At 40.9% G+C, this 207396-nt stretch overlaps 2 protein-coding genes across 3 annotated transcripts; one reads left to right on the forward strand and one right to left on the reverse strand.

Annotated features, from left to right (window-relative positions):
- Positions 1 to 396: 396 nt before the first annotated feature.
- LOC126277185 (suppressor of fused homolog) lies at positions 397 to 129173 on the reverse strand. 2 transcript variants are annotated; one of them, XM_049977337.1, is made up of 9 exons: positions 128781 to 129173; positions 43436 to 43528; positions 36803 to 36981; positions 34573 to 34801; positions 20843 to 21021; positions 11067 to 11253; positions 10015 to 10170; positions 9360 to 9567; positions 397 to 2126 (listed from the first exon to the last, which is right to left on the reverse strand). In XM_049977337.1, exons 1-9 carry the CDS (start codon positions 128927 to 128929, stop codon positions 2049 to 2051), a joined length of 1458 nt encoding a protein of 485 aa, XP_049833294.1. In that variant the 5' UTR covers positions 128930 to 129173; the 3' UTR covers positions 397 to 2048. The 2 variants fall into 2 exon arrangements, with proteins under 2 accessions (XP_049833294.1, XP_049833295.1); XM_049977338.1 differs by lacking the exon at positions 128781 to 129173 and adding an exon at positions 63417 to 63563.
- Positions 129174 to 129194: 21 nt separating this feature from the next.
- Positions 129195 to 193393, forward strand: LOC126277212 (actin-related protein 1). Its single transcript, XM_049977339.1, has 9 exons — positions 129195 to 129284; positions 134612 to 134676; positions 137740 to 137941; positions 138028 to 138152; positions 161941 to 162084; positions 180544 to 180709; positions 180853 to 181026; positions 181163 to 181225; positions 189757 to 193393. Exons 1-9 carry the CDS (start codon positions 129237 to 129239, stop codon positions 189898 to 189900), a joined length of 1131 nt encoding a protein of 376 aa, XP_049833296.1. The 5' UTR covers positions 129195 to 129236; the 3' UTR covers positions 189901 to 193393.
- The last annotated feature ends 14003 nt before the right edge of the window (positions 193394 to 207396 follow it).

Consider the following 207396-nt stretch of genomic DNA (forward strand, 5'->3'; position numbering starts at 1 on the left):
TCGGAACACCATGTGTCTGCAAAGGCAGGCAGTGCAGTGATGATAAAATACGGGGAGCACGTCTCTGTAGTAGCTGAAGGGTTAATGCGGCCGTGGTGCCTTTAGTTCATAAACTGCGCGCTCCCCCCTAAACGTAAGTTTGCGAATTATACTATACTATGGCGCTGCTTCTCTTGGTGCATGTGTCGTCTGCAACTGGCAACGCAGCAATCTCCCGCTTCTGGGCGGGCATACACGAGCCGCCAAGATAAAAGAATTGAACTATAATACCATATATATGCCTAAGTTTATGTTTTTAGGTTATGTGACAAGTAGTAGTACATCCTTACCTATAACTCTCATTGTTTGACCTATGAATTAAGTGGATAAGAAAAACACAAAACAAAAACAAGAAAATTAGTTAACAATAATATTCTTTATTTTGTCATTACAGCACAAAATAAGGATAAAAATAAAACAAAATTGTTGCTACAATGATTTGTAAATTAAAAGATGTGTGAGCTCACTTGTATTTAATACTGATACACAGGTTTCATACCGCAAAGCAGAAACGTATACTACAAAAGAAACATAGCATGTCAACAATCTGAGGTATTTACAATCAATTTAATACTGCAGTAACTCAATATACAAAATATGATTCAATAACTAAGCACTAAGAGAGCGAAATAAATAAAAACATGACGGAAGAAAGAAGACTGCTGATAATGAAGAATGGAAAGTACTGTAGTTCACAATCATAATTTAAACATTTACAATAATAATTTAAGGAGAAAATCTATAAATAAATATATGAACAGGAGTAAACACTTAACAACTGATAACAGAATTGTACACAGCAAATGAGATACTATATTAAATACAGCTGCAAGGGGACTCATTAATATTATACTGTAAATAGAAAACAAGTGCGCCCACCTTGGTCAAATAACATATTCTGGAGAAAGGGAGGAAGAGGGAGAGCCATGGATGCAGATACAGCTGCTGTGGCACATTCACAAGAATGAATGAGCATAGGTCTCTCTCTCTCTCTCTCTCTCTCTCTCTCTCTCTCTCTCCACACACACACACACAAAGTTGGTTTGTCAAGCCCTCCATAATGAGAAACAGTAACTGTAAAGTTAACAAATAATAGTTCAGTCTTGGTCATTATAAAAAGAGTGCACACCATGTTGTTCATTACAAACTTTACATTATTTTATCAGAATAAGAGGATATACTGTGAGTATATTGTCCATATTTGTATTGAAAATAGCATCCTAAGGTTTAACCAATGATAACCAAAATGAAACTACATTCCATAAGAAAAAGAACAGTATTAACAGCTGTGCCATAAGGAGTAAAGTTGCACTATACTCCAATTAATCTTACTATTTTCTTAAGCAAAAAAAGGTCACCAGTAATAGTTGTTTCTTTTTAAGAGATTTCTTTGTGAAGCAAATGAATCCAAATGGTCTTTTTGTAACTTTAAAAAAACTTTTTAACAAGAAGTAATTAAAAATTATGTGCTGATCTCTATCTTGATTCAATGAACAAACATCAATGATCAAATCAAGGTAACCACCCAATATAATGAAGCATTTCCTTTTAACATTTGTCAGTATGCACAAAATGGCAATTATTTTCTTACTACTAGTGATTGTATTAAAAATTTACTACAAATTCACAACTTTGTAACTTCATACATCAAATTTGTATTTATGGTCCCCTAAAACTTGAGTCAGACAGATGCATTTGGCCTAGCAGGCATTTTAAATTTTGTAACTTCCTCGTTCTTATAAATTACCCAGTCATTAAAATTCACTTTTTAAATATTGACAGTACCTCATGGTCTTTGTTTATGTAAATTATTAAGAGGACATGACAACTGAGTTCTCTTAATGGGACGGAAGCTGCCTGGATGAGCTGAAAGTTCAAGACACTACCTTTTCTTTCACACACTAAGCCATTAATCATATTAACAACAGCATAATTAGGCAGCCAAAATACATATATACATACACACAGAAAAGTAAAAAAAATTCTGAGACTTTCACAGATCTTATTCTTCATATGTGTGGCTTGTCCTCGACTATTGTGATGGCAAGGTTATGGTGAGGCCACAGAAATGTTTTCGGTAGTTCCAACTGAAACAAAAAAAGAATAATCCTTGTTACACTTCTAAGTTACAGCATTAATACAGCACAGACAGTTATGGCAACAAGTAAATAATTTAGGAGTAAAGGAGACCAGTCACAGACAAGTGGAAGCTCTTAATTATTCACACACACACACACACACACACACACACACACACACACACACACACACACACAAGACCTGTCTCTGTAAGCACTTGGCTGCCATGAGAGCAACGCATGAAGCCTTCAATGACTGCCTTAGCCGAATACTGTAGCATGATATTTCACAAAACCCAAAGGAGTTTTGGTCGTATTAAGTGTCCAGATACTCGTGGATGACACAGGAATAGAAAAACACAAGCAGAAATGCTTAACTCTATTTGCAAATGTTACTTTACGAAGGAAATGGCAGACATGCTACCAACGATCCTTCGCACCCTCCTCAAGTGGTATTCCTTCACCCACCAAACCTACACAACTTCCTGGCACATGACTCCGCAGCTCTCATTTCCAGCCCCTTCCCACAGCTGCCACATTCCTAAGGAAGACACAGGTCCAATACCTGCCCAAAAGATCCTTCCCATCCCTCCTCAAGTGATATTCCATCACCCACCCAATCTACCCAACTTCCTGCTACATCACTCTGCCACACTCATTCCAGCTGCTTGCCACAGTTGTCGTATCCCTGTAGAAGACCCAGGTCCAGGACATGCCCAATTCATGCACCCAGCACTTCCTACTCCAGTCTTGTCACAAGATTAGCCTATTTCATCAGAAGCATGGGCATCTGTAAAAACAACTCTGATGTAACCATCACACAGCAATTTATGTTGGCATGACAACCAACCAACTGTCCATCCAGAATGAATGGGAATTTCCAAAATGAGGCCAAGAACAAAGTTTGACCACCAGGTGGCACAATACACTGCCAAGCACAAAATTCTCGAGATCAACGGCTACTTCAAACTCGTGCTGTCTGGATCGTTCCCACCAGCACTATCTTCCTTGAACTATGTAGACGGGAGTTATCCTCACAAGACATCCTTTGTTCACATAATAGTCCTGGCCTCTGTTTATGCTAACCACTGTCCCCATATGCTCTACCCAACAGTTTCCTCTTCCTCTGTCCTGTCACCTCCTCCCAATCCACACCTCCAGGTCATCTTCATCATGCACTGCGCTTCACCAGCTCCAGTATCATCACAGGCTGAAACCAACCACACACCTCCCGCCAGCATTCCTAGCCAGCAACCCTACTGCCTCCCTCCAAGCTACAACTTACCCATCCCCAAACTTCCTTTCTGCTTCTTGTCTCTTTCCCTCCTCAACCCACTCCACCTGATGCTACCCACACTCCACCCTAATACACCTCTCGAACTGCATTATCAGTATTGTGTTTCTAGCTGTGGCACAATGTAATTGCACGTGTGTGTGTGTGGGGGGGGGGGGGGGGGGGAGGGGGGGCAGCATGCCGTTTTGTATGTGTATTTGTACCTTAGCTCATCAAACAAGTTTTTCCATACAATAGCAATATTTTCTCTATCTTTTGTTTATGCCTTTCGACTACTGAAGGCTTCTGCTATTCGGTGAGTGGTCTCCTTTCATCCTAAATAATTTACATTACAGTACATCTACATAGTACTTTCACTGAAACCAGCAAGTCAATTACTAATTATTTGCTAACACTCAATGCAGCAGCAGCAGCAGCAAGACGAAGAAGAAGAAGAAGAAGAAGAAGAATCAAATGCTTTGCCAAAAATCTTCACAGAATTGTTTAAACTGCACACTGCCACAAAGAAGACCTACAGAAAGTAGCAATTATGTGTTTATCAGTCCAAACATTCTTAATGAAATAAAATACCAAAGGATACAAACAGCCTAAAAAAGTGCATGAAAGAAAAAACTGTTTTCTTAAATTCTTGTAACTGATAACAAGAGACAAGACTGACCCTACAACTTATCTTAGAAAATAGGTTCAGGAAAGGCAAACCTATATTTATAGCATTTGTAGACTTCCAGAAAGCTTTTGACAATGTTGAATGAAATACTCCCTTTGAAATTCTGAGGGTAACAGGGGTAAAATACAGGGAACAAAAGGCCACTTACTAGTATTTGTACAGAAACCATTTGTGTTTCTTCAATTATGAAGAAGGCTTGGGCCAAAAGCCCAATGTGTAATGGTCTTTTCATCATGCTTATTGCAACTTACCGTGCCATCTTTCCGATGATTAGCACTCTGTCTTTTTCATATATTGAAAATAACTCTCATATACAAGGTTTGGAACATTATTAGTGGCAATTAGTTATTTACAGCTCGTGTAAAATTAATATGTGTTTCAAAGTTTTACTGACCTTCCAAACTAGTCACCTGCATTGTGTATAACCCGTTGCAAGTGATGTGGAAGTCATAGGATACTCTTAGCGGTGCCAGTTGTGTCTACAGTTCGAGCAGAGCGGTCTATTGCCTGACTAATTTGCAGCAGTTCTGAAGCGAATGCTGTGAAGTGTTTCTTTCAGTTTAGAAATCGAATTGAACTTAACAAGGGGAGTGCAGTAGGTGGTATACCACTTAGCAGCCTAATCAGTCAAACAAATCAGTAACAGCTTGCACTGTACGTGCTTGAGCATTGTCCTGCAAAATGATGGTCAGGTCTTGCAGAAAGTGTCATCTCTTTTATTTCTATGCGGTTCATTTTTGGAACACAACATACGACCAGCTTAGAGACCGAAGTGATGACACTTTCTGCAGGACCTGACCATCATTTTGCAGGACAATGCTCAAGCACATACAGTGAAAGCTGTTACTGATTTGTTTGACTGATTGGGCTGCTAAGTGCTATACCACCCCATTGTAAGTTCAACTCGATTTCTTAACTCACGGAAACACTTCACTGCATTCGCTTCAGAACTGCTACAAATTCGTCGGGCAATAGGCCGCGCCGCTCGAACTAAACACAACTGGCACTGCTAAGAGTATTCTATGACTTCCACATCGTCAGCAACGGGTTATACACAATGCTACTACTTTGAAGGTCAGTAAAACTTTGAAACACATATCACTTTTGTCATTGAAATTCACTTTTTAAATATTGACAGTACCTCATGGTCTTTGTTTATGTAAATTATTAAGAGGACATGACGTGACATGACAACTGAGTTCTCTTAATGGGACGGAAGCTGCCTGGATGAGACACCACCTTTTCTTTCACACACTAAGCCATTAATCATATTAACAACAGCATAATTAGGCAGCCAAAATACAAACTGGTGATCCCTTGATGTCTCAGAATGTGACCTCATCCATGTTTCATTCCCATAAATGACTAAATTCCATACAGATCTGTTCAGAAAAGACTTCCTAACACTTTAAATGTATTTTAAGTGTTAACAAATTTCTCCAATGTTAGGGGATAGGCTGCAACCCTGTCTCACTCCCTTCTCAACCACTGCTTCCCTTTCATGCCGCTCAATTCATGTAACTGGCAGAGAGCAATGCACAATGAGGGTGAGGGGGCATAAATTAGGAGGAGGTTATAGGACAGAGGGGGCAGAAATTGTGATGGCCTTTGTGAGATCTCCAGCATACTAGGGAGAGGAGATTTTGTCACTGCAGATACGCCATCCCCTATCCTCTTTCCTTCACAATCTCAACACCTTCTCTCCTGCCCACTTCAACTGGTCCTCCTCGACTCAGCTTGCACCTTCCAGGATCTTGTCCTGCTTCTCTCTGATGACTCCAAACACACCTCTGTCCACAATAAAGCCACCAACCATGAACACTACCTGAATTTCAATAGCTCCCATCCCTTCCACTCTAAAAAAAGCCTTTCCATACAGCCTGGTCATCTAGGGTCAACGTGAACTTTTCCACTCTGTTTGTTACTTGTTAGCTCTGAAGATCATTTTCAGCCTTCTTTATGAGCCTTTTGATTTGATTTTTTATTGATCCAGTTTCATCATACAGCACAAATTGAACAACTGATATTGGACTATTCCATGCCTCACCTGTAAGGTGAGCAGTTGCTTTTACTCCTACCATTATCTGTATTCCAACCAGTAATTTTCAATACTGCTTCAAAAACTGTAGTTTGTATTTAAATGTCTGATTTACAATGTCACACAGACGTACCATTTAATTAAAATTCATGTGATATTTGCTGAGGAAAATATAAAATCTTAAGTTGCTTTAATTTTCATTTCCCTTCAAGCATAATCTTGTAAAGCATACGCTAAAATCCTATGGCTTGTCAAAACTTCCCTGTGTCCATTTTACAAGTCTAACCAGTTAACGGTTCCTCCATGTTGAAAATAATGGAAAGGTTCTTTTATTGTCAATCTGTTCTTGCTCATGATCTGTCTCCTCTGGCTCCATTTTTAATAGTCTGCAGAATTTGTAATTATCAAATTGGGTGGAAAAAGACAACTCCATTTTCAATAGACTGCAGATTTTGTAATTATCAAATTGGATGGGAAAAGACAAATAATGTCCAGGAATACCTTAAACTGGAGGCACATTCTGTTCACTGGCAGGACTGCTTTTCAACAGAACAGTCAAAAAGTTCCCAATCTTAACTGTCAGTTTCAAATAACTAAGACTTTGTTTATCTCCACTAATATAGTGCTACACCCTCCAAAATTAGTGGGTATAATCATTTTAAAAAGGCAAATTTCAGCACAAATGGACATGAATTTTGTAAGAAATAGATGCAAATTTTGCCAAAAATAGATGCTGCATTTTCCAGTCCTTAGTTACCACTTGGTTTCTTCATACTGAGAATGAAAATCTTATACTGATAGCCCAATATCACAGGTATTGATCACTTCTATTATATCTTTTAAATCCATGTCATCAAAACTTTTTTCATACCAATTGCAGTACGTGATCTCACGACAGACTGTGAATCAGATGTCACTGATGTGAAAATTATAGGATTTCCGAAAGGCACAAACAATTATAGTGTTGTCTCTGTTTCTCTAAATATCATCAAACATCCGCTTCAATGCCAGGTGAAGGTACCAATGAGTGAATTCAGCAATTATGACTTGGTTGGATCACTAAATTAGGACAGTGGTGAGGTGTGGAAGAAACTTAAATATTATTGTCACTAAATGCCATAAATGTGTGGTTGGTGCACTAACTACGAGGTCAAGAGCTTTCCTTGAAGTCATTTTTGTTCTCATTGTGTCACCTCTGGGTGTGGGTGTGGGGGAGGGGGGGGGGGGGGGAGTGGTGTATTTATCATACACCACTTTGAATCTTTACTGTACAGGTGTAGTTGATTTGTTTCTTGAATGCATGAGACTTTCAAAAAGTGTACATATGAAAAGGTCTTTTGGACCTGAAATCGCAACTGTATTATGACAGAAAAGAATAGAGTATTTATCTTTAATTGCTTACAATCCAGGGGCTTGCTGTTTACACAAAATTAATGTTTGAGAAGTTCCACATTCCCCTTAAAGATCTGACTCTTCTATTTCACTTATTTGGTCTGGAGTGTAGCAATGATACTCAATGGCTTACTTTAATGTATCAATAATATGTTTAGCACCTTTTGCTTCCCCTCTGAATTTCTTGTAAAAGTTTTCTATGATGGTAGATGCTCCACCACTCACCCACCCCCCCACCCCCAATATACAGCCCAGGACTGTTCGCCTCACCTGCTCTTCAGCAGGTGTTTTCTGTCATTCATTGTCAGGTAAGTCATATTAAATTTACCGACAAATGAGTAAGTGTGTGTGTGTGTGTGTGTGTGTGTGTGTGTGTGTGTGTGTGTGTGTGTGTGTGTGTGTTTTGTACTACAAAAACAGGAATGCCATAACTCCAAATAAGTGAGATCTACACCCCTTCACACATTTGTAGGTTAGGCTTTGGCTTTCCCATTTTTGTTTGGTGTTTTAGACCTCAGTACTTCTTTCGTTTTAATATACAAGGCACAAACTATATGAATAGTGTATGAACTGTTACTCTCAAGGGTCGCTGAAGTCTAAGATAAACTCAGATAGCATAACAGAATAGTTGGAATTGGCAGATATGTGATTTAGCTTGTGTATTACTCCATTATGAAGCAAATACAGCAGTCAGAGAAGAAGATGTAGAATAGCTATGTACTTGATGAAGGAACGATTTTAAGAAATGGTTTAAAGGATGCTGGTTAGAAAATTTATAAAGAAAAGAAACTAAAGAACATTAATAGAACAAAAAATGCTGGAGAGTATGTCAATAAATAACACATTACAGAGGAAAGGCCAACTACTGTGAGAAACACCCGTACACAACAGAAGAAGTGTGGCATGAAGAAATATTTCAATTCAGACCTGAAGACTTGGGTTTATCAACCTATTTTTTCACTTCTGCTGGAAGCCTACTGAAAATGAAACCTGCCTTATAGTACACACTTTTTGTATAATGCTGAAAGAAGTGTTACCCAAATATCCAAACCAGTTTCACTGAATGAATGTTGCACTTCAGCACAGATCTGTATGACAGTCCTCCTCTGGGCTTCTTGGCGAATGCACGGAGTTGCCCCAACACCATACAACATAATAGGGTGAATGTAAACAAAGTAAAATAAACAAGCCATCACTTTCAAGTGTCAGGGATAATGGAGATTATTCTGACAGTGAAGAATGCAACATTCAGCTTTTGCACCCACTGATGTTTGAAGTCTGGTAGTTCTATACTAGAAAGGCAAAAAGCTATGGTTTAATAGCTGTGGCAATTCATGGAATGGGAAATCACAGGAACTGAAACATGAGTATATAATCATGTAACAAACGTTAGGATGAGGCTGGAAAAATTGTTCAAAGAAACTGGTACTGTGAAATGTAATTCTTATTGTGAATGAGATATTAACATTTATGTTAAATTTTCACACTTTTAAACAGATGTTAGAAATGGACTAATACTGAACCAATATGATTATTACACACTATACATCTTACACAATTCACAAATTTAAGAAAACACTGAGAACAATACACTGATTGGTTGAGGATATGAACAGCACAAAATAAAAATAAAAACACTCATTCTTCCTCATATCTCCCATTAACAAGAACCTTCATACTTAAAAGATTCACTTGAACATTTACACATCTGATATTTTATACATCTCTATAAATTGATTTCTGGTGAATGTTTCAAATACAATATGCGAACTTTATTCAGTGTAGCAAAGACATCTTTAACTTTTAGTTTATCAGACTGAAACTTTCATATGAAAATATTACTTGACTCACCATTCCACGATTACTAAATATTTCGAAGCTCTCCGACATCTCATCAGCCAGTTCATCTGGAATGAGAACCTGTAACCACGGACCATGAGCTACATAAGGGTTATCATCATCGACCAACGTTCCAGTTACTGTCGGAGCTACGAAAGTTATAGCTGTATCCCCCATCATTGATTTGAATGTGAAATGTCTACCATGTTTTACACGCCCCCTGTAAGGAAAAAATTCAAAATGTTTGGATCAATTCGTCATTCGTTAGTGCAAAAATTTTTATTCTAGAAATTAAAACAAAATGTGTATGTTACACTTAATTTAAACTTTTCACTGGTTTTTGTTTTACATTTTTCATTAGATGACACATTTCATTACAAATACAGCCCTCACAATCTTAGAATGAAATCCATGGATTTGTACTTCTGTACTCAATGTTAAGTAAATTATGCTACAGAATGTAACCACTGTTCTGATGATATCCAGTGAAATGAATTATAAAAGCAGCTTCCTGCACATGTGCAGATATGTACATTAAAATGCAGCTGACAAAGAAAATGTGCTTAGTATTGCTAGTTGCTGTTTTGAACAAAGATCTTATCACGCAACTTGGCTATTCAGTATTAAATGACAAAATCTGCATACCTACATAAACTAAGTAACTAACCTGATAGCTAATGGCAATAATTCCCCAGCTTCTAGGTTGAATGTAAGATGTAAGCCCTCCAGTTTTCTGGTGCGTAGAAGTTCTGTTGACTCAAGAATATCTGCATCACCATTTGATGTAGTGCCTGTGAGTTCCTTCTTGCAAACATTGTCATTACTGAAACAAATATAAAGTAGACAATATAAAATCTATTATTTCAAAATAAATATGATAACAATAAGAAAATGAAAAAATATACTAAGCAACAACTGTCCTGGTTGTAGTATTTTCAAATATCACTGATGGTAGTCTGATGCTTGAGGATGCTCTTATTGTTACAATTAAATAACCATCACCAAAGAAAAATTAATCTACTACAAACTGGGTCCTCTAGTTTTGATGAAGAAAGAAAACAGTCGACACCTATGGGTCATTTCCTGGCTATCACTGGCTAACAAGGATGAGACAAAGGACAGGAGAGAGCACGTGGAACTGACATTGGTCTCTCCAAATAGCCACTAACACACTTTTCCATGATTATTTAGAGTAACCACATATACTGATCTCCTAAGCCACACCCAGAAGGTCCAAGGGACGTAGAATGGCTACCGTGTAATCCTCTGCCATATGGAGTCATGTGGATGCAGTATGGAGGGGCACTTGGTCAACACAGCTCTCCTGGTCATTTCCAGACAATGAAACTACTACTTCTCACTGAATTAGCTATTAAATTGATATCATGAGGCTGAGTGCACCCCGTGACTGTCCTACCAACACAGAACGATCCTTGGCATTACTGGCAATCAAACCCAGGACCTCCGCATGACAGCTATCTACACTGAACACTCAGCTATGAAAGCTCTCACAGGTATCTTTACCTAAATACTGTCATTGAACAACAAATAATATTATTATTTTGTATGAAATTTTACACAACTTACAGTTAAAACCTTCCCCAACAGTTGCTACCATTTCAGTTGGGATACAAAAAATGGGTATGAAATCTTCTTGAAGAGTAGCATCCCTATATTAAATAAGACCATAAATGAAACACACAGAGATAGTAAACTTACTCGTCCAAGTCTAATGATTTTCCAATTTTTGTGCTCAGTAACCCCTTTCTCAATGCTGCTTTGATGAGCTGAGAATCTTTTTCAGAAATCGAGGGACGGTCAACACAGCCTTGTCCTCTTGAACATTCATTTCGATTAACACCATCCTCTGGTAGAAGCTCTTCAGTTTCCTCATTACGATTTCCAACTACAAGAAGTAACAACTATTACAACAAGTTCATGTCAGTTCACTACAAATTTTTGAATTCATTAGTCAAGTGTAGCATGCAAGTGAAACAGCTAGTACTTGAAGAAAGCTCTCATTTGGTTAAACACCAAACATACTTGCTAAATGTAAACATTTAAAAAAATCTATAAAACAAACAACAAATTGCCAAAAATATCTACAAGCTGTTATCTATCAATGGAAACTCCAGGTTGAAATATAAATAATGTCTGCTTGTGTCTGTATATGTGTGGATGGATATGTTTGTGTGTGCGAGTGTGTACCTATCCTTTTTTCCCCCCTAAGGTAAGTCTTTCCGCTCCCAGGATTGGAATGACTCCTTACCCTCTCCCTTAAAACCCACATCCTTTCATCTTTCCCTCTCCTTCCCTCTTTCCTGATGAAGCAACCTTGGGTTGCGAAAGCTTGAAATTTTGTGTGTGTGTTTGTGTGTTTTTTTATTGTGCCTATCTACCAGCGCTTTCCTGCTTGGTAAGTCATGGAATCTTTGTTTTTAATATAATATAAAGAAAAGATAGCTTGCTACTTTAGTAAAGATGACAAAAAAAGTTAAGTTGCAGACAGGAATAAGAAAACATGCCTCATGCACACATGATTGCCATCTTCGATAGCTCTGACTTGAATGTCACTAAATCTTGAGGAGGTGGAAAAAGGGCATATGGGGGGGGGGGGGGGGGGGGGGGGAAGAGCGCTTTCTAGATGAGCATACAGAGACCAAGAGACTAGACTACCGACAGGCGCAGTACGCAGTATTGGGAGGCTGTGAGGCAGAGGGGGTGGGGAGGGCGGCAGGAATGGGCAGTGAAAACTGAGAGGAGTGGGGAAGGGCAAAGACGGGTGAGACAGTTGGCACACAGAGGCACACAGAGAGAGTGGGAGACAAGAATAGGGAGGAGATGATAAGACAGGTGGGGTGGGAAGTGATGGTTGGAGGGTGCGGAGATAGTATATTACTGGTGATTGAGGCCTCTCTCCCCACCTCCCTGCCCCACAGCTTCCCGACACTGTACTACTGGCAATCTAGTGCCTGCACAGTCCATCTGAAAGTGCTGTTCTCTGCCCCCACTCGTACTTTGTTATCCCTTCCCCTCTCCCACCCACTCCGGATTGTTGCTTTTCTTTTCTAGTGACAGCTGCATTCTGGTTCGAGCTGCCTGAGATGGCAGCCACCTGAGTGTGAGGTGCGCTACCTTGTGAGAATATATACATATGTGTGTGTGTGTGTGTGTGTGTGTGTGTGTGTGTGTTTCCTTTTCTGACAAAAGCTTTGACCAAAAGCCAATGTACGTCTTTTTGCTGTGCCTGTCTGCAAATTAACTTATCGTCTTTCCAGTACGTAGCAATCTATCTTATCCTTATATTGTTTATAAGCTGTATCTAAGTGATCCTCAGATTCAAGTCAAAGGAAATCTTAAAAATCCCATGACATTTTGGCAACATGTCAGTTGCCATTAAAACGTAGCCTGACATGATACACAGAGGGGCAGCAGGAATGGGGAGGTGGAGTTGTTATATATTTTTACATTCTCACACTACCATGTAATCCATGTTAAGCCTCATTTATCCATCTTGTTACAAAAGTCATAGACTGAGCTGTGGGCTGCAGTGGTCGCTTCATTGCCTAAGTTTGGGCTTTGGGCAAGCCATACAAATATGAGGAAGAAGAAATAAATAGTTACTTGAAAAAGCAATTTTTTGTTGTCCTAGTTCATAGGATGTCCTTTGGCACTGCAGTATTCCACTGTAGCATGTAGATTATGGTTTTCTACTCCCATAAATAAACAAGTTTTTTGATAAATTTTATCTCATTTTCAATTTATTTCTCGACTGTCATGTAATATATATACAAAACTCTCAAGATCCTATTTAGGATTAAATTCACAGAAATTTATTATTCAGAGTCCCACTTCAAATATTCTGCTTGGACTTCTGTAATTATTTCTTATTATGCCACTGTGAACTAAAAGTTACAGTTAATTAAAAGTTAGCACAGTTCACTGCGTGCAAAACCCTATGAGCTAATATTTGAGAAGGGTGGCCTACGCCATTTGAATGTCAAGAATACCAACTTTTCTGTAAAGTACTTTAAATTACCTAAAACCAATTATTTCCTGCAATAATTAAAATCAAAGTTTAAGTAGCCTGTATTACTTTCCATTCCGGAGTTCGTCACTACCACTGTTGAGACCACAAATTTTGACTGCTTGCTTTTGTTACCTTAATTTTTCTGTGTAATCGACATAAGCATTGATTGGTTACAAATCAATACTTTCAAGTAATTCACTCTAATACGTAATATGGGTTTGGGGTTGTTTGGGGGAAGAGACCAAACAGCTAGGTCACCAGTGTCATCGGATTATGGAAGGACAGGGAAGGATGTCAGCCATGCCCTTTCGAAGAAACCATCCCGGCATTTGCCTTGAGCAATTTAGGGAAATATCCGAAAACCTAAATCAGGAGGGCCGGGCGCGACATTGAATCATCATCCTCCCAAATGCTAGTCCAGTGTGCTAACCACTGCACCACCTTGCCCGGTATTGTAATATGAGGATCACACGTGTAAACAAAGGAATTCACAGTCTGGAAGGAAAAGGGTGTCCATGCATTTTTAAAAATTTGTAAGCAGTACCATTTTCTGTCTTCCAAAATTTTACTGGTTCTTGTAATTCACCAAAAACAGCGAATTCCAACCTAGCCAAATTTTAAAGCTTTATGAAGCTTTCAAAATAAGACTGTTCTTACACCTGTCAGCAAGTAGTCTGAGATCACCCACAACTGGCAGGCCACAGTTTGAGAGCTAACGAGTAATATCAATGTTAGACACATTCTTATTGTTGATTTGCGCCACAATTATGCACATTCTATAAGTGACAATATGCGTTCCAAACACCACAAAACTCAAAAACTTTAATAAATAATTACTTTTTAGAGATGGCTTTAATCTAAATTAATGGGCCTTGCTAATTGAAATGTGATGCGATCAACAAGTACTGTGAATTATCATTGGCAACTGACTGAGGTCTTGTTACATTCCAGTGATTTGTGTGATGGACACACTTAAATGAACACCGGAGTGAGTTATCTTTAACCAGCACAGTGGTGAGTGACAAATGTGGAATTTTCGTATAAATAGGATCATTGCTTTTGCGCCACAGAAGAAAATGCCACTTCTTCACTGGACTGTGACTGCAAAATATTGTGGGCTTGCATAACAGTGCTAATACTTTGTTCATAGTGTAAAAATTTGTCACTGTACTTATCAATTGATCTTCACAAGGAATAAAGGTGTATGTGATTATGAAATCTAAATTCTTGTGTCAGGTAGTTTTTTAAATGAACAATGTTCCAAACTTTTGTAGACTTTCAGCTTTGATGTGATCTACATTGATGCTACCGGGGAAAGACTATAAAATCCAAGTCTGTTTCATCAAAAGCAGACTTCTTAGGTTGAAACATCAATACATGGTGGCGATATTCCTTGCACTGTTGCTCAACTGTGCGAAGAAAGAAAAGTGTCTGAGCACTGGTGGATACATTTAGTTTTAATAGTCTGCTGATTTCACCCCATAATCTGCTGGGATATAGCAAATAAATGATTGTTTTACATTTCTCTCCTTTCATGAAACCATTCCTTCAGCTGATCAAGGTTCTTCGAAAAGCACACTTGATTCGTAACTTAATGTGTTTCTTCCAAGAGAAAACTGCCTGCAAACTGCATAACTTTTCATCTATGCTTTGAGCATGAGTTTCTGAGAAGGTGTTCTCAGTATTCCCCCACACTACAAAATGCAAATAGATTTACTGTGTCTATTTGCATTATATGTTACACCTGAGACATCCATCTGTTATTCTCCAGATGAGGCCAAGCAGGAATAGCAACAAAAAGCATTTCTCCACCTCCATAGTTAAATTAATGCTATGATGGAAACAATTAAGATGGCAAAAGTCCTGTCATCAATTCCACCCATATGGCTACGATAAATGTGTTATCAGTCTTGTGAAAGAGTCTGTGATGGGAGAAAAAAACAAGGGACAAATAGACAGACAAAAAGCTGATGATCCAATGAGAACTTCTGCCCTTTGCGCAGCTGGACCACAACATGGATGGGGTGGAAGTGGGGGAATGACTAGGTACAAGGAAGAAAAAAAAAAGTCATACAACTTAAATTCAAATGGACACCCAGGAAATGATTAGGTGCATATCGTGTGATAGAAATGATAATTCATTTATACAATAACATAAAAAAACAGTTGAATATTCAATTTATGATTTGCTCTTTCAGTGCATCTGTGATGGAATTAATTTCAATGCACCCATCATAAGCAAAAATGATCATTTCCACTTTATCAATATAAGGTCAGGCACCAGTAACATATAAGAAAAATAAGAATGACTTCTCTACCAAATTCTGTGGCCCACAAAGATTAATTTACCCTTCACTGGAAAGACAGAGTATCCATTTGATGGCTTTGTGTAACATGACACTCTAATTTCCAAGTATGTTAGAAACTAGCCATTATTTTTATCTCCAATACATAGAACTCACATTTCACTTCCTAAGTTGCTGTTCATAATTTCATTTTCAAGAAGGTAAGCACCCAATGGCAGTAAAAGTGGAAGTTTTAGCTTGCTCAACCTATTACATATGTTGCAACTCCTTCCTCTGTTTCTGTCTGAGGCAGCAATGAATGTGAAATGGGAGGCCTTCCGCATGATGATTTTGAAAGTAGGAATGAATGCAAATCAGTATCTGGAACATTTGCAGCAGGCTTTTATAGATTCTTCACTTCCAAAGTAACAGCTTGCTTCTGGTTTAATGAGTTTGAATATGAGAAAAATTCTCTTGGATACAAACCGAGTACATTCTTGGTTCTGGATCCGAATGTCAGTAGTTTACAAGGGAGTTATGAAAAAGGACAGGATAACATTTACGTGGGCAGAGTTGTGCAGTAAGCATTTCTGCCGCTAAACGTGTGTAGCAAAACTCACTCCCAGTTCAGTGCCACCCGTGTCATCAACCTGGCTTGTTCTGCTCATCTGCAGTGAACGTTTTTGCTAGCACTGTTTTGTTTTTTATGATGGAAATTTAAGTGAACAATGTGCAGCTGTAAATTTTGTTTCCTAACCAGTTAAAATGCTGCTGAAACTGTTTTAATTTTGAAAACAGCTTACCAAGATGACACCAAGGGAAAAACTAAAGTATAAGACTAATTTTCTTGATTTAAAAATGGTGACATGTCGATTGATGACAAACCTTGTTCTGGGCATCCATCAACTGCCCGAATCGACAAAAGTATTGAAAAAATTTGAGGGCTTGTGGCCACAGACTGACGGCAGATGATTGGTCAACTGTCAGAGATTATTGGGTTATCTTGGAGCTCGGTTCAGTGAATTTTAACAGAAGATGAAACGTCAGGCTGCAACATATCGTGCTTTTAAACAGCAGCTTGAAACTGATCCAGATTTTCTGACAAAGGTCATTACAGGTGATGAGTGATGGTGCTATGATTACAGCCCAGAAACAAAGCAGCAGTCATGCCAATGGAAGACATCATCATCATCAACCTGTCCAAAAAAATGTCGTCAAACTTCAAAATGGTGCTGATTTGCTTTTTGATGCCAAGGCATACTTCATTCAGATAGTGTTCCCCCAGGTCAGAGCGTCAATCAAACTTTTGATTAGGGAGTTGTTAAGAAGACTGCACAACAGTGTTCATCAAAAGAGACCCTATTTGTAGAGGACAGGAACACCGATTTGACAACATTGAAAAAGTCAATAAAACGGGGGAGCAGCTGTCAGCCATTTTAGAAATGGCTACAAAAAATGTTTCAAACAGTGAAAGCACTGGTGGGATAAATTCATTAGTTGTACTGGAGGATATTTTGAAGGGGGTAAGCTTGTTTTGTAAACAATATGAAAATGTATAGCTTTTAAAAGGTAATCCCGGTCTTTTATGGGTACTCCATCATAAGGGATCTTGAATCAAAACCTCCAGTTTAAAATAAGGACATTCTGGATACTAAACTTTCCAAACCCTATGCAAATGACTGCATGCTGAATTCTACCCACAAATGTGTACCAATTCAAACATGGAAAAGTCACAATCATGTATTTGTTTATCTGGAAATGTGAGAACAGCATGAAGTGTGGGAAACATAAGGAGGTGTAATTTCATTCTGAAAAATAATCTCCCTGTGAGTATTTGCAACATGTTTAAATAATTGTGTTTCACAGTGGCAATGATCCAGACATCTGCCTTTCATTGGACAGTGGGCTACCAAATGAATTATCTGAGCATGTCTCGTGAGCTGAGTAAAAACTTGCCATCTAAGTTTTCTCCATACATTTTAAGCTCTACTGAGGATGGTCTGTGTGTTGTGATCCTAACATCCCCTAGAAGAAAGAAAAGTAGTACCCTAATGCAGTGTACATTCACTAAAAAGTGAAATGTACACTCACTAAAAATAAAATCTAGTCATCTCCTTAATATCTCAGGAGTTGTGGATAGATTGATATCTTTGCGACCCCTTCAGCAATTTGGAAGAGCCTCAGGGGAAGTAGGAAGGTATGTATAGTAATTAATGGCAGGCTGAAGCTCTGGGTTTAACATTAAGGCATGTTTGTTTAACATGACTGATGATGCACTACTTGCAAAAGACAGGTATCCATGTTCGAGTCTCTGTTCAGCATAGAGTTTTAATTTGTCAAGAGTGTTTAAGTCTTCACTAATTTTCTGAATCGCAGATAGGCACAGGCACAACAAAAAGACTCCACAATTAAAGCTTTGGGCCATTAAAGCTTTCGGCAATTAAGGCCTTCATCAACAACACACACACACACACACACACACACACACACACACACACACACACACACCTGCAGCCTCAGGCAACTAAAACCACACTGTGAGCAGTAGTGCTAGTGCATGATAGGAGTGGCGACTGCGTGGAGGTAAAGAGGAGACTGAGGCAGGGAGGGGTAGGGGGAGGGGGTGGGATACTATGGTGGGGGTGGCAGACAGTGAAGTGCTGCACATTAGACAGAGGGCAGAGGAGAGGCAGATAGGCGGGTGGTGGGGAGGTTGGGGGGGAGGCAGTAGCAGAAAAGGAGAGACGTATCCAGTCTTTTTATTTCTCTCCTTTCCCACTACTTCCCCTCCCCCTCCCCAACTCTCCCCTGCCAACCACCTAACTGCAGCACTTCACTGTCCGCCACCCCCACCACACTATCCCTCCCCCTCCCCACCCCAGCCTCCTCCTTACTCCCCTCCCAGTCTCCACTCCCATCATGCACTGGTGCTGCTGCTTGCAGTGTGATTTCAGTTGCCCGAGACTGCAGTTTTGTGTGTGTGTGTTGTTGACGAAGGCCTTAATGGTCAAAAGCTGTAATTGTGAGTCTTTTTGTTGTGCCTATCTGCAACTCAGCATCTCCACTATATGGTGAGTAGCGACTTTCCTTCAAATGATATTGTTACATTCCATCCTGGATTTTCCATTGTTTGATTCACTAATTTTCTGCATTTGTGAACAGTTACTTAAATTTAAGGAATCATTCTGAGTAAACAACGTAACTATTTTAATTTCTTTTTTGATAATTAATAGCAGTAAACTTTAAGAATACTCAGAATTCTCCCAAAAAGCATCTACATTTAATGTAATCTGAACTTTAATTTCAACTGTCACTTCCTAACATTTAGTTCTCCTCATTTTATTGCTGTTGCAAATACACTGTCCTAGGTTTTCATAGGTTTGCAACAGATATTAGAGAATTAGGGATTTGATTTTTATATTTTCTGCTATCAGTCACATTTATTTATTTGATGCATATAGACTGAAGCGGCAAGTGAAAACTTGTACCAAGGAGAGAACTAAGTCTGGGTCTTCTGGTCACAAGACTGATGCGTTAGCCAATAAGCCGCTTGGCACAGCGGTTCACACAACTGCTAGGATTATCCTGGCATGCCTCCCTCCTTAATCAAATTCTTACTGCCACTCCACTCGTCTAAATTCTCCCTTACATATGAACAGAATTGCCAAGGCTCTCCATGTTCTGGAATAGCACCTCAGCATCAAATGTAAAAGGAGGTCCAGCCTGAAACCCAGGTGCAGGTACTTATACAAACAAAATGACCCAATTTCAGAGACTTTACTGGTTTCATACAGGTATGATTTTATGTATATAGACTGAAGCAGCAGGTGAAAATCTCTACCAAGGCCAGGAATTGAACCTGGGTCTCCTGCTTACTGAGCACGTGTGTTAGCCACTAAGCCACTATGCCCTTAAAGGGAGGAGGCATACCAGATTAATATGTGCAGTTGTGTGAACTGCTGTGCCAGTGCAGCTTAGTGGCCAATGCACCTGCCTAGCAAGCAGGCCACCCAGGTTCGATTCCCCAACCTTGGTATCAATTTTCACTTCCCATTTCAGTCTATATGCCTAAAATCATATCTGTATGAGGCCAATAAAGTATTTGAAATTGTGTAACTTCACTTGTTTATTTCATGTTTAATTGACATGTTGCAGTGTGTTTGAGGTATATTTTGCTCATCATCAGGTATTTACACGTATTAATGAAAGATAAAATTTTCTTAATCTGAAATAATACAGAGCTGCTCTGTTCATTATTTGCTTCAGGGTTAAGTAAATGGGGTAAATATGATGATGTAGCTTTACAAAACATATACACCTGATGGTGTGCCAAACATACTGGAAAAGCACTGTCATATGTTACATAAACACAAATAAATGTGACTTGTAGCAGAGAACACAAATAATTATTCTGTAGTCATGATTCCTAAATTCTGCCAGCATGGCCACAATTAATCAGGATTTGGATGTTTGAAACTACTGGGAACTGAAAGACAGTTTGTCTTTAACCAATAACTAAACCAATTATGAACTCAGGCTAACAATGATGGAAAAGATAAGATTGATGCTTACTATAAAGGTAACATACTGAGTTGTGAACATACACAATTGAAAGACACGTACATATAAGCTTTCGACCACAGCCTTAATTGGGAAAAAAGGAACACACCATTCATCCAAACACATGCCTGCCAACTCCGGCAGCTCAGGCCTAGCCCGAGCTGCTGGAGTAGGTGGTCACATATGTTTGAGGTGTGTTTGCTTGCGTGAATAATGGATGTTTGTGTTTTTCTTTTTCTGATGAGGGCTGCAGCTGAAAGCTTATATGTAAGTGTCTTTTAATTATGCCTGTCTGCCACTTGTTATCTTTACAGTAAGTAGCAATCTATCTTTTCCTACATTGCTAATATTTTCACGTGATGTATCCATATTAATATTCAATACAATACTGGAATTTCAAAGATGGAGTAGTTGAAATCTTTGACAAAACTGTCTGATTATTTATATGCAGTTGTTCTAAAAATAAGGCTACTTTATTACCGATTTATTGAAATGCATGGTGTGATTCACAGACAATCTGAGCAGACAGGAATCATTATAAATATAGACAGTGACTGTAATAAATATGATCTTTATTGTCCAGTATTAATAGTTCAAAATTTGCTCACTATGTGGCTTACCAATGTGATGGATCAGGCTCTGCATGTTTACATCTGTCCAGGAACACCGAGCACTTACGCCACTTAGATTGGAGCCATCTTTCTCAACACCTTGATCTACTTCCTCCTGGGCTGCCAAGTCTATTTCCTGCATGCTTTCCCCCCGACGCATGTCAGTCACTAGCCATTGGCTACCAGCCCTTCATAAACAAAACAACGCAAAATACTTAATCTAGCAGCATAACAACACATTAATAGCCTGTCTAGATGAAAAGGAACAGTTTAAGTGATATCTCACAACCTAAGTACGCCCTAAAAGAAATTTAAGTATTCAGTATTAGGTACTTCAATGTTTACGATACAGGCAAATGTAGGTTTGCATATATTATTTGGACAAGGCAAACATCTGCATTAAAGGCAAAATTAGAAACCGCTATTGATTATGCATGTACCACTGGATGAGAAAATGATTTAAAATTCCATTTACTACCAGGCCTGTCATTGATTACGATTCAGCTCTCCAGTGAAAAAAGTATGAAGCTTTAAAAAGAAAATTTGTTGTTTCCTGACGGAAAGGGAACTACACCTATAAATGAAGATGTCAAAAAGTAACAAGAACAGTAAATATAAGAGCAAAAATTAAGCATTAAATGTTAATGTACAAGTTATCATAGCACATGAACTTATGGACTGAAACTTCAAACGTTTAATCTGCAGAACTCAGTCAGGACTAAGTAATAAAAGTGTGTGACCAGGCTGGAATTAAATGTCTGTTAATAACAATGTTTTCCATTTCTCTGATGTGGCTTGAAATAATTAAACATTCATCAAAATAACAGTAAGGTAGAGGACCACTAACAAGGTACTGTGATGTCCAAAATGAAAATGCCTAATATTTCAGATGGGCAAACCATCATAAAGAAAATACTGAAACTATTTAGGTCACAAATAGGTACAGAAGGATTCTGATGGAACAGAAACTGGACTCTACTACAACAAAGAATGGGAAGTATGTTTGGTAGCAAACATAAATGAATTGAAAACTTCTACCAAGTACAACATAAGGGTAACATCTCAGCAGCAGCCAATAAGATGATGGTAATGACAGGAAAACTGCTGAAATTTATTTTAATAATAATATAAAGGGGAAGTGGGAGGAGGGGAAGTAATTTCATTATCCCGACTTTACTTTATTGTTCACACACTGGAAATCATGGAAAACTTCCAAATGATGATGATGATGATGTTCGGTTGGGAGGGTGCGGGGCACTCAACTGCGCGATCATCGGCGCTGGTACGAGGTCCCAATTTTTCACAGTCCAATTTTTTTTTACACATTCCAATCAAGCCATAGTCACAAATGATGATGATGGAATGATGAGGACAACACAAACACCCAATCCCCGGGCAGAGAAAATCCCCAACCTGGCTGGGAATTGAACCCAGGACCCCATGATCAAGAGGTAGCAACGCTAGTCACTAGACCACGAGCTGCAGACAAATTTCAAATGGGAACTGTAATATCTGAGTCAGAAGTTTATTTTACACATGGTCCACCAAAATGCGCATGCACAGTACGTGGGTTGGGGGGGGGGGGGGGGGGGGGGGGAGTGTGCCGCTAAATTGCTTTTGGGAAAGAATGATGGTTAATTGAAAGAAAATTCAGATTAATTTAACCATTGTCTTTCGTCATTCAACTTGAAATATTTGAGAACAACCATCATTTCACATATGAATCTTTCACTCTGCAACAGAGTGCACATTGTTTTGAGACTTGTGGCCAGATTAAAACTGAATGCTAGATCAGGACTTGAATCCAGAACCTCACTTTTATGGGTAATGTTCTTAGCACCTCAGTTATCCGTATGCAACTGCTGACCTGCCCAAAATTTCGCTTTTTCCATGACCTCTCTATTACACAGAAGTTCTTCTGCATACCTCACTAGAAGTTTCAAAACAGCGCACATTTCACTCCAGAGTGAAAGATTCATTCTGGAAACAATTCACAACACTGTGGCTAAGCCAGTACTCCACAATATTCTTTCTTACAGGAGTGCAAGTCCAGTGAGGTACGCAGGGAAGCTTCTGTAAAGTTTGGAAAGTAGGAAGGACATATGGACACGAATGAAGCTGAGAGACGTTAGTCATGCCTGGGTAGCTCAGTCAACAAGTGCATTGTCCATGAAATGCAAGGTTATACGTTCCACATCAGTCCACCATGCAGTTTTAATGTGGTTGGCAGTTTCAGTAAGCATCATATTCTATAGCCACAAATGTCATTGGACATTTTCTGAGAAAAGACAGAGTGAACAACAACCATGAACAGAAAAAGATCTGGACCCCCACCGTGCCCACCAGATATTTGAGTGTGTTTAAGTACTGCACTATCGTAGTGAGAGAAACTACTTTAATTGCACAGTACACGAATGGCTATAACGCACCACCATAACCGAGTCACTACTTCAAGCTAATGCAGCGGTGTCTGATCAGGAGGTAGCCAGTTTAAAATATGTTAGCAGAAAAAAATTTATCAGCATCTGTATTTGGCCAATAAGGAGAGGAGACGTGGCAGGCTATAATGTGTAGACTGTGCTCAATATCGAGAGTTATATACCAGCCATTTGACAGTATTTCACACATTGAGGGTATGTGACAACATTTATGGCAACCAGTGCCTCATTTCATGCAGAGACCTCATTAGTTCAATATGAAATGATCAAATTACATACTGGCAAACTGGTTTTCCCATTGCATTTTGTATTGTTCAATATTTAATCACAAAAATGTCATGAACGTTTAACTAAAAGAGGAAGCACACACAACAGTTGTTTATATGATATGGCTGTAACATGAAACCACAGTGAATGCTTTAAGGAAGGCACCAAGAAACCAGAAAGTTGTGGAGAAAGCCATACAAGATTCTCACCTTGCCACTGAAACCCATTTTTTGCTAAGAAATTGTATTGGTGTTTGAACATTACTATACAATAATGAAGGAAAATTTAGATAATGTCTCATCAGAGAAAGAACACAGGGAATAGTGACAAGGACTGAGTAGAAACCAAGACTTTTTTTCAGAATCATCCTATTATTTAATGTGAGTAATTTTACGAAACTGCTGAAAACCTTTTCCATCAAATACAGGCGCAGTATGTTAACAGCTGTATCGTCTCAATGCTGCATGCTAAAAAATATTCAGTACATGATGTGAGGTGAAACACACATGAATGTTCGCAAAGCAGCATCTCCTACGCAGGTTACCATTTCTGTCAGGAATTGAGAGGCAAGTGTACACTATGGGCTCTTGTATCTCAAACGTTTAAAATCACATTAACTATTCATGATAAATGCAAAGAAGGGAAATTTAAAACAACTTACAATAAAAAGAAACTGAGCTTTTGCCACTGTGCTTGGAGTTTCCAAAAGTGATAAAAGAATCAAGACTTTTGAATTTGCCATAATTTTCCACGAGGCAAAGGCAAAGGCTTGATTATGCTTAGAAAACTATGCGCTCATTAATATATAGGCAAGACAAAAAATTCTTGATCTGGGACAGAAATTACAGTGATATCAATGAAATTTTTGTACTTATTTTGTTGTAAATGTTGTACAAAAGTGTTGGTCACATTTCAATGTGATCTGGAGAAGATAAAGAGAAAATGAGAAACCTTATAAATGATAACCATGTTGTTATATTTATGTATGAATATTGTTGAATGAATACACACTGAAGCACCAAAGAAACTGGTACAGGCATTCGTATTCAAATACAGAGATACGTAAATAGGCAGAATATGATGCTGTGGTTGGCAACGCCTATGTAAGACATCAAATGTCTAGCGCAGTTGTTAGATCAGTTACTGCTGCTACAACAGCAGGTTATCAAGATTTAAGTGAGTTTTAATGTGGTGTTATAAAGGACGCATGAGCGACGGGACATAGCATCTCCGGGGTAGCGATGAAGTGTAGATTTTCCCATACGACTATTTCACAAGTGTACCGCGAATGTCAGCAATCTGGTAAAACATCAAATCTCCAACACAACTGCAGCTGAAAGAAGATCCTGCAAGAATGGGACCAACAACGACTGAAGATAATCATTCAATGTGACAGAGGTACAACTCTTTCGTAAATTGCTGCAGATTTCAATGCTGGGCCATCAACAAGTTGGTTGGATTAAAAGAGGGGGAAAGTGACCAAACTTCAGATGTCATCAGTCCCTCGTTCTGAATTTAAAAAATGCCACGAGTGTGAGAATGAAACAAACGAGACTGACAACTCAAAATGGAATGAAAGGAAAAATTACAGGAACAATGAAGGGCAACAAACACGTAAGTGGACAAAAGGGGAAAAGAAAACCACAGAAGTGCAAGAAAGGGGATAAATAAATTAAAACAACAAAGCAGATTACCATGGCTGGCTGACCATGAGAATAAAAAGGAGAAGCCAGGCAGTCTGCAACACAGAGGGACAGAGGAAATGAGCTAAAACTTAGATCAAATGATAAAGCCCACCATCAAAAATAAAATGTAAAACTAAATCAGCCGATGAGGTGTTGTCAGATAAAAGTAGCGGCAACGAGTCCAGTACCCCAGGATTTCGTTGCTGGGCAGTCAAAGTGGGACAGTGCTCCAGAATATGGGCCACTTTCAACCGGGCGCCGCACCGACACTTCGACGGGTCTTCAGGGCGCAGGAGGTAACCACGGGTCACCCAAGCGTGGCCAATGAGGAGCTGGCAGGGCCAACTGATTCCCTGCAAGAGACCCGCATGAAAGACTTCCACACATTCCTAGTCTCCTTAATGACACACAGTTTGTTGTGCATACTGTTATGCCTGCAAGTCAGGTTCAGATATGCCCATCTCCAGAAGCGGTTTCCGTGTAGCCTGTTTGGCCAGCCTGTTGGCAAGTTCGTTGCCTGGGATTCCGATGTGACCTAGGGTCCAGACAAACACCACTGAACGACTGGACCGTTCCAGGGCATAGATGGACTCCTGGATAGTCGCTACCAAAGGATGACGAGGGTATCACTGGTTGATAGCTTGTAGGCTGCTCAAGGAGTCAGTACACAGAAGAAACAAATTCCCCAGGGCATGAACGGATGTGCTCAAGAGCACGAGATATGGCTGCTAGCTCTGCAGCCATTGGGCAAGGAGTGCTGTTCTACATGTCCTCCATGAATAAAGGCAAAGCCAACATGATCATCGGCCATTGAGCCATCAGTGTAAACCACTTCATGGCCCCAGTACATGTCAAGAATCGAGAGGAAGTGACAGCAGAGAGTCGCAGCATTAACTGAGTCCTTAGGGCCATGTGAAAGGTCCAGGCGAAGCCGCGGCCTAGGCATATACCGTTGAGGTGTACGTGAAAGGACCTCAAGTATAGGTGGTAAAGGGAAGGACTCCAGTTCAGATAGAAGGGATCACATGCAAACCGCAATCATTAGCCCTGACCTGGGCCACTGATGCGAGAGACGGGCTGCCACAGGTGGAAAAAGGAGATGGTAATTCGCATGCGCAGGAGAACTACGAACATTTGCAATGGAACTGGCAAGCAGTTGTGCACGCCTAACCTTCAATGGAGGGACTCTGGCCTCCACCAGGACACTGGTCACCGGACTCGTTCTAAAAGAACCTGTCATTAGGCGAACGCTACAGTGGTGCACTGGGTCGAGTAAACGCAACACCAAGGGTGCCGCTGAACCATAAACCACACTCCCATAGTCAAGGCAGGATTGAACAAGGACTCTCTAGAGCTGCAGCAGTGTAGAGTGGTCTGCACTCAGTTGCTGTTGCTCAGGCAGTGGAGGGCACTGAGATGCTGCCAGGATTTCCACTTAAGCTCATGAAGGTCAGGTAGCCAAGTCAATCTGTCATCAAAAACCAGTCCTAAGAATCAATATGCCTCCACTACAGTGAGTGGACCGTCAGTTAAATAAAGTTCTGGTAACGGATGAATGGTATGCTGCCGACAGAAGTGCATGACACACAATTTCGCGGCTGAAAAATGGAAGACGTGGGCTAGAGCCCATGACTCTGCCTTGTGAATGGCTACCTGTAGGCGCTGCTTAGCAACAGCAGTACTGGAGGAGCAGTAAGAAATGCATAAGTCATCTGCCTACAGAGAAGGCAAGACAAATGGCCCTACAGGTGCCACTAGATCGTCAATGTGCACTACAAATAGAGAGACACTCACTACAGAGCCCTGCAGGACTCCATTCTGCCGGATAAGGATTGAACTATGGGAGGCACCAACTTCGACATGGAAAGTACAAAGCAACAGCAAATTTTGGATACAAATCAGACAGCAGGCCTCGGAGAACCCACTCGTATAATGTAGCATGGATATGTCACCAGGTCGCGTCATACACTATTCTTAAATCGAAATACAGGGCAACCAGGTGTTGGCATCTGGAAAAGGCTGTGCGGATGGCAGACTCGAGGGACACAAGATTATCAGTGGTACAGCGACCCTGGCGGAAGCCGCCCCGACATGGAGCCAGTAGGCCACATGATTCCAGGACCAAGTCCAACTGTCAGCACACCATACGTTCCAGCAGCTTACAAAGAATGTTGGTGAGACTGATGGGCCAATAGCTATCCACATCAAGCAAGTTTTTACTGGGTTTGAGCACTGGAATGATGGTGCTCTCCCGACACTGCAATGGTAAGATGGCTTCGCACCAGATCCAGTTGAAGATGACGAATAAATGTCGCTTGTATTCAGATGAGAGACGTTTAATCATCTGACTGTAGATCCGATCTGGTCCGGTGTAGTGTCGGGGCAATGTGCCAGGGCACTGAGGAGCTTCCACTAAGTAAATGGGGTGTTACAGGATTCACTGTGGCATGTAGTGAATGAAATCGCTTTCCCTTCCAGCTGCCATTTGAGAGTGCGAAAGGCTGGGAGGTAGTTCTCCGATGCACAGGCACGAGCATAGTGCTCAGCAAAGTGCTCAGCAATAGCATTTTCGTCGGTAGATAACACACCATTTACGTTAACACCGGGAACACCTGTTGGAGGCTGGTACCCGAAAACACGTTTGATCTTTGCCCAGACTTGGGAAGGTGATGTATGGCACTCAATGGTCGAGACATATCTCTCCCAACAATCCTGCTTCCGTTGTTTGACAAGATGGTGAATACGGGTTATGAGGTGCTCCAGAGAAGGGTGCCGCTTATGCCACTGTAGAGTTCATCAACACTCCTAAATTGCTTCAGCGACTTCCGGCGACCATCAAGGGACTGCCTTTGAGCACAGGCACCCTAAAGAGTGAGGGATCGCGTTTTCTGCTGTAGAAACGATAGGTGTAGACACCTGCTCAACCATCACATTGATGTTACCGTGTGGGGGAGATTCAACGGTGACAGCAGCGGTGAAAGTTTTCCAGTCCGCCTTGTTTAAAGCCCATCTGGGCAGGCGTCTGTGGGCCTGAAATCGGGGCAGCGACAGAAAGATGGGGAAGTAATCACGACCAGACAGGTCATCATGTGCTCTCAAATGGATAGATGGGAGAAGGCCAGGACTGCAAACCGAGAGATCAAAGGACGAATATGTGTCATGTGCCACACTGAAATGTGTGAGGGCACCTGTATTTAAGAGGCAGAGTTCGAGTTGTGGCAATAAATTTTCGACATCTCTGCCGCGGCCAGTAGGCATGATACTGCCCCACACGGGGTTATGAGCGTTAAAATCTCCCAAAAGTAAGAAAGGTCTAGGGAGTTGATCAATCTGTGCAGCCAATGCATTCAGGGCTACTGCACCATCTGGAGGAAGATATACGTTGCAGAGAGTTATTTCCTTTGTCGTCCTTATCCTGACAGCCACAGCTTCAAGAGGGGTTTGAAGGGGCATACAAGTTCACTGCATACCGAGTTCAGGACATAGATGCAAACTCCACCTGACAATCGATTATAGTCACTATGGTTCCCATATAGCTGCGAAGGACAGGGTTCCGCATTGCCAGGAACCAGGTTTCCTGGAGGGCAATGAAGACAGCAGGTGTAGAGCTTAACAGTTGCCATAGCTCGCCAGGCAGTGGAAAAAACTGCCGCAATTCTGCTGGAGGATGACATGATCGTGAGGCTGGGAAGGCATGGAATATCAATGAGGCAGTTTATGCCTCAGGGTCACCTGCTGCCACCGATTTATTTCCTGAGCAGTCTGTATCCATGCTGTCAGAGTGTCCAGTGAGGTCTAGGTCCTCAGTGGATGCCAGAATCTCCACCTCATCATCAGAAGTAAGGCTCATAAAAAGTGGTGGTGTGGGTGCCACCACAAGTCCTTTGGTCTTGGAGGTCTTCTTTTTGGATTTCTCTCGCTGCTCCTTGGGTTTCTCTGGCTAGTAGGGCTTCACTGATTCAGTCTCCGGGACTGAGGATGATCGTGAAGCCCTACGGCGAGGTACTTTTGGGTACTTCAGCCACCGGCGGGAGTCATCTTTCCCACTAGTAGAAGCCTGGGAAAGGGGTGACCCAAGAGAACCCTTCCTAGTGAGAGGCTGGGGGGGGGGGGGGGGCAGTGCTTCCGAGGAAGGTGGTGTGGGAGCAACAGTGATGGAAGTGGCCCCCACCATCAAGGGGACAAGGGGACAGGTGTAGTCTTCCAGCTCAGAGAGCCTACTCGAATTCGCGGAACAGACGGGCCACAACTGTTCTCATAGCAGCGGCATAAGAGGTGGTCACAGGCACAGGATGTAGACGCTTAAATTTTCTCTTAGCCTCAGTGTAGGTCACTCGGTCCAGGGTCTTGTATTCCATGATTTTCCTTTTGCGTTGTAAATTCCTGCAGTCTGGTGAGCAAGGGAAATGATGCTCTCCACAGTTGGCACAGATGGGAGGTGGGGCACATGGAGTATTGGGATGTGATGGACGTCCACAATCTCGACATGTGATGCTGGGAGTACAGCGGGAAGACATATGGTCGAAATTCCAGCACTTAAAGCACTGCACAGGGGGAGGGATATATGGCTTTACATCACAGCAGAAGACCAATACCCTGACACTCTCGGGCAATGTGTCACCCTCAAAGGACAAGATGAAGGCACCGGTGGCAACCTGATTATCCCTCAGACCCCAATGGAAGCGCTGGACAAAATGAATGCCTATTGCTCTAAGTTGTCACGCAGCTTGTTGTCAGACTGCAAAAGAATGTCCCTGTGGAATAAGTACCATGGACCATATTTAAGCTCTTATGAGGCATGATGGCAACAGAAACATCCCCCAGCTTGTCACAAGCAAGTAATGTCCGTGACTAGGCAGAGGATGCTGTTTTTATCGAGACTGACCCTGACCGCATTTTGGACAAGCCCTCCACCTCCCCAAACTTGTCCTCTAAATGTTCTACAAAAAACTGTGGCTTCATCGGTACAAAGGAGTCCCCATCAGTTCTCGTACATACGAGGTACCGGGGTGAGTAAGTTTCACTGCCATTGTTAGTCTGGCATTCCTCCCATGGTGTGGCCAAGGAGAGGAATGATTTACGGTCATACTTCCTTGCATTGTGCTGAGACTTAAAACACTTGGAGACTGCTGGTGTTTGATCACCAGGAAGTAATGATGTGGTACACTTTATTGCGCGTCATCTGCCCTGATGCCACCCACTCCCACCACAGGGTCTCCCCACGGGCGCCACCCAGCCGCAGCAAAGGCCATCTGGCTGGATGGCCATTGGCCAGGAGTCCTGATGCCCCAGGGTGGCAGGTATCGACTCCTTCGCATACATGGGGAGTTAACGGTGCAGGCATCAGCAGAGCGATCCCTGTGTTGTCAGGGGGCTACAACCAACAGGGTACATGGCGGCCCCACCACAATGGACTGGCTACCGTCCTGGATATCAGGTGCAACCAAGTCCATGGTTATCGTCAGCACAGAAAGCAACACTGCATGGTAGAAAACACATCCAGGAAGGTGTCCTCACCCAAGAGATGGAGAATGAGTGGGACTGCAACGCGACGACGACAAAGCAGGCTACAGATCTTAAGGCACGATGGACATGATGCACCATGTGAGGTGCCCTTCCCCAATTGACTTGCTCTTCGCAAAATTTTTGAAGAATGGAGGTCAAACCTAACAGGGGACTATCACATAAACGCTGAAATATTTGAAGCTCCTTTCAGTCGCCTCTTACGATAGGCAGGAATACCTCAGGTCTATACTTAGCCCTGGACCCGCAGGGGAGCATCAACAAGTGTCAGCGATCAAGCCATTCAACAAAACATCAATATGGGCTTTTGGAGCCGAAGGTCCGCTCATGTACCCTTAACGACTGCACGACGCGAAGCTTTACCCCTCGCCTGGGCCTGTCAACACTGACATTGGACTGTTGACGACTGCAAACATGTTGCCTGGTCAGATGAGTCTTGCTTTGAAATCATATTTAGTGGATGGACGTGTATGGGTAGCATCCAATCATGTCCACTGGGCATTACGACAGACTTCAGCCACTCCACCAGGACAATGCAGCACCCCACACGTCCAGAAGTGCTACAGAGTGGCTCCAGGAACATTCTTCTAAGTTTAAACACTTTCGCTGGCCATCAAACTCCCCAGACATAAACGTTATTGAGCGTATCTCAGTTGACTTGCAATGTGCTGTTCAGATCAGATCTCCACCCCTTGTACACTTACAGATTTATGACAGTCCTGCAGGATTCATGGTGTCAGTTCCCTCCAGCAGTACTTCAGACTTAGTACTTAGTCGAGTCCATGCCACATTGTGTTGTGGCACTTCTGTGTGCTCGCAGGGGCCCTACAAGGTGTTAGGTAGGTAAATTTGTTTGTGCCACATCATTATGATTAATCATACAAATGATCCATGGAACATGCACTAGTTAGCTTATGGTTGACATACACTTTTTGTCTGTTTTTGCTTCCTAATAAACAGTTTCAGAGGAACGTTTCTGTCTTGAGCAAGGCAGAACTTCATCTCCGTAATTATATAAATAGTGTTATACAGATTTTCAAAGTGTCACAACAGTTCTGTCAAAATTGTAAGAAAAACTAGAATGCAACACTCTCAAAGTTTTTAGTCTTGGGGTGATTTATTGCTCACAGGTAGTCATTCAAAGTTAATTAAAATTTATGAGGAGTGTGCTCTTCCAATTTCAGCATTTAAGAAAGGTTTGGCTGATTTCAACAGTATTATCTTGAAGCTAATCCATGAAAATTGGCAAGTAGAGAAGTATGGAATAGCTGAGACCATGGTAATATCAAGATAGCGTATGGTATATATTACATGGTAAAATAATTGTGAGAAAGCTTTGTGGTAGTATTTGTTGAATTCTGACCAAAAGAAAATACAAAAAGATATTCATCAGAATGTTTAAACTATTTCAAAAACAACCATAACTAATTTTGTGTTCCCATTAGTTAGTGTGACTGTTACACAGTTTCTCCACACTACACCAGGGAAAAAAAAACGAAATCACACCACTGAGTAGAAGCCACTAGCTCTGCACAGGGTGTATATGTGGGGGAAAAAAAAATCCCAGATTTTCCCCAGTTAAAAATACACTTCTCCCAGGTGAAAATACACTTTTCCCGTGTTAGGCGACAGTATACTCTTCCTCGGCATGGTAAAACTCATCAATCCTTTGAATGTTTATGGTTTTATACACCGGAGCAGAATTTCCCGGCGCTTTAGAAAACAAAACTCGGGGGGAGGGGGGGCACATTTTCAAATACCTCTGATGTGCAGCAACATGTAAGCTGCATATTTTCTTATTATGAAGGTATAAATTTGAATTGCACCAAATACTGCATGTCACTTTCCGAAACATTGAAATCGAGATTGCGATGCGCTTTTCTAAGACGGTCAAAGCTCATGTCATGTGATGTCGCCAGCTGGTGGTAGTATAGGACACGTGATGTAGTAAGCCAATAGGAAAATCACCCTTAAGTAGCACGAACATATAAATAAGAAAAGTTAATGGTTTAAATTAATATACATAGCATTCACATATAATATTGGTCTCAAAGATTAATAAGCTGGAAGAGAAGCTAAGCTTCCTCATATAATGTCTATCTTTTTGCGTCTGTTACACTTTAAGATACATCAGAAAAATGTACCGGTAAAATTTTTAATAACGACGTAAATGTCTGATCTTCTGGGCTCGAAATTCTTCTAAATGGTCGTCCTCAAAGAGTTGATTTTTAAATGAGAGTCAAACGCTTTGTGATTTAGTTCATCGTACATTCTCGTACATAGTTTATCTTGCGTAAAATGAAATCTGCTTTGAATGTAATGCTTTTCAAACCACCATTCGCAATATTTTCCCGGGACCTGTTAGAAATAGGTTCATTTCAGCAGTTGTAAGAGAGCGCTAGACAACAGGCGTCGCCGCGCTTGCGCAGCTACGATGACGCAGGAAGCCCATATGTTCGTACGTGTAAAACATTAAAAGATCTTACATATGTCATAAAAGGAACAAGATATCTGACGATACTTCAAGCAGAAAAGATTAATTTTAAGCCAAATCTCTTTAACAAACCGGCAAAAATAACTTCATTGTTCTGTAAGGCAATTAATGCTTGACTGTCGGAAAGGTGGAAATAAAATTTGAAACTAATAACATATTTTAGCCTTCCGTTATTATGAAAAAGTATTTTAATTCATTTGATAGCTCCTGGCCACAAAAAGCCGTTTCATTATCATTTAACATGAGAGTAATAAAAGAAGAAGAAACAACAAAATCACTGAACGTAAACACAGGTCACGTAGAGACTACCCACCTCCCCACTACAACTCAGACTGCTCTGTGCATCAGCCTCAGATGTACTATATTTCCGAACCGGGGCAATATTAATTAGTGGCGCCCAGCCGCACTACTGTAACCAGAAGTGGGACAAGGTACTACTCATTGCGACTCAACTGTGCATGCTCAAGAGCCCGCCCACAACAGGTCAAATGAATCTAATTTAAACAGTTGTCACATGACGTTCATGGGACGCAATTTGTTGTTATAAAGCATTGCATAGTCTTCCTAAAGCCTTTGACACACTTTGATGTTGGCAGGCGCTTGTATGAGCACTGTTTTGTTGTTGTATACGGTGCATTTCCTTTGCAATTTAAGTCTTATTTTCGTTTGTTTTTTTTCTCTCTCGTTCATGTTTTGTTGCTGCACTATTATTCTGCAGAAGCGGGATACAGTAATATCCTTAGTTAGAGTATTGGTTCTTAACAGTCAAAATCACAAAAATTTAACTGAAAACTAAAACATTGAAAAATTCCCGGAATTCTAAAAAAGTCCTGGGTTCTTCCTGGTTTTCTCCCGATGAAAAAATTCCCGGGTTTTTCCCGGATCTCCCGGGTCGTATACACCCTGCCTTCATCAAATGAGATGCAGATAAAAGGGTACAGTATATTTCATTTTCTGTAAAGCCTAAGGCCAGTGCTTTTTGTGAGTCTTGTGATGACTATCTTGAGAAAAGTAACCAGAATAACCATAAAATACTAAAAACTCTTCTGGAACAACCAGACAACATAGACAAAAAAAGGCCAGATTTATCTATTTTTCAATATCTTCCACTTAGACCTGAAAAATATTGGACAACTGGCAGACTTAGAACTTTGTCCTCACGAGAAATTTTAAGTGTCTACCAAATTTATAGTAAACACAAAGTGTCAAAAAATTACCATTTAGTTAATTAGCAATGCAAGTACTTTGATGGACACATCAGGTTAATGATGAAATGCACAAAAGAAAACTCTTACATAGGTTGGCAAACAAATTTGGTATAGATTTTATTACCCTGGTAACCTCTTCAGTATATCAAGAACTCCAGGCCCATTCCACTGTTGTGCTGCCTGCAATTCTTCAGCTGTTACACCAACAATTTGCACGAAGTTAACGGATCCATAGGGAGTGCGTATGGAACCCAACTGAGGATCCTGTGTCATCAGCATATGCTGTATACGTGATTCACTGCCATCAAGTGCACAATGCCAGGAAACATGGTCACCAGCACAAAGAACATTATCTACAGGTAAAAAGAGAATATTTTTTTAAATTTTATTTTAAAATAAAATTAAAAGTTTGAAATGCAGATCATTATTTAATGAGTTCATTAAGTAAAATCAAATCACAAATGAACAACAAAATGTTCATAGAACATAAGAGGATATTGTAATTTTATTCAAAGTAAAAGGTAAGAATATGTTACAAGTGACACACAAAATAAAACAGCTCAATTAAAACAAGATAGATGAAATTCCCTATTTATAAGGTTTGCTGGCAACGTAAAACTAAAATTATCACTAAAAGAGGAAAAAATTGTTAGTGTGATACAATCGGCATGCCACTGTTAACCTATAAAAACTTCAACTCTTCATTTGTTTTCAAATTATTTCCCTCTTATTTCTTACATATTAAGGATCAAATACCAAGCACAAAATTAATACTAATAAAATATATGATTAGCTTGACTTCAGTTAATGTGCAAGAGAGGGAGGATGGAAGAAAATACCATGTGATTCAAAAAGAAAGAACAGATTGCTATTGTTTATTGCAGACAAGACTACAAAAGGTAGAAAACTTGTGCATGTCACTGGATAGAGGAAGGCTCGAAGTTTTAACACAGCTGCACTATTGCTTGTTTGTAGCAACACAGCAACTATATCACAAGAAAAACATTTTTCTTGTTAGACAACAAGATCTTGTTCATTTCTTTTGGCCTCCCAGTCCACAAGACCTCACATCTTTTTTTCTGTGGATTACATAAAAGACAGAGTGTGTCGCACGTATGGCAGCTGCTCTTCAAGAGCTGAGAAACTGAACTGCTGAAGCTGTTGATTCAATAAAAAGGGACATACTGATTCATGTCTGAAATGAAATGGACTACTGTTTCCATCTTTCTTGAGTACAACATGGTGCTCACAATGAGTGTATGGTACAGTGTCTGTGTGAACATAAAACACCGAACCTTCCTCCGTCCAGCGACATTTACAATATGTTTGTACCTTTCACAGTTTCTCTGTAATAAATAACTGAAATCTATTCTTTCTTTTATAATCGCCCAGTGTATAGTCTGCAAAAATTATTATACTCTCTTTGGAGAAATTCCACAATCATTTGGTACAAAACTGATTCTCTTGTCTGTGTAGATTGCTTTAAAAATATTTAATGGCCAATTTTGGTTCACCTAAACAATCCTCAGATCTGATCCTATTGGTTGCAATAGTAAAGTTATCAGCAAAATATTCATGCTACGTCAAAGGATAAAACAGTATTATACTGCGCTGTAGCATGTAAACTTATCAAAGCTGACCACAATTCAAAATATTCTCCTAGTTTCAAATACAATTGCATAATTTGAAAATTAAATACCCACATATTTCATTCCAGTTTCCCTATTACCAGTGGGTTCATATGTAGGATTATTTTTGTTCCAGGTATTACCAGTCATATAAATGTCTTCTTACGAAACAGTGGTTTTTAGTGATTTTTATTTACACAAAACTTATTTCCAAAAAAATGCTCATTCTTAATCATTTCCTGTTCTGTGACATATGTATATCAATGGTAAAAGTTTCTGCAATGATGGCATGTACCAAGGTCTCTCATCATAGTGCTTACTTATTTTCCCAATTACACTACTGATACTTATTTGCCTACACTGCAATATTAAAAAAAAAAGCACACGCACATATTCATCCTGCCTTCCAATTGGCATTACTAACATTCAACAAGTAATGAAATATAGTATTGAGCAATCATATGAAAACTACAAAGAATGTCAAGTTCACCTGTATCAGACAAGGACATTATGTGCCTTCCTTAACCTAGGGTACTTGGTGATTTTAACTCTGTGACATAGAAAAAGTTTTGAAAATGCTGTCAACTCTCATTTCACTTTTCAGCAAAGAAAATGATAAGCTAAGAATTCACAAGTATTGATTCTTGTGAGGAACTATTCTGTCCCATACAACAACAACAACAAAAAAAAAAAAAAACTAAGATTGTAGAAACAACTACTACATACCTGACTGGAACACGTATTTTGCAAGTGACTGCATTACTGTTGCTGGCCAAGTTGGTGGTGCTGTTTCACCTGGTTCACGCTTCAATCGGAAAGTCAACTCAAAACCAAAACCACTAGGTGATTCAGGACCAGTAATATCGTGCACTCTGCCATCACCATGAAGATCTGACAGGCCAAAGCTGTTGGTAGATAGAAATTCAAGTTTTTTGCCTTTAAACATATGACATTCAAAGAAGCACAAGACTAAAATAACATAGTTATAAACCAACAAGCGACACCTTTAGAATATGAATATGAAGAAGAAAACAAAAGCACCTAATGACATTAATGAAACAAAAAAAGTGTGAGAAACATAGCAGCATTCAGTCAGAGAGAGAGAGAGAGAGAGAGAGAGAGAGAGAGAGAGAGAGAGAGAGAGAGAGAGAGAGAGTGGGGGTCCTGTATTTCCCAGTTAAAAATACACCTCCCCAGGTGAAAATACACTATACCACTGGGGAATGTCCATGTTAGATGACTTTATACTTTCCCTAGGTGTTGTAAAGCTTATCAATTCTTTGAATGGTGCAGGGTTTTATACACCAGCACTTTAAGAAGTAAAATACTGCAAGCAACAACCGTTTTGAAATCATCTTTCATGAGTGGCAACATTTACACTGCATATTTTTGTATTATGAAAGTATAAACAGGAATTCCACAGCAACAGGAATTCTGTCAAATGCTACAGAAATCCTGTGACACACTTTTGTCAGCCAATTATGGCTTGTGTCAGCTGATCTTGCCAGCCAATGACGGCAGATATTCAGAGCATAGGACATGTGATGTAGTCAGCCAATAACAACATCACTGTTAAATAACGCGAACACACAAATAGGAAAATTCAATGGTTTAAATTAATACACATACAGCATAGCCACAAGAGAACCTAGGCTTCAACATATAATACCGGTCAGCAAAAGCTTTTGCTGTATTAATCTGAGGGTTTAGCTAGGCAGGGTCCTAAAAACACAGCTTAAATTGCAGCAACTGAATATTTCTCACAAGCAAAAATATAAATTTCAATGCTATGCACTGAATATTTTGTGGACTACCCGGCTGTTCTGTCAAGCATTTCGACTTTTCCACAGAGCAGCCAATTATGTGTGAGACTGCTCAAGAACTCATCTCACACTTTTTTAAGGATAATTATACTTTTTGCCATCATTGTTGCATAAGTTGTAATCTATGAAATTACTAAAATAAACATAAGAAATTAGCCTTAAAAATTGGTCTTTCTTGCCATGTTTTACACTTTAAGATATACCAAAACAGAAATGGCCTATAAAATTTTAAATAATGGCATAAATGGCTGGTCTTCTGCACCCAAAATTTTTCTACATGGTACTCATTGTTGAGTTCCGAATGAGCGTCTAATGCTCTGTGATTTAAAAACTTAATCACACATTCTCTCACGTAACATAATTCATCTTGAGTAAAAGGAAATTTGCTTTGCAAGCAATGCTTCACAAACCACCATTCGCAATATTTTCCTGTGACCTGTTAGAAATTTAAACAGATGTGACATCATCCCCATTGAAATGAGGACCATGAGAAAGACGCGTCAAAAACAGTTTTCCATTGTCTTTGAACAGTTTGCCGTTGGCTGACACTTGAGTATGTACTGTGTTTCGTTGTAGTAAATGGTACATTTTCTTTGCAATTTAAATTTTATTTTGGTGATATTCTCTCATTTATTGCTGAAGTATTATTCTGCAGTAGTACATTAAAGTAAAATGTTTTGTTGGAGTATCAGTTCTTAACAGTAGAACTTACAAAAATTTAAATGCAAACTAAACCAATGAAAAATTCCCTGCATTCTAAAAAGTTCCCAGTTTTTTCCCCCCAGATTTCTCCTGGATGAAAAAATTCCAATGGTTTTCCTAGATTTCCCGGTTGTCATAGGGAATACACATCACATTCAGTATTTTGTTACTAATTACAAGAAAACAAGACACTGGTCAGTAATTATTATCAGAAGGCAAAATTTTAATTGCTGACTACAGTCACTCATAAAATTATTAAGAAACTATCCTAACTTAGGAACTATTAGTTCATTTTTCAGGGGAAAGTAAGTTAGATTGTAGACGAATGGAAAGGAGGAGTAGACATCTCCTTCCCCACAGACCCCAAAACTGAGGATTCCCGACTCTGACAACAATGGGAGACAAGACATAAAATGTAATCTGTCAACGGATACAATATCAGTTACATATTTATATTTCACTAGTGTAATGCAATCCATAAAATGCAGCAGCTCTCTGATACTTTTCTCAGTTTCTCTCTTATTCCACAATATACTCTGAACAGGATCAGAAGGATCAATGGTACCAACTGACTGCCACGTCAACCTCAGCTGACAGGCATCACCAGATGCGAATATGGAGAAGTATGCGGTCAGTACATAGCCCTCCTGGTCATTTCAGCTCTCCCGGCCATTGCCAGTTTTTGTGACTGGAGTCGCTAAGTCTCAATCACGCAGCTCTTCAATTGGCCTCACAAGGGTTGAGTGCACCTGCTTGCCAACAGCCCTTGGCAGTCCCCACTCCATGTGCTATCCAAATCTGACACGGCTTAACTTTGGTGATCTGACAGGAACTGATGTTGCTTGTGTGGCAAAGCTGTTGGCCCTTACTTCACAATAACTTTCAAATAGTGGAAACAGAAGTTTGACAAAGAACATTTATGAAAAAATTCATTTTAATTTAAAAAATCTATAGCACCTGTTCAACATGACAGTTACAAAATAAAGTCTGATGAAGACAGTGCATTACAGCTTATGTCCCCCTTTTGAATATGGCACAAGTAAGGAGCTTCAGGAGGGCCTCAACCATATATTCTCATGTAAGGTAAATGAAGTGGTATGAGATGTGGGCTTGTGAAGTATTCAACTGGTTCATACACCTAACTACGTGAAAAAAAAGTCAAATTCTTCATTGCTGCTCTAAAAGAATGTACAATGTGCCACAAACAATTAACATCTTCATACACTCGCAAACCATTTTAAATTGCATGGCAGATGGTACATAGCTTGGTACTCCATGTTGCAGTTTCTTCCCATTCCAATCACATAAGGACAGAAAGAAAAAGGACTTCACTTAATACTGGTTTCCAAAAATATTGGTTTCCAAAACATTTTAAGTAGGCTATCATGGGATGTTCAATCTTTTGGATTCTGATAACATTTACTGTAGTAACCAAAACTAACCGTGGGAACGCCTTGGGTTGCGAGGTCGGAGCCGCCAGGCGGGGAAGCCACCAGTGGTGGAGCACGCACCACCGGGTAAACACAAGGATGAGTCAGACGACAGACCAACAACAACCGACAACAACCGATAATGACCGACTGTGAGCGACACAACAAGGAAGAGATTTTAAAAAATGGAGGCTTGAAGAAACCACAACACCAAACACCAACAGTAAATCCACTTGGAACCAGAGCCGGGCAAATGTCAACAACGAGCAACAACCAGGAAGCAGTACCACCGAGATAGAGACACAATCCAGAGCGAGTACCAGACTGACTGGACTAGGGCAGAGCGGGTCCCTTTGTTCTGGCGCGTGTTCGACTTACGCGGCAGGAGGTACTAGATTTACATTTACAAAGAGGTACCTTTAGGGAATTTCTATGTAATGAGTTTCCTATGTAATGAGTTTCCTATGTAACATGTTTTCTGTACTTATGGTACCTTGGTTTCATTTTCACTTTGAGTACAGTACTTCTTAAATAGTGATTACAATATGTTTTACTCACATACACTGCACAATTCAATCATCCCAAACTTCCTACGGAGATCCACTCCCATTTAACTTGTTTTGAGGGAAAAATCTAACTCTGTAATCTCATTATAGCTTTTCACGCTTCCTACATGTTGACTACTGCCTCATATGTCTCAAGGGAAGTTCTGTGTCATTAGTTTCCTATGTAACTTGATTTCTGTACTTACGGTAGCTTGGTTTCATTATCACTTTGAGTAAGGTACTCACTAAATAGTGACCGACAAACTGGTCTGTTTTTTGTCACCACGCCAAAGAGGTGACTTTCGTGAATATATTAAAACTTGAAAGAGCGTTCTTTTATCTTTTATGTCAATTGAATGAAAGAGCCAGAGAATCTTGGATACAGGAGATGTGGATGAATCTGACTGTTGGTTACACCACAAACTAAGGAACCCAAACTAATATAATTATATAGTGGTCATGAAGTTTGAAGGGGGATCACTCACTGGTATTATAACATGTAATTCTACTGCTGGAACGCCCAAATAGTAGTTATAGCATACATTTCTGAGAATTGCACAGCTTGATGGTCCAGCCTGTACCTGTATTAAAAACTCAAATCTATAATCCACTTCACATGTTCTAATCTACTTTTCTCTTCACATGATAACGGTATTGTTTTTTCATGAATATGTCCTACACCAACTAAGACTAGATGGAATATTAGCCAGTCACCAAACATCATCTGTGATGTCTATAAACCTAAAACACTGCATACTTTGAGGAAACACTAGTATGGCCAATATTTGTGTATGGGATTTGCACTAACAAGAGAAAGTGAGCATATACAGGGTGTTACAAAAAGGTATGGCCAAACTTTCAGGAAACATTCCTCACACACAAATAAAGGAAAGATCTTATGTGGACAAGTGTCCAGAAACGCTTAATTTCCATATTAGAGCTCATTTATTTTCGTCAGTATGTTCTGTACTTCCTCGATTTGCCCCCAGTTGGCTCAATTGAAAGAAGGTAATGTTGACTTCGGTGCTTGTGTTGACATGCGACTCATTGCTCTACAGTACTAGCATCAAGCACATCAGTATGTAGCATCAAGAGGTTAGTGTTCATCCCGAACGTGGTTTTGCAGTCAGTGCAATGTTTACAAATGCAGAGTTGGCAGATGCCCATTTGATGTATGGATTAGCACGGGGCAATAGCCGTGGCGCAGTACATTTGTATCGAGACAGATTTCCAGAACGGAGGTGTCCCAACAGGAAGATGTTCTAAGCAATTGATCGGCGTCTTAGGGAGCACGTAACATTACAGCCTATGACTTGTGACTGGGGAAGACCTAGAATGACGAGGACATCTGCAATGGACGAGGCAATTCTTCGTGCAGTTGACGATAACCCTAATGTCAGCGTCAGAGAAGTTGCTGCTGTACAAGGTAACATTGACCACGTCACTGTATGGAGAGTGTTACGGGAGAACCAGTTGTTTCCGTACCATGTACAGTGTGTGCAGGCACTATCACCAGCTGATTGGCCTCCACGGGTACAATTCTGCAAATGGTTCATCCAACAATGTGGCAATCCTCATTTCACTGCAAATGTTCTCTTTACAGATGAGGCTTCATTCCAACGTGATCAAATTGTAATTTTTCACAATCAATATGTGTGGGCTGGCGAGAATCCGCACGCAATTATGCAATCACGTCATCAACACAGATTTTCTGTGAACGTTTGGGCAGGCATTGTTGGTGATGCCTTGATTGGGCCCCATGTTCTTCCACCTACGCTCAATGGAGCACGTTATCATGATTTCATACGGGATAATCTACCTGTACTGCTAGAACATGTGCCTTTACAAGTACAACAAAACATGTGGTTCACGCACGATGGAGCTCCTACACATTTCAGTCGAAGTGTTCGTACGCTAATCAAAACCACAGATTCAGTGACCGATAGATCGGTAGTGGCGGACCAATTCCATGGCCTCCACGCTCTCCTGACCGCAACCCTCTTAACTTTCATTTATGGGGGCATTTGAAAGCTCTTGTCTACACAACCTCGGTACCAAATGTAGAGACTCTTCGTGCTCGTACTGTGGACGGCAGTGATACAATACGTCATTCTCCAGGGCTGCATCAGCGCATCAGGGATTCCATGCAACGGAGGGTGGATGCATGTATCCTCGCTAACGGAGGACATTTTGAACATTTCCTGTAACAAAGTGTTTGAAGCCACGCTGGTACGTTCTGTTGCTGTGTGTTTCCATTCTATGATTAATGTGATTTGAAGAGAAGTAATAAAATGAACTCTAACATGGAAAGTTAGCGTTTCCGGACACATATCCACGTAACATATTTTCTTTCTTTGTGTGTGAGGAATGTTTCCTGAAAGTTTGGCCATACCTTTTTGTAACAACCTGTATATAGGAGGGCTGCGCAAATGGTTCACACGTTTGTTAGACTAGTTAGACAGTGTTAACAGAACCCTTGAAAAATCTCAAATGACACACACTCTAAGAAAAAGACTAGAATGTGCTTAAAAACTTTCAAAGCAGAATTTATGAATATTCTCCAACCTTGTAGGTATCTATACGGCACACATAATATCACGTAAATAACAGCTCATACAGAGGTGAACAAGCAGTCACCATTCCCAACCTACAACAGCGAATATAATGGTACGAACGCTTAATATGCGCTACAATAAAAAGTAGACAGAATTATTTCACAAAAGAATGTGTAATAATTGAGCATATGTTACATTTATGTCAACCTCAGTATCAACAGCCACTAACATCCAAATGAAAGTCTGTTGTTTTCAAGTCGACAAAATTACCTGACTGTGGGAACCAGTTATTCACGACACTTACCTGATATAATGCCAATGTGGAGGGATATTCTTTTCTGGGACACCAGGATTAGAATACATGCTTATATAATCCAGAGGATCAGGTCCACCAAGCCTGAAAATCAAAAAATAATTTTTCATGAATAATTAGAAAATGTTTACAACAAAATATTGTACTCTCCTGGTATCACATTTCCTATCACATTGCAAACTAGAGTTATGGGAAGAACACTAGGGTTGGCAAAGGTGAAAAAGCATGAGACCACTAGAGGATGTGCAGTGGACAAGACCATTGTTTTCATGACAATGTAATGTGGAACAGAAACATTACATTTTTGCACTAATGTTTACAATTCACGACTAGCTGGTGATAGCAGCTGTCAATTTCTACCAAAGTTATACAAAAAGGAAAAGCAGAGTGAAGTGTTGAAAAGCGAAATGGGCACTGAACTTTGAAAATTACAAATATCTGATTGGGAGGGGGAAAAAGGCATAAAAACCAAGCACAGTGAAAATCTGTTATGTATGTCATAGGTGCCCCAAAAATTGTGTGATGCATGGACAATGGATGCAACTGAGAATAAAAGCATAGAACATAACAGTAAAAACAAGGCAAATTTGCAATATGTTATATATATTCTTGGTGTCTTCATTTATATGCTAAAAAAATTAATCCCATCTTGACAGAATACACATTTCATAAACTTTTTAGTGCTACAAGGAGAGAAGCCGCATCTCTGAAAGAACATTTGGGGCCAAACACCTGCACAACAGAGCACAGAAACAGAATCCTTGAGGTTAAAAATAGAGAACAACATCAGATCAAACATTTAAGATTATTGGAATAAAAGAAAAAGAATACATGTTCTGGCAAGCAAGGGAAATAAAAGGTGGAGTGTAAAAATGAGCAAGTTTCCAATCATTCTGAAAAACAAAATATCTGTTTTAAGTTCAGGATCTTAAGAATTTGTTTACCTTTCTGTTTAAAATGCATAAAGAAGTTAAATCAGATCTGTAATGTTACACGCATATACAACCTGTAAACAATTTGTTTTGATCACTGATTGAAGACAGTAACAACAAACAATTAATGTCATCAAACACCATTGCTAGCTGAATGTTCTCTGTCTCGTTACCTGTTTTATTTGATACTTCAGTTCTTCATTAGTGTTGTTCAACAAGAATAGTAAAATAATTATTAATGATGTCTGTTACTGCCCCCCCCCCCCTCCCCTGTCCTTCCCAACTAGGTACCACATGGCAATTTCACTTCCTTCTCATTTGCTTTTATTGTCTTGGGCTCTCCTTCATACGAAAACTACTAGAGTGGACCAATCCTCATGGAGTTTGGCCAAAACATAATAAAATAACATGGGAACGCAACATAGAAATACAGGCCATACAGACTCAGCTTTAGTTATATATTTATCAAAATATCCAATCAACAAATAATAAAAAGTTAGAAGTTGAAGTCTACTAGTCAGGCAGCAGTATCAAGGTAGATTTAATTTGTTCCACAGAGCAGTGGCTCAAAAATAAAAACATGTCATTCTTCAACTTTCCAAATTATACAACTGGTAACAGTTTCTGCCAATGTAACAGCAAAAGGGAGGGAGGGGAAGTGGCTGTCTAATACTAGCTAAGGAGGACACAGTATTTGGCACATGCAACAAACCTGACCACCTACATACTGAGAAACATTTTGAGCACAGGGCTATAGCAATTAACCAGCCTAATGTGATGATAATCTGTATTTACCCTTCTCCTGATGACAACATATGACAGTTTCTGAACAGGTTTGAAAGAGTCACATATCATATTGTTTGGTGATTTTAACGTAAATTTAGGTAACATTTCACATATCGTGAACAATGTCATTGTCCTGGTAGTAACTGTCAATAACCAAAACATAGTAAAAGTTCCAACAAGAATTACAATGTAACTCAAGTAGTTTTACAGAAGCAATATTCCTGGACCCAAATTCTGTCCTATTTATTAATATCCTGAGCTGGTCCAATGGACTCAGACCATCAGGGTATCTTGTTATGGCTTGTTTTAGGACAAACAAAAGACAGGTCCTCACCTATTTTCATCTACAGAAGGCAGATCAAAAACTCTATCAATATCATCATGTTTAAAAATTTACTTCAATCTCATTCCTGGGATATCGTTTACAAGGAAAATAATGAAGATAAGAAAACTTCACTATTCCTTGACATACTGGCTCATCATTTCAATGTGGATTTGCAGTAAACCAAATCAAAGTACAAAATTCAACCAGGAAAACAGATAATATTTGGTTCACAAAGGGTGTAAGAATATAAAGTAAGACCAAGAGGTCACTCTATGAGCAAAGTATAAAACAGATGATCCAAATTTCCACAGTTGTTTCAAACTGTACAAGAATATCCTTCATACAATCAAACAACTAGCAAATGAAGCCTACATAGATGACTGTACTATCAAATGTGAAGCCGTATGAAATATTGAGAGAAAAACTTTACAAACTGATGTAAAATAGAAAAGCTCAGAATCTCTTCAATGCAATGGCCAATAATTATCAGATACCAAACGTATTTTTGATACAATAAATAAACACTTTTTTGGAATAGCTATGAGTCTTTCAGTTGGTCCCTCTCCAACAACATAATCTCCCCCCCCCCCCCTCCCCTCAAGTGTAAAAGATCTAACAAATCACTTTTTTTAATACTTTGAATGAGCTTCCCCTACTTATTAAGAATATGAAAATTCCTCCTTGTTTGGCCTTGTGGTTTAGCTAGCTATGTAATACAATGGTTCACTGACGAAATAAGAAGACCACTTTGGAACATAATTAACTGCTTCTTAGGTAGTAGCATTTTTCCTCAACCACTGACAACTGTCCCACTAAACAAAGATGGGGACTAGCATGCGGTTAAAAAGTACCAACCTATATCCCTCCTTCCAACTGTGTCCAAAATAATAATAAATTGTACATACTTGAGTAACATCCTTTCTTGAAAAAACGCCCTACTAACAGCACAACAGTTTGGCTATAGTAAAAATAAATCCACCAATGAGGCTCCCATTTTATTTGCTGCACTTAATCAAAAACACTAGGCTTCTGGCCTTTTCAGTGATCTGACAAAGGTCTTTGATCTAGCCAACCACCCACTGCTTCTAAGTAAATTGGACACTTACAGTATACGAGTTGTTTGTAGTGAATGTTTTCAGTCATAACTATCAAACAGTGGGCAACATTTCTCCACAACTGATGAGATCCAACATAATTGACAGCTGTGAGAGGGCTCCTACACTGGCTCTATGAAAACAACTTCTTACTTAACATGGAAAAAGCAGATGATATTTTGTTCATAAACAGTCCCTACAACATGTATAGAATCATTAGCCATAGACAAGAAAGTTATCAAACAGGTCAGTGAGACTAAATTTTTGGGGCTCTGAATAGACAACAAACTAACAAAGGAATATCCACAGAGAGAAACAAATGTGTCAACTGAGTAGCCTCTGCTATGACTTTTGAGTTCTCCAACAAAGGTGTGACTTGACTCCATTAAAACTGTGTACTTTCCATTAGTCAACTCAGTCATCTCATTTGGCATTCCTTTCTGGGGTCAACATACAAGCAAATATTTGTTGTACAGAGGCAAATTGTTGAGATCATGATTCGAGTACCACCACATACACCTAGCAAGCCAATCTTTAAAAACTGGGAGTAATACATAATCTAATCATATACATCTTAGAGAGTTTCATTTATAAATAGGGATCTCCATCTGTATAAAAAAATAGTGACATACTTGATTATCACACCTGCAGTGATGGTAACACTCATCTGACATATCGGAGACTGAGTAAACGCCATGACAGTATGAGGGTCATAAGCAGCATACCTTGCTCAATCAAAAAAATCAAGGAGAATGCTACCAATATAATGTTCCAGTACTATTTTTATTCTGTTGCTGAATTTATGGAGACTAATATATGTCACCTGTAACTAATTTTGTCCATCAGGTATTAACCATGAACGTGAAGGAGATTAAGTAATAATAATGCTCATGTTGACTTTGTATTTTAAAGTAGATTGCTGCTTAGGAACTACTGTAATGTAAATGTGTGTATATTCTGTCTTATAAGTGCATGTACATTTAAGAATCTATGTAACAAAAAGGTTTATGCTCTTTTAGCTATGTACTACTATAACTTGTATCCCAGATCATTAACATGATTTTGTAGATAAGTAAATGAACTTTCCACCAATGTTCTTCTATACTTTTATCCTACCTTCCTTTTCTTTCTTCATACCTGCTCTCTTAGTGCTTCTGTCATGGAATTTTGTCTAAATTTAACACGTGCATTCTGAAAATATCTTTGTGTTGCTTCTTCTGCTTTCATGATATACATTTTTAATTCTTTTTAAATTTCTTGGGTCCAGTTTGTTGCCAATTTATTTTTCAAAATATATTTAAAGAATTTTCTTTTTTGTCAGTCTATCGTCATTCACCTGTAAATGTCCAAAAAAATATAAATCACTTCTTTTTCTTAGTATTTTCCTCATTATTTTTTTCTATGTTTTTATATAGTTCATCATAGCTTTTCTATCTCCAGACTTTCTCATTATTCTTGGCTCTAAAGCTTCTAGTTTGTCTAATTTACAATCCAATACTAGGCATTTATTAGTGCAGAGGCATTCTGGTCACTAGTGTGATATTATGCATTATTTTTGTATTGCCTGAAAATTTTTGTGGTTCCATATAGCTCTTTCCATTCTGGGTATTTTCATGACCCCTCTCTACTATGCTGGAAAAGTTATCTCCATAAGGACACCGTTACAGTGTGGCTAATAACTGTATAGTACTTTTTTAGAGCTGGCCATGATGTCTCCTTTGTTGATGCTGCTGAGTCTGTGTTGTCCATGTGGCTTCTCGTTGTCTAGGCAATAATTCCTTTGCTGCTCTACGTCCAAGAAAAGGTGCGGGTTTTTTAATAATCACCGCAATAATGAAATCATGATGAATTATTCCATGGTTTCTTTGTAACAAAAACACACATTTATTGCCAAGACTCGAAAAACAACTACACTCAACTGCGGCCAAAAATCAAGTGGCTGAAAACCCGTTGTAGACCAAAGATCACAGTCATAAGCTAATAAGAACATACAATTTTGATATCGATTATTGATCGCAACACCTAATCTAGTATTATATTAAGCAAATGCTTTTTAACACAATACTAGTGTATAACATAACAAAATGAGGTCTATTTGGCAGTTCCGTTACAGTATAATGTCACTACACTTAATTTGTTTTTCAATACAATCTCTCCATTTCATACACTTGTTCCATCAACTGAAATGGCTTTACAATTCACTCTGGGAATTTCACAACTGTAAAAGTTTCACACTGTGGCAATGGTGATGTGCATAAGGATTTTTGTATTTTGGGCCACAACAGTGATTGGTGTAAAACAAAGAAAATTGAAAACATATGCTGCGTATTTTGGGCCACAACAGTGATTGGTGTAAAACAAAGAAAATTGAAAACATATGCTGCATGGAATAACAATTTCACAGTTCATACAGTTGGCTATCAAGACTGTTTATGACAAAAATTCTTTCGATTACAAATACTTCCCAACAAACACTGCTTTGAAATTCCTAATGGAGTCCCTTCTGGACAAATAAGAATAATAATGGCTCCTTGTCTACCCAGGATGCATACAGATTTTCTCTGTTGATTGTCTTGCACAAGCATACTGATGTTGATACATATTATTTGTTGGCATACTTACACTTGCTTTTAAATTTCAGATTAGTCTGATGGCTCTCCACATACTGTGCTTGCTATAGTTCTGACCATTCAAGTCACACATCTGCTGATCTAAACATCTGTGATATCTTGGATATTTCAATCACTTGTTGCTGGAACACTGTTCCACACCTTCTCCAAGTTCTCAATCATTTGGGTAATTCTTTCTCAGCACTGTGATTTTCACAAAAGTTTTTTGTGTAGTACCGATTTCCATCAACACAAAATATATTGTGATCATTGACTGCATTCTCTGCTAGGTTCTGCAAACACGTTCTTCATGAAAGATATGTGTATTTCTCCTAAACTAGTATGTCCATCAATATATGCCTCATTATATAAAATGTTATAAATGTGCAGACTGTGTCAAATCTGAATTAAAACTTGAAGAAAACAACTATCTTCTTTGTCAGGAGATGACAAAGAAGATGGTTTTAACTGAGATCTGCCCATAGTCTGTAGATTAAGAGAACTTTATACAAGGATGTCGTCAGCAGAAACTTGATGTAACATCTGTATCATATCTTTAAGAGAATAGTTTCGAGTAATCTACACTGACTTGCAGTCACCTGCAGCACAATGTTTATTACCAGTACATGCTCAAATTTAACAAATCACTAACAAGATTTGTGGCTGTAACATAACAGATTTCAGTTGGCTTTTTGATGAATTTTAAACTGAAAGTTAAATGAAGCTTCTGAACTGCAAACAGATTGTTTCTATTTTTCAAAATGGCTGGAAATATGGTAAGTTCTATTCCTTGTTTTCCTGTCCACAATATGTATAATTGTTCCTTTATGCTGTTAATCTTCAAAGTTTGATTTAATTTCGTTCTCTGTTATTTGTGTTCTGGCAAAGATGATAAGAATTACAAATTTCAGACTTTTAAAAGTTCAACTAACAAATGCATGTAAACATGCATGAATAATGTCAGAAGTAATTAAAGTATAATTTCTCACATTACAATTAAATACGTTCCTATAGAGTTCATCCCACAGCAGTTTGTGTTGGCACTATTATAAGTCCAATACATCTCAGGAAGATAGTAGTAATAAACTCTAAAGGTCCACTGTAAATCACAGGTGACTCGCTTTCTAAATTTTGTTTGTTAAAAGCTGATAAATAGTACCACATTGCAACTGATGACAAAAAAGACAATACACCACTAACACATTTCCAAAACAAATATATTATTCACCCAGTATACATAGAACACACTTCACACAGCAATATATTACAATGAATTTATTCCAGATCACATACAGTTCCTTTGAAAGGCACATAGAAGTTTTATCAGACAAACTTCTATGCTGATTCATTCAGTGGTTGTATAATCACTTTGCACTCACAATTTCAATGTCAACATAACACTGCACTAAATTCAAACGTCATCCACTTAAGAGATTTACAAGGCTTGCATTCCTGCTGTAGCCTTCCAGATCCATGTAATAATTGTAGATCACAATGAACATGTAAATCCAGAACTCCAGGATAAGTGCTGAACTTGTGATTTGGCTGAACAGGTTGCCTGCCTTGGAATATCGAACGTAATAGGTAAGGTCCCACAGTGTCATGCCGATGTTCAAAACACATACCACCAGCCAAAATATGAATAGCCTGGGGCGGCAGCTATAAATGCCAACCAATAGACCTATATTTGCAAATATGTCCACAAGTGTCCAGCCTATGAACATCCATGATGCCGTGGAATTGTAGTCCGTGTCATAGGTCTTGTGGATCCAGGGATTCACAACCTCCATCAGGAGAGCCACAAAAGAGACTGCGGAAAGTCCCCAGGCAATTGCAATGGCTCCATTCCTCAGTGACAGAAGTCCAAAGCAGCAAGTATTCAGCCTGCACATTATTTGCAGAGAGCTGACAGAGAACTGAAAAAATTTTTACCTTCAACGGTATGTTACATTTGTTTGCATTTGATTTTGAAGCACATAATTTTCAAACAAACATCTAAACCATTGCTTTTAGATATCTGTTGCTAAGCAACAATGTGTGTCACTAAAAGAGTTGTAACAATCAGTAGCTCCAATATAAATTTTGTAATGCCTTTGTCAGAATATTTACAATGTCTTACTATAAAATACTACTTTTACATAATCATGTGTCTTGACTTTCTTTGGCTCTCATTAGCTTATGACATACTTATTGGGAAACATGTTATGCTGGTGTTGATAGTTTCTGAAATGACTAAAGTGCCCAAAAATCATCTTTAATAAAGGCTGCCCAAGAGGCATAACATCCTGTCAACAACCAGTGTTCAGTAAAAGGCAAAAGTTTTCAGCCTTGCAGTAAACTGCAAAAGAGGATTAAAATGTGATGTCTCATAATTTCAACAAAAGATTAAATTCCTAAAGAGCAAAAGATGAATGAACATCCCAAGAAATATGAATATGAAATTGACTATAAAACCCTTAAAAAAATGCAATCCTGTAAGTACTGTAATCTAAAACATATAACTAAGATGTGGTGGTGGTGGTTAGTGTTTAACGTCTCGTCGACAGCGAGGTCATTAGAGACGGAGCGCAAGCTCGGGTTAGGGAAGGATTGGGAAGGAAATCGGCCATGCCCTTTCAAAGGAACCATCCCAGCATTTGCCTGAAACAATTTAGGGAAATCACGAAAAACCTAAATCAGGATGGCTGGAGACGGGATTGAACCGTCGTCCTCCCGAATGCGAGTCCAGTGTGCTAACCACTGCGCCACCTCACTCGGTAACTAAGATGTAACTACAATCACTTGCAAATATTGTTCAGTGGTAACTGACACAGACAAAATCAAAAGGTGACAATTATTAGCTTTTGTGTACCCTTCTGCCAAATCAAAATTATAAGCAAGTATTAGAAGTAACGTGGTTCTGAGAGCGTCTACCACTGAGCAGCTGCAAGTCATTTTTCCCCTTTAATCCTCCATATGGAGCTGTATTTGCAATAAGTGCTTGAATGTGTTCACAAACAGATATTCATTTAATCAATATTTCTTTATACAGGGTGGTTATAATTTAACTATCACTACTTGGGAGGGCCCTCATGAAAAATGAGTGATCATACGACAATGAAACTACGTGGAAACATTTGTAAGGACATATGAACGAGAATAACGAATAAACCACTGAAAGAAACACTTTTTAATTGCCAGAAGATGGTAACATTTGTTACTTGGACACCAAGTTTACATTCCAGGTTAACACTGATCAAAATGACAACCATATATATATCCATGGCAGCTGAAACCACGGCAGAGCTTTATTCACAAACATCTTGGGTGAGATGTTGACTACCTACCTTGCTACACACATCTTCAATGTCTTCAGTGACATTCTGTCATTCCCTCTACTTTGTCACTACTTTCCCTGTTCCACTGACAATGAGTCAATCAATCTTAACTCAGCTGTGCTAACACCACTGCTCATCGGCTGGTGCTCTCATATGGTATTTAACAAACTCTTAATCTCAATTTTTCTAAAACGAATGAAAAGTGCTCTGTACTAGAGCTGAATGAGAAGTGCACCGTACTAGAGCATCATTCCAGGGTGTATACACAGACAAGAAACAACGATTCCCAGGTTTCCCAGCTAAAGCACACTTCTTCCTGGGTGAAAATACACTTTCTCTCCAGGTGAATGTACACTTTTATTCAGTGTTAAGCGACAATATACATGGAGTTGGAAAGCTTACCAATCCTTTAAATGGTAAAGGTTTTATGCACCAGCATAGAATTTCCCACCTTCTAGGAAACAAAACCCAGTAAGAAACAATGTGTTTTGGAAAGGTATTTAATGCGCAGGAACATTTACACTGCATATTTCGGTATTATGAAAGTATAAATAAAATTCTACCAAATACAGCATGGTAGCTTCCCAGTTACTGAAATTGAGATTCAGAAGTGCTTTTGTTAGCCTATGTCACATGATCTATTAAAGAACTAAAATAAATATGAAAAACTAACCTTGTAGCTTGGTGTTTCTTAGCGTGTGTTACTCTTTAATAAAAACTAACATCATAGTTTGGTGTCTTCAGCGTCTGTTATGCTTTAAGATATAATAAGCACAAATGAGCCCGTAAAATTTTAAATTATGGCATGAATGGATGCTTTTCTAGACCTGAAATTTTTCTAAGCGGCTGGTCCTCAAAGCGTTAAGTTTTGAATGAGAGTCAAATGCACATTGCACACTCTCACACATAACGTAATTTATCTTGCATAAAAGAAAATTTACTTCGGGAGTAATGCTTCTGAAACCACTATTCGCAATATTATCCCACGACCTGTTAGAAATGATAACAGTTGCGACAATACGTTACCAGAAAGCAGTTTGTTGTTACTAAGTTCAAATGGCTCTGAGCACTATGGGACTTAACTTGTGAGGTCATCAGTCCCCCAGAACATAGAACTAATTAAACCTAACTAACCTAAGGACGTCACACACATCCACGCCCGAGGCTGGATTCGAACCTGCGAAAGTAGCGGCTGTGCGGTTCCAGACTGTAGTGCCTACAACCGCTCGGCACAGTCTTCGTCTTAAACCTTTTAACGTATTGTGCTGTAGGTAGACGGTTATGTGTTTGCACTGTGTTTTGTTGTTGTAAATTCCGCACTTCCTTCACAATCAAAGCTTTATTTTGGTGCTATTATCTCGTTTATGTTTTATTGCTGCAGTGTTATTCTTCCGTGGCGGACTAAAATATTTTTTTTTGTTAGAGTATCAGATTTTACCGGTCAAAAATACGGAAATTTAACTGAATACTAAAACAATGAATAATTTCCCGAAAACTAAAAAACCCTCAGTTTTTTCCCGAAGGAAGACAGACCCGCATTTTTCCTCGATTTTCCGGTTGTCCCGTGGCATATGCAAGCTGCATTCGTTAAATTTAAGCATGTAAAAAGCATGTACAACCGGCGAAAGATTAAAAAAAAAAATCTGAACCGTTTGGTGTACGCTTCCCTTGTCGTAACTCGGGCACAACGGGTTGCCGGTGTACAAATGGAGGAACAACCTACCCGACCGATGGCCATGACTCAGTGAACCCGCAGTGGAAATTAGAAGCTAGGAGAAATACAATAATGACGGAGCAACGGGCGACTTAAAAATGACATGTGGCCTACACGGCGACCACCCGCGAGGCTTCAGGATGCAGGCCAGGCCACACCGCAGCACACATGTTCCGCCTCCCCCGAGGCGAGCGAGCGACTCTTATCCTAAGGGACATCCTAAGTGCCCTGTGGTTTTACAGGCTAAACCCAATTGTTATTCCTGTTTATCCTAATTGTATTTGTGTCTCTGATGGCCTAACGTGTTGTGTGTGTCCTATGTGTCACATGAGTGTTGTGTGCGTGTGTAGTGTGTCTGAATTTGCTCCAACAGTGGTCGTGAGTGTTTCCACTGGCGATTACTGCCGAAGCATGTCGGGCCATCGTGTGGTCCCCCTCCTGTGCTCCTGGGTACCCAGGTTTGCTATTAACCTGTTGTCTGACTGGGACGACAGTTCATAGAACTGCCGCGCCAGCAGTTTGAAGCGATCCCTAATCATGGGGATGCCTCCCCCGAGGCACCCAACTTGAAATGCCGAATCCGCCGCAAGCAAAAAGGGGAAGGGGGTGGGCAGGCGGTCCGTGTGCGTCAGCGGCTACTGTTGCCGATACGCCTCCTGCTATGTCTCACCGAGGCCCAGCCATAAAAACTCGTTTCGCTTTGCTCTGGGGCGTGTTGGTTCGTGACTCACGCGGTCGCCAAGCAGCTCAGATGCGCCGTTCGAAAGGGAGTTATGGGAACCTTTCGATAAATATCTTAGTTCGCTCACCCTCAAAAGTGAAATTGTCGCTCAGACGAGTCATTGATTTTGAGAATATGTTGGGAGAATCGAAAATCTGTCCCCGACTGTGACTCGAGCCGGGATTTTCTGTTTTTCGCGAGCGGCCTTAAGCATTTCAAGTTAAACTTTTATTTTTACCTATGTTTGCATCTATGATTCACGATTTGGGAACGGTCCTGTTTGGGGTATGTGAGGCCAGAGCCACACAGGAGACGAAATCAGTGAAACACGAGCCCTCTATCCACTGACTCCATTCTTCCAGTGCTGCCATTCGAACTTCCTTGCTCCCCCTTCCCCAGGCTATCCTCATTCCACAAGATATATGTAAGAGAAAGTAGTAAACTGTGGAACGCAGCCTACCGCAATTTTGTGGGTAAATACCTATTTTGTGGGTAAATACCTATTTACATGAAACTTCCTGGCAGATTAAAACTGTGTGCCCGACCGAGACTCGAACTCTGCCAGGAAGTTTCATATCAGCGCACACTCCGCTGCAGAGTGAAAAATCTCATTCAGGAAACCTATTTACATGTTTACAGTGCGCAAAAAAAGAGTCTACAGCGTTGTGCAGACTGGCTACCTCGCTATCCCCACCTTGCTGCTGCAAGTTGCATGGAATCCATAGTGCACATGCGATGTTAGAAGGATGTTACCGATAAAAGACGAAGCATTCAGTTTCGCGCGTGTTCACCAGAGTCGATGACGTCTGCAGTGATGCAGTACACGGCTCCCTCGAAGCGCTTACAAAGTGATATCTAGTAAAGAGAAGGCAGAATTTGGCAACTTGGTGCAAAGAACACACAAGTGTTACAGTAGACAACATGAACATCAAGTAGTGTCTCCTTGAAATCAGAAATAAGAATTAGTACAACAGAAACAAACGTTCCACAGAAGTAAACGAAATAAGCTGTACGTTAGAAGAGATATACAACAGTGGACGCTATAAAAAGAATATAACAACTCTATGTTCCGTGTATTGCCGAAAAGAAATGTAATTGAGCCAGTACTCAAATACTTTTTAACAGACTTAGATTCAACAGTGACATTGAATCTAGTTGCCGATAACTCGGAGGAAGTAATTGCTCTTCTTATCACAGCGTCCTGCTTCGTTAATTTCAGTTGCGCATGGAATCGATGATTATCCTCGCTTATCCTCAATTAATTTCGAAACCGGTATTCATTTACTACTTGCCCTCGGTGCGTGCAGTACTAATGCGCACTTTGTGGCGCATCTATAATACACGCGACTTATCCCATTCGCTTTAGTGCGCGCTTTAAGAAAGCTGTAAATGAGCACTACAGCGCTTCACGATGCACAGTCTTTCTTTTAACGTCTCCCACTTCAGTTTGTTAAAACTTTCTGTGACTCTCACGCTGACTAAAGAAGTCCGTTACGAACTGTTTAGCTCTTCTTTGAAACTTTCTCCCGCTAATGCCACCGGTATGGACCCCAGACCGACGAACAGCACTCAAAAACTGGTGGAACTACGGCTTTGTAGGCGTAATCTACCAAGCCTGAATGATTATTTCACATAACTCTTTCAACAATCTTAGTCTGACGTCTGCCTTCTCCACAACTACCTTTATTTGTTCTTACAGCTTACAATTACTCCGAACGAAAAACCCAAGATAGGAGAGGACGACAGAAAGTAAGTTACGCATTACTATTTCACGTGAAGTAACTTCTGGAGCCCTGCACTGAGCTTTCAGAGTGACACAGATACATGACACTGTTTGCCAACGTTGTAGCCAAGTCTATTTAAGCAACGGTTGGAACTTTCTACCAATCGTTCACTTCGTGGACGACAAAAATCGGCTCCTTGCTAGCGGAGCCAGAAACACTGTGTGAAAGTATGTCAGATAAAATTCACATTACGCTAGATCTAGACTTCCCCATCAGCATTACCCATGTCAGTGCGGCTTTGTCAAATATCATTGACACCATTTCACTAATTTTCAAAAATGGAATTCGCCAGACAGCCGTTCAATTGATAAGTTATTTTATTTTATTTTATTTTCGCTACCAGTTTCAGCAATTCATTATGCCATCTTCAAGCCCCATGTGCACCTCTAAAAAATAATCGATATTGGCATACTGGGGCCATCTGTTTCTGGATGACGCTTCCGTCGAAGGCCTGACTGCAACTCCAGTGAAGTCTCCGAAGGAAATACTTGGTAATTCACGACATCCGGAAACATGGTATAAGTATACCAATATCGATTATTTTTGAGAGGTGCATATGGGGCCTCAAGATCGCATAATGAACTGTCAAAACTGGTTGCGAAAATAAAATTAACTTCTCAATTACACGGCTGTTTGGCGAATTTCATTGTTAAATATTTGACCAACCGCTGTTCCATGCCCACAATGGATCGACAGAGACCATTTCACTGAGGCTGGACGCGACATGTTACTTGGTCCACATATCGCAAGAACATCGCGGTGAATCGGTAGTTCAGACCTTTGTCCTCAAGAAGCTAACTGACTGCCCCGCGTACTTCAACTTTCGAGTATGTTTTCAGTTGCTGCGCCCATTCGCTGGCGTACTACATGCAACTGTCATCCGTTCCGCAGCAGGAAACCCGAAACACGTACTCTCTTTTAATAATGCACCACTCTTGCTGCGAATTGCCCTTACCGTAGGACATATGAAACTCACTTTTTGCAGTCCCTCAGAACTTTCAGACTGTGAATGATCACCTATCGTATAATCGAACGATACTAGTTCTTTCCGTCTATTTATGTGCAACACGTTACCTTTATTTATCTTGTGGAATGAAATCGCTAACAGCCGTGTGTACAATCCTTTATTTGGATTTTGCACACTACTGAATCCTTTGTGGACAGCCTCATGCGGCTGCAGAATGTGTATTTGAAGGTTTCCGCGGCCACTGTCACTGTCAATAAAATTCCTCTCGAATGTAACCGATTTGGCTATACGTAAAATTCTCCAAATTTAGGCTCACTATTGCGAATGGCCTTCCTCGGGGTGTGAGCTGAGCACAGTCCACTCGACACCCTGAGAAAGGCCATATGCATGCACCACCGGGCGAAACGTTGGAGACTTTAACATACTGACAATGCGCTGGTCACATACCCTGAACAGTTTTGTTTACCTTGCTGAGTTCTGTTTGCTAAGAAGTCTTCAATACAATAGCATATTCATTAGAATATTCTATGTGTATTTATTTTGTTTACTAGGCATTAGTGCGCAACAGTCTCGAAGGCTTTCCGCAAGTTAAGTCGTTCATGTCAGAATAATTTTTTGTGATGGCGTTGTACTCCTATGATCTGTGAAGAAATATAGAACATTCTTAGTAAATGCACACATACTGTGTGAACATCAACTTTTTCCCACCAACAGAAAAACTATCTAGAGGGCACTCTTTGAAGCTGGATTCAACGTTCGACTAAAACAGATATCTTCTGCGACCACATATGCATGCTATTAAATAACAGGTTGTTAAATCCGCCCTGAATCCGACGGCTGGTTAGAACACTTGCGATCAACTTGGCACGGTCCTATTTGATTGCCTTCCTCCGGCCGCATAATCGACTTGCCCAGATAGTTACAAGCGACCTCGCATATTAACGTGGGCATTGCATTTTTCAAACGTAAAAAACATTGCCAAAGGAGAAAGAAGCCATAATTACGAAAAAAACAACCGAGTGCGCACTGAAACCTGGATCCTATTAGATTTCTACAACAACTCTTGCAGTAAGCACCTGAATATGACGAGCAGCTGTCTCGTTGAAATACTGCGGCTTCCAAAGCAGTATTTGAGGACACGCCCGTGAGTCAATGAAGAAGTTATTACGTCGGGAAAGTCTCAAACACTTATCCAGTTAACCACGGAGTCAGATTGAAAGTATCAATCTCGAGTTGATTACAATGTTTAGCTGCACCGACAAAGTTAACACACAATGAAGTCCGTTCTCTAAAAATGTACGGAGGAAAACATCTAAACGTAAAATTCCATGATTTTTAGTGGTGCAAGCTTTAAGCTCCATGAAGTAACAAGGACAAGTCATAAAACAATTTCTGGAGCAACGCAGAGTAATCCCCAAATATGAACATATTGCCGTCATGCTAGATCACTTCTTTCCCAGCACAATAGCGACATAGATAACAAAATGACAACATATTATGGAAGCAGTTCGCAGCGCCTACCATACTTCCCTACGTCAAAAATGCAAACATTAAGTTAACTGTTGTGCTGTTGCCGTGTTACATTATACTATTTGCTTTATTACCGACAAGTTTACGCAGATATACTTATTGAAGAATCCGTTTCAGAGGACAACGTTGACACTTCAAGAAAAGAAGCACGGTCCCACAGGATCTGAAATTGTGTGACAGTAGGTGATATTTATACACACATTCAATTAACATCGTCAGGATAGAAATTAGAAGATTTACTTAACACTTCGCAGAAATGCCACTTAGAAGAATGTCGGGCCTAGAAAGCCTGTCAGTTATGCCGTTATTTAAAGCGTTACTGGCACATACGTAATTGATATATCTTCAAGAGTAAGATTGAAAAAGTCTAAGCTTCAAGATTCAATTTTCATGTTTACTTCAGTTCTTTGATATAGATTACAGATTTTAAAATAATAATGATAGAAAGTACAATTACCATACCAAGAAAAAATTTCTTCCAAAATGTTATGCTCACTCACCAAACGTCTACATATTTGTAGCAGAATTACAGCAAAGTGCGAAACCTAACGAACACATGCCCAAAATACGTCAACGCGATCACATGCTAGCTCAGCCATTCGCGACATCAGCTGTTAACGTTCGCTACTGTTTATTTCGAAATAATTTTACGAAGTAACAACAGAAGGCAGCATCTGTCAAGGGACATGTAACGAGATGTCTGTGCACTGTTCCCAAACTAAATGAGCGCAGTTTTCGAGCGATAGGTGGCTCGTACGTCGAGAAAATCGCGGCCCGAGCTATACTCGGATGCGGTCTTTAAAACACAGCGTTGTAGCCCGAGTTATGTTCGGGCTTGGCCACTAAAGTGTTGAATCACGACAGGTTCAAACATTACAGAACATTTCGGCACGAACGTTCCAATATATTCTCTGAAGTTATCAAAATACAGTATGTACAAAGAAACTTCGAAACAGATATACTGATAGAGGCTACTGCACACAATGTGAGAAACAAAGTATAGGAGAATGGGTAGGTGTTGAACGAATAGTTTGGCTATCAAAAGGTCCACGCGTCAAGTCTTCACTGATTACCGGAGAAGGATGTAATCGAAGAATCTCTCACAAAACCAAAAGAAATTCTGTTGTAAGTTATTATACAGACATTCGTGAATGACACAGCAACTTTAAGGATAGCAAAGCATAACATAAATGCTATACTCCGCTTTTAATTGTTCCTTTGAAAATGATAATCCCAAGCTACTACCTAAGTTTACTTCTAGCACCACTGCAAACTTGAATGATACAGTTACTAATTGTTACTACAGTATTGTCGAAACACCTAAAATCACTAGAGCTGAACAGAGCTGCAGCGCCCGATGGAATTCATATCAGATTCTATTTATTCACAGTTTGCGGGTGAGACAGCACTTCCTTTTAAAAATAATGTACTGTACACCCTTGTACAAAACACAGTGCCTGAAATCTGAAGAAAGCATAGTTCACACCCACCTACATGAAGGATAGTAGAAATTATCCACAAAACTACCGTCCAATATCGTTGACATCCATCTGTTGTAGAATCTTACGGCATATTCTGAGCTGAAACACAATGAGGTATTTCGAACGGAATTATTTATGTCATCTATGCTAACCAGTACGAACTGGCTAAGTGCATCGGCCAAGGGAAGCCCAACCCGTCACACGACATCCTAAACGCCACGGTTTAAAGCAAAGGGGGACTGATGACCTCAGAAGTTAAGTCCCATAGTGCTCAGAGCCATTTTAATGCAATGAAGTAGACGCAGAATTTCTTTCCAAAAGCATTTGATTGAGTACCAAGCCAAAAAGTTGTAACCAAATCATATTTGTGACTGCATTAAAGATTTCAAGGTAGGCAAGTGGCAGTACATTATCTTGTACGGAAAATCACCACAAGTGTAGAAGTAACTACAAGCGAGCCCTAGGGAATTGAGCTTGAACCCTTGCTGTTCAATCTGTACATTAATTGCCTGGCAGAGAATACTGATAATAATCTTACACTTCTTGCACAAGAGGTAATTGTCTATAATTCCGGGAACAAGTTTAAGAGATATTCTGTCTACATCTACACCTACATCTACATGTATAGTCTACAAATCACATTTAAGTGGCTGACAGAGGGAGTCATCGAACCACCTTCACAATTAAACTATTACTCCACTCTCGTATAGCGCACGGAAAGAACGAACATCTACATTTTTCCGTACGAGCTCTGATTTCCCTTATTTTATTGTGGTGATCGTTTCTCCCTATGTAGGTCGGTGTCAACAAAATATTTTCGCATTCGCAGGAGAAATTGGGGATTGGAATTTCGTGAGAAGATTACGTCGCAAAGAAAAACGCCTTTCTTTTATTGATGTCCAGCTCAAATGTATCACTTCATTTCAGTGACACACTCTCCCATATTTCGCGATAATACAAAACGTGCTGCTGTTCTTTGAACTTTTTCGATCTCAGATCTTAACCCTAGGACGCCTAAGGGGGGGGGGGGGGGCGGGAGTTCGTCGAACCCACCATTTTTATGTCCCCTGCGTTTGCCCAAGTAGCTTTTATATTACATATTCCCTTTGAGTTATTTTTTGTTGGCTATTTTATGACTCGTTAGTGTCAATATATTTTACATAAAATCCTGCTTTGAAAGAAAAAAATAAACAAACTTATTATGGGTCCAACAACCGCCCCCCCCCCCCCTTAGGCTTCTATGCTATAGAAAATTTTCCTTAGTAGGATTTCGTATTACTCATCTCTACAACAATGCAAGTTTGTTTCTTGTTGGTTGGTATTGTTGATATTCATAACAATCGGTTTACTTTCAAACGAAGTGATTGTTGATGTCAGTCAGCTGTTATTTATTTCGTAAACTTGCAGTGAGTGCAGTTCCCAACACGTAGGCCTCCAGTAACTTTGGTGTCCTACACAGCAAAAAGGAAACCAAGTAAAAACTTACTGGTGTTGTCAACAATGCGCCAAGATAAAGACACTGTTGGAGGAGAGATAAATGCATATTATAATCCCACTAAAGGTGGACTTGACACCATTGATCAAATGGCGCGTACGTACACCTGCAAGAGGGGAACAAAGAGATGGCCTCTATATGTATTTTGCTCTCTCATCGACATTTGTGCTATCAATGCAAGCACCAAATTCATCCAGCAACATAAAAGATGGAATGAAAAGAAACATAACAAACGGAAACTTTATCTTCTGCAAGCTGGGATGGAACTAGTGAAATTGCAGGTAGACGAAAGAAGTGCCAATGCAAGAGGGTTATCTAACCAAATTGTTCAATCAATGGAGACTATTCTACAAAAGAAAATCAAAGAAGTGACAACAGAAGCATGTCAGCCTCCAGCAGGGAAAGGTCGGTGCCATATTTGTGTAAGAAAAGCTAAAACGAAGAAACAGAAGTACAACAATCTAAGTAAACCAAAACAGTATTGTGGACAGTGTCATAAACATGTGTGTAACACTCATTCAGAAAAAATTGTGAAGTGTGTCTCTTGCCTTGAAGTTGAGGAATCAGAGTAGTATATTGTATATGAACACATCTGTAATTTTTATTGTAATATCTCAATTTTTTATTCACTCAATCCAATATTTATAACAATTAACATTTATAAACCGATGCCTTAGTTAAAACACATAAACCATTTTGAAAGATGTAATTTTTCGTCTTATTTAACACCTGTGGGCTCGCCGAATACCCCCCCCCCCCCTTGGGCATCCAAGTTAGAAAAAAAGGCTAGGGCGTCCTAGGGTTAATAAGATATCAAAGTGGTGCAAAGATTGGCAGCTTCCTTTGAATGTTCATAAACTAAAATAAATGTTCAGAAATTAAAAATTGTGAACTTCAAAAAGTATAAGAACTTTAATTTTCTATTGCTACATGAATCAGTCACAAATGGTATCAGTCATACAAATACCTGGGTGTAAGAGTTTATAGGAATATGAAATGGAACGACGCTCAGTCGGGGGTAAAGCAGGTGGTTCACTTGTGGGATACTAGGGAAAAGGATATCAGTCCACAAAGAAGACTACTTGAAAAACAATCGAGCGACCCACCCTAGAATACTGCCTGAGTGTGTCGCTCGAATGGCTTATCTGAACAAGACAAAGCGCGATGGAGATGCAGAAAACTCTGAAACGGCAGACGCATGAAGACAGACTACTTACATAGTTCGAAGAAGCAGTATTTGCCAACGGCTTTTCCCGTCAGATCACCGAAAAAAACACTGTCGGACTTGGCTAGCACTTGGATGGATGACTGTCCGGGTCTGCCGAGCCGTAACCTACAGCCGAGCGCTGTTGGCAAGCGGGATGCACTCAGCCCTTGAAGGCCAATTGAGGAGCTACTTGACAAAAGTAGCGGCTCCGGTCACGAAGCTGAAACGGACGGGACAGTGGTATGCTGACGACAGGTCCATCCATATCTGCACACAGTGACGCGTGTCGTCTGAGGAAGACGCGGCAGTCGGTCGGCATCGTTGTGCCTTTTGAGGCCTGTGCGAACGAAGTTTGAGTTTCGAGAACTAATACTGAATGAGGACTCTAGTAATATACTACAATACTGCTGCGTATGGCTCCCGTAGCGGCCGTGAAGACTGAATAAGATTAATTACAGCGCGCATAACGCATTAAAGTAGTCATTTCCTACCACGCTCCACACGCGAATGGAACGGGAGGAAACCTTTGTGTGTGGTACAGCGGGAAATACTCCCAACCACGCCCTGCACAGTTGTTTGCAGAATATAACACACTATGATCGGGCGTTTCCTTGAAGCCGTTTCTCGCATAATTCTTGACAGTATTCATTTCCCCTACTAGGAAACAGTACAAGGTATCGGCATCATATTATATTAACATCTAAACTGGAAAGAACAGACTTTTGCGGAATGCAAGAAATCTCTCTTACCAACAAGCAAGCAAGATTTAAAGAAATACTGCCACCTCAAATTAATCAATTAGACTAATTAGTCTAGCGTCTTTAGTCCTACCACTGTTTATTCCTATGATACAGTTCAATATGGAAAAAGAATGAAACTGCAGATTACTCGAGCCAGCTACGAATGCACCACGCTCCACACGCGAATGGAACGGGAGGAAACCTTTGTGTGTGGTACAGCGGGAAATACTCCCAACCACGCCCTGCACAGTTGTTTGCAGAATATAACACACTATGATCGGGCGTTTCCTTGAAGCCGTTTCTCGCATAATTCTTGACAGTATTCATTTCCCCTACTAGGAAACAGTACAAGGTATCGGCATCATATTATATTAACATCTAAACTGGAAAGAACAGACTTTTGCGGAATGCAAGAAATCTCTCTTACCAACAAGCAAGCAAGATTTAAAGAAATACTGCCACCTCAAATTAATCAATTAGACTAATTAGTCTAGCGTCTTTAGTCCTACCACTGTTTATTCCTATGATACAGTTCAATATGGAAAAAGAATGAAACTGCAGATTACTCGAGCCAGCTACGAATGCTTGCGTATGAGATGTAACATGCTGCTATTGTGTTTTTTTTTTTTTTTTTTTTTTTTCACACGCCTGTTTTCTTCGTCGGCTTCTGACTATTCCTCTTCCTGACTATTACATATCTGTTATTCTGTAACAGCAATACGACATCGGTTAAGTATAGTGTTTTGGCTGTAACTTTGCACAATACTGAATCTTTCTCCATCTCCTCCAAATTTTCCACACGATGCTGGAACAAACTACCCTATAATCTGCGTCTTACCCAAAACCACTCTGCGTTCAAGAAGAAACTGATGATGACGCTTCATTTGTTATTATCTCTCTCTTCATATTTCAGCTGCTTTCCATCACTCCAATAGCGAACTGGTACATCATTCACGTTGTAAACTAACCATACTTTTCTCAGCCCTAATGTACTTCAGTTTCCTTCCTTCCAAAGCTTCTGCTACTCTTATCCTATTATTTCTCGCTTATCCTCAGATAAATCAACTTCTTCTTCAGCCTGAGTCCTTCTGTGCTGTTGCCATTTCTGCTACATACCATTACTCACAATTGCTCAATATAAAGTTAATAACTGATATATTTTTAATTCAATACGTTCAAGATTAAGTAAATGAAAAAACAATCCATGGGGAAAATGCTGTCCTTTCTAAAATATTGCAAGCCCCATGTGCACATGAGTAAACAGAAAAAATATACCCTGATGTGCCAAAGAAACTGGTACAGGCATGCGTATTCAAATACATATACATATATACCAATAAACAGAATACGGCGCTGATGTCGGAAACGCCTATATAAGATAACAAGTATATGGCGCAATTGTTAAATTGGTTACTGTAGCTATAATGACAGGTTATCAAGATATAAGTGAATTTGAACGTGGTATTATAGACGGCGACGAGCTATGGGACACATCTCCGAGGTAGCGGTGAAGTGAGGATTTTCCTGTACGCCCATTTCACTAGTGTACCGTGATTAGATTATCAGGAATCTGGTGAAACATCAAATTTCCGACATCGCTGCTGCCAGAAAAAGATCCTGCACGAACTAGGCCAACGACGACTCAAGAGAATCGTTCAACATGGAAGAAGTCAGATTTCAATGATGGGCCATCAACAAGTGTCTGCGTGCGAACCATTCAACGAAACGTCGTCGATATGGGCTTTCGAAGCCGAAGGCCCACTCGTGTACATGGCTGCACGACACAAAGCTTTACGCCTCGCCTGGGCCCGTCAGCACCGACGTCGGACTGTTAATGGCTGGAAACATGTTGCCTGTTCGGACGAGTCTCGTTTCGAACTGTATCGAGCGGATGGACGTGTACTGACATCGAGACAACCTCATGATCCCATGGACGCTGCATGTCAGCAAGGGCTTATTCAAGCTGGTGGAGGCTCTGTAATGGTGTGGGTTCAAATCGCTCTGAGCACTGTTGGACTTAACATCTGAGATCATCAGTACCCTAGAACTTAGAACTACTTAAACCTAAGTAACGTAAGGACATCACACACATCCATGCCTGAGGCAGGATTCGAACCTGTGATCGTAGCGGTCGCGCGGTTCCAGACTGAAGCGCCTAAAACCGCTCGGTCACCCCGGCCGGCAATGGTGTGGGGCGTGTCCAGTTGGAGTGATATGGGACCCCTGATACGTCTAGATACGACTCTGGCAGGTGACACATACGTAAGCATCCTATGTGATCACCTGTATCCATTCATGTCCATTGTGCATCCCTACGGACTTGGGCAATTTCAGCAGGTCAATGCGACACTCCACACGTCCAGAATTGCTTCAGAGTGGCTCCAGGAACACACGTCTGAGTTTCAACACTTCCGCTGGCCACCAAATTCCCCAGACGTGAACATCATTGAACATATATGGGATTCCTTGCGACATGAAGTTCAGAAGAGATCTCCGCCCTCTCGTACTCTTACGGAGAACAGCCCTGCAGGATTAATGGTGTCAATTCCTCCCAGAACTACTTCAGACATTAGTTGAGTCCTTTGCCACGTCATGTTGCGGCGCTTCTGCGTGCTCGCGACGGCTCTACACGATATTAGGCAGGTTTATCAGTTTCTTTGGCTCCTCAGTGTATTACCCTTACTACAACAGTAAACACAACAGATGAGATCAATGTGTGATACTTTGTCAAGCGTCTATGACTGCGTGATATATTGCTGGGTAACCTGTACAGATTGCCGTAATGTGGTTTTTTGTAGTAGTCAAATGAACATTTTATCCATGCCAATGATTTTGGAATGTCCATTACATCTTTTGAAGTGTTCTCAGTGTGCCGAGAACCACTGGTACCACTTTCACTGGTTCACAGCACAGTAGCTGTAGTCCGATTTTCAACTCTTCGACTCTGGCAAGATTTTCAAGTTGCCTCTCGTCGGTTTGCCATAACCTGGGATGGTAATGTCAACGACCCACACACACTTTTTCCACAAAATTGTGATGTCTGATGTACTGTGTTATAGCATTCGATTCGTCTTAAGCCCGTAGTAATTTAGTATGTTCGTTGTTGACTACTTTTGTGGCTTGTAAGCCCACCAGTTCCTTGCCACCGGCAGATGACAATTTTGGCCTGTGTTCAAATGGATCTTTCGTGTCATAGCACTTCTGTCTGTAATCGGTCTGAGTGATCTTCTGCAACAGTTCAAGATATAGTTCACTGCTTCTTCAGCTTCTTTGTAGATCCGCACTTTTGGGTCTTCTGCTGATTTCTCCATTTTATCGCTTGTACTAAAGATACTGCAATGTTGACTCACTAAAAACGTTTGGTTAGATATAAGAGAGGGCCCGAAAATATTGTCAGGAGAAGCAATTGCATAAATAAAAAAGTATATATGGGAGAAGCATTACACGAACGAAGAAATCAAGGGCGCTAGTTAAATAATAATAAAAACCGGACTAGTGCGTGTAGGTCTATATGTGGATAGCAACTGAGTTTGGTACAATGGCCTAGTGCAAGTCTTTCTACTGGATCCCATTTCGACGACTTGCATGTCCCGCAACTGCTCCAGTTATCCAACCGGGGAAAGGGGACCTACAGTTTAAAGTGGAACCCGATCCACGTGTGGCCTCTAGCGACTCTTCAAACCATTGAGATGTGATGACTACACGTTGACTAAAAAATAAGTGGTCGCCCTGGATTCGATCACGCAACCTCTCGGTTTCCAGGCACGAACATTACTCCTTCCCCCCCCCCCCCCCCCCTTCCGATCGGTATATTCGTCGTCGTTTCGCTGCGGATGTTGCCTGACATCTTTTGCATCTATCGATGAGAGCTGCACTTAGTTTTTTTTATTTTTATTTATTTATTTATTACAGACAGTGACCAGGCCTCTGAGCGGACGCGCTGAGCTACAGCTCCGATGAACACTATAACACCAGGACCGACATGTATATATAAGTATTTCAGCTACAGGTTTTGATGGGTGAGTTTTCTAGTATCAAAATATATGACACATAAGGGCATATCGTTTGACTGCATTGACTCAGAAGCTCAAATTTTTCACACCGCTAAGCGACCATACACCTTAACATTTCACATATATCTCGATGATGGATTCTATTTCTTTGGGTGCTTGTGTGCACTGGTCTCAGATATTCCATTGCATTATTTACTGAACATGACAACCCATGCTATCAGTAACAGACACAAAATACTTGTTTAAGTGGTTTGCAACACAACATGAATTTGTTACCAGGTTTCGTTTATTTTTAGTGCTATTTGTTCCTCCTCATTTTTGGTCCTACTTGTCTCTGACTTAACTATACCCAATTTTTTTTTTTTATTTCAGTGCTGGATGAATTTATCTTCTTCTCATTATGCAGGTGTTTAGATTTCTGGATAATCTTCTTCACTATTTTGCAGTAATTTTGTAATGAGCTATAATGCTAGTATCAAAGGTGTCCCTACATATCAGATAGAGTTTCCTCGCGATTAACACATTGATAGTAAGGACCTTAAACAAATAGCACTAGCTTAGAGAAGGATGTGGAAGAAAGAAGCAATGGCCTGTTAAAAGAATCATTCCAGCATTCACATTCATTGATTAAGGGAAATCACAGAAAACCTAACCAAGATGATGAGATGGAAACATAAAATCAATTTGTCTTGAATACAAGGCAGTTTCTCAGTCACATCATCATCTCACCTTAGTATTGTCAACTAGAGAGTAAGCATCAGGACATGATCTTGAGTGCCATTAATCTACAGTTCTTGGCAACGCAAAAAGTTGAACATAAAGACCGAGACAGAAAAATGAAGAATATCTTTCTTTGTTACGCACTGACGGGTTCTTAGGCACGTTTCCTGTTGCTGCGGCCGAGCGGTTCTAGGCGCTGCACTCTGGAACAGCTAGACCGCTACGGTCGCAGATTCGAATCCTGCCTCGGGCATGAATGTGTGTGCTGTCGTTAGGTTAGTCAGGTTTCAGTAATTCTAAGTTCTAGGGGACTGATGACCTCAGCAGTTAAATCTCATAGTGCTCATAGTCATTTGAACCATTTTGAACCTGTAGCTGCCCCAGTCTTGATATTTATGTTGTGTAACATGTATCTTCTATTGCATGTCATATATGTTCAAAAATGGTTCAAATGGCTCTGAGCACTATGTGACTTAACATCTGAGGTCATCAGTCCCCTAGACTTAGAACTACTTAAACCTAACTAACCTAAGGACATCACACACATTCATGCCCGAGGCAGGATTAGAACCTGCGACCGTAGCAGCAGCGCGGTTCCGGGCGGAAGCGTCTAGAACCGCTCGCCACAACATCCGGCCTCGTTCATGAGAAAACTGGGTTTTAAGAGACGGCCAGACATATGGACGGATAACAGAAACAAAAACAAAAATGATTCTTTTTTAATTTGATATAATTACAAATTAACCATTTTTCCCCTTCACTTTTACTGTGAAACCTTTCTTCTTGTAAAATTTCTTGATTCTGGGTCAACGGGAAGAGTACCGAACAGGGTTTTGTAATGGTACTTGAATTACGTAACCATTACGGCACCTCACCTCAACCTCACGATACCAGCAATATTCTACTGTGTTTCTGTAAAATAGTTAACATATTTCTGTGACAACATTCAGATTTGATTTCATTAATGTAGAGGTACTTCGATATGTATATATTGCGATGATATTATTCTTATGTGTATTCTTTCTTTTGTCACTATGATCTCTGACGTACTTGTAACTCTGATTTTTGGGCGCGTAAGTGGTTATTAGAGAGTCAAGTTTTGGTCGTTAAAAAGACGCAAATTGTAGTCAGTTTATGAAATGTGAACTTTAAGAGTCAGGGAGATATTTTCAGGTATGTTTTATATTGTGCAGTGATGTTTTGGAACGAGGTAATAAAAAAGAAGTGTAACTTAAATTCAGAGTGCTGATTACTTTTTTACATCACCAGTGTCCTAACTTGCAAAAGTTTAATCTTGAATAATGGTTTATGAAACACATCTATAAACCTTTTGAATATCGCAGAATAACACCTAGGCCTTTTTGCATCCGAGCTTGGAATCATCACTACCTAGATTTTCGACGATTGAGTTATTAACTGTGCTCTAATGACACCTGCCACATAATATAACTTTGTTGTTGCCCAAAAATGCAATACTTAGCAGGGTAAGCAACACTACAATCATAATTAATTTTTGAGCTTTGTTGTGGTATGGTTGTTAGAGTTTGATGAATAAGATTGCGAATCTTGAAGTATCACACATCTGACTATTTTTGGATTGCACTGACTTAACTGTTCTTGCCATATCGAAGGGACCGTAAAACTTAGAATGTTACATAAATTTCAACATGATAGCTATACCCTTTTCTGAAAAAAAAGGGGGGGGGGGGTTAACAGTCGGACAGATAGACGACAACAAGGAGAGCCAATAAGGGTTCCGTTTTTACAGAGTAGGGTACGAGTCCCTAAAATTATAATGAAACTAAATGAGGACGTTTAGGTGCTAGACGTATACTTCAAGGACCGGACAGTGCTCAAAGGAGGAATGTGAAGGTCCGAAAATAGCGGCGGACGGCGTTTGTTTGCTGCCGAGGCGCCCAGCGTCCGAGACCACCCACGAAGCGCATTCGACCGAGCTGGAACGCGACTGTGGACGGCAGGGACGGAAATAAAAAGAAGGGCTGGGTCCCCCAGCAGCGGGGCGGCCTCTGCGGCAGACGTGCGTGTCCGATAGGGGCCGACCGCCTGGGTGAGCCGGTGCACACACAAATTTCCGTACGGCACTGCGACGCCGAGATGTCCGATAGCATCGAATGCCGGACATTTGCCACACTTGGCCCTTCGCCAGGTAGCGATCTTTCATGTAAGGGACGCCCTTTCTCGTACTACTACTGTCCGCTTTCAATCCGCCGTCTCCACATCTTACTCGATACAACCAGTACGTAAGGGACCTTCTTCTTCGACATCTTGGCGAAATACACTGAAATCGAAATATTTATAACTTTTGGAAAACGAAAGCAATACCGACGATTATGTCAGTATGTAATTAGTTCTGCCAAGTATAAATACAGATTCCTCTGTCTGTACGGTAGCTTTCTTTCAGCTTACTGATTGCGATAGAAACAGTCCATCACCATGGGAGCAACAAAAAAGGAACGATGTAAAGAGAATGCGAATGTACGCTAATCATTTCTTTTCGATCACTACATTTGTGCCTACCTTAATTACTACAACTGCATGCCCAAAAGACAACAAGGAAAGAAGAAATGGGTATGTGAATGTTTGAAAAGAAGAACGACATACTCAATATTAATTTACTCTAAATTCGTATCCCTTGCGGCGAAACATTAGTTAATAAAGTGTAGCGGGAAAACGTTCAAAACAGACTGAAAATACGTTCACTAAATGGAGATAAGAACATCTATGATTGACATGTCATCTAAAGTCGACGTACAATTTTAAAATGTTAGAAATAAGGAAATGAAGTAATACAGAATGCTATGCTTGTAAGGTACATTGTTGTTCTACATTGTTTAGATCTGGTATTTACAGCGTCACAGAGATCCTAGGTTTTCGAGGTAAAAACCGTAATTATAATGATCTGCACTACAACAGAAACAAGAAGCACAACTTACGGAAAAATAATGTAATGTGTGTTCCAGCTCACAAGCGACATTGAAGCAGATAGTTCCTGTGACTTAGTATGGGCAGAGGTTATATTCGACAACCAGAATAAATTAATAACTGGCTCCTTTTACCGATCCACTGTCTCAGGTGAAACAGTTGCTAAGCAGTTCAAAGAAAGCTTGAGTCTCATCACAAATAGGTATCCTACTCATACAGTTATACAGGGTGTTACAAAAAGGTACGGCCCAACTTTCAGGAAACATTCCTCACACACAATTAAAGAAAATATGTTATGTGGACACGTGTCCGGAAACGCTTAATTTCCATGTTAGAGCTCATTTTAGTTTCGTCAGTATGTACTGTACTTCCTCGATTCACCGCCATGATTTAATACGGGATACTCTACCTGTGCTACTAGAACATGTGCCTTTACAAGTACGACACAACATGTGGCTCATGCACGATGGAGCTCCTGCACATTTCAGTCGAAGTATTCGTACGTTTCTCAACAACAGATTCGGTGACCGATGGATTGGTGGAGGCGACCAATTCCATGGCCTCCACGCTCTCCTGACCTCAACCCTCTTGACTTTCATTTATGGGGGCACTTGAAAGCACTTGTCTACGCAACCCCGGTACCAAATGTAGAGACTCTTCGTGCTGGGTTCCCGGGTTCGATTCCCGGCGGGGTCAGGGATTTTCTCTGCCTCGTGATGACTGGGTGTTGTGTGATGTCCTTAGGTTAGTTAGGTTTAAGTAGTTCTAAGTTCTAGGGGACTGATGACCATAGATGTTAAGTCCCATAGTGCTCAGAGCCTTCGTGCTCGTATTGTGGACGGCTGTGATACAATACGTCATTCTCCGGGGCTACATCAGCACATCAGGGATTCCATGCAACGGAGGGTGGATGCATGTATCCTCGCTAACGGAGGACATTTTGAACATTTCCTGTAACAAAGTGTTTGAAGTGATGCTGGTACGTTCTGTTGCTGTGTGTTTCCATTCCATGATTAATGCAATTTGAGAAGAAGCAATAAAATGAGCTTTAACATGGAAAGTAAGCGTTTCCGGACACACGTCCACATAACATATTTTCTTTCTGTGTGTGTGTGAGGAATGTTTCCTGAAAGTCTGGCCGTACCTTTTTGTAACACCCTGTAGCTGACAGTCACTTCCCATCTACCTTCCGTATGTTGACAAAAAAATTCATTTTCAGATCCTATTGTAGATAGAAAACAACTTCCGTAATTGTTCTAAATGCTTTTTTAAAAATTATTTTGTAGAATCAGTTCAAGAGGCCATTCAAATTTTAAATGGTTACGAAAACAAACTTGATCTCTTAGCCACAAATAATCCTGATCATCACGACGGATAGCGGGATTAGTGAACACACAGTCGTAGCGAGGCTCAATTCCGTAACAAAGAAATTCACCAAAATTAAACGCGAAATATATCTATTTACAAAAGCAACTAAAAATTCGGTTGACGTCTTTCTAAGAGACGGTCTCCAATCCTTCCAAACTATGTACGTGAAGACCAGATATGACTTAAGTTCAAAGAAATAGTATCAACAGCACTAGAGAGATTCATACCAAATAAATAAATAAGAGACGAACTGATCCCCCATGGTACACAAAACACGACAGAAAGCTCCTGCAGGACCACGGAAAAAGGCACGTATAATTTAGACGAACGCAAAATCTTCAAGAATGCGATTACTGAGGCTCGAAATTTGGTGCGGATTTCAATGCGATATGCCTTTAATAGTTTCCACAACAAAACTCTCTCTAGACATGTGGCGGAAAAATCCAAAGAGATTCTGATTCTATGTTAAGTAAATCAGTGGTAATAAGGCTCAGTAAGCGATGAGGAGGAGGAGGGGAACACAAGGGACCCAACCCCTCAGAGCAGGTAAAATCGTGGCAAATGTCCGCACATCGACAGCATCCAACCGTTTGATTAGTAGTAAAATTCTGGTGCCCATCACACCGTTTAAATATTTATGGGTGCACTAAGAAGCGACATAAAATGAGGCGAACACGTAACATCCGCAGTAGGAAAGATGAACAGAAGATGTGTTGCAACAGTTCTGGGGCAGTGTGGTAGATCAGTGTATCGTATTAGGTTGGTGCATTAGTTCGCAGCGTTTTGTTTTGCATGTTGGTATGCCGGCTGCTACGGCTTTTTTTTACCGAATGTCATTTTTTTATTTGTAATGCACTGTTGCTATCTGAGTTTACAAATTGTCATTTTGTCATCTGGAGTTAGTGAGTGGAGCTGTGGACGCTAGAAAATGGAATACCAAGCGGAGAAATCAGATCCTTTCCGACGCATTCTTCTGTTTGAATTCAATAGAGGGGTGACAGCAGCGGAAGCAGCCAGAAACATTTGCGCCGTGTATGGGGATAATACCACTGGGCAGCGCACGGCAAGAAAATGGGTTTCTCGTTTTAAGCAGGATTGTTTTGACATTAATCACTCCACGTTGAGGAAGCCCTTCGGGGTTTGACGAAGATCTTTTAAACGTAGTAATCTATAACGATCCACGTCAGTGTACTCGAGAAATGGCAAACGTGATGAACTGTGATCTTTCCACCATCGTGCGACACTGTATGCAATGGGTAAAATTAAAAAATCAGGTGTGTGCGTACCGAATGCTGTAAGCTAAAACCACAAAAATCAGCGGGTGCCCAGTCCATTCCAGCACCTCTGCTCGCTCGTCATCAATTGGTTCGTGAACATCGACCATTCCTATCCTGTGTCGTAAATGATGACGACAAATGATGTCTTTATGCTAACTTAAGGGAAATGAATGGTCAAGCCCAAACAAAGTGGCACTCTCCATACAAATAACTGCGCGCATCCACAAAAGATAACGCGGTGCTTCTGGTGGAAAAGCGACGGCATGATGTACTACGAATTGCTTACCCGAGGTATAGCCATCACTGTTGACATTTATTGTCAACAACTGAGATATCCTGCAGACAAAATGCAAGAACAACGACCAGGAAGACTGCGTAAGGCGATGCTTTTCCACGATAATGCCCATCTGCTTTCCGCTAGTGACAAAAAACATTATGCACACACCTTATTCACCTGATCTTGCGCCCCCAGATTTTCACCATTTCCTATCTCTGTCGAACAACCTCCAAAGAAATTCCTTTCCGCATAAAAATGCGCACTGAACATGGCTCGAAGAGTTCTTCAGTCGCGTAATCGAAAAGTTACCTTAGCGTTGTCAGACTGTTGTAGATAGTGAAGGAGAATATACTGTTGGTGACAAAAGTCTCTTTTATATGTATCTGTTGTATATATTAAACTTACGGAAAAACGCTGCTAACTTGTGCACCGATCTAATATAAAACAACTACTGCGAAGAGTCCTTGAGTACTCAACCTACGTCTGCAGTCCGTATCAACTTCGAAGGAATTTAGGGATTCGTTGCTACGATCGTAAAAGGTCTAACACAGGTGCTCACGGATGTCAAATGGGAACGTTTGGGAGAAAGATGAAGTGGTTCTCGCAATATCTTACCGGGTAGATTTATGTAAGTTCTGCTACGTTCATCACTCCGCCACGTACTGTTGCTTTCTGAGTTACATTCGCAGGGAGCGGCACCTAACTATTAGACAGGTCAACCTAAATATATCCAGAACGAATAAAAACATAGTGCTGCGGTTTTCGTTAAATTATAGAGGGCAATGTGGCAAATTTTCTGAGATAAGCAATTAATTTTCAGCCGTTACAGTTGCCAAATTATGACAGAACTTTTTTTTTAATGGTACTATACATGTTGTTGAAGTATTCCATATTTTTGAGATGTGGTAGTATGGAACAAAACAAGAAAAAAATAGATTCTAAAACGCATACCTTAAAAACTATGAGCAGCGGTTATCTTCGCTACTGTGAAAACACATCTCTCCCGCTGCCGTCATGAACAACCGACCTATAATAGAAGCGTGGCAGGCAGTATTATAAAATTTCGACCACCACGGGAATATCGAAAACTGTACTTTGTTTGCCGGTAGTAGTATTCAATATGGCAATAACATCCATCTTATCTGGTAGCAATTAGAAGTGGAAAGGACTTCTAATTATTGTAGGCTTTACTATGAATAACCTCACCGTTTGTATTTGATACGTAGATGGTTCATGTATCAGGAAAATAAAAACTAATGTGAGTAACGACTGTGAAATTCTATCCTTCCAGATAAGATCACGAAATTTCATATCTATTTTCAATAAAAATTGCCATTAATATTTCATACGTTCTTGATTGATAGGTATCTACAAAAATTCACAGTTATAAGTAACTTCATATTATATATTATTTTATTACCTTAGAATGCATTCCGCAGAACCACACTCACAATAACAGACTGAAAGTTTATCATGAAATAGTTCGCAATATTTACTAAAGAAATACACTCAATCTGTGCTAATGTCGTAAGAAAGCCGAAACAAAATATCACTCAAAAACTGTCTGTTGCAGAATAAGCTACCACGAAAGTTAAATCTAACGAAGAAGTGACATCCGACGAAGTCAGGCTCATAAAATGTCTGTATGCCTTTTATATTTTCTGATAGTCTGCGAGTAGAATGGGCTGCATGCGTTTTATATTTTCTGATAGTCTGCGAGTAGAATGAAAATGACAACTTCGGTGGCCGAATCTCCTCAGTCGAAGGTATGGAAACCGCGTAAAAAAAAAAAATATGTCAAAGAACTACACAATGCAGCAAACAAATAAGAACACATTCTGTTAGTACTTTCTGGATATTTTTCAACTTACAAGATACGGGCTCAACAGTTGCTTCTACTTGCCAGACAATAACAGAATATCAAGTCTCCCATTCCCCGTGTGGAACAATGGGCTTCTATTAAGCAATTAAGCTTATATTAAGCAACTAAGTACAAAGATAAATCTATTATGTACAAGGATTTCACAAACCTATTACAACACAACCTGGGTCTATTAGAAATAATGTGTGGTCTGCACTTACCCAAGTGTGAATACTTTTTTCTTGTGGCATTGGAAAGCATGTTCGAAGAGGACTTAAACAGAATAACTTGTGGAACTTGATCACATTGTAACAAGATAACAGCACCATAAATCACTGTCACGTCATCACGAAAAGAGAACAGTATCACAACCTGGCACCTACAAATGTTCAAACTTGCTTGCATATGTCACCGAATTCATCAAATGTCAGCGTTATCGAATGGAACAACAAGATTACTGTTACAAGTCACTGTTTATTTCCGCAAAGCGTTTCAAAGGTCCATCACCATGGGGACTTACGTTTATTAATATTACACGTGTGTGTTACGCTGCGTCTTTTGGGTGACCTGTAACACTGTCTTCAGTGATCACAGGCTCCTTTCTTCGTCGTAATACATCACTAAATAACTTGGCGAAAATCGCGCATCGATACATTTCCTAGTCCAGCAAATATTTGGGATGGCCTTTCTTAGGTGCTACCTTGTACGTAGATGTACTGCACATACGCTTGGAGAAAAAAATGAAACTGGGCTGAAATAAGAAAACCTGAGGCGTTACTAAACCACAGACACACTGTAAAGCTGAATACAAAGAGGAATATTATTTGAGTCTGGCAGTTATATTTCAACTTACTGCTAGTTAATGGGAAAAAATGGTCACACATGGGGAAACCGTGACTTCTGTGGTAGGTTGGTGCCAACGTTTTTGGTAGTCATCCTACAAACACGCAAAACCTACCCCTCGTTGATATGTTCGAGAAATAAGACATTATTCCAAAGAAGGGCCTGAAAAATCATGAAAGGGGTATGCCAGAAAGTTATATAAATAATAAATGTCGGCTTAGTTTCTCCGTGCGTGCCGCTAGACTCAGCAACCTGCCCCCGCAGCCCTCATAGGGATTATACGGTACGGTAGGCCTCCAACCGTCAACCACGAAGAAGGTTTTGGTTTGGAAATGTATTTGTCGAGTTCGAAGATACGGGTGGCAAACGAGGGTATTGTACCAATCGACTCCTCAAGGGTGAAACAGCTGAACATCCAGTGCCGAAATGCCCAAGTCCGGCTAGAATGTTCTTTCTAGAATGTTCTCGAATTCTTAAGGACGTTTGACAAATATATAGGCACTGGCGAGACGCATGCGTCAGTACAGTTTTGGAAATCAAGTTGATGTAAAATGAACTGCTTAGCACAATGAGCAGTGTGATAACTAGAGAACGCCGGCCGGTGTGGCTGAGCGGTTCTAGACGCTTCAGTCTGGAACTGCGCGACCGCTACGGTCGCAGGTTCGAATCCTGCCTCGGGCATGGATGTGTGTGGTGTCCTTAGGTTAGTTAGGTTTAAGTAGTTCTAAATTCTAGGGGAGTCATGACCTCAGATGTTAAGTCCCATAGTGCTCAGAGCCATTTGAAGAAACCATTCTAGAGTACCTTTGAGCGTGAAACATTGATGTTTTCTGATTTTTTAACACTTATTTTAAACAAATGAAAATAAAGGCAAACGAAGCGTATCTTTTTCAGCATCCGGACAAAAGAGGGAAACATTTCTAAATATATATATTTAGGTAGAAAGAAATATTCTCACAGACGTCAGTCACGCAAATGCGTTAATTCTGAAATGTGGTTAGTAGGGGCCATGTGCTACAGAGTAAATTAATAACGATACTGTCTGCAGCTCGTGGTCGTGCGGTAGCGTTCTCGCTTCCCACGCCCGGGTTCCCGGGTTCGATTCCCGGCGGGGTCAGGGATTTTCTCTGCCTCATGATGACTGGGTGTTGTGTGATGTCCTTAGGTTAGTTAGGTTTAAAAGTTCTAGGGGACTGATGACCATAGATGTTAAGTCCCATAGTGCTCAGAGCCACTTGAACCATTTTTTTTTTTTTTTTTTTTTTTAATGCAACCTTCCACGAACGTGTTATCTCCAGAGGTTTCCCAGACGCACAGCCTACAATGGCTCAGAGCCATTTGAACCAATAACGAAACTGGGAAAACCGAGCAGACTGTGGGACTTCCAGCTTATGATTTTTTCTCTTAGCTGAACACTGGTACAGAAACGCAATTTGACCCTGAAGTTGAAGTTTCGGAAAATAAACATCGCAGAAAGCAACTAGTCATAAGCGAGAAGCGTGCAGGGGGCACAGAGATAAACTGTGTCTAGGCTATTTATGCTGGAATACCGATAAGACTACCACCAACCCGCGAGAACCGGTTATTGATAAGGACGAAACGAGTTAATGGTGACCTCTACCCGGTCACTAAAAAGGAAAACCGCATCAATAACACGCGCGCTTGTAGAGCAACATTAAGTTCAAAACAAAAGCACAGCCCTACGGTAAACACATGCGTAAAAACAAATTGCAGCCCTATTGTAGAATGACGTGTATGCTTAGTAACTACACCGGCCGAATCAATAATACATTGTTCCAGCTTTCGAAGGAATGTTCCCTGCACAAACGTAAAAAAATTAAAAGAGCTGGCTCGGTCGGGTATATCAACTTGTACATTTTCACATACGACAAGTCACAGATCACTGCACTGCATCGCATTTCTCCCATCGTATATCACTTTTCTGTTTCTCATACCTACTGCGCAGAACTGGAAGTCCTGTTCCCTTCTTGGTTGGTTGATTAGGGGAAGGGACCAAACAGCGAGATCATCGGTCCCGTCGGATTAGGGAAGGATGGGGAAGGCCGTGCCCTTTCAAAACAACCATCCCGGCATTGCCTGAAGCGATTTAGGGAAATCACGGAAAACCTAAATCAAGATGGACGGCCGCGGGTTTGAACCGTCGTCCTTCCGAATGCGAATCCAGTGTGTTAACCACTGCGCCACTTCGCTCGGTGTTTCCTTCTTACTACCCTCTCTTGTGTAAGATAACTACATACGCCATCCATCTGTTGAAGCAAGAATCAATAATCAATAACGTCAATGACGTTCTCTCATTAATAAAAGAAAAGGGAACACCCCCACCGTTGACGTACTTCATGTCCTCGAGATTCTATACTATTATGGGATTTATGCAGCCACGTAGAAGTAATTTACTGGACGACAAGACAAGACGCCATACATAACCTAGCGACACACACACACACACACACACACACACACACACACACACACACAAAATAATGATCGAACTTTTACTGATCACCTTCGAACGATTACAATTTTGATTAGTATACATGTAAGTGAACGTCGTGTTGCGCTGATAGGTTTACTGGTTTCAGTCTGCGTGATGAAGCAATTTATGGTCCAACAATGCCTACTCTACGGTTGGTTGATTGTTGGTTAAAGTGCGACATGAGAAGAATAATTAAAAATGTCGCCAAATGCTGACTACAAATTAAAATGCCAACAAGTCAGTCATGAAAACTTTAAGTATTCGTTACATCCGTACTGAAGAAAGGCATGGCACTTGAGTAATACTGACATTGCACGAGTTCGGCGGAACTTGTTCTACTTCGTGACGAATGTGAAAACAGAAGAAATTTCAGAAGCCTGAAAACTGCAAGTCTTTAAAAGAAGAAAATCCGGATGAGATAAAGATATTTGAGAGGAAATATTACATATGATAAAGAAAAGTCACTAGTGGTAAACCAAACCATAATGGATACTACGACGGCGGTTCACTAAATATCCGTCGAGTAAAGCCAACTGATAGACGACATAAAACAACGTTAATTTTGATTTGACAGCCATTTCAGTAAGTTAAGCTTCGGGATTTTTGCAGAGATGGGAAAAGTACAGTAACGTTTAGTGATGAGATTTTTGCTTTGGGGTGGAAAAACACGTGACGAGACAAAACGAAATTCGATGGTGTTTATGTCGACATTCAACATCAGTTTCAATAACTTGATATTAGTTCAACGAATTTAAATGTGGTGTAACTTCCGTTTTCGATGAGGATCGCTCAGGAAGCCGCGCAGATGTGGTTAGGCCCACCGACGAAATCATTGAAAAGTCCACGCCATAACTCTCCTAATCTCAGCTAAGTAGCTGAGATCAAATGTTCACAGATACTGTAAACGACACGTTGACGGCGAAGAAATTCTCAGGCTGATGTGCGTCTCTTTACTGAAGATGACAAAGTGGGTGGTCACAGAAGCTGTATTTGGCGTCATTTAAGCGAAATCCAAAGGTGTTTTTGTGGAGAGCGAAGCAACAAACAATAGGTTGCTTCTGGTAAACCTGCTCCAAACAAGACAAAAACGGTCCCAGGGGCCAAAACATTATACAGACGATATTTTGGGGTACGATGGGCAGCATCGCTAAGACTTGTTAGATAAGAAAAGAAAGAAAGAATAACTATCTTTTGACAACACTACATTGAGTTATCGGACTGCTTCGATAATAAAATGAAGGAGTTGCTGTTTCACCACAACTCAAAAGCACATTCATTTGAAGTTGAAAACTGCATGAACTGGGTCGCATCTCAGTACTCGGTCGACACTGCTCCCTGCGATTCTTCTTTGCTCCCAGACGTGATTAAATGGCTCACATGTCAAAAAATGAGAGGTATTTTACAAAGCTTCAAAATTCCAATTTTTCTAGAGAGGTTAAAAATGACCAGCATATCTAGAAATCATATATCCCTAAAACTGAGCCGAGGTGAATGGTAATAATTTGTTTTGAACACGAAAAAAATATTCGGTGCCTTGCTGTGCAGTGTTGTAATTGGAATGTGAATTGATTTGTACTATAAACGAGAATTAACGGGACAATCCTCCCCCAGTATTATGAATCGGGGAGACAGCAACATGGGTTTCGAGTCGTGCTTACCCCTGTGCTGCTGAAACTCTAGAACATGTGATAAATTAAACAAATAGGCAGAGATAATGAGACATAGTAGATATTTACAGGGCCGGCCAAACACCAGCTACGTCGCCCCTCCTTGCCCTACCAGTACACGGGTAGCATCCTGCGGTAATAGGGCTGCCTGTACTGCCTTACAAGAGGACGGCTGGCGCGCCACAACTGCAACGTGAGCTGTGAGCTCCGCCAAGCGTGCCCCGAGCTTTTCAGGGCTCACATTGCAGCAAGTCTAAGGGCGAACCTGCCTACAGCAGCTTGTTCACCACCAGTACATATTAAGTTCACCGTTCTGACCGCCGGACGGGTAATTTACGGAAGACAAAAAAGCGCTGTAATGCACTTATTTTGTTAGGGAATTAGGCTACAAATTACTAGAAAAAAATCTGCTTCACTACAAGAAGGAAATTACATACCATCCCCTCTGTACAAGAGTAATTTTGGGACAGGTTCTGAAACGCCTTTCAAATTGTAATTATTGGTGGTCACGGTTCTGCCAATGCCTTTCAAACTTGGTGGTCACCAGGACACGGTCACCGTTTCAAGAATTCTTTGGTTTGAATAAGGATGCCAGGAGCGCAGGTTTATGTTTCTTTGGAGATAGCTGGCGGTTAGCAGCAACTAGGCAATGGTTACGTAGTAGGTCTGCAGAGATCCCTCGCAACTCGCATGTAAGGACGACACAACTTTTGGAGGAACGGCTATTTAGGGTGGCAACAGACAACAGTGACAGCCCTGACAGTCGGCGGCTTTAGTGGCCGAGTGGTTCTAGGCGCTACAGTCTGGAACCGCGCGACCGCTACGGTCGCAGGTTCGAATCCTGCCTCGGGCATGGATGTGTGTGATGTCCTTAGGTTAGTTAGGTATAAGTAGTTCTAAGTTCTAGGGGACTGATGACCTCATAAGTTAAGTCCCATAGTGCTCAGAGCCATTTGAACCTGACAGTCTACTGTTTTCTTGCTGGGACAGAGTCTTTTTCATACGGCAACACCCGGCCGGGTCACTCTCCCCTACTTCTGTCAGTGTGCTGGTGCAGTCAACAGCGAAGCGACTGCACAGTCAGTGTCCATCACAGAGGACCACGTTGGCAACAGTCTAGCTCTAAGGCTTTTCGCACAAGCCATCTGTGCCACTGCTGCTCCCCATTGCTGGTATTTCTCTCTCTTGCACGTCTCAATCCCATAATGGATTCCTTGATGAAGTCATTCCTTGTTGGTCAGGCATTGTACGGGTCCCACACACACGAGCGACGTTCCAGTGTAAAAAGTATAAGAGCTTTCTAAGTGATCCCTTTGGCAGATCAACTGCCGTTTCATAGCACCTCATCAATAAATTAATGCCTTCTATTTGATGTACCTGACCGTTCACTTTCGTACTTCCTCATACTGTTACTCCCATGTGTTTAGGTAAAGTCAGTCAAAGCCTACACAACCTTACACTTCTCGACATTAAGAGCTCGCTGCGGAACTCTGGTCTACATCGATATATTGTCAGGAATCACCTGGGCATTATAACCATTTTTATCGGATTTAACGTTCTCATGCATACATCAAGGAAAGGTCAGAAATTGTAACTAATATAATCCAAGCCAGTAATGTACAACACAAATAGAAGTGCCCGTAGGGCCAACTATACGTTTCTGAGTTGCGCTAGACATTACGTGTGTTTTGTTTACACGGCTCTCCGTTTCAAATAACAAGCATGTTTCAGTGTGCAGAGAAATTTTGAATTTTATTGCAAATTAGGTTAGATTCATACCGGTACCAATCCACAGGGGAAAAATGTACTACGGGATTTTCATGATTCAGTCGACTGAACTGTAGTGACTATACGCGGGAGTCAATTGTGGAATAAAGTTAAGGAAACAGTGTCCAACTTACACACTCAAGGCCATTGTGTGAGACGGTAGAAATATTTGGTACAATGTTTGCATGGGACGTCATTCTCAACATTACAGTAATGATCAGGTGAAGATATTTGGATTATTATTAACAACCCATATATTGTTTTTCCTACATATATCTCATGTAAAGAAAATCCGAGATCCGAACTCACACATGGGTTTAGCAACCATCATTCTTCCACGTGAACCATTCGCGACTGGAACAGGAATGGCAAGAAGGTAAGGTGGATTTCGAAGTATAGCTGTATAAGTATGGGCTTTCACACTATTCATTTGAAGACTGCGCCATATTTTGCCAAGCAATATCTACCAGAATAATAATTTCCTAACATTTTCGGTGGTGCTCCGCCTCGTTAACTCCCGTTAGTCTTTCCAACCCACTGCTTTCCTGCTCGGTCCAAATACTAGGCCATCGCACGCTCGCGTCGAGGTGATCAGTCGGCCCGCTGCTCTGGAACACCGTGTGCGGAGGCAGAGGTGTTCATAATAATAGAAGCGACAAAAAAACAGCAGCTGTTCCTCGGCGGCCCGTCTGAAGAGAGGGCGGAAGCGGCGCACGTGCTGCGGGCACAGCCACACGTCACCGCCGTCTGCAGTCTGACGGGCCGCCCTGGCGCCCTCCGAGGAATCAGAAACCTGCAGCAGCTGCGGCTGCGGTCGCGTCGAGCACCGGCCTAGCACCGTAGTTCGCGGAAGGATGACTCGGCTCTCCACATGGCGCAAGAGTATATACCGTCTGCCCTCTCGTCACGAAGGAGGCATAAGGAAGGCCGTGGCTAAGACGTACGAGCTCCTCGTGATACGTATATGCAGCTGAGGGCTCTTGAAAACTTCCTTCCCTAAACAAAGCGACAAAATAACTGATGATTTCAGTTAAGACCTACAAACACAAGCAATGACGCAACCCACAATGTATACGCGCATGCATATGGGCGGGCGTAAACACACACACACACACACACACACACACACACACACACACAGAGAGAGAGAGAGAGAGAGAGAGAGAGAGAGATGAAACGCTCCTTAGCGTAGACAGTTCTAATACCGCCAACGTTAGTGTCACGCGCTTCTGAAACTGCTTTCCTCTTTTTAAGAGCTCACAAGGATAACTTCCCATCGCACCCTCCCTCAGATTTAGTAGTAACAGGGCCCCCGTGGACAACCCCTTGAAAACTAAACGTAATGGAAATGAGTGTTTGGCGTTATTGGCCGGGAGGCCCCTTGCGGGGCAGGTCGGGCTTCTTAGGACGGCAGTCCGTCACGCTGACCATTCAGCTATCGAGGCGGACAAAAAATAAACGTAGATCAAGCTTGAAACCAGGAAGAAGGTGCAATGAAGTATGAAAAAAAAAATCAAAATAGTGAACAGCCCAAGGACAAGAACTGCAATATAGAGCAGCGTGACAGAGCGACGACGTAGTTAAGTAAGTGGTCACAATGTTGGCCTGTCAAGCAGGCGAGCCGTGTCCAAACCACCTTCACACCAATTTTTTTCCTCCGTTGTTTGCTGTATTCAAATCTGTGTCTGTGTCGTGGTGTAACATTCCTTTGCAACAGCGAGGTGTAAGGAAGGGACTTATAATGACAGTTGATTCTGCATAACTACTCTATTAGCAGCCGAATGGAAGTGGCTTTCGAAAGGGAGCCGCAAACGTTTGACGACAGGGTGACAAATCTACCGAATCCTCCACCGGAAAACACGTCTGCTGTGTCACACACGGCGTTAATGACAGTTCAAATGGTTCAAATGGCTCTGAGCACTATGGGACTTAACATCTTAGGTCATCAGTCCCCTAGAACTACTCAAACCTAACTAACCTAAGGACATTACCACATCCATGCCCGAGGCAGGACTCGAACCTGCGACCGTAGCGGTCGCGAGGTTCCAGACTGCCGCGTCTAGAACCGCGCGGCCACAGGGGGCCGGCGTTAATGACAGTACGTGTGTCATATGGTAGGAATATCTTACCTACGCACGTAACTTGTACACCTGGTAAATGAGTGAGATATGCCTCTTTCTCCGATTTATGTGTTCGTATGAATGTGAATGTGATCGCTCCCAAGACATTGATGAAAACATAATTGTCGCATAGACTGCAATAACTGAACGAAACAGTTTCACAATCACACTGTTCCACTCTGCTCTGTGAAAATATATGTTTTTAACGTTTTTGAACTTGCTTTCCGTTTTGGAAGTTTTGACTCTTGAATTTCTTTGTTGAAACATAGTTCAGACCCTTTTATTTGTTTCCATTTCGGTGACACTTCTATGTGATATCTCGCCTGCTATCACTGTTCATCACGTGTACCTGCGACGGTAACATATTCTTACCACATGACACAGGTTCTACAATCAATGTGTAGTATGACAACTGCCAAGACTACAGAAAGGGAACAAACGTTTGAATGACGGGACGGACAGCCCATAAGGCTGTGAAGAAGAAGAAAAATGGCACGAGGGAGTTTCGAAGACGGCTCGTCCGCTTTACAGTCCAACACCGTGACTACTTAACCATGAATCCGCTGCAATTCACTGTGTTTCTATTTTTCTTTTTTTTTTTCTTCACAGTTCAGTACACTTTCTTCACGTTTTCATGCTTTTTCTGTGTACAGTTTTTGAAGGGATATCTACTTGGCATCTTACCACTGAATCAGTGGGGAGGGGGGGAGGGGGGGTGCGGGTGCGATTGAAGTTTACCTTCACAGTAAGACAATGTAACCGCACTAGCATGTAGCACTGAGGACTATTAGTTTGATCGCAGCCAGCTATGCAGTCAGGACGATGGCAACTTGCAAGGTTTGAACGGGTCAGGCACCAGACACTTCATACAATAGTGCAGCGGTTTCCAGATTTTTTGCCACTGCTTGCCACAAAGGCTACTGCGGAGCTACACAATGGTACACGCCGTAGTTCTCAGCAGATCCAAAAAACTTTCCCTTCCTTTGTTCCGCTTACAGTCCTAAACAAACGATTCTCCGGTAAACCCATTTTCTTTAACATTATACAGTCAGTTTTCTCACTATTATTTTACTTTAAAAACAAAGGAACGAAAGAGAATAATTTTACTTATATCAGTAGCTCTTTTGTTTACATGTTCGTGTACCACTTGAAATGTCTTCGCGCACCACCCTTGCGAAAGTACATTCCTTATCTGCATTTACAAATGGCATTCTGGGAGCCAATGTTGGAAAACTACCCACAATTTCTTGTTGCTTCTTTCCAACAACGATATTCCTTCTAAAAAAAACATTACGTAAAAGCCCACAGCAAGTTTGAGTCTTCTGCTGGTCGCATCACAAACTACTTCATTCACAGCAAGAAATGAAAGGAAAACGATGCATGTTTATGCTTCGTGATAACCACTTTGCTAACGATGATAACTGCACGTGAGTGGCACAATAAAAGGTGTCCTATGGGTCCGTCGTTCGGTTTCGTCACATATCGGATTTGTCTGGAATGCTTCATGCCGACTTCCCCTGTTTTTCGTTTCTGCAAACGCCAGCGATCTAGCAGCTGTAGTGTCAAAATAGAGTACTGAAGTTAAACTTCGCAGTTGATAGCGCCGAACGCCGATTACCTCTGCATTCCCCCTCACACATCTCCGCCCACCACAAAGACAAAAAATGGTTCAAATGGCTCTAAGCACTATGGGACTTAACATGTGGTCATCAGTCCCCTAGAACTACTTAAACTTAACTAACCTAAGGACATGACACACATCCATGCCCAAGGCAGGATTCGAACCTGCCACCGTAGCAGTCGACCACAAAGACAAATCTTGTCTTTTAGATTTTTGTTTATCATTTTCAACAACTGTTTCTGAAGGATGCCGATGTGAAGAAATAACACACTAGTTGCGTAACAAATTATTTTTAACGCAAGTGATGTGCTATTTCTTCGTATTGCAAATCTTGTTATTCCATTCACAGCCCCCCCTCCCCGTGTGCAACCGACAACTACTTTTGTGCTACCTATATTGGTAGAGAGGATATAAAATGTAGACTGGCAATGGCAAGGAAAGCGTTTCTGAAGAAGAGAAATTTGTTAACAGCGAGTATAGATTTAAGTGTCAGGAATTCTTTTCTGAATGTACACTCCTGGAAATGGAAAAAAGAACACATTGACACCGGTGTGTCAGACCCACCATACTTGCTCCGGACACTGCGAGAGGGCTGTACAAGCAATGATCACACGCACGGCGCAGCGGACACACCAGGAACCGCGGTGTTGGCCGTCGAATGGCGCTAGCTGCGCAGCATTTGTGCACCGCCGCCGTCAGTGTCAGCCAGTTTGCCGTGGCATACGGAGCTCCATCGCAGTCTTTGACACTGGTAGCATGCCGCGACAGCGTGGACGTGAACCGTATGTGCAGTTGACGGACTTTGAGTGAGGGCGTATAGTGGGCATGCGGGAGGCCGGGTGGACGTACTGCCGAATTGCTCAACACGTGGGGCGTGAGGTCTCCACAGTACATCGATGTTGTCGTCAGTGGTCGGCGGAAGGTGCACATGCCCGTCGACCTGGGACCGGACCGCAGCGACGCACGGATGCACGCCAAGACCGTAGGATCCTACGCAGTGCCGTAGGGGACCGCACCGCACCGCACCGCCACTTCCCAGCAAATTAGGGACACTGTTGCTCCTGGGGTATCGGCGAGGACCATTCGCAACCGTCTCCATGAAGCTGGGCTACGGTCCCGCACACCGTTAGGTCGTCTTCCGCTCACGCCCCAACATCGTGCAGCCCGCCTCCAGTGGTGTCGCGACAGGCGTGAATGGAGGGACGAATGGAGACGTGTCGTCTTCAGCGATGATAGTCGTTTCTGCCTTGATGCCAATGATGGTCGTATGCGTGTTTGGCGTCGTGCAGGTGAGCACCACAATCAGGACTGCATACGACCGAGGCACACAGGGCCAACACCCGGCATCATGGTGTGGGGAGCGATCTCCTACACTGGCCGTACACCTCTGGTGATCATCGAGGGGACACTGGATAGTGCACGGTACATCCAAACCGTCATCGAACCCATCGTTCTACCATTCCTTGACCGGCAAGGGAACTTGCTGTTCCAACAGGACAATGCACGTCCGCATGTATCCCGTGCCACCCAACGTGCTCTAGAAGGTGTAAGTCAACTACCCTGGCCAGCAAGATCTCCGGATCTGTCCCCCATTGAGCATGTTTGGGACTGGATGAAGCGTCGTCTCACGCGGTCTGCACGTCCAGCACGAACGCTGGTCCAACTGAGGCACCAGTGGAAATGGCATGGCAAGCCGTTCCACAGGACTACATCCAGCATCTCTACGATCGTCTCCATGGGAGAAAAGCAGCCTGCATTGCTGCGAAAGGTGGATATACACTGTACTAGTGCCGACATTGTGCATCCTCTGTTGCCTGTGTCTATGTGCCTGTGGTTCTGTCAGTGTGATCATGTGATGTACCTGACCCCAGGAATGTGTCAATAAAGTTTCCCCTCCCTGGGACAATGAATTCACGGTGTTCTTATTTCAATTTCCAGGAGTGTATTTGTATGGAGTGTAGCCATGTATGGAAGTGAAACAAGGACGATAAATAGTTTAGACAAGAAGAGAATAGAAGCTTTCGAAATGTGGTGCTACAGAAGAATGCTGAAAATTAGATGGGTAGATCACGTAACTAATTAGGAAGTATTGATTAGGACTGGGGAGAAGAGGAGTTTGTGGCACAACTTGACAAGAAGAAGGGATCGGTTGGTAGAACATGTTCTGAGGCATCAAGGGATCACCAATTTAGTATTGGAGGGCAGCGCGGAGGGTAAAAATCGTAGAGGGAGACCAAGAGATGAATACACTAAGCAGATTCAGAAGGATGTAGGTTGCAGTAGGTACTGGGAAATGAAGAAGCTAGCACAGGATAGATAGAGTAGCATGGAGAGCTCCATCAAACCAGTATCGGGACTGAAGACCACAACAACATATTGGTTTCAGATAGTAAAAGAGAAAGACTGCACGTGGTGAAAACTGAAACACTAGTAAAACTCCTTCACACAGTGAAAGAAAAATTATACTCTACTGCAATTTCAAACGAACAATTTCTAATATTTACCGAAAATTGGGAAAAATGAACAGAATAAAAATATAGGCACTTGATATTGCCTATTCGATGTCCATATATCGATAATCGCTAGTATTTATCGATATGTCTCGCTAAAAGATCGATATATATGTATTTTATTAGCTCCCCTACTAGCAAGCAGCTCACGTCCACACGCGCCACCCACACCACGGGCTCTACTTCCAGAGAACGTCTCGGCTATAACATGAGAACGTGACAACGCAGCCTGCTGGCTTCTTTACTGCAGCCTACGTCCTGTGTCACAATGAGCCGGATAGTTTGGAAACACCATCACCTGCCGTCTTTGTAGGAACAACATACAAAGTCAGCCATGAGCTCGAACTATGATTTGAATTTTGTTGAATGAATCTTCGGTGACAGACTGAGGTACGCAAATAAAAAAAATTGCCTAATATTCAGCCTTCGCGACGGCAGTTGTCAATATATTTTATAATAAACAAAACGTTTTTAAAATTAATAATACATGTAAGTCACCGGTTCATAAAGCCAAGAAACTGCATCACATATTCTCTAAGGACTCTATTACTACAGTGATACTCTAATTGCGCTTGTAGCGTATGCCCGAGTAAAAATTAAACGGAAATGAATATTGATCTGCTACCGAAATTGTTACAATAATTACTATTTTTAGAATGTATTCAAGTTTTAAATCAGTATAACCAAGCATATGTGGTCTGTGGACACCAAGGTTGCGTCCACCGACGACCATGCTATCCACTTCAGTTTTTAAAGACTTCCGTCTTTTTTGGATTTTTTGCACTTTTTGTAGCTTATGTTTTTACGAACAGTTGAAAATGAAAACAAGCTGTATACTGGTCATTAGAGCTTAATAGAATACTCATTTTAACCAGCAGCCTGGTGAAAATGATGTCGTACTTCACAACACTGAATTAAGAAAGCACAACATACCAGGCAAATGCAAAAATCTTGCTAATATACCGACAGTATAATATCGGTGTACAAGAACTGATATTGTTTCTGCACACTGTCGATAACCTTACCGGGCAAACTACTAACCGACGACCAAACTATTAACCATTCACTTGAAAGAGCACACCGGTCGTTTTCGAGTTCTGTAAACAGTATCAGTTGGTCACGTGACCCTCCGCAGCTAATGAAAGTAGTGCCACTGAAGTGGCGTGTATATGAAAGCCGGTTGTAAGGAATCAGTGCAGTAAGATAGGTCAATGTGGAGATGTGACAGCATGGTAGAAAGAATATTTCGAGTGGACGTATCCACCATCACACCGAGAATGAAGTAGACCGGTTTGTTGGTGTATCAACAAGGACTGTCCAAGGTGTCTGCCAGGAATAGTGCAGCACTCGCTGCCATGTAACACGGCGTAAGAATAGTGGTTAACGCCCGGCTTGTCAGTGACACCCTACTTTCAACCCAGAAAAAAAGAGGATGCTGATCAATGTGACTTCTTTCTAAGGATGCAAGGTGACGAGTGTATCGACGGTCCCATGAGGCGTTTAATCTATAAGGAATGTGGCCCACTTACTACGGTTACCGTGAACAGGAATCAAGATATTTATTTCAACATCCTCGGTGACTAAGTATTAGCCCTTCTTCTACATTTTTATGACGTGCATGCTGTGGACATCCCCGTCCTCCAAGGTGGCAACAGCCATCGCCAAAGGATTGCACGCATATTCGTAGTTGGACGAACACTCAGGCGTCCTATTGTGTCATAATAACCCAAAAAATCACCCGATCTTAATTCCACTGGCAAAGTTACGAACTATTTGGAGCAGCGGGTGGAACATAGCAATAAGTATCCCTGCAATTTTGTATCTCAACACGACGTACAGCCACGTACAGAAGTGAAACATGGACGATGAGAAGTTTACACAAGAGAAGCATAGACGGTTTTGAAATGTGTGCTGCAAAACAATGCTGAAGAATAGGTGGGCAGATCACGTACCTAATGAGGAGGTACTGAACAGAATTGGGGAGAAGAGAAATGACTGGCACAACGTGACTAGAAGAAGGGATCAGTTGATAGGACATTCTGAGACATCGATTGATCACCAATTTAATACTGGGGGAAAGCGTGAGGAGTAAAAATTGTACAGGGAGACCAAGAAATTAATCAAGTAAGCAGATTCATAAGAATATAACTTGAAGTAGTTATTCGGAGATGAAGATTCTAGCACAGGATACTAAAGAGTGCAGAGCTGCATCAGACCAGTCTTTGGACCAAAGACCACAACAAAGAACACGTGATTTCAGCTGCATGTAGCTTGTTTGAAGAAACTTGTAGATTTTTTCCCTCGCCAAACTCAGTCCATTACCAAGACTAGACACACAGTACTAGGGTGATGCCTCATCGGCATACCCAATTATTCGTCTGGTGTGCTTATCAGAGAAATGAATAGTACTGCCAATACACACTGATGAACCAGAACATTATGACCATCTACATAATAGCCGGTATGTCCACTTTTAGCACAGATAACAGTGGCGACATGTGGCATTGAAGCAAGTCTAAGAAAACACATCTTGATGCATTGGATAAAGGGAATTGCACAACAGGTATGTTACTTGGTCGAACTAAAGCTTTCGCCACACTGACTACAAAATATTGTTAAATAATTTACATGAACTACGAATAAGTGGGATGGTGAAAAAGTGATTGCAGCCATATCTACAAAACAGGTTGCACTGGACTGAAATAACACATCTACCAAATAGCACCATATATATTAAAAAAAATATACTTCTGGCGCTAAATATACAAATATAGCGGTATCACAGGGTAGCCTGCTACGTCCAGTACTGTTCTTAATTTACGTAAACGGTTTCCCATACAGTATCAAGCATGGACAAACAATATTGTTTGTAGATAACTATACCGTACTGATCACTGACAAATCATTAGAAGCACTAAGAGAGAAAGCTGAAGAAACACTTAGCTGCGAATATGAGTGGCCAGTAAACAATAAAGTCACTCCTAATATAAAAGAGAACAAGTGCTACGAACTTTTGCATAAACAAAAAGTCAAATTAAAACGCTGAGAAAATAAACAATGAAGTTATACTATGCGTGGAAAGCACAGAACTTCTGGGACTACATGGTGACTGTCAATTAAGGTTAGAAGAACATGTAAAAATACTTAGTAATAGACACACTGCAGCACGCAATGCCCACTGAATTCTTACAACAGTATGTGGTATTTCCTGTATCGCATCAACGTATTTTGCTTATATTCTTTCCGTTATTAACTATGGCATAATTTTTTGGGGACAGAGTAAGAAAAACATTCAAGCTGTATTCAGACTGCAAAAAAGAACAATACATATAATGATCAAGAGTGGAGAGAGAGCTCACTGCCTCAAACTTTAGACTGCTGGAAAGACTTAACTGTGCCTTGTAAATATAATATTCTGAGTGTTATGTATGTTACTAAAAATATTGTCTAGTTCATGATTTTAAAAAAAGACTGCTACTGTGGTTACTGCACACTTTGGTGCAGAGTGAAAATCTCATTCTGAAACATCCCCCAGGCTCTGGCTAAGCCAAGTCTCCGCAATATCTTTTCCTGCAAGAGTGCTAGTCTTGCAAGTTGCGCAGGAGAGCTTCTGTGGCTCTGAGCACTATGGGACTTAATATCTCAGGTCATCAGTCCCCTAGAACTTAGAACTAGTTAAACCTAACTAACCTAAGGACACCACACACATCCATACCCAAGGCAGGATTCAAACCTGCGACCGTAGCGGTCACGCGGTTCTTGACTGAAGCGCCTATAACCGCTCGGCTACATCGGCCGGCAAGGAGAGGTTCTGTGAAGTCTGCAAGGTCAGTGATGAGGTGCTGGTGAAAGTAAAGCTGTGAGGACGGGTCGTGAGTCGTCTTAGGCAGCTCAGTCGGTAAAGCACTTACCCACGATAGGCAAAGGTCCCCAGTTTGAGTCTCGGTCTGGCACACAGTTTCGATCTGCCAGGAAGTTTCGGTACTTTTCTGCTTACAGAGACAACCAGTGTCTCCGAACTGTCGATACCAGCGCCAAGTATTCTGTCTACATGGCGGTTCTTTTCCATAATGCTTTCTGAATGCAGTTGTAACAGAAAAACTCTTTTTTGCTGCTCCGTCGTCATTTTGACACCGCACTGCAATGGCAAATGGCGGACTCAAGGCAAACTCCGTGAGTTTATCAGTCACATCTGTACATGTAATCCTTTGGTACTTCAAAAACGAATGAATAATTTGCATTATCCTTGTATGCATGGGCCTACATGTTATAAAAAATATATGTATGTATGCATGTGTGTATGTTCCACATCTCCTTCAGGACCACTGGACAGATATCAAGCAAGTATAGTAGATGTATCCCTTCCTGTCAGCCGCGCGGTCTAGGGCGCCTTGTTACGGTCCGTGCGGCTAGCCCCGTCGAAGGTTAGAGTCCTCCCTCCGGCATGTGTGTGTGTGTGTGTGTGTGTGTGTGTGTGTGTGTGTGTGTGTGTGTGTGTGTGTGTGTGTGGTCCATAACATAAGTTAGTTTAAGTTAGACTATGTAGTGTGTGGGCTTAGGGACCGACGATCTCAGCTGTTTGGTCCCGTAAGACCTTACCACATATTTCCAATTTTTACTTACCGCCTGGAAAGAATCGCTGTGGCGATAAGAACCCCTACCTATCAAAGGTGTGAAAAATCATTGTAGCGCACGACACTTAAGAGACTTGCAACAAAATTTACACATAATTTCAAACATTTACGAAACCTCTTCCACTGATGACACCGACAAACTGATGGACGGAAAACAGTTTACCGCTTACTACATTTTCGCTGTTCATGCAATGAAACTGCCGCATGAAGCATGACGTTTTAATTTTTTTTTACTACTATCTCTATTCGCAACACGCTTCGCAGACAGTATCCACAAATGCTGCTGATATATAACTGTTCGGTAGGTGTGACATAAACATTGAGCCGCGTGAAGACGAAATAGCAGGGCGAAATTCGCTAGAGAAACAATCAAAATATGTGTAAAAATACAAGCGTAATTGTTAAGTATATGTGAAATATATTTGGCATCTACGTACGTTGGTACAAAGCTTATGCTAAACCCCTGGAACGACTTCAACAAATTTTGGTACACATATTAGTTGCAATCTGGAAAGAAAACACCACCACCTAATGAGAAGGCCGCGGCTCGCTCGTTGTGTGGTTATGAATATTTCACTCCTCTGAGCGTGTGATCGGAATCAAACGTGCTACAATAGGAAGACTGCAGGAGGAGTTGCGCCTAAATTTCTTCGCTGCAACGTCTCGCCAAGCCTCGCCCGCTCTGCGTGACGTCGCACCGGGCGCCTCACGGCCTTCTCTTAGTTGGTGGTAGTAAGGCCCGTATTACACTATCATGTTTCTTTGTCAAAGAAATTGGATGGTGTAAGAGGGAACTTTCATCAAATAAATATGTTCAAATCTACGGCGAGACTCTAGATTTGATTATAAAAGTCATTCGTCTTCTGTTCACTGCAAAGCGAAATGTAACCGCTTGGAGTGGTGGCGTTGCTATAGCTTTTGACGTCTCTGTAATGTGTTTGTAAACATTGCTTCAAGACTGGAGTGTTCCTTTGACTTTTTTTAATATAAATTTGCTTCGACTAGTGGGAGAGGGGAAGGGGAGAGCAAGAGGGCACAGTGCCGAAGATTAATTGTATGTTCATGGGCAGGTGAAATATTCTGCAGGCGACTTCATGGCCACAATCACAGCTAGAGCCATCCACCTCTACTTCTGGAAACATCCAGGCAGCTTTTCAGCAAGACGGAATAGAGGAGGTGGTCACATTCTAAAATAAAAAAATCTTTCTTAGCTTTGCATTCTACTTTGTCTATTTTTTATTTCTGGACGTTACTTTTTATTAATTTTGTAGTTGTCGGAACACTAATTCCATTAGTTAAATTATTAAAAAATAAAAATAGTTATTTGCCCATGTAGTGTACTAAACATTTATTTACCTTCACCTATCCCCCCCCCCCCCCACTTCAGTGCTTTATAAATCGCTTCACAAGCTTCTGGAATTATTTTGGTTAAATGTGCAATGTGACATTCGAGTGCCGTGTTGTAAACTGCGTTAGCTCTTCTGTATCAAGATGTTTGCCTCTCTTCTGCACATACAGCATTTCTCAAGAGAATTTTATGTTTTCTAATATGAGAAGCCACTTTACTGAGCAAATGCCAAAATGCACTCTGCGTATAAGACTTGACGTCCTCCACTTGCAGCTTTCGTAAGAAATTTTGCTGAAGGCTTTTATTATCTCGACGTAATACCTGTGGCTTCATCCAAGTTATGCTCCCTTTTTCCCCTTTTCTCCCAAATACACAATGCAATTGTGGTACTGGCAATTGCAGCACATAATAAGTTGTTGTCCGCCATCTTGAAATCTGACGAAAAATATGACGACAGTGTAATGTCTCTTTTCAGCGCCATGTCAATGATCTTTGTCACAGAAATTTGACGAATATTTGATCATATTTAGCCGGCTGCTGTGGCCGAGCGGTTCTAGGCGCTTCAGTTCAGAACCGCGCTGTTGCTACCGTCGCAGATTCGAATCGTATCTCGGGCATGGATGTGTGTGATGTCCTTAGGTTAGTTAGGTTTAATTAGTTCTAAGTCTAGGGGACTGATGACCTCAGATTAAGTCCCATAGTGCTTAGAACCATTGATCATATTTCTTTGTAATGCCGGCCTAAGAACGACCAGCTTCTTATTGGTGTGAGCGTGATAATGTGAAACGAAAAGAGGGGAGGAGAAGATATAGACACACAGCAGGGGAAAGGGAGGGGACAGGCACTGAGAGGGAGAAGAGGAGATGAACGAAGAGTTAGTGTGTGTGGCGGGGGGGGGGGGGGGGGGAGGAGATGGGCAGAGAAAGGAGAGGAGATGAAAGTGAGAGGGGGAAGGAGATGAACAGAGACGGGGAAGAAGATAGGTAAAGGGGGGAAAAGCAGATGGACAGATGAGGAAGAGGAGACTGACAGCGAGAAAGTGGAGGACGATACTAACAGGCACAGGGGGAGGGGGAAAGTGACAGGGAGAAGGGGAGGAGGAACCTGACATGGAGAGCGGGAGGAGGAGATTGACAGGGAGAGGTGGAGATGGACAGACAGAGGAGATTGACAGGGAGAGGTGGAGATGGACAGACAGAGGAGATTGACAGGGAGAGGTGGAGATGGACAGACAGTAGAGCAGGAGGAGATAGACAGAGACGGGATGAAGCAAGTGATAAACAGAGGGGGGAGGAGGAGATGGACTAATAGAAGATTGGAATAAATACATACCGAGGCTACGCCAGGTACTCAGCTGACTGTACAATATGTCCTAGGGGCTGCTTGTGCCTGGTGCTTCGCCGGCAGAAGGCGCCGGAATTTGCGCAGTTGGTGCGGCCGCGGCGCGTGAGAAGCGTGCCGGCGCGTGTGTGTCGTGTGTGCCGCGCGGATCGCGGGGTCGCCGGGGCAGTGTCTCCCGCGGCGCCGCTGATATCGGCCGGCGGCCCGCGTTGCCCTGGCCGCAGCCGCTGCCGCATGCGGGCCTTGTACTTCGGATGACCGACTCGCTGCCCACGGGCGCTCCCCCGCCGCGCTGTTTCACAACACGCGTCTCATACCACCACGACCTGCTTTTCCTTTTCCTCGCCTGGCTCGCGTCCACAAAACGGTAATGTAACGCGGGACAATTAAATAGGGTGATGCTTAGCTAATTAGATTACGAACCTGGACACGAATGTTTGTTAACTATTTAGGGAACAAAATGATGGCGACAGGCAACGGCGAGAAAAGCATTTCTGAAAATTAAAAATTTGTTAATATCTACATCTCCATACACACTCCGCAATCCACCACACAGTGCGTGGCGGAGGGTACCTCGTACCACAACTACCATCTTCTCTCTCTGTTCCACTCCCAAACAGAAAGAGGGATAAATGACTGCCTATATGCCTCTGTACGAGCCCTAATTTCTCTTATCTTTGTGGTCTTTCTGCGAAATATAAGTTGGCGGCAGTAAAATTGTACTGCAGTCAGTCTCAAATGCTGGTTCTCAAATTTCCTGAGTAGCGATTCACGAAAAGAACGCCTCCTTTCCTCTAGAGACTCCCATCCGAGTTCCTGAAGCAGTTCCGCAACACTCGCGCGATGATCAAACCTACCAGTAACGAATCTAGCAGCCCGCCTCTGAATTGCTTCTATGTCCTCCTTCAATCCGACCTGATAGGAATCCCAAACGCTCGAGCAGTACTCAAGAATAGGTCGTATTAGTGTTTTATAAGCGGTCTCCTTCACAGATGAACCACATCTTCCCAAAATTCTACCAATGAACCGAAGACGACTATCCGCCTTCCCCACAACTGCCATTACATGCTTGTCCCACTTGGTGTCGCTCTGCAATGTTACGTTCAAATATTTAATCGACATGACAGTGTCAAGCGCTGCACTGCTAATGGAGTATTCAAACATTACGGGATTCTTTTTCCTATTCATCTGCATTAATTTATATTTATCTATATTTAGAGTTAGCTGCTATTCTTTACACCAATCACAAATCCTGTCCAAGTCATCTTGTATCCTCCTACAGTCACTCAACGACGACACCTTCCCGTACACCACAGCATCATCAGGAAACAGCCGCACATTGCTATCCACCCTATCCAAAAGATTATTTATGTAGATAGAAAACAACAGCGGACCTACCACACTTCCCATGATACCCTCACCTCCGATGAACACTCACCATAGAGGACAACGTACTGGGTTCTATTACTTAAGAAGTCAATCTAATCAGAATTTTGGTGCTAGGAAATCTCATCTACATCTACATGGATACTCTGCAAATCACATTCAAGTGCCTGGCTGAGGGTTCATCGAACCACCTTCACAATTCTCTACTATTCCAATTTCGTATAGCGCGCGGAAAGAATGAACACCTATATCTTTCTGTAGGAGTCTGATTTCCCTTACTTTATCGTGGTGATCGTTTCTCCCTAAGTAGGTTGGTGTCAAAAAAATATTTTAGCATTCGGAGGAGAAAGATGGTGATGGGAATTTCGTGAGAAGATTCCGTCGCTACGAAACATACCTTTCTTTTAATGATGTCCAGCCCAAATCCTGTATAATTTCTGTGACACTCTCTCCCATATATCGCGATAATACAAAACGTGCTGTCTTTCTTTGAACTTTTTCGATGTACTCCGTCAGTCGTATCTGGTAAGGATCTCACACCGCACACCAGTATTCTAAAAGAGGGCGGAGAAGCGTAGTGTAGGCAATCTCCTTAGTAGGTCTGTTACATTTTCTAAGTGTCCTGCCAATGAAACACAGTCTTTGGTTAGCCTTACCAACAACATTTTCTATGTGTTCCTTCCAATTTAAATTGTTCGTAATTGTAATACCTCCGCATTTAGTTGAATTTACGGCTTTTAGATTAAACTGACTTATCGTGTACCCGAAGTTTAACGCGTTCCTTTTAGCACTCATGTGGATGACCTCACACTTTTCGTTATTTAAAGTCAACTGCCACTTTTCGCACCATTCAGATATTTCTTCTAAATCGTTTTGCTGTTTGTTTTGATCATCTGATGACTTTATTAGTCGATAAACGACAACGTCATCTGCAAACAACCGAAGACGGCTGCTCAAATTGTCTCCCAAATCGTTTATATAGGTAAGGAACAGCAAAGGGCCTATAACAATACCTTGGGGAACGCCAGAAATCACTGCTGTTTTACTAGATGACTTTCCGTCAATTACAACGAACTGTGACCTCTCTGACAGGAAATCACAAATCCAGTCACATAACTGAGATTATATTCCATAAGCACGCAATTTCACTACGAGCCGCTTGTGTGGTACAGCGTCAAAAGCCTTCCGGAAATCCAGAAATCTGAATATAGCATTGCACACAAGTGAAACGCGGACGACAACCTATTCGCGGAAGAAGAAAATAGAAGATTTTGAAATGTTGTAGAGCGGGAGAATGTTAAGGACCAGATGTGTAGATCGGATACCTAACGATGAGAAGTAGTAGTAATTCTTGCCATCTCGTTTGATGCAGCTCTCCATGCTACTATATCCTGTAACCTATAACTCCTACAACCTGTATTATTTGGACCTACTTACTGCATTAATCTCTCAGTCTCTCCCTAGAATTCTCTCTCCCCCCCCCCCCCCCTATTTCACAGAATAGTGTCCTATCTATCGCTTCCTTCTTTTAGCCAAGTCTGGCCACAAATTTCTTATCTCCCCAGTCCTATACAGTGCCTACTCACTATCATGCGACCTATCCATCTAATCTGAAGCGCTCTTCTGTAGCACATTATTTCAAAGTTTTCAATTCTCTTTTTGCCTGAATTCATGATCGACCGAGTTTCACTTCCACATAAGGCTATACTCCAGACACATAGCTTCATACAAGACTTCCGAACACTTAAGTTTATGCTCAAATGGCAAACCTCACGAAATAATTTTAGTGCCTCGTTCCCTAATCTAATTCCACCGGCAATGTCTGATTTAATTCGACTGAATTCCATTGTTCTTGTTTTGTTTTTGTTGGCGATCATCTTATATCCTATCACAATGCCCACTCCACTCAATTGCTCTCCCAAGTCCTTTCCCGTCTCCGACAGAATGTCTTCATCAGCAAACCTTAAACTTTTTATTTATTGTCCCTGAACTTTATTCTCTTCCCAAATTCCTCCTTGGTTTCTTTACAGCTTGCTCAATGTGCACATTGAATTATACGGCGATAAGCTATAATCCTGCCCAAGGAGGAGGTATGAAACTTTATTATAATGCTCACTAGGCTTTCTTTATTTACTTAGAACGGCCATGTACAAAATCTCTGAGAATCAAGAGAACGCTGTAAACATTTCGCTGTTCGGGCCTGGTGAAGTTTCCCATGTTTCTTATACAAACAAAGTGTAGCGATCTAAGACATCACAACGAAAAATTGTATTCATTACCGACATTGTGTGTTCCACAATTCAATTTCATTAAATGACTACGTACTGATCGAAAAGAGAGAAAAGAAAATTATGGCACAATTTAAGTAAAATAATGGGTTCGTCGATAGACCACATTTTGGCACATAAATGAAAGTCAAAAAATGTTTCATTGCCCCACAAAAAATGCAAATATGCTGATGTTTAAAAGACTCTGAAAAGTGGAACACCAGCTGCCTTATGCTATTTTTCTCAGCGCCTTTGAAATTTTTCTCAGAGCGTTTGTAATCTTGGCTTTCAATGTCACCACAATTCATCTCGACTACGCAATAGAAAGTATCTCTCTTCATGTTCGTAAAACTTCCTGGTTATTCCAGTAACTGTGCGAGGAGTGTACAGTACTCGCAACATTAGAATGGATTCTAACCTCTACGATCCCGCTAAAAAGCTGATGAAGGAGATCAAGCTGTCGCCCGTCTGTTGTTAGTGTGACTGCGGGAAAAACGACTGGCAATAGGCCATATAAACTGTAATTTCTCCCCTTTTTTCCGTCGTCGTCTTTTCGCGAGAAGTACGTTCGAGAAAGTAAGATGTTGCCCCACTCTCCTAGGAAAGTGCACTCTAGGAACGTTAACAGCAAACCTCTCCATGATGTACAAAGCACCTCTTGTAGTGTCTACCATCACTGGAGCTTCGTGAATATCTCCGTAACATTCTAGCGATTACTGAAGAACCTCGCGACGAAACGCTCTACTCTCTCTCTCTCTCTCCATCCCCCCCCCCCCCCCCCAACACTCTGCCCCCTGTTAATCCAATCCGTTAAGTGTTGCGGACTAGCAGTATTCAAGAGTCCATTGAACGGATTTTCAAGCCACTTCTTTCTTGAATCAACTACATTTCCTCAGGATTCATCCAATCAATCTCAGCGATGACTGCAATTTAGGTCGTTCCAGCCAGTCATCACGTTTTCCAGTGAGCTATCACCAGCACTGCAACCCAACATTAATGAATCAAGCCTTCCACCGGCCCAATACGTTGCATTTGGCCGTAGCACAAATCGTCGATTCTCGGCAGTTCTTCCTGCATTTCGCTGAAGTAATCTGGCGTTTAGTATTGACTCGGTTTTGGTGCTTTCGTGCGGGGATGGATAAGCAGACCGATATTTGCCTCAACCAACATACGAAGTGGCGCCATCCCTCCTCCCAGACCATCTGACGGTTCGTCTTCTGTTGTATGGATTCGATCTGGGTCTGAATGACCGCCCTGTCTCACAAGGTAGCGCTCTTCGTTGTTCTTTATGAGGGTGTGCTGGAAGTAAATGAACAACAAGTAAAACACGTCAACAGCAATAACAATAGGGACAGGACTGCGAAAAAAATATTAATTGTTAAGAGTATTGCCACTTGCAAGTTCTTTTAGCGGGACCTGATTTAGTCCATGGAGGCTGGTTCGCATTTTCATTCTGTATAATTACTTTTACAACGCGAAACGCCTAACAATTGTTATTGCGCACTGAATGAAAGCTTTTAGCAATCCAGTAAACTCCGACAGGTTGATCATATCAGAGGCAAAATCTATCGATCGGTAGCTTATGATGGAGCGTTTGCTGAGTGAAACTGTCTCCGCTCCCTCCAATTAAGTGGCGCACTGTATAAGACACTGCATTTTTTAGTGGAGGGGAGAACTTAGATTCTCGTAAGGCCATCGGACTTTGGTTTCGTGTCACAAATAACTTCATTTCAAGCTAATGCCGGGAATATATCTTCAATATGTCTATGGCAAATTCCGTCCCCCAACGTTGTCCCATACATGCCTGTGGTCCGAATTTGCTGTTCTTCGGCGTTTCCTACCACCTTCTCTCGAAATACAAAATTTGAACGTTCCGTTGATATTCTCCAACTTCGGAATTCCAAGTAATCAGAGTCATTTCCTTGATAATGACACCTACATCAAGTAAAGGACTTGATGAATTCCAACATCATTTCGATGAAGCCTGGAATATTTCAAGCAAAACTGTGAGTGCCTAGTCAAACCATATTATGTTCTTCACTAATTCTATGTACATGTAGGGAAATACGTGCAGTACAGTATCAAGTAACACTGTGGTATGATTAATGAGATGCACCAATTGAGAACTCAGTGCCAGGTAAAACTGATTTATGAGTGTACGTAAAGAAACGCGCCTGGAATCATCAAAAGATACATAGCGCCTGTGACTGGTCTCCTGAGGACAAACGTAACGAAACTCACTAAACAGAATCATAATGATGTCTCCTCTTGCACAAAAATTTAGTTCATTAACACACATTAGATGCCAAATGTAACTGATAAAGTGCCTATTTTAAACAGCTTCAAAATCTAAAATGGGGAATAAATCTACAGCTCGAGGAAGATTTGATCAAAGTAATTAGATGTCACGGGCAGGGTCAGTTATCATACTCTGTGCCGGTAGCTTCTTTATTATTTTTGGAGCTATTGCGCGGTGAGTCATCGGGACTAATTTACCTCAGGCCGCTGTATACATCCCAAAAGGCCTTAACTCAGTTACAATTCAGTTCATATGTCAAAATCCACTTAAGTCGGGAATCGGGTGGAAATCTGCTCCTCTGGTTGAATGTTGTACAAAGTGACACAAGAGTGACGTGTGGAAGATAGACATACTGACAGTTCTTTCCGGATGGATGCCAGTATGCTGACGTCAACAGTTAACAGCTGACTCGCCTCCCAACAAACCTTACATGCGACAACACGAAGGGCGAAACAGCAGTCCACATAGCTTCTCTGTCGCTAGCACATCCGAACGGCATCCACAACAGAGGCCGCATGCAGCTAACGTATGAAAGTCACGCCCATCCCTCAACACTACATGCCTGCTAATAGCTAGTCTTGCGTCGTCTTCGCGCAAGGTTTACTTTAGTCGCTTTCGTTCAAAATGCGACAAAACATACAACGAGATATTGATCTAATTATCGTGTACGCAAATACGTCTCACAGTTAAATATTCCTCGTGCCCGACGCAGAGCAAGACTAGTTGAATTTCAGGATCCGCGATAGCACTGCTCTAATTCAGCGTGCCGTTAAGTGGGATGGGATGGGAGTGGGTTGGGGGCGTTATGTAAAGATGGTTTGACAGTGCGTTCAGTGTTACTTTTTGAAAGTATTTTGGAATGGAATAACTGTGAAACTGAAGTGACAATTCATATTCAATCGGGGCTAGGTTAAGCTTGGATTAGGTGATGGGGCCAAGATTAAGTCTTGGCGTAAAAGTTATGCACTAACTGTTGAATGATATACCACGATTATTACCGATTTTGTTTTCTGTGTATAACACCGAGTTTCGTAGGTAACTGGTAGTATCAGTAGCAAACCACAAGAATTCTGCATTAACTGTACTTTGTTGGTGTTAGTGACTACAGCAAACTCCTAAATTTCAGAACCGTAAGTTATCATTGAATGAATAAATAGTGTGAGGATTTTTTTTAAATTTAATACTGAAGTTGAGAGTATCTCCTTTAATCATTTGGTACATCTAATATAGTGGTGTCTTTCCTTTGTTGCAGACATGTTCAGTGTGTTTACTGAATGTTAATCTTGAATCAATAAGTAAGCTTAAATGTTTTGTGCTGTTCTGTTTGTTATATGACTTATACGTGTCGTTTAATTCCTTTATCTGTAAATAGGAAGGCTTCAAGGCATGTGTACGGGCACAGAAAAGGATTTAGCGAGGATGTCAAATAGTCTTGTCCAGATGAACAACAGACTGAGTGCTGATACTTCCTGACAAAACTGTACACTGAAGAGGGATTCGAATCCGTGCCCCCGCCTTTCGCAGGCGACTGAGCTGGCCTAGAGGGTCGTGGTGTATTTTGCGGAGGTTATTCTCACAATCATCCAGACGTCGGGCCTTTTCTTTGTATCCAAAGTGCCGGAAATGCCTCCTGGTCCCTGCTTGTAGACTTATGAGTCGGCGCGGACAGACGAGACAGTCCCAAAATACCTTACCGGTGCGGTTGGTGTATTTGCCTAGCGCCCAAGACGCTCTTCTGCGAGACAGGGAGAAGGGGAGTGCGAGTGACGCGACGGCAGAAAAACTGGCGCCAGGAAGCGGGCGGGCTTCTGGTTTCTAGCGGTCGCAGACGCTAAAACAGGAAGTCCGGGTAAACGCTGCTCACGCTATTACAGCCAAAGGCGGCTCTCTGAGCAGTCGCCTGTATTGCTCTTACCGCGCTTACTAGAGCTCCGAATTCTCGTTTATCACAAACACGTTTCCAAATATAACTACTGGTTCGTTATATCATTACCATCATCATGTTTTCTATTCTGTTAGTATGTCATTTGCGTTAACAATTTCTGGCGCACCATCGCTTCCTTCTTAATACAGTTGTCTGTGCTGCCGTCCAGGACATCGTTCAGGATCTCAAACCTCTCCTTTTTATACAAACACCACTCCCAGACTGTTTTCATAAGCCTCTCCTTAATATTAGTCCCATCCAGTTTCTATTCCCTTGTATTACACTCAGTAATCGTCTTTGCATTCCGATCCTCCTCAGTACCTACTCATGTCTCACCCCTGGCCAACCAAATTAATCTTTCCATCCTGCGCCACGCCCACGTTGTGCACCATTAGGGCATTTCATACAGAACACTTGATCAGTTTTTCCCTTTTTGACCACACTGCTGTAGAAAATTCTCCTTTTCTTAAAAATACCTCTTTCGCCATTGCTATCCTGGTTCCAATTTCAGTATTTTCCCTAAATTATTTCAGACAAATGCTTACGATACTGGCTCTTACAAGGCCACGGGCAACTAGCTGTCCCATCCTAGTCAAACTGCAGATGTTAACCCTTTAAGCCCTGGTTTCTGCCTAAAACTAGCATTTTTTTTAAGCCCAGCGTCTTTCACGTGAAAACACCGATGCCACCGATACTATTCCAAGACAGAAACGCCAAGCAGTACACTAATGCAGCAATCGCTTATAGCATTCAAAGCAACTGTTGGTGCTTAGTGTTTGCTACATGACTGTAGAAGATTTGTGTCTACAAATTTTTGTAACGTAATTTACTTGACGTGTGGTCTTGCATAGCGATCACGCTAAGATGATCTAAAATCACTGTAACATAAATGTGAGTTTGTACTACAGCGTTTATGAGTAGTTTCGACAGGAAACCACTGAGACTTTATGTACTTTTATAAGTAATTTTTAACTGGATGTAAATTAATTAAGTTTAGGCCCATTTTTTGCTTTTTTTAGGACTATAATTTGCTTTAGGCATTATGATTCATGGAAGTTTCGAGACAGCATCCATGATCTAAATGTCCGTCTTTTAGAAGATGGAAGTACTAGTGATTTGGATTCAGAGGCATCTGAGGCAGGAAGTGGCCCTGAGGATGCTTCTGTGAATGTTCTCATCAGGCAGGTACATTAGCAACTTTTATTCCTTTGCCACGTCCTGAACTGGAAATGAAGTCCCATGCTTCTTGAAAGCGCGTAGGGAAACGATGCGGGAGACCTGCACCGACACACTAGGTAAGGTCATAATGGAGGTGGTTTCCCGTTGCCTTCCCCCGACCGTAATGGGATGATGATGATGATCATGATGACGATACACCACCACCCAGTCATCTCGGGGCAGGTGATATTCCCTAACTCCGCCGGAAATCGAACCCGGAACCTGGTGCTCGGGATGCGAGAACGCTACCGCGAGACCACACGAGCTGCGGACAGGTCCTGAACTAATCATTGAAAATGAGGTTCATGACGAAGTTGATGACGACACTGAAGTAGAGTCTGCCATGATACGCATAGAAATAAGATGGTTTACATGGTACAAATTAGCAGCTGTGCATGACCTTCACTAAAGAGGTCGGACCAAATGTTAATGTAAGCTGTGAATCCTCGGTGGGGGTGTTCCTGAGCTTGTTTCCACAAGAGATGACATGAAGTTGATAGCCGTCCCTGTGGTTCCAACGTGAAACCATCTGCATGAAACAATAGCTTGTTTTTGACCATTTCTTGTTGTATTCGTCGCTTAAGATGACAACACGGTTTAATTTTGTGAAAAAGTTTGTAATTGTATTTTTTTTTCATAACGTCGGAACTCTTAGGGTTAAGTATGTAAATGCCTGTATATGTGAATCTTTTTTCTTGTTCTCAAAATGCAATATCATGACATGTCCGCCGGCCGGGGTGGCCGAACGGTTCTAGGGCCTACAGTGTGGAACCGCGCGACCGCTACGGTCGCATGTTCGCATCCTGTCTCGGGCATGGATGTGTGTGATGTCCTTAAGTTAGTTAGGTTTAAGTCGTTCTAAGTTCTAGGGGACGGATGACCTCAGAAGTTAAGTCCCATAGTGCTTAGAGCCATTTGAACCATGACATGTCCAACATTCCCGTAAAAGTGATCTAAGGATGAATTACACTGAGGCGATACAAGTCATGGGAGAGCGATATGCACTTAAAAAAGATGGCGGTAGTATCGCGTACGCAACGTATAGAAGGACAGTACATTGTCGGAGCTGTTAATTGTACACAGGTGATTCAGGTGAAATTATTTCCGACATATTAGGGCCGCACGACGGGAATTAACATACTTTGAACATGGAAAGGTAGTTGGAGCTAGATTCATGGGGCATTCGATTTCGGAAATCGTTAGGAAATGCAGTATCCGAGATCCACAATGTCAAGAGTGTGCCGAGAATACCACTTTTTCAGGCATTTCCTCTCAGTACGGACAGCGCAATAGCTCACGGTCTTCACTAACGACCGAGAACAGCGACGTTTGCATACAGTTGTCAGTGTTAACAGACAACCAACAATGCGGAAAACAACGGCAGAAAACAATGTGGGACTTATGACAAACGTATCCGTTCGGGCATTGGGGCGCTAATGGGCTACGGCCGCAGATGGGTGACGGGAGTGCCTTCGCTAACAGCGCGACATCGCCTGTCCTGGGCTCGTGACAATACTGGCTGGACCCTTGAAGACTGGAAAACCGTCGCCTGGTCTGATGTGTAGCGATTTCAGTTGGCAAGAGCTCATGATAGGGTTCGAATCTGGGGCAGACCACAAGAAGCGATAGACTACTCCGACCATTCGCCTGCCATTAGTATTGGATTGGTCAGGAATTTATTTATTACCTTTACTTAACTGAAGAGGTGAAAATTTAATCGTTGTTAGATAAAAAAATACGTAAATGCTTATTACATTTGCTGAACTGGCAAACCTGAACAGCTTGGCAACAACCCTAAACGTGGATAGCTACTTGTAAATTGCTAGACCAAATCTCTCTTTTAGTGACGAAGGTTATCGCACACAACCGACAACTAGTGACAAAAGACTCGCCAATACGGCACACAAGATTAGTACTGTATTTTTACTAATTGCGGAGCTTTCTAGCCATTCCAAGACTCCAAAATTTTGAGAATGCAGTAATGTCCCTCCAAATACCACTTTGCACTTTTTCCACGACGAGCAAGATCTTGGCTAGGTATAATAAAAAAGGTTATGCAAGTATCTATTGTGAAAAATCTCCCCCTCCATATTTTTAAGAATTCGCAGATATCATTAAGGAAACCGTACTCACTCTATGTTACAAATCCTACGAACATACTTGTAACTACACTTCACAGTGATATTCACTAACATAAAAAAATTACGCCCAGAAAACTGATTTATCAGACCAGCGTTGAGCTGTTATACGATCAGCTCTACAGTCTTGCGCATCTGTCCCTCTTTTCATTTCCGTCGTTAGATTCTTTTTCCCCGAATCCACGGGGCATTATGAAATTTACTTATTGCAAATTAAATGACTGAAAAGAGAAGATGGCATCCCGAAGCTAGCAAACTCCCGTCTTACATGTGACGATAACACCACAGATGTATCTTGAGTACGCGTGAAACTACGAGTATACTAATGAAATCGTAATTTATTCCATTTTGTGTCACAACAGTCTCTCGTCATTATCAGCTGATTTGTAGTATTGTGCACCTTTAACACTCGATTATAATGGCATAACCAGGCAATGTTAAGGAATTTAATCCGTTGTTCTAGGTTCTGTTTCTTCACAGGCAAGAACTGGATAGCACGTGTCCCGAGAAATGTGGGTTTCTCAAAGTCGCTGGCGCCTCCTCAGTATACAGCTTACAGTTCATTTAGTATTCCATGGCCATACAGTCCCGTTGTTCGGACAATAACTATCCCTTCGGGGGGGGGGGGGGGAGGAGGAGGAGGAGGAGGAGGAGGAGAAAAAAAATCAGCAAAGCGGGTGGGTGTTCTCGCCGAGTCTTTGAGCCAAGCCGCCCAAAGGCAGCCACCCACCCGCCGGCCTGTATCTGTCAGAATCGCGGGCCGTAAAGAGGCCTTCTCGCTTCACGCCGCGCCCTTTTTTGCGCATACGTCAAAAGCACGCCGGCGACCAAACACGTGCGCGCCACATCTGCAGCCGGCCACGGACAACGAGGAAGAGTTGTACGAACAGCGCCGTCGGGCGACGGGCCCCTGTCGCCCAATTTTGTGAGCCAACACTGCTGTTCGTGTAGTGTCGCGTGCGTCCGATCTCATTCATTCGCCAGAGTAGGTCTTCGCAGGCAATGTTCCTGGGTGCGAAATAATGATACGAGTGGGTAACTGTTCAGAAATTAACGAAAATGTTTTCTATTATAAAATAAATAAAAAAAAGAAGCAACACACTGTATTCGAAAAACCATCGATATAAGCTAATCCATCGTAATTTATATCCACCTGTATTCCTCAAGCGATTCTACAACAAGCCGCGGAAGGTATTTCATACCAATATTAGCGATTATACGAGGGGTGTTTTTTTAAGTTAAGTACCGTTTTGAAATGAAAAAAAAAGGCGTGCTAAGATATCTGGTTCAAATTCAAATGGCTCTGAGCACTATGCGACTTAACTTCTGAGGTCATCAGTCGCCTAGAACTTAGAACTAGTTAAACCTAACTAACCTAAGGACGTCACACACATCCATGCCTGAGGCAGGATTCGAACCTGCGACCGTAGCAGTCGCGCGGTTCCGAACTACAGTGCCTAGAACCGCATGGCCACCGCGGCCGGCGCTAAGATATCCCAATGATTTTATTTTTACATGAAAGCCTCTACCTCGGTCTACGCATTGACGCCATTCCAATCTGATTCTTCCTTGTTTACAATGGGTACTGAGTGTTTAGGATGTTTCCGATAATCGTGGTCCCGCCGACTTTGAAGTACGGGCTGTTATAAGATTTCTTAGTGCTAAAGGCCTAAAAGCGATCGATATCCATCGTGAGATCTGTGCAGCTCACGGAGAAACATTATGAGTGATGGAATGGTAAGAAAGTGGGTGAAAGCATTTAACGATGGCCGCACAAATGATGAACAACGGAGTGGGCGTTCAAAATGTTCAAATGTGTGTGAAATCTTACGGGACTTCACTGCTACGGTCATCAGTCCCTAAGCTTACACACTACTTAACCTAAATTAGCCTAAGGACAAACACCCACACCCATGCCGAGGGAGGACTCGAACCACCGCCGGGACCAGCCACACAGTCCATGACTACAGAGCCTCAGACTGCTCGGCTAATCCCGCGCGGCCGGAGTGGGTTTCGTTCGGTTGTTATTGAAAGTTTGGTGCAGGAAGTGGACAATAAGGTGAGAGGAAACAGACGCCTTACGATTTCCTGCTAGCGGGATGACTTTCCTAACGTTTCTTGTAGTGTTTTGTATGGCATTGTGACCGAGCACTTGAATTACCGAAAATTGTGCGCACGTTGGGTACCGAAAATGTTGACGGATGTGTACAAAACCAAACCTTTAGACAGTGCATTGACTTTCCTTGAGCGGTACCACAACGACGATGATGGTTTCTTAAGCCAAATTGTTGCGGGCGATGAAACATGGGTGGCCTACGTCACACCAGAATCAAAGCAACAGTCCTTGGAAGTTGAGCAAGAGCATCGTTTTGCTGCAAGACAATGCCCGTCCGCATGTGGCGAATCAGACCAAAGACCTCATCACATCTTTTCGATGGGAAACTCTAGATAATCCTCCGTACAGCCCCGATCTTGCGCCGGGAGACTACCATCTGTTCCTGCACTTGAAGAAACGCCTGGGCGATCAGCATCTTCAAGACGATGCCAGGGCGATCAGCATCTTCAAGACGATGACGAAGTCAAAACAGTGGTGATGCAGTGGTTAACAAGTCAGGCGGCAGACTTCTATGAGGAGGATATTCAAAAGCTGGTACAACGTCATGACAAGTGCCTCAATATTGACGGAAATTATGTAGAAAATTAGATTAAGGTACTGGCTTCCATGTAAAAACAAAATTATTGAGATATTTTAGTAAGTCTTTTTTTAATTTCAGAACGGTACTTAAAAAAACACGCCTCATATTTCCCACTCCAGTCACTAACTGTGTATGAGTAAATTAATGGTTAAATATATCTCGGTACGCGGCCTAATCTCTGCCATACCATTCTCTTGACATGCGACAGCCTCAGGTCCTCCCTCCAAAGCGACCCTGTTATAACACTACACTGAAATGACAGAAGTCAGGGGACAGCGACAAGCACATTAACAGGTGGTGGTAATACCGCGCACACAAGGTCTAAAAAGGTAGTGAATTGGCAGAATTGTCACTTGTACTTTCCGACGTGATTACGCCCGCACGATGGGAACTAACAGACTTTGAATGCGGAATAGTACTTGGAGCTAGACGAATGGGGCATTCCATTTCGTAAATCCTAAGGGAACTCAGTATTCCGATACCAACAGTGTCAAGAGTGTGCCGGGAATATAGAATTTCAGGCATTACCACTCACCACAGACAATGCAGTGGCTGATGGCCATCACTTACCCACAGAGAGCAGCGGCGTGTGGTATGGGCTGGTGTTTACATGAAATGGTCTGGGTCCTGTGGTCCAACAAACCCAGTAATTTAATGGAAATGGTTATGTTCGTTTGCTTGGAAACCGTCTGTTCCCAAACAACGATGGAATTTTTAAGAGTGACCACGCGCCAAGTCACTGGAGCACAACTTGCTAGCGATTGGTTGGTAGAACATACTGGACAGTTCGCGCGAATAATCTGGCCAACCAGATCGCCTGACATCAATCTCATCGAACATTTAATTGCACACAATCAGAGGTCAGTTAGTGTAAAAAATCTTGCACCAGCAACACTTCCGCAATTATGGACGGCTATAGGGGCAGCATGGATTAATATTTCTTCAGGGGGCTTCCAATGGCTTGCTGAGTCCGTGTCACGTCGAGTTGCTACATTACGCCGGGCAAAAGGAGGTCTGAGGCGATATTAGAAGGTATTCCATTACTTCTGTCAACTCCGTGTGCGTGAATTTGGACCCGCCATGATCACCACATCAAGTATTTGTATCTGTCGATGCCTGCTCTCATGCCTGTAATGACTCCAAGCACGATCAGAATAACTACACTGCACACAAGGGCATGTTAGAGTTCATTCTTCTCGCTGCCTATACAATAATGGGGCGGGAAAAAAATCGTAAATGTACAATGTGAAGTACGCTCTCTTTTTTTCCCTCTTCTGCGTCTTTTCCTGTTCCTATCCGGTAGGCATTTTTATATGGGTTTTGGTATTGTTAGTGATAATTGTTGGCCGGATGTCCTGACGACAAGACTCCGCCCGGGACGGAATCAGTGTATTTCAACTGTCTGCGTCTAGAGTAAATCTCATTTTCAAGCATGAGAACATTTTCTATTAAGTCTGCGTAGCGTATATCTCAGACGGGACGTGGATAGCAGCCCGATATTTACCTCGGCCGATGCCTAAAAACCACAGCAAGATTGGCCGGTTCGTCAGCCCTCGTCGTAATTTAGTGTAACGGTTTCCATCCGGCAATGGCTCGCCTCAACGAATAGCAGGAGCAGACCGTTAACGCGCTCGGTAATCCAAACGGGTCAATGTGAAAGTACTCTTTGCAATTCACTTAACAGTGGTTTCCAGAGTATACAGGGTGACTCAGAAGTGATGTCACATAATTTTTGAGGTGATTCTACGTGTGGAAATAAGCCGAATGACCTCCATGAATCTGTATCCGATTTTCGATCGTTAAGGAACTGGAGCGGGTTAAAGACGACACACACACACACACACACACACACGAGAGCGTGCGCGCGCGCGCGCACGTGCTTCCACGTATAATTATGAAAGTGTGAATATTCCTTACCGAAATGCTGTGTAGGCGCTGTGGTGAACAGAATAGTGGTGGAACAGATGATTAATCCATTTTGCAAGAAGTGTTCAAAAAATCCTCCCACCCATCTCAATGCACTTGTCAATGTACTGGAGGGTGTGTTAGTTGCAAATCGAACACAATCTCGGCGAGCTATATTGCGGGCAACAGCATCGGTGATGACAGCGACAAGTTCTTCTCGTGTATCCATTTTATTAGCGTACACATCCTCCTTTAAACAACCCCATACACAGAAGTCTAATGGGGTTAGCTCGGGTGATCCGGCAGGCCAGTTAACGGGTCCGCCACAACCAAACCACCTTTGAAGACCTTGGTTTCCAAAATTTCACGCGAGCAGGAAGCTTCTTTGGCACGAATACCTACAAGAGATGGTTCAACTCTCTCCCAATTAAATCACATAGACATCAAAGATAAGCCTTTCGAGGACTGTCAGACGAAAGAGGATGTAAACCACTTGTATTGCTGCAGTTTCCTCGAAGCACGGCAAAACTGCTTATTGTGAAACCTCGTGAAATTGAGGGTGTTCTTCCCAACAAAAGCTCAAGTTATATTCTGTCATGAAGCCCGTTTTTATTTCATACGAGATAATAACGAGTGTGTACGAAATTTGGCGTACTATATGCGCTTACACTAACACTATTCCCTCCAGGTTTATGCACCCCAATCCCTTGTTCTTTTTTTAAAAAATATATATATATTCTGTCTAAAGCTGATATCTTGCGTTGCAAGTACTGCGCCTATGTAACACTCGAATATTATTTATTTTGCTCACACTATTTACGTTGTGATTTCTCTGTACATATAATTCTACATTTGTACCGATTTGACGGCAATATGATTCAGTAACCGAAGCCAAAGGAAAACGAAGTGTATGGACACTTGCTACTATCAGAAGTCTAATCTGTGGAATGATGAAGCCGCCGGGAAGACCACACGGCAGCTACCACTAAAGTTGTCAACAAACTACGCAATCTAGGATATAAGGTAATACGCACACACTGGTAACGACGACGTGTAGTAGCAGTAACTCGTACGCGTCCTCAGCAGCGACTCTTCAAACGCGGGGAGAGAAATCCCGCCAACATGAGTACATTGAGTATGGAACCTAGTTTTGAATCTCTACACGTAAACATCTGGTTGCCCCGTCAATAATACAGCTTTCATTACGACTTAATCAGGTTGGCGAAGAAGTCAAAACTGGAACAGGACACAAGAGCTAAGTGCTTTCGTAGCACCATAACTACTCACAGCAGTTCCCGAGGAAGTTTTCAAACCCTCAATCAAGGAGAAGCGAAAGAGCACAGTATAATAGAACGTATCTGGATCCCCTTAGTTTTGCTGATGACACTGCACTCTTTGCCTATAATGCAAATAATCTACGGAAGAACTTAACAGAGCAGATCTGAAAATAGGCCTGAAAATCAATGAGACAAACATAATATACAAACGTTATGGAAAGATAACTGACAAATTAACTATGAAGTCACACAACAAGTTGAGTTTTTGTATTTAAGGCAGATGAACGTTGGTTAGCTGGTTACGGGGTTAAAGTACTAAACAATGAGGTCATCACTCCCTCGGGAAAGAGAGAACTAATGACGTCAATCAGAAATTTGACTGAATTATGAAAGTATGTAGTAGTGGAAAATTTAAGGCACTGAAGGCAATATGATTCAAGAGCTGAGAAATAATTTAAAATTCACGGGTCGAGCCGATACGTACGACAACGAGCAGAAGAGAGCTAGCCACCTTCCCCTCCCACGAGCCTCATATGTGGCGAAAGAAAAACCACACGCATTTACCCACGCCAAAAGGATTAAGGGCTGAAACAGTAAAGAAAGCCTCCTAGCAGGGCCACTCATAATAGCAAAAGTGAGAAGGCTAAATGTAAAAGACAACAGCTGAACCGACAATAATAAATTAAGGTGAGAGAATTATTAGATCTGGAGGTGGGTTGTCAGGCGCGTGTGCCCGGGGCTCTGTACGCGACGGGAGTCGTCCCTTCCATAGCCGTCCAACACTCGATCCGTTGCAGTCAAAATGTGAAAGATGGGAACAGCACCCACTATTCATCGGGGTGATACGCGACACATGAACAAATCAGGCAACTTCGTTCACAGTGTTAGTCACGAGCAGGTGCAATACGATTGCTCCTCTGCCATTGTCACGTCTCCACATAGACTCATACTACTGTACTGATTTGTGCAACAGACTGGCATAGACAAACCATTTCACTGCCAGTGGAACAGGATCACGTGACTGCCCGGTACCAATTATACACCATCTACAGTGCTGTAAGGCACCCAGTGTGCTCTTTTTGAATGACTGGCTGAAAAGTTTTCTGGTGAGTTTATCTTCCAGTTAGAGAGAGAGACAGAACTGTGCAACTGCTTTGGTCTTTTTAGGGTTCCTACCTTGTTATTGTTATGGTCTTCAGTCCTGAGACTGATTTGATGCAGCTCTCCTTGCTACTCTATCCTGTGCAAGCTTCTTCATCTCCCAGTACCTACTGCAACCTACATCCTTCTGAATCCGCTTAGTGTACTCATCTCTTAGTCTCCCTCTACGATTATTACCGTCCACGCTACCCTCCAATACTAAATTGGTGATCCGTTGATGCCTCAGAACATGTCCTACCAACCGATCCCCTCTTCTGGTCAAGTTGTGCCACAAACTTCTCTCCTCTCCAATCCTATTCAATACTTCCTCATTAGTTATGTGATCTACCCATCTGATCTTCAGCATTCTTCTGTAGCACCACATTTCGAAAGCTTCTATTCTATTCTTGTCCAAACTATTTACTGTCCATGTTTCACTTCCATACATGGCTACACTCCATACAAATACTTTCAGAAACGACTTCCTGACTCTTAAATCTATACTCGATGTTAACAAACCTCTCTTATTGAGAAACGCTTTCCTAGCTATTGCCAGTCTACATTTTAGAACCTATCTACTTCGACCATCATCAGTTATTTTGCACTCCAAATAGCAAAAATCCTTTACTACTTTAAGTGTCTCATTTCCTAATCTAATTCCCTCAGCATCACCCGACATAATTCGACTACATTCCATTATCCTCGTTTTGCTTTTGTTGATGTTCATCTTATATCCTCCTTTCAAGACGCTGTCCATTCCATTCAACTGCTCTTCAAAGTCCTTTGCTGACTCTGACAGAATTACAATGTCATCGGCGAACCTCAAAGTTTTTATTTCTTCTCCATGATTTTAATACCTACTCCGAATTTTTTTTTTCGTTTCCTTTACTGCTTGCCCAATATACAGATTGAATAACATCGGGGAGAGGCTACAACCCTGTCTTACTCCCTTCCCAACCACTGCTTCCCTTTCATGTCCTTCGACTGTTATAACTGCCATCTGGTTTCTGTACAAATTGTAAATAGCATTTCGCTCCCTGTACTTTACCCCTGCCACCTTTAGAATTTGAAAGAGAGTATTCCAGTCAACAATGTCAAAAGCTTTCTCTAAGTCTACAAATGCTAGAAACGAAGGTTTGCCTTTCCTTAATCTTTCTTCTAAGATAAGTCGTAAGGTCAGTATTGCCTCACGTGTTCCAGTATTTCTACGGAATCCAAACTGATCTTCCCCGAGGTCGGCTTCTACTAGTTTTTCCATTCGTCTGTAATGAATTCGTGTTAGTATTTTTCAGCTGTGGCTAATTAAACTGATTGTTCCGTAATTTTCACATCTGTCAACACCTGCTTTCTTTGGGATTGGAATTATTATAGTCTTCTTGAAGTCTGAGGGTATTTCGCCTGTCTCATACATCTTGCTCACCAGATGGTAGAGTTTTGTCAGGACTGGCTCTCCCAAGGCCGTCAGTAGTTCCAATGTAATGCTGTCTACTCGGGGGCCTTGTTTCGACTCAGGTCTTTCAGTGCTCTGTCAAACTCTTCGCGCAGTATCGTATCTCCCATTTCATCTTCATCTACGCCCTCTTCCATTTCCATAATATTGTCCTCAAGTACATCGCCCTTGTATAGACCCTCTATATACTCCTTACACCTTTCTGCTTTCTCTTCTTTGCTTAGAACTGGGTTTCCATCTGAGCTCTTGATGTTCATACAAGTGGTTCTCTTATCTCCAAAGGTCTCTTTAATTTTTCTATAGGCAGCATCTATCGTATCCCTAGTGAGATAAGCCTCTACATCCTTACATTTGTCCTCTAGGCATCCCTGCTTAGCCATTTTGCACTTTCTATCGATCTCATTTTTGAGACGTCTGTATTCCTTTTTGCTTGCTTCATTTACTGCATTTTTATATTTTCTCCTTTCATCAATTAAATTCAATATTTCTTCTGTTACCCAAGGATTTCTATTAGCCCTTGTCTTTCTATCTACTTGATCCTCTGCTGCCTTCACTACTTCATCCCTCAGAGCTACCCATTCTTCTTCTAATGTACTTCTTTCCCCCATTCCTGTCAATTGTTCCCTTATGCTCTCCCTAAAACTCTGTACAACCTCTGGTTCTTTCAGTTTATCCAGGTCCCATCTCCTTAAATTCCCACCTTTTTACTTTTTCTTCAGTTTTAATTTACAGTTCATAACCAATAGATTGTGGCCAGACTCCACATCTGCCCCTGGAAATGTCGTACAATTTAAAACCCGGTTCCTAAATCTCTGTCTCACCATTTTATAATCTATCTGATACCTTTTAGTATCTCCATGGTTCTTCCATGTATACAACCTTCTTTCATGTTTCTTAAACCAGGTGTTAGCTATGATTAAGTTGTGCTCTGTGCAAAATTCTACCAGGCGGCTTCCTCTTTCATTTCTTAGCCCCAATCCATAACCACCTACTACGTTTCCTTCTCTACCTTTTCCTACACTCGAATTCCAGTCACCCATGACTATTAAATTTTCATCTACCTTCACTATCTTAATAATTTCTTTTATTTCATCATACATTTCTTCAATTTCTTCGTCATCTGCAGAGCTAGTTGGCATATAAACTTGTACTTCTGTAGTAGGTGTGGGCTTCGTATCTATCTTGGCCACAATAATGCGTTCACTATGCTGTTTATAGTAGCTTACCCGCATTCTTATTTTCCTATTCATTATTAAACCTACTCCTGCATTACTCCTATTTGATTTTGTGTTTATAACCCTGTAGTCACCTGACCAGAAGTCTTGTTCCTCCTGCCACCGAACTTCACTAATTCCCACTATATCCAACTTTAACCTATCCATTTCCCTTTTTAAATTTTCTAACCTACCTGCCCGATTAAGGGAAGTGACATTCCACGCTCCCATCCGTAGAACGCCAGTTTTCTTTCTCCTGATAACGACATCATCTTGACCAGTCCCCGCCCGGAGATCCGAATGGGGGACTATTTTACCTACGGGATATTTTACCCAAGAGGACGCCATCATCATTTAATCATATAGTAAAGCTGCATGCCCTCGGGAAAAATTACGGCCGTATTTTCCCTTTGCTACCTTAACCGGTAAAAAAACAACCCTTGTGGGATCACTTCGTTGTCCGTATGACTATCCGTCCGTCTCTTAAGATCCCTTTTTCTCATGAAGGGGTACAGGAATCAAGTTGAAATTTGTATCAAATACTAAGGTCTACAGTCCTGTGGCAGCGTAAAAATTTAAGCTTCAATTAAATTTGCACGGAAACCACAGAACGTGAAACCTATCCAATTATCTCTCCTTTTCCCTTTGCATTTCTTTTAGAAAATGATAGGCATAGTCTCTATCGAGTGTAAAACGGGTGTCATTTTCCTTGCAATAATAAAATTAATATCATCTAAAATATTAATACGTAAATGTTGCGCCAGCTTTCATTCTCTTTCCAACTATTGAAAAACGTTTCAATAAGTGCGACTCAAACCTACGCATACGGAAGTTGCCCGTGGTCCAACTGCAGGCCTCATACATCATCTCCACCGACCTCTCTTTTCTTTGTTTCTTCCTCCCTCTAGCGTATCAGCAACGGATAGAAATCACACATTCTCCCACTAACTGGAAACTATTTAATTGCGGGTCTGATGTGTAGCATAAAATTTGCTTGTTTTCGAGTCTTCTAATGATTCCTCCTGGCCCGAAATGGATCCTAGGTCATGGCCTCATGATTTCCATTTCTTTCCGAAAATGGAAGCATAGTAGGTCTACCTGAAATCTCTCACGTGTGAGTTACTTTCAAGTGGCCCCGGCCGCAGGTCGTCGAAATTGGAGAGTCGCTGCTTCTGGTTTTCTTCATGCAAGCTGTGAGAACGTCACTTAGGAAGTAGCATAACAGTGTAGGCTAACTGGGTATTTCGGTAATAACAGTTCTGAGAGGCAGCAAAGAAAATAATGCCAAAAACTTTCTCTGACTTGTGTAACTGCCTAACCTTTCGCAGTACAAGCAATACATTGAGGTGCCAACAGTCATGGGGTACCTCATATCGTATCGGACCTCCTTTAGCTCGCCATAGTGAAGCAACTCGATGTGACATGGACTCAACAAGTCGTTGGACGTCCCCTACAGAAATACTGAGGCATGTTGCCTCCATAGCCATCCATAATTGCCTAGGTACTGCCGGTGCATACTTTTGCGCATGAACTGACATCTTACAGTGTCCCATAAATGCTAGATGGGATTCAGATCGGGCGATCTGGGTGACCAAATCATTCGCTCTAATTGTCCAGCATGTTCAAACTAATCGCGAACAATTGTGGCCAGGTGAGAAGGTGCATTGTTATCCATAAAAATTCTATTGTTGATTGGGAACACGAAATACATGAATGGCTGCAAATTTCCTCCAAGTTGCTCAGCATAAGTATTCTCAGTCAATGAACTGTTCAGCTGGACGGGAAGATCCAGTCCATTCTATGTAAACACAGCCCACACCCCATTTTCGAGCCATCACCAGCTTGTCCAGCGCCTTGTTGACAACTGGGGTCCATGGCTTCATGGGTTCTGCGCCACACTCGAACCCTACAATCAGCACTTACCAACTGAAATCGGGACTCCCACCAGGCCACGATTTTCCAGTCTAGGTGTAACCGATGTGGTCAGGAGCCCACGATAGGCGCCGCTGGCAACGTCGTGCTGTCAGCAATGGCACTCGCGTCGCGTCTGCTGCCATAGCACATTAACGCCAAATTTCGCCGCAGTGTCCTAATGGACACGTTCGTTGTACCTTCACTGATTTCTACCGTGCAGTGCTGGTTGTCTGTTAGCACTGACAACCCTGCGCAAACGCTGCTGCTCTCGGTCTTTAAGTACAGGCTGTCGGCCACTGCATTGTCGTTGGCGAGGAACAAAGCAAGAAGTTTTGTATTCTCTCTCGCCATATTCTTCTTAACACTGAATCTCGGAATACTGAATTCCCTAACGATTTCCGGAATGGATGATCACGCCGGAAACCTTTCCACGTGAATCACCTGAGTACAAATGACAGCTCCGAGCGACCGAGCGACATGTCGAATGGGTGCAGGGACCCATTGGTGTTGAAGGTTCAGGCTTCAGTTATCTCATGCCTTCTGTCAGAAATGTTTACGGGGAACGAAGCTAATTGGTTTTTTATGTAGGAAGTGTTATTTTGTTGTGTTCTTCTACAATGATTGGTGGTGGCGTCTAGACGTTGAATAGGCGAGCGGTCGTCATTTTTGAAAATTTGGTTGTTTGATGGTCAGGGATAATGCCTATGTTCCGAAGGAGTGGGTAAAAAGAGTTCTGCGAGTTGCGAAAGAATGTTTCTGATTTCCTAATGATGATGTCTGTGATTGAGGGGAAGTTTGTGTTTGTGTGTAAGTCTCTGACAGATAACGGGGCGCATTTGACGCCAGTCTCAGAAATTTGTTGTGGACTACTTTCATTCTTCTAATGTTAGTGTCACTAGCTAGCGACCAGAGTTCCGACCCGTAACGTATTGCTGGCAGTACTATCGTTTCGTACATCTTGAGTTTTGATTTGACCGTGAGGCCATTTTCTTTCAGCAAAGGGTGTAGGTGTTATGGTCTTCAGTCCTGAGGCTGGTTTGATGCAACTCTCCATGCTGCTCTATCCTGTGCAAGCTTCTTCATCTCCCAGTACTTACTGCAGCCTACATCATTCTGAATCTACTTAGTGTATTCATCTCTTGGTCTCCCTCTACGATTTTTACCCTCCACGCTGCCCTCATGTACTAAATTGGTGATCCCTTGATGCCTTAGAACATGTCCTACCAACCGATCCCTTCTTCTAGTCAAGTTGTGCCACAAACTCCTCTTCTCCCCAATTCCATTCAATACCTCATCATTAGTTATGTGATCTACCCATCTAATCTTCAGCATTCTTCTGTAGCACCACATTTACAAAGCTTCTATTCTCTTCTTGTCTAAACTATTTATCGTCCATGTTTCACTTCCATACATGGCTACACTCCATTCAAATACTTTCAGAAACGACTTCCTGAGACTTAAATCAATACTCGATGTAATCATACAGTAAAGCTGCATGCCCTCGGGAAAAATTACGGCTGTAGTTTCCACCTGCTTTCAGCCGTTCGCAGTACCAAAACAGCAAGGCCGTTTTGGTTAGTGTTACAGGGCCAGATCAGTCAATCATCCAGACTTTTGCCCCTGCAACTACTGAAAAGGCTACTGCCCCTCTTCAGGAACCACACCTCTCAACAGATATCCCTCCGTTGTGGTTACACCTACAGCACGGCTATCTGTATCGTTGAGGCACGCAAGCCTCCCCACCAACGGCTAGGTCCCGGGGGGGGGGGGGGGGGGGCGGGTATAGTTGGTTAAATTGACTGTTCGCCCTTGTTGCATATCTGTGTGATGTGGTCCTTGAATGTGAGCCTTTGGTCGAAGAGAATTCCTAGGTATCTAACACTGTCTTTCCAGGGTAGGAGTACGTTGTTGAAGGTAATCACCAACAATGCCTGCCCAAATGTACACAGAAAATTTGTGTCGATGACGTGATTGCACAATTGCGTGCGGATTCTCGTCAGCCCCCACATGTTGATTGTGAAAATTTACAATTTGGTCACGTTGGAATGAAGCCTCATCCGTAAAGAGAACATTTGCACTGAAATGAGGATTGACACATTGTTGGATGGACCATTCACAGGAAGTGTACCCGTGGAGGCCAATCAGCTGCTGACAGTGCCTGCACAAGCTGTACATGGTACGGAAACAACTGGTTCTCCCGTAGCACTCTCCATACAGTGACGTGGTCAACGTTACCTTGTACTGCAGCAACTTCCCTGACGCTGTCATTAGAGTTATCGTCAACTGCACGAAGAATTGCCTCGTCCATTGCAGGTGTCCTCGTCGTTCTAGGTCTTCCCCAGTCGCAAGTCATAGGCTGGAGTGTTCCGTGCTGCCTAAGACGCGATCAATGGCTTCGAACGTCTTCCTGTAGGGACACCTCCGTTCTGGAAATCTGTCTCGATACAAACGTACCGCGCCACGGCTATTGCCCCGTGCTAATCCATACATCAAATGGGCATCTGCCAACTCCGCCAACCAAGTTCGTGATTAACACTAACCTGTTGATGCTACCTACTGATGTGCTTGATGCTAGTACTGTAGGTCCACATAACATTTTCTTTATTTATGTGTGAGGAATGTTTCCTGAAAGTTTGGCCGTACCTTTTTGTAACACCCTGTATATTAGATCTTGGTGCCAGACACGTCCGAAGACTTTCTCACTATCGAGAAAGACTGCTCCCGTGCTGTTCCTTATGTTTTTGGCTGTGCAGATTGTTTCCGTCAGACGCATGGCTTGGTGCCAATGCCAATGCACTGCCCTCTTATACCTTGTGTTCGCGATACTACCGCCATCTGTATATGTTTATACCGCTCTCCCATGACTTTTGCCACCTCAGTGGATGCCGCGGTTAATTCAGTACAAAACGCTTCTCTCGCTAACGGGTAAGAGCGAGACGAGAGGAGCGGGGATGGGGGTCGGGCGAGGCTGCCTGTCGCCACCTCGGCGACGCGGCTGCGGGAGGTGCGTAAAAACTGTGTGAGCGTCCGTGTGGGTGCCGTTCCCACGGCCCGGACCGCCAGCTCCAGACCGAGACTCGGAAGTGGCCGGTCCCACGCTGCAGCCCGGAGCCAGCGCCCCCAGCAGCGCGTGCGACACGTCACGCCAGCCAGACGACCAACAGTTGGCCGCTAAAAAACGAGCCCAGCGCAGGGGCCAGGCGGGTGGAACGTCGCCGCGCCGAGCGCTCGTCCATTTAAACGCAGAAATAGCTCGCCCGCGCGCACACACATACTGCACCTGTTGGATCCGGAGGCTGCAGACATTTCCAGCCTTTCCGACGAATCCACACCTGTTAGCGAAGTGCCGAATGAGCGAGATGATATCTTTTTACTACTGCAGATGAAACCATTTCTCTTAAACATATACCACGCCCCGACTGCCCTACATACAGGGTGTCCAGAAAAGGGCTCCCCGATTTCAAAATTAAATATCTCGAAAACAAAGATCGATAGAGGAATGCAGTAAACGGTATGTTTAATGTGAAAGCTATAAGAAGTTTATACAGCAGTTTGAAATAATAGTTACAAAAGCTGCTAACAGATGGCGCTGTACGCTGTACAGCTCATATCAGCACACATAAGTGAAATAATTGTATGAAAACAATCTTTGAAACAATCACATCACAATGTTTTCAAAATGTTCACCATTGGCACTACAGAAGTGGCGCAAACGAAGAATGAAATTCGCCATCACATTTCGTAGTGTCTCAACCGAAATGGATTCACATGCCACAAAGATCGCCGATTCAAGCTCGTCCAGCGTGGCGGGATGCTTCGGGTAGACCATGTCTTTCACTGTGCCCCACAAAAAAAAGTCACAGGGAGTCAAATCCGGCGAATATGGAGGCCAATCCATGCCTGCAGCAGTAAATTTGGGGTATTCCAAAGCAATGACTCGATCGCCGAAGTATTCCTCAAGAAAGCAAAACACTTGTTCGGTCCGATGCGGTCGGGCTCCATCTTGCACAAACTCAGTACCTGGTCCATCCTCTAACGCTTGCTGTGTGGCGACAAATTGTTCCAAAATTGTAACGTAACGTCCAACAGTGACCGTTTCTCGAATGAAAAAACGGCCAATACTGCCTCTGCTGCGTACTGCAGCCCACACAGTAACTTTAGGAGAATACAGGGGGGTTTCGCTTCACACCAATATGGCTTTTCGGAACCCCAAAATCGCCAGTTCTGCTTATTCACGTATCCATTCAGGTGGAAGTGTGCTTCATCTGTAAACCAGATGCAGCCAACATCAAATCCTTCACTATCAATCATTGTGAGCATCTGATTAGCGATGGCAACCCTTTGTTGCACAGCTCGTACGGGTATGGCCTGGTGTGTTTGAATTTTGAATGGAAACATGTGTAGGCTCTTTCTCAGTATTTTCTGTGTGCTTTGACGCTTCAGACCTGTCTCAGATGCAATTCTACAGACGGATGACTTAGAACTACTTGAATCTAACTAATATAAGATCACACACACCCATGCCCGAGGCAGGATTCGAACCTGCGACCGTAGCAGTCCCGCGGTTCCGGACTGCAGCGCCAGAACCGCACGGCCACCGCGGCCGGCTATTACGAACTGAATGGACAAAAATTTGGAAACAATTTCACAAATGCACGATTCAATGTAACTGCAGTTGCTATCCAAGCCTGCAGGTTTCGTTGTTGTTGGTTACCACTGACGGCACACGTGCTATGTCCTAAACACGTTCCAAGTGTCTGTCGTGGTCGTAAGTATTCTGCGTAGTTAGTGACTTATGTCGCATCTAGATTAATTCCAACGTGGGCAAACTGTTGGTGCGCTTAACCAAGATAGCTAAGTATTTAGTGTTTCAAGAAGCGTCGCATTGAAGATTTATACCGCATGCAGGGAAAGTGGAAAAACGTAACTAGGCGAGTCACAACGCGGACGAAAGTGTGTGATGTGTTCGTGGCAGAATTTCACTGAAGAGGATTTGGAAAAAAAAAATAAGGCGATTACACCACGAAAAGTTACTGCAGAACTGAATGTGGCACTCGCGAACTCTGTCAGAACCAAAACAACAGGAAAGGAGCTCCATAAAATGGGACTTGCAGGGGGAGATGAAACTCCCAAGATCACTCATCAGTGATGCAAAGGCACGTAACAGGAAAACGTGATACCAAAGGCATAACACCTGGATTATGAAGCACTGGAACAAAGTCATTTGGTCGAATGAGTCTAGCTTCGCACGGTTTCCAAATTCTGGCCGAGTTTACGTCACAAATGTGAAATATGATAGGGTTAGGTGGTGATTTGGGCAGCCATATCGTGGTATTCCATGGACACCATGATGACTCTGCAGCGTCGCGTTGCTGCCAAGGATTATGTGATCATTTTGGGGATCAGGTCCATCTCACGATACAATGCTTGTTCCCCAATGGTGATGCTGTGTTCCAAGGCGACACGGTACCTGTTCAGCAGCTGGCATACTTCACAGCTGGTTTTGTGAGCACGAGGATGAATTGTCGCCTCTCCCCTGGCCACCACATAGCCAGATCTCAATATTACTGAGCTTCTGTGGTCTACTTTGGAGAGATGGATATGTGATCGCTACCAGTCTCCACGATAGTTAACGGAACTGAGTCACAACGCAGGAAGCATAGGATACGACTCACCTGAAAATTATACCAGACCTGTACATATCCATCCCGTGACGAATGGAAGCTGCTTTGAATGCAAACTGTTTTCGTACACCACATTAGGCATGATAATGTGTTTTTGATGTTTCCATATTTTTGTCCAGCCCTATGTATCTATCCACGTACGACAGTACCTCAATAACTGACTCACTGCGAAAATTTTCTGTATAATCAACGACTTCTAGTGTACTACACATACCTTCTCGATATGGTTCGGTATCTGTACAGGATTAAATAAAGGTCATGAAATAGAAACGCTTATTTTGTTTAAAAATCGGACATTGCTGATAGAAATTGATGTAATTACCTATGCAAGCATAATACATCATTTCACACCTACTGTTGAAGAACCTTCAGAAAACTAAATGTTTCCTACCACACTAATACCACTACTTCTTATACAACCACGGGAACAGCGAACTATGTGACTCGCACTGTATCAAGATTTCGCTGAAGTCGATTATGAAAAGACAGAACTGTCAATATAGTGCTTAAAACTGTGGTTTCGAAATGACAAACGTAGGAATGATAACCTTCGCATTAACACTGGGAATTCTGGAGAAATTTTGTCAGCCCTACACGTGTAATGCTGATTCAACAAGTCATTCAAGCTATCAGTTATAAATAAGAAAGACTGTCGGCTCCACTTCGCATATTGCGTAACGACAGAAACTTGATTCTTTTTGTTGTATGTGCTCTGTCTTGTGACTTTGTTTTTTAAACCTCAACATGACAGAGATAGGTGCAAAGTAAATTTAGTACCTTAAAAGAGATTCCACGAGCCTTCGAATATTTCAACATTTATCTGTGCAAATGGTTCATATTTTCTGCCAAAGCTCATTTCATTCCGGTATACAGCTCTCATACCTTGCCTAACATTTATCATTCCGGTCATTAACACATCACATCACTGGCGACGACACCAGGATCCAACTGGATACCGTCACAGCCATGTCTCGCTGTACAATAAGAAGCAAACAACTTAAAGGTTTACGGAACGCGTGTACCCCAACGATGTAAATTACTTCCCGGTAAGACACCGTATTTAACGTTCAATCAAGCACTATGTTTTGACCAGCGAAGTTTTTTGTTGACTGGTCTTACTCTGTTATTGTCGCGGTAACAATGGCATTTACCAACTAATATCACGTAATCCGATACCAATTCCCACAAAATTTCCGTAGGTTTTGGATAACAGTCATCAGAAGCCACATTACTTGAATACTGGTTTCTGACAGGAGGTACTTCGACCAATGTATTATCTTTTACTGTCATAATATTTCTCTCTCTTCCTCGAACAGTTCGTAAATCTGTCTTTATCTCAAAGTATAATTTTACGTTGCCGGCACGAGTGGCCGAGCGGTTCTAGGTTACAGTCTGTAACCGCGCGACCGCTACGACCGCAGGTTCGAATCCTGCCTCGGGCATGATTGTGTGTGATGCCCTTAGTTTAGTTAGGTTTAAGTAGTTCTAAGTTATAGGGGACTGATGACCTCAGAAGTTGTGTCCCATAGTGTTCAGAGCCATTTGAACCAATCTCACGTCTTAGACACGAAAACAACAATGTATCTCATTGTTTTGTATATCTTCGGGACCAAGCTCCATTCCCATTACTTTCGCAACTTTTTGTGCTACATACTGTACATGCCTTACATCTGGCATAGAACTGCGTATGCGAGCTAAACAACTACAGCAGCATCGTGGGTTGGATCCTACAACAAACATTAAGTCTAAATTACAATTGCTCTGTAAATCACTGTGATGCTCAATTTGAAAATTCGTTAAGTCTTTCGCCGTTTCTTCCCACTAAAGCGACTATTCATATCATTCCATCGCATACTTTCCGAACTGAACCGGTTAAAAACGACAATATATTCCTGTAACAGATTGTGATGCCTGCTTCGGGCAAATTAATTATGCGCGTGACGGCAAATACTCTGACTTGTTTTCAAGCACCTAACAAAACAACATTTACAAAATTAGACTGGCGTTATAAACAACACCATGAACGAAAACGAAATACCAAAACAACTCGCAGCATGATTTGGCAACTTTAATGAAACCTGTAGACATACTGTATAAGCTACGAAGAATGAGTACGAGGATTCATGTGAATTTTCCATTTTATGAAAATATATAAGGTTTTAAGAATAACATATAAAAGTTGGGCATGCCTCTGAAAGAAAATTTGACATTCAGAATCTGACCATCACAGTACTCTGCACAAATCGTCGTTCTTGTGATTTTGCATCTCTTGGTCTGAAGCAACAATGAAATGACAGGCCTATGGAATATCACTGCCAATGAAAGAAAGATGTGGTGATCGTCTACTTCCGCACCCTACAAGATCGTGGGGATCCCTATACATCACTTTGCAAAATCCAATACTACACTTTAATGTTCTTTAAACTGGAAGTGTAGGTTTAAATCACTGTTACTAGAACTGAAAGAAGAACACTGCTCCGAAGACACCTCCCTTTGCTATTAATATTTAGAGAGAGAGAGAGAGAGAGAGAGAGAGAGAGAGAGAAATTGCACAAAGGTTGGGGGAAAGGGGAGGGGCGTGATGAGCTTACAGCACAGAGTATGCTCAACAAAACATCGTTGTAAGAAAACAAGTCTAAAAATACAGCTTACTCTTTCGTAAAATAGAGAAAATGCAAAGTAAATGGCTTCTTCATGAACTGAATATTTTATATAGACCGTTGACACACAACTATGTAGCTTATTTACAACGAGAGAAGTAAACAATGCCGTGGGTTACATTAAAGTAGACAAACTGCGTCTCATGTTTTAAGCCTATAACTTTCGTTTTATGTCTTCACATTTATTATTTTCTGATGGCTGTCTCAATCAAAAACATTAACTCATACATTCGACAAGCAATGTTGATGCCTGTCAAAAAATGAAAACCACAATGGAGCACAGACTTGACGCCATGGTGTTGACGCTATGAAATCTAAACACAGACAACCCCAAAAAGTGTATATATAAGTGTGTATATTCTGATCTACGTAATGAGCAGCATAAGTGCAGTAGTATTGAAAAGTTTATAGAAAAAATAAAAAAAAAACAGTACGCACGCACACATTAAAGGGAACTACTTCGGACTGAAATTATTTACGGTAGTGTTTACAAATAAGCAAGTATTTACTATGATTCACAATATTAAGGTCAATGCCTACCGCTATTTTTAAATACAATCTAACACTTCAAGTCAATTTTTATAGTGTAAATAGCATCCGTACAAAAACAATTTTCGTGTAGAAATCAGTTTAGATAATTTCTGCATTTTTGACTTACCAATACTTCACCAGTGCGGTTACTTGGAGAGGGTTCACCTGATCTGGATAAATTTTTCGACATAGAGAATAAATAGCATCGAGTCCTGCCGGAGTTGGCGGAAAAAGCTCCATTGGCAACCGATACCTCGCACCACTTAACTCGCTCATTCCACTTTTGGAACTAACTCGAGCACACCACTTCCACTGACAATAGTTCGTACGTTTCACGCAAGGTGTCACTGGCGGGTTGGAGATGCAGTCCAAATCAGCATACTTATATTTAAGAATAAACTGACGCCACAGTTAGAATCAATAATTGAAAAATAAATGTTAAAAATTTATTCTGGTCGAAATATCAGTTTGTATCTGTGTGACCTCCTTTCTGAACTTTTGGTTCGGAAGCTCAATACATTGACTGCTTGTGAATCAGCCGGGTTGGGTTGGATGAAGTGTGGGAGGAGGAATTGTAACAGAGATGGAACCTTACGATGTTATAGTCAACCAGCCAGTTGTCATTGATAATGTAAGTTTGATTTAGTAAAACACGTTCCTTACTTTCCTGAATAAATGTTGTATTAATACCATCAATACAATATTTTGTGTCATGGAACGCCATATTTAAGAAACACTGTGGCCACTGAAGTGTCTACATTGTTTACTGCGATTGTTCTAGTAAAATAAACAGTAAATAGTTTTGCTGCATCGCCATAGAGATTGCAACGATATTGTGTGCGGAAGCATACCTTTGAATTCCTTATCAATAATTCTGAGGTGGCCAATATCATCCTAATACTCCCAAAAATAACTATCACATCACATGTCATATTCGATGAAGTTTTTTTGTCTTCACTAAAACACAACAGCCATAAGCCGCACAAAACACACATATTGAATAGTTACAAGGCAGTTGATTGTTAAAAGTAAATAAATAATTGCGAGAGATACCCAATCATTTAACCAAAGTGTTAGTGTCCTGCGTCCATTCTCTGGAGGTTATGAAGATAAACGAACGTGGTTTAGGATTTAACATACAGTTAGAAAGAATAGACGAACTGAAGCCCTGTATTCGTGTACATGGTTTTGAATAAAATACATATATCTGACAAACATTTCTTTCTCTAGCAACGCAGCTAAGACCTAAAAAGTATTTAGGCAAAAGGTCATTAACAATATCATGAAAAGTTAATAACAAAACATCTTACAGAATTCTCTTAAGGAAACTGGGAATTCTTACGCTTACGAGTTAATACATTGACGTACAAATGGTATTTCTAGTTAATTGTAGTAGTGAATTTAGGATGAACTGTAAAATACTAGATGTAAAAATCATGTTCATATAGAGAGTGGGTCCAGAAAGCTTTATGTTTCGTTGCAAAAGTCTGTAAGATAATGCCAACAGACACCAGATAGGAAATCGTAAATAGCAACATAATGAAAGCTACTTGTAGAGAACCAAATTAATCACTTCAATAATTTATCGCAGTATTTCTGTATTTGGATGTAAAGTCTGGTCAAAACTAACAGGCTTCAACTTTCCCAGACAGAGCATGTTCTGTGTCAAGTTACAAATTATCTTAGTTTGATTCATTAGAGAGAAACAACAGCTGAACAGTGTAAGAGGAAGTGCAGTCCCCCCACTCTTTAAAGTATCTTAAACTAGGTTAATTCTCATATAACCATCATCATTAGTAGATCAGTACTAGTTTTAATATGTTGTTACGCTAGTACACCTACACATATAGGAAGTATCCTGTACTGGCTGCTTTCCTTCATGATGGAGTTTGTGCAATGTGACAATGAGTGAACAAATGAATTATCACAGGACAAGTATCGTAAGGAATTCCTACTGTGCAGAAATAGCAGTATTCAGACTAAAGAACTATTGGGTTGATTACTTAAAGTGCAAAGGTTGATAAGTAAGGATTGTAACTGTTAAGTGAAAGTAAACTCTCAGAAGAATGGAAACAAATATGATGGGGTTATATCTAATCATTTGACCTTAGACTTGTGATTCCTAGGAAAATGTATCAACCGTGAATTTTTTAAGTTTTTAGCTGCTCTTGGCATATTCTTTTTATGTAAATAAGAATAAATATTATCCATCTTTTTCAAATGAATGTCAATAAATTACACAGTTTTATGTTGGAGATAGCGTGTTTGTGCCCTAAAGCACGTTTGCAATTTATGATTAATTGAATGCGACCCTTTTTGAAGCACTACTTTCTGTTATGTTTATTGAAAGCTTTAGTGGTAAGTGTCCATCGCTTGACTGGAAGAAATAATTGAAGTATAAATGTAATGCTTTCGGTGTACATATGTTAAAAACCAATATTGAGAAAAATTTTATCGGATAAGAACGAAAAAAATAATTTATTCTGGGTTTTTCATTTATGTGTGGGTTGTTTTTTTTATACGTAAGCTATCTAACAGAGCAATGTCTTTAAAGACAGCAAACAGTCCGTATAACATTCGTTAATAAGAAAAGGTGCAAGACTCTGAGCCATTTAATAAGTTTTAACTGAGCATGAAGAATTATGGTGTCCAAATGACCTATATCAATGTAGGTAGAACGTTTTATTGTAGATTCATCAACTCTGTGAAAGTGGGTAATGTATTGTTGGAGAAATTCCAAATTAGCAAAGGGCTTTGACAGAATTTTCCTCTGGCTCCTCTGTTTAAAATATAACTAGAAGTAGTACTGAAGACAAGGAGAAGTAAATCCAGTCTTGTGGGAATGTCTCACTTACTTGCCAAAGACAAAGTGATAAATGCCAAAGATGGTGAGAACACTAGTTATATATGTACTAAAGAAGCTGTTTGAAGAACATGACAAGTGGGATTTAAAAACACATACAGAAATCTGAGTGTATGATAGTTGGTAGTGACAAACAAAATGATTTATATGCTGAGAATCTTAGTATTAAATGTTGTTCTTTTAAGTATATAGGCATAACTGAACCTGCAAAAGATAAGTATCTGAGAAATCCATTAACATTGAAAAGTACCCTGCTACATGTATTTTGATGTGATCTTGATTTAAATATGAACACTTGTGATCCAGTTTCAAGTAATTTTGTTCTTCTAGTTGTGTGTGAAATTTGATCATTCCTCTGTATTTATCAATGATAGTTTTTCTTATCATACTGTCTTTCATATTGATGAATAATTATTGTTTTTTTTAAGCATATACATCTCGTCTGTTGTTGTATATCTTGTTAAAAGTATCAACAAATGTATTAAAATTGATATTGTTGCCATTTTGCTGGTGTAAATGGCTATACTGTTATAGTACACTAAAACAAATAAAATACACTTTTCCATAATTACAGACTGATCTGCAGCATAGCCAGAGGTCTGGGTTAAGTTGGAAAATGACAGTTCACTTGAGTTGGTGACACCAACAAGTGTGAATGCAAAATAAATGTTGCTTTATCCAATTGATATGTAGTGTAGCCCTATTCTACGTTCATGCTATATTTAAAAATTACATTCAGAGTAACAGTATTGGGCAAATCTCTGACAAGTATTTTTATGCATATGGCAAATAAAATGACAAAAATGCAGGGTTGACAGCACCACAGAACTCTTCCCAGCTTAAATACACAACATTCATCACTATCTGCGAAAAAAATTGCTCATATATCTTTCTGATCTGGAGGATTGGGGGAAGAAGAATGTTCGAGGGGGGGGGGGGGGGAGGGAAGGAAAAAAACTTATTTTCTAAGCTTGCCAAAAATAGACATGGGAAGATGCCCCAGAATCCTTATCAAATGTGAACTGGATAAATTCATGATCAATTAATTGTGATAAATCCGTAAAAGAAAATGAAGTGATGTGAAACGAAAAAATTACCATTCAGGGAAAGCCATTATGTAAAATCAAACAGTGGAGAGTCCAAATTGACATATCACTATTATTATTAAAAGGATCAATGGCTACTCACTAGAGCTGCAGACAGGCACAACGAAAAGATTGTTACACATTGAACTTTCAACCAAATCCTTCTTCCAAAAGGAAAACACACTTTTTCACACAGGCAAGCACACCATACACACACAAGACCACTATCTCCAGGTGGAAAGCAAATGTGTTGTGTCGAATGGAAGCAGCAATCTGGAGTTGGGTAGGGATAGTGGGAGATGGGATGTGTGTTTGGGGGGGGGGGGGGGGATAAGTGAGCACTCCCTGGTGGAGTGTGCAGGGGCAAGGTAGTGGCAGGACAACATTGACAGGTGTGGGAACTGTTGGTGGAGGCCTGGACGATTTCGGAAGCAAAGAATGTGTTGTAAAGATAACTCCCATTTGTGCATTTCAGAAAAGCTGATGGTGGAGGGGAGGATTAAGATGGCCTGGTCTGTGAAGCAGCCATTGAAATCAAGCTTCTTATGTTCAGTTTGTGCCACAGGGTGATACAGTTTGGTGGCCACAGTTTGATAATGGCGATTCATCTTGATGGACAGCTGTTGATAGTCACTGCTACTGTGCTGCAATTGGAGCAGTGCTGGTATACGATATTGCTGCTTTCACAGGTAGCCCGACCTCTGATGGATTAGGTTAAGTGTGTGAGAAGACTGGCATAGGAAGTGCTGGGTGACTCGATTGGGCGTGTCTTGTGCCTGAGTTTCCACATAGATAATATCCCTGTGGCAAGGGGTTGAATTGGGAGTGGCATAGGAGTGGACTAACATGTTTTGGAGTGTGGGTGGGCAATGGAACACCACTTTAGGAGGGGTGGGAAACAGGCTGGCATAGAAAGATGCCTTGCAGGTGCCCATGGCTGTGCTGCAGATTTCTTAGTATACTTTCCTTCAGAGCAAAAGTAATTATGTATTATGATAAAGTTATTGAGGTAGATGAGGAATAAAGTAGTAGGTTTGGAGTCTGAAGGATGTGGGGAGAGATAGTGTCCAAGAGCAGCAATATAATTCTCATGGTGGGTGTTGGTGTGTAGGGAAGTGACATCAACAGTGATGAAAAGGATGCTGGAGGTTAAGGGATAGGTATGGTGAAGAGTTGTTGAAGGAAATGGTTGGTATTTTTTGATTTGGGAGACTAGATTTTGGGTAGTTGGTTGGCAGAGTTTGCTCAGTAAGGGCTGAAATTCTTTCAGTGGCGATCTCAGTGACTAGCTACAATGGGGTGTCCAGGATTGTGGAGTTTGTAGATCTCGAAAGGCATGTAGGTTATGGTTGCCCATGGGGTGAGGAAGAAAACAGATTCAGGGGAGAGACTCTGGGAAATGCCTAAGGCTTTAAGCTGGAATTGGAGGTTATGTTGAACTTCTGAGATGGGGTCACTGTGGCAGAGTTAATAGGTGGAGGAGTCAGGCAATTGGCTTGTCTGTTTTGACACTGTGTATTCCTTTCCTTTGTGAAAGGTTGGTGTCCTTAGTAGGAGACCTGGGAAAGGATGGTGAGGTCAAGTTGGAGTTAAGGAATTCCTCGATGGTCGCCACAGGCTGGTTAGGTGGTAGGGGGTAGTATCATGGTTGGATGGGGGAGAGACAGGTTCAATGTTGACATTAGGTTGGCTGGATTGGTTTCCATTGCAGGGGTTGAGAGAAGGAGATTAGTTCTTTGAGAAGTCCAAAATGGTTATATTTGGATGTAGGGCAGTAAGTGAGACTGTTTTCTTTTATGTAGACAGATGACAATCGCAAATTTTACTCATACAATTACTGGTTTCAGTGTAATTAGTCATCTTCTGATCTAGAGTTGCAGCATAAGAAGACTTATATTGTTGTTCTGTGGTTAAATAAATAATAATGGGTGCCAGTTGGGTTGTAGTTTGTTGTAATGAATAAATGCTGTTGCTGTTATGTTATTTCTATTGCTAGATGCTTATTTACAGGGCTCTGGAGTCATCAAAGCAGGATTTGCAGGGGATCACATTCCAAAATGTCGGTTTCCAAACTAGTAAGTCAGTTCAAATATTTTTTTTGTTATACAGAAGGATATGTTCACTTAATATTACATTATTATAACTGATATTATATTTTTTGATAAGCTTTTAATGTTTGAGAGTGTTTGTTGAATGTAGGAAGGATGCTCAGAAATTAAGTCCCATTTTGGAGAAAAAAAACTCATGAAACATTCTTTTTAATCAAAATTTATTTTTACAAGAAAGAGCATTTCTTGCTGAACACCATTTTTTGCTTCATCGTCGCTGTAAAAGCACCTTCCAAAATCACGCTTAAAGGTCAAGAACAAGTGGAAGATACGAGACGAGGGCTCCACAGTGGGTGATGAAACTACTCCCAACCAAATTGTTGAATAAGGTTTTGAGTGACACCAGCGGAATGGGGTTGTGTATTGCGTGGTGGGACAGACAGGGCATTCTGTTTGTTGAGTTCCTTCCCAGAAATGCAACAATCAGTTTGGTACAGTACTGTGAAACATTGAGAAAACTTCAACACGCATTTCAGAAGAATGGGTTTGAATCACTGTGTCAAGGCATTGTGCGGTGTCACGACAACTCATGTCCCCATTCTGCTGGTGTCGTTCAAAACCGGATCCACCGTTCAGTAGGGAGTAGTTCAATCAACCGTGGTACGGCCCTGATCTTGCACCATCTGTCCACCATTTGTTCTCGAATTTCAGGCATTATTTTGGAGAAATGCTCTTTGACTGTGATAAAGATGCGAAAAGTGATATTCAGCCGTGGCTGTATTTTTGTTTGGTGTTTTTTTATGAAGAGGGCAGAGAAAAGTATCTTTCCCACTATGACAAATTTCTGAACAATGCTTGCAACTGTGTAGAAAAATGTTTAAGAAGTGATCTTTCTTCTTAAAATAAATTTTGGCTTGAAAAAAGTGTTTTTATGAGTTTTTCCAAAATGGTACTTGTTTTCCAGAGATGTCTCACAGACAATAACAGCAAGGAAGAGAAATTATTGAAGGCTTTATAAACAGCATTTTTTCAGTCTAGTGACACATTGTATGACAGTAGGATTTAAGCTGCACAGTATTTTCACCAAATCTTTGTTGAAGTAAATATTGTTACACTATTGATCAAATTAATTATGCATTAATATAATAGAGGGAAACATTCCACGTGGGAAATATATATAAAAAAAATGCTGTAACTTACCAAACGAGAAAGTGCTGGTAGATAGATACAATAAGAAACACGCGCGCACACACACACACACACACACACACACACACACACACACACACAAATTTCATGCTTTCACAACCCAAGGTTGCTTCATCAGGAAAGAGGGAAGGAGAGGGAAAGAAAAAAGGATGTGGGTTTTAAGAGAGAGAGTAAGTATGCCATTCCAATCCTGGGAGTGGAAAGACTTACTTGGGGGGGGGGGGGGGGATGACAGGTATACACTCCCCCCCACAAACACCTTCACATATACAGACACAGGCAGACATATGTAAATGCAAAGAGGTTGGGCAGAGATGTCAGTCAAGGTGGAAGTACAGAGACAAAGATATTGTTGAATGACAGGTGATGTACGAGGGGCGGCAACTTGAAATTAGCAGAGGTTGAGGCCTGGTGGGTAACGGGAAGAGTGAATATATTGAAGGGCAAGTTCCCATCTCCAGAGTTCTGATAGGTTGGTGTCAGTGGGAAGTATCCAGATAACCCGGATGGTGTAACACTGTGCCAAGAAGTGCTGGCCGTGCACCAAGGCATGTTTAGCCACAGGGTGATCCTCATTACCAACAAACACTGTCTGTCTGTGTCCGTTCATGCGGATGGACAGTTTGTTGCTGGTCATTCCCACATAGGAGGCTTCACAGTGGAGGCATGTCAGTTGGTAAATCACGTGGGTGCTTTCACACGTGGCTCTGCCTTTGATCATGTACAACTTCTGGGTTACAGGACTGGAGTAGGTGGTGGGAGGGTGCATGGGACAGGTTTTACACCGGGGACAGTTACAAGGGTAGGAGCCAGAGGGTAGGGGATTTCATAGGGATGGACGAAGAGGCTACGAAGGTAACACATCTTGGCACAGTGTTACACCGTCCGGGTTATCTCAATACTTCCCACTGACACCAGCCTATCAGAACTCTGGAGATGGGAACTTGCCCTTCAATATATTCTCTTCCCGCTACCCACGAGGCCTCAACCTCCACTAATTTCAAGTTGCCGCCCCTCGTACATCACCTGTCATTCAACAACATCTTTGCTCTGTACTTCCACCTTGACTGACATCTCTACCCAACCTCTTTGCATTTACATATGTCTGCCTGTGTCTGTATATGTGCAGATGGATGTATGTGTGCGTGCGCACGGAGTGTATACCTGTCCTTTTTCCCCCTAAGGTAAGTCTTTCCGCTCCCGGGATTGGAAAGACTCCTTACTCTCTCCCTTAAAACCCACATCCTTTCGTCTTTCCCTCTCCTTCCCTCTTTCCTGATGAAGCAACCTTGGGTTGTGAAAGCTTAAAATTTAGGTGTGTGTTTCTTATTGTCTCTATCTACCAGTGCTTTCTCATTTGGTAAGTTACAGCATCTTTGTTTTTTATATATAATTATGTATTAATAAACAGAAATGACAAAATTGCACTTGCTCACAATTTTCTGTTTGATATGTGGCACGTAAACATGTAACACTACAGGGATTTTCTCTTTCTGTTAAATCTCAAGCCATGATACAGTTTATTGATCTGCCGTGATTTGTTTCAGATTGAAAGAAAGTCTCACTCACAATAACTTTTCATCTTTATTTAGAAAATTTTTAAGGCTTTTTGCCAGATTAAAAGATCTCACTAAGATAATATAATGTAATTTTTTTAAAAAAATCTATTAGAACCATTAACAATTATATTTTACCAAAGTTTCTCTTAAGAAAGACAGTGTTGGATTTAGTTTTGTTATGTAGCTGTTTTTCTTGTCTATGTACTTTTAGTGCAATATAACTCATACCTTGCATTTTACAGAATTTTAAGAAATGTCCAGTAGTGTGATGAAGCAGTGTATGGTCCTTCGATTAATATTTATATTGTGCTTTTTCCTGTAGTATTGGACGTCCAAAGCATATTCGCGTTATGGCTGGAGCACTTGAAGCTGACTTGTTTGTAGGACCTAAAGCTGAAGAGCACAGGGGATTGTTAAGCATAAGGTATCCAATGGAACATGGAATTGTTTCTGACTGGAACGATATGGAAAGGATTTGGCAATATATCTACAGTAAAGATCAGCTTAATACATTTGCTGAAGAGGTAGAGAAGTCTTCATAAAATTATGTGGTTCTGTGTGTTTACTGTTTCTTAATTAGGTATTATTGCCGTAATTGTTTTTCTTGCAGCATCCTGTGCTGTTAACGGAGGCACCACTAAATCCTAGGCGTAACAGAGAGAAGGCAGCAGAGATATTTTTTGAAACATTTAATGTTCCAGCATTATTTGTTTCAATGCAGGCTGTGCTTAGTTTGTAAGTATGCCCAGTGAAACATTAATATGAAATAAAATTAAATCTGCTATGTTGAGTACTATGTACAACCTCACTAGACAAAAAAGTTATGTTTTCTTGTAAGCCATAAACCTCAGTGACAACTGTGATTCACTGGGGAATAAATTGACAAGCTTCTGATCGTACACTATCTAATTGTTGGAACACTTGCGTAGTGTCTCAACATTATGTGCTTACTGCCTCCTGTTGTCTGTCTTTCAATAAGAGTAGTTCACAATGCTACACACTTGGAAGAATGAGACGGGCACTGTGCTGTATGACATTCTTGAGAACTCATTAATGCTATGCAGATCTTGAAGCAGATACCTGCCATTTTTCATCTCATTCTTTGCCCTCTGCAGGAGACTGAATTTTATAGTATCTGAATGATAGTTATTTTTTGTCCAGTGAGCTTGTAAATACTTACTAGCTGGTTCTCAAGTAAGTTTTTTCAAGCAGCTTATAGCACGCCTGGCAAAAAAAGGTGAAATACCAAGAAGGGGAGGATGAAACTTCACACTTTACAGATTGAGAAGGTATGTGATGTTATTTCAGTGACTACAAATTTACAAAGACCTTGGCAGTATGAGCCCACTTATCAGTATGATGTTGTACCCCTCTGGCCTGGATGCATACATTGACTCAGTTGGGTAATGTGTCTTTGACCAGGAGAAGAATGCAATTTGCATAGAAAATACCAGGTACCATATGTTCTCCATGTGAAGAATGGCTAGCTGTGTGTGTGTGTGTGTGTGTGTGTGTGTGTCCCCGTTCCGTTGTTATCTGTGCAAGTCTTTTATTACTTTTGAATAGCTAGGTTATGATGATCTCACGTCATTTTCAAAATATAGAAGGGTTGAATACTCATGGTTGGTTGAAATAAAAGTTCAACATGCACTGAATTAATTTGTTGAAGGGAGGGCAATGGTTCAAACCTGCATCTGGACATCCTGATTTAGGTTTTCCGTGATTTCTCTAAACTGTTTCAGGTAAATGCCAGGGTAGTTCCTGTGAAAGGACATGACTGACTTCCTACCCCATCCTTCCCTAATCTGATGGGACTGATGACCTCGCTGTTTAGTCCCCTTCCCCAAATCAGCCAACCGTTTATTGAGCGTATAGGTACAGTTTTATACAAAGGATGTTGTCCTCATGGCTACTTGATGTTTAAGTTGCATTAAAAATTCTTCCCTGGAGCTTCATAGAGTAGACAACTAAAATTTCCTAACAATTCAGAGAGTTGCTCCTCTTGTGCTTCATCTATCCCTCAGTCCCTTTAGTCCTTTCATTAACTGCACAAACTATCTTTTGGTTACACAATACAGGCTGATTCCAGTGTTTATAATTATCAGGAGACTTGTGGTACAGTTCGGCTACAACTTTACTGCTTAATAAAATCTTGTTAAACTGAACTCTAAAACTGTTATCTTCTACTTTAAACTGAAAACAGTTAACCTGCTGCAGTTAATTGTGGCACCTACTTTTGTCATTCATCCCATAACAAGTATAAAATTCACTCAGATCTGGGATCACTAAACATGCCTGTATAAGGAGGTTGTTTGTGTTGTTACCCCTGGATGATAATTATACGAAATATTTGTCAGGATTTGTAAGCAGTGGGGTCTTTGAAGTACAGAATACACGAACACCGAGAAGTAACTTTAAACAGTTTATTAACAAAAGACTGATTATAAAACACGCACGCTACGCGCATCCATCATCAGTGTGTCTGACATCCTAACACTGGCTAATTACGGTCATATCGAAAGGCTCCACGGCAAGCTAAGAAAAGAGACATATTCGCCCTCAAGGCCGCGCTAGTTACACGGTGCACTGTGGACGGCAGCCAGTGGCTTACTCTCCTGCGGCGGACAGCAGCTGGACGTGCATCTACTGACAAAGCAAATTCTCAGCATTCCAAGATAGGTCGTCTGGTGAGTGCGTGTTATGTACTGTATGGCTACGTGCAACCAGTAGACTCTTACACCACTCTCCCCAGAGAAAAAGAGCAACTATAGGTAGCTCCAAACGACCTCCTGGGTGTTATGAATTTATTTCGCCATTCGTGGCATCAAAAGGCATCGCAACATGTATTTCATTTGCAGAAACAGTAACGTTCAGTACAAAGAAGCGAGCTTTCAGCATGACAATTTCATACGTGACAAATGCTGTTGACAAAAGACATATTAATAAAAGCAATAAAAACACAATACTGACAATCAAGTATGCATTAACATTATTGGATGAATCGAATTTCTTAATTTTATTTGCTGCTTCAATGAAGTTTAACTCATTATTGGAAGAAATTACATTTTCATGGATATCCTTAATTAAATCATTGTCTTCAGAAAAACCTGATAAGGAATGCTTTCCATATGTTAATATGTATGAATCATTGTAATAAACAGATAACATTCTCGTTAATGGCAAATGTCCAGTGGCATGAAATGTAGTTGGTAATACACTATGCATGTCAAATAGTTCACATGATAAATCACAATATGTGGCATTCAAGATTAATTCACTATTATTCAGTTTGAGCGTAAAGGGTAGCTCAGATGTATAATAATTGTTACACGTAAATGTGACATCTAGGGTGGAGTTAAATGAGAAAATTATACCTTCAAAACATCGTTTAATATATGTTAAAATTCTAGGGTAATCATCTCTTGGGGGATGATTCGTAAACAATTCTCTCTCTCAGCTGTACACTCTGCTATCTTAGAATACTGCCAATTCATGGCAAATTAACTTATGACTATGTTTACACATATGCAAATCGTTTTTATTTAGGGACAAAAAATATATTCAATCCTTGCTGATCAGTAGATGATCATTTAGTACGTACTTTACATGAATACCTACCAGTCTCCACTTCACAGGATACTACTTTCTAAGGCTGTTCTTAAGTTAAGGGCATCAATTGTAGTATTTGATAAACTATTAGTAATCCTTGATTATCAAATGTAGACCCTACCTGCATTTTGGCTGTGATCCAGTTATTATACCAAGATTTCCAAAATTGTATGATTACCCTTAACAGAATGAATTAGATCAATTTGCTTCTTTACGGAATTGAACTGTTGCTGGGTTTCACTCAGATTGTACTTGAGTACAAGTTTTGCATTACTTGTTGAAACTACCCTGTCTGATCGTGGTTCAAACAAGACACTGTACTCTGTGGTACTATTACTACAGCATTAGTAGAATATGCTATCATAGCAAACATTAGAATAAAAATGTACATGGTTAATTAGTTCTGGTAACATGTGTAGTAAAAGGTTTTGCTTCACTTGTGCACTCTTTGTAATAGCTTCAATACTAAATTTTCACAACACATTCACATAAGCACATGGCTGAAATAAACACAAGTATTGCATTCTCATGCACTACACACATTTATGCAGATTGTAGGGGTGTCCGGAACAGGATCGCTCAGAACGTAGCGATGCCTTGGCCTCGAAGTCTGGACTGTGACCTTGTGTTTCTCACCTCCTGGGTTTGAGAACAGCAGGTCTGCTTCTCGGTCGGTCCTTGTTGTCTTGCGATGCTACAGGAATCTACCCATAAATGGCTTTACACGATTGGCATGAATGACAATCAAACGAAAGGGCAGTTGGAGCTTAAAAGTGACTGGCAACACCACCTTCAAGATTGGATATGGTCCTTTCCAAAACTTCTTAAACTTTTTGTCTTGACTCTTCTTTAACACCACATTGCTCAGATACACAAGATCTCCAACTCGATACTGTGGCACTGATGCTTGATGGTCGTGTTGTCTTGCTTGCTGAAGAAAGGATTGATGTTTTCGCTGTTTCATTCCCCTCCATGCTTCCTTTAGTTTGCGTGCTAGATCCCTTATGTGTTCATTGCTGATTCTGGCAGCCGATTGTGCAAAGTCCAAAGGTGAATGAATTTTTCTTCCGTAGGCGATATCATATGGACTTAGGCAAGTTGAGCTGTGCATTTTGGCATTGTAACAACTTACCAAGTGCAGTAAACAGACATCCCAATTGTCATGTCTGCTGCCCCCATAATGGCTAGCCATTTTAATAATTGTTCTATGGACTCGTTCAACTCTTCCATTTCCTTCAGGGTGTGCTAGTGTAGTCCTTCACTGAGTTATTTGTATGAACTTACAAGTATGTTTAAGTAATTCACTCATAAAATTCGTTCCTTGATCACTAATTATACTTTATGGTGATCCAAAGTTAAGAATCCATTCTTTTACAAAACTTCAGTTATAGTCTCAAGTGAAGCAGCTTGCACAGGATAGAGTAGCATGGAGACCTGCATCAAACCAGTCTCAGGACTGAAGACAACAACAACAACAACAACATAGTCTCACCACTCCGATCAGGTATTGGTATCATGAGAAGGTATCTAGAGAAATAATCTAACATTGTCAATATGTATTTGTTTCCATCTTTAGTCTTAGGCAACAGTCCTACATCATCTAGTCCTACTCTTTCAAATTGTTCACTTGTCTCTGGCAGTTCTTGCAATGTTGCTCTACTTTTTCCTACATTATTCCATCTTTTACAGGAATCACATTGTGAAACAAACTCAAAAACGTCAGCTTTGCAGCTCGGCCACCGGAACATTTGAACAATTTACTGTTTGTTGCTTTTTTTACTGCTGTGTCCCAATAATAAAGAATCATGTTGTTTTCTCATGATTTGATCTTTCATGCTGTCTGGAATAACTAGGTGGTTCCCTTTACTAGTGATTTTGTACAATAATCCATCTATTTCAACAAAAGGTTATTCAGTTTTCCATAATTTGCATTGTGGATCTTCTGCTTGAGCTGCCTTTAACTCTTCTTCTTGACTTATTGTAGCACAAACATTGACTTTTTGACCCACTGCATCAGCATTCACATGTTATTTACCAAGTTGGCGAATAATCTTAAATTGGTACTCACTCAGTCTTAATGCCCATCTTATTAATCTGGAACTTGGATTCTTTAAGCTCAATAACCATTTAAGTGCAGCATGACCTGTAATAACTGTAAATTCTCTTCTTGTTAAGAAACATCTGTTATGTGTTATACCAGAAACCAAAGCACAAAGCTCCTTCTCGGTAGTAGTATAATTACATTCTGCCTTGTTTAATTGTCTGGAAGCAAATGAGATTGGATGTTCATGACCATCAACTTCTTGAGACAATATTGCGTCTATGGCAAAATTGGATGCATCTGTTGAAAGAATAAAAGGTTTACTAAAATCCGGATAGGCTAACACTGGGGCTGTGGTTAGAGCAGTTTTAAGTTCTTCCATTGCCCTTTTGCATTCTGTTGACCAATTAAATGTGGTTCCTTTCTTCAGTAGTTGTGTCATTGAACGTGCTATATTCACATAACCGGCTATAAATCATCTGTAGAAATTTGATAATCCCAAGAATGATTGTAGTTCTTTCAAATTCTGTGGTTCAGGAAAATTCTTTACATCTTCATTTAATTTTGGATCAGGTCAAACAGCCTCACTGGTTATTACATGACCAAGGCAGTTAACCTTACTTTGTGCAAAATGACATTTATATATTGACAAAGACAGGGTTGCACTTCCTATATCCTCAAAGACAGCTTGTAGGCTCTCAGTATGCTGCTTCATGTTTTCACAAAAAATTATTACGTCATCTAGATAATCAAGTGCTTATGTTGGGGTGAGCCCTCGTAAAACTGAATCCATCAGGCATTAAAATGTAGCCGGAGCATTATGAAGTCCAAATGGCACACGAAGATATTTGCATACTCCTGTTGCAGTTGCAAATGAAGGTTTTGCTTGATCATCAGAGTGCTCTGTTAACTGGTGATAACCACTTGTTAAATCACTTACTGAAAAAATTCGACATCTGCCCAAATAATCCAAGGTTTCCACTAGATTTTGTAAGGGGTAAATGTCAGGTGTGATTACAGCATTCAAAGATCGCTAATCAACACAAAAATGGAACTGTGGTTCTCCAGAAATTGTTTCTTTATTTACAATTACAACAGACGAACACCACGGTGGGTCTGAAGAATCTCTCGGTTTTATAATTCCGGCTTCTGATTGTTCTTTAACCATGTCTTCTATCAACTCTCTTTGACTAAATGGTATTCGGTAAGGTTTCTGTGTGAGTGGGGCTGCATTACCTGTATGAATATGATGCTGAACTAAATGAGTGACAGGTAAATTTGCGTGTTCTCGGAATAAATATATATACTCCAATAAAACAGGTGCCAAAATCTTCTGTTAATCAATTGCCAAATGTTCTATCTTCTGCCAAATGTTGTGCTTCAGTTCATTATTAACTTTGTCTCCTCATTGCAATTTTACGCTTCTCTTACCAAAACCTGTGTTTATAACTGCAGCGTTTGTTACTTCATCTGGAATCTGTATTATGTCACGTTTACTTATGCTCGACACTTCAGCAACCTTTGTTCCTCATGGCAAAACAGCATACTCATTGTTCATATTTGTTATTGTAACCAGGACTTTTGAAACATTCTGTAACATTCTGTCTCACCATTGTAGTGACACCTACACTTCAAACAACATAATAATGCATTGTATCCAGTAACTCACTTTTCCCAGATAGCTCAATTAATAACAAAATTCCTTCCTTGCATCAGGGTGACTTAACTTCAACGTAGAGTGTCTGACCTGCTCCCTTGGGAATTTGCTGAGGCTGATCAATTTGAACATTGACTCGGACGGTTTGAACTGATGCATCGTTTGGGCGATCCATTCCCACGACGTCAGTATTGCTGCTCCTTTGAGTATGATCTGAAGAACAATTTCTTAGGTTGTAGTTGCTACAGCCTAGTCTGATCTTTCTTTCTGCAACAAATATCTCTGCCTCGTTAACGGACAAGAAATCAAATCCAGGTACACTGTTGTAACGCTTTTCGTTATTTGAAACTACTTGTACCCTTGCTGTGTATTTACCTGTATCTTTATTTTCACCTTCATCTTGGACAAGGCCAAGAATTAATTCTATGTCAACTATAGTTACGTAGTTTTCTCCATTTAACCCTTGCACTTTTAAGAGCAACGGTTTCAGTATATCCTGTTTATCTATGCAACACCACATTAATGAAGTCTGTGCTTCTGTGTCAATAAGTAGTTTGATGTTTCTCCCATGATATACAGCACCTATCACATCATTTTCGGTCAGATTTTCACTAGAACTAACAGGAACCACTTTCTCTGGCAGGGGGCGGAAAGAGTGGTGGCCCGTACGTCCCCGTACTCGTTTGAAGATCTGGCAGATTATCTTTGTTCACGTTACTTTTCTTGTTGTTGCGACAATCTCTCGAAATGTGACCCTGCATTCCACAGTGATAGCAGATTCAATTCTCTTTACAATCCTTACACTTGTGACCCATCTTATTGCATCTGTGGAATTGTACTGTTGTGTTGAAAACTCTGCATTCTTCTTTCTGCATCTCATTCGGTCGTCTTAGTGCTTCAACGAAACCAACAGCTGATTCTATTGCTTCCTGAAACGTTTAACATCGTGCCATTCTAACAGCTTTGCTTATTTCCTCTCTGTACAACCCATGAATAAATGTGTCCAAGGCTCTCTGGTCGGCTTCGAAGAATTGAATGCAATTTTCATTTTCATCTTCTACTAACTCTATGTTTGAGTGTTTATGTTTTGAATTCTGCCAGCAACCTGCTCGATAGATTCGTCTCGTCATGTTGTCAAACTGTAAAGCTGCTCTCTGTAAAATCGGATCGCATTTTTACATTTAAATCTCGGAACAACAGCCATTCTAAACTCATTGTAATCTTCTGTTTTCACGCAAGTAGGCTCCACACTAATGAAATCTTGTGCTGCTCCCTGAATTGGCAACCACTAGCTTATTGGAATCTGTCCATGATCCTAACAGGGTGGTTTCTTCAAGTTTACAAAAAAACACTTTCACATCATCTTCGGGTTTCGCGCTAAGCACTAGTACTGATGGCAATAATGAAAAATTCTTTATTGTAGTTGTACTTGTACCGCATGAACTATCATTTGACAACTCTTTCAGACTGTTATGCTCACTTGTTTTCTGCTTTGAACTGCCGAATCTCTCCTTGCAGTTCGTAGATCGACAACATTACTCTGACTGGATTGCGGCATTTCGTCTAATTTAATGCCAATGAGTCACTAAAGTGTAAAATAAAAATCCATCACTGCCTTTCATATTCTAGCCAAACTGGAGTAGGCAAACCTGAATTCCAGTGTTGGATGTCCCCGCATAGTCAGAAGATGTTCGTGCTGCTGCTGCTCGAAGTTCACATTGTGCTGTACCTCTTCAGGAATATAGGTTTTCCATAATTATCCCCATGCTGACACCACTTCTAGAAGGAGGTTGTTTGTGTTGTTACCACCGGATGATAATTACACAAAATATTTGTCAGGATTCGTAAGCAGTGGGTCCATGAGGTACAGAATTTGCAAACACCGAGAAGTAACTTTAAACAGTTTATTAACAAAAGACTGATAATAAAACACGTACAGTATGTGCACACCCATCATCACTGTGTCTGACATCCTAACACCGGCTAATTACGGTCTTATCGAAAGGCTCCATGGTGAGCTAAGAAAAGAAACATATTCTTGCCCGAGGCCACGATAGTTATACGGCACACTGCAGATGGGGCCAGTGGCTTACTCTCCTGTGGCACACTGCGGCCCGACGCACGTCTACTGACTAAGTAAACTGTCAGCATTCCAAGATAGGTCGGCTGCCAAGCACGTGTTACGTACTGTACCGCTACTTGCTACCCATAGGCTCTTACACGTGACTAAATTCAACATTATGTATTCTGAATGTTAGGTAAATCTGATTTCTTATTGGCTTACTTAGCTTATTTGCTGCTCTTCATATCTTCACGCCAGTGGCTGGCATCTCAGATAATTCAGTGTGCACTCTTATGCGATCTACAAACATTTCTGATACGCCATAAACTTGACTTATTGTTTCGAGTAAAGGCTCTGCTTCAAAATCTCCTATTTATATATTCACGTCTAGTTGAGTTTTAGTAGTGATTCTCTCCTCAAGTTACTCTTCCTCCAACTGATCTCTCTGTATTTCTTCAAAATTATCTGTCTGTGGAGCTTGTTATGTATATGAAGTTTGTAGGAGATGCCAAGTCTAGTAATTATTTCAATCAAGGTTCAAATTATTAGCAGTGTTATGGAAAAAGCAAATTGTAACCCTCATATGGTTCACAGTGAATGTAATGCTTTCCACATTGAAGATATATCTGCTGGAACAAACATGGTGATCATAGACTAGTAGTTGAGCTATCTTAACTATTTTTTGCCCGCCTGCTCAGGGTACACTTGTGATCAGTTCTCAGTATCTGCCAATGACTATCAGTGGTAACTTAAACTTGTAATAAGTCTCTAAATGTGAACTGAAAGTTACAGAAATTATTAATAAATTCTCATTGCAAGTAATGTCAGCAGAAGTGTTGCAGACACACATTAACATTTAAACATTAATTATAAGTAATAAAAGTCGCACTCATTAGTGCTCAGCCTCATAGTTGAAATCACCAGTCTGTCTATGCCCCAACATGATACAGCTTCCACTCAACCTGCTGTAGTACACCAAATGTTCCTACCTTCATCCTAGCTTCCAGCAACATCCTTCTATACTGTACATTGAAATGTAACAACAAAATGTCATGAAATTTAGGCAGAGCTGTGGCATAAACACCACAAACTGACTACATGGTACCTACATTATTTTCCTCATCTGGAGGCTCTATTTCCAAATCACCTTTAAAAATTTTGTTATAAGTCTTTTGCAAGAAATAATGTTTTGTACATTGCAAACCTCTCCATTGCGAACTTGACTTTATTAGGTTTCCAAAAACTTATACGTGTCTCCTGCTACAGGTGAGTAAACTCTTTACATTCATCCTGACTATATATTTCTATGTTTATAAAATTAGCTATTCCTCTCTATAGTATCATATCCTTCGTGCATTTTATTAACTGCTAAATCTAAGTCTCCCATATCTTTAAAATTTGCAGCATCACCAGTCGTATGTACTATTTATTCTCCACCATTTTATGTTTATGCACTCATACTTGATCTTAACCCACTTGATTTCACAGTATCATCTATTTTTCCCAACTGTTGCAGCTGATTCGAGAACTAGAAAGTCTTCAGCCTCATTAACACTTTCAACATTCTATTAAAAAAAATCGCTATGTCATTGTTTGAATCACTACCAACTTCATTAATACCCATTTCTGCATTAACACAAATGAAATCATCAACAATATCAACGCAAAAATTAGCAACATTATCATGAGAAGTATTTTTACTTGCAAAACCGTAGAATTTTACCTCAATTAACATGCATGTCACTCACTTCCGCATTCATTCTCTCACACTCATTCACATTATCTGGCTGCTGCAGACATTTATCCACATCATTTCTTTCCAGTGGTGCCCTGCCCTCAGGGGTGCAATAAACACTACATTCTGCCAACGTAAAGATGCTACCAGTATCATTTGCCAGGAACTTGATTTCTTTCTCCTGTGTTGTGATTTTTCCTTTATTAATATAAAAGTCTTTCCCAGAATTCCCTTCCTCTGAAAACTATATAAGTAAAAAACATCCCAAAAGGTCTTCTCTGATGTTTACCTGCTACTTTACATGCTTGTCTGCTTGCTTGGCCTATATCCCAATCTCGGAGCTATCCATCCCTATTTGATGCTCCATTTGTACCTCCTCACTGCCTTTGGTCATTGAATTTTTTGTTTCTCTTTCTGCCTCTTGGAATCCTGTTCACCGTATTACTATGTAGCCTCCTATTATTTGTTTTGCCAAATCTCTCTTCCATGCTCCCCGTACTATAGCCTATACTGCCGATTATAGTTTTCTTTACTCCTGCTGCATCCCTCATTGTCATGCACATTTATGCAGGGTGGGACAAATAAAAATGGCCTGGAGAACAGAGTACCAGTGTACAAAGAAACGTTGTTGAGGAAAGGAAATACAGTGGTTATAGCAGATGTTGAAAGTGGCTACTATTCATGTCTTTGCACTTTTGGGTCGCAGTCAGCAAGTTGCTGAAGGCGTATTGAAGCTGGACTGTTAGAATCCCTGCAATCTCATCTGAAATGTTCTGCTACAGTTTTTGAATGCTAGGAGGGTTGTTGGGATACACCATAAACTTGAGGGCTCCCTTTAATCAAACGCTGACAGATCAAGTGATCTGTGTGGCCAGCCAGAATTGCGACTAGACTGAGCTTTGTCAGGTGGGAAGATTGTGTGAATGTGCTTCAAGATTTGGCGGCTGATCGGGCAGTTTTTCCTTCCTGTTGGAAGTATCTGTAGGTTAATGCCACCACTAATTCACATCCAATTGTATCCACTCATCTGGGATACTTTTATTTGCCCCATCCTATATTTCTGTCACCATGCATTTCCCTTTGTTAGTTCTACCTGCCATTCTTTAAAAATAAAAGAAAAATCTGTCTATCTTTCTATGCATTCTAGTAAACTATCTGTATTTCATTTTGTGCATTAATCAAATCTCATTGAATATTGTCAGGTTGCCTTTTTTTTTAGAGTGGAAATGATTGTTAATGGAGCTTTTCAGTTTCTTCCATATAGAATGTTTTTTTGTTTTGTCTGCCTGGTCTGTATAGTGAACCATTCAGAAATTCATTTTGTATCCTACATTGCTTTGCTTCTCCCCAACATCTGTGCAGAAATCCTTTTGTTCTAAAATTGCTAGTATTCCAATTCATTAATGATAAAGTTTCACCTTCTAACAAACATATCACAAATTTAGCTTTAGGCCTATCTCCACAAATAATCGCATTTAGAAATCTATCTGTAGAACCTTGTAGAAAGTCTAAAGGATCCTAATTCCCAGCATTATCGAAACTTTTCATTCCAAAATTACTAATAAAAGGTACCATTGTTCACTACTCTTCCATGCTCCAGATTTAAAAATTTCTTCTTCATATATGTTTATAGCATGTTTTCAATGTCATTTAATCAACTATTCCACATACTTGGATGCTCTTCTTAAATTCAGTCCCTTGTTCTTTAACACACTGATTAATCTTGGCCATTTGGCCATTGACTTTAGCCATAGCTTTCATTATTGAATTTAATGTATCCGCTTTTGTTGCGCAGCTATTAGGTTGACACACACTAATCTCACTGACTGAAGATTGCCATACCTGGCAACTCTGTTATCACAAATACTATTTGAATTACTGTTGTACTTTTATATGAACCCAAAACATCTTAAAAAAAAAAAAAAAGCCACAGCACTGTGTTAGACAGTTCATGTTTCGCAGTCTGTACTTAACTTTTGGAGTCTTGTTGCTTCCCACAAGACGTATTGAGCCGATGCACTGCTCTGTTACTGCCACTGCAGCTGCTCGTAGGGTTTCCTGCTTTCTGGCTCAGGTGGGCTGCTGCCATTCGTTAGATTTTCCATTGGCTGGTGTGGACTGTTACCACTGCTTGGTGGTACCACATGGTTAACTTCGCTTTTCATCCTCACCAAACCCATTGAGGCTTCCAAAGTCACTTCTTAAGTCATTTAGCCTTCAAAAGGAATCTCTTGAATGTCTCCTCGTCTGCATATTCTTCCAATTTGGCTAGTTAAACACTCACAACTTTGGGTTTGTCTGTGATTCAGTCAGACAAATCAAGGACATGGCCCCATATTATGAGATCATCGTACCATATTAAAAGTATAGACCTGTTAAATGTTAGAAGAGTATTTGTAATTGGTTGAAATGAAAGTCCACATGCACTAAACACATTTATTGAATTCGGCTGAAAACTGGTTAACATAGTAAATTAATGCTGCAGAACAAAAGCAAACTAATGCATTTCATTTATCATTGGTACGATTTTGACAACAGGTGTTGCCCTCGTGGCCGCCACATTCAAATTGAGCACTTCTGGCTGTCAGAACCTCATCCCTGCCCCCTTGCCTGACGACCCTTCCGCAAGCTACCTGAAGGTGTGTTCACTACCCCATACACAATAAGATATATCTCTGCCCATATATTGAACTATGATTTTATATTTTAGCAGAGGCTGTGACTTGTACTATCACAATACCATGGCTGGCAATTGGTGCTCCTGAGGTCATATTGTGAAACATAAAACATTAAGCTGATTTACAAAATCAGACTCCACATGGAAAATGTGTGTGTAACAAAAATTGGAAAAAATAACACATTGTCACAGGACATGTACATCAGAAGGAAACAGTGGTTGTGGGAAAGCAAGGAGGAGGATAATAATAATAATAATAATAATAATAATAATAATAATAATAATAAGCTTTGACAGGAAATGTAACAAAAGACGACAGGCAGTTTTGTTAATGGCATTGAAAATAGTTTTACTGTACAGGGATAGTTAACCAGTAATAATGTTGCTTTTCTAATTAGAAAAAAAGAAAGAAGAAAAGAAAATTGTAAGACCATTAAAGTGAGTAAGTTTCTCAGTAACGGAATATTGAATCCTAAGTAAAACAAATCTACAGGGACAAAGTGTAATTTGAATATGTATACCAGTGAGTGAAAATGAAATGGAACTCTGGTTTGAAACTTTGAGAACACAACATGAAAAAATTACCTTCTTGGAATAACTGGTAGCAAAAACAAAATAAAATAACTTCTTAACTGCATGGCTGTTTGTCGAATTTCATTCTTACAAAATGTTAAACATTCCAGGAAAAAAGTTGTGACAAAAGCAATGTAAGTACAAAGATTTGGTGATAGTTCAAGTGTGATATTTTGTGAATATTTACAAGTCCCTACCCTCCCTCCCTCCCTCCCTCCCTCCCCTCCCTCCCTCCCCCCCTCCCTCCCTCCCTCGCTCACCTAACCTAACCTAACCTCACTCACTCACTCACTCACTTCACGGGCACGCAAACCACATACAAATTGATTTATGCAGATACTCTAGGAATGCAGCAGATGTAAAAAGAAGATAACTTTTGTAGAGATTTAGAACTGAAGTATTCGAATTCGCTTGCCATCTGGGTTGGAGAGCGGTAGTAGCCACACACCAATCCCAACATAGTGTTTGCAGTGTCCCAGTTTTGGTGCTAATAAACCTGCCAGATGTTTTGCCATTCTGCAGGTGGTCAGGCTGTTTGCACTATTAATGGGCCTAACAAGAGATGGTCCATTTCGACATGTCAAAACCCAACCTAAAATTTTTCGTGCAGGAAGAATACACCAAAAGAAGTGCACTGTCATAATTTTAGCTGTTAAGATGCGCTGTAAGGTGGTGTTTTTAGTTGGTCATTTTTGCACTAGGTTCTATTGCCCTATCTGTCTAGTGTGCGATTCAGCGAATAAACAGAAGCAGTCGTGACAAGAGGACAAAGCACGATGGAATGCAATACAAAGTCCAAAGTGCACACAAGTGAATTGTAAGCACTTAAACCATACCAAGACTGCCTCAAATCATTAATTTTTTGAATAACTTGCAGTTCGTATTGACAATTAAACTATTGCAAAAGTAATTGTTAAGCAATTGGCTAGTAGAGGAGAGAAAATTGAGGCAGTGTTTGATGTCACATTACAGAGGATTTCTGTCGGTCGATACTAATATTTTGTAGATGTTTATTTATTAGCCTTTCAGCATGTTTACCTTGCAATTGGCTTCGCCATTTAGTTAATTTACAATTACTGTAGCAAAGTTCTTGTAATTTTTCAATAACACGTATTTCACTAACAATGTAACAGGCCTTTGTTAGCATTTAGTTGTTATTATAATGCGGAGTGTCTGTTGGATGACGGAAACAGACATTTTCCATGTACAAGGCTCACCTGGTAAATGAAGAACTAATGCATTCAGGTGCTGCACACTACTAGTTTTGTTTAGACAGAACTGGAATGGAGTAAAAAATGGTTTCGGCTGCTGTTCTGCAAATTGGTGGCGTGTTCCTGGCACTCTTCATCAAATTTGTGAAGTATGTTGATGCAAACTGACAATACAGAAATTGCTGAAGTTTAACAATACTGTCTGCTGATAATTCTCAAACGACAAAGTGCTGTCGGAGACACAGGTGTCAGTGTGTTCACGCCAAGAGTCCAACAAAAGTAATGAATTATTTCTGTGGATGGTAAGAAGTTATTGATGTAACATTGAAAAGTATTCTGTCCCATTTTTGCAGATTTTACTGTTTTGATTACAAGACTTTTGCAAGTAAATACACTGTTTTTTTAAATTTTTGGTCCTAATGTATTGATTTTCAGGAGACAGAGATAAAGCTGCAGCAACAGTAATTCACTGATACTTACCACTGACATTGTTGTATATGAATATGTCATAGCATGCGCTGTCTGCTACAGCTGCAGCAGGGGTGTACATTTCTCCAGCCACCTAGCTAGCTTCGAATTTGTCAAATTAATAAAAAAAAAATTAAATACTTGCAGTTTGTACTTCCTGTGCCATGACGAATATTATGAAATGACAGGTGGCATAGCAATGGATCATCACTGTATCCAGCAGTCACGAATTTCTTCACAGAGCACTTTCATAAACCAGACTCTGAACTTTATTGGTGTCGTGTTTGTCTTGCTCCGTAAGGCCATTGAATGATGCTCCTGATATGGCCTCATAGTGAAAATGCACTGCAGCTCTTCGTCGGTCACACATATGGTTGCCCATCTCAAAATTAAATTTACTATCAAGATGAAGAAGGCTGGCAAACCACCACACTTGAATTTTTTAGTTCAGCGGAAGACAGAAGGCTGAGTTGGTCATTCAGCATACAGTAAACCAAGACATACTGATCGATACTTGAACAACACTGATAGTTTCCATCATCTTGCACACAAGGAAGCAGTCCTGAACAGTAGGGCAAAGATTATTTCTGATGAAAATCACTTATAGTCTGAATTTTGTAGCATTCAAGACGTGTTCAGAGAGAATAGTTATAGCAAGAGACACACTGCAAACTCTTCCAGGTTCACCAACAAAGGATGCACTGTGAATCAGCAGAAGAAGCTGTTTGCTTTCCTGCCAGATTGTGGGGCAATGAGCAGTAAGTTAGGATGTGTGCTGCATAGACATGGCCTGTGACCAGCTTTCCCCCTCTTCGACGACATAGCTTTTTGTGTGCCTGGAGTGTATAGTGTTCCTTGCAAATGTGGCACCATCTGTATGGGTCTAAAAATTTGCGCAGTTGTGGAGCACGATCCTGAGCACAAGCATCATATTAAACCATAGGAAGCAGAAGGTACACTGTAAATAAATGAAAGTGAGCTTGACAAGTCAGCTATAGCTGAACATTGCCTGAAAAACAGACACAAAATACTGTTCGAAAAGATGAGACTCTTGGCTCTGTCCAACATATTGGGATTACGGTCTAAACTCGCGTTTCATGCGCATGTCACTACGGCCATTTCTGATTTGTGCCAGATGCTATAATCGTGCCTATATATGTGGAGAGCTGTGCCAGCCCTGGCAATCGAGGCTTTTTACTCCTGATGACAATGGCAGAGACGACCATCAAAACCTTGAGTATTTTATCCAAATTGATGCGACATGAAAACCGAGATTTTATGTGGACATGCCACTGCAAAAGACTCGGAGGACACAGGACATAGAGGGTTTCGCAAAAGTCCCAAACAAGGGAACATTCACTGATGATAAAAACTGCTACATATTTACAAGTGGCTAAGTATCTAAAATCTTATATGCTTGTCAGTACCATTGTACACTATTGGCCATTAAAATTGCTGCACCATGAAGATGATGTGCTACAGACTCGAAATTTAACCGACAGGAAGAAGATGCTGTGATACGCAAATGATTAGCTTTTCAGAGCATTCACACAAGGTGGCGACACCTACAACTTGCTGACATGAGGAAAGTTTTCAACCGATTTCTCATACGCAAACAGCAGTTGACCGGCGTTGCCTGGTGAAACATTGTTGTGATGCCTCGCGTAAGGAGGAGAAATGCGTACCATCACATTTCAGACTTTCATAAAGGTCGGATTGTAGCCTATTGCGATTCCGGTTTATCATATCATGACATTGCTGCTCGCATTGGTCGAGATCCAATGACTGTTAGCAGAATATGGAATCGGTGGGTTCAGGAGGGTAATACGGAACGCCGTGCTGGATCCCAACGGCCTCGTCTCACTAGCAGTCGAGATGACAGGCATCTTATCTACATGGCTGTAACGGATCATGCAGCCACATCTCGATCCCTGAGTCAACAGATGGGGACATTTGCAAGACAACAACCGTCTGCACGAACCGATTGACGACGTCTGCAGCAGCATGGACTGTCAGCTCGGAAACCATGGCTGCAGTTACCCTTGACACTGCATCACAGACAGGAGTGCCTGCGATGGTGTACTCAGGGACGAACCTGGGTGCACGAATGGCAAAACATCTTTTTTTTTTTTTGATGAATCCAGGTTCTGTTTACAGCATCATGATGGGCCCATGCGTGTTTGGCTACATCGTGGTGAATGCACATTGGAAGCGTGTATTCATCATCACTGGGCATGATGGTATGGGGTGCCATTGGTTACATGTCTCAGTCACCTCTTGTTTGCACTGACGGCACTTTGAACAGTGGGCATTACATTTCAGATGTGTTACGACCCGTGGTAACACATCATTCGATCCCTGTGAAACCCTGCATTTAAGCAGGATAACACACAACTGCATGTTGCAGGTCCTGTACGGGCCTTTCTGGTTACAGAAAATGATCGACTGCTGCTATGGCCAGCACATTCTCCATATCTCTCACCAATTAAAAATGTCTGGTCAATGGTGGCTGAGAAACTGGCTCGTCACAATACGCCAGTCACTACTCTTGATGAACTGTGGTATCATGTTGAAACTGCATGGGCAAACTCTGTTTGACTCAATGCCCAGGCGTATCAAGGCCGTTATTACGGCCAGAGGTGGTTCTGGGTACTGATTTCTCAAGATCTATGCACCCAAATTGTATGAAAATGTAATCACATGTCAGTTCTAGTATAAAATATTTGTCCAATGCATACCCATTTATCATCTGCATTTCTTCTTAGTGTAGCAATTTTAATGGCCATTAGCATAGATAAAGTACATAAAGCTAAATTCTAGTCGAGGGTTGTGCATGCAAAATCTAATGAATGAGGATCCCGCCGAGCAGAAGAATGGAAGTTTTGTTCTAAAGGCAGACATAACACGAAAGGTGGATGACAACCTCTAAAAGAGCATTACGTTTGTTTTGGCATCTTTGCTCTAATTTTGCAAAGGCTGCATTTATCCTCATTCAAATTATGGTTGCATGATCTATGAATCAGTGTGGCAACCATATTTTAAAACTCTTAATGGAGTACACGACAAGGATATTGAATTGGACAAGCATCATTAGCATCTTATGCGCTGAGGCAGAATAACCTCCATGATGTGATGTGTTTCAAAATGTTCTTTGTGGATAACTAAGTATAAAAGCTTTGGTCATTAAGTTGCTAATTTTTCATATAATCCTTCATATTTAGTATTTTATCCATCTTCAGCAACTGTTTTTCCATTTGTTGAAATAATCAGTAACCAGTTGCACAAAAGAAATTTGTTTCCTTTACTCATTTATAGAAATACAGTTGCTGAAGGTGGATAAAATGCTAATCTTAACGTCTAGCCAGACACAAAGAATCATCTACTTGTACAAGAAAAACAAACTGAAGCCGTCAAGCCAGAACCATCTACTTGTACAAGAAAAACAAACTAAAGAATCGTGATATCTCCAACCACACTAATTTTAATAAGGAAGGAACTGCCAATAAGCGTTCTGAAGAGGGGCGCTAGCTGTCGGAAACCAGTAAAGGAAATAAAATTTCTTTTGTGCAACTGTTTGCTGATTATTTTTAAAAAATGATTCATATCAATGAAATCTTAGGATGATTGTATTGAAATTCTCCTCAAGTGCGGAAGCCATTTGTAATAGGAGCACATTATGAATCTTCTTGAAGTAGACATGGGGTTGCACTGATATGGGTTTTGTGCAACTCCCACTGTTGGTATTAGTGAGGTCCAGAATAATTTTAAACTTGACGGAGTACTACAAATTGTCTACTCAAGAATGTATTTATCCTCCAGTGAGCTCTACTAACAGGCCTAAGCAGGAGGAAACTCTTGGCTTTTCATTTGTTTTCTCTAAGCATATTTGATACTGAGCTGTATGCATTTCTGAGGACCATGGAGCTGATGAAATGTGATCACAGCCTGAATTCCTTCATGGTAGGGAAATTAGATTCCACAACAGCAAGAAAACTTCATTTACTTCTGGGTAAAGAGTTAGAAAAGACAAGTCACAGGACATAGTCTGCACTGTCAGGAATTCCCTGTGCATCCAATTGTAGTAAACTACCAGTTACTACAACTACCACCCACAGTCAGACCTCCAATGCTAGAATAGTGCTCACCGACTTCAAGCAGCGTGCCTCAAGGCTACTTAGTCACCGACTGCCGTCACCAGGTCTACTGTGCATGCACAGCACTACACCAGTGACAACATTGCGTGGGTAGTGCTTATTAAGGGCACGCACAGACCTCTGGTCCCTGTGACCAGGAGAAGATAAGGATAAAAAAAATTGATGTTGGTGACAAGACTGTGTTGCCTATATGTTCAAAGTGAGAGCAACACTGAAAGAATTCTGTCCTTGTATAATCTATTACACCTGCCTTGCCCATGGCCGACACAATGTAGCAGAGGAAGTCAGAATAATTTTCCTGGAGTTAACAGTATTATTTCCTCTATTAAGAAAATACTTCTCAAAGCTCCTAGTCCTTTAAAAAGATAGCTCCAAACATTCTTCTCCCACCTGAACCCAGACTTACACTTTTGGGCACATGGCTGTTGGCAGTTTCATAGTTTCCTTTTGAGGGCATTGCTGCAGTGTATATGCAACATAGTGCAACTCTGATTTAGGTGTGTAAGCATCGACATGTAGGAAGAGACTAGTGTGGCATTTATGTCTTTCCGAAATGCATATGGTAAATGCCAAAACATGAACTATGGCGACATTATTATCAGATGCTTCCAAACAGTATTACCAAATGCTTCCAAACAGGACTAACTTGATGATGTTATTTTCTTGGAAGGACAAACACCGGTAGACATCCATTGGAGGATGAAGGATGTGTATGGGGCAACATGTCTGCTGATAACCATCGTTGTGAAATGGGCCAAGTTCCATCCTGGTTGTGATTTGACACAAGATGCCGTTCGGTCTGGAAGGCCAGCCTCTTCTGTTACGGACCAATTCTATTGGGAGACACTTGATCACGTGCCATATAGTCCCGATCATTCCCCATGTGACTATTACATCTTCATTCCATTAAACAAGGCCATGGATGCACTAAGATTCCTGTTAGATAAGGATATACAGCAGAGAGCTGTGGACTTCTTCATGCAGCATGACACGATGTTTTACCAAACGTGTATCTTCAACCTGGTGCATTGGTGGGATGATTGCTTCAGTGCTTACAGTGGTTTTGTCCGAGTGGCATACCAATTCTGGACTGTGCGGCCTTCGATTGGAAACTTTTGATCGCTCCCTTATATTATGCCAAAGACGACCAGAAAGTTAAAGAGGTAGTAGTGAATCAGTGTTTACTGAAGAAACCATAGATGATTCTTAAGAACAACAAGAATGTTGCATCCTTGACATTTTTAAGAGTTTCTTTCCAATGTCTGACTGTTGCAATACAATGTCTTAAGTCACTATCTTTGCCCCAAAAGATGCTTAGACATGATCTCTGAGGTGCAGATAACAGGAGAATACCTGCCTCATTGGGTATAGCATGTCACCAAATTAAGGAATATTCTTCTGAAGTGCCCCAAATACGAAGAAAACGCCCTCCGTTATTCAGGGGGAGAAGTTTTGAAGGTAGATTGTATTGAGAGCCACAAGCAGTTGTGTTGATGAAATATGCTCCTTGCAGGCTGTAGAGAGATATTTCTCAGTGTGCAAAAGTGTGCTGATAGCGCAATAAAAAAAGTTTCACTTTAAAAATACAGAAATGTTTTTAAATATGTACTGCATCACCAAAATGGAATATAAAATTAATTTTAGTTGCCATGCTAGGCCACAGACAGTGGTGATACATACACATATACAGACCTCAAGTGTACGTTTTTATCTTAGTGACAAATGAAAATAATTTTTCACTAAAAGAATTTTCATTAAAATATTAAAAAAGTGAAAATAATTGTAACATGATTAAAATACATCAGTTGTTCATGCATTTTATTATTATTATTGTTATTATTTATTATTATTATTATTATTATTATTATTTGGGGGGGGGGCTATAAGAAATAGGGAATTGTTCATTTTCTACAAAGAAGTAGGATAACTTGTGTCATAATTATAATAAAATTTTCTATGTCAACATTAATGATCATTACATTTTTCATTAAAATATTCAAAAAGGTTAAACTAGAGTGTTTGAAATTATCCCAAGGAAGTACAGGGCTCTATTAATAACATGAGTAATTTATTTTAGATGAAACAAACTGGAAGTAGTTAGTGTACAGTTGTACTTATCTTGCTGGATAGATGAATAGGGTGTTCTGTGCATGAGAAGTTAGTTAAGCCTAATCTCCTCCCCACCCGCCTTTTTCCATGCTTCAAAAACTTGTGCCTGGAGTGAAGTTCTTATCCAACTATCGTATGTATACTATCTCTTGAAGTCTACAGATTGCAACAACTAGCCAGCCGGGGCAGCCAAGCGGTTCTAGGCCCCACAGTCTGAAACCGCGCGACCGCTACAGTCGCAGGTTCGAATCCTGCCTCGGGCATGGATGTGCGTGATGTCCTTAGGTTAAAAACAAAGATTCCAAGACTTACCAAGCGGGAAAGCGCCGGCAGACAGGCACATGAACAAAACACACAAACACACACACAGAATTACGAGCTTTCGCAACTGGCACTTGTGTCTGTGTATGTGCGGATGGATATGTGTGTGTGTGTGCGAGTGTACACCTGTCCATTTTTCCCCTAAGGGAAGTCTTTCCGCTCCCGGGATTGGAATGACTCCTTACCCTCTCCCTTAAAACCCACATCCTTTCATTTTTCCCTCTCCTTCCCTCTTTCCTGACGAAGCAACTGCCAGTTGCGAAAGCTCGTAATTCTGTGTGTGTGTTTGTGTGTTTTGTTCATGTGCCTGTCTGCCGGCGCTTTCCCGCTTGGTAAGTCTTGGAATCTTTGTTTTTAATATATTTTTCCCATGTGGAAGTTTCTTTCTGTTTTATTTACATGTCCTTAGGTTAGTTAGGTTTAGGTAGTTCCAAGTTCTAGGGTACTAATAACCTCAGAAGTTAAATCCCATAGTGCTCAGAGCCATTTGAACCATTTTGCTACAACTAAATAAAATTTTTTAGAGGCTGATTATCCTTTGTTATGTGAAATTTCATATTACTCCAGCTTTGTATGTTGCACTAGTACCAAATATGACACTTGTCTCATTTATTTACAAATTTTCTCTTATGTAAATAATTCCATGATTTTGAGTGGGTAAATGCAGAATACCAATCAAAAGAGCTTGGGATTCAGTCCTCAGAAGGCCCTAAGATTCTTTTCTATCTATTTATCATTTCATTCACCTCTGACAGTGATTTGTAAATGGAAAAAAATGCCAAGTTTCACTGTGATTCAGAGTTCGTGAGGACTTTTAAGTTCTCACTATAATTATCTGATTTGTTCAGGTTGAAAACTCAGATACAACCAAGCGTAATTAAGCAATGCAGTGTGTAAACCGACATTTGGGTTGAGGGCAGCTTCATTTATGAAAACTTACACTAACATAATAGTGGTTCGGACTGCTTTACATGTATTAAGTATCGTTAATCTAGTGCTAGTTCAAATCTGATGGAGGTACTGAAGTGTCCACTCATCATATTTGGGTAAGAAATAATTGGTATAATATAGCGAATAATTTTCTATCCACTGGAGGGAGCAATATTGACTTGTGGACTCTCTCTCTCTCTCTCTCTCTCTCTCTCTCTCTCTCTCTCTCTCTCTCTCTCTCTTGTCCAATGCTTTTAGTCTCTCATTTTCTAATCAGTTCCCTGTGTCTGATTTAATTAGACTTCACTCCATTACTCTAGTATTGCTGTTGTTGATCATCAGTTTATAACTTTTTTGAGACACTGTCCACACTGTTCAACTGCTCTTCCAATTCCTTTGCCATCTCTGATATAATTACAATGTCATAAGTAAATATATAAATTGTAATTTCTTCACCCTTAACTTTTAATTCTCTTTCCAAACTGCTCCTGAATTTTCTTCACAGCTTGCTGAATGTACAGATTGAATATCAGGGATAAGCTAAAACCCTGTCTCAATCCCTTATCTGGTACTGCTTTCTGTTTATATCCTTCGACTCATAATTGCAGTTTAGTTTCTGTATGAGTGGTAAATATCCTTTTGCTCATTATATTGTATTCATGCTACCTTCAGGATTTTGAAGAGTATACTCCAGTCAACATTGTCAAAAGATTTTTCTGAATCTACAAATGCTATAAACATAGCTTTTTTTCAACTTTACTTCTAAGGTAATTCGAAAGGTTAGGAAGACTTAATTGTTCATTTTTATGTATATTAGTAGCTACCTATGATCACTTCATGCTATGCTTTGGTTCCTTCTTCCCTGTCCATCTGTAGTCCCATTTATTGCTCACCTCTTATTGTGTTGTAAGATGTCTATTTCTGATGTTATGTAATAGTCACCCATATTTACTGCCCCTTTTTTTTATTCTCACAGGTATGCAACAGGACGCACAACAGGTGTTGTTTTGGATGCAGGAGATGGTGTTACTCATGCAGTACCTATATATGAGGGATTTGCGATGCCTCATAGCATAATGAGGGTAGATATAGCTGGAAGAGATGTAACTAGGTACCTGAGGTATGTCACGCTACTTTCTATTATTTCTGTCTCTGGCAACTTGTCTAGTCTCAAAATGTCGATTGATGCATGATTCATTTTGTCCATGAAGAATTGTAATGGGTCATATCAGTTTCATAGAAATACCGTCTAAGTGATTCATGCACAAGCATGTTTTAGAAATAAATTTGACAGTAGAATATAATTACATTTGTCTTTGCATCATATGTGATAATTACTTATAGTGTAAGATACGAGGGTGGTTTGAGAAGCTCTCAGAATGGAATAGAAAAAAAGTACTTACATCACTGAAACTACTTTATTTTTAAATGTACTCTCCTTGTAGGTAAATGCACTTTGTCCCATCTCAAAAATGAGTTTCCTCCAGGCCTGCAAAATAATTGTCAACTCTGGCTATCAGTTCTTTGTTTGAAGTGAATTTTCATCCAATAAGAAAAATTTTCAGTTTTGGGAAGACGTGGAAGTCTGACGGAGCCGTATCAGGTGAATAAGGTGGTTGTGGCAACAATTCATACCTTAGTTGGTGTAATTTTGCCATGGTGATGGCACATGTGTGCGGTTGCGCATTGTCTTGATTGAAGATGACTTTCTTCCTTGCTAAATCTGTCCTTCTTTCACATGTCTTTTGCAATATGTCCATGAGGTTAGCATAGTATTCTTCAGTAATTGTTTGCTCAGTAGGGAGATAATCTACAAGCAGAATCCCTTTCGCATCCCAGAACACTGATGCCTTGACCTTTCCCACCAAAGGAATTGTCTTTTCTATCTTTGGTGGTGGAGAATCAGCATGTTTCCTCTGCTTTGACTGTTGTTTTGTTTCTAGGGTGTAGTAGTGCACTCAAGTTTCATCTGTGGTCACAAACCAGCACAAAAAATATTGTTATTTTCTCCTAAAGCGGGCCAAATATTGTTCAGATATGTCCATTCTCATGCATTTTTGATTTAGCATTGAGAGTCGCGGTACCCATCTTGCAGATAATTTTTTTCTTTTCTAGTTCTTCAGTTAAAACATGATACACACTTTCAGATGACATCTGGCAAGCGTGAGCAATTTCACGCACTTTCAATCGGCGATCCTCCATGACCATTTTGTGCACTTTTGCAGTGATTCCTGGATTAGTGACATATGTTGGCCAACCACTGCGCGGATCATCATCTAAGCTCTCCCGACCAAATTTAAATTCATTTGTCCAATTGGCAACAGTTGAATATCAAGGAGCAGAGTCCCCCCATTGTATTCTGGAAATTGCCATGAATGTCCTTTGTTTTCATACCTTTATTTATGAAGTACTTAATCACCGCTCAAATCTCGATTTTTTTTTTCCAACTTTGCAAATCACTATGCGGGAACAACAGAGCCATGTCACAGCCACAGCTCTCTTCCAAGAGCGCTGACGGGGCACGTGTATACAGGCAACAGTCCAATGAATATTGCGTGAACAACTTTTTGCGCTAACACTGATCTCTCGTGGTCATTTCGAGAACTTTTCAAACTACCCTCAAAGTTTACGTGAGTAAAACATGAAAAAGTGGGTTTTCATCAGAAAGTAAGTTTGGTATTTGATGATCTGTTTTTAGACACCTAATTTACTCCTTTTGTCAGCTTGTATCAAATTATGTGACTGCTAGTGAAAGTTATTTACATCTGTGTTTACAATATTTCTGAAGATTCTTTTTACATTCATACTGAGGACACACAATACAAGAGATGTGCTGTAACCATTGCATGATAAAATATCTGTAGAAGTCTCACTGTGGACATGCCATCTGCCCAAGGTTTTCTTTCTTCCCCTTTAATGGTGGGAAAGATTAAATTTGTTTATAGCTTTAGTAGTGTACAATATTTATGAGGATTGATTGATTTACACTGGGAGAGAAAACAGCAGTGGTCTTAGTAGACTGTTGGCTGTACCGGAACTGGGTTTATTGTGCTGTTTCTCTCCCTGGAAGTCTAGTAAATCCAGCCAGTACTTTTAAAGAGTAGTAAGAGATATATTATTACTTCTTTAGTGGATATAATTTCTTTTAGAATTACTGACCTTAGTATCCTGTCTTTCTGCCTCCCAGTTCTTCACATCAAAAGATTAAATGTGGTGTGGTTTCATCCCCCTCACCACATAGTCTGCACTTAGGGACTCTATTGTCTACACCCAGTGTGTGTGGGGGTTTATTAAGTTCCCACAGCCACTCATCAGTCCTATCACGAGTTTAATCTGTCTTCTCTTCTAACCCAAGTTTACAGAACTTCCCCTAAAACATGTCTTTGACAACATTACCTGTGTTTCTGTTTTTGGATCTTAGTTCAATATTCTGTTTGGTGCATCCTAATCCAGCTAAGTAGTGTCGTTCTTACCATTATCTTAAGGGTTGCAATAAATAGGAGAGGGGGGTTGAACCTTACAAAGTCCGAAGTTTTCAAGGCAATGTAAATAAATTTAGTACAGTTGTTAAGGAATGTTATATGGATAGACACATACATTTTCATGCTTATTGAATTATGCATTTGAAAATATAAACAATTAATTTTTTTTCTTCAAGATGGGTACAATTATTCATTTTTTGAAAAATCTGTCAGAACAAATTTAATGTAGTTTTGGATAAAGTTTGATATAAAATTATTACAGAGATCTGTAGAACAGAATATTAAATCATCTTTTGCTAGATTTTACATCTAATGCCCCCCCCTCCCCTGACACCCTCCACCCCCACCCCCCGCCAAAAAAAAAAGGAACAGGTCTTTGGGCTTTTCTCTTGCACAAAATTCGTGTTATTGCATTAATGAAAATTCCTTCCACATAATGTTTCACTATAATATTGACTAATTGCATGCCAAATTTATATACTATGATGTCAGTAGTTTGCGAGGAAAAGATACATAAAGTTGCCAAATGTAAGTTAAGCGAAACCTGAATCAAAGATCTGGCAGTGTTTGTATTGGGCCTTATCTGTGTGAACTAGTGCAAGCCATATGCATCTTCCTCTTCGTCCTCAAGCAGTATTTTCTTTGTTGTTGTGTTATACTAACCAGAATTTCAAATTGAGTAACATCTGCATCAATTCTCCTGTTATTGGTTTCCTTTAATATCTACATTGTGAAAGCTCCTGGATCAGATGTTAGCCTCCCGAGAGGCTGTACTGTGCAAAGTTTAGCACCGTTAAAAAATAAACAAGCATCAAATGCTACATCTTCTTCAGCAGTTTTGTAAACAAATGTTGTCTTTGAGCTTGGCTTTCCTGTAGTTCTGGGTCTGCTAAACATCGAAATATTCCCCACATTGTGACTGCATAAAACTGGAAGGAAACTCTGTAGGAATAAATAATATGAGAATATGCAGAACAACAAAGGGGCTTGGCCCCAAGCAATCTTTTTTTATTATTTTTATTTATTTTTAATTATTATTATCATTTTTATCACGCTTAGGGGTGGAACTGGAATGTAATACAGTGAAGCCCTATTTTATGTTTTCGTATGGTCCAAATGTAAAAAACACAAAACTGAAGAAAATGCAGAATCGAGGAAACCATTGAAACCCCCAAAATATGAACAAAAATTTATGCAATTGACACAAATAATTAAAAATTGTATACAATCTGTATAAGTGAAGGAAATTAAATGTATTGTACGATAATTTGTAGTAATGAATTTCAACAGTTCTTTAAACAAATCACAGATGTTTAACAGCATGTAAAAACTCATCAAAAAATTGAAAATGGTATCTGGGTACAAGGTAATTGGACTATTTTCAGACATGCTATGACATAAATTATAAGTTAAAACATGCTTTTTTGAGAAACCTTTCCTTTGTGCTCATCCAGAAAAAAGCAAAAAGTGGTGAACATGGTGAGTGGCACAAGAATGTAACGTGGGGGGGTGTTTTCCTTCTGTAGCTAGTGGCAGTGCAGTATATTCTGGTGACATAAGTGCATTGACCTGTAGTGTATTGCTTGTACACTTTTGCTTATTCTTGTGCTGAGCAGTTGAAATGAAGCATTTTGCAGGATTGCCAACCCGTTTTTTACACTTGTAACATGTCACTTGCTGTATTGTAAACAAGCAAGTTTCATGAAAGCACTTGTATATACAAACATTTTCCTTCACATGTGGTGCTTATTTATACCAATGAATATGAAATAAAGCTAAACTTGCTGTGATTTCAGTGTTTTTCTATCCCAGCTATCCATTACATTTATAACAATCTGTCTGCCATTACAATGTATTAAATAGCATTGTGGACTGCAACAAAGACAAACAAGTCATCGCACAACATATTCATTGAATACGTTTTATTAAGTGTGATGCCACAAATACCGAATGGTGTAGCCTACGTTGGCCGCGGTCGGTAGAAGCCTAATACGTTCCGTATTCTGTCGACAGGCTTACAGCAGAACTACTGTAAGTAAAGTTAATTCACAGTAGTGGAGGGCGTACAAGATTTAACTGTATAAATTAAACCTAAATGGAAGCCATAATCACTAAACCCCCCAGAGGGCTCGCCGCTCGTTGGCAGGTTCGTGCTAGGCTACCTCAGGGCGCCAGCCCTTGTAGCATTTTTTCCCTTCCATGCTGCGTGTCTGCCCTCTTGCTATTTTTTTCCACTCCCTTGGGTAATATGTCTGGACTGTTTCTGGAAATATATTCTGTATTTTTGGTAGTTAATATCAGGATACTCTCATGGCTCCTTTTTTTCATTCTTCGTTCATCTTCTACTATCCTTCTTCTGCTTCGGCGTTTGAGGTTGTTCTTCCTCCCTGTGTGCCCCTGTAGGCCAGCCCACGTGTCTGATGCATAAGAGGTGACTGGGTAATGCGTAATTCCCAGCCCCAGTTCTGCTTATACCTGCACCCTGCCATCCATGTTTCACCATTGCTCAAGCACAGCAGTACAGAAATTGGAGGGGGTGCAGTGACACTAGCTTGGCTGAGAACTAGGATGAGTGCGGGGAATGGATTGGTGAGAAGTCAGCACATTTTGTTGTGCTGCTAACAAAGGGTATTTATACTGTGTATTATGGCTTTTTATGAACATCTACTGTGTTTAAACTGCAGTTTGCGTAAATCCATTTGTACTCTGAATAGAATTGGTTTTAAAATTGGACAAATACTCAACAGTAGCATATATTTCTACAGGTGATGCTAAAAGTCTAGATTGGGGCCATTAGCATACTTACGTATTTCATGCAGCAATGTTGTCAACACTCACCGTGAAGTATGACAGGAGTGATAGAGGGATGTGTCAGCTACTGGTTCAACACAGCCAATTAGAGATTGGAGGTCATACGGTATCTTTTGAAGCAAGAGATGATGTAACGTTCCCATGTTAGTATAGGAATTAAATCCATTATGTGTATGGGGTGGGGGTTAGCTCTCGGATCCCACCATTACCATGACCTCAGAAATCATAACATGTTCGGAAGAAATAGCCAAATATTTGTGACAACAAATACGTAGGTTTCATAGCTGTCCTGTTAGGATGAAGTTGATTAAAAATAGTGATACCATGGATGAAAATAAACAAAAAAGGCAGTGAAAATAAAAATTAATGTAAACCATTTCTTTCTGTTTATTTTATTTCCTCGCGTATTATCAAGATGTAGACAATGAACAAATGGCCTAACTTTACAATAGATGCACTGTTAACTTTTTAGGCAGATATATTAAATGAATATAAAAATTTGTAATTTTGATTTGCCAGAATTCGTTAAGAAAATAAATTTTTCTCAAGGAGCCTCTTATAAAAAGAGGGAATCGTCTTTTATTTAGGGTCATCTTACACTCAGGTAAATATGGTAGAAACACTTCATTACTATATCTTGAACAACACAATCTATTGACACATGACCTGCACAAATGAAAAAAAGTACCATTCTTAAGAAAACAACTGGCTTTTTATAGACACACACAGTAATTAGTATTACCAACAGTGAACCTCATGTTGATCCCGTATTTCTACATTTCCAGTCGGCTTATTACACTATTCTTCTGATGCTTTATGGCCATATTGTGAGCTACGGAGCTATACAATTCGATTTGTGATTTCGTGTGCGAAAAGTTACCGTTTGTAGTAATTGGCAGGAAGTTATTTAGTGAAACCAAAATTACATCTGGGGTGCACCAATGTTATACTCTGCTGTTCTTAATGTTTTTAAACAGTTTAGGGGAGAATCTGAGCAACCCTCTTAACTTTTTTGCAGATATTGCTGTTGTTGTGTAATGAAGTCGTCAGAAGATCAAAATGAATCACATAAAGATTCAGACAAGATAGTTCCGTGGTGCGAAATGTTGCAGTTGACCTTGAACAATAAAAATGTGGTCCTCTACACAAGTATTAGAAAATTTCCATTAAATTTTGGTTACACAAAAGGTCACACAAATTTAAAGACTGTTGATTCATCTAAATATCTAAGGTTTACAATTATGAGTAACTTACATTTGAACCATAGTTAGAAAATTTAGTGGAGAAGACAAACCAGGGATTGCATTTTTATCATCAGAACACTTAGAAGATGCTACAGATCAGCCAAGTAACGGCCTTCACTATCCGTGTCCATCCTCTTTTGGAGTGTTCCTGTGCAATATGGGATCCTAATCATGTATGACCAACCGAGGACATTGAGAAATTTCATAGAAGAGCAGCTTCTTTTATACTCCCTCGAAATACGGGAGATAGTGTGACTGGTATGATAAGTGAGTTGGTAGTCATTTTTCATCATGGCAACATCTTTTCACAGAATTTCAACCACCAGCATACTCTTAAGAATTTGTTGACTTCCACTTACATAGGGAGAAACAACCATCATAATAAAATAAATCGGAGCTTGCACAGAAAGATTTAGATGTTCGTTTTTCCCACATATTATGTGACAGTGGAACAGTATACAAACAGTTTGATAGTGGTTGAACCCTCTGACAAATACTTACAGGGTACTCATGTAGTTGTAAATGTAGGGCACAAATATGAGGTGTGGTTGGTGCAAAGCAGAATTGGATGATGAGTGGGATTCTGCCTTGATACAATTGATATTCATTTGTAGGTAGAGCAGGCAATTATTGGAGGGTGGCACTAGCACTAGCTCTAGGCGTCATGGTGCCAGTAGGTTTTAACGTGAAGTGACCCGAGACATTTGGTTTTGTTGAGGTAACACCAGAATGTGCAGTATTCAACAAGATCATCATCCAGCCCATTCTGTTACTGTTGTACAATGTCTTCTACTGGGAGAATGTCAGTTCACATCCCAAAATCCACTGTCACAGATTTTCATAAATTCTCTGTGAAAGCTCAATCACCAGGCCTACATTGTGCATGTGTGGTGGGATGGTATCTGCTGTGGTCTTCATCTCTGGCATCATTCTTGACTAATTATAATGAAAGACTATATTCCAAGACTACATTCAAATCCTCTTTTATTATTGCTGTACAGGATTAAAGCTTAATGACGATAATTAAAGATACTGAAGTTATTATTCAAGACAATATTGCTGTAATTGATGACCCTATGATCATAGTGTTATGTATTACAAATATTGTACAATATATAATACAGGAAAAATGTGTGAAGTGTATTTATTTACTTGTGTGTGTGTTTGTGTGTGGGGGGGGGGGGGGGGCGGCATGTGTGTATGGGACCTCCTGCCAAACACCTGTTTGATTTTAACCATATGTGGCACAGAAACAACATATGTCACAGGTATGACCACTGTTAGGTTTATAACCTTCTAGCTCCAATAGGAGCAGAGATACAGGTAAATTGTGTTTTTCTTCCAGTCCCTTGTGTATAGGCTGCCCTGTGGAACATAAATGTGTGGGAACAGTATTGGTCTGCAAAATCAATTTGTTTGCAGGGCAGCCTTCATTTTAAGGCAAGAAATGGTTGTCTGGGACCAGACATGTCGGCTGACAGGCATGTCGTGTTGGTGGAGTATCGACCATCATGGTCTGTATGCCAAGGCAAATACATGATTTTCATGCCCCTTATTTGTAGCCTGCTCTGCATGACAAGTGTGTTGTGGGAGTAATATTGGCTTGCTTTATTGAATAGTATTGCAGGGGGCTACATGTCCCATTGAGCATGGCTGGGGACAGGTTGAGATGGGTAGAGGGGGCAGGGGCGAGGGGAGGGGGAAGATGCGCGAGCCAGATGGAAGTTCTACAGGAGTAGTGGACTGGTGAAAAAACAAGAGGGGAAGGTGGATATGGAAAGAGATAGGGGGAGGAGGATATGACTAGAGGGAGGGGGAAGGGGGGGGGGAGAGATAGTCAGAAAGAGGCCATGTATCGAACGCATATGCAGATGAAGCCATGGGAAAAGGCTAGTACATAAAATGTGTGTGAGTGGTATCCCTGACATCTTGGAATTCCCACAGGAGAGACGTGTTGTGCAGATAATATTGGAATGAATTCCATGCAGTATACATGCAGATGGGCATTACTAAAAGAGAAAGGGGGAGGAAGGGGGGACATTGAAGAGGAGGAGTAGGAGAAGGAAGAGAAAGGGGAGGTGTAGGAAGCAAGTGGAAGGTGGAGAGGGGTATTGGGCAGGTGGAAAAGGAAGTTTGTGTGAGGCAGCAGGTTGAAGTACTGTGGATGTAAGGTACTCCACTATCCTTAGTGACAGGGATGAACAAAGTGGGTACATTTAAAAAAGTTTGTCCGTCTGTCTGCCCGCCCAACTGTTAACCCTTTTTCTCAGGAACAGTGGACCTACCGAGTTCAAATTTGTCACATACTGAGGTCTGTGGTGCCTTGGCAGTGTAAAAATTTTAAGCTTCTAAGTGTCCCTTTTTTTGATACTCAGAAACTCACTCACCAAAACCTACATGGTATTTTCCTGTTGACGTAGAATTGTAGAATTTGACAAGAAGCAATGTTTCACAATGCAAGTAAATACAAAGATCTGAAATAGTTAATTTGTGATTACGTCACACCAAAAAATATTTCTGTTGCCATTTGTTATCAGAAATCAGACTTGAAATTAAAACATTCTCGTAAGTCGTGGAATGCCTGTGACTGACATCTTATCAGTATCAATGTGAAAACAGGCAAAATTCGTCAGTATTCTTGATTCACAGAATGGATAAGCTGTCTACACACATATTTAAGTTTGTACGGGACTCTCAGTGCACGAGTCCTACTCACACCTGTCTGGTTATTTTAGCATTTTAGGGACCAAAGTTCATGCCATATGGCTGAATACCACAGATAACTTTGACATTCTCTTTGTGGTTGCATGGTGTGTGTGTGTACGTATTTTTGTTGTTGTTATTGTTGTTGTCAGTCCTGAGACTGGTTTGATGCAGTTCTCCATGCTACTCTATCCTGTGCAAGCTTCTTCATCTCCCAGTATTTACTGCAATCTACATCCTTCTGAATCTGCTTAGTGTATTCATCTCTTGGTCTCCCTCTACGATTTTTACCCTCCACGCTGCCCTCCAATGCTAAATTTGTGATCCCTTGATGCCTCAGAACATGGCCTGCCAGCCGGTCCCTTCTTCTTGTCAAGTTGTGCCACAAACTCCTTTTCTCCCCAATTCTAGTCAGTACCTCCTCATTAGTTAAGTGATCTACCCATCTAATCTTCAGCATCATCAGTTATTTTGCTCCCCAAATAGCAAAACTCCTTTACTACTTTAAGTGTCTCATTTCCTAATCTAATTCCCTCAGCATCAACCGACTTAATTTGACTACATTCCATTATCCTCGTTTTGCTTTTGTTGATGTTCATCTTATATCCTCCTTTCAAGACACTGTCCATTTCATTCAACTGCTCTTCTAAGTCCTTTGCTGTCTCTGACAGAATTACAGTGTCATCGGCGAACCTCAATGTTTTTATTTCCTCTCCATGGACTTTAATACCTACTCCAAATTATTCTTTTGTTTCCTTTACTACTTGCTCAATATACAGATTGAATAACATCGGGGAGAGGCTACAATCCTGCCTCACTCCCTTCTCAACCGCTGCTTCCCTTTCATGCCCCTCGACTCTTATACTGCCATCTGGTTTCTGTACAAATTGTAAATAGCCTTTCGCTCCCTGTATTTTACCCCTGCCACCTTTAGAATTTGAAAGAGAGTATTCCAGTCAACATTCTCAAAAGCTTTCTGTGAGTCTACAAATGCTAGAAATGTAGGTTTGCCTTTCCTTAATCTATTTTCTAACATAAGTCGTAGGGTCAGTATTGCCTCACGTGTTCCAACATTTCTGTGGAATCCAAACTGATCTTCGCCGAGGTCAGCTTCTACCAGTTTTCCATTTGTCTGTAAAGAATTCGCGTTAGTATTTTGAAGCTGTGACTTATTAAACTGATAGTTCCGTAATTTTCACATCTGTCAACACCTGCTTTCTTTGGGATTGGAATTATTATATTCTTCTTGAAGTCTGAGGGTATTTCGCCTGTCTCATACATCTTGCTCACCAGATGGTAGAATTTTGTCAGGACTGGCTCTCCCAAGGCAGTCAGTAGTTCTAGTGGAATGTTGTCTACTCCCGGGGCCTTGTTTCGACTCAGGTCATTCAGTGCTCTGTCGAACTCTTCATGCAGTATCATATCTCCCATTTATTCTTCATCTACATCCTCTTCCATTTCCATAATATTGTCCTCAAGTACATCGCCCTTGTATAGACTCTCTATATACTCCTTACACCTTTCTGCTTTCCCTTCTTTGCTTCGAACTGGGTTTCCATCTGAGCTCTTGATATTCATACAAGTGGTTCTCTTATCTCCAAAAATCTCTTTAATTTTCCTGTAGGCAGTAATCTATCTTACCCCTAGTGAGATAAGCCTCTACATCCTTACATTTGTCCTCTAGCCATACGTGCTTAGCCATTTTGCACTTCCTGTCGATCTCATTTTTGAGACATTTGTATTCCCTTTTGCCTGCTTCATTTATTGCATTTTTATATTTTCTCCTTTCCTCAATTAAATTCAATATTTCTTCTGTTACCCAAGGATTACTACTAGCTCTCGTCTTTTTACCTACTTGATCCTCTGCTGCCTTCACTACTTCATCCCTCAGAGCTACCCATTCTTCTTCTACTGCATTTCTTTTCCCTATTCCTGTCAATTGTTCCCTTATGCTCTCCTTGAAACTCTGTACAACCTCTGGTTTAGTCAGTTTATCCAGGTCCCATCTCCTTAAATTCCCACCTTTTTGCAGTTTCTTCAATTTTAATTTACAGTTCATAACCAATAGATTGTGGTCAGAGTCCACATCTGCCCCTGGAAATGTCTTACAATTTAAAACCTGGTTCCTAAATCTCTGTCTTACCATTATATAATCTATCTGATACCTTTTAGTATCTCCAGGCTTCTTCCATGTATACAACCTTCTTTCATGATTCTTAAACCAAGTGTTAGCTATGATTAAGTTGTGCTCTGTGCAAAATTCTACCAGGCGGCTTCCTCTTTCATTTCTTAGCCCCAATCCATATCCACCTACTACGTTTCCTTCTCTCCCTTTTCCTACACTCGAATTCCAGTCACCCATGACTGTTAAATTTTTGTCTCCCTTCACTACCTGAATAATTTCTTTTATCTCATTATACATTTCATCAATTTCATCATCGTCTGCAGAGCTAGTTGGCATATAAACTTGTACTACTGTAGTACGCATGGGCTTTGTGTCTATCTTGGTGACAATAATGGGTTCACTATGCTGTTGGTAGTAGCTTACTCGCACTCCTATTTTTTTTATCCATTATTAAACCTACTCCTGCATTATCCCTATTTGATTTTGTGTTTATAACCCTGTATTCACCTGACCAGAAGTCTTGTTCCTCCTGCCACCGAACTTCACTAATTCCCTCTATATCTAACTTTAACCTATCCATTTCCCTTTTTAAATTTTCTAATTTACCTGCCCGATTAAGGGATCTGACATTCCACACTCCAATCCGTAGAATGCCAGTTTTCTTTCTCTTGATAACGATGTCCTCTTGAGTAGTACCCGCCCGGAGATCCGAATGAGGGACTATATTACCTCCGGAATATTTTACCCAAGAGGACGCCATCATCATTTAACCATACAGTAAAGCTGCATACCCTCAGGAAAAATTATGGCTGTAGATTCCCCTTGCTTTCAGCCGTTTGCAGTACCAGCATAGCAAGGCCGTTTTGGTTAGTGTTACAGGGCCAGATCAGTCAATCATCCAGACTGTTGCCCCTGCAACTACTGAAAAGGCTGCTGCCCCTCTTCAGGAACCACATGTTTGTCTAGCCTCTCAACAGATACCCCTCCGTTGTGGTTGCACCTATGGTACGGCCATCTGTATCGCTGAGGCACGCAAGCCTCCCCACCAACAGCAACGTCTATGGTTCATGGGGGTAGGTGTGCATACCTAGTGGTGTGAAAAAGTTAAGGACGGACATAACTTTTGTATGATGTGCCACTGCCAAGTAACATAGGTCGATGAAGTGCGAACCATACATAGAAAGAATTGCAGCAATATACTACAGAAGGTAACAGTGAAACATGCAACGAGGTGAACAAAAATTACACTTTTATGTGAAGACAATACTACACTGAAGTTACTCAGATACATGATGGTCTCCTGGTCATTACAAAAGGTGCGACATGGTTCTTAATAGGGTGTGTGATCAACGTGGATGACAATGGATTCTGTATAATGTGCTCCCATTCTGCCCACAAGGTTGGTAAGGAGTTCTTGTGGTAAGGCATTCCATTCCTCCATCAGTGCAGGACAACTGGACCGTCTAGACCACCTAAACGATCATGTTTGACAATAATGGATGTACCCTCATATGGAATGCACCCAGGAACATTGTCAAACATGATCTTTTGGTGGTCCAGGTATTGTGGTATGGGGAGTCATAATGTTGCATGGCCACACTGACTTTCATATCTTTGAACATGATACACTTACCAGTCACTGTTACCATGGCACTGTATTCCTTTCCCATGTACATCTTTTTGGTGATGCATCTGGCCTGGACTTCATTTTTATGGATGACATTGTGCCACCTCATCAAACAGTGCAGGTGGAGGAGTTCTTGGACCAAGACATATTCTGAGGGTAGACTGGCCTGCTTGTCCCCCCTACTTGAATCCCTTCAAGCATTTGTGGGATGTGTTGAGGAGATGTATTGCAACATGTTCGCATGCACCAGTGACCATCCAGCAGTTATCAACTGCTTGTTACAGAAATGAAATGGCCTACCACAAGAACTCCTTAGTAACCTTGTGATCAGTAATGGAGCACATTGCGGAGCATGCATTGCTGTCTGTGGTGTTCACAAACCCTATTAAGAACCATGCGTTGCCTTTTGTAATGTCCAGGGGATCATCATGAATTGATGAGTTCAGAGTAATTTCTGTTAGTCTCATTCCATATTTCTTTCCTTTACCTTTTGTAGTGTTCAGTGGTAGTTCTTTCTGTGTATTTAATTGACATGGAATACTTTAAAAGTATTATGTGTAATATGTACCGTATTTATGCTGTTCAGTGTTTCGATCAGGTTGTGAGACTGAGCACTGCAGTAGGCCAATAATCTTGTCAGCATGTTTCATGACTGAATATTATGCCGCACAACTGAATACAACAGACAAATTTAACATAGTTACTTGGGTTGTGTGGTACAAAACAGCAGAGAATCCGTCACATATGTAAGCAATATATGTGACATAAGGATACACACGCAAAGTCATGGGTAAACAAGCTAGTATATTATAAAAATGTTTGTATGTTCCACACCAAATTAAGTGCATCAATATCAACTAAACTTGTTACTCATATCACTTAGTATCTGGAAAGAAGCACTGTAGGGGTAAGAACCACTATCTCTCGTAAGGGTGGGGGTGTGGGTAAAACAGGTGTGTTAAGTCACATAGTACTCAGAGAGCCAAAAGAGGTGTGACATAACTCAAGAACTTATGGTGCGATTTCCACCAAATTTTGTATGACTCATGACTCACTATTTGTAAAAAATACTGTGGGGCGATATATACCTACCATGCCTAGGGATGAGGGTGAAAAGCCAAGGTGGTCAAACTGTCAGGCCCATGGAGGACAAGTGTACTGAGCACAAGTGTCTCACACACTTAAAACGACGAGCAGTGGGCTATCGTAGAACATTGTTTTGGTACTAGTTATCCTACAGACTATAACTATGCAGAGATTCTGGCATTCCCTTCCCACTGTTAGGATGGTATTATTAAGGAAGCAATTGAAATTAAATTAGAAAATAACCTTGTAAATAGAGGTGGAGCTTTTTGCTTAAATTCTGTGTGGGATCTTGCTCTCTCGCTTGTCAAAAAACAGAGGGACAGAATGAACACTATCTCAGCCGTTATTTAGTAGTTTCCACTATCAATAACTTCTGTTTTTGGTCATCGTTGGTTGTATTGTGGTGCTAGTCTTAAACACACACACACACACACACACACACACACACACACAGAGTGAGTGAGAGAGAGAGTGTGTTATCTTTCTGGAATTGCTCTGCAAACATAGGTCTTAAATTCCCTTGCACAACACTTACTTGCTGCAGTTTTGCTTTCAAAATGACAGGATGATCACCTGTTAAGTTGTATTCCCATAAGTTATTTTAACAGAGAAAAGTGGTTCGATGAACACACTGCCAGGTGCTTAAGTGTGAATTACAGATTAGTCATGTAAAGGGAGTTCCTTAATGCTGTAGGGAATAACTTATTCTTCCATGTATTTCTGTGGAAAATATTTTCCCTTAGCATGAAAAAAAAAATACTTGCTTTTAAAGAAGCTCATAATTGGCTGTTTTTGTTGATGTAGCTCTTTCACAATATTTTGTGTACAAGGGTCATCCTATAAGTAGACTGTGCCCTTAACATATGAGGGCTGGCGATTTGGACTGGTATGTGCTGACAGTGCTCACACTGGCTTATGATGCATGTCACAGTATCTTGCCAGTATGCTACCAGTTAGCAAGGAGTTACCACTACAAATTGTTTCTGCTTGTAAGTTGCACTCTGACATTCTTTTTCTCACAGCAAAACAACTACCTACTGTCAGTATCCATTGGTAGTTAATCTTTGTCAATGGGGAAGGCCTTATGAGCATTCAAATGGGGAGAGACCTGGGTCCATCATTCCAACCTCGAGACAAAACATCAGAGCAAGATAAATGCAGTGAAGTACTGTAAAGACATGAGGAAAAGTTTTCTTTCCTCATGACAATACTCGGCCTCATACAGCTTGAATGACCCAGGTGGAGCTTGGAAGATTCAACTGGGAAGTGTTGCCGCCACCTCTTTATTCACCAGATCTTGCCCTCAAGTGATCTTTATATGCTCCCCCAACCTGGAGGTCGTCTTGGATGAACTGCACTGCACTGATGATGAAGTCACATCAACAGTGAATGATTTGTTACGGGCAAGGGACTTGACTTGGTACAATACTGGTTTAGAAAAATGTGTTGTGTTACTAAAAATGCTTGGAAAAACATGATGACTATGTAGAAAACTAACAGAAGAATTGTACAGCGCCAATAGAATTATTTCACCATGATAAATTGTGTAAATCTTTTTTTAGCTAATATGGAAACTTACGTATGGGAATCCCCCTTGTAGTTCACACACACACACACACACACACACACACACACACTTACTGTCATCTCTTGCAGTGTATCCCACTGGACTTGATCAAGCATTGCCATAACGCTGTCATGCCAAGTAAACGATCCTGTGACAAAACGTTCCACTCTTTACCGAATCTCATCTATCTGTTTTATTGATCCTGCTTGGTAAAAGTCTTAGGTAGAAGGACAATAACCAAGAATCTATTGACGAAGTGTCTTGTAACCTACTTCATTTGTGGATATATTACATTTTCTTAAGTACTGTGTAATGAATAACAGTCTGACATCTGTTTATCCAACTATTTGTTTTGTGTGGTCACTCCACTTTCTTCACGTATTTATGCACAATATTTTACATTTACTTACACCTGCCTGGATAGCTGTGCATGTTAAAGCACTGCTTCCAGAACAGGGAGGTGCACCATCCCTGAATCAATTCCAGCCAGCGGATTAACGACAAGGGTTATTGTGCTGGCCAGCCTGGGTGTGGTTTTTAGGTGGTTTCCCAAATCCTTCTAGTTGAATACCAGACTGTTACCCCCATTTGACCTCAGTTACATGATTCTCAAGCATATAGGGAACATTTGCTCACTTTCACATGAATAACATGACATGCAGTCAGTTGGACTACGCATACTCTATCCCAGGGGGTAATGGGGTGCGACAGGGAGGGTGCCATCCCATGGGGTAATGAGGTGTGACAGGGAGTGCACCCCCCTGTGCCATAAATTAACCATACTAAATTTGTTAATAACCATAGCGACCCTATGACGATGTGGGACAAAGGCGCAAGAAAAGCAAGAAGGGGCAACTGCCAGTCCTTAAACCAATTGTTGATCTTTCACAGGTCTTCCTGCATTTTGCAACAGTCTTTTGGTGTTGCAACCATCTTTATACACAACAGCATCATCCTTGAATACCATCGTGACACCTCCAACATTATTCACAGGACCATTAATATAAATGACAAATAGTGGTGGCCCTATAACACTACCTTCAGGTACACCTGAAATTACCTTCAAATTTTTGGTTTAGTTGTATTGAGACTGAATTGTTCAGTTCTGTCTGCAAGGAAGTCTTGTATCCAATGAAAGATCTGGTCCGGTAATCGGTAAGCTTTTATTTGGTTAACTAAATGACAGTGCAGATCTGCACACATGCTTTGTGTATGGTAGCCTGGATCTCATGAAGGAGAACAACAACTGAATTTCACGAGATATGTGTCTGCAGAATTCTTGTTCATTTTTGTGGAGGAGATTTTCATTCTCCATGAACATCGTAATATGTGAGTATAAAACATGTTCCATAATTCTGCAACACATTGGCGTCAGTCATATAGGCGTGTAGTTATGCGCATCTGTCTGCTGAGCGGTTTTCAAACTGAGAATGACCTGCATTTTTCCCATCTCTAGGTACTCTTCATTGCTCCAGTAACCTACAATAAAATACTGCTAGAAGTTATGTAACCTAATCTCAGTAGAACCTTACAGGTATTCTCACCTGGTCAAGTTGCTTTTCCACTGTTAAGCAGTTCACCTGGTTTTATATTCCACGATCGTTTATCTCAATATCTGCCATTTAGGTATTCATGCAGTGATTGAAAGGAGGAACCATGATACAATACAGGAATGATCTCTTCACGTATTTATGCACAATATGTGCAATATGTCAGAAAACAGATCAAAATCATGTATTTAGTCGCTCGGTGACCATACTGGCACCGAAACAGAAGTTTTGGGGAGCAAAATAACTGATGATGGTTGCAGTAGAGAGGATATAAAATGTAGACTGGGAATGGCAAGGAATGCATTTCTGAAGGAGAGAAATTTGTTAACATTGAGTGTAGATTTAAGTGTCAGAAAGTGTTTTCTGAAAGTATTTGTATGGAGTGTAGCCATGTATGGAAGTGAAACATGGACGATAACTAGTTTAGACAAGAAGAGAATAGATCTTTCGAAATGTGGTGCTACAGAAGAATACTGAATTAGGTGGGTAGATCACATAACTAACTTAGCAGGCACTGAATAGAATTGGAGAGAAGAGGAATTTGTGGCACAACTTGACTAGAAGAAGGGATCAGTTGGTAGTACATGTTCATTAAGGGGTCACCAGTTAGTATTAGTGTGGAGGGTAAAAACCGTAGAGGGAGACTATGAGATGAATTCTCTAAGCAGATTCAGAAGGATGTAGGTTGTAGTAGCTACCTGGAGATGAAGCAGCTTGTGCAGGATAGAGTAGCATGGAGGGCTGCATCAAACCAGTCTCTATACTGAAGATAACAACAACAACTTACTATGTAAGATCAAAACTCCTTAGGGTATGTAGTCAGATAGTTTGGACAAATTTTACTTAAAATTCATTTAATGCTTTTCACATTACTCTCAGTGCACCCTTTTTGGCTCCATTTAGCTTCTGTTTGTCTATCAGGCTTTCAGTTCGTTTACATCAGAGATGAAGCCCTCTTTGCTTTTGTAGCAACTTTCTAACATGGCCAAGGAGGATCTTTTCCATCCCTCACTACCTTTCTGTTATTTCTGGAGAAAAATTATGCTGTTATGGACTAATCCATTTGGGCATGTTCCACAGTGATGCTCACAGTGTCAGTCAGTCAGTACCTCTATCCGTCTTTTCAAATTCCACTTTGTTTCTTTGTTGTACTACATACATTGATAGGCAAACAACATTTATGAATTTGCTGGCATAGAATATTGTAAACTAGGCTTTTCTAGAGGTTAACAGTGACAGTTGTGTTCAGAAGATGTGATTGAGTTGTTCAATGTTGGAAGGAATCTCACAAATTGCCAATGTTTTCAGATACAGTCTAACAGTAACTTCACTCATTTAACTGTTCTAAACTTTTCTCTGTTATCTGATGTACATATATTTTTAGGTTATTGTTGCGGAGAGAAGGTGTTAATTTTTATACAACTGCTGAATTTGAAATAGTGAGAACAATTAAAGAAAAGGCATGTTATCTTGCAAATAATCCTCAGAAGGAAGAAACTGTTGAAACTGAAAAGTACCAGTATGTTCTGCCAGATGGCAGCACTCTTGAAGTAAGTAATTATTTCTTGTAAAACAGTCAATTTAAAAAAAAAAAAAAAAAAAAAAAAAAAAAAAAAAAAAAAAAAGAGCCAAGAGTTATGTAACTGCACACAAATCACTGCACACAACTTAATGGGCCTTTTTTCTATGCCAGATCGGTCCAGCAAGATTTAGAGCACCAGAGGTTTTGTTCAGACCAGATCTGATTGGAGAAGAATATGAAGGACTCCATGAGGTTCTCCTGTACTCAATTCAGAAATCTGATCTAGATTTACGTAAAGTACTCTTTCAGAATATCATTTTGTCAGGTGGCTCAACATTGTTTAAGGTAAAGTCGTCTGTATTTTTCTTGTGTAAATAATATAACAACATTCTTCCCCTCTCATTGTATGTATTTGTTATTTTTATCATCCTAATTAGATGGTGGTGGTCTCGCAGTGTACTTGATGTTCTTCTGTTTTCAGGGATTTGGAGACAGACTGTTATCAGAAATACGAAAATTGGCACCAAAAGACATAAAAATTCGGGTAAGTTTCTTCTTGGTTTTTAGTTGTGAACTGCTGTAACAAACTTAATTTATATATAAGCTTCCAACTACTGTTTAATTTCTCTCTCTCTCTCTCTCTCTCTCTCTCTCTCTCAAAATCAAATTCCTAAAATGCCCATGTTTTTCAAAATAAAAAAAAGCCTTTCTTCTTACAAACCTATAACTACACAAGTGTGTACTGTCAGGAATGTCATTTGAGTGTATCTGCTGTAAGCAATGGTGTGGAACAAGTTGTTTGTTTTGAGCAATTGTGCTGTAAAGTTTCTGTAAAATCTTCTTAGTTAAGGTATTTTGTAGACAATGTTGAGGATGATCCTTAACATTTCTGCCATCACACTGTCATTTAAATTCATGCAAACCATGGCAAGGGACACAACATAATAAAATTGCTTAAATAATTATTCACATTTATCTGATTAGCAACAACTTTTGAGGCACATTTTTGTTCAGTAACGTATTCCGGATTTTATTTGAGTCATAGTTATCCACATCACCCTTGGATTTGTACAAATCTATCCCGAAAAGCATTTTCATATTATGAACACAGCACGTATTACTACTACTGGCAATAATGCTTCCAGAACTTACCACTGTTTACAGGCACACATTCCGACAAATCTGCCATTAATGAAAATAAGAAATTGTAGTTAAACAATTACTAACAAAGAGATAGAGGGGCTGGCCAGTACTTACCTCAGCTCAGTACAGCCGATAAGAAACACAAAAAACAACCGAAAATTTAAGTTCCTAGCTTTCAGAATAAATGTTCCTCCCTGTTTTCCTTTCCCTGTTGTTTCATAACCTGGGTTGTGAGTAACTAAATCCTCTTTCCCTTCTTCCCTTTCTCTCCTCCCTGACGAAGGAACATTTATTCCGAAAGCTAGGAACTTAAATTTTCAGTTGTTTTTTGTGTTTCTATCGGCTGTACTGAGCTGAGGTAAGTACTGGCCAGCCCCTCTATCTCTTTGTTAGTAATTGTTTCACATCTTTATATGAGATTTTCCATTAATTAGTTAGAAATTGTAGTTAAGCTGTCATTTCTCAGTTTATCGTGGAACTGTTTTATTTGTATACCTTGTTTCCCATACCATTGTTTCTAATCAAGGTCTTCATTCATGATTAATAAAATTGTTTTATTATTATGTTCCTAAATAGCTTACAACTTATGAGATACTTACAGTCTTTTAAGAGACCAAATTATTAATTATGTCTTGAAATGGATAAGTTGGAACTATTTATCAATCTTATGAAAGAAAAATATGCTCCATTGAAGCCAAATCATTCACTTGAATTGTCCAGAATGTTCTTCAAACCAGTCTCCCATAATTGTGGCTCAGTAACATGGCACATCGTTGTTTGGGAATACGAAGCCCATGAATGGCTGCAAATTATCTCAAAGTAGCTGAACATCCAGAGCACCCAGTCCATTCCATGTAAACACAGCCCTCACCATTATAGAGCCACCACCAGTTTGCACAGCACCTTGTTGACAACATGGGTCCATGGCTTCGTGGGGGTCTGTGGCACAGTCGAACACTATCATTACTCTTTCCAACTGAAAATGGGACCGATCTAACCAGGCCACGATTTCAGCTAGGGTCCAACCGATATGGTCACAAGCCCAGGAGAGGCACTGCAGGTGATATTGTGTTGTTAGCAAAGGCACTCACATTGGCTATCTGCTGCCATAGCCCATTAATGCCAAATTTTACCACAATATCCTAATGGATACGTTTGTAGTACATCTCACATTGATTTCTGCAGTTGTTGCTTGTCAGTTTGCACTGACAACTCTAGCACGCTCTTTGACACTGTGAATCACGGAATATTGAATTCTCTAATGATTTCTGAAGTTGAATGTCCCATGCATCTAGCTCCAACTACCATTCTGCGCTCAAAGTCTGTTAATTCCTGTAGTGTGGCCATAATCAGTTCAAAAGCCTTTTCATGTGAATCTGAATACAAATCACAGCTCCACCAATGCACTGCCTTTTTATAGCTTGTGTACGCAATACTACTACAGTCTACAGATAAGCAGATCACTATCCCATGACTTTCCGCTTTTCTGTCATGGTCCCCTCTCGGGTTTGACCTCCACCTTTTCCAAATTTCTGTTGATAGTGCGTGCCATTTGTGGAAGGACGCCTGACGTGGTGTTTTTTTGTGTGTCCATTGTGCACTGAGATCTTGCATGCTGCTTATTGTCGTGTGGAGGGCTTGGCCCCCTCAGTCTTGTAGGTTGCCTACTTCTTGTCTCTTGCGCCTTACCATCCTTTGCGCCTCCAACGATTTTGGACCATTTTGGCACTCGAAATCCAGGACGGTAGCCAGTCCATTGTGGTGGGGTTGTCAAGTGTACCCTCTTGGTGGTAGCCTCCTGACAACACAAGGATCGCACTGCTGATGCCTGAGCTGCGACCTCCCCGCATATGCAAGGAGTAGGTGCCCATCCTTTCTGGGGCACCAGGACCCCCAGAAATGGCCATCCCGCCACGTGGCCCTTGTAATGGCTGGGTAGTGCCCGCACGCAGAGCCCCTGATCGGAGTGGGTGGCATCAGAGCAGATGACCCGCAATGAAATGGGTTAAATCAACTCAAGCTGGTGATCGCTCAGCCCCATCAGTCTCAAAGCGCGTATGAAATGATTTTAATGCTGCAACCTATGATTCCTGATTGTTCACAGGGCGACTCATCTCGTGAGCCGTATTTGCCTCGGTAACTAGTTTGCTGCAGGGCTGATGCAGAGACCTTTCAGGCAATGAAGCCCCATTTTTCATAGACCACCTTGAAGATAGGTTTGGGGAAGTGGCGGTGTTATCTAGAATGCACAGCTGGGAAATTCTGATCCAAGTGGCCTCCCCAGCCTAGTTGCAGGCGTTGCTCATCTGTGACAAGCTGGGTGATATTCCCATCTCGATTACTCCCCATAAAAGCGTTAACTTGTTCCAGGGTCTTATTTTCCATTGTGACCTCCTTTTGCAGTTGGATGAGGAGCTGTGCACCACTTAGAGCAACAAGGTGAATAGGTCATCCGGCTTGTGCATAGGGGACCCAAAGACAACTACCGGTGCCTTCATCTTGGTCTTTGAGGGTGACTTGTTGCTTGATAAGGTCAAGATGATGGTTTACCGTTGTGATATAAAACCATACATCCCTCCCCCTACGCGGTGCTTTAAGTGTTGGTAGTTTGGTCACATGTCATCTTATTGTACTTCCAGCGCCACATGCAGGGATTGTGGTCGTTTCTGCACCTGGGCGCTCCGTGTGTGCCACCTCCCACTTGTGTCAGCTGTGGGAAGCACCACTCCCCCTGCTCACCTGACTGCCCTGTTTTCCATAAGGAGTGATGAATCATGGAAATAAAATCCCTGGACAGGCTCACGTATCAGGATGTGAAGAGGAAATACAAACGACTTCATCCTGTGCAGATGACTACATTGTATGCTGCAACTGTGACTTCACTTCATTGCCCTCAGTGGAGACGGCTGTCCCTGCGGTTGTTAAGCCTTCAGTGGGCCCTTGGGGCCACACTGGCTCTTCCCCCATGTCTGTGTTGGGGGATGTTGTTTCTTCTGGTGCTCCCAAGGTACCGCCTTTGGGAGATCAACCCCCCAAACTGATGGGGATATCGGCCCCCCCGCGCTGGAGGTACACCAGCCTCCTCCGGCTTCTCTCATGCAGAAAGGGTACCTTGGAAGTCTACCTTCTAAGCTCTCCTACAGCGCAACAGCTAACATCAGTCAGTGGCCCAAGGACCCACGAGCGGCAGATCAGAGAGCTTCCTGCTCTTTGTCTGTCCCTGACGCTCTGTCTGAGTCTCTCTCCTCGGTTGCTCCTAAGGAGCAGTGGGAGGAGGCAAAGAAGAAGAAGAAGAAGAAGAAGAAGAAGAAGAATAGGCTGGGTAGGATGGACGAGGTTAAGGTTCGCCTCGGTGCCCCCTGTTCCTACCAGCTCTGAGTCTGAGGACGATTTGCAGATTTTGTCCTCCCCCAACAATCTCACACTCACCCCTACCTCAGACGCACTGATTCTAGATTAAGGGTCTCCTTCAGTGGTGGTTGATGACCCAATGGCGTAATCTACCTCCTTGATCCCTTCATGCCTTTTTTAGCCGTGGACAGTGTCATCCTCCAGTGGAATTGTAGAGGTTTTTTCCACCACCTTGCTGTCAGCCCCACCCTTTCTTGGTTTCCGGTGTTGTGAACCCCTGCCCTCTGTGGCTATCGGGGTTATTATAAGAATCGGGCAGCTTATGAGAGGGTATCTGGTGGAGTCCGAGTTTACGCTCTTCACTCTCTTTACAGTAAGCGTGTCCATCTTCAAACACCTTTAGAGGCTGTCACTGTTAGATTGTGGACGCCACAGGCTGTTACTGTGTGCCAACTTTATCTTCCACCTGATGGTGATATCATGCAGCATGTATTGACTGTGCTGGTGGCCCAACTGCCACCACCTTTTCTGTTACTGGGCGACTTCAATGCCCATAACCCTTCGTGGGGTGGATTGGTGGCAACAGGCTGAGGCACTGTCGTTGAGCAAGCGTTGGCACAGCTCGACCTTTCCCCCTTAAATACTGGTGCCTCCACACATTTCAGTGTGGTGCACGGCACGTACTCGGCCATCAACCTTTTGGTCTGCAGACCTAGCCTTCTACCATCTGTCCAATAATGTGTGCATGACGACTTGTGCGGTAGTGACCACTTTCCGATCTTTCTGTCACTGCCACAGCATTGCTCTTTTGGGGGCCTCCTCAGATAGGCCTTGAATAAGGCTGACTGGGACTCGTTCGCCTCCATTGCCACTATTGAACTTCTTTCTCATGACGCTATTGTTGTTGTGGATCACATGATAACCACCAGCATTGTTTATGCAGCAGAATCTGCAATTCCCTGTTCTTCCGCGTCCCCTCAGCAGAGGACTGTGCGCCGTAGTTGTCACCAGAGATCGCTGAGGCGATTAGAGATCGCAGGCGGGCCCTCCAATGTCATAAGCGGCACCCATCCCATGAACACCTAATCTCCTTTAAGCGGCTCCGTGCCCGAGCCCGACGCCTTATTCGCCAATGGAAGCTGCAGTGCTGGGGGCATCCGTAGCTCTCCATCGCAGGTTTGTACCAAGATTAGGTGTGACTATGGATATCAGACCCCCGTCAGCGTACCTGGGCTTTTCCTGAATGGAGCAGTCTGTACTGAATGAGACATGATTGCAGAACTCTTAGCAGAGCATTATGCTCAGAGTTCCACTTCTATGAATTACTCGCTGGCCTTCCACTCCCTGAAAGAGCAGTTGGAACTTCAGAACCTTTCTTTCCATACACGCCACGCCAAATCGTACAATGTCCCATTCAGTGAGTGGGAATTTCAAAGTGCCTTAGCCTCTTGCCCTGATATGGCTCCCGGGCCAGATTGCATCCACTGTCAGATGCTCAAAAACCTGCATGGACTGCCTGTGACACTTCCTAGACCTTTTCAACCGTATCTGGGTTGAGGGTGAGTTACCATCACAGTGGTGGGAAAGCATCGTCATTTGGCTGCTGTCAGCATATGAATGCAATCTTGTATGACATGCGGAAGGCATATGATACAACATGGCGACATCACATCCTCATCACGCTTCATGGGTGGGGTCTTAGGGGCCTGCTCCTGATTTTTATTCATATTTTTTTGTTGCTTCGTTCCTTCCACGTGCAATTTGTTTCCTGCCATAGTTCCTCCTGAGTCCAGGAGATGGGATCCCGCAAGGCTCTGTCTTGAGTGTCTCCCTCTTTTTAGTTGCTATCCATGGGCTAGCTGCAGCTGTGCGAACGTCCATATCAGCTTCTTTGTATGCTGATGTACTTTTGCCTGTACTACAGCTCCACTGGAATTGCAGTTGCTGAACAGCAGCTGCAGGGCGCTATCCGCAAGGTGGTCTTGGGTCGTAATGCCCATCTTCCAGTTTTCGGCCACCAAGATTTGCGTCATACATTTCTGCCGGCATTGCACTGTTCACCCTGAGCCAAGGCTTTATCTTGACAGCGAACCTCTTGCTTCGGTGGAGATGCATCGGTTTTTGGGAATGCTTTCTGATACCTGGTTGACTATGCTCTCTCGTATTCGGCGGCTTAAACAAACGTGCTTGGGGCATCTTAACACTCTTCATTGCTTGAGGCACACCAGCTGGGGTGCGATCGGTCTACCCTTCTACGACTGTATCAGGTGTTGATTCAGTCCCATCACGATTATGGGAGCCTGGCTTACATCATCTTCCGCGTTGTGGTTGCTTGAGCCCATACTTCACTGTGGGATCCGACTCACACATCCCTGTAAACAGCCTACTTGTGGAGGGTGGTGTCCCTTCATTGTGGATCCAGCACCAACGACAACTGGCCGCTTATGCTGCACATGTTTGTAGCCTGTCTAGGCATCCAAATTTACCATCTCCTGTTCCCCAACTCAGTCGTCCATCTTCCAGATCGGAAGCCCCAGTCAGGGTATACGATTGCGGTTCACGTCTGGTCTCTTCTCTCTGGGCTTGACTTTTTCCCTCTCCCACCTCTTTTCTGGGCCCATTTATGTGTACCCCCGTGATGTGTGCCCTGCCCATGCCTTCAGCTGGATTTAGCACAAGGCCCAAAAGGCTCAATCACTCCTGAGGCCCTCCGCCGAAGCTTTCTTTCCATCTTTGCCACATTTCATGGCTCTGACGTAGTCTATACTGGTGGTTTGATGGTTGCTGATACAGTTATTGCACCACGAGAACCAACCTCTGTGCCTCTGCGCCTCTGCAAGTCAGTGGTGACAGTGGTCCACATCTTGTTGGACTGTCCGCTTTTAACTGCACTCAGATAGGATCCTGCCATGGCTGGCTTAGCTTTGAGTTTTACTCAAGCAGGGGGCTTTTATCGCTTGATCCGAGGGATTGTGTCCTTTTTCTGTTGAGTCTGGCCTTTGGCCTATGGTTTTAGATTGAGGTTTTTAATGTGTCTCTTTGTGGTTGGCTTTTCCCTTTTTTTTTTTCCCCATGGTCGGCCAACCACTGTAACACTGTGTTTTTAATTCCTCTTTTCTGGCCTTTGGCTTTCTTGTTCTGTGTTGTCCCTTGTTATCTCCAGTACTTGTTTCTCTTCCTTATGGATGTTTCATGGTCATGGAAAAAACCCCACAAACGAACCAAACAAACAATGTGTTAAGGAAACAATCCCAGTACAATGCAAAGAGGTGGGGGTGGTGATTGTATAAATTAACTAAGCACTACAGCTTTGCTGATGGAAGGTTGTGTCCTTGGCTTTCTGTTAACAACAAATACACAACAAACCTGTCAATAAAATTTATATTTATTAGCATCAGAGTCAGAGTGTTTTTGGATGAACTTGGATGTTAGCCCCCCCATCCCCACTTTCCAATGGTGTTACTGAGATATTAAAGTACAGTTTTTCATGTGTGTAAGGGGGGGGGGGGTGTCATATAGTGGGGTGAACTCTTCCTCATACCATTCTTTGTGACAGTTTATGTAAAATAAACACAAGCACTCACCTTTAGTTAACTGGTGGAATACTTTTTCCTGTTGTGGGTAGCTATGTGCCACTGACCAGTTAGTTATAGGTGCCTTTCATTTATTTTACCTATTATTCCATCCAGGAATTTCCTTTAATTACAGTTACTAATGTTCCAAATGTGTGAGGACTCTCCTTCATGTTGAGATCTACGAAATATCGTATGGGAATGATGAATGAATACCATCTAGCAAAGAACCCTTGCAAATTTCATGTGGAATAAGAGCTCAGTTTCCATTTGACCACCGTGATTAAAGTTTCCTTAAATTCTTCAGGACTAGTGTGAAGACAGTAGTACAATTTTTGTAGAAATTGTTTTAGGATTGCATTGCATTGCATTTAACACCAGTATTTAAAATAATAATAATTTTCGTAAAAGAGCCACATTTGTAAATTATTTTTGGCGTACTGTATGGTGAAATACACAAGTGAAGTACATAATGAAATTTAAACAATGGAAAATCTAGAATGGAATAATGACAGCATTATGGAATGGATAGGTTGCTACTCACCATGTAGAGGAGACACTGAATTGCAGGCAGGCACAATGAAAAGGCCGCTGTACGTTGAAGCTTTTGGCCAAAAGGCCTTCTTTCAAAGTAGAAACACACACACACACACACACACACACACACACACACACACACAAAATTGTCTCTAGCAGTCCAGCCTCATAGGCTAGTGACAGTGGTCATGTGTGTGAATTGTGCTTGTGTGAACGTGTGTGTGTGTGTGTGTGTGTGTGTGTGTGTGTGTTTCACTTTGGAAGAAGGCCTTTTGGCCGAAAGCTTAAATGTATAACAGTCTCTTTGTGTGCCTGTCTGCTACTCAACATCTCCAATACAGTGAGTAGCAGCCTTTATCTTTTCCATATTATAATGAAATTTCTCTTAAGCTGAATGACAGCTTCACTAAGAAATAAGAAGTCTTGTCCACACCTTCAGTGCATTTATTAACAATTCCTTTGTTGTCTTCAGATATCGGCACCACAAGAACGTTTGTACACAACATGGATTGGTGGTTCAATTCTTGCCTCTCTTGACACTTTCAAGAAAATGTGGGTATCAAAAAGAGAGTATGACGAAGAAGGTCACCGAGCAATCCATAGAAAGACTTTCTGAAGAGACCACTGCTGTTGGAATTATAACATACCAATATTGCGTAGGCTGGTACAGAGCAATTATGTTACCAGCCTTGAGAAAATGTTGGACCACAAAACAGTACATGTCTGTTTAAGTGATTAACTTGTTTGGTTGTAATGTGGTAAATGCATTAAACTTTGCTTTATATTACAGTAAGATGATTTAAGAACTATACTGCTGTATTTTACAAGCCACTGTAGCTATCATGTGATAACATTCAGATGTATAATTTATTGCTAAAGTCTGTCTGAGCTTTATTATACAAATGTGCAAGGTATTGAATTCTTAGTTTCTTTTTTAAAAAAACAAAAAAGAAAAGAAAGAAAGAAAGGGTAATGAAGAAATACACAGGTTTGCTGACTCTTGTTAATATACAGCGTGCCAATATCTGGATGTTGAGTTTCAAACGAAATTGTTAACGGGAAACTTAATGTGAGTATCACTGTCAGAAATTGTTAAGTTTCAATAATGTAACTCAAATTCGATCTCATCCTTTACACAGAAAAGGCTAAAGTAACTAATGTGCATATTTAATTTCATTTGAAGCAATAAGATATATGTCACTAGGCAATAGCAGGTCTTTATTGCATAATTATTTATTGTTGTACTGTTATATTATGAAATTTTAATGGTTGTAATCTCACGGAAAGTTGAGAGAGAGGCTATTCTATTGATGTGTACATTATTTATTTGTAATTTTCCTCTTGAATAATTTAAAATTATGTTGCAACAGTATCGGCAGCTAACTTAAGGAATTATGGTGGAACGCACTCAAACTGCTAGTGTGTGTAATGTGTAGATGTGAAGAGCATTTGAGTTGTAGAAATAATGGTTTGTAATGTTATTTGTGTAATAGTTAGTGGCTTTGAATATACAATCAGTGCGACAACCATTACTATCTTTTGTTATAAGTGGGGCAGCAGTATGTCATAACCAGATAACAGTTGCTATGTGCCAGAATTTGTGCAGGTAATTTATAAATTTGTAAAAAAAAAAACTGTCATCAATGAGGAAATATATTACAATTTATCTGTTGTTTCTGTGCAGTGGTACCAAAGGAGGAGGCTTGAGGTGGTCAAGTGTTCATATTTAATGTTTTCTGTTTGTATGTTAAACTTACAGAAGAGGTGTTAATCCACACTTGTGCAGGGCTAGGAAAAAATAGGTTTAATTACCTCCAATCTGAACTAATGAGATAAGTGCACAGCTTTGTTTTGTTTCCAATATTATTATATTTAAGGAAAAATTTTCCTAGTCTGTAAATGTCCTTTCACTTTGATTATGAGGGAACTGGTGAGATACTTCAGGACTACCTCTGTCAGTAAAGCGTTGGTGTATGCTAAATTTCAGTTCATACTCAATGCTGTAATGTATTTGTCATTCATTGTTTCAGTCTTGTGTCTTTCTTTTAACTAAATTTTTGAAATTTTAACTGGAAGATGGACTTATGAAGCTGCATTTTCGAATTTACAGGTGCTGTGTTGCAATGTAATTATTGTTTTTATGGGCACAGTAATAAGTATAATTTTGTTATGAAAGATGGTTTCAACATAATGTGTATTTATCAGCAGTTTTGCTAATAGAAATGACATTGTTGTTTAGTACATATCAATATTGCCTCTATGGAACAAATTGGTAAATTGGGATTCCAGTAACAAAAAGATCTGAAAGGAACAGGTGAGGGAGGAGGCATGTCTTAGTGAGGGAGTAGAAATTTAAAAAAAGAATGGTGTACTATTTTTTTTTTTTTTTCAAATTAATTGCCTATTGCCATTCTTTGAATAGTAACAAATATGCCACAAGTGTATGGTGTTGCTGGTGCATCAGTTTATTTAAATATGGGAAATGTAAGTCTTTGTAAGGAGATATTTGTTCACTGGATTGTGAAATGAAACACTGAGAAACAGGTTGCATATTATGTTCCAGTACTATTTTGCTTCATGAAACAGGAGCAGTAATGAAAAGCAAATGCATGTGGTAAGCAAGTGGTCTATTACTCAGCCTGCATTGGCTTAAACTGTCTTTGCTGGAGTAATTGCAGAGTTGAACTCCAGTTCTGACAGTCAGGCAAAAAAAAAAAAAAAAAAAGCAGGATGACATAATGCACTGACCATGTCACTGTAATTTTTATGTTAATGGCAAAGTAAAAGTTAAATCATCAGAGATACATTTTAGTGTAAAGCAGTGGCCTTTAGTTTGGAGGAAATTGTTCGAAAGTATAATAGATGCATACTTGTTAATATTGAGAACAACATTAATTTGTTGCTACTGCTGCATAAACACACTGCAAGTTGCTTTTTTTGCATTAGTTATCTTGTTGATGCATTCATTCTGCACAACATAATTGCAGTATCAGCTTGAATAACTCATAAAGACAGTGCACTTATACAATAACCATTAAGATTTGTTGTTGCTCTCATTTCTATTATTAATAAATTGAATTATACTCACAGTTTTCTACATTGTAGTGTGTATACATAATAAAACAATAGTGCCCCCTCCAGAAATTAATGCACTAGCCCTGCAGCATACTGTAGTCATTATTGTAAAAGTTTGATTTTTGGACAAATTAAAAATGCATTTTCTCATATTAGTTTTGATACATGGAATAAATACAGCATGTATCACAATAAAACACACTGACTTTTTAAAAGACAAAATGGAAAACTTTCATAGTGCAGCTTTTGCAACAGTCTTTCTTTTGTGTAGTCCTTCTACATATACTTATTCAAGAAAAATAAAAAGTATCCTGTTATGGAAATATAAAGACATTTCAGAAATTGTTTCATTATTTGTTCATTTGGATACTTCTTTCAGTGCCTTTTGCGTTGTGATAACTCGCCAATAACTTACTAATCGTGCCTGTTTATTACTGTCATATGTTTAAACTCCGCATAAGCACACATTCCTTAGTAATAAGTGAAAGCACACAACCTGTATTTTGTAATCAGTGAATTATCTGGTATACTTGAAACTGAGTGACAATGACTGAGTTAAATGATGTATAACTATGGTGTTGGAATGCAGAGCAATAGATAATGTAATTCTTTAAACAATGAAAGATTAACTGAATGCCACTTTTGTAATGGTTAGATTGTTTTTCAGTAAACATCACTCGGTTAGTTTAATAATGCCGACAATAACACTCAAATCCTGTAATTCAGACCACAAACGTTGTAAAATGCAGATTGTGAAACAGAGGTGGTATCTACCAACTATAAAGCAGAATCTGTTATGTATGTGATGTTTTGCGAGTGATGATACCATATAATATCTTCCATTCAGATGGAGGGTGTGCTGCTTTTGCAGTTTCTCTTCAGAAATCACAAGAGCTTGCTGCAAACAGTATTATTTTTTTAAGATTATAATTTATTGAGTTTCTGTAGTTGCAAGCTGATTGTGTACTTTAATTTTTAAAATATAAAATTTGTGTGTTTACCTTGTTTGTAATAAATTTTATACATTTTGCTTATTTTCTGAGTGCTTTGTGGCATTAGAACTTCGACAATGGGAGCATTGTTACGGCTCATTTGTTATCCCACTATGGTTTCATATTATTTATAGCACTAGGAACATTTTTTGAAGAAAAGTGGAGTATCTCCTTGGATGTGGAACTGAAAGTGTTAAAACTTGGATTTTACAGTTTCTCATAATGACACTATTTGGTTGCTCAAAAGATTGTAAAGTGTTATCTAAAAGTTTTAAGCATCACATCTGATTCTCCTGCTGTTTTGCATGTACTCAGAGAACCGTATTAGATACAGATCTACAGTTAAACAAGTTGAAATATGTTGTGCCTTGCCTGTTTTCATTTTTAAGGCAATATCAGTTACATTTATAAAATTAGATAGGCAGAATAGAGAAATGGTATATGGAGTACATTACATTATCAACAGAAAAGTATCAAAAGTAACTAGTAGACAGTTGAAGTCTGGTGAGGATCATTCCATCAGTAAAACAGCATTTGTTCTTATTTCACAGTTCTACTTATCTTGTTTCATTGTGACTCCAATTTAGCATGGCAAGTCAAAAAGCGTTAGACACCTATTAGCACATGCTGTCTGTGAGGGAGTAGAGTTGTGCATTAGTGTTTCTGAGCTTCAGTAGGAATAAAATTCCCTTTCCAAATGTTCAGCTATTACAGAAGATGAAACTCTCAAACAAAGTAAATTAACTTTGAAATATTAAATTGCGTGGTGAACAGGGAGGATTTAGTATACTCTCTCCCAACCATGGTTTCCTGTTCTACACATATTGTGGTGTTTAATATATCAACAAAAATAATCAGTTTTTGGAAATATAATATAATTTGATAAATTAGAACTACTTGCCAAGTGGCAGCAGGAGAAAATAGAAATAAAATTTTAGGAAATGTGCAAGCTCTCAGAGACAGTGGCTCCTCCTTCGGGCAGAAGAGGTGATAGGGAAAGAAGAGGGATCAAGGAAAAGACTGGAGAGACTTAACTAACGGGAAAGTTGCCCAGGGTCAGCGGAGGCTTACTGGACGGGATGAGAAGGAAAGACTGATTGTTGACTGCATCAGACAAGATTTAAAAACCTCAGCTTAAAGGAAGACAGATTACTGACTAAACATTATGCTAGAGGTAATAAGAGTGGAAAGCTAAGTGCATTAAGATGGGAGCGGGAAAAAATAGACAGATCAGAAAAAAAGGTACAGAAAACTAAAAGGGACTGAAGAAAGGAATAGTTACTGTAAAGAAATGCTGAGACCGAAGAAATTAATGTAAATGAAGGCCAGGTGGATGGCAAGGACCAAGAACATGTAACACCAGTTCCCCACCTGTGGATTCTGAGAAGCTGGTTTCAAGGGGAAGGATCCAGATGGCATGTGTGATGAAACAGACACCAAAGTCACTGTCATGTTGCAGATTATGCTGTACAACAGGATATTGTGTGTTGCCAGTATACATCCTCTTCTATGCCCATTCATCCTAACTGACAACATTGAAGGCCAAATAGTGTTTACATAACAGATAATACACAACGTGTCATTTCACCGATATCTCTCCCTTTAATAGTATATGTTTTACTAGTTACAAAGCTGGTATAAGTAGTGGTACGAGTGTGCGTAGGTTAAGTCATAGGTGTAGGAGCTGTAGAGTAAGGAAACAGGTACAGAAGGAGCATAGGGTCTGACCAGGATATTGTAGAGATTCAGAGGGCAACAAAAAACTATTTTGTGTGTGGTGGCAAAATGTCAGACAGAATGGACCTCATTTCAGGTCATGATTTTAGGAAGTAGCTGATAAATACATTCAAGACCAGAAGACAAGGATATTGAAAGGATGCCAGTTGTCAAAAGGTAGCGAGTACTGTTGCTTCTTTGCAGCTTTATTGTGAACATGTAGCTGAACCTCAGTGAGAATGAGGTCAATATCAAGTAAAGTGACATGGGATTTCGGATAGGATCATGTCAAGTTCAATTGGGAGAATGTAACGTTTAGCAGTAGGCACAACATGTTATGTGGGGAATGTTCGTAAAGGAGGTGGTGCTCTGCTGAACGTTACCTCGACCAGCAGCCACCTGATTCCAAACATATGATTTTCTTCCCGCTCACCTTAATCAAATTTGTACTTACAAATGGCTGCTTTACGTTTGACACGTAGACAACAAACAGATCATGGGCTTAGCCTCGGGAAAAAGGGTTGGCTTTTTTCTATGCCAACCTTTTCGTGGATTGCTCGGTGGGGGCTTTTATGGGATCCATTAGCTTTCAGCACCTGGTTTGGTTTAGATATACTGATGATGTCCTTGCAACACTTATCATGGTGAGGGTGACCTGTTAAAATTTTTGAATCTCTTAATGCATTCTCCTAGTTAAATTTCACATGTTTCTATTCCAAATATCATGCCACTTTCCATGGTGTTGACCTGATCCTCATCAACCTTCAGCTACACACTTCTGTTCGTATTAAGGCTACTAAAAAGCAACAGTACTTACAATTTGACATTTGCCATCCTTTCCATATCAAACATTCTGTCCCATACAGCCTTGGCATTTGAGACAAACATATTTGTTCTTATGCAGACTCTTTTCAGCACAGCAATACCTACCATTCTCACCCTTGCCTTCACTAGACATAGTTACCCCATAAGCCTAGTTCCAAAAAAGCAAATTTCCTTGGTCATCACATCCAACCTTGATATTGCTGGGCCCTCCAAGAAAAAACAGCTTAGTACACCTCTTGTCCCTCAGTAATATCCTGGTCTTGAATGTATTAATCAGTTACTCTGACAAGGCTCTGACTCATTAAAATCATGCATGAGGGCTGTTGCATCTTTTGCTCACCACACCTAGAATAGGTCAGACTCTATACCCCTTCTGCATCTAATCACTACTCTGTGCCCCATATCCCTGAGCCCATTCCCAGGGTAATACTTACCCCATGCACCCTCCTACCACCACCTATACCAACATCATAACTGATAAAAAGTATACTGTAAAGGGAGAGCCACCTATGAAGTGACACATGCATGAACTACTCTCATGCTCATAAATTAAGGATAATTGCAGAATGTGGTACCACACAATGTGGCACTACACAAAACTGACGCTAATAGCAAAGGCACATAGGGAACACACACAACACAGATCTGTAAGTCCACGGTATTGGTGATAAGTTGAGAAAACCGTCCCAAAATAGATGTGCTACAAAACGCCACTGTTTCCTGTGCATGTACCCTGACATCAATATGGGATATGATCACCATGCACATGTACACAGGCCGCACAACGTGTTGGCATACTCTGGATCAGGTGGTTGAGCAGCTGCTGGGGTATAGCCTCCCATGCTTGCATCAGTGCCTGTTGGAGCTCCCTGAAGTGTCTTAGGGGTTTGAAGACGTGCAGCAATATGTCGACTGAGAGCATCCCAGACGTGCTTGATGGGGTTCAGGTGTGGAGAACAGGCAGGCCACTCCATTCGCCTGATATCTTCTGTTTCGAGGTACTCCTCCACAATGGTAAATTGGTGGGGCTGTGCATTATCATCGATCAGGAGGAAGGTGGGATCCACTGCACCCCTATGATGGCGGACATACTGGTGCAAAAATGACATCCCTATACAGCTGACCGGTTACGGTTCCTCTGTCAAAGGCATGCAGCGGTGTACGTGCACCAATCATAATCCCACCTTGCATCATCAACCACGACCTCCATACAGATTCCTTTCAAGAACATTAAGGGGTTGGTATCTGGTTCCTGATCCACATCAGATGAAAATGAGACGAGAATCACTGTTCAGTCGATACCAGGACTCGTCCGTGAACATAATCTGAAACCCCAGTTCCAATGACCATGTACACTGTTCTTGAAACCAGGCTTTACAGGCTCTCCTGTGACCAGGAGTCAGTGAAATGCACCTTGCAGGTCTCCGGGCGAATAAACCATGTCTGTTTAGTCGTCTGTAGACTGTCTGGATACAACTGTTCCAGTACTCCGTGGCAGTCTTCTTGTGGCGTTGTACGCTGTGGACGTCCCGTACTGTGGTGCTGGACACGTTTCCTGTCTACTACAATCGTTGCCATAATCTTGAGATCACACTTTGCAGCACATGGAGGGCCCATGCCACGATCTGCTGTGTTTGACCAGCCTCCAGTCACCCTAGTATTCTACCCCTTGTAATGTCATCAATGTGTGTCCTTTGAGCCAGTTTCAACTCACAGTCATCATTAGAACATCTGAAAATGTCTGCAAACTTACTCGCTGCACCGTACTCTGACATGCACCAACACACACCTGCATATGTGGACTGCTGCCAGCGCCACTGTGCGATGACTGCAGGTCAAATGCACCACACGGTCATACCTCGAGATGATTTAAATCTGCAAACCGCCTACCAGAGCTTTGTTTCACCATGTATCAGCATTATCCTTAATTTATAAGCATAAGTGTAGCTGTTATGTAAACACTGTTTGTCTCTCTACATTGGTATGACTGCCACTAAATTATCAGTTAGGATGAATGGGCATAAACTGGCAACACAAAATATTCTACTGAAGATCATGCTCTACAATATGATAGTTGTGACCTCAGTGCCTGTTTCATCACATGTGCCACCTGGAGTCTTCCCCCTGATAACCAGTTTCTCAGAACTGCGTAGGTGGTAACTGGTATTATATGACCTTGGTCCTTGCAACCAACCTGGCCTTAATTTATGTTAATTTCTTCAGTCTTAGCATTTCTTCACGGTACGTATTCCTTTCTTCAGTCGCTTTTAGTTTTCTCTATCTTTTGTTTTCTGACCTGTCTATTTTTTCCCTCATCCCCACCCCCACCTCTATCACATATAATGCATATAGCTTTTCACTCTTGTTAACACTTGCACAATGTTTTTGCCAGTAATCAGTCTTATTTATTATCCATCTTACACCTTTAAGCTCTCAGGTTTTCAAATCTTATCTAGTGCAGTCCCCAACAATCAGTCTTTCCTTCTCATCCCATCTGATAAGTCTGATCTGACTTAAGATTCTGGGCAACTTTTTTGTTACTCTCCCATTTCCTAAACCTCGCCAGTTATTTTCCTTCATCCCTCTTCCTCCTCCTCCAAAACTGCCAGAAGAGTTACTGGCTCCAAAAGCTTGCACATTTCTTTATTTATGTATGTTTTCTCCTGCCACCGCTAGTTGAGTAGATTTCTTATCTGTCCAATTATATTACTTTCAAGAACATGCAACTCAGAATGAATAGAACTAAAACTGAATGGGCATAAACTGACAACACACAATATCCTACTGTAAACCATGCTCTACAATATGATATTGTGACCTCAGTGCCTGTCTCATCATATGTGCCACCTGGATTCTTGACCATTAAAATTGCAACACCATCAAAACTGGCAAGCAACATGTCAAAAATTATAATTAAGCTGATGATGTTCATGCTGCTAGAGTGCAGGCTGTATACATGATAGGCTGTATAGATGATGAAACGACATATGTACATTCATTAATCGGCGCATTAATGGACTATGCTGAAAAAATAATACAGGGTTATTCTAAATGATGGATACATTTTCAAAATTTTATATTTATTCAAGTACAAATCCAAAATGAACAAGCCTGTGATCCGGTTCTGCAGATCATTCAGAGCGATTGGTAGAGGCGGGACATAAATAGCTGCCTTCACATAACGCAATAAGAAATAGTCACAGGGAGTGAGATCTGGAGATCTCAGTGGCCAGAAGTGCAGAGCCAGGTCCTTAAGTCCTCTGCGACCGATCCAGTGCTGAAGAAGGGAGTCATTCAAAAAGCCTCATAAATCACGGTGCCGTTGGGGTGGAGCTCCATCCTGTTGGAAAATGAAGTCATGGGAATCTTCCATAAATTGTAGGAGGAACAGCCACTGTTCCAACATGTCCAGGTACATGATTCCAGTTACAGTTCTTTCTGCAAAGAAAAATGGTCCATAAACCTTTGCACGGGATACGGCACAGAACACACTGATCTTCAGTGAGTCTTTCGTGTTGCAATGGTGAATGTGGATTTTCCAAACTCCCCATGCGAACCTTGTGTCTGTTGGCTTTTCCACGAAGGTGGAACATCGCTTCATTGTTAAAAATTACACACTGTAAAAATGCGTCATCCTCCATCTTTGCTAGAATAAAGCCAAAAAATGTGTGATGCTCCTCTTTGTCACTGGGGTTGAGAGCCTGCATAAGTTGTAATCGGTAGGGCTTGTACAGCAAACACCATCTCAGAACTTTCAATACAGGTGGTTGGGTTATTCAAAGTTCTCAACTGGCTCTATTGTTAGACATACTAGGTGTGATATACCTTTTGCATTTCTTACTTTTATGTTTTCATCCTCTTTAAAAGCAAAGAGAGAAGATGAGGTGGTAGTTGCCCAGCGTAGAGCCTGTGCCTACCGTCAGGTATTTTTGACTTTCAGATGTTAAAAGACAGAGCAGTTTTTGTTCTTGTACGAGTTGTTGTAAGGAAGGTTTCGCTCAGTGAGTGAACGAGTGAGAACCGCCATTTTTTAGCGAGTAATTGCAGACCGCCATTGTGTGTATTTTCTATGTGCATCGAACAGAAATATAGTAGTGTTTTATTAACAGAATATTTGTGAGAGTTATTATTATTTCAAGTAGTAATGCAATAAGAAGAACGGAAGCCCACCTGTGTACTTCGGAAAATTTACAAAGATCCGAATATAACAACACGGCCACAGTCAAGGAGACGGCGATCGGACATAATATTAATAATTGGTACACATAAAATACTATGAAGACGATTTATTTATATAAATATAAACTAAAATGATTCCTTTCCCGTTACAGGCAATGCCTAGCTTATTGTGCTTGTCCTTCATGCCAAAGAATTAATCTCTTTAATTCATCCATTTTAAAAAAGCCACACATTCCAACATTTTATTATCATTCATTCCCTATCCTATTATATTATCATTTTATTATATTATATAGGTTGCACACAAAACTTTCTTGAATGCGTCAGCATCATCCTCTGACAAACATGGTCGAATTGTGCTTTTTTTCCTTTGCACACACTCCAGTCTGTTTAAATTGCTTAAACCAATGGCTAATGCTTTTTCAAGTTGGTGGTTGACTATCGAATTTGGTACAAAATGCCCGCTGCATTGCAATTTATGACTCACTTTTCATGAATTTAAGAAAGCAGAAAACCTTGTGATCCACAGTCACCATCTCACTCACATCTGACAGTCAAACAGAATGACAGCCCTATTGCTGCGCAAACTCTACCTGCTGCTTCTGAAACCATCACCGGTTGCCTGCCACCTGCTGAAATCTTTGAAACCTCCTCTTTTCATTGGTATAAAGTTTGTTCATTTTGGATTTGTACTTGAATATATAAGAATTTTTAAAAAATTCCATCACTTACAATAATCCTGTGGTTCCACTTTCTTCCACCAGCTGAAAATTTAAGACTGGAAGTAGTCTGAACCTGAAATGATTCGTGTTTTTGATGTCAGTATGCTGTTTGTCGCTTGGCAACGCACGTTGATTTCATTTGTGAAAAGGATTATTAAATCTGAAGTTTTCCATATGAAACATAATGGCTGTTGAGAAGAAAGATTGTGCACTGCTGATACAGGTGCTTTATAAGAATGGCAGCAATATACTAGTGCTGCACTGTGGGAATATCGCCAACAGAAACAGCTGCAAAGAGGTTCCATATCACTAAAAGAGCTAAAGAAATGCACCACATTTTTCACTGGTGCACATTCCAGAATGTGCATCAAATGAAGCCCCAAAATAGGCTGTAAAGCTGTGACTTTGCCCTTTGTTATTTTGGCATGCATGGAAATGGATGATATGGCTGGAGAATATTCTTTGGGCAGACAAGGCACATTTTACTCTACACATTGTTGGAATGTACAGGACTGTCGCTTATGGGGTTCTGCTCTGCTACACGTTATGCAGGAACATCCACTGCACTCAGCTTATGTCGCTTTTGTGGTGTGATTTTTAAAGCTCCTTCATTCTCAGTCCATTGTTCTTTAAGGAAGTGACACCTCACAGGCACTGAGGTATACAGTAATTTGGATGTTATATGGACCTCCTTGTGCAAAATGTGATTCCAGCTTTCAAAGAATGCAACTGCGTCCACATCATTATTTTCATGCAAGATTGCTCGATAGGTGAAAGTTTTTTCCGAGAAACCGTTGCTAATGACCGCATCATTCTCTAGGCAATGTCAAGATGCATGACCTTCCAGATCCCTCAAACTAAATCCATGTGACTTCTTCTTATTGTGGGGACATCTGACAGATAGTACCTGTCAGGAATGTCTCCTCACTCTTTGTGATCTGAAAGGTAGCATAATGTGACAATTGCTCCGACTACATTGAATATGCTGCGAGCAAGTGTCAGCCACACCGTGTTACAGATACAGCATGTCGCTGAATCAGAAGATCATATCCTAATAAAAGTGCTAGAACCACCGTTATCATGCGTTTGTTTCCTGCACCCACAGCAGCACCCTATTTTCAACTGGTGGCATAAAATGGAACTATTATGTTTTTCAGCATAGTTCGCATGCACACTGAAAATGAACTGCAGCCCACACTGCAGCTCTTGGAACTCCATCAGTTTAATTATAACCACATGGTACATGCTTGGTATTCTAATAATGAGGATTTCAGTGTGACCACACATGGAAGATAGAACTAATACCATCTGCATTCAGTATGCAAGGAAAGATTATGCAGTGACTTCCTCATTCAGCAATCGCACTGGAATGATGGTGGTTTGTGAGAAGATTGTGTTACACTTCTGTAATGAAATGTCTACCTGTGCATGTGAGACTTCAGCAGTGGTGGGATCATTGTTCTGTAATATTGCTGCTTGTGTTTATTGGGATCCTATGACTGTTATGCAATATTGAGGGATTCAGGAATGTCAGACGCACCCAATGACAGCGCTAGACATAGGACTGACACCATGCATTATTTTCATATGAATCCCAGTTCTGCGTACAGCATCATAATAGAAATATCCATGTCTTACACCTGTTACAAATACTTGTTGCCAGATTCCATTTGTCGTTATCATACAGGTCCAGCACCTGGAATTATAGTATGGGGTGCCACTGGCTACACAAAAGAATCATCTCTCGTTCGCATAGCTGGTAATTTGAACTGTAGTAGTCAGATACCCAACGCTGGTGGCTGTGCTGTATCTTTGAACTTATCTTTCAAGAAGATAAAGAAAGAATACAGGTTGTCTATGCTGTCCTGACCTACATTAATATAGAGGACATTCAATCATTGCCCTGGCGAGCATGTTCTCCAGATCTCTCACCCAGTGAAAACATCTGGTCATGGATTTCCAAGAGAATGGTACTCCACTACTTGCCAGCCACTATAACTGATGAACTCTGGCGAGCTGAAATAGTGTGGAATGATGTACCTGATCTCTCATTCAAGCTGGTTATATCACAAGAAACACTCACCAGATGTACCATTAAAATTTTAAATGCAACACAAAAAAAAAAAAAATTCACACATTGGTATGAACACAATAACTGACTCCTGAAAGGAAGGGAGGGGGCTACCTTCAATGAGAGCATGTGTATGAATGAAGTTTCTTATAATGGCACTAATTCTGACTCTTTCCAAGTGTGGTAAATGTAGCAAAAACAGAATACCCAGTCCTCTCCACTTGGCAGCATCCCACTGGCAAAGTTCCACTTCATTGTGGCAATGACGAGTAAAGATATCGATCGTAGTAGTACACTGTCCAGGTGTGGCTGGCTATGCTGGAGCTGCTGGTTCCCATCGCAGTGCAAGCCTAAATAGTCAGCTTGCAGAGTGACACTTCTGTTTGATTGGCTCACACTTAGTTTCGGTGGAAGTAAGAAATAGTTCGGTCTGCATGTGATGGTCAGAGCTGCAAACATGCCTTTGAGCTGCTTTGGCCTGGCCAATAATGCCACCCTCTGTTGATCGGCTAGTGAGCTGGTCAGTTTGAATTTCTGCCACTGTGATGTAGGGGTTTCTGTTGCACATATTGCCACAATAGTGTATACCCCAAAATTGTCTACAAATGTAGTCATGTTCTTTCTGTTTTAGTGTATATTCACAAGAAGTAAAATTTCATTATTTTCTATCTTTCTTGGTGTTGCACTTTAAATAGATAGCAATGCTGTATGTCTTGACCCAATGCATTGCCTGTCCACTAGTTTTATCCGAAACGTGTGACTACGTCTTTAGAGTGAAATGTAGAAAGTCCATGGCAGAATATCATATTGCAAACAGTAAAATTTCATTATTTTCTATCTTTCTTGGTGTTGCACTTTAAATAGATAGCAATGCTGTATGTCTTGACCCAATGCATTGCCTGTCCACTAGTTTTATCCGAAACGTGTGACTACGTCTTTAGAGTGAAATGTAGAAAGTCCATGGCAGAATATCATATTGCAAACATAAGAAAAATCCAGATCTACCTCTACACCTGTACTCTGCAAACCACCATGAGGTGCATGGCAGAGGATATGTGCCACTGTACCAGTTATTAGGGTTTCTTCCGCTGTAATTATTCTAATCTTTCCTCACACAATCCCCATGTGAGCGATATGTAGAGGTTGTAGTATATTCCTAGAGTCGTCATGCAAAGCTTGTCCTGGAAACTTTGTTGGTAGACTTTCTTGGGATAGTTTACACCTATCTTCAAGAGTCTGCCAGTTCAGTTTCACAATAACACACTACCAGGGGTCAAACAAACCTGTAACTGTTTGTGCTCTGCTCTCCTTTGTATATTTTCCGTATCCCCTGTTAGTACTGTTTGATAAGTGTCCCACAAACTTGAGCAAAATTCTGGAATAGTTCACACATGTGATTTGTAAGCAGAGCCTTTGTAGAATGATTCTCCTTCTGCAGTATTCCACCAATAAACTGACAAAGTCTATCACCTGCTTTACCCACAACTGAGCCTATGTCGTCATTCTAGTTCGTACCCATACAAAGTGTTACACCCTGGTATTTGTATGATCTCGAACTATGACTCATTGATATTATAGTCATAGGATACTATGTTTTTTCGTTTTGTGAAGTGCACAATTTTACATTTCTGAACATTTGGAGCAAGTTATTATTAGATATTCTGTATGTCAACAAGCTAGCAGCCTGCTTATTCCCCTCAGAGCAAGAATTGAAAGGGAAATAAAACACTTTCACACTTAGTGATAACCACATTGCTAACAATGGTAACTGCAGGTAAGTGGCACTAAAAGGTGGGATCCATCGTTCAGTTTCATCACTTATTGGATTTGTCTGGAACACTTCATGTTGACTTCCCTGCTTCTTCATTTCTGCAAACGCCAGCAACTAGCAGTTGTAGTGTTAAAATTGCATGGTGAAGTTAAATGCTCCAGTTTCTGTTGGTAGCGCTGAGTTCCGATTACGTCAGCATATCCTCCTCACACATCTCCGCCCACCACAAAGACCAGCCCACCACAAAGACCAATCTTATCATTTAGATTTTTGTTCATCAGTTTCAGCAAATGTTTTTGAAGAATGCTGTCATGAGGAAAAAGCACACTAGTTACAATAAAAATTGTTTTTTAACACAACTGGTGCACTATTTCTTCACATCGGGTATCTTATTCCATTCACACAGTCAAAGAGAAAGACCTTCACACAGTGAAAGCAAATGATGTTCTACTGCAATTTCAAAAGAACAACTTCAAATATTTATTAAAAAATTACAGAAAAAATATCGGCTGCGATTTCGATATTGATACACTGGTGGAAAAAAAGAAAATCGTCGAAATATACAGATTTTTGTTTTTTTTTTTTTGTTTGGAAAAACATCAATATTTTATCAACAGCCCTATTTTTAGTACACTTCCCTGGGGCACACCCGAAGTTACTTCTGACAATAAGCGCAGGTGTGGTACTGAGTCAAATGCTTTTCAAAAATCAAGAAGCACTACATCTAGCTGGTTGCCTTGATCCAAAGCTTTCAGTATGTCATGTGAGAAAAGTGCGAGTTGAGTTTTTATAGAACTGGGTTCGGTTTTTTTGTTTGAGGGATTTACGATAGATTATAGTTAGAAGAGGAGCTAACTCAGCCACAAACTGAGTATAGAATCTTGCATAACTTATGCTGGATGCTGTTGTTAGCTTCAAGTTTGGCAGTGATTGTGCAGAGGAGTTCAGTAGATGCCACACCAAAGTATTTTGTATATGTTATGGTGTAAGCCTCTGATGCAAATTTGTTGTTAAGATGGAAATAACACTTTTGTTTTGGCTATAATTGGACAGAGCCTGTACTTCTGGAAGTACACTTACTTCCATGATGGTTTCATCATCAGTGAGCGGCTTCCAAAGATAAAGGCAAGTTTTGACAGACGAGTTATTAGTATACCTAAACTCCCAGAAATGCACACTGGATATTATGACACACTAATAACTGAAAAAATAACAAGGCTTAAGCTGATCCTTATGAGCGTTCTGTGTTTAATTACCTTGTTGGCATTTTCACACAGTTCCATAGAAGTTTGTTTTGCAGTGTTCTATCAGTGACATTACAAATATTTCCTATTACAAAATCTAAAAGAGTGTTACTTGGCACTACTTGAAATATCTTAAAAGCACATTATGTTAGAAACAGCACTTGAGTCAATGAAAGCATTACAGACTTTTTAATTGCTTTTGGAAAGAGAACAAATGACAGGGGAATGGGTACTGACTTCCTGTTTGAAACTGTCATCTTTCTTGGTGGGTCTCTTATAGAAACCAAGTATATTTGTAGTGTGCGATGTGGCATAATATTTGTTTCAGTCCAAGACCAAGTCAGGGGTGTTCAGACACTGGGACGCTATTGCAGTGTTTATGATATATCTTGTTCCCCCATTTCTTGCATAAATGGAAGGGGGAGGAGATTTGATTCTGTATACTGTCATTCTTCATGGATGTTCCATGGGCAAACAGCCAGGAAGGACCGAGTATCATCACCAGAGGTTGTCATGGATGTCTTCCTGGATTTTTGCTTGCTGGCGTGATCCGTGCAACACTTGTTATGCAGGGAACCAGTTGCTCTGTTCAGTGCTGATGTTTTTCCAGCATTACATTTACCAGTTATCATCTGTCCATTGTTTTTTACACCTGCAGCTACAGGGAATACCATATCTACCACATCTTCAAAGCTTGAAGATGTCGTTCACTGTGTACAACAGCACCTGTGTTTTGGCAATGAAGTGGAAAACATACTTGATGCTAGATTTCTATCAACTGTAAATAATTCTCTTTTATGTCTGGCCCGCACATTGCAAGAAGACCATGGAATGTGGTTCTCCAAGATATCTCTGTATGTGCAGATGGTATACAATAGAAAACCAGACTTCACTGGCACTCACTATATCCTTTTTATTCCTTTCCCACTTCCATTAATACCTGTTATAGACCTTCTTGGTCAGAAAAGAAATGAGCTCAATGCATGAGCATACTTTGCTGGGTGATGGCTACTGGGCCTGTGTAGATAAAGTGCAGCATGTGTAGGTTTCGTGTACACAAGTGTGTGCCTAAGTGACTCACCATGTTTGTCTTTAACCAGAATGTCCAACAGCAACAGCTGGCCACTGTTTTGTGCACCATATTGAATTTTATGTTGGGATGTACCAGCTTTCTGTAACATATTTCTGTGTGAGCAATTTGGATCTGCACCATAGATTTTTCATGCAAATTTTGGGATTAAATTTCTATTAATATGTAATTTAATTATCAATTGTCCAACACAATGGTTAAACAAAGTAGGGTAATGGGACAGACTAGATAATTCACAAGTTTAAATAGTAGTTGGCCACTACATGCCTGATGGACCAGCTATGTAATCATTTTTTTCCTTCTTAATGCTGCCATAGCTCTTGCACTGACTCAATGCTAGACCATTTAGGCTTTTTGGATTTCCTTCAATGCGAGCTTTCCTCTGACTTGCAGTACTATAATTTTGAGCACATTCAGAGCAATACTA

This window comes from Schistocerca gregaria, chromosome 1 (genome assembly GCF_023897955.1).
Source record: "Schistocerca gregaria isolate iqSchGreg1 chromosome 1, iqSchGreg1.2, whole genome shotgun sequence".
Lineage (NCBI taxonomy): Eukaryota > Metazoa > Arthropoda > Insecta > Orthoptera > Acrididae > Schistocerca > Schistocerca gregaria.

What these genes read in the sequence shown, in the direction of transcription:
- LOC126277212 (XM_049977339.1), top strand. Translation starts at nt 129,237, where the DNA reads ATGGAACCTTACGATGTTATAGTCAACCAGCCAGTTGTCATTGATAAT. An exon ending in ATGCAGGCTGTGCTTAGTTT is followed by an intron (nt 138,153 to 161,940) that starts GTAAGTATGCCC and finishes TTATTCTCACAG; the next exon opens with GTATGCAACAGGACGCACAA. An exon ending in CAAAAGACATAAAAATTCGG is followed by an intron (nt 181,226 to 189,756) that starts GTAAGTTTCTTC and finishes TGTTGTCTTCAG; the next exon opens with ATATCGGCACCACAAGAACG.
- LOC126277185 (XM_049977337.1), bottom strand. Translation starts at nt 128,929, where the DNA reads ATGAGCGAGTTAAGTGGTGCGAGGTATCGGTTGCCAATGGAGCTTTTT. An exon ending in AAAATACGTGTTCCAGTCAG is followed by an intron (nt 34,802 to 36,802) that starts GTATGTAGTAGT and finishes TTTTACCTGTAG; the next exon opens with ATAATGTTCTTTGTGCTGGT. An exon ending in TATTTAGTAATCGTGGAATG is followed by an intron (nt 2,127 to 9,359) that starts GTGAGTCAAGTA and finishes TTTTTGTTTCAG; the next exon opens with TTGGAACTACCGAAAACATT.